The sequence below is a fragment of the Nomascus leucogenys genome, chromosome 3, assembly GCF_006542625.1.
Source record: "Nomascus leucogenys isolate Asia chromosome 3, Asia_NLE_v1, whole genome shotgun sequence".
In the NCBI taxonomy this organism is placed as follows: domain Eukaryota; kingdom Metazoa; phylum Chordata; class Mammalia; order Primates; family Hylobatidae; genus Nomascus; species Nomascus leucogenys.
This window is the reverse complement of record NC_044383.1, coordinates 37,578,547-37,789,301: the sequence shown is the minus strand read 5'-3', so window position 1 is coordinate 37,789,301 and position 210,755 is coordinate 37,578,547. Positions and strand designations below refer to the sequence as shown.

General features: G+C 38.8%; 2 protein-coding genes and 1 long non-coding RNA gene across 5 annotated transcripts; 2 read left to right on the top strand and 1 right to left on the bottom strand.

Moving 5' to 3' along the window:
• Positions 1-33,203: 33,203 nt before the first annotated feature.
• On the bottom strand, positions 33,204-36,361 carry LOC115834417. Its single transcript, XR_004029291.1, has 2 exons — positions 35,583-36,361; positions 33,204-33,882 (listed from the first exon to the last, which is right to left on the bottom strand). It is a non-coding gene; the product is annotated as an uncharacterized LOC115834417 (long non-coding RNA).
• Positions 36,362-46,604: 10,243 nt separating this feature from the next.
• CC2D2B (coiled-coil and C2 domain containing 2B) lies at positions 46,605-178,385 on the top strand. Its single transcript, XM_030809155.1, is given in 34 exon segments — positions 46,605-46,633; positions 59,812-59,872; positions 62,123-62,199; positions 62,584-62,649; positions 71,216-71,311; positions 81,956-82,157; positions 82,526-82,662; positions 82,754-82,882; positions 92,289-92,498; positions 97,813-97,910; positions 106,872-107,012; positions 110,938-111,040; positions 111,232-111,344; positions 114,058-114,235; positions 117,420-117,570; positions 119,339-119,486; positions 127,292-127,430; positions 128,942-129,145; positions 133,579-133,671; positions 136,690-136,781; positions 137,830-138,000; positions 140,723-140,843; positions 141,587-141,696; positions 149,602-149,698; positions 155,607-155,705; positions 158,011-158,193; positions 158,361-158,558; positions 159,630-159,719; positions 162,024-162,137; positions 165,019-165,153; positions 165,519-165,641; positions 170,701-170,759; positions 172,990-173,167; positions 177,531-178,385. Coding segments are annotated over 33 exon segments (4,305 nt in total). The 5' UTR covers positions 46,605-46,633; the 3' UTR covers positions 177,720-178,385.
• Positions 178,386-187,831: 9,446 nt separating this feature from the next.
• CCNJ (cyclin J) lies at positions 187,832-206,631 on the top strand. Of its 3 annotated transcripts, none has more exons than XM_030809148.1 (6): positions 187,832-189,448; positions 190,082-190,191; positions 195,969-196,179; positions 202,409-202,708; positions 202,829-202,955; positions 203,580-206,631. In XM_030809148.1, the coding sequence occupies exons 2-6, from the start codon at positions 190,123-190,125 to the stop codon at positions 203,989-203,991; spliced, it is 1,119 nt and encodes a 372-aa protein (XP_030665008.1). In that variant the 5' UTR covers positions 187,832-189,448; positions 190,082-190,122; the 3' UTR covers positions 203,992-206,631. The 3 variants fall into 3 exon arrangements, with proteins under 3 accessions (XP_030665008.1, XP_030665010.1, XP_030665003.1); XM_030809150.1 differs by having other exon boundaries at positions 189,284-189,448; positions 202,832-202,955; XM_030809143.1 differs by having other exon boundaries at positions 189,312-189,448; positions 202,796-202,955.
• The last annotated feature ends 4,124 nt before the right edge of the window (positions 206,632-210,755 follow it).

Sequence of the window (210,755 nt, the reverse complement as noted above, 5' to 3'; positions counted from 1 at the left end):
AACAGAAACTGAGGTTCAGAGAGGTTAAGTCATTTGCCCAAATGGCCGAGCCAAAGCCTGCCATGCACCTAACCATTATTTTCTTTCCTGAACATACCCAGCTGTCTCCTCATAACTTCCAAGCATGCACTTAAAACTCCACATGAATACAAGGTTCATGGGACATGGTATTCATAGAAAGGGAGGCAGAAAGCTGGTCTGTTCCTGATAGGCTTGTAATTTAATATCATTCTGTTCATGTGCTTTGGATGGAAGCACATGTGGCATATGATGCTAATCAGTGGTTCCCATATCCCTGGCTTCCTAATTTTAATGTTTGCTCACTGCATAGTAGATTGACATCAAATAGTGGCTGATGATGATGAAAATAAAGGTCAAATAAGTTGAGCCAATAACAGCCCCTTTTTTCCTTCTGTCTGCGTATACAAAGCACTGTCATGCACACAATCTATTCTGACCCTCACAACAACCCATAAGGGTGTAAGTAGTATTTCCATTTTACAAATGAGGGTCACACAAACTACTACATGGCAGAGCAGATACTCCAACTCATGTCTTCTGGTTGAAGCCTATTACTTTTTCTTTTCTAAACACTTTCCCTCAGCAACTTGGAATTAGACTTCACAAGTCTCCTTCAGAGAACACAAATCTTTTCTTATTCCATTCCTGTTTGGTTGCCTACGTCCAATCTCCCCCTCCCCAGAGATGCCAAAAAAAAATCCTTTAAGGTATTTGGGAGCCAAACTCCACTTGTTAAAATCTCAAATTATGGAGACAATCAGCAGACACAACATAACCCCAATTCTTTTGGAGGGAAGGTTGGTTTAGAGGCAGATCCAGCAATCTGCTTTGGGCCACTCTAGGTGGGGTAGGTGAAATAAGATGGGTCACTGTTAACTAATTTTAATATTGGGTTGGCTATTGGTTATAACTGACTACCATTCTCTCCTGGATTTTCACCCAGGACTCAAAACTTGGTTCTGCTAACCCTGTTCCTTTATGAGGAATCTTTTAAAGATTCCTTTATAAGGTGGGAGTTTTTTTTCTATGAACCTATAGGGGAGAAAAAAGATCAGCAGAAGTCGTTGCTTTTTTTTTTTTTTTGAGACAGAGTCTCAATCCGTTGCCCAGGCTGGAGTGCAGTGGCGCTATCTCAGCTCACTGCAATCTCCGCCTCCTGGGTTCAAGCAATTCTCCTGCCTCAGCCTCCCGAGTAGCTGGGATTGCAGGTGCCCACCACCACGCCCGGCTAATTTTTGTATTTTTAGTAGAGACAGGGTTTCACCATGTTGGCCAGGCTGGTCTCGAACTCCCAATCTCAGGTGATCCACCTGCCTCGGGCTCCCAAAGTGCTGGGATTACAGGAGTGAGCCACCATGCCTGGCCAGGAGTGGTTACTTCTGTAGACAAAAGAATAATGCTACTTAATCAGGCTTTCTGTGTGACAGAAAGAGAAAGAAAATATAAAAGTTTCAATTCATCCAATTCTTAATAAGAAATATATAAATAAAAGTTTTTAAGAGTACACTTCATTTTAATGTTGTATCAGTCAAGGTCCCTGCAAGAGATGGATGGTATGGTACACTCAAACTGGGTAACACAGGAGAGTTTTAAGAAAGCAACTAAATCCAAAATACTATCAAGGAATCAATATAAAAATTGTTAATATTTTTCTGATACTAAGTTTTCAAAATATTTTGTGTATATTACATTTACAGCACATCTTAATTAGGACTAGCCATGTGTTCACCTCACGTGTGGCTTGTAGCTACCATATTGGACAGCACATGTCCAAAAAAATACACGTAAAGTTAAAGTTTAAAAGACACAGGAACTAAGCCCTCATTGTCTTTCCCTTGGGAGGTAGTTTAAAGAGCTATAGATGCTGTAACATTCTTGCTATTATTTATTATAAATGACATTATTCCTAAAAAAGCTTTTGAGATCCTAGGTTGTATTCCTCAGGTTTTGTTGCCTTCCCATGAAGATGTGAAGGCAGGGATGCCTGTTATTCAGTCCAAGATGCATGACGAGAGACGTTGGGAAAGTTTCATCTGGATTTAAAGATAATTCTTGATGCTTACATTCCATACTCAAAATGTAAATTTGAATATTAAAATAAAGATGATTTTTTTTTTGAGCTAGTCTTGCTCTGTTGCCTAGGCTGGAATGCAGTGGCATGATCATGGCTCACTGTAGCCTCGACCTCCCAGGGTCAAGCAAGGCTACAGGTGTGCACCTAAGTAGCTAGGACTACAGGTGTGCACCACCATGTCTAGCTATTTTTTTTTTTCTGTAGAGACAGGGTTTTCCTATGTTGTCCAGGCTGGTCTCAAACTCCTGGCCTCAAGCAATCCTCCTGTCTTGGCCTCCCAAAGTGTTGAGATTACAGGTGTAAGCCACTGCACCTGGCCAAGATGAATATTTTAATAGCTCACAGAACAAAGTTTGCCACATAATGACAAAATTACTATTAAAATATATTCCCTTTATTGTCAGTTTAAAAGATGAACTGAGTTTCACCCAAACTGGTCTGGCCCCTCTCTCATTCAAATGCCAATAGTTGCTCTGATTCAAATTCCAACTGTTAGAACATGACAGTTGCTCATAACTAGCTTTGCTTACTAACCATGTTTCTTTCCATTTGTATTAGGTTCTTTACTTTTTATAACAGCCTCAAAGTTTCATGAATTGCTGCAATAAACATTGATTTTCATGTTTGCGAGTCTGCAAGCCAGCTGGGCAGCTCTACTTCAGGTAGTAAGGGTGGATCAGACCTATTCCAGATACCTCTTGTTCTCCTTGTCCAGTAGTTTCTAGGGATATGTTCTCATGATGAACCCCGCAAAGGCTTGTGAAGGTGAGAGGAAACTAGAATGCCTCTTAAGGCCTTGGTCAGGATGGGGTCTCCTGTCACTTCCATCACAGGCTATTGTAAGTCATATGAGGAAGCTCAATAAAATACAAACAAGCTAGAAAAACAGTGGGAGGAATGGCAAAGTCATATGGCCAAGGCCATGAGTGATTAATTTTAACACAGGAAAAAAGTGAAGCATTAAATGCAATTATTTAATGTACAATGTCTTATTAACTGAAATATAAAAATGTATTTACTATAAAATATAATCTGCTTATCTCACCAAAGAAATATTATCTTTTAAAAAAGTCATTACTTCTAAGATGTCATCAGTCTGCAACTTCTTTCCATAGTCTTAATCAGGATGCTCTGGCAGCTCCCACATTAGCCTCGCATTCTAAACTGTTAGATTTCCTAGAAAACCATACATCTATTTATTTTTCTTATTTTATACGTTTAGGGCAATGTATAGCTAATTACCCAACTTTTTATTTGCATACAAATCTAATACAACTGAACATAATCAGTTTTATCACAGGTATAATGATTTTTCAATAGTGAGGAGAGAGGTACCTCCATGAGCCTTCTCTTTAGAAAAGTGGCATTCCAGACTCTTCATTTGAAGTGAAGATTGCTATGTCTTTTGCATTGCTCTATTTTAGATAAATTAAGTTATAATTTGACACTATAATCAACGGACACCATGATCAGTGATGATGATCACCCTCATCAGCACTAGAGTTGACTTTTTGTTTTCATAACCCCTTTGCATGTATGTTGAATAGCAAAGTTCATCAGAGAACATGTATTAGTCAATGGTAAGTAAGATACCCTCATCTAAGAAATAACATCACCTCTTCTAATGTAGTTCTAAGAAGAGAGGGAAGAAAAAGTCTTGGGAGCTAGTCAGGGAATAGTGTGTATTTGCAATTACCTAAACTGAACTCTACCATTACTCCTAACCCAGTTCCTCCTCCTGTGTTTTACATGATTAATGCCACCCCTGCCTCAACTAACCAAGATCAGCTTCTTCACTGGGACCTCCCCATTCTGCCTCTGCAATATTTTTCTTTTTTATTTCTCCTTCTAATGTTACTGTTATTGCTCCAGTAAAGATCTGTAATATATTTCACCTGGACTGATACCAGGAATGGTGGTGTTGCTTCCAATCTGTTGCTGCTAGATTAATCTTTGCAAAGCACAGGCTTAATTTCATTGCTCCTCAGCTAAAACCACTGGTGGCTTTCCATTGCCTACAAAATAAAGTCAACCTCCCCAGCAGACATTCAAGGCTTTCAATGATCCATGGCTGTCAGCTGTCTCCAGGTTCACATCCCACTCCACTCCTCTGATGTTTCCTACACTACACTACACTACACTACACAACACTACACTACACTACACAACACTACACTACACAACACTACACTACACAACACTACACTACACTACACTACACTGTACTACACTATAGCCAGGTAGAATGACTGTTCACCCAACACCACTCAGGTTGTCTTCTCAACTTCGAATACTCTTGCACCTTCAAAGCTCAGTTCAAATGCCCCTTCATTTGTGAAGCCTTCTCCAAATCTCCAAGTCAGAATGTCTCTTCCTTGTGCTACCACAACCCTTTACCTGAGCCTCCATTAGTTTACTGAGACCATTCTGTTCAGTGTCTGGGTGAAGCTTCTTGGTGCAAAATATGTTACCTATTTCTTTCTGAAAAGTTGGATTCAGGGATATTTTAGTAGGACCTAAGGTAATAGTTCTAGCCAACCTCCCTGTCCACTGCCAGGCCAACTACAAACCCTTCTGTTGCTGGTGAGCTGGTCCACACCACTAGTTCTGCTTCATTCTATATATCTCTTGATGTAACCATCTTCTTCCTCCAGGTTTTAAGAACCAGCCCAACTCCTGGTTCCCTGACGAAGCTTTTATTCCTCTAGCTACATCGAACTTTTCCTTTTTGGAACATGCCTTTAGTTTCTGTGTAGTTTGCCATGCAGCACTTCATTGTACACATTATTAAAACAGAATTTTAAGGATTAAAATGAACCTTAAAAGATCATGCATCTCAAAATTTAATGTACATACAAATTACCCAGGGATTTTGTTGAAATAAAAATTATTTAATTTTAATTAATATAAATAATTCAGTAGGTCTGGGGTGAGGCTTGAGGTTCTACATTTCCAACAAGCTGCCAGGTAAAGCCAATACATCTGTCCAGGAATCACACTTTGAGTATCAAAGGTCTAGATGACATTATCATTCCAAAGAGTTTCTTTTACAGGCTCTCAGATCAGTGTTCATTCACTACCTGACTGCTGTCATTCACAGGCAGTCTGTTCCACAGTGGGCCAGCTAACGTGGCATTTACAAAGCTCACTCCTCTTATACAACAATCCAAGTGTTTCTTTTGTCAGTTGTCTGTGCCCCAGGAGATCCCTCTCTGCCTTGCCTTGCCCTCTGCCTTTGGGGACCAGCACCTCATACTCAGTGAAGGCCTGGAGTGCTTAAGAGGGATTTCTCCCAGCTCTCTTGCCCTGGCCTTCAGTGTATTAGGTGTATTACCTCCATGCTCTCAGTAGAGGCCCATAGGAAAGAGTAGGTAGGTTATGCCAGCTCACACACATCCTTTAAAAATGGCTTAGAAGTTTAGCTGGTTTCTTATTATTCCTGTCTATGGATGTTTCCTTCTCCTGTCACTCTACTAGGGATGAAACAGCTAATCATGTTCAAGAGTTAAATTTAGATTGGTTTTTAAAAACTATGATTGTATTAGTTCGTTTCCATGCTGCTGATAAAGACATATCTGACACTGGGAACAAAAAGGGTTTAAATTGGACTTACAGTTCCACATGGCTGGGGAGGCCTCAAAATCAGGTGGGAGGCAAAAGGTACTTCTTACATGGTGGCATCAAGAGAAAAATGAGGAAGAAGCAAAAGCAGAAACTCTTGATAAACCCATCAGATCTTGTGGGACTTATTATTACGAGAATAGCACAGAAAAGACCAGCCTCCATGATTCAATTACCTCCCCCTGGGTCCCTCCCACAACATGTGGGAATTCTGGGAGATAAAATTCAAGTTGAGGTTTGGGTGGGGACACAGCCAAACCATATCATTCCGCCCTGGGCTCCTCCAAATTTCATAATCCTCACATTTCAAAACCAATCATTCCTTCCCAACAGTTCCCCAAAGTCTTAACTCATTTCAGCATTAACCCAAAAGTCCACAGTCCAAAGTCTCATTTGAGACAAGGCAAGTCCCTTCCACTTACAAGCATGTAAAAGCAAGTTAGTTACCTCCTAGATACAATGGGGGGTACAGGTATTGGGTAAATACAGCTGTTCCAAATGAGAGAAATTGGCCAAAATAAAGGGGTTACAGAGTCCGTGCAAGTCTGAAATCCAGTGGGGCAGTCAAATTTTAAAGCTCCAAAATGATCTCCTTTGACTCCATGTCTCACATTCAGGTCACGCTGATAAAAGAGGTAGGTTCCCATGGTCTTGGGCAGCTCCGCCCCTGTGGCTTTGCAGGGTACAGCCTCCCTCCTGGCTGCTTTCTCAGGCTGATGTTGAGTGTCTGTGGCTTTTCCAGGCACAAGATGCAAGTTGGTCGTTGATCTACCATTCTGGGGTCTACCATTCTAGGACTGTGGCCTTCTTCTCACAGCTCCACTAGGCAGTGCCCCAGTAGGGACTCTGTGTGGGGACTCTGCCCCACATTTCCCTTCCACACTGCCCTAGGAGAGGTTCTCTATGAGGGCTTTGCCCCTGCAGCAAACTTTTGCCTGGACATCCAGGTGTTTCCATATATCTTCTGAAATCTAGGCAGAGGTTCCCAAATCTCAATTCTTGACATCTGTGCACCCGCAGGCTCAACATCACATGGAAGCTGCCAATGCTTGGGGCCTCTACCCTCTGAAGCCACAGCCCAAGCTCTATGTTGGCTCCTTTCAGCCATGGCTGGAGCAGCTGGGACATAGGGCACCAAGTCCCTAGGCTGCACACAGCACAGAGACCCTGGGCCCACAAAACCACTTTTTCCTCCTGGGCCTCTGGGCCTGTGATGGGAGGGGCTGTCATGAAGGTCTCTGACATGACCTGGAGACATTTTCCCCATGGTCTTGGGGATTAACATTAGGCTCCTTGCTGCTTATGCAAATTTCTGCAGCCAGCTTGAATTTCTCCTTAAAAAAAAAAAATGGGTTTTTCTTTTCTACTGCATCATCAGGCTGCAAATTTTCCAAACTTTTATGCTCTTGTTTCCCTTTTAAAACAGAATGTTTTTAACAGCACCCAAGTCACCTTTTGAATGCTTTGCTGCTTAGAAATTTATTCCACCAGTTACTCTAAATCATCTCTCTCAAGCTCAAAGTTCCACAAATCTCTAGGGCAGGGGTGAAATGCCGCCAGTCTCCTTGCTAACACATAACAAGAGTCACCTTTACTTCAGTTCCCAACAAGGTCTTCATCTCCATCTGAGACCACCTCAGCCTGGACCTTATTGTTCATATCACTATCAGTATTTTTGTCAATGCCATTCAACAAGTTTCTAGGAGGTTCCAAACTTTCCCACATTTTCCTATCTTCTTCTGAGCCCTCCAGTTTATTTCAACACCCAGTTCCAAAGTTGCTTCCACATTTTTGGGTATCTTTTCAGCAATGTCCAACTCTACTGGTACTATTAGTCCATTTTCATGCTGCTGATAAAGACATACTTGAGACTTGGAACAAAAAGAGGTTTAATTGGACCTCTGGTTCCACCTGGCTGAGGAGGCCTCAGAATCATGGCAGGAGGTGAAAGGCATTTCTTACATGGCAGCAGCAAGAGAAAAATGAAGAAGCAGCAAAAGCAGAAACCCCTGATAAACCCATCAGATCTCGTGAGGCTCATTCACTATCACAAGAATAGCATGGGAAAGATCAGCCCCCTTGATTCAATTACCTCCCCCTGGGTCCTGTGGGAATTCTGGAAGGTACAATTCAAGTTGAGATTTGGGTGGGGATACAGCCAAACCATATCAGTGGTTTTGTACTTTAACCAGCTGAATGGAAGTACAATCTCTTGCCATATGCCACAATAATTATTTGCAAAATGAGTAAACATATCATAAGGAAATTATTTTTTACAAGGTTTGAAACCTGAAATGCAATCTATTATCATACATAACTAAAAATAGAGCCTCAATAAACAGAGTTCAGTTTTGAAAATGCAACATTTGTACTCCACATTGTCAGTTTTCTTAGGTATATTTATAAATACTCCTATAAAAAATGTAAAGAAACACATAATGTAGATTGATAATTTTATAATAACAAGTTGATTTTGACATCCAACTTATTAATTATGAAATGACTTTTGGCCTAGTAACAATGAAAAGGGGGGCAAATACAGATAAATGATAATTCTTAGAATGAACTACAGCACCAATTCTAAGTTTTTCTTGAAGGTAAATCATAATGTTCCCTTTCTTTTCGGGTCTGCAATCTATAGGCATACCATAATTGTAATCAATAGCTTAAAAATATGTCTCTCTGTCCTATTCTGTATCTGTATCTCTTGGATTTTTACCTTTGCAATAGTCAACTGAACCATCTTCTTGGAGTACTCATGAAGATGCAAGTCCATGTGGAGAATACGGGATGAATCCGCTCTGTCTCCTGCAGTGAAGTCTATTTGAAGGATGTATTTGGCTGTCTTCTGGACAGGCCATTCTAATAACAGAAACAAGTTATTTTAAAACTTATTGGAATATTCAAATATTAACCAAAGTAGAAAAATATAATACACATCCATGTGCCCATCACAGAACTTCACTGATTATCATCATTTAGCCAGTCTTGAAGAAGCAAGTGCTAATTACAATCACAAATGGAACAAGATTCAGACTTCATGAAGAGCACTGTGCTATAATAAAAGAAGAAATGGGCACATACATTCTTTTACTGACAGTCAAATGGTGAAGGTGGGCCGAATCATTATGTGATGCAACATGGCAAAGGCATACAGACAGTGCATCCAGAGGAAGGCACCTTGCTGAATGACTAGAATGGAAGTAGGAGACGTTTTGCAGGCCTCCTTCATCCTGCAGGGAGAACCAGAACCACAGCAGCTCTATTTGCCTATTCCTCTTTAAATTACAAAGTTAAAATTTGGCAGTAGTAGAAAATCAATTGGTTATCTTATAGTCTCCTAGAATATTTCATTGACATTGAGAAGGTGGAAAATGCAAACAAATTATATGCTTTAAAATGTAATTTTTGCTTTTCACATATGCTTAAAGCCTAAAACCTCTTAATAAACTTCTTCTGAAATATACATTTGTGGGACAATTCTAGTATATTTTAAATGTAACTGTTTCATAGTGTTTATAGAGAACTCTATTTTTTTTCCAACTGCAACCCCTTCTTACCCAAATTTCTAACATGCTATATTGTATGGACCTGTCAGTAGTGGGTCAGTTAAAAGGAAGAGGGTAGGAGGAATCCTGTCTTGGCTGTCATTTGCCTTATTTTTTCTTAGGCCAAGGCTTTTTAGGCTAACTAAATTTTTCCTTTAGGTTTCTCCACTTCATTGGAATACCTTTGAGTCATTTTAATCCTGTCTATAGTAGATGAAGAAATTAGGGAAGTAAGAAAAACTTGGTAATTTGAAACAAAAACTTGAATCTGATTTTAATAGAGTAGTTTAGTTCAATATGGAATATCCTTTTATATTGAAATTCATTCCTTCATGTAGTATACTTGTAACCCCAACCCCGTATCTGGTACTGAGTGACAAGAGGGAAGAAAAAGGAAGGCTTTTGAGAAAAGGCCTTTTCACATGCTCTCTTTGGAATACTATAATATTCCTAACCCAACCCACCATCAGTAATAGAGAGGTTTTCTTAAGAGAAGTAAGGAATTTTTATTGACCAGCATTGTCTTTTATCTTGTACAATGGAAGACAGTGGGTTGGAGTTAGGGTGTAGAATTATAATTATGGAATAGAGCTATATTATCAGAAGGGAAATGAAAATTTCTGGTTTAACTGATACCAACTTCTAGCTACTGGGAACCTAGGTACAGATAAACTGATCAGTTTTGCAACCCCAAGCCATGAAGGAGAAGTGACAGTCATTTCAAGAGGTCCTGGCCAACCTCTGTAGAGGTTGTATTTAAACCCTGAATATGTGTGAATTCATGAAACACTTGTTTTCTAACATGTTTACATATCAATGGGAGTGATTAGGGATAGGGTTGAGAAAGATTATCCCATAGCTAAATCAGTATTTACCTTTGACTTCTGCCTCTGCAATTATCGGTACCAAGATTCCTGTTAAGTGAAGAAGGTGAGGAAGATAGATGAGATATTAGTAGAAAAGTTATGGGAGAAAAACTGAGTAGTCTCTGAAGAAATACCAAAATAACCCATACTAGGTTCAGGCAGGAGTTAACATCTAACCAGGTATATACGGAATAATGTCATAGATAACTGGAGAAAATATACTGTAAATCGGGGAAAGGCACATAATGACTTTCTCTATACACCTCTTTGTGTCCCTTCAACCTTTTCTCTCTTCTGTGGCCTTATTTTCTACACCAGTTTTTCTATTCCAGCACTTCTCTTTTCCTGACTTTTCTTTTGATTTCGATACCTTTTTATATCCTTCCTTCTCTTGTTCTTTCCCTTTAGGGTGTCATGCTTTACTTTTCTCCTTGCCTTGCACTTCAATTTCTGAGGACAGTGATCTGCCATTGCTCTCACCTAAGTGGTACAGATTCAAAAACTACTAAATGATAGAAAAAAGGACTACTGGGTTGTGTATGTTAAAAATATTTTTTGTAGCACATCTATAAGGAATATTTTTAAGGCCCTTGTCTAAAAATCATGGCCTTTACATTTATGTTTCTGATTTTTTTTTTTTTTTTTTTGAGATGGAGTCTCTCGCTCTGTTACCCAGGCCGGAGTGCAGTGGTGCAATCTTGGCTCACTGCAACTTCCGCCTCCCGGGTTCAAGTGACTCTCCTGCCTCAGCCTCCCAAGTAGCTGGGATTATGGGCACCTGCCACCACGCCCAGCTAATTTTTGTATTTTTAGTAGAGACAGAGTTTTGCCATGTTAGCCAGGCTGGTCTCAAAATTCTGACCTCAGGTGATCCGCCCACCTTGGCCTTCCAAAGTGCCGGGATTAGAGATGTGAGCCACTGCGCCTGGCCTGTTTCTGATATTCTTTATGTTCAAGAATTAAACTATTTAAATGTAAGTTATATTTACTTCAATCCTAAGAAATAACTTAATGGGGTATTTTCAATTCATAGCAATCAGAAATAACCTCGGTTGTAAATTGAATCTATAGCGCAGCAAATATTGAGTGATAATTTTATACCACTTTTGAATGTTTATACAAATGCCCTAATTTGAAAGAAGTTTGAGTGTTTCATTGAAATAAGATACCATTCCTTAGTGTAGAGAACAAAATGACTGACTTGTTTAAATACCAATCAGGATTTATGTTAACAGGAAGTGGGTGGTCCTGAAAAGATCTTGGTCTTTCTAAGAATGTTTCTTGGGGCCGTGCAAAATATTTATCACATAAATAACATATTTGGGCTGTTTCTTGTTCTTAGTTACTATAAATAAAGCTGCTATGAACATTCATATCAGATTTATGAGTGAACAAAAGTTTTCATTTCTCTGGGATAAATGCCCAAGAGTGAAACTGTTGGGTCATATGCTAAGTCTGTTTCTATTTTTATAAGGAACTGCTAAACTGTTTTGTAACATAAAAAACACTCCAACTTGAAATAGAGATAAAAAAGAATAGCTATCAGTTAGAATGAAAAAAGATAACTTTTAAAGACCTAGGATAAGATACTATCATTGACTACAAATTAGAACTGTGCTTCCTAGCAACAAGAACATAAAGGAAAGTTTCATTAAAAAACAAAACAAAACCCAACCTAAACAAAAATAACCCTCCAAGCCCCATAATATCACCTGAAAACAAGCCAACCGATTTCTGGCACTAACTTTTTTTTTTTTTTTTTGAGACGGAGTCTTGCTCTATTGCCCAGGCTGGAGTGCAGTGGCGCAATCTCAGCTCACTGCAAGCTCCGCCTCCCGGGTTCACACCATTCTCCTGCCTCAGCCTCCCGAGTAGCTGGGACTACAGGTGCCCACCACCACACCCGGCTAATTTTTTATATTTTCAGTAGAGACGGGGTTTCACCGTGTTAGCCAGGATGGTCTCAATCTCCTGACCTCGTGATCTGCCCGCCTTGGCCACCGAAAGTGTTGGGATTACAGGTGTGAGCCACCACGCCTGGCCTCTGGCACTAACTCCTAAGAGGGATTTTCCCAAGGATTTATAAGAAACAGGAATATAATAGTTATTTTCAATGTCAAAGACAAATGCTTCCTCAGAATGGGAGAGCAGAGATTGTGTGAGGGAAAGGAACTGTGTCAAGGCAATATGAAGTGCTGTGGGAAGTTGAGCTCTGTACACCCTTCCTGTATGTTATGTCCTGTGAGGCTAATGCCTAATAGTGCCTGGCATTGCTCAAGTGCTCCTTCTCCTGGGAAACAGAAAATTCAGAATTGTGTCTGTTCTAATTTGTATTAAATCAGTTCACAGTAGATAATCTCAGTGTATTGAAAATGTTATATATTTCATTTTTTCCCAAAAAATCAAACCAAAGACAAACACAAACTATTTCTTATATTTAAACTAGTACTGTGTATTCTGAAATTAGTTTTATAGAGAAAAATGCCACTAGAATACAAAAACTTTTCAAAGATAGAGAAGATTGCAAGATTTTTTTCTATTGTCTCTATCAGTTTATAAATACACACACACATTATATGTGAAAGTCATAGAAGAGATTCTAGTACCATTTGATAAACCTTAATTCAGTTTCTGATATATTGGTAGAATAAATACAAGTTATTACTAAGAATCATAGCATTTTAGATTTTGAAGAGCATAGAGATTATCTATTTCAACATTTCCCAGTTTGGAGAACATTACTGTCCCATATCATAATGCTTGTTCTGTGGGGAAAAAAAGTGAGTTCTGTGCTTAAATAAGTTGGGGAAATGCTGGGCTAAATACAATTTAATAAATTGCTTCAGGATTTCTAATGCTTCTAATGAGTGAATGTTCATGGTCATAGTGGGCTGCATTTCCCAAACTTATTTGACTTAAAAAATACTTTTTATTCCTGTAAAATTAACAATATCTCATGAAACACTATGTTTTTAGAATACAGCATAAGAATAGCTAGCTGATCTGGTCCAACTCCTGTATGTTATAAATTAAATATCTGTGGCCTAAAAAAGTTATCACTTACTCTAGGTCACATACAATTAACAAGTGGCAGAGCTAAGATTTGAACCCAAATTTCCTGATTCCCAATCCTATGGATTTCCCCCACTACTCTGCTATTCTTTTAAAAATATGTTTCATAATTTTTATAAAATATTCATTTAAAATCATGTTACTAATACCCATGAAAGTCTTTATTTGGAGGCCATTCTCTGGATTCTTCCATAGAATTATTGGTTGGGGGATTTGTATCTTCATCTGAACCCCAGACACCTATTCCAAGATTACTAGAAGAAAAATATCAATAAACAACAGAAGCTTAAAATTCAGTCAGAAACAGTCATAGGCTTTTAGAAACGTAAGTTGAACACAAAATAAGAAAAAGGCAAATCTATACACCATTCATATCTTGGGAATCTATAGATATGTTGCCATTTGTCGTAGCGGAAACAAGAATAATACATCATCAAGCACAATTTTAGAGAGTATTTTCCATTGTTAGGATATACCCATTATCTCCTGTGGCCAAGACAGCATAAAAATTATTAGGGGTTTAAAGAATAGGCACTATGAGGAAAGTTTAAAGGAAGAGATAGAGAGGAAGTGGGAAATAGGTTATGGGTACTGAAGTACTGAATTAACTAATGAGCCCTTGTAAGTATTTTGGCTTCACCAAAATATAATCAAAACAGTATACAAGATAATAATGGCATTTTAATATCTTTAATAGTGGAGATTTAGTACTAATTTTGCTTACTATTCCTCCCTTCATTAGCGACTTTTCAAGAACTCTTGCTTCAATAGATGGTTATAAATTCCCTTTTTTTCTTGTTGTAGATAATATACAAGTATCTCATGACTTTAAACATGTTTTTACTTCATCATTTATAAGATGCATATAATCAATCTGAAATTCTACAGAAAAAATTATGCATATTATAATTTTGTTTAAAAGGAATTTTAGCTGGATAGGGATTCCTGTACAGTCCTTTAGTACATAAGTAATGACTATTTGAGGTATAAATCTCAGAGCTAATAGCTAACACTTATTGAGCTTCTACCATATTTGGCACTGTGCTAAGAGCTTTACTTGTATTAACTCATTTAATTCTTACAACAACCTGTGAGGTATTATCTCCATATTATAGTTCAGAAAACTGCAGCACAAAAATCATAAAGTGGAAGCAGTGAAATTTAAACATAGGCTTTCTGGCTCTGCAGCCCATGTTCTTAGTTAATGCTATGGATTGAATGTTTGTGTGCCCCTAAAATTCATATGTTGAAGTCCTAATCCTCAAATGTGATGGTATTTGAATGTGGAGACTTTGAGGAGTAATTAGGTCATGAGGGTGGAGCTCTCATGAATGGCAATAGTGCTCTTATAAGAAGAGACATAAAAGAGATGATCTCTTTCTTGGATATGTGAGGATACAGGAAGAAGGTGTCTGTCTGCAAACCAGAAAGAGAGCCTTCACCAGGAACTGAATGAGTTGGCACCTTGATCTTGAACTTCCCAGCTGTCAGAACTGTAAGGAATAAATTTCTGTTGTTTAAACTACCCAGTGTATGGTATTTTTGTTACAGCAGTCTTAACTAAGACAGCCAAAAAGTTATATTGTCTCTTTCCAAGGAGTTAATTGATTTTAAGTACAAAGTAGTGGCCAGCCCTGTTGTATTTAGTACATGAGTCAACATGAGTTCAGGAAAATTTTACTTAAGTCTAATCTATTCCTAATTCAAATTATTTCTGGCTGGTTTGAATAAATCCTCCCAGATAACTCTAGTTTTCTTTCCAATACTGACCTCTAAATTACTTGAGCAGGACCTGCCTTTTTCTGAGGACTACATTTAGTCTGAAATATCTTTTTTTGTTGTTTTTTGTTTTTTTTGAGACAGAGTTTCACTCTTGTTGCCCAGGCTGGAGTGCAAATGGCACGATCTCGGCTCACTGCAAGCTCTGCCTCCCAGCTTCAAGCGATTCTCCTGCCTCAGCCTCCCAAGTAGCTGGGATTACAGGTGCCTGCCACCATGCCCGGCTAATTTTTGTATTTTTAGTAGAGACAGGGTTTCATCATGTTGGCCAGGCTAGTCTAGAACTGCTGACCTCAGGTGATCCACCCACCTCGGCCTCCCAAAATGCTGGGATTACAGGCATGAACCACTGCACCCAGCCCTAGTCTGAAATATCTTGATACTCACCCTCTACAAGCCTTTCCTCTTTCTGAGCTGTAGCTTACCTAGACACCTGAATTTCCTTTTCAGCTATCATTCATTGGAACCCAGACCTGATAGGTGTTTCTTAAAATTTTCAGGCAGTTTATTTTCATGTTAGCTCTACAGACTCACAGAAAATCAAAATCATGTAAGCAGTAGTATGTAACCAATATCTGGGTCCTAGAAGTACCCAAGCGTATTTTAAATGTTCATGGGACCTTGCAATCATCAAATCCAAATTTTTCATTTTATAGATAAGAAAAGTGGGCCAGGTGTTGTGGCTAATGCCTGTAATCCCAGCACTTTGGGAAGTCGAGGTGGGCGGATCACCTGAGGTCAGGAGGTTGAGACCAGCCTGGCCAACATGGTGAAACCCCGTCTCTACTAAAAATACAAAAAAAAAAAATTGCCAGGCGTGGTGGTGTGTGCCTGCAGTCCCAGCTACTTGGGAGGCAGAGGCAGGAGAATCACTTGAATCCAGGAGGTGGAGGTTGCAGTGAGCCAAAATCGTGCCACTATCCTCCAGCCTGGGTGACAGGGCGAGACTCCATCTCAAAACGAAAAAAAAAATGACTCCCAGAAAAGACAGATCACTTAAAGCTAGACAGTGGGAAAACAACAAAAGTAGTCATTTGTGGGTCCCCAAGACCAGTGTCATCCTTTTAAACTAGACGAACAAACGCTTAAAGCTCATATTTTCAATTCAGTCCAACAAATATTTATGAAGAACCGAAGTAGTATTTGATCTAAAACGGCTAGTCAAAGCTGGTCCATATTTACTATATTGAAATATAATTTCTGAAAACTGGCTGCAGTAGGCAGAATAATGCCCCTCCTCCCAGAAAGATATCTACATCTTAATCCCTGGCAGCTCTGAATATGTTACCTTATATGGCAAATGGGAATTGGCAGATGTGACTAAGATGGGAAGATTGCCTGGATTATCCAGGTGGGCCCAATCTAATTACGTAGGCTCTTAAAACTGGAGAACCTTTCTGGCTGTGGAGATGTGACTATGGGTGAAAGGTACACAGAGATGCAAAGTTGTTGACTTTGAAGATGAAGGAAGGGAGCCAATATCCACGAAGTGTGGGTGGCATCTAGAAGCTGCAAAAGGCAAGGAAACAAATCCCATGTAGGGCCTCCAGGAAAGAATGCAGGCCTGCTGACACCTGATTTTAGCCCACTGAGACCCTCATTGGACTTCTAACCTATGGAACTGTAAGGTATTGTGTGTTTTTTAAGCCACTAAATTTGCGATAATTTGTAATAGCAGCAATGAAAAACCAACCCATTGGCACTGATCACAAACTCAAATTTCCAATTTCCTCTCTGGTCCAAGTATCAACCCAAAAAGTAGGGATGTAAAATAGAACTCTGATTCATGAGGGCGGTGAATCTAGAAGGTTCTCAGACGTGGGTACATGAAATGATCACTTTTTAATTTTGATGTAATTGCTCTTGGGTGGGACCAGATATCAGGTTAAAAAAAAAAGTCATGATATATTCTAATGTATAATCAAGTTCAAAACTCTATTCTAGGAACAAAAGAAAATAAGCGTCTGAATTGCCTGTTGAGGGAATAACTTTGTTCTCTAATAGGTACCCAGGACTTTTTCTTTTTTTGAGAGACAGAGTCTCAGTCTGTCATCCAGGCTGGAGTACAGTGGCACCACCGTGGCTCACTGTACCCTCAACCTCCCAGGCTCAAGTGATCTTCTTGCCCCAACCTCCCAAGTAGCTTGGACCACAGGTACACACTACCACACCCAGCTAAATTTTTATTTTTTGTAGAGGTGGGATCTTCCTATGTTGCCCAAGCTGGTCTTGAACTCCTGGGCTCAAGTGATCCTCCTGGCTCAGCCAAAGTGCTGGGATCACAGGTGAGAGCCACTGTGCCTGGCCAGTAGCTAAGATTTCTTAGAAGACAAACACCATATCCTTACACCCAAACTGGTACAGCTAGAAGTTTTATGGACAGCAGTCAGCACAGGTTGCCAAGATGAGCAAAGCTGTGTTTCATTAAAGCATTACAAGGGTTATCCTTCAGATTTTAGCCAAGGGACTATGTACACAACTGCAGTCACCTGTGCCCCAGCAGTTCAATGACTTTGAGAGCTGGTGAAGCTAAATATCTCCTCTCTACATAATGCATCAACCTGGGTGATTAGTACCAAGTGAGAAACCTCGGAATCAACCCATTCCTCCCCCCAACTCACTCACCTACATTTCTTTGCCATTATTTTAATAAGTCTCTCTTTAAAAATCTTCAATGGTTTTCCTCACCATCTCTTCTGCCACTGCCTTAAATTAGGCCTTAATTAATTTTTCCTTTAATTTCTGTAATTGTTCCTACAATAATCTCTGTGCCCCCAACCTATTTCCATTCTTTGATACTGTGAAACATGTATTTGGTCATAGTCCATTTCCTGACATACAACTCCCAAAACCCTTGGAATCTCCAGAGTGGTAAGAGTGCCTTTTGTATACTACTGAGGTGCCTGGTGATTGGGGCCCCTGATAGCCTCAGCATGGGGACTGGTCCTCAGAAAACCCAAGGCAGGATTAAAGTGTTGGGACTTTCAGCTCTATCCCCCAACCTTTGGGGAGGGGAGAAAGGCTGTAGATTAATCTCTTCACCAATGGCCAGTGATTTAATCCATCATGCCTACCTAATGAAGCTTCCATAAAAATACAAAAGGCTTGGGTTTGGACAACTTCTGGATAGCTGAACACGTGGAGGTTCCTAAAAGGTGGCTTGCCTGGAAAGGGAATGGAAGCCTGGCTCCCCTTCCCGCGTACTTTGCCCTGTGCATCTCTTGTCTGGTTGTTCTCTGTATCCTTTGCAATGTCCTTTTTAATGAATGGATAAACATAAGTGTTTCCCTGCATACTGTGAGGCACTCTAGGAAATTAATAGAATGACTTAGGAGGGGTTGTGGGAAATCTGATTTATAGCCTGTTGTCAGAAGTACAGACTGCAACCTGGGGCTTGTGATTGGCATCTGAAGTGGGGGACAGTTTTGTGAGACTAAGTCCTCAACCTATGGGATCTGATGCTATCTCCAGGTAGACAGTGTCAACAGAATTGAATTAGAGGACACCCAGATGGTGTCCACAGCAGAACTGCTTCATGTATGTGGGAAAATCCCCACACATCTGGTGTCAGAAGTGTTGAGTAGCTGTGTGAGAGCAGGGAAAACACCTTTTTTCCTACATGTAACCTATCCGAATCTATCTTACTCTCTGGTGCCAGAGTGATCTAAGATACATAACTTATTATGTGACTTCTACATAAAATGCCTCTGTGACTACATTTTGCCTTTAGGCTGCAATTCAAATCTTCATAAGACAAGTCAGCTCCTTGGAGCTCTCACCCTTGCTATCTGCCCCTAGGTGAACCTATAATCTAGGCATTCTCACTACTTGTGAATCCCCCATGTGCCATGCCTTCACACCTCTGTGATCCAGCTGACACTGTTTTCTTTGCCTAGCCAACTCTTCCTTTACATTTCTGCTCAGACATCAGAATACTGACTCCACTTCTCCATTAACCTTCTCTGAGTACCCATACTTTCACTATCTGAAATTGCCTTATTTGTTGAATGCCTTTCTCCAGCACCATCCACACATTCATTGTTTCATCCCATCATCAAATGTGTTTTAGGTGCCCAAAATATTCCAGATACCGTTTAAACACTTAGAGATACCAAATCAATCAAAGTCCCTGCCCTCAAGAGGGACAGACCAAAAGCAAGTACACACATTTCTGATAGTAATAAGTGCTTTGAAGGAAATCAAGATCATACAATCAACAGTGACTAGAAGAGAGGAACAGCACTAAATAAGACAGTCATGGAAGGCTGGCCCTCTGAGAAGGTGACATTTGAACTGAGCCATGCAAAGATAAAGCATTCTAGGCAGAGGAAACAACAAGTGCAAAATCCCATCATATAAGGCCTTGCAAGCCCACACAGATTTACAAGCTTCATGGCCTGGTCTGGGTTAACCTGAAATAATTAAAAGGATCAAAATCTAGTCGAGTTTATTCAAGTAAAAAGCTGGGAATAGCCATCTGGGAGGCACAGACTCCAGAGAAATAGAGTTAGTGTTCCAAAGTTCAGAGTTAAATTATTGCATATATAGGCAGAAAACAAAGTTTAGTAGGTTTATAACATTTTCTAGAAGGCTAGTTTATGAGTTTCTTTTCTGTATGGCTTGTTTTCTTTACAGTTGGTTTTCATTTCCTTTCCGATTTAAAAGAGGTATTTAACACTCCATCTTAACACAGTGTGATAGCCATGAAACCTTTGGGTGAGAAACTAAAAGGAAGTTAATCTATAATAAAAATCAACAGTAACAGGGAAGGGGTCTTTCCTGGAGCCCTTTAGTAATTTGTAACATTTTGTAAAACAATGTAAGCAAGGAGGAAGGTTAATCTATAATCACAGAAACAAAGATTACAGCTTTCCAGGTTACAGCTGCTTGTAATGTGACTCAGGCCCCATAATCACATTTCTTTAAGGCTCAAAATAGTTTGGAGTTCCAACAGCTTAGATTTTGAATTACTTATTTTCACACCTGTCTTATTCATTGCCGAATCCTCAGAGCTAAGCAGGGTGCCAGGACACAGTAGGTATTCCATAAATACTTGTGGAATGGATAAAGTGTCTATTTGCTGGTTTACTTACCTCCTTGCCTCCTTGAGGGCAAGGGCTCCTTCTGACCTCTGTAAGTCTAGTGTTGAGCTGTATGCCTGGCACATAGAGGTGCTTAACAGAATTGCTAAGCAGCATATAAAAGATGTTGCTTGAGTACCATACAGCATATAAAAGATGTTGCATGAATACCATTATCTTCATTAGAGAAGATAAAATTAAGTGGAAAGTATTATTTAGGAATATGCCACTGAGTTTAGGCTAAAAGGAACTAAGATTTTTGAATTGTTCCAGTGTTGTTTAGTTTCATAAAGTAGAAAACTGACATCTAGGCATGTTACAAAAGCAATCTTCTCAGGGAAAAATTATATATTAGTATCTATAAATAGCAATCACAACCTTAGATGGATATTAAAGTTGACATGAGCTCAGAAAATGACTTATATGAATTCTAGTAAAAGATCCCCAGAGTTAATTTTCTGGTATTGTTAATTTTCAGATGCCATCTATTGGGAAGAACATTTCTTTACGTAGGGACTAAAAACAAGCACAAGTAAAAGGTTGCAAAGGGAAGAAGACTATAAGGAGAGAACATTTAATTAAGCAGCTCTTACAAGAAATTAGTAACCAATAAATTTTCCTCCCAGAATACCTGAATAAATACTGAGAAGGAAATCCCTAGCTTTCAGCAAAATTCAGTTTCTGGTTTGATTTTATTTAGCTTATGAAACACTGAAAGACCATAATGCAAACAAAACAGATGTGGTGTCAAAGAAACAAATATACATAAAACATTCATTCTTTTTATGAGCTATATAAACTATCCCAAAGACCTGTGATTTGAAAAGAAAGTGTTCCTTAGAGAAGTGGGGATTTTGTACATAACTGAGGTATGAGAAACATTTAGGGGTCATCTGGCAGAAATGACAGTCAAAGTGACAAGAGAATGGGAATAAAAGCAAAGCAAAAGAAAGAGTTTTATAAAACCTCCACAGTGAGAAAAATAGGAGACAACCAAAGTGATTGAGAGCTATCAGAAAAGAGGCGAACTTAGATAATTACTGTGTTCAAAATAAAAAAATTTAAGTATAGGTTGAGGATCCCTCATCCACAATGCTTAGGACCAGAAGTGTTTCAGATTTCAGATTTTTGTGGATTTTGGCATATTTGCACTATGCCAGTTGAGCATCCATAATCCCAAAATCTGAAATCTGAAATGCTCTAATGAGCATTTCCTTTGAGTGTCAGGTTGGTGCTAAAAAAGTTCCATATTTTGGAGGATTTCAATTTTTCAGATTTTTGGATTTGGCATTCTCAATCTGTATGTGTAGATGCCAGATGCTGCAAAGAAAAGGCTGCAGGATTTGGCTAGGTTGTTGGTGATTTCTGAGAAGGCAATTTCATTAAGTGGTGAAAACAAACCACACATTTAAGAAGAGAATGGGACAGTAAAGAAATGGAGGTGGTGATAACAGACAAGGTGTTTTCAAATGTTTGACAATAGGCACAACAAGAAAGTGGAATAATAGTTCATACAAGAGAATAAAAACCAACGGAATACTTCTAGGTGTGTTTGAAAGCAAGAGGAAAGCGGCAAGGGAGATTTAAGATGCCAGAGGGGAAAGTGATAGGGACAGTGAGATCCCAGAGCTAAAAAGGAATCATATTCTGTAGAAATGAAAGATTTTTTTCTTTAAAAAAAAAAAAGGAAAATTTTTCTAAGAATAAGGCAAAGACTAATAAAAAGGGAAACGGGGTAGTGATCTGTTCTTATAGTGATAATTAAATTCTATTGCCAATAATCATAAGCTTTATTGTAAAGAATCAATCTAAGTAGGATAATGGCAGAAAGCCACTGAGGAATACAAAATGCAAATTATAAATAGGGAAATGCAAATTAAAAGCACAATGAGATATCCTTTCAAACCCACTAAAATAATAAATAAAAATGATAGACAATAACAAATATTGGCAAGGATGTAGAGAAATGGCTAAACTTACTTTGGAAAATAGTTGGGCAATTTGTTTAAAAGTTAAATATAAATTTACCATATGACCCAGAAATTTCACTCCTAGATATCAATCCATGAGAAATGAAAACATATATCCATACAAAGACCTCCATACGAATGTTAACCTTATTAACAGTAGCCAAAAATGGGAAACAACTGAAATGTCCACTGTGAACCCTGAATATCTGAGACAGGTCTCAGTTAATTTAGAAAGTGTATTTTGCCAAAGTTGAGGACACGTGCCTGTGAGACAGCCTCAGGACGTCCTGATGACATGTGGCCAAGATGGAGCACAGTTTGGTTTTATACATTTTAGGGAGACATGAGACATAAATCAACATATATAAGATGAACACTGGTTTTGTCTGGAAAGGTGGGACAACTCGAAGCTGGGAGGGGGCTTCCAGGTCATAGATAGATAAGAGACAAATGGCTGCATTCTTTTGAGTTTCTGATTAGCCTCTCCAAAGGAGGCAATTAGATATGCATTTATCTCAGTGAGCAGAGGGGTGACTCTGAATAGAATGGGAGGCCGGTTTGCCCTAAGCAGTCCAGGCTTGACTTTTCCCTTTGGCTTAGTGATTTTGGGGCCCCAAGATTAATTTTCCTTTCACACCACCTACTGATGAATAGGTAAACAAAATGTGGTATATCTATACAATGTACTATTATTTAGCAAAAACAGGAATGAACTACTGATATATGCTGTATATCATGGACAAACCTCAAAAACATTATGCTAAACGAAAGAAGCCAAACACAAGAGACCAATATTGTATGATTCCATTTATATGAAATGTCCACATGAGACAAATCTCTAGAGACAGAAACTACATTAATTGTTGCCTGGGGTGGGGGAATAGGAATGAACAGTTCATGAACATGAAGGATCTTACTAGGGAGACAGAAGTGTTTTAAAACTGATGTACACTAATAGATGCATAAATAGGTAAATTTAATAAAAATAATTGAATTGTATCCTTGAAGTGGGTGAATTATATGGTATGTTAAATACCTAACCAACAAACAAATGGAAACACATCCCATGCACATGGATGGGTAGATTCAATATTGTGAAAATGACCATACTGCCAAAAGCAATCTGTAAATTCAATGCATTCCCATCAAAATACCACTGTCATTCTTCACAGAACTAGAAAAAACAATCCTAAAATGCATATGGAACCAAAAAAGAGCCCACATAGTCAAAGCAAGACTAAGCAAAAAGAACAAATCTGGAGATATCACATTACCCGACTTCATACTATACTATAAGGCCATAGTCACCAAAACAGCATGGCACTGGTATGAAAACAGGCACATAGACCAATGGAATAAAATAGAGAACCCAGAAATAAAGCCAAACACTTACAGCCAACTGATCTTCCACAAAACAAACAAAAACATAAAGTGGGGAAAGGATACCCTATTCAACAAATTGTGCTGGGATAACTGGCAAGCCACATGTAGAAGAATGAAACTGGATCCTCATCTCTTACCTTATACAAAAATCAATTCAAGATGAATCAAAGACTTAAATCTAAGACCTAAAACCATAAAAATTCTAGAAGATAACATTGGAAAAACCCTTTTAGACATCGGCTTAGGCAAAGACTTCATGACCAAGAACCCAAAAGCAAACGTAACAAAGATAAATAGATGGGACTTAATTAAACTAAAAAGCTTCTGCACAGCAAAATAATAATAATAATAATAATAATCAGCAGAGTAAACAGACAACCCACAGAGTGGGAGAAAATCTTTGCAAACTATGCATCCAGTGAAGGACTAATATCCAGAATCTACAGGAACTCAAACAAATTAGCAAGAAAAAAACAAACAGTCCCATCAAAAAGTGGGCTAAGGACATGAATAGACAATTCTCAAAATAAGATATACAAATGGCCAAAAACATATGAAAAAATGCTCAACATCACTGATTATCAGGGAAATGCAAATCAAAACCACAATGCGATACTACCTTACTCCTGCAAGAATAGCCATAATCAAAAAAATAAAAAAAAATAGATGTTGGTGTGGATGTGGTGAAAAGGGAACACTTTTACACTGCTGGTGGGAATGTAAATTAGTACAACCACTATGGAAAACAGTTTGGAGACTCCTTAAAGAACTAAAAGTAGAACTACATTTGATCCAGCCATCCCACTACTGGGTATCTACCCAGAGGAAAAGAAGTCATTATACAAAAAAGATACTTAACACACACTTGTTTATAGCAGCACAATTCACAATTGCAAAATCTGCAAAAATATGGAACCAGTACAAATGCCCATCAATCAACGAGTGGATAAAGAAAATGTGGTGTGTATACACACACACACACACACACACACACACACACACACTATGGAATACTACTCAGCCATAACAAGGAATGAAATAATGGCACTTGTAGCAACCTGGATGGAATTGGAGACCATTATTCTAAGTGAAGTAACTCAGGAATGGAAAACCAAATATCATATGTTCTCACTCATAAGTGGGAGCTAAGCTATGAGGACACAAAGGCATAAGAATGATACAATGAACTTCGGGGACTTGGGGGAAAGGCTGGGAGAGGGGATGAGGGATAAAAGACTATACATTGGGTACAGTGTATACTGCTTGGGTGATGGGTGCACCAATATCTCAGAAATCACCACTAAAGAACTTTTGCATGTAACCAAACATCACCTGTTCCCCAAAAACTATTGAAATAAAAAATATTAAAATGAATAAATGTTATGTATAATTTGGTTTATCCAGTAAATGACTAACTTTAAGAGAAATTCACAAATTGATTTTAAATGATTTAAATTTTTGTAACAAATTAGAATCCCTTATGCTTCATAAAACAATTAGTAAAACTAAGTAGAATCAAGTAATCTTTTCTGCATTTTAGTGTACCTGATTCTTTCGAGTAAATATAGAAGGCCTGAAGACAATTTCATTTTAGAGTTTAAGAATTCTTCAGAATTTGTTTGATCCAAATCCCTCCATGTACTGGGGTCACTTGTGACAAGAAAAAAGAAAACCTTGACCATGGTCACATGGTAAGTCGGTAGCAGAACTAGACAAAAACTCAGCTCTCCTGATTTCTAATCTAATACTTTTTTCATTATCCCATTCAACCTCCCACATTTTCAGAACAGAAACAGAAAAATTAGAAGGAGAAAAGTAACCCAAACTCAGGACTGTGTCTTTTTTGGATTCCTATAAATACTCTTGAGCTTTGTTTCAGGAGGCAGTTACTTGGAAACAGTTTGATCCTTTCAGGTCTCGCTGTTAAGACTTATTAGATAAGATCAGAGTAGTGTTTAGTCTAGGGCTCATTATTTCCCACTATTGAGACAAGGCCCTTCTGAATGCTACCCAGTATCCTGTGAATTATGAGGTTTTCCATAACCTCATAGCGGCTGGTGGGAAAAATCACTATTGCCAGCCCTATGTGAGCTCCAACTACTGTTCCCTCTAACCTTCTAGAGTAGCTCTTTCTCCAGCCTCAGGTACTTTCCTGAAATGCTGGGAAACCTTCTGCATTCCAGGAAAGTACCTGAGGCTGGGGAAAGAGTACTCTAGAATACGCTCCCTTGGCAGTGCTCTCTTGTCCAGTGCTAGCTGCCTTGGTTTCCCAGGCATCTCAGTTCTGTCCCCTTAACTTGGCAGTGACTGGCTCCGTCATGATTCCCACTTTCTGCACCATGACCTGGAAACTCTCTCAAGGCAGCAAGCTGGGACATTTCTCAGAGATCACTGTCCTTCATTGCCTGATATCCAACTTCTTGGAAATTGTTGTTTCATATATTTTCTTCACTTTTTTTTTGGTTGTTGTTTCAGGTGGGAGGGTTAATCTGGTCCCTGTTACTTCCTCTTATCTGAAAGCAGAAGTCCCAGTGGTGTCATTTTTTTTTTTTTTTCCTACTCTGAAATCTTGGGTCTAACAACTCTCTCCTACTTTATGAATTGGCTAATAACAATTCCTTTTCTTTTAATAGCCTTTTCCTTTATCTGTTCTCATAATGAGAGGCACAATTAATGCTTATAAACCTTTGGTAAGAGATACTTGGCAAAAATAAACAATTTAAGTATGATGACTACTGACAAAGACTCTCCTTGAGCAAAATTTAGTCAGGTTCCTTTGAGCCCATTTTCTACCAGGCCTGGTACTTGGGCCTTGTCCTCAAGAGCAAGAATCCTGTTAAGTCAGTTTTGTAAGAATCCCATCCTCATATCTGACCTCCCTCAATATCTGATCAAATTCCTCATCCCCCATTGCCCCCCAGGTGTTGTCTGATCATCCTGGCCTGCCTTCAGCAAGAATCCTGTTAGGTCTGTTTAACCAGAATTCCCTCTTACCTTGATGTTTCCTCCTAGGAATTTTCCATCCACTGACCCCACTCTGTTCCTTGGTATAAATCCCCCCTTATTCTTGTTGTTTTCAGAACTGAGCACAGTTCTATAATCAAGTCCCTTTCTTTATTGCAATAGTTCCTGAGTAAAATCTATTTTTTACTGCTTTCTTTACTGTCTGCTCTGGTTTTAATACTACTATGTCCAATTTACATAAAAATCCTTTATCACATATTCCACACTTTGAAACTCTAGCACTATCAACACCTAAGCTGAAAATGGTCTCTTATCCCTTAAAATTAAGGTTGTAAAAGTATTAAACTAAACAATAAAAAAAAATCCACCTTGTTGCCATTGGCCCGAATTCTATATACTCCAAATACAAACAACTGTAGTGATTATGTCCCATTTAAGATTCTCTGCATTCCCTTTCCGCATATTGAGAATTTATTCCTATAAAGGCAGTAAGCAGGGTCAATGAAAACTTTAATCATTGCACTTTGGAGCCAAAGGGGACCTCAGAAAATCAATTTCTAATTGCCGTCTTTGTGGAGGTCAAAAACTGAAGTCTGGAAATAATTTAACTGTCTTACTACTATATTACAGGAGACATGAGACTCAGTCATTATCCATCTTGAATTTTTAGTGATTTAAAATGTAGTATTATAGGCTGGGTGCGGTGGCTCACTCCTGCAATCCCAGCACTTTGGGAGGCCGAGGCGGGTGGATCACGAGGTCAGAAGATCAAGACCACCCTGGCTAACACGGTGAAACCTTGTCTCTACTAAAAACACACACAAAAAATTAGCCGGGCGTGGTGGCGGGCACCTGTAGTTCCAGCTACTCAGGAGGCTGAGGCAGGAGAATGGCATGAACCTGGGAGGCGGAGCTTGCAGTGAGCCGAGATCGCACCATTACACTCCAGCCTGGGCGACAGTGCCAGACTCTGATTCAAAAAAAAAAAAAAAAAAAAAAGTAGTATTACAATTGAACTCAACACTTGAAAAATGGTAGAACCATCCACATGTATAGTAAAACTACTATTTCCTTTGACTTAAATCTGGAACTTTAAAATATCAGACTTTAAAAGTGCATTAACTTTTTAATCAGCTGCATCATACTGCATCTAGTAAAATTCCCTGCTTTTTCATATGAACTGCTAAGACAGATGCTTTCATATCTTGTCACTGCAATTTTTAGTTTTTTCATAAGGTTTAAGAATTATTTTCCTCTAGAGCGGGGTTTTAAAATTCTGCTCTCCAAAGTGTCCTGCCCCTTAGCCTGTGGGTGGAAAGTGAAGGAAGGAGATGATGATGTCAAGTGGACTGAGTCTGGATCCTCAATCCCCTGCTTCAACCAACACAACTCCCCACTTACCATATCTGCTTTATATAACGGGCTTTGGAGCAAGATTTAATTGAAAGATTTCTCTTTTAAAGTTCAAAAACTACTGTTGTAATACCCATCTCACATTTTTATTTCTTCTGTTTTCATCATATTGCTGTCTTTCCCTCCTTTTGTTTCTCTGTCCCTTTTTCACTTTTCCTATTTGCAACTACATTTCCTTTTAGTTATTTTGCTTTTTTAAAAGGATAAAGTTCAGTTTATTTTCCTCTTTGTACAACCAATGGTTTTTAGAAAAAGAATACTGTATGAGTATATGAAGGACTAAAAACATTGCTAAGAGATTATTCATGGGCAATTCTGAAATTAACATTAAAATAACCAAGAGAATACCTTAATTCACTTTCCAAGTGCAGTATTGAAAAAAAATTTCTTGCCAGGTGTGGTGCCTCATGCCTGTAATCCCAGCACTTTGGGAGGCCGAGGTGGGCAGATCATCTGAGGTCAGGAGTTTGAGACCAGCCTGGCGAACATGGCAAAAACCCATCTCTACTAAAAATACAAAAATTAGCCAGGCATGGTGGCGGGCGCCTGTAATCCCAGCTACTCAGAAGGCTGAGGCAGGAGAATCACTTGAACTCAGGAGGCGGAGGTTGCAGTGGGCTGAGATCGCGCCACTGCACTCCAGCCTGAGTGACAGAGCAGGATTCTGTCTTAAAAAAACAAAACAACAACAAAACAAAAAACAAACTTTCTATTTTAAGACCTACCCATGATAATAATATATATTTGCAACTTTACCTTAACTTCATAATATCTTGTGGTGTATGCTAAATCGATAATTAATCCAAGCTCATTTACTGCTTTTATTGTGCTAATCAAGTCTTTTGGTATAAACTTCTGGGTTGGAGTAAGTCTCTAACTGTCTATGATGAAAAATGAAAAATGAGGTTACAAAATACAGATAAAATGTTAACATTAAACATAGAACAAGGAAGAGAAAAAACATAAGACAATAAAAAGAATTGGTGAAAATTTCATAGCATAAGAACATTGACAACCTTTTAACTAACTAGAGCTGTACAAATTGCCTAAACATATTCACATCCTTTGACTCAGTGATTTCATGTCTTGGAAATTATCTTAAGGCAAATATCAGAAATATTGGGGAAAAGGAGTTTGGGCATAATGTTCACTGCAACATTATGTATAATAGAAACACATTGGAATATCATGTTACTGTTAAAAATCACATTTCTCAAATTATTATTATTATTTTGAGACAGAGTCTTGCTCTGTCACCCAGGCTGGAGTGCAGTGGCGCGATCTTGGCTCACTGCAAGCTCCGCCTCCTGGGTTCACGCCATTCTCCTGCCTCAGCCTCCCAAGTAGCTGGGACTACAGTTGCCCACCACACCTGGCTAGTTGATTATTTTTTTAAATGAGGTCTCACTCTGTCACCTAGGATGGGGTGTAATGGTGCAATCATAGCTCACTGTATCCTTGAACTCTTGGGCTCAAGGGATCTTCCTTCCTCAGCCTCCCAAGTAGCTGGGACTACAGGTAGGCACTACCCTACCCAGGTATTATTTTTTTTTTTTTTTTTTTTTTGTGGAGACAGGGTCTTGCTATGTTGTTGCCCAGGCTGGTCTTGAACTTCTGGCCTCAAGTGATCCTCCTACCTTGGCCTCCCAAAGTCCTTGGATTACAGGCATGAGCCACCATGCCTGGCCACAAAGACTATTTAATAAGGAAAAATCCTCAGAATGTTACATAAAGATCACATCGCAAAACTTTTACATATAGTGTTATTCTGATTTATTTTTGAAGGGGTAGGGAGAAGGAAAATCGTGTCTTAAAGAAAATATATCACTATTTTAAAAGTGGAATTTCAATTGTTTTTCTTCTATACTCATATATTTTCCATTTTTTTTCTATTTCCAACAGAAACTTTCTGTAAATGCTACTGTCATTACAGGATAAACTTCAAATCTACTGTGATTCTTTAAGGCCGTATACACACAGACTTATCCATATATTGAGTCTTACCTTTCACCACAGATCCCACCTGGAAACACTCTCCAGTCAAGCAGCTCTCCTTAGAGTCCAACAAATTTATTAAGTTCGTTCCTCTTTCTGTGTCTTGTACCTTTCCTTAGGCTCCTTGACCATCTAAATCAGGGTTTCTCAACTGGGCACTAATATTTGGGGTGAAAAATTGTGGGGCTGTCCTGTGCATTGTGGGACATTTAGCAGCATCCCTGGCCTCTGCATACTGAATGCCAGTAGAACCCCCTCCCCAAACCACTCCAAGTTATGACAATCAAACATGTCTCCAGATGTTGTCAAATGTCTCCTGGTGGACAAAATGACCCTGGCATGACTGACTCACTGAAACTAATGCTTTAAGTAATTAATGTAATATAGTCCAAGTACGTAAGTCTGAGTGGTCCAGCTTGATCCATAGGGAGTGATGAATGGACTGCACAGTCTTCAAATGACCTTCTGCAATAATACTTCTTTCAGCCAAACTTCTGAGAAAAAGTTAGGAAGGACAATTCTAGATTCTACTCTCTCATAAGAATCTGATGTGCTGGTGTTTTATATTGCTTAAGAATGGATCCATACAAATTAGATCTAACTCCTACTCTCACTTCAAGCCCTAATTCAAGTCCTATAAGAAACCTCCAGCCAACATAACCCATAGCCATCTCTCCCTTTTCTAAACCTATATGAAGTGGTTATTTGAATGATGAATTTTTTTCAATGTTTCTTGGCTATAGGTTCCAATAGAACTAGACTGCATGTACATATCTTTATAATTGAAATAATCTAGGTCAGAACATACATCATTTACTAAAATTTCCAAGCAGTATAATATACTCTGGTATCTTCAGAATATTATGAATTTTTAAAGCTCCTAAGGAATTGAAAATTAACTTGTCAGCTAATGTGGTAACTTATCTAACTATTCAAGTAAATAATGAGATAGAGGCATAAAACCTTAACTGCATTTTTCTTCATTTATTGAAAGCAATTTCAAACATAGGACTTCATTCTACTGCTCATCCCACTCTATAATCTGGCGATCAAAGCATTATTAACGCTGTAGTAATAACTTCCTATTACAGTGAACTGAAATGCCAGATATTCAACTCAATTTAGCATACATTTTACTTATTTCAAAAAGAATTTAAAGCCACTTAAAATACAAATAAAATTTAAGTAGTAAATAAAGAACATGTAAACATTAAAAAAATACAGATCATAAAGACCAGTCTGGATGTTAACTGAATTTCACATTCACCTCTCAGCGTCCAAGAAACAAATGCAAAAAAATAAAAAATAAAAAAATTTAAAAAGGGAAATCATTTATATATCATACAATATTTAAATATCCAAAAGAAAGCATTTTTTACTACTGAATCCTAAAAGATACCATTCATGTGACTGGGCATGACATTTAACATGACTGGCATGACTCACTGAAACTAATGCTTTAAGTAATTAATGTAATATAGTCCAAGTACGTAAGTCTGAGTGGTCCGGCTTGATCCATAGGGAGTGATGAACAGACTGCAGAGTCTTTAAATGACCTTCTGCAATAATACTTCTTTCAGCCAAACTTTTGAGAAAAAGGAAGGACAATTCTAGATTCTACTCTCTCACAAGAATCTGATGTGCTGGTGTTTTATATTGCTTAAGAATTAATCCATACAAATTAGAGGCCCACAGATTCAAAGAGCAAACCCACAGTATCTAGCACTTGGTAAGCAGTCACTATTTTTTCTTAAAGCCAATTAGACAATAAGGTTGGCATCTTACTGAGCAAGATAAGAAACTAGAACTCTTACCTAGATAGAAGAGTTCCATCTAGAATAGACTTGATACTAGAGAACTTTCATATATCACCAATTCTAACTGCCCCTTGAGGCCACTCCTAATTTGCAAAGTAAAAGTATGTTATCAGTGTACTGAAGATAATTATGCAGGAGTATGCACACAGTTCATTTAAAAGCTGTAAATGGTTAGATTCACATTGAAAGGAATCCAGGATAGTCTTATTTTGCACTTTTAAAAACATGTATTTAATCTGCAAAGATATCTGCTATCTGTAGTGTTATTAAAATGCAGGTTTTCATCATTCTCAGCAAAGTAACACAAAAAGAGAAAACCAAACATGGCATGTTCTCACTCGTAAGTGAGAGTTGAACAATGAGAACACATGGACACAGGGAGGGGAACATCACACACCGGGGCCTGTGGGGGGGTGGGGGCTGGGGGAGGTGTAGCATTAGGAGAAATACCTAATGTAAATGACGAGTTGATGGGTGTAGCAAACTAATATGGCACATGTATACCTATGTAACAAACCTGCACATTGTGCACATGTATCCCAGAACTTAAAAACTATAATTTAAACAAAAGAGAAAAAAAATGCAGGTTTTATAGAAACATCAGTTAGTTGAAGTATATATTAAGTTTATGTGACTTACAACTAGTTACTGTCTACTAAAACAAAGGTCAATGTAAGCTGTGCACAACAAAACATTAAATTTGACAGACCTTCCCACAAAATAGGTATACTATTGCTCTATAAATCTATAGATCAAGAAAACTGATCTATAGATTGATTTACAGGTCAATAGTATGGCTATATCTGAATCTCACTTGCTTTTCATTAAGATAAAGTGAATTGAGAAGCAAGCAAAATAGTGTTTTACTGGGCAACATTGGTAAGTATCAGGTTCTAAAAATTAATCTGAGGAACATAAAAATTCCTCAGATTATTTTGCAACTATTCATAATACGAAAAGTCAGATTTATGCAGAGAATCAAGATCCAATTACAGAGCAACTTAATATAAAAGCTCTATAAGCCACACACTTTAAAAAATGTATCCAAAGCAGGTACTACCAAGAGTATACAGTTGCTAAAATTGGGGAGGTAAATACTTTGTTCAACTCCAAACCATTAACTGCTGACAGTATAAATTTCTTTAAGCCACATTGTTCTTGCCAGGAAAGAACCTGGGTTTAAGGAAAACTCAGCTGCTTGCTAGTGTGATTTAAGCTGGAAGAATGAGCCAAACTAACATTCACTTCTGCAGCAGCCAGCAACCCTGTTCACACCTTTGTCTTAAGTTAGGTAAGGGGGCATCAACTACCCTTTAGGACACCTACAATCCTATGGTAAAATGTCAGCAATAAGCTGTGCCTTTTCTCTTTTGGGGTCTCAGAGTGGTCTTACTCTCAACCACTAAATGTAAAAGAATCCTTTTGAAAATCACCCCCCAACTTTTGAAAATGAATGCTGAACTGAATAGTATTTTTTTGGAGTGAGGTTTTGCTAAAGAATGAGCAATAATAAATTTAAGCTTCAATTACTTTTTGTCCTATTGCTATATAATTTTGAGTCAGTTCATTTTTTAAGTAACAAATATGAAAATCACAAAATTTTTATTGAAAGCTGTTTATGGCAGCATATACTAAAACCTAGATGCAAAGACGGTTCCTTTCTCATTTTGGAATCAGTATTTATTCTTTCCCACCACCCCCCATCCCCGCCCATCTTTCTCTCTCTTCTTGTGTGTTTGTTTTGCAGGAGAAAGCAGAGGGGGAAGTAGAGACCTTTTTTTTTTTTTTTAAGTTAATACAGTGAAACTCCACTTAAAATGGACTTCCTGGATTCCCTTCCAGAGATTGGTTCAAAAACTCTGTGATGGAGTTCAGGAATCTGCATTTTAAATAAACACTCCTAATAACTCTGATGCTGGTAGTCCAAGAACAACACTGAAAAGCAAGGTGCATGGATAAGTAGAGTAGTGTTTTGCCAGGTGGAACAGTCTATTCTAGGCAGAGAACAGAAGTAAAGGCACGATGGCATCAGTGTACATCACGTGTCTGAGGAACAGGTGCTTAAGGTCCTTAACTTCGCTGGTCCTCAGTTTCTGCATCTGATAAAAGAAGAGCTGACCTACATTGTCTTTGAGGTCCTTCCCAAAGTTAATATTTGATCATCACCCAAAGTACACAGGAGTCATGGTTCACCGTTCACAGATGATACTGTGCTAATTGCTACTCATTCATTCAACAAACAAATGAAGAAATTCAGTGTCAGCCCTCAGTTTTTAGTCTGGTGGAGAGAGAGACAGATAAGTAATTACTATACAGTGCCATACAGAAGGAATTAGTGTTGGCATCACAAAGAAAGTAATGCTTGAGCAGAAACTTTATGGGGAAAAGTTGACAGGATTCCAGCACGCAATGGCTCATGCAAAGAAAACTACATGCCATGCCCAGGATACAGTTAATGGTTTGGAATGGTTTTAGCACAGTGTGCATGCTGGAGAATGGCAGAAAAACAAAGTTTTGAAAGAAAGGAGCTAGTTCATATATGTCAGGCAGAGAGCTCAGATTTTACTATATGGAGGAAGTGAAATCAGGGGATCAGGTCTGCACTTTAGGAACATAGTTCTGCTGATAATATAATGAAAGAAACAAGAAGGAGGTAACTGGGAGACAAGTCAGTCAGTGAATGTCAAGAGATGCTGGCTGCTAAAGCACAGCCATGAGGACAAAGACAGGCTCCAAAGAACAGCTATTCAGGCAGCAGAATTAACCTGCTGAATGTGTGTGGAATGACTTTAAAAAATGGAATTTCAGGATTGTTCTTAGTTTTCACTGGGATGGCTGAACAGATACTGGCCTCATTCACGAAACAGGAAACACAGGGAATAAGTCTGGGGAGGGAAGGTTGGTTTTGAACTCTATACACTTCACGTACTTTGGGTACTGGGGTAAGGGTGTCACCGTCAGGAGCTCAGGTAAGAAGTCCAGGCTAAGGAGAGATTTGGGAGTCATTTCCCTAAACTGGTGGTTGAAGCTATGAGATTACCCATACGGAACAATACAAACTGAAAAGAGAAAAAGATAAAGGACAAAACCCTAAAGAGCAACAACTGTGGGGAGCGGGACAGAGGAAAAGGTTTGTTTGTTTTTATGACAAACTTCAACATGTTTAGATGCCAAGAAGAAGAAAATGACTACAAAATCATAGAAAAGGTATTAGAGCAAGCTTGTCCAACCTGCAGCCCACAGGCTCCATGTGGCCCAGGACTGCTTTGAATGTGGCCCAACACAAATTTGTAAACTTTCTTAAAACATTTTGAGAGTTCTTTGCAATCTTTTGTTTTTTGAGCTCATCAGCTATTGTTAGTGTATTTTATGTGTGGCCCAAGACATTTCTTCTTCTTCCAATATGGCCCAGGGATGCCAAAAAATTGGATACCCCACATTAGAGCAAGATCCCAGAGGAACTGGTACTGCAAATTTAAAATGACCTAAGACGTGGGAGAAGAATGGTAGAAACTGATGTTTGCGAAAACAATTAAACAAGGAAAGTTCAAGACTGGGAAATGGTCTACAGAGCTAACTGCAGAAAAGAAGCCTAAAAAGCTATTTTGGGTTTGGCGATTACAAAGTCCTTGGTGGCATGATTAGGTGGTGGAAGCCAGAACTCTGTGGGTAGAAGAGTTAACAAGTAAGGGAAGGGAAAAAAAGATTACCTTTTTCTCTAAATGTGGCTGTAAAAAACTAGGGAGAGAAGAAATCTGAGAATAATCCCAGTGGATGGTTTTTCTTTTTGTTTTTGTTTTTGTTGGACAGGGCAGATAAAGCCAGGGGAGGGAGGTGGGGAAAGGGTATATTGAAGATAAAAAGGAAGGGTTAAATGATGAAACAAGGCCCCAGAGGAGACAGAATGAATGAGATTTAGGACATATATTAGATCATCTGTAGATAGAAAAAAAAAAAACATAAATAAACCAAACGTACCTCTTCATCTGAGACAGGATATCTGCTGATGTTAGGTTGGCCTGTGGTCAGTGTCACAGTATTCATGTCTGAGAGTCTCTGTTTCCTCTGAAAAAGCAAAGCCAGCTGCTGAAAAGCACAAGATCAAAAGCAGAGTAGAGGGTTTAAGGAACGATAAAAGTTAGAATAGCAGCTGTGGGTGAGAAAGGAAAAGAATGGCTGAGCTACATTATGGACTGTGCCATATCATCATGGCAATAATCCAGTTACATGATTTTCACTAATACAATTACCTTTCTATATGAGGAGAGGAAGCAAATGGCTAGGCTAAACTAGAATAATAGGTATGCTGGACAAAAGTGGAAGAAACACAAAAGGCAAAGAAACTGTGGATACTGATGTGGGTAAATAATAAAATAAGGAGTGTGGGCTAGACAAGGAAGAAAGTCAATGTAGGTAGAGGCTGATGATGACTAAATAGTCATCAAGCGACAGCGTCTTCATGAGGTCAGGGATTAAGTATAATAGAATAAGGGAGAGGAAGAGATGAAAGAAACAGGAAGATGAGAAGATACTAGAGTTCATGATTGTTAATATGGAACAGTCTTAGATGTTACGGTCCTGCAGTCAGTCATGGCAGTAAGTTAAGGGAATATGGGGTGCTGGACCTGTGATGCACATGACTGCTTTAGTTCCCTCAGAACCTTGCAGCGATTGAGTACGAAAGAAAGACTGGCCAGGCACAGTGGCTCACGCCTGTAATCCTAGCACTTTGGGAGGCCGAGGCGGGTGGATCACCTGCAGTCCAGGAGTTCAAGACCAGCCTGGCCAACATGGTGAAACCCTGTCTCTCCTAAAAATACAAAAATTAGCTGGGCGTGGTGGTGCACGCCTCTAGTCCCAGCTACTCGGGAGGCTGAGGCAGGAGAACCGCTTGAACCTGGAAGGCAGAGGTTGCAGTAAGCTGAGATCACACCACTGCACTCCAAACTGGGCTGACAGAGACTCCGTCTCAAAAAAAAAAAAAAAAAAAAAAAAGACTGAGTTGGGTACTAAATTCCTTAATGAACATGAGTGACCAGGCAGCTGGTAAATGCCAGTGAGGAGAGGGAAAAGGGCTCATTAGGGAAGGGTTTCTGGTAAGTTTTACAAGAGTGGAATGGAATGGCCTAGCAACGGCCATGAGGAGATGGCGAATACAGATACCACCTCCGGGCAGGGGGTGGGGGTGCGGGCAGGCACGGCTTTTGCTGTGGTGAATTGCTGGGAAAGCAGTGTCTTCGGGAGAGAGCCAGGTACCCAATATCACAAGGAGGAATATTTTGTGAACAAGAAGATACAAAGATATAGAGGGGTGAGAACATGCGGTGTTTGGTTTTTTGTCCTTGCGATAGTTTGCTGAGAATGATGGTTTCCAGCTTCATCCATGTCCCTATAAAGGACATGAACTCATCATTTTTTATGGCTGCATAGTATTCCATACGGGAATTGAACAATGAGAACACTTGGACATAGGAAAGGCAACATCACACACCGGGGCCTGTTGTGGGGTGGGGGGAGGGGGGAGGGATAGCATCAGGAGATATACCTAAAGTAAATGACGAGTTAATGGGTGCAGCACACCAACATGGCACACGTATACATATGTAACAAACCTGCACGTTGTGCATATGTACCCTAGAACTTAAAGTATAATAAAAATATATATGTAAAAATTAAAAAAAAAGATACAGAGGGGTTTACACATGGGGAGTCTAGAGAAAGAGTTTACAGTTTCCAGAAGAAGGCAGATAGTGAGACGATTAGCAGATGGAGAAGGTGTGGGAATGAGGCTGTGAGAAGGGATAAATTATTTGGGTGGTTACCAAGTATGACAGAGACTATAGGCAGGGTAGGATTTATGGTCTCAAATGAAACTCTGTGCCAAGCTGTCAGAGACACTGGGACTTTATTTTGCTTACTAAGGTTAAACACTAGTATTACTTTTGGTCACTATACTATTAAAAAATAAAGACAATTCTAAGGAACTTAGGCAATTAATATTAGAATAAACAGGTTAATAATGTTTATTCTCTATTAACGTGTACATTTAGAAAATAAAAGCAAAGCTTAAAAATGCATGGAAGGCTTACACAAGACGACCGTTGGCGCACAATGCCTGACACAGAACGCAAACACTGTGGAAAGCTTGAATGAGTGAAAGCATACAAACCACCACCGTGCGGCTCTCCACACTAGCAAGTTTCCGAAGTTCGTCCCAGCCGGTTTCCCTGAACAAGTTCCCAACCGCATCACGTTTAGTTTATCTCGTTATTTTAACTCGGAGAGAGGCAATGGGAAAAAGAAAAACAATGAGGGCTGTACTCTGTTTATTAAGCGATGAATGACGACACATGGGTGAGCGTGTCTGGCATGCCTTCAGACTTTAAACATAGTACATTAGCACGCTAACAGCAAGCTCTGGAAATAAAAGGAACCGCTTGCATATTTAGGGGGCTCTTTTGGAAGCCACAAAGGAATCACCTTAAGTCAAAGCTCCCCTCTTTTCCTAGCAAGGAAGGGCCGGCGGCAAAGAGAAAGTAGGTCCTGGGGCGCTGCAACCCGTGCAACTGGCCGGCTGGCGTCCGCCGGCCTCGCGCCTCCACGCCCACCGCGGGCGACCGCTCTTCCCACGGCGGCGCCCCCCAGCGTCCTCCCCGGGGACGCCCGCTCACCCAGGAGCTCTCGGCCGGTACTCACCCGCTGGGTATACTCTTCTTCACCATGACGAGAGAGGTGAGAGCCCCACGCCCCAGGCAACCCCGCTCTCGGGCCTCCTCCAGAACAGACCCCAGGGAACGCTACAACTCACACGCGCATGGGCAGAGGCGAGGGGCGGGGGTGATGGACCCGGGCGGCGAACAGACTTGGCGTACCGAAGATTCCCGAAGGCGCGTGCTCCGCTCCCCCTAGGCCCTGGTAAGCCAGGGACGGCAGCGCGCATGCTCCCGGGTCGCCGTGACTTGCAGCCGGCGGGCGCCGTGGGGCCGGCGCAGGGTGCGGTGGGGCCGTTGGTGACCGTCCTAGCCTGCGGTAGATGGTGCGCCCTGCCTTCGCTGCCCAGACGTAAGAAAAGTGCACTGTCCGTCCAGGTGAATGTCGGGCTGCTGGTGAAGGTTTCTCTGATTCTTCCCTGTCAGACATTCCCGCACTTTTGTGGAGCTCTGCTCCATGGGCCGAACTAGCTGGGCTGGGATAACCGGAGCCAGTGCCGCGCGGGCCGCTGGGACTTGTAGTCCGGGGGCCTGGCCGACCCGTTCGTTAGCCAATTTGGGAATGAGTCGAATTGAAAATCACTCGAGAGCAGTGTTTGATTTGCATCAAATACGGGTCGGCATATTATTAATTCAGTGCCTACTGTGTGTGCTGAACACCTTGCCTTAGTCCTGGTCTTCACATTAGGATAAGCAGAAAGATGAACTTGCAAGGTAGAATGTAATGAACACAAATTCGCATTACGAACTACAAATGCTGTTGGAGATCAAGAGACAGAGTTAGAAAAAAACTTCCTGGAAGACGTGGAGTTTAAATCAGCCTTTGAAACACGGAATGCTATCCATTTGTGGGGAAGTTGTAAAAATTAAAGGATGGAGATGCCAGGGAGTATAAACGAGAACTCCATCCAGCTTTGGTTGACGGGTTATGTTGGAGAGTGGTCACTGCGGCTTGGATGGGGAAGTGGATGTGAGGGTTTTTTGGCTTCACTTTCAGAAAGGGCCTCCTGGTTGACTTTCTCTCTAATTGAGGCTATAAGTATAGACACAGAGATACATCTTCAGATTTAAATAAAAAACATTACAGTACTTAATTGTTTAGAGTTTCTGGACCTCCTGGCCAGGGGTTGCCTTAAGAATTAATACATTTTTATAAGTCTTGTAATTCACTTTTGAGTAGCAAAACTACATTGCATGGTGTGTGTTAGATGTAAATTTTCAAAATATGATAGTTTTTGTAACCTGTTTCCACATTAGTTTTCATATACCAGAAGTCCCAAGATAGAGGAAGTGGGCCCAAATCTTTCTTGATCTACAGGAGCAGGACATGATGACTTGGGAACTGGTCCTGAGAGCAGTGGGTGATTTAGTTTTGTTGCCTTTCAAAGACTTAAATAAATTCACAGATCAGAAAATCTTTTGTCATGCCATTTGTTCCTAGGTTTTAATTTTGGAAAACAAGATAAGAGTTAAGTTAATTTTTAAACTTGCCAGTTAATGCAATACATGGAAGTCATAATGTTTTTTGTAGAACACTGTGAAATACTGCTATGTTCCACTTAACTAAGTATTGTTAAGTTAAATTCTACTTCTTCCATATCCTAATAACAATAAAGGGTAGCTGGTGCCATATATTTAATAGATTATTTTTACAAAATGCTATTGTTGCCTTAATTACATCATAACTCTGAATGAGACCTTAATTCTGGACATAGCATCCTAATTCAAATTAAGTCTGGAAGGCATCATTTAAGAAACATTGCTGTAAGAGAGTTCAGAAAGGTGTCATCATACTATGTGACAATAGATGAACTGAGATAATGATAAAATTGGATTTTGGTCTGAATTCAGATCTGCTAAGGAAGGAAAGTGCATTAATACATTTAGAAATATTTCTAACAAGAGCCAGGGGAAGATTAAAGGGAACCAATTTTCTGATTGGATCACAATTAAAGACATGTTACTATATACTAGGATATGCATTGTGTAACCATTTCCACATGCTAGAGATTTTTCTGTGGTTTTATTTTGCTAGAACTCCTGAAACCAAATGGCATGTGATAGAAGTAACCAAGGTGATTGAAAATTGTGCCAAAAAGAAGTGTGCTGATTCAGGGATCCACATAGTCTTGTGCCTGCAGAATTGATTTAGAAATTTGTTTAGGCCAATCGCAGTGGCTCATGCCTATAATTCCAGTGCTTTGGGAGACTGAGGCAGGAGTGTTGCTTGAGGCCAAGAGTTTGAGACCAGCCTGAGCAACATAGTGAGACCCTGTCTGTGCATAATAATAACAATAATAATAATTAGCTGAGCCTTAGAGACACATGCCTGTAGTCCTAGCTACTCAAGAGGTGGAAGCAGGTGGATCGCTTGAGCCCAGGAGTTCAAGGCTGTAATAAGCGGTCATCATGCCACTGCACTTCAGCCTGGGTGAAAGAGTGAGACCCTGTCTCTAAAAAACAAACAGATAAACAAAAACTTGTGTGGCATTCTAGTTTCTACAAATGTCTGGGGAATTGCATGAGCTTGCATTTAACTATCATGTTGAATGATACTCTTGTATTAGGCCATTCTTGCGTTGCAATAGAAGAATACTGGGTAATTTATAAAGAAAAGAGTTTTAATTGGCTCACAGTTCTGCAGGCTATATAAGCATGGCTCTAACATCTGCTTCTGGTGAGGGCATCAGGGAGCTTACAATCATGGTGGAAGGGAAGGGGAGCCAGCATGTCACATGGCAAGAGAGGAAGTAAAGGAGAGAGGGGGGAGGTCCTAGACAGACTCTTTTAAACAACTAGATCTCATGTGAACTAACTGAGCAAGAACGCACTCATCATGAAGGGGATGGTGCTAAACCAACCATGAGGGATCCACCCCCACAATCCAATCACTTCCCACCAGACCCCATGTCCATTATTGAGAATCACATTTCAACATGAGATTTGGAGGAGACAAACATCCAAATCATATAATTCCACCCCTAGCCTCCCAAATCTCACATCCTTCTCACAATTCAAAATATAATCATGCCTTTGCAATAGTCCCCAAAGTCTTAATTCATTCCAGCCTTAACTCAAAAATCCCAAAGTCTCATCTGAAATTAAAGGCCAAATTCCTTCCACCTCTACACCTGCAAAATAAAAAACAAGTTATTTACTTCTAAAATACAATGGCAGTGCAGGCATTGGGGAAACATTCCCATTCCAAAAGGGAGAAATTGGCCAAAAGAAAGGAGTAATAGGCCCCATGCAAGTTTGAAACCCAGCAGGCCAGGCATTAAATCTTAACGTTCCAACATAATCCTTGACTCTATGTCCTGCATCCAGAGCACACTGGTGCAAGGGGTGGGCTTCCAAGGTCTTGGGCAGCTTCACCTCTGTGGCTTTGCAGGGTGCAGCCCACATGGTGCCTGTCATAGGTTGAAGTTGAGTGCTTGCAGCTTTTCCAGGCAGGGGTGCAAGCTGCTGGTGAATCTACCTGGATTCTGGAGGGTGATGGCCTCCTTCCCACAGCTCCACTAGGCAGTGCCCCAGTGGAGACTCTGTGGGGGCTCCAACCCCACACTGTCCCTCAATATTACCATAGTAGAGTTTCTCTGTGAGGGCTCCACCCCTGTAGCAGTCTTCTGCCTGGGCACCCAGACTTCTTCATATATCCTCTGATATCCAGGTGGAAGCTGCCAAGCCTCTTTCATACTTGCATTCTGAGCATCTGCCGACTTAACACCCTGTGGAAACCACCAAGGCTGACAGCTTGCACCATCTGGAGCTGCAGCCCAAGCTGTACCTGGGCCTCTCTGAACCAAGGCTGGAGCCAGAGCAGCTTAGATACAGGGAGCAGTGTCTTGAGGCTGAACAGGGTGGTGAGGCCCTGGGCTTGCTCCCTGAAATCATTCATTCCTCCTGGGACTATGAGCCTGTAATTGCAGGGGCTATCTGAAAAACTTCTGAAATGCCTTTGAGGCCTTATTGCCATTGTTTTGGATAATAGCACTTGGCTCTCTTTCAGTCATGTTAATCTCTCTAGCAAGTGATTGCTCCACAGCCTGCTTAAATTCTTTCTCTACCACAGGGCCAGGCTGCAAATGTTTCAAACTTTTATGCTCTGCCTCCTTTTTAAATATAAGTTCCAACTTTAAATTATTCCTTTGCTCCCACATCTGGTAATAGCCTGTTAGAAGCAGTCATGTCACTTTTTGAATGCTTTGATGTTTAGAAATTTCTTCTGCCAGATACCCTAAGTCATCACTCTTAAGTTCAAACTTCTACAGATTCCTGGGACGTGGACACAGTGCAGCTAAGTTCTTTGCTAGGGCATAACAGGGGTGACCTTTACTCCAATTCCTAATAACTTTCTCATTTCCATTTGAGAACTCATCAGCCTGACCTTCACTGTCCATATCTCTATCCGCATTTTGGTCACAACCGTTTAGCCCGTCTATAAGAAATTCCAAACTTTCCCTCATCTTCCTATCTTCTTCTGAGCCCTCCATACTCTTATAACCTCTGCCCCTTACCAAGTTCCAAAGCCATTCCACATCTTCAGGTATCTGTACAGAATGCTTCACATTTTGGCACCAACTTTCTGTGTTAGGTCATTTTTGTGTCACTATAAAGGAGTTCCTGAGACTGGGTAGTTTATAAAGAAAAAAAGTTTAATTGGCTCATATTTCTGCAGGCTGCACAAATATGGCTTCAGCATCTGCTTCTGGTGACGGCCTCAGGAAGCTTACAATTGTGGTGGAAGGAAACGAAAGCTGGCATGCCATATTGTGAGACGGGGAGCAAGAGAGAGAAAAGCAAGATATCAGACTCTTTTAAACAATTAGATCTCATGTGAACTGAGCAAGAACTCACTCATCACCAAGGGTATGGTGCTAAGCCATCCATGAGGGATCCACCCCCACAATCTAATCACTTCCCACCAGGCCCCATCTCCAATATTGGGAATACATTTCAACATGAAATTTGGAGAGGGCAAACATTCAAACTATATCAACTCTGCTGCAAAGGTATTTGTGGAGCCAAAAAAGAATGTGGAAAGAGATGTAAATCTCATAGTGTCTTTTCAGCCTGCATTGACCAAAACTATTTTTATTAAATTTAATGTTTTCTATAATTTAGAAATATAATTTGAGATCAGTTAATTGCCTCTAATTTTGTTGTGTTACCATCAACAAGTTTTTAATTTTTTTATTGAATTGATGTTTTATTGGTTTTCATTGTGAAATTACAGAAGTTGGCTTCCATCCCAAAGACTATGAATGAGAGGATGAGATGTTAGGAATTCTGGCCTTTATAATCATAGAAAAATAATGTGTTTGGTTTCATCTTTGACTTTAATTTCATTAATTACAAACATAAATTAAGAAACTACAGTAAAATCTATTGTACTAATACTAAAGAAGTATATATATATATATATATATATATATTTTTTTTTTTTTTTTTTTTTTTTTTGAGATGGAGTCTCACTCTGTCACCCAGGCTGGAGTGCAATGGCACAATCTCGGCTCACTGCAACCTCTGTCTCCCGGGTTCAAGCAATTCTCCCACCTCAGCCTCCCGGGTTCAAGCAATTCTCCCACCTCAGCCTCCTGAGTAGCTGGGATTACAGGCACACACCATCATGCCTGGCTAATTTTGGTATTTTTGTAGAGAGGGGGTTTCACCATGTTCGCCAGGCTGGTCTTGAACTCCTGACCGCAGGTGATCCTCCCACCTCAGCCTCCCAAAGTGCTGGGATTACACGTGTGAGCCACCGTGCCCTGCCAGAAGTTTTTATGTTTTATCACATCTATTACCCTGTGGGCATCATTAATAGAAAGATAAATGCTTGCAAAACTACAAATTGGACTTTTGCATACTTTCATATACCAAGCCTAGCTAGGAAGAGATCTGAACAACCCCCACCTTTTTTTTTCCAGCTTTTCAAAGGTTCAAGTGATACATTTCTTTATGAATGTTAAACTTACAACATAAGCCCTAGGAAATTTCATTTCAGAAATCACCAAAGTGATAGAGAGACTCCAGGTCATCTGATACAAAAATAGTTAATCCTCAGTTTCCTTGCCTTTTAGACAAAGCTTTAACTGCAAGAATCATGAGTTAGCAATAACCTCAAAGAGAAGATAGGGTTTAAATGTTGGAGCCAATTTTCTATTTTTTTTTTGAGATGGAGTCTTGCTGTGTCGCCCAGGTTGGAGTGCAGTGGCGCAATCTCCGCTCACTGCAAGCTCTGTCTCCTGGGTTCACGCCGTTCTCCTGCCTCAGCCTCCTGAGTAGCTGGGACTACAGGCGCCCGCCACCACGCCCGGCTAATTTTTTTGTATTTTTAGTAGAGACGGGGTTTCACCGTGTTAGCCAGGACGATCTCGATCTCCTGACCTCATGATCCGCCCGCCTCGGCCTCCCAAAGTGTTGGGATTATAGGCTTGAGCCACCGTGCTCGGCCTGTTGGAGCCAATTTTCTAACACAGAGAATTGAATTGCTGTAAGAAGGCAGAAGTCTGCACTGTAATTTTTCTTTACTTTTGCATGAGATTTCAACAGAGCAAGTGCAATATTCATCTAGATCTGTAATTTTATCCAAATTTTTAATGATTATTTATCTTATCTCTGATGTAGAATGATAAATGAACAGGTTAGGAACACTTCCAGGTCTGCAAAAAATGATTAGTAATTTCTACAATAACATTTTATTTGATAATTTATAATTTTGCTGTCTATAGTATGTGTGCCACGCTAATGCTTTGCCTAGTTGGGCAGACAACATTTACAAGTGTAGGCATCAATAAGCCAGGTATTGATTTTAAGTGCATTTTAGAAGTTCTTGCAGAATGGATCATAAATTCAAAATTCTCTTTTCTCACCATTTTATTCTTCTGTCTTACTTTTGTATGTTAGTAGGAAGAATCTTAAGTGTGTTGGTAGTCTTTTAAGATTCTTTAATTTCTTAAGTGCCTTTTTGTTTTACTGATTATACAAATAATTTAGCTTACTTAGACTTGATTATCTTCTGTTCCAAGTCTATTCATTATTTTTAACCACCTTCCAGATCTCTCACTTAAATGTCTTATAAATATTTATAAGCAGTATCTCCAGCTTGAACTTGTTAATCCCATCTGAATTACCTTTCTATTTTGACAGTACTTGAAATGAAGCTACCTCTCAGTTGATCAAGCCAAAAACCTGAAAGTCCTCCTGGACTCCTCCCTCACTTTGTCCTGCATATCTAATTGGTCACCAAATCCTGTGAATTCTACCTCTTAAATGAATCTTTCTGTACTTGCCTTCTCATATTTTTTTTTTTTTGAGATGGAGTCTTGCTCTGTTGCCCAGGCTGGAGTGCAGTGGCAGGATCTCAGCTCACTGCAATCTCTGCTTCCCAGGTTCAAGTGATTCTCGTGCCTCAGCCTCCTGAGTAGCTGGGACTACAGGTGTGTACCACCATGCCCAGCTAATTGTATTTTTAGTAGAGACAGTGGGGTTTCGCCATGTTGGCCAGACTGATCTCGAACTCCTGACCTCAAGTGATCCTCTCACCTTGGCCTCCCAAAGTGTTGGGATTACAGGCGTGAGTCACCACACCTGGCCGTCATATCTGTTTTTAAATTCAGATCTCTAGTATCTATTAATAGCCTTTTAATCAATTTCCCTGCCTCCATAGAATATCTATATTTAATCATTGCTTCTTGGCCTTTTGGCTAAGATCAAATGTATATTTAATCAGATCCTTTTTTTCTTACTGTAAAGCTTTATCCTTTTGGGGGATGGGAGTTCATACATATTTTAATTAAAATAATTCCTTAGTATTTTGAAGTTTTTTTCTGGTACCCTTTTTGTGAAAGTGATTTTTTTCTAGTACATTAGCATGTAGGGAACGTACTGACTTTTACATATATTCTCTTGTATTCTGCCAATTCCAATTTTCTAATTATGTCTAAACTTTGTTTGTTTAGTCTTTTGGGTTTTTCATGTATAAAAACCTGTCATCTACCAACAATGATAATTTTGTTTTCCTCTTCTAAGAGTTACACCTCTTGCTTCCTTCTTTTGCACATCTTATTGCATTAACCAGGATTTCTATTAAATACTAAAGGTGATCAAATACAAATACGAAATAGTAAAAGTGATAGTATATTTGTTTTGTTTCTTGTTAAATTAAAACATTTAAAAAGCATACTTTTAACCTCAAGTATCACAATGGTCAGTTTTCTTATGATATGTCATTCTCAATAATATTTCTTATTTATTTAGAAAGTTGAAATAAAAGGACCATCATGAAAAATATCTCAAAGAGAAGATATTTTTAAAAAGGTAAGGTATTAATGGAGTTTATAATATTTTGATTATTCCAAATAGCCCTGTTATAAATGGGGGATAATCCTGATAAATGTGATATATTTGTTTCTATATACAAATCATAAATTCATATGTTAAAAAAGAAACAATAGGAGAGTTTAGGGATGAATTGTATTCTTATTTGGTCTGTGGGTTATTTAATAAGATGAATTATGTATGTATGTATTTATTTAATCTCTTACTTCAGTATCTATTTGTTTATACGTTCTCTCACCTAGCCAGCAAGCCATTCCCTGCTTTGCTAAAAAAGATGTTTGTCAGTGAGTTAAATCTATATAGGAGCAATATTTACATGTCTCTTAGAGTAACTGCAATTAAGATTCATATTTTATTCTTACCTTCTAGATGGAAATGAGAACTTATGAAAAAGTATACAGGATTCTGGGAATGGTGGGCAAGATATTTGGGAACTAATAAGGGAGACCTCTATCAATTACTTGCCAGAATTGTTCCATCATACCTTAAGGGTTGCTATCCCCTGGTCAAGAGTAGAATTAGGTATTTTTTATTGTCTTGAGGTAGGTACTGAAGGTTGAATAAGATGTAAGGGAACATCGTAGTCCATGGTGACCTTATTCAGTAGTTTTTAATAGTGGTACAAGAACGAATAGTAGATTTTGAAGTTTACAGACTGGGCTCTTTTTATGATGTTTTAACTGTGATCATGTCAATAGCCTGCTTTGGTTTTTGACACAAATTCATGTTTTTACTGTGATTCTAGAAAGCTTGAGCTTTCCAACTGCACATTAGTTTGGTTAGCATGTACAGTTGTTATTTCAGGAGTCTTTGCTATTATATTTTTTAGCATTAAAATTAAAAAGAAACTTATAACCATATCATTCTAAAAAGAGTTTAACATTGCTAGAATAGTTTACCTATAGAATATTGAGGTTTATAAAAACTGGAAAAGAAATGCTTATTTTAACATACTGAGTTTTTGTTGACGATACAACATTCAACTAGAATTACCAGAAGTCAGCTAGAAATATGATTTTGATGCTTAGGAGAGTGAAGGCTGGAGACACAGATTTGGGAATCCTTGGGAATACATGCACCCTCCAAAGCTTTAGAATGTACCCCACATTTAGGATATAAACAGGTATGACCATTGAAGGATACAGAAATAAGTGGCCACAGAGGTAGAAGGGTAGAGGGCAAGGATATATAAAGTTTTCAAAAAATAAGATTGCTGAATGCTGCCACACGCTGCAGGGTAATAAATCAAGTAATAGCTAACACTAGTGTAGCATTGAATTTTCAAAGTATTTTCATATATGTCTGATCTCACTTGACCTTCTTAAAAGGTACATGAAGTAGGTAATACATGAACACTAAGAACTAACTCTTGGATTTTATCATTAAAAGGCCTTTTTTATATTCCAGAGAACAATTTCTTTTTGGAAATTTTTAATTTTTATGGATACACAGTAGGTATATATATGTATGGGGTACATGAGATATTTTTATACAGGCATACCATGTGTAATAATCACATCAGGGTAAATGGGTTATTCATTGCCTCAAGCATTTTTATCATTTCTTTGTGTTATAAACATTCCAATTGTACTCTTTCAGTTATTCTAAAATGTACTATAAATTATTGTTGACCATAGCCACCCTTTTGTGCTGTAAAATACTAGATCATATTCATTGCATTGTACCTATTAACCTTCCCCATTCCCTGCCCCCCACCCAATACCTTTCCCAGTCTCTGGAAACCATCATTATACTCTCTATTTCCATGAGTTCAATTGTTTTAATTTTCAGTTCTCACAAATGAATGAGAACATGCAAAGTTTTTCTTTCTGTGCCTGACTTATTTCACTTAACATGATGACCTCCAGTTCCATCCAAGATGTTGCAAGTGATAGGATCTCATTCTTTTTTATGGCAGAATAGTACTCCATTGCATACATATATATATATACACCACATTTTCTTTATCCATTTATCTGTTGATGTGTTGCGGGAAGTCAGGAACCCCAAACGGAGGGACTGGCTGAAGCCATGGCAGAAGAACGTGGATTGTGAAGATTTTATGGACATTTATTAGTTCCCCAAATTAATACTTTTGTAATTTCTTATGCCTGTCTTTACTGCAATCTCTAAACATAAATTGTAAAGATTTCATGGACACCTGTCACTTCCCCAGTCAATACCCTTGTGATTTCCTATGCCTATCTTTACTTTAATCTCTTAATCCTGTCAGCTGAGGAGGATGTATATCACCTCAGAACCCTGTAATAATTGCATTAACTGCACAAATTGTACAGCATGTGTGTTTGAGCAATATGAAATGTGGGCCCCTTGAAAAAAGAACAGGATAACAGCAATTGTTCAGGGAATAAGAGAGATAACCTTAAACTCTGACCGCCGGTGAGCCAGGTGGAACAGAGCCATATTTCTCTTCTTTCAAAAGCAAATGAGAGAAATATCGCTGAATTCTTTTTCTCAGCATGGAACATCCCTGAGAAGGAGAATGCGCACCTGGGGGTAGGTCTCTAAACTGGCCCCCCTGGGTGTGGTCGTCTCTTATGGTCGAGACTGCAGAGGTGAGATAGAGAGATAGACTCCAGTCTCCCATAGTGCTCCCAGGCTTATTAGGAAGTGGAAATTCCCGCCTAATAAATTTTGGTCAGACCGCTTGATCTCTAAACCCTGTCTCCTGATAAGATGTTATCAATGACAGTGGTGCTGGAAACTTCATTAGCAATTTTAATTTCGCCTCGGTCCTGTGGTCCTGTGATCTCACCCTGCCTCCACTTGCCTTGTAATATTCTATTACCTTGTAAAGTACTTGATGTCTGTGACCCATACCTATTCGCACACTCCCTCCCCTTTTGAAACTCCCTAATAAAAACTTGCTGGTTTTTGCAGCTTGTGGGGCATCACGGAACCTACCAACATGTGATGTCTCCCCCGGATGCCCAGCTTTAAAATTTCTCTCTTTTGTACTCTGTCCCTTTATTTCTCAAGCTGGCCAATGCTTAGGAAAAATAGAAAAGAACCTACGTGAATATCGGGGCAGGTTCCCCGACACTGATGGACACTTAGGTTGCTTCCAAATCTTGGCTCTTGTGAATAGTGCTGCAACAAACATGGGAGTGCAGATATGTCTTCAGTATACTGATTTTCTTTCTTATGAGTATATACCCAGCAGTGGAATTGCTGGATCATATGGTAGCTGTATCTTCAGTTTTTTGAGGAACCCCATGCTGTTCTCCATAGTGGCTATACTAATTTACATTCCCACCAACAGTGTATTAGGGTTGCCCTTTCTTAATGCTTTTGCTGGCATTCATTATTGTCTGTCTTTTGGTTAAAAGCCATTTTAAGTGAGTGAGATGATGTCTCATTGTAGTTTTGATTTGCATTTCTCTAATGGTCAATGATGTTGAGCATCTTTTCATATACCTGTTTGCCATTTGTATGTCTTCTTTTGAGAAATATCTATGTAGATCTTTTGCCCATTTTTAAATCAGATTATTAGATATTTTCCTATTGAGTTGTTTGAGCCCCTTGTATATTTTGGTTATTAATCTCTTATCAGATACATAGTTTGCATATATTTTCTCCCATTCTAAGGGCTGTTTCTTTGTTGATTGTTTCCTTTACTTTGCAGAAGCTTTTTAACTTGATGTGATCCCATTTGTCCATTTTTTGCTTTGATTGCCTGTGCTTTTAGGGTATTACTTAAGAAATCTTTGCCCAGATGAATGTCCTGGAGAGTTTCCCCAGTTTTTCTTTTAGTAGTTTTTCAGATCTTAGATTTAAGTCTGTAATTCATTTTGATTTGATTTTTGTATATGGTGAGAGATAGGGGTCCAGTTTCATTCTTCTGCATATGGATATCCAGCTTTCCCAGCCCCATTTATTGAAGAGACTGTCTTTTCCCAATGTATATTTTTGGCACCTTGTTGAAAATGATTTTGTTGTAGATGTATAGATTTATTTTTGGTTTCTTTATTCTGTTCCATTGATGTGTGTGTGTGTGTGTGTGTGTGTGTGTGTGTGTGTGTATTTTAATGCCAGTGCCATGCTGTTTTGTTTAGTATAGCTCTGTAGCACAATTTGAAGTCAGTGGTACAGTTTGGCTTTTAGTATAGCTTTGTAGTACAATTTGAAGTCAGTGATAGGGTTTGGCTGTGTCCCCATCCAAAATCTCATCTTGAATTATAATCCCCATAATCTCCATAATCCCCAAGTGTCAATGGGGGGACCAGGTAGAGGTAATTAGATCATGGGAGTGGTTTCCCTCATGCTGTTCTTGTTATAGTGAGTGAGTGAGTCTCACAAGATCTGATGGTTTTATAGGTGTTTGGCATTTCCCCTGCTTGCACTCACTCTGTCCTGCTGCCCTGTGAAGAAGGTGCCTGCTTCTCCTTTGCCTTCTGCCATGATTGCAGGTTTCCTGAGGCCTCCCCAGCAAAGCGGAACTGTGAGTCAATTAAACTTCTTTCCTTTATAAATTACCTGGTCTCGGGTATTTCTTCATAACAGCATGAGAATGGACTAATACAGTCAGGTAATGTGATTTCTCAAGTGTTGTGTTTTCCTGCTCAGGATAGCTCTGGCTATTATGAGTCTTTGTAGGTTCCCTATAAATTTTAGGATTACTTTTTCTATTTTTGTGAAGAACGTTCTTGATATTTTGATAGGGATTGGATTGAATATGTAGATTGCTTTGAATAGAATGGACATTTTAACAATATTGATTCTTCCAATCCATGAACATGAAATATCTTTCCATTTTTTGTGTATCCTCTTCAGTTTCTTGCATTTTATAGTTCTCATTGTGGACATCTTTTACTTATTTGATTAAGTTAATTCCTAGATATTTAATTTGATTTGTAACTATTGTAAGTGGGATTATTTTCTAGATTTCTTTTTCAGATTGTTTGCTGTTGGCCTATAGAAATGCTACTGACTGTTGTATATCAATTTTGTATCCTGCAACTTTGCTGAATTTGTTCATCATTTCTAATTTTTTTTTGTGAATTCTTTATGTTTTTCTAAATACATAATTATATCATCTTCAAGGAAGGATAACTTGAGTTCTTCCTTTCCAATTTGGATGCCCTTTATTTCTTTCGTCTGATTGCTCTAGCTAGGACTTTCGGTACATATTGAACAACAGTGATGAAAGTAGGCATCCTTGTCTTGTTCCAGATCTTAAAGGACAGGCTTTCAGTTTTTCCCTGTTTGGTATAACATTAGCTGTGGGCCTGTCACATGTGGCTTTTAGTGTGTTGGGGTATGTTTCTTATATACCCAGTTTTTGAAGGTTTTTTTCGTGAAGCGATGTTGAATTTTATCAAATGCTTTTTCAGCATCAATTGAAATAATCATATGGTTTTTGTCTCTCATTCTGTTGATATGATATATCATATTAATTGATTTATGTATGTTGAACCACCCTTGTATCCCTGTGATGAATCCCATTTGGTCACGATGAATGATCTCTTTAATATGATGTTGAATTCGGCTTGCTAGTATTTTGTTGAGGATTTTTGCATCAATGTTCATCAGATACATTGGCCTGTAGTTTTCTTTTTTTGATGTTACTTTGTCTGGTTTTAGTATCAGGGCAATACTGCCCTTGTAGAATGAGTTTGGAAGTATTCCCTTGTCCTCTATTTTTTGGAACAGTTTGAGTAGGATTGATATTAGTTCTTCAAACGTTTGCCAAAATTTAGCAGTGAAGCCATCAGGTCCCAGGCTTTTCTTTGCTTGGAGACTTTTTATTATGGCTTTGATCTTCTTACTTATTATTGGTCTATTCAAGTTTTGGATTTCTTCATGGTTCAATCTTGGTAGGTTGTATGTGTCTAGGAATTTATTCATTTCTTCTAGGTTTTTAAATTTATTGGCATATAATTTCTCACAGTAGCCTCTAATGGATCCTTTGAATTTCTGCAGTATCAGCTATAATGTCTCCTTTTTCATCTCTGATTTTATTTATTTGGGTTTTCTCTCTCTTTATCTTCGTGAGTCTGGCTAATGATTTGTCAATTTTGTTTAACTTTTCAAAAAAACAACTTTTTGTTTTATTGGTGTTTTGTATTTTTTTATTTTAATGTGATTTATTTCCTGCTCTTGTTTTTACTGTTTCTTCTATGAATTTTGGGTTTGATTTGCTCTTGCTTTTCTATTTTTTTAAGATGCATCATTAGGTTATTTGAATTTTTTTCTTTTTAAATTTTTTTTTGACGTAGACACATTGCTATAAACTTTCCTCTTAGTACTGCTTTTGCTGTATCCCATAGGTTTTGGTATGTTATGTTTCAATTTTCATTTGTTTCAATGAATTTTCTTAATTTCTTCATTGAGCCACTGGTCATTCAGAGGCATATTGTGTAATTTCCATGTGTTTGTATAGTTTCCAAAGTTCCTCTTGTTATTGACTTTTGATTTTATTCCATTGTAATCAGAGAAGATACTTGATATGATTTCAAAGTTTTTGAATTTTTAAAGATGTATTTTGTGGCCTAACATATGGTCCATTCTTGAGAATGATCCATGTGGTGAAGAGAAGAATGTGTATTCTTCATCTGTCAGATGAAACGTTCTATAAATATCTATTAGGTCCATTTGGTCTTTAGTGTAGAGAAGGTCTGATATTTTTTAGTTGATTTCCTGTCTGGATGATATGTTCAGTGTTGAAAGTGGGCTGCTGAAGTCTCCAACTGTTGCTGTATTGGTTGTCTCTCTCTCTGTTTAGCTCTAATAATATTTGTTTTATATATCTGGGTGCTTCAGTGTTGGCAGCATATGTATTTACAATTGTTACATCCTCTTGATGAATTGATCCCTTTTATATCATGACCTTCTTTGTCTGTTTTTGTCTTGAAATTTATTTTATCTGATATAATTATAGCTATTCCTGCTCTTTTTTGGTTTCCATTTGCATGGAATATCTTTTTTCATCTTTTTCAGTGTTTATGTGTTTTTATAGGTGAAATGTGTTTCTTATGGGCAACAGGTCATTGAGTCTTGATTTTTTTATACATTCAGCAACTCTATGTCTTTTGATTAGAGAGTTTAGTCCATTTATGTTCAATGTTATTGTTGATAAGCAAGGACTTTACTATTGCCATTTTGTTGTTTGTTTTCTGGTTGTTCTGTCTTCCTTCCTTCCGTCCGTCTGTCCACCGTCTGTCCATCTGATGTTTTTGGTGAAAGCGATTTTCTCTGGTGGTATGTTTTAACTCCTTACTTTATATTTTTTGTGTATCTGTGGTAGGTTTTTTATTTGACGTTACCATGAGGCCTACAAATAACATCTCTCACAACCCGTTATTTCAAATTGATGACAACTTAACTCTTTTTTTTTTATTATTATACTTTAGGTTTTAGGGTACATGTGCACAATGTGCAGGTTTGTTACATATGTATCCATGTGCCATGTTGTTTTGCTGCACCCATTAACTCGTCATTTAGCATTAGGTATATCTCCTAATGCTTTCCCTCCCCCCTCCCCCCGACCCCACAACAGTCCCCGGAGTGTGATGTTCCCCTTCCTATGTCCATGAGTTCTCATTGTTCAATTCCCACCTATGAGTGAGAACATGCGGTGTTTGGTTTTTTGTTCTTGCGATAATTTACTGAGAATGATGTTTTCCAGTTTCATCCATGTCCCTACAAAGGACATGAACTCATCATTTTTTATGGCTGCATAGTATTCCATGGTGTATATGTGCCACATTTTCTTAATCCAATCTATTGTTGTTGGACATTTGGGTTGGTTCCAAGTTTTTGCTATTGTGAATAGTGCCGCAATAAACATATGTGTGCATGTATCTTTATAGCAGCATGATTTATAGTCCTTTGGGTATATACCCAGTAATGGGATGCCTGGGTCCAATGGTATTTCTAGTTCTAGATCCCTGAGGAATTGCCACACTGACTTCCACAATGGTTGAACTAGTTTACAGTCCCACCAACAGTGTAAAAGTGTTCCTATTTCTCCACATCCTCTCCAGCACCTGTTGTTTCCTGACTTTTTAATGATGGCCATTCTAACTGGTGTGAGATGGTATCTCACTGTGGTTTTGATTTGCATTTCTCTGATGGCCAGTGATGATGAGCATTTTTTCATGTGTTTTTTGGCTGCATAAATGTCTTCTTTTGAGAAGTGTCTGTTCATGTCCTTCGCCCACTTTTTGATGGGGTTGTTTGTTTTTTTCTTGTAAATTTGTTTGAGTTCATTGTAGATTCTGGATATTAGCCCTTTGTCAGATGAGTAGGTTGCAAAAATTTTCTCCCATTCTGTAGGTTGCCTGTTCACTCTGATGGTAGTTTCTTTTGCTGTGCAGAAGCTCTTTAGTTTAATTAGATCCCATTTGTCAATTTTGGCTTTTGTTGCCATTGCTTTTGGTATTTTAGACATGAAGTCCTTGCCCACGCCTATGTCCTGAATGGTATTGCCTAGGTTTTCTTGTAGGATTTTAATGGTTTTAGGTCTAACAACTTAACTCTTATTGCAAAAACAAACTAACAAACAAGGAGGAAACTAATTAAAACTCTACACTTTAACTTTATCCCCCCTGCTTTTTAACTTTTTGTTTCTATTTATATCTTCTTATACTGTCTGTATCTTAAAAAGTTATTGCAGTTATTATTTTTGAGACAGAGTCTTGCTCTGTCACCCAGGCTGGAGTGCAGTGGCATGGTCTCGGCTTACTGCAGCCTCCACCTCTGGGTTCAGATGATTTTCCTGCCTCAACCTCCCAAGTAGCTGGGTTACAGGTGCACACCACCACACCTGGCTAATTTTTGTATTTTTAAGTAGAGACAGGGTTTCACCATATTGGCCAGGCTGATCTTGAACTCCTGACCTCAAGTGGTCCCCCCACCTCGGCCTCCCAAAGTGCTGGGATTACAGGTGCGAGCCACCACGCCCAGCCTAAAAGTTGTTGTGGTTATTATTTTTGTAGGTTCAACTTTCAGTATTCCCATTCAAGATATGAGTAGTTTACACACCACAATTATGGTGTTATAATATTCTGTATTTGTATACTTAATTACAAGAGAGTTTTGTACCTTTGGATGATTTCTTACTGCTCATTAATGTCCTTTTGTTTCAGATTGAAGAACTCCCTTTAACATTTCTTGCAGAACAGATTTGGTGTTGACAAAATCCCTCAGCTTTTGTTTGTCTTGGAAAGTCTCAATTTCTCCATCATCTTTGATATTTTCACTGGATACAATTTTCTAGGATAAAAATTTTTTCCTTCAGCACGTTAAATAGATCATTTCACTTTGTTTTAGCCTGTAAGATTTTCACTGAGAAATGTGCTGCCAGATATATTGGAGCTCCTATCTATGTTATTATTTTTCTTTTATCTTGCTGCTTTTAGGATTATTTCTTTATTTTTGACCTTTGGGAGTTTGATTATTAAATATCTTGAGGTAGTCTCATTGGGTTAAATATGCTCAATTTTCTAAAGCCTTCTTGTATTTGAATATTAACATCTTTCTCTAGGTTGGAAAGTGTTATTATTTTTTGAATAAACTTTCTACTCCAATCTCTCTCTCTACCTCCTCTTTAAGGCCAATAACTCTTAGATGTGCCCTTTTGAGGCTTTTTTCTAGCTACCATAGGCATGCTTCATTATTTTTTATTCTTTTTTCTTTTGTCTCCTCTGACTGTGTATTTTCAAATAGCCTATCTTCAAGCTTACTGATTCTTTCTTCTGCTTGATCAATTCTGATGTGGGGAGACTCTGATGCCTTCTTCATTTTTTTCAATTGATTTTTTTCAGTTCTGGAATTTCTGCTTTATTCTTTTTAATTAATTGTATCTCTTTGTTAGATTTGTCTCATAACATTCTGAATTCTTTCTCTGTCTTACCTTGGATTTCACTGAGCTTCTTCAAAACAATTACTTTGAATTCACTGTCTGAAAGGTCACATATCTCTGTTACTCCAGAATTGGTCACTGGTGCCTTATTTAGTTTATTTGGAGATGTCATGTTTTCCTGGATGGTCTTGAAGCTTGTGGTGTTCATCAGTGTCAGGGCATTGAAGAGTTAGATATTTATTCTAATATTTGCAGTCTGGGCTTGTTTGTACCCAACTTTCTAGAGAAGGATTAGTAAGTATTCAAAGATAATTTTGAGTGTTGTGATCCAGTTATTTGGTCATGCAACCACAAATGCATTAAGGGGCACCCCAAGTCCAGTAATGTGCTGACTCTTGCAGACTTGTAGAGCTACTGCTTTGGTGGTCTTGGGAGAAGACCAAGGAGATGAGGGAGAATTCCCTGGATTACCAGGCAGAGTTTCTTGTTCTCTTCCCTTTTCCCCAGAGTGTCTTTCTCTCTCCATGCTGAGCTGCCTGGAGTTGGGGAAGGACTGATGCAGACACTCCCGTGGCCACCACCACTGGGACTGTGCTGGGTCATACCTGAAGCCAGCATAGTGCTAGGTCTCACCCAAGGCCTGTTGGTGAGAGTCCTGAGAGTCTTGATGTTTATTCAAGCCCCAAGGGCTATTTAGTGAGCAAATGATGAATCCTGCCAGGACTAGGTCTTCCCCTTCGGTGAAGCAGGTTCCTTCCAGTGAAGCAGGTTCCCTTCTGGCCCAGGGTGGGTTTAGAAATGCCATTGAAGGGTGAGGGCCTGGGCTCAGGGGTTTTAGGAATTTGTTTGGTGCTTTATTTTACTGGGGCTGAACTGGTACCCAGGTTGCAAGACTAAGTCCTCTCTGCTTTTCCCTTTTCTTTCCTCAAGCAGAAGGGCTATCTGCTCATGGGCACCACTGCCTCAGGCCAGTGGTGACTATACCCTGACTACTACTGATGTTTATTCAAGGCCCAAGGGGTTTTTAGTCAGCAGTTGGTGAGTCCTACCAAGCCTGGTTCTCTCCCACCAGAGCTGCAGGTTCCTTTCTGGCCCAGGATGGGTCTAGAAATGCCCTCCAAGACCTCAGGTCTGGAATCAGAGACTTCAGGAGTTTGTTTGATACACTTTATTTGACTGTGGCTGAGCTGGATACCCAAGTGTGTAGTCCATTCTTGCACTGCTATAAAGATAGTACCCTTTAAAAAGTAATTCGTAAAGGAAAGAGGTTTAATTGACTCACAGTTCCACATGGTTGGGAAGGCCTCAGGAAACTTAGAATCACAGTGGAAGGCAAAGGGGAAGCAAGGACCTTCTTCACATGGTGGCAGGAGAGAGAAATGCAAGCCGGGCAAATACCAGACGCTTGTAAAACCATCAGATCTTGTGAAAACTCACTCACTATCATGAGAACAGCATGGGGAAACCACCCCCATGACCCAATCACCTCCCACTCGGTCTCGCCCTCAACACCTGGGGATTACAATTCAAGATAAGATTTGGGTGGGAACACAAAGCCTAATCATATCACCAAGTTGCAAAACAAAGTCTTTTTTTTTTTTGAGAGGGAGTCTCGCTCTGTTGCCCAAGCTGGAGTGCAGTGGCACAATCTCGGCTCACTGCAAGCTCTGCCTCCCGGGTTCATGCCATTCTCCTGCCTCAGCCTCTCAGAGTAGCTGGGACTACAGGCGCCTGCCACCACGCCCGGCTAATTTTTTTGTATTTTTAGTAGAGACAGGGTTTCACCGTGGTCTCGATCTCCTGACCTCGTGATCCGCCCGCCTCGGCCTCCCAAAGTGCTGGGATTACAAGCGTGAACCACCGCACCTGGCCAAAACAAAATCATTTTTACTCTTCCTCTTCCTTTCCTCAAGCAGAAGGTGTCTCTCACTGTTGTCACCACAGGTGGAAATGTGCTGGGTCACACCTGAAGCCAGCACAATACTGGGTGTCGCCCAAGGTCGTGGTGACTACTGACTGGCTACCACTGATGTTTATTCAAGGCCCAAGGGTTCTGTAGTCAGCAGATGGTGAATTCTGCCAGGATTGCAACCTTTCCTTCAGGGAAATGGGTTCTCTTCTGGCCCGGTGTCGGTCTAAAAATATTATCTGGGAGATAGTGCCAGGAGTGGGGGCTTTAGGACTCTGCTTGGTGCTTTATTTTACTGTGGCTGAGCTGGTATCCAAGTTGCAAGACAAAGTACTCTTTGCTCTTCCCTCTTTTCCTGGAGCGGTAAGCTGTACTGCCCGAAGTTGGGGGAGGGATGATGCAAGCACTCCCTTGGCCGCCCCAGCTAGTGTCTCACTGGATCGTGTCACCCTGAGTCCACTGGCTGTGAGCCCTGCACAGTACCAGGACTTGCCCAGGAATTGTGGTCCTTGTGGGCTAGACTGCCTTTCAAATTTATTAGGACCCCAAACTGCTTTAGCCAATGGTGGTGGGGCTAGCTGGAAGTCAGGTTCTGACTGCTGGGATGGATAATTCCCCTCTGGCTAGGGCTTGTCTAAATGCTCCCTCTGTGGGTGCTGGCCAAATTCTGCCCTGTGTTGCTTTCCGCTATGTTAAGGGAGCAGTGAGTTCCAATGCAAAGTCCCCCAATCACTTTCCTCTCCCTCCTCCAAGTGCACAGATTCTCTCTTCCTGCCATGCTGCCTGGGGATGAGAGAGAGATGGTACAGGCAATTCAAGATCGTCTTTCCTACTCTCTTCAGCGCCTCTTTCCTTGACATGATGTTAAAACCAGGCACTATGATTGCTCACCTGATTTTTGGTTCTTGTGAAGGTGCTTCTTATGTGGATAGTTGTTCAATTTGTTGTTCCTGCAGTGCAGATGATTGCTGGAGGATTCTATCCAGCCATCTTGCTTTACCTCCTAAGAGACAGTAATTTCACCATATATAAAGAGCTCATACAAATTGATAAAAAGGTGAAATTTAAGAAAACAAGCAAAATCTGTGAATAGGCATTTTAAAGGAGATGATGTTCAAAGGGCTGATGAATATTTGAAAAGATGTTCGATAATGAGAACACATAGACACAGGGTGGGGCACGTCAGACGCCGGGGCCTGTCGGAGGGTGGGGGGCTGGGGGAGGGATAGCATTAGGAGATATACCTAATGTAAATGACGAGTTAATGGGTGCAGCACACCAACATGGCACATGTATACCTATGTAACAAACCTGCATGTTGTGCACACGTACCCTAGAACTTAAAGTATAATAATAATAATAAAAAAAGATGTTCAATGACAAAACAAGATGCAAGTTTAACCCTCCCTGCTATTTTTGCAGATGTCAGAAGAGATGGATAACATTACAGCTGAAGAAATTATAGACAAGCATCTCCAAAAAGGTTCTCAATAAGTATACCATAACTCTGATACTCTTCATTTTTATTTTTAAAAGATGTAAATGATTAATCCTGTGCCAGGGTTTCAGCTGGGAACACAAATTTCCTAAGGAATCAGTTTAAAGAGAAATTAAACTTCCTAAATAAAACAAGATGGGCATAAGGAAATACATAGAAAAGTCAATGGATGTAATAAATCTGAATTTTATTTTCTTTTTGTCACTGCAAACATGGAGATTCCACTGACGGTGAGACTGTTTTAGACCACAAAGATACATAGATGCAGAACCTGCTTCAGCAAACTTCAAATCTCAGGGAGAAAAATACATAAATAATGGTTGAGCTCTGGTTCATTCACCAAGCAAATATTTATTGAGCATGTATTATATGCCATCTGCCATTCTAAGTTATGGGAATAGAGTATAAACAAAACCAACTAGTAATTTTTAAATTTTACCAAAGAATACTGTGGTGTTAAACATGAAGATTCTCATGACCTATAGTTAGTTATTTAGCTTTATGCTTACCCTTTATTTTTACAAACTTCTATGTAACCTTTAAGCACTCAAAGGCAGGGAATAGAAAAAGTAAAAAGCAAGGCAAAGTGATCAATAGGTCCTCAATTTTTTACTGTACCTAGGATTGCATGATCTTGCATGATCTCTTTCATTCCATCCAGCAAACGAGCAGAAAATAACACGTGGCTTGGAGTACACACGAGGGCTTGAGACTTTTTTCTTTTTTTTTAAGAAACAGAGTCTTGCTCTGTTGCCTAAGGCTGGAGTGCAGTAGTGTGATCATAGCTCACTGCAGCCTCAGACTTCTGGGCTCAAGTGATGGTCCCACCTCAGCCTCTCAAGTAGCTGGGACTACAGGCATGTACGCTAATTTTTTTTTTTTTTTTTGAGATGGAGTTTTGCTCTTGTTGCTCAGACTGGAGTGCAATGGGGTGATCTCAGCTCACTGCAACCTCCGCCTCCTGGGTTCAAGCGATTCTCCTGCCTCAGCCTCCCGAGTAGCTGGGATTACAGGCATGTGCCACCACGCCCAGTTAATTTTGTATTTTTAGTAGAGATGGGGTTTCTCCATGTTGGTCAGGCTGGTCTCGAACTCCTGACCTCAGGTGTTCTGCCTGCCTTGGCCTCCCAAAGTGCTGGGATTACAGGCGTGAGCCACTGTGCCCAGCCCCCCAATTTTTTTTTTTTTTATGGAGACAGGGTCTTGCTATGTTGCCCAAGCTGGTTTCAAACTCCTGGCCTCAAGCAATCCTCCTGCCTCGGCCTCCCAAAATGCTGAGATTGTAGGCATAAGCCTTCTTTATATCCTATAAAACTTTCCTTTTCTCTAATAGCTGGAAAAAGTAGGGGTCAGAAGTGTTATAATGATTTTACAAAACTATTATAATTAAAATGGGTATCCAGAGACTTATTGCTCTTCTTTTTTAGATTGCTGTCTTTTCAGTTTAATAAAATTCAAGTAACTAGGCTTTGATATTTGTGTATTAGTATACTTCACAGAGATGTTTCACAGATTTTTAAAATCTGAGCTTTGTTTTTGTTTTGTTTTGTTTTGTTTTTGGCCAAAGAAGGGCTCTGGCCAGTAGCTGAGGAAGCAACAAAAGAAGGTGACAGAGACCTACTATGTGCCCACGATAATTAAAAATTTAAAAAAGAGGGCTGGGCATGGTGGCTCATGCCTGTAATCCCAGCACTTTGGGAGGCTGAGATGGGTGAATCACCTGAGGTCAGGAGTTTCAGACCAGCCTGGCCAACATGGCGAAACCCCGTCTCTACTAAAAATACAAAAAAGAAAGTTAGCAGGGTGTGGTGGCGCATGCTGGTAATCCCAGCTACTCGGGTGGCTGAGGCAGGAGAATCGCATGAACCCGGGTGGGGGAGGTTGCAGTGAGCCAAGATGGTGCCACTGCACTCCAGCCTGGATGACAAGAGCAAAACTCTGTCTCAAAAAAAAAAAAAAAATTTAAAAAAGAAGGTGACAGAGGATAGAAAAGTTGTCTCAAAGAAAAACGAAAATCAGTCCTGAATGGGTGAAAGTATTTATTCCAGATGGAAAAGCGGAAAGGACATCTATTGGTCTTAGATTCTAAGCTCTCATAAGACAATAACCTAGTTTTCATAATTGTCATGAGGCTTAGAAATGCATGCAGTTAAAGAATTTAATAAATACTTTTGCTGCTATTGTTTAATTATAATGAAGTGTCATAAACTCTTTATTATGTTGGTTTCCTGGTAGATTTAGATGCAGAAGAAAATCAAAATGTAGTAAAGACGTTGAGAGGCAAAGTGAGAGAAAAGCTAAAAATTTCTAAGGTAATGCTTTTTAAAATTTCCTGTTTTCAAATTTACTATTTAAATGAGACATTTAGCACATTAAAGTTCTCTTTGTCAAAAGAGAGCCAAAATTCAGTGTTAATATAGCTCCTTAATTCCTAAAGGCTTCCTATATATATATTTGTTTTCCTTTTGTCTCATAACATCCTTATAATGTCAAACCTGAAGCCAAGAAGAGCTAGGTGATTTGGTCATAGTAATTATAAATGACATTTCAGTATGTCTGCTGATATTTCATGTATACATACCACACTTTTTAAAAGAAAAATATTGCAAAGTATTGATACTTATAAATTTTGGACAAAAGACTTATGAGCACAATTATGTCTATTTCTGTAAAGATTTATTTATGTTGTGTTTCAGATTAATAAAGGTGAAAAATCTTCAACTGAGCAGCTCATTGATAGCAAAATATATCAAAGGTCCAAGGTGAATAACTTTTCTCTTTTTTTACTTTTTAAAGCAGCTTTATGGAAGTATAGTTTACATAGCAAAACTTCACGCATTTAAAGTGTATATGACTCAATGATTTCTAGTTAATTTACAGAATTGTTCAATCAATACCACAGTTTAATTTTTGTCACCCAAAAAAGATTCCTCTTTATCAGTTATTGCCCATTTGCAATCACTCTCTATTCTTACTTGGCATTACTTTTTATCCAAAAAAATTATAATAAAATATTGTCAAAAGATAAACTTAGGAACATTAAAATTTTTTTTTTTTTTTTTTTTTTATTGGGAAGGTTTTTTTTTTTTTTTTTTTATTATACTTTAGGGTTTTAGGGTACATGTGCACAATGTGCAGGTTTGTTACATATGTATCCATGTGCCATGTTGATTTCCTGCACCCATTAACTCGTCATTTAGCATTAGGTGTATCTCCTAATGCTGTCCCTCCCCCCTCCCCCCACCCCACAACAGTCCCCGGAGTGTGATGTTCCCCTTCCTGTGTCCATGAGTTCTCATTGTTCAATTCCCACCTATGAGAGAGAACATGCGGTGTTTGGTTTTTTGTCCTTGCGATAGTTTACTGAGAATGATGTTTTCCAGTTTCATCCATGTCCCTACAAAGGACACGAACTCATCATTTTTTATGGCTGCATAGTATTCCATGGTGTATATGTGCCACATTTTCTTAATCCAGTCTATCGTTGTTGGACATTTGGGTTGGTTCCAACTCTTTGCTATTGTGAATAGTGCCGCAATAAACATACGTGTGCATGTGTCTTTATAGCAGCATGATTTATAGTCCTTTGGGTATATACCCAGTAATGGGATGGCTGGGTCAAATGGTATTTCTAGTTCGAGATCCCTGAGGAATCGCCACACTGACTTCCACAATGGTTGAACTAGTTTACAGTCCCACCAACAGTGTAAAAGTGTTCCTATTTCTCCACATCCTCTCCAGCACCTGTTGTTTCCTGATTTTTTAATGATGGCCATTCTAACTGGTGTGAGATGGTATCTCACTGTGGTTTTGATTTGCATTTCTCTGATGGCCAGTGATGATGAGCATTTCTTCATGTGTTTTCTGGCTGCATAAATGTCTTCTTTTGAGAAGTGTCTGTTCATGTCCTCTGCCCACTTTTTGATGGGGTTGTTTGTTTTTTTCTTGTAAATTTGTTTGAGTTCATTATAGATTCTGGATATTAGCCCTTTGTCAGATGAGTAGGTTGCAAAAATTTTCTCCCATTCTGTAGGTTGCCTGTTCATTCTGATGATAGTTTCTTTTGCTGTGCAGAAGCTCTTTAGTTTAATGAGATCCCATTTGTCGATTTTGGCTTTTGTTGCCATTGCTTTTGGTGTTTTAGACATGAAGTCCTTGCCCACGCCTATGTCCTGAATGGTATTGCCTAGGTTTTCTTGTAGGATTTTAATGGTTTTAGGTCTAACATATAAGTCTTTAATCCATCTTGAATTAATTTTTGTATAAGGTGTAAGGAAGGGATCCAGTTGCAGCTTTCTACATATGGCTAGCCAGTTTTCCCAGCACCATTTATTAAATAGGGAATCCTTTCCCCATTTCTTGTTTTTGTCAGGTTTGTCAAAGATCAGATAGTTGTAGCTATGCGGCATCATTTCTGAGGGCTCTGTTCTGTTCCATTGATCTATGTCTCTGTTGTGGTACCAGTACCATGCTGTTTTGGTTACTGTAGCCTTGTAGTATAGTTTAAAGTCAGGTAGCGTGATGCCTCCAGCTTTGTTCTTTTGGCTTAGGATTGACTTGGCGACGCGGGCTCTTTTTTGGTTCCATATGAACTTTAAAGTAGTTTTTTCCAATTCTGTGAAGAAAGTCATTGGTAGCTTGATGGGGATGGCATTGAATCTATAAATTACCTTGGGCAGTATGGCCATTTTCACGATATTGATTCTTCCAACCCATGAGCATGGAATGTTCTTCCATTTGTTTGTATCCTCTTTTATTTCATTGAGCAGTGGTTTGTAGTTCTCCTTGAAGAGGTCCTTCACATCCCTTGGAAGTTGGATTCCTAGGTATTTTATTCTCTTTGAAGCAATTGTGAATGGGAGTTCACTCATGATTTGGCTCTCTGTTTGTCTGTTATTGGTGTATAAGAATGCTTGTGATTTGTGTACATTAATTTTGTATCCTGAGACTTTGCTGAAGTTGCTTATCAGCTTAAGGAGATTTTGGGCTGAGACGATGGGGTTTTCTAGATATACAATCATGTCATCTGCAAACAGGGACAATTTGACTTCCTCTTTTCTTAATTGAATACCCTTTATTTCCTTCTCCTGCCTGATTGCTCTGGCCAGAACTTCCAGCACTATGTTGAATAGGAGTGGTGAGAGAGGGCATCCCTGTCTTGTGCGTTTTCAAAGGGAATGCTTCCAGTTTTTGCCCATTCAGTATGATATTGGCTCTGGGTTTGTCATAGATAGCTCTTATTATTTTGAGATACGTCCCATCAATACCTAATTTATTGAGAGTTTTTAGCAAGAAGGGCTGTTGAATTTTGTCAAAGGCCTTTTCTGCATCTATTGAGATAATCATGTGGTTTTTGTCTTTGGTTCTGTTTATATGCTGGATTACATTTATTGATTTGCGTATGTTGAACCAGCCTTGCATCCCAGGGATGAAGCCCACTTGATCATGGTGGATAAGCTTTTTGATGTGCTGCTGGATTCGGTTTGCCAGTATTTTATTGAGGATTTTTGCATCAATGTTAATCAAGGATATTGGTCTGAAATTCTCTTTTTTGGTTATGTCTCTGCCAGGTTTTGGTATCAGGACGATGCTGGCTTCATAAAATGTGTTAGGGAGGATTCCCTCTTTTTCTATCGATTGGAATAGTTTCAGAAGGAATGGTACCAGTTCCTCCTTGTACCTCTGGTAGAATTCGGCTGTGAATCCATCAGGTCCTGGACTCTTTTTGGTTGGTAAGCTATTGATTATTGCCACAATTTCAGAACCTGTTATTGGTCTATTCAGAGATTCAACTTCTTCCTGGTTTAGTCTTGGGAGGGTGTATTTGTCGAGGAATTTATCCATTTCTTCTAGATTTTCTAGTTTATTTGCATAGAGGTGTTTGTAGTATTCTCTGATGGTAGATTGTATTTCTGTGGGATCGGTGGTGATATCCCCTTTTTCGTTTTTTATTGCATCTATTTGATTCTTCTCTCTTTTCTTCTTTATTAGTCTTGCTAGCGGTCCATCAATTTTGTTGATCTTTTCAAAAAACCAGCTCCTGGATTCATTAATTTTTTGAAGGGTTTTTTGTGTCTCTATTTCCTTCAGTTCTGCTCTGATTTTAGTTATTTCTAGCCTTCTGCTAGCTTTTGAATGTGTTTGCTCTTGCTTTTCTAGTTCTTTTAATTGTGATGTTAGGGAGTCAATTTTGGATCTTTCCTGCTTTCTCTTGTGGGCATTTAGTGCTATAAATTTCCCTCTACACACTGCTTTGAATGTGTCCCAGAGATTCTGGTATGTTGTGTCTTTGTTCTCGTTGGTTTCAAAGAACATCTTTATTTCTGCCTTCATTTCATTATGTACCCAATAGTCATTCAGGAGCAGGTTGTTCAGTTTCCATGTAGTAGAGCGGTTTTGAGTGAGTTTCTTAATCCTGAGTCTAGTTTGATTGCACTGTGGTCTGAGAGACAGTTTGTTATAATTTCTGTTCTTTTACATTTGCTGAGGAGAGCTTTACTTCCAACTATGTGGTCAATTTTGGAATAGGTGTGGTGTGGTGCTGAAAAAAATGTATATTCTGTTGACTTGGGGTGGAGAGTTCTGTAGATGTCTATTAGGTCCACTTTATGCAGAGCTGAGTTCAATTCCTGGATATCCTTGTTAACTTTCTGTCTCGTTGATCTGTCTAATGCTGACAGTGGGGTGTTAAAATCTCCCATTATTATTGTGTGGGAGTTTAAGTCCCTTAGTAGGTCACTCAGGACTTGCTTTATGAATCTGGGTGCTCCTGTGTTGGGTGCATATATATTTAGGATAGTTAGCTCTTCTTGATGAATTGATCCCTTTACCATTATGTAATGGCCTTCTTTGTCTCTTTTGATCTTTGTTGGTTTAAAGTCTATTTTATCAGAGACTAGGATTGCAACCCCTGCCTTTTTTTGTTTTCCAGTTGCTTGATAGATCTTCCTCCATCCCTTTATTTTGAGTCTATGTGTGTCTCTGCAGTGAGATGGGTTTCCTGAATACAGCACACTGATGGGTCCTGACTCCTTATCCAGTTTGCCAGTCTGTGTCTTTTGATTGGAGCATTTAGCCCATTTACATTTAACGTTAATATTGTTATGTGTGAATCTGATCCTGTCATTATGATGTTAGTTGGTTATTTTGCTCTTAGTTGCTATAGTTTCTTCCTAGTCTCGATGGTCTTTACAATTTGGCATGTTTTTGCAGTGGCTGGTACCGGTTGTTCCTTTCCATGTTTAGTGCTTCCTTCAGGAGCTCTTTTAGGGCAGGCCTGGTGGTGACAAAATCACTCAGCGTTTGCTTGTCTGTAAAGTATTTTATTTCTCCTTCACTTATGAAGCTTAGTTTGGCGGGATAGGAGATTCTGGGTTGAAAATTCTTTTCTTTAAGAATGTTGAATATCGCCCCCACTCTCTTCTGGCTTGTAGAGTTTCTGCTGAGAGATCAGCTGTTAGTCTGATGGGCTTCCCTTTGTGGGTAACCCGACCTTTCTCTCTGGCTGCCCTTAACATTTTTTCTTTCATTTCAACTTTGGTGAATCTGACAATAATGTGTCTTGGAGTTGCCCTTCTCGAGGAGTATCTTTGTGGCGTTCTCTGTATTTCCTGAATCTGAATGCTGGCCTGCCTTGCTAGATTGGGGAAGTTCTCCTGGATAATATCTTGCAGAGTGTTTTCCAACTTGGTTCCATTCTCCCCATCATTTTCAGGTACACCAATCAGACGTAGGTTTGGTCTTTTCACATAGTCCCAAATTTCTTGGAGGCTTTGTTCATTTCTTTTTATCCTTTTTTCTCTAAACTTCCCTTCTCTCTTCATTTCATTCATTTCATCTTCCATCAGCGATACCCTTTCTTCCAGTTGATCGCATCTGCTACTGAGGCTTCTGCAATCTTCGCGTAGTTCTCGAAACTTGGCTTTCAGCTCCATCGGCTCCTTGAAGCCCTTCTCTCCATTGGTTATTCTAGTTATCCATTCTTCTAATTTTTTTTCAAAGTTTTTAACTTCTTTGCTGTTGTTTTGAATTTCCTCTCGTAGCTCAGAGTAGTTTGATCGTCTGAAGCCTTCTTCTCTCAACTCATCAAAGTCATCCTCCATCCAGCTTTGTTCCGTTGCTGGTGAGGAACTGCGTTCCTTTGGAGGAGGAGAGGTGCTCTGTTTTTTAGAGTTTCCAGTTTTTTTGGTCTGTTTTTTCCCCATCTTTGTGGTTTTATCTACTTTTTGTCTTTGATGATGGTGATGTACAGATGGGTTTTTGGTGTGGATGTCCTTTCTGTTTGTTAGTTTTCCTTCTACCAGACAGGACCCTCAGCTGCAGGTCTGTTGGAGTTTACTAGAGGTGCACTCCAGACCCTGTTTGGCTGGGTGTCAGCAGCGGTGGCTGCAGAACAGCAGATTTTCGTGAGACCACAAATTCAGCTGTCTGATAGTTCCTCTGAAAGTTTTGTCTCAGAGAAGTACCGGGTTGAATGAGGTGTCAGTCTGTCCCTACTGGGGGGGTGCCTCCCAGTTAGGCTGCTCAGGGGTGAGGGACCCACTTTAGGAGGCAGTCTGACCGTTCTCAGATCTCCAGCTGCGTGCTGGGAGAACCACTACTCTCTTCAAAGCTGTCAGTCAGACAGGGACATTTAAGTCTGTGGAAGTTCTTGCAGAGTTTTTGTTTGTCTGTGCCCTGCCCCCAGAGGTGGAGCCTACAGAGGCAGGCAGGCCTCCTTGAGCTGTGGTGGGCTCCACCCAGTTCGAGCTTCCTGGCTGCTTTGTTTACCTAAGCAAGCCTGGGCAATGGCGGGCGCCCCTCCCCCAGCCTCGCTGCCGCCTCGCAGCTTGATCTCAGACTGCTGTGCTAGCAATTAGCGAGACTCCGTGGGCATAGGACCCTCCGAGCCAGGTGCGGGACACAATCTCCTAGTGTGCCGTTTTCCAGGCCCGTTGGAAAAGCGCAGTATTAGGATGGGACTGACCCGATATTCCAGGTGCCGTCTGCTTCCCCTTTCTTTGACTAGGAAAGGGAACTCCCTGACCCCTTGCGCTTCCCGAGTGAGTCAATGCCTCGCCCTGCTTCGGCTCGCGCACAGTGCGCTTCACCGACTGTCCTGCACCCACTGTTAGGCACTCCCTAGTGAGATGAAACCAGTACCTCAAGCAGAAATGCAGAAATCACCCGTCTTCTGTGTCGCTTGGGCTGGGAGCTGGAGACCGGAGCTGTTCCTATTCGGCCATCTTGGCTCCACCAGGAACATTAAAATTTTAAAGAGTTTATTTGAACAGACAACAATTCATGAATTGAGGAGTGCCAGTGTGCAGATGGTTAGGGCTCCACCAAAGGGGCGTGCGGGGAAAACTTTTAAACAGTGCATGCGGAAGCAAGGCAAAGAAAACATTGATTGGCTAGAATGGAGCAGTAGCCTTAAAGTTCCTAGTTAGAGATTAGTTGGCAGTTTCCGATTGGTAAAACTAAAGTTCCATTTTCCTTGGATAGGACCATTCACACTGAGTTGGGTTTTGGTTGGCTTACATAGGAACTCAGGGCCCTAGAGCTGCTTCAGTCTAATGGCCTCCCAGTTAATTATTTTAACAATGTTATAGGTGATATCCAACTTACAGATTTTTAATATGTAATCAATATTTGAAAATTCAATGTGTAATCACATATTTGGAACTTGAAATGACAAAATAACTCATATTTTTGAGAGTTATATTAGAGTACAAGCTAAGTAGCTGTAACAAAAAGATTCAAAGTAAAGTGTTTTCATTAAGATAGAAGTTTCCTTTTTCTCTAATGTAACAAATCAGCAATCGGGGCTGATAGGAGAGTTTTGCCATCTCCAATATGTGGTTTCCATCCGTAAGTCCAATGGCAAAGCTGTAGTTTTCCATTTGCTAGCAAAAGGGAAGTGGAGAAGAAAGAACCAAAGGATTTTAGGTTGATATTTTAGGGGACAAGACCGGCAAACTGCACATATCATTTCCACCAAATGAATGTGGAAGAAGTGCCTAGGTTCTACTATTAGAGATGGGAGAAAAGACTGTAATGAGCAACTAATGGTTTCTGCCACAAGCACCTAGAGTATTCAACTGCAAATTTTAAAATGCAAGGGGTTTTTTTAATTTATCTTTGGCTCCTCCACAGAGCCCCTCTTAGGTGCTTAATAAAAATTATTTTAATTAAATGTAAAGGTAAAAGCAGACTGAAAAGTGATGTGTATGTGCATGTTATTCACTCAACACATGAATTAAAACATGCCTAAATTGGATTTAATTTCACTACGAATAGTAAAAACTATAAAGAGTTACAAAGTTTGTCAAGGTCAATCCATTAAGTATCTGGAAAAGGGGTTAAAAGGAAGAGAAATTGGCTTCTAAGAAACATGATCCCAGTTACCACATAGGGATATCTGCTCAGGAAGCAGAAGATTTTAGCAAGCGATTGTGAGATGTGCAGAGGTGATGGAGCATAAAAGTATATACTGACAATTCATATAAGCAGCATTGTTACAAGGTGAATAACTTTTAAGTTACTATGACGGCTACAGTGTAGATAAAAACAATATAAAGATGAGCTTTTATCTTACAAGATAAAATCTTAATAATTTTATATTTTATAAAATTATCTTATATAGTTATATCATATAATTTTATATTTTACATATTTTAAATTCTTTCATTCCTAGTAACTATGAGTTTTACTTTTTATTATAGAATTTATTCCTTTACCAAGCCTTCCTTAAAACATTTCATTTTAATATATGTGTATGAGAAAGAAGTGATTTATCAATTCAAAGAGTCAGACAAGAGTGGAAAATGAGAGCTTCTTTGTCAGCGGGTTTACAACTAAGAATATACCACTCTTCAGACTTTTAATTGCTTCTAACTCCATGAAAGATTGTGGGCTGAGGTGGCAGTTTGTGTGTGTGTGTGTGTGTGTGTGTGTGTGTGTGTGCGCGTGTGTGTGTGTGTGTGCGTGCATGCCTGAACAGGACAGCACCAAAAACAAGGAGAGAAAAGAAATTTCCACTGGAGCCAGCATTTTGGTCAAACTCTTACCACCCAGACTAGAGTGAGGAGATAGTTTGGGAAGATGGAGAAGATTCTGGCTGTATATTCTGGCTTTTCTTGCAGTTACCAGAACATTAGAAACAAAACAAAAATAAAAACTCATGAACCAAACAGACTCAAAGCTAAATATACCTTGATATTGTCTGCCTTGGTGCTCCCTGTTTGCTAGTGAGATAACAATTATGTTTACCATATTACAGAAAACTATTTCCTTTACTTATAAGCAGAAAAAGTATTTATTTCAACACTAAATACTGGTTTATCATAGTTGTCTCCACAGACTGAAGTCTCACTGGATGAAAGTCTTTCATTTTTCATTCTGAGTGGTGAAGAAGGTTCAGCTTTGGGCAAGTCTTCAGAGCAGGTTGGATTTGTTTGCCTCCCTCCCACCATCTCACTCTCAGGAAAAAATGATTCTTTATTAAAAGTGCAGAATGAAATACTTGGACGGGAGATGAAGTTTTATTATTGTGCCTTCATCTTCTCTTTGAATTAAGAAGCTGTTCATAATAATAAAATCTAGCATTTATTGAGTACACTCTGAATGCCCAGTGATTACTAAGTTTTTAATGCGGATTGTAGCATTCAATTCTCATCTTAACCCTGTGAGGCAGGCATTATGCTTATCTTTACAGGTAACGGAAATCAGGCAAAGAGGGTTAAGCCTTGATACAGCTGGAAAGTCTAGGCTGTCAGCTCAAAAGCCTGTGTTTTCTTTTTTCTTTCTTTCTATTTTTTTTTTTTTGTTCCTATCCTTTCCAAGGGCCCTACATTGTTCTCTATAATCTCTACTACTCCTCATGGTCTCTTCATTCTTCATTCCTCCTAATCCAATCCCAAGCCCTCCTTCTAGTCAGTCCCTCTCAGTCCCCCTCAAACTGTGTAGTCTTCCTGTTTCCCTGGGGTTGCCCTTTCCTCCAGTCCTACTTAGCCTCACTGGTCTTTCCCATTTCCTCCTGACTTGTCTCCCTATCTGCTCTTGTTCCTGGACACTTTATTCAATTCCTGTGCACCTTCTAGTCTCCCTACAGTTTTCTTGAGCCCCCTGCTACCCAGTACCTCCTATTCTCAGTAGTTCTACATAATGTCTTTTGACACCTCAGTCCCTCCAGATCCCTCAGGTCCCCCTGTCAAGTCCCTCTGGGACCCCCATTTGCCTTCCTACTTCCACCTCCCAGTCTCTTCCAGTCACCTTTCTTTGCATTCTGCTCCAGTCCTTTCATTCTCATTTTGTTATTGTTGTTTTTCGCACAATTAAAAAAAAAAACTCTTAAAATTTTGAACAAGTAAAACATACACAGTATAAAAACGTAATGCAGAAAGCCACAAGGAAGAAAATAAAAATCACCTGAAATCCCACTGCCCTAAGATAGTCACTATTATCATTTTTTCATACTTTTCTCTATGCTTAGCCCTGTACATGCACACACACAGTTTTTATTACTATTATACTTTAAGTTCTGGGATACATGTGCTGAACTTGCAGGTTTGTTACATAGGTATACACGTGCCATGGTGGTTTGCTTGCACCCATCAACCCGTCATCTACATTAGGTATTATCCTAATGCTCTCCCTCCCCTTGCCCCCCACCCCCTGACAGGCCCTAGTGTGTGATGTTCGCCTCCCTGTGTCCATGTGTTCTCATTGTTCAACTCCTACTTATGAGTGAGAACATGCGGTGTTTGGTTTGCTGTTCCTGTGTTAGTTTCCTGAGAATGATGGTTTCCAGCTTCATCCATGTCCCTGCAAAGGACACGAACTCATCCTTTTTTATGTCTCCATAGTATTCCATGGTGTATATGTGCCACATTTTTTTTTTATTCAGTCTATCGTTGATGGGCATTTGGGTTGATTCCAAGTCTTTGCTATTGTGAACAGTGCTGCAGTAAACATACGTGTGCATGTGTCTTTATAGTAGCATGATTTATAATCCTTTGGGTATATACCCAGTAATGAGATTGCTTGGTCAAATGGTATTTCTAGTTCTAGATCCCTGAGGAATCGCCACACTGTCTTCCACAATGGTGGAAGACACTCCCACCAACAGTGTAAACGTGTTCCTATTTCTCCCCATCCTCTCCAGCATCTGTTGTTTCCTGACTTTTTAATGATCGCTATTCTAACTGGCGTGAGATGGTATCTTATTGTGGCTTTGATTTGCATTTCTCTAATTACCAGTGATGGTGAGCTTTTTTTTAAAATGTTTTCTGGCTGCATAAATGTTTTCTTTTGAGAAGTGTCTGTTCATATCCTTTGCTCACTTTTTGATGGGGTTGTTTTTTTCTTGTAAATTTGTTTAAGTTCTTTGTAGATTCTGGATATTAGCCCTTTGTCAGATGAGTAGATTTCAAAAATTTTTTCCCATTATGTAGGTTGCCTGTTCACTCTGGTGATAGTTTCTTTTGCTGTGCGGAAGCTCTTTAGTTTAATTAGATCCCATTTGTCAATTTTGGCTTTTGTTGCCATTGCTTTTGGTGTTTTAGTTATAAATCCTTTGCCCACGCCTATGTCCTGAATATTATTGCCTAGATTTTCTTCTAGGGTTTTTATGGTTTTAGGTCTTAACATTTAAGTCTTTAATCCATCTTGAATTAATTTTTATATAAGGTGTAAGGAAGGGGTCCAGTTTCAGTTTTTGGCATATGGCTAACCAGTTTTCCCAACACCATTGATTAAATTGGGAATCTTTACTGCATTGCTTGTTTTTGTCAGGTTTATCAAAGATCAGATGGTTGTAGATCTGTAGCGTTATTTCTGAGGCCTCTATTCTGTTCCATTAGTCTATATATCTATTTTGGTACCAGTACCATGCTGTTTGGTTACTGTAGCCTTGTAGTATAGTTTGAAGTCAGGTAGCATGATGCCTCCAGCTTTGTTCTTTTTGCTTAGTATTGTCTTGGCTATCCAGGCTCTTTTTTGGTTCCATATGAAATTTAAAGTATTTTTTCCTAATTCTGTGAAGAAAGTCAATGGTAGCTTGATGGGGATAGCATTGAATCTATAAATTACTTTGGGCAATATGGCCATTTTCACAATATTGATTCTTCCTATCCGTGAGCATGGAATGTTCTTCCATTTGTGTCCTCTTTTATTTCATTGAGCAGTGGTTTGTAGTTCTCCTTGAAGAGGTCCTTCACATCCCTTATAAGTTGTATTCCTAGGTATTTTATTCTCTTTGTAGCAATTGTGAATGGGAGTTCACTCATGATTTGGCTCTCTGTTTGTCTGTTATTGGTGTATAAGAATGCCTGTGATTTTCGCACATTGATTTTGTATCCTGAGACTTTCCTGAAGTTGCCTATCAGCTTAAGGAGGTTTTGGGCTGAGACTATGGGGTTTTCTAAATATGCAATCATGTCATCTGCAAACAGAGACAATTTGACTTCCTCTCTTCCTATTTGAATACCCTTTATTTCTTTCTCTTGCCTGATTTCCCTGGTCAGAACTTCCAATACTATGTTGAATAGGAGTGGTGAGAGAGGGCATCCTTGTCTTGTGCCAGTTTTCAAAGGGAATGCTTCCAGCTTCTGCCCATTCAGTTTGATATTGGCTGTGAGTTTGTCATGAATAGCTCTTATATACGTTCCATCAGTACCTAGTTTATTGGGAGTTTTTAGCATGAAAGGGTGTTGAATTTTATCAAAGGTCTTTTCTGCATCTATTGAGATAGTCATGTGGTTTTTGTCATTGGTTCTGTTTATGTGACAGATTATGTTTATTGATTTGCATATGTTGAATCAGCCTTGCTTCCCGGGATGAAGCCCACTGATCGTGGTGGATAAGCTTTTTGAGGTGGTGCTGGACTTGGTTTACCAGTATTTTATTGAGGATTTTTGCATCGATGTTCATCAGAGATATTGGCCTGAAATTTTCTTTTTTTGTTGTGTCTCTGACAGGTTTTGGTATCAGGATGATGCTGGCCTCATAAAATGAGTTAGCGAGGAGTCTCTCTTTTTCTGTTGTTTGGAATGGTTTCAGAGGGAATGGTACCAGATCTTCTTTGTATCTCTGGTAGAATTTGGCTGTGAATCTGTCTGGTCCTGGGCTTTTTATGGTTGGTAGGCTATTAATTATTGCCTCAATTTCAGAACTTGTTATTGGTCTACTCAGGGATTTGACTTCTTCCTGGCTTAGTCTTGGGAGGGTGTATGTGTCCAGGAATTTATCCATTTCTTCTAGATTTCCTAGTTTATTTGTGTAGGGGTGTTAATAGTATTGTCTGATGGTAGTTTGTATTTCTGTGGGATCAGTGGTGACATCCCCTTTATCATTTTTTATTGTGTCTATTTGATTCTCCTCTCTTTTCTTCTTTATTAGTCTGGCTAGTGGTCTATTTTGTTAATCTTTTCAAAAACCAGCTCCTGGATTCATTGATTTTTTTGAAGAGTTTTTTGTGTCTCTATCTCCTTCAGTTCTGCTCTGATCTTAGTTATTTCTTGTCTTCTGCTAGCTTTTGAATTTGTTTGCTCATTCTTCTCTAGTTCTTTTAATTGTGATGTTAGGGTATTGATTTTAGATCTTTCCTACTTTTTCCTGTTGGCTTCTTGTGCTATAAATTTCCCTCTAAACACTGCTTTAACTGTGTCCCAGATATTCCGGTACATTGTGTCTTTGTTCTCTTTGGTTTCAAATAACTTATTTATTTCTGCCTTAATTTTGTTACTTATGCAGTAGTCATTCAGGAACAGGTTGTTCAGTTTCCATGTAGTTGTGCAGTTTTAAGTGAGTTTCTTAATCCTGAGTTCTAATTTGATTGCACTGTAATCTGAGAGACTGTTATGATTTCCATTCTTTTGCATTTGCTGAGGAGTGTTTTACTTCCAATTATGTGGTCAATTTTAGAATAAATGCGATGTGGTGCTGAGAAGAATGTATATTCTGTTGATTTGGGGTGAAGAGTTCTGTAGATGTCTGTTAGGTCCACTTGGTCCAGAGCTGAGTTCAAGTCCTGAATATCCTTGTTAATTGTCTGTCTCATTCATCTGTCTAATATTGACAGTGGGGTGTTAAAGTCTCCCACTATTATTGTGCAGGAGTCTAAGTCTCTTTGTAGGTCTCTAAGGACTTGCTTTATGAATCTGGGTGCCCCAGTGTTGGATTTATATATATATATATATATATGGGATAGTTAGCTCTTCTTGTTGCATTGATCCTTTACCATTATGTAATGCCCTTCTTTGTCTTTTTTCATCTTTGTTGGTTTAAAGGCTGTTTTATCAGATACTAGGATGACAACCCCTTGCTTTCCATTTGCTTGGCAAATCTTCCTCCATCCCTTTATTTTGAGCCTGTGTGTGTCTTTGCATGTGAGATGGGTCTCCTGAATACAGCACACCAATGGGTCTTGACTCGTTATCTGATTTGCCAGTCTGTATCTTTTAATTGGGGCATTTAGCTCATTTACATTTACGGTTAATATTGTTATGTGTGAATTTGATCCTGTCATTATGATATCAGCTAGCTGGTTATTTTGCCCATTAGTTGATGCAATTTCTTCATAGTGTCAGTGGTCTTTACGATTTGGTATGTTTTTGCAGTGGCTGGCACTGGTTTTTCCTTTCCATATTTAGTGCTTTTTTCAGGAGCTCTTGTAAGTCAGGTCTGGTGGTGACAAAATCTCTCAGCATTTGCTTGTCTGTAAAGGATTTTATTTCTCCTTTGCTTATGAAGTTTAGTTTGGCTGAATATGAAATTCTGGGTTGAAAATTCTTTTCTTTAAGAATGTTGAATATTGGCCCCCACTCTTTTCTGGCTTGTGGGATTTCTGCATAGAGATCCACTGTTAGTCTGATGGGCTTCCCTTTGTGGGTAACTTGACCTTTCTCTCTGGCTGCCCTTAACATTTTTTCCTTCATTTCAACCTTGGTGAATCTGGTGATTATGTATCTTGGGGTTGCTCTTCTCGAGGAGTATCTTTGTGGTATTCTCTGTATTTCCTGAATTTGAATGTTGGCCTGTCTTGCTAAGTTGGGGAAGTTCTCTTGGATAATATCCTGAAGAGTGTTTTCCAACTTAGTTCCATTCTCCTCATCACTTTCAGGTACACCAATCAAATGTAGGTTTGGTCTTTTCACATAGTCCCATATTTCTTAGAGGCTTTGTTCATTTCTTTTCATTCTTTTTTCTCTAATCTTGTCTTCATGCTTTATTTCATTAAGTTGATCTTCAATCTCTGGTATCCTTTCTTCTGCTTGATCGATTCAGCTATTGGTACTTTTGTATGCTTCACGAAGTTCTCGTGCTGTGTTTTTCAGCTCCATCCGGTCATTTATGTTCTTCTTTAAACTGGTTGTTCTAGTTAGCAATTCCTCTAACTTTTTTTCAAGGTTCTTATCTTCCTTGCTTTAGGTTAGAATATGCTCCTTTAGCTCAGAGGAGTTTGTTATCACCCACCTGCTGAAGCCTACTTCTGTCAATTCGTCAGACTTATTCTCTGTCCAATTTTGTTCCCTTGCTGGTGAGGAGTTGTGATCCTTTGGAGGAAAAGAGGCATTCTGGTTTTTGACATTTTCAGCCTTTTTCTGCTGTTTTTTCCTCATCTTCGTGGATTTATCTACCTTTAGTCTTTGATGTTGGTGACCTTCGGATGGGGTTTCTGTGTAGACATCCTTTTTGTTGATGTTGATGCTATTCCTTTCTGTTTGTTAGTTTTCCTTGTAAGAGACTCCTCTGCTGCAGGTCTGCTGGAGTTTGCTGGAGGTCCACTCCAGACCCTGTTTGCCTGGGTATCACCAGCAGAGGCTACAGAACAGCAAAGATTGCTGCCTCTTCCTTCCTCTGGAGGCTTCGTCCTAGAGGGGCACCCACCAGATGCCAGCCAGAGCTCTCCTGTATGAGGTGTCTGTCGACCCGTGCTGGGAAGTGTCTCCCAATCAGGAGGCACAGGGGTCAGGGAACCACTTGAGGAGGGAGTCTGTCCCTTAGCAGAGCTCGAGCACTGTGCTGGGAGATCTGCTGCTCTCTTCAGAGCTGGCAGGCAGGAACTTTTAAGTCTGCTGAAGCTGTGCCCACAGCCGCCCCTTCCCCCAAGTGCTCTGTCCCAGGAGATGGGAGTTTTATCTATAAGCCCCTGACTGGGGCTACTGCCTTTCTTTCAGAGATGCCCTGCCCAGAGAGGAGGAGTCTAGAGAGGCAGTTTGGCTATAGCAGCTTTGCCAAGCTGCGGTGGGCTCTGCCCAGTTTGAACTTCCCCATGGCTTTGTTTACACTGTAAGGGGAAAACCCACCTACTCAAGCCTCAGTAATGGTGGGCGCCCCTTTCCCCACCAAGCTTGAGAGTCCCAGGTCGACTTCAGACTGCTGTGCTGGCAGTAAGAATTCCAAGCCAGTTGATCTTAGCTTGCGGGGCTCTGTTGGGGTGGGATCCACAAAGCTAGACCACATGGCTCCCTGGCTTCAGACCCCTTTCCAGGGGAGTGAACGGTTCTGTCTTGTTGGAGTTCCAGGCACCACTGGGATATGAAAAAAAAAAACAAACAAAAAACAAACAAAAAAACCTCCTGAAGCTAGCTCAGTGTCTGCCAAAAAGCCACCCAGTTTTGTATTGAAACCCAGGGCCCTGGTGGTGTAGGCCCCCAAGGGAATCTCCTGGTCTGCAGGTTGAGAAGACCATGGGAAAAGTGTTCCTCATGGCACAGTCCCTCATGGCTTCCCTTCACTAGAGGAGGGAGTTCCCTGACCCCTTATGCTTCCTGGGTGAGGCGATGCCCCACCCTGCTTCTGCTCATCCTCTGTAGGCTGCAACGACTGTCTAACCAGTCCCAGTGCGATGAGCCAGGTACCTCAGTTGGAAATGTAGACATCACCGGCCTTCTGCGTTAGTCTTGCTGGGAGCTGCAGACTGGAGCTGTTCCTATTCCACCATCTTGCCAGCCACCAGAGTTTTTTGTTTGTTTTGTTTTGTTTCGAGATGAAGTCTTGGTTTGTCACCCAGGCTGGAGTGCAGTGGCACGACCTCAGCTCACTGCAACCTCTGTCTCCTGGCTTCAAGCGATTCTCCTGCCTCAGCCTCCCGAGTACCTAGGATTACAGGAGTGTGCCACCACACCTGGATAATTTTTGTATTTTTAGTAGAGATGGGGTTTCGCCATGTTGGCCAGGCTGGTCTCAAACTCCTGACCTCAGGTGATCTGCCCACCTCGGCCTCCCAAAGTGTTGGGATTACAGGTGTGAGCCACCACATCTGGCCACACAGTTTTATATAAACAGAATCACAGTAGTAAATGGCAATTCCATTTTTCCAGTTGCTCAGTTGAACCTTGGTCTCATCCTCAGATTTCCTTTTACTCACATGCTTCAAATCCAATTTCTCACAAACCCTGTTGGTTCTGCCTTCAAAGTATTCCCAAATCGGACCCACTTTTCACCAGCCTCTTTGATACTTCACCATAGCCTCTTGTCAGAATCACTGCCACCGTCTCCCTCTATATTCACTATTGTCCTTGTAGTCCATTTTCCATACCATATAGTCATCACAGTGACCCTGTTAAAATCTAAGACTGATTTTTTTTTTGCTTACACTTTCTAATGGTTTCCTACCTCATTCACAATAAAAGTCCTTACGGGGGCCTTAAAAATCTACATGACCTGGTCCCCTTAACACCTCTCTGACTTTATTTTATTTTTCAATACTCTCCCCTCTGTCCTCTAACACCAGCCACATTGGCTTCCTTCCTGTTTCTCATTTACAGCAAGCTCCTGCCTCAGGGCTTTTGTACCGAGGTGTCTGCCTAGAAAGCTCTTTCCTTTTCTGTAAGCTGCGTCCCCCACTAACTTTGGATTTCTGTTCAAATGACATATTATTAAAGATGCTATGCCTGACAACCCTATCTAAAATAGTACCCCCAACCTACCCAGCCCAGCATTCTCTATCCTCTTACCCTGCTTTATTTTCTTCAGAACACTTATTACCGCTTAACATGTATTTCTGTGTCTATTTGTTTATTTTCTTCCTGGAATATATTAGGCACACAATGAATATTTGAATGAATATTGATTAAATGGGTATCAAACTTTCCTATGCTCTTAATCAGTCATCTGACTTCCCAGCATCCCACAATTTGGGTTAAGATAGGCTTTTCTGGAAAAACAAAAGTGGGCCGTGTCTCTGATCCTCCCACCCAGCAGAGTATGCCAGGGCTAGGTGCTGTGGCTGTGGCCGGTTTTCCTTCTTGTAGGGCAAGCATAAAGATATTAGGTCAGTAGGAGTAAAGAGTGGGGTAAATGGGCTTTTTGGGTATGAGGAAGTCAAGGTTTAGATGTGAGCTGTTTAGAGAAGTTGTTTGGAAGAGCTATCTGCCCTGCAGCTAGTGACTACTGTCCCCATCACAGAAAGGAGAATGATACTCCTTTTGTAAGAGGCTGAGTTTGAGTGTGGCACCTTCCTGCTAGGAGAAAGGGGAGCCCTCGTTCCAGATATCTCATCTGGGCAACCCAGAGTGAGGCCTGGGGTTACTTTCAGAAGGTTCTGCTTGTCACACACAGTTAACAAGGCATGTTCCTGTGAGAAGGGGCAGGAACACTACCCCTTTTTTACTGCCCAAAACTCACTTGTATCCATCTAGACTTTTATCTTCTGACCCCATTCACCCTATCACACAATAGCCAACAGCACACACATTGCTCTGCTGTGAGCTGCATAGTGAAGACCAAGAAAGTGATCTGGGATAGCAGCTGGATTCAGACTAAGTGAGGAACAGTTGAGCAGGTAGGACTTGTATTGGTCTAGATCACAGCTTTTCTCAAGCTAAAAATATAGGCAGATTGGGTAGGGCTCATTAAAAAAAAGACCCACAGAGTCATAACTGAGAGGCTAGAGTCCAAGATGAGAGCCCGACGTAGTCTACCATCTGGGCAGACCTTAGCTCTGAAGGCAGGTGGAAAGCCCTGGCCCACACAAGGGGTGTTATAAGGGAAGCTTGGTTATGAGAGCTCCAGTTGGAGCAAAGAGGCCTTTGTAGTCTATGACTGGAATCTTCAAAGACAGCCCCCATGTGGAGATCCCCCAAACCTTGCTCCTAGATGTTGGCATACTTTATTTGAATTCTGAAAAGGATATCACGAAGATTTCTGGATATAAAATATTATCCTGATTTCATGGCAGGGATATAGGAGGGAGGGTATGATGATATGATTTTATATGAACCTAGTTGATGTTTAATGACATTACTTATTTAACTTTGTCAGTATTGATCGAGGCCATGTAGGATTATTTAGTCAAAGAAATTCTGTGATTAACTTTTTAAATTTTATTATTTACCCTAAATGTGTGTTTTTGAGAATTGAGGGATTTTTGTCTGACTCACACACTGTCTCTGTTGTTCAGTATGTGTATATTTCAAATTAGACAGATAAAATCATCCAAAATAATGATTTTGCTTTCATGAATAGACTCATTAAATTTATGAGTATGATATATTCATTTTAATATTTAGTAATGTATCTGTTTCCACATCTATGTTCAAATTGTTTATAACCTTTATATATATCATATATCAGAATTTCACTATAATCACTCTGCTAGACTTCTATGCTGAGTCTTTACTTTTCTTTCTTCTTTTTTTTTCATGAATACCTTGTAGAAAAAATCATGCCTACTCTACAGCACTTTAGGTGGTACTGTTTTCTGAATGATGGGGAAAAAAAGGATTTAGGGTCACATGGTCTGATATCTTTGGACCCTGCCCTACACTGTATATTCTCAGTAGTTGAAATATTACAGTTCAGTATCTCTGAACATTTTCCATAGGGAAGAAAGGGCTATTTCAGCAGTCTTTCAGTGAAGAATTGCAAAGATGGGCTATAGAAAAATCATATTATATAATACTAAACCTTAAATGAGTTCTAAATTCAGTGAAATTTCATTGTAACACAAGTTCGGCTAGAACTTGGTCTGTGGGTGGCAGGATCAGACGCACAGTTCACAGTAATGTTCCAGTACATTTCATTTATTTGCATATTAATCATTGGAGACAAGCATGTTAACTTATTTTTCTTTTTGGTATTCAGCAGAGAGCAGTAAACCATAGTTATCCCAAATGCTTTTCACTTGGTGTTGATTTACAAAATGTTGCTGAGAGTGAAGATGAAGAGTTTATGAAAGAATTCATTTTGACAGATTTACTCAAAGTAAAAGCTGCTGACTATGAAGATGATCAAGAACAAATAAAAAAACAGAAGGCAAATATTTTTGTACCAAGTAGTTCTCCAGGTAACATTCTTTTCCAGTAAATATTCAAGTCATTAATGAATTGTGTTATGGGATAATAGCTTTTCTGTATGCTGGATAAATAAAAAGTACTAATCTAAAATTATAGTAACTTTTCTATATTTGTTTTTCATGACTTCCCTGAATTAAGGGAACTGATTAAGAGAACTCATTCTTCATTTAAAAAATGTATATATATAGGCATATATATTTATATATATATATATTTAGAGAGAGAGAAAGTGAGAGAGAGGCTTTCTGCTAGACTTTAGTAGTAGGGTGTAATTATAGTTATTTGTACTACTTATTTGGTCAATATCCATTTAATATTTTGGACTTTAAAGTAATATCTAAGTTTTATTGTTATTAAGTGGTCAACCAGCGCAAACTACCAAAAGATATGATGCCACGTATTTTAGAAGATGAAGGATTCTATATTCAGAGAAAGCCAGAAATATATAAAAAGACCTGCAACAAAATGGAAAATCGCCTGCTTAAACTAGAAGAGGCAAGTGCACCAGCTAACAAGTTAAAACACTGGCTACTATGTGACTTATTTATCAAAATACTGAATTACTATACTTAAATATTTTTAATAGGGAAAATGTTGGTTTGGAGAAAGTGGAGAAATAATGTCATTACCTACACCTATTAAACAGTCATGGAATTTCAGACTAAACGTAAGGAAGGAACCTTTAAATCCATTACTTAAGACCATATACAGGAAGGTAACCAACAACAATTTATTTGTAATTATGGTTAAAATTCTTGTAATATCAATTATAGCTGGTGGTTTTGTGGTATTGATTTATCCTTTAAAGATACTAAGTCTACTAATATAATGTCTAAATCATGATGAAATGTTAAATAGCCCTTAAAATTATAGTGTCAAGGAATATTGAATGATATGGGGAAATGCTCAAAATAAAATCTGAAGTGAAAAAAGCAGAATGCAAAATTATGTATGATGCTAATTTTACAAAAGTAATGAATAAATGAATGATACTCAAGATAACCACTGTTATAACTTCTACCACTATACATTACTCTTGTCTGTTAGTTTTACCTATTTTATATAAATGGAATAATAGAATAGGTACCCTATACTGTTGTGTACAGCAATAGCTTGTTCATTTCTGTTGCTGTATAGAACTCCATAGTATGAAAAGTATATTTATTTATTAACCATTCTTTTATTGATGGATATAAGTTACATCCAGTTTTGACTATTACTAATAACACTGCCATGAAAATTTGCACATCTTCTGATAACTGTGTGTGTATGCATTTTCTGTTGGGTAAATATCTCAGAGTAGAAATGCTGGGTTATAGGTTTGTATATGTTTAGTTTTACTATATAGTGCCAAATGATTTTCTAAAGTGGTTGTACCAAACTATACACAAACTAAGAAGTGTGTGAGAGTTTCAGCTGCTTTATATTCCTGTCAACATTTGGTATTATCTATCTTTTAAATCATAGCCATTCTGGTGTACATAAGTTGTATTTCATTGAAGTTTTAATCTGCATTTCCCTAATGACTAATGAAACTGGACACCTTTTCATGTCTGTTGGTTATTAGGACAGCCTCTGTTATGAAAGCTTGGTTAAGACTTTTACCCATTTTTTTCTTATTGGATTGTCTGCTTTTTCTTATTGATGTGTTGATTTCTGGATGTGAGCCCTCATATAATCTACTCTATGGCTAATCTTCTCACTGTCTGTATTAGTCCATTCTCACATTGCTATAAAGAAATACCTGAGACTGGGTAATTTATAAATAAAAGAGGTGTAATTGGCTCATGATTCTACAGGCTGTACAGGAAGCATGATGCTGGCATCTGCTTGGCTTCTGGGGAGGCCTCAAGAAACTTCTGGGAGGCCTCAGGAAACTTGCAATCATGGTGGAGGGCAAAGAGGGAGCTGGCACTTCACAAGGCCAGAGTAGGAAGAAGAAAGAGAAGAGGGGAGGTGCCATCCACTTTTAAATGACTAGCTCTCATGAGAACTCTATCACTAGAACAACCCCAAGGGGATGGTGTTAAACCATTCATAAGGACCCACCCCCATGATCCAATCACTTTGCACCAAGCCCCACCTCCAACATTGGGGATTACAGCTCAACATGAGATTCGGGTGGACACAGATCCAAACCATATCACTCTCTTAATTGTGCTTTTTGATGGGATATTCTTAATTTTAATGTAGTATAATTTAATATTTTCTTTTTCTTTAGGGTTAGCACCTTTTATATCCTATTTAAGAAACTGTGCTTACTCTAGGTCCCAAAAGTATTCTTCTGTTTTTATTCTAGAAAGTTTATTGTTGTACCTTTCTCATTTAGAGTTACCACCCATCTGGAAAGTACTTACTAGGTATAGCGTTAGGTAGGGGGTCATATTTCATTTTATCCACATGGATATCCAATTGACTTAGTAACATTTATTGAAAAAAATCAATAAACCTTTTCTCATTATAATTCATTGTCATCTTTGACATTAGTCAGCTGACCATCTGTGTCTTTAAAAATAAAGGACTAGTCAATGGAAAGACATCCCATGTTCATGGGTTAGAAGACTTCATATTGTTAAAAATATCCATACTACCCAAAGTGATCTGCAGACTTAGAGCAATCCATTTCAAACTCTCAATGACATTTTTTTTACAGAAATGGAAAAAAATCCAATAATAAGGAACCACAAAGGACCTTCAAGGTAGAAGCTTTATATTCCTGACTTCAAAATATATTACAAAGCTACATTAATCAAAACAGGATGGTAATGGCATAAAGACAGACATATGGACCAGTGGAACAGAATGAAGAGCCCAGAAATAAACTCACGTATATACAGTCAAATGATCTTCAAGAGGGTGCCAAGACTACACAATGGGGAAAAGATAGTCTCTTCAGCAAATGGTGCTGGGAAGACTGGACATCCACATGCAAAAGAATGAAATCAGACCTTTATCTTACATCATACACAAACATCAACTCAAGATGGAGTAAAGACTTAAAAACAAGACCTGAAACTATAAAACTCCTAGATGAAAACGTGGAGGAAAGCCTTTATAACATTGTTCTTGGCAGTGGTTTCCTGGATATGACACCAAAAGCATAGGCAGCAAAACAAAAATAGAGAAGCGAGACTACAACAAACTAAAATGCATCTGTTGCAGTAAAGGAGACAATCACCAGAGACAGAAGGCAACCTATGGAATGGGAGAAAATATTTGCAAACCATATATCTGATAAGAGATTGAAATCCAAAATATATAAGGAACTTATTCAACTCAGTAATGAATTAAAAAATGGGAAAAGGACTTGAATAGACATTTCTCCAAAAAAAACCAAAGATGCATACAAATGGCCAACAGACATATAAAATATGCCTAACATCACTAATTGTCAGAGAAATGCAAATCAAAACCACAATCAGATATCACCTCTTACCTGTTAGGATGGTCATTATTTAAAAAGAAAAATCCCCTGAAAATAACAAGTGTTGGCAACAATGCGGAGAAATTAGAACCCTTGTACACTGTTGGTGGGAATGTAAAATGGTGTGACCACTATGGAAAATGGTATGGAGTTCCTCTGCAAATTTAAAATAGAACTGTAATATGATCCAACAATCTCACTTCTGGGTTTTTATCCAGAAAAATTGAATTTAAGATTTTGAAGCAATATTTGCATTCCCATGTTCATTGCAGCATTACAATAGCCAAGAGGTGGAAACAACCTAGCTGTTCACTGACAGTTGAATAAAGAAAACGTGGTGTATGTAGCCATAAATAATAAATCTTGTCATATGCTAAAACATGGATGAAGCTTGAAGATGTTATACTAAATGAAATAAGTCAATCACAGAAGAACAAATTCTGCATGATTCTGCTTATATGAGGTATCCAAAGTAGTTCAGCTTCATAGAAGCAGAAGGTAGAATGGTAGTTGCCAGGGGCTTGGGAGAGAGGGAAATAGGGAGTTGCTGTTTAAAGGGTATAGAGTTTCAGTCATGCAAGATGAAAAAGCCCTAGGGATCTATGGTATAATATTGTGCTTATAGTTAATAGTACTGTAAACTTAAACATTTGTTGAGGGTAGATCTCATGCTTTGTATTTTTTACCACAAAAAATAGGACCATTCAGATTTTATATTTTCTCTCATTTGTCTTCTACTTTTGCTTTTTAAAAAATTCTTTTTTCTCTTTGAATTTTAGTTTGCATATATTCTATTGACCTGTCTTACCATTCACTTATATAATTTTCTGCCATACTTCATCTCCAGTTAAATCCACCCAATGAGTTCTTTCCCTTTCTTTATTTCTTTTATATGTTTAAAATGTCCCCTTCTTCACCTTAAGAAAAAGATTTGGTAGTGTTTATTTGCCCTTGTGTTCTTTCTAGTATAGGCTTAATTTCTAAATTTTAAATTTTTGCCATTTTCTTTCACCTAATTTCTGAGTTTAATTCTGATTTATGTTTTTAAATGTCATATAACTTCCATATAAATTCAGCTCACTCTGAAAACCACATTTCTATTTTGATCTGGTTTTGGATACCTTTCTGGTGTGCTTTGATTTCCTGTAGGCTGTTATTTTGCTATTTATTCTTTTTTCTTATAGAAACTTTGATGGATTTAATCTTGATCCTTTTCTACTGCTTATTTTTATATGAAATTATTTTTCCTAAACTTTTATAAAAAGGCTTAGTTCAAATAACTTTTCCATTTTCACAGACCTGTTGTTTTTGTGTCGTGTTAAAATATATTGTGGCTGGATTTCTGAAATGTCTTGGCTCTATTCCCTTCCCCAGATTTTTTTCTGGACCTCCTCTTTCCTTAATTCCTGTGGTCCCCAAACTTCTTCGTTTCGATTTCACTCCCAGTAGTTTCTATTCAGTGTGAAGCCTCATTCTGAAAATTCCTACGAACTAGATTCCTGCAGCTCCTTCAGTCCTTAACTCAACCATCCACAATTGGAGTAGACAAAACCTGTTTCAATTTTAGCCACTGTTTTTAAGTTGGCCTGCTGTACTCTCTGGTGCATTTCTGTTGGCTCTTTTGGACTCTCATCAGGTCTATCAGCTGTTCCACTGCTTCTCTCTGCTGTCTCCCACACAATCGCCAATGCTATTCAGACCTTCTGAATATTGATGATTTGTCTTCACTGACTTGTTTTTTGGGTTTCATGAGGCATATCTTGAGAACTACTTCTGTTATAAATCTTGTCCGTGGATTTTTGGTTTTGCTGTCTAGTTGCTATGCCTCTTTTAATATAGGAATTTGGGAAGATCTAAAACTGTACTGCCACCATATTTTCAGACCAGCCCATCTGCTGACTTCTTAATTTTACATATTTTCAATACATTTTTTGCTTGAAAGTGTTCATTTGACATTTAATTCTTCTGTAAATATTCTAATTTTCTTGAGATGTATTTAGTCTTTTCATGGGTTTTTGCTTCTATTTTTAATACAGTAATAATAGCTACTTTAAAGTTCATATCTGGTAACTCCGATATTTGGATCACTATGAATCTTTTTATTATCTATTTTTTCTCTTGGTTTTGCTTGTTTAGTCTTGCCTCTTATTATGACAGGTAACTTTAAAAATTGTATTCTACATTATTATATATGAAAAATTATAGAAGCCCTAGATGATGTTATCTTCCACCAGAAATGTTCCATCCTTTGCTTTGTTAAGTGTATTGAGTGAGGATGATCATCTTCATCCAAACAAGGACTTAACTGATTTAAAGACTGAATTACAGTTTTGTTAAGGCTCCGTCTGTATCTGTATTTTCTGTTTACCTAGTATTTTCTCTGCTTGACTGCAAGCAGGGCAGGGTTTTTGTTTTGTTTTATTAGCTCGTTTTATAATTTATTGCTAACACCTATCCAAATGCCTAGCATGGAACGAATGCTTATACTATTTGTAATAGAACTCATCACCTCAGTCATTGTATGCTTTTAGGGTCCTAATATAATTTAGAAGATAAAGACTGACAGAAGAAGTTCACTGGCATAATCTTAGAAAATGTTATTCCATACAAGGTTTATCATACCATGAGAGACTAGCAATGTCTCTGCCCCATCCTAATTCACAGTGGAACACAGTTGTCAAGATTTTATAAATGGCACCACCATACCAAACATTACAATATCTTCATGTATTTTCCCAGTTGGCTTACTATAAAAGAATCTATCACCATTAAAATATAAAAACATAAAAGAATAAAAGAGGAGGGAAAAGCCCTGCTATTTATCTTATTCTTTGATATCATGTGGCATAGTTTCTAGACTTTATAGTGACAATGCATTTTATCTAAATTTTGCTCCAGATATAGCAGAGATATTTTGGTGTAATTACCTGAGATCATTGCTTTTAGGAGAGAGGCCTTTGAAACAACAACAATTTGTTGAATGAATAAATAAATGAACAAATGCATCATAAAAAGTAAATGCATAATTTACAATTATTGGAGAACTATTAACCACCATTCAGGTTAACCTTTGTAATAATCTAGAATCCCAAGTTGGAAACCATTGGGCTGAACAAGTAACTTTCTTTTAGTGCACCTGTTCTAGCTTCATCCAAGCACAATTACAGTATTTCATGGACTGCTATAATTTGGAAAAAATGTAAAGGCCATCTCACCAACTGTCAAAATTGAGTTTTAAAATTCATTCTTGCAGCTGCTGTGATTTGAATGTGTATCCTCTAAAATTCAGGCTTTTTCAATGTGATAGCATTAAGAGGTAGGACCTGTAAGAGGCGATTAGGCCATTAGGCCCCTCCGCCATTGTCAATGGGATTAAGTGCCCTTATAAAGGGGCTTTTGCCCTTCCACCATCTGCCATGTGAGGACACAGCATTCCTCCCTTCCAGCGGACACAGCAAAAAGGTCCACACTAGACTTGAGATGTAGTGTCTTAATCTTGGACTTCCTAGCCTCCAGAACTGAGAAATAAATTTCTGTTCTTTATAATTTACCTAGTCTCAGGTACTCTGTTATAGCAGAACAAATTGACTAAGACAGTAGCATCCTTAACAGATCATGTTCTAGATTTTGTGTCAGACAAATGCCTGTACCTGCCTTTCTCTTCTGTCTTCTTCACATTTTTCCTGTTGCCCAGCCAGCCTTGAAGGAAAAGCTGATTTACAGTCTTTCACCAGAATAAATATAAGGGCAACCAAGGTAGATACAATAGTTGTATGCATATCAGAGTCCTGTCTTCGCTGCTGCCTCTGCCAGGTACTTTAACAGCTTGTTGTACCTCTACTATTCCAGGTACCCTATTTGTCTGCTATTTGCTGATTAGTCTCGTCTGACCATTTGACTATGACCTTCCCTCTGCTCCCATTTCTAGCACTCTTTTTATATATTTACATAGTTTTTTTTATATGTCAACCAGCTTGGATGTTTTTGTGCTTTTATGTAGCCTTTGATTTCATTGTTGCCCAAATCTTTATGCTTTTGGTGTAACACACTTACCTAGTTCTAGAAGCCTACTTAACCCACTTGGTCAAGTGCTGATTTAACCAATCTGTCAGGGAGTTTGCTACCTCTCAAAAGAATTCATTCTAATGTCAGGCTTTTTTTTTTTTTTTTTTTTTTTTTTTTTGAGATGGAGTTTTGCTCTTTTTGCCCAGGCTGGAGTGCAATGGCACAGTCTCAGCTCACTGCAACCTCCGCCCCCCAGGTTCGAGTGCTTCTCCTGCCTCAGCCTCCCAAGTAACTGGGATTACAGCTGCACACCACCACACCTGGCTAATTTTTGTATTTTTAGTAGAGATGGGGTTTCTCCATCTTGGCCAGGCTGGTCTCGAACTCTTGACCTCAGAAGATCTGCCCGCCCAGCCTCCCAAAGTGCTAGGATTACAGGCATGAGCCACCACACCCAGCGGACAGTTCTAACTGTTCTTTGTTTTCTGTTATTGAAGTCTGTCTCCAGGTCACTTCTACTTATTTGACCTTGTTTGGCCATAGGGAACACATAAAGTACTTCATCTATGTGACAGCTCCTCAAATGTTTGAAGCCTACAGTCACTTCCACCTTTAGTTTTTGCTCTCCAGTCTAAATTGCCTCCTTTGGTTGTTGTTAGATATTCCACCACCTCATTTACCCTCCTCTAGCTTCTTAGCACTGTAGTCAGTAGGTGCTGAAGAGGACAGGACCAAGGGCAGAGGCTTGTGTCACTCCATTAGAAACCCAAAGCAACTGAGCAACACAGTTATTCAATCAGTGCTGGATCTGCTTAACAAGACAGGATTCTCTAGCTTAGGAACTTTAATTTTCAAAAGTTAATTTACAATTTAGTTGTTTTAAACTGAAAATGATTTTTCCTTGGTGTTTTCTTTCCTATTTAATGGCCGATTTACCAACTTATTACCAATTGTCTAAATCTCTCAGGTGAAATCAAGAGCAGGTTTCCCCTTTTATGGGTTGACTCTTACATAGAGAACAAAGACTTACCAGCCATAAACAAGCTTTATTGCTGTTTGTCTGCCTCCCTGAAACCCAGTAAGGAAGAAGGAAAGGTTCCTAACTCAAGAAAAAATAAGGAGGCAGAGATTGAGGCACCATACAGATGGCTTTCAGTCCTTGAGGAGCACTGGGTCTGCCACACCAGGTTAGGGGTGAGACAACATTAGGTGTTGGCACAGACTGAAGCAATGGCACAGACTGAAGAGCATATCATATTACACCAGACTGATCCAGAGAGTGGGCTCAGTGTGCTCCTATTTGGGTTGATGCATTCATGGCTTTTATCAGAAGTGGCTAGGCATTGATTAATCAGGCTGCATATGCTAAGTAACTCAGCAACCCTCGTAAATTGCATTACTGAAAACCAATGATATTGAGCACATACATATTCAAACATGTGCATAAATTCAAAATAGTGGACTCAAAAAAATATATATATATATATTTTGAGACAGAGTCTCACTCTGTCACCCAGGCTAGAGTACAGTGGTGTGATCTCAGCTCACCGCAACCTCCGCCTCCCGGGTTCTAGCGATTCTCCTGCCTCAGCCTCCTGAGTAGCTGGGATTACAAGCACCTACCACCACGCCCGGCTAATTTTTGTATTTTTAGTAGAGATGGGGTTTTGCCATGTTGGCCAGACTGGTCTCGAACTCTTGACCTCAGGTGATCCACCTGCCTCGGCCTCCCAAAATGCTGGGATTACACAAGTATGAGCCACCACACTTGGCCTATTTCTTAATAAACTTGCTCTTACTTAAAAGAAAAAAAAAAGGTGGTCAGGTGCGGTGGCTCACACTTGTAATCCCAGCACTTTGGGAGGCTGAGGCGGGCAGATCACGAGGTCAGGAGATCAAGACCATCCTGGCCAACATGGTGAAACATCATCTCTACTAAAAATACAAACATTAGCTGGGTGTAGTGGCACGTGCCTGTAGTCCCAGCTACTTGGAAGGCTGAGGCAGGAGAATCACTTGAACCTGGGAGGTGGAGGTTGCAGTGAGCCGAGATCGCACCACTGCACACTGCATTCCAGCCTGGTGACAGAGTGAGACTCCATCTCAAAAAAAAAAAAAAAAAAAAAAAAGATGGACTAAAACAGATGAACCATCTTCCATATGATCTAAGGCCTACGGACTTCAGAAATTTAAGGACAATCTGGTATCCAAATGGAGACAATCTCATGTACAAAAACAGGTGCTCTTCTTATAGGAATTGCTTAGAGGGTCCAGGCTCCTGAAGGTAATTTCCCAGAGGATCACCAGTATATTCATTTATAAACAATGTTTTAATAAGTAATTCTCATTTAACTCTGGCCCACGGTTCTAAACACCATTTGTCATAGTTTCTGTAGGAAATTATTTTTGGTTTTATAACTTGAAAGTCCAACTTCCACTCCACCAGCACACAGTAGTGAGATAGATGACAATAGTTAATAGCAAGATGATTAAAATACTGTAATATAAATATATTTGATGAAATTAAGGGCCATATTCAATTTAAGGAAAAAGAATCAAATTATTATTTTTTGTTTTTCTATATCTCTTGATTTTCCTACAATTGAAATGTTACTTTTATAAGGAAAAGTTACTTATAATTTCAAAAGAAACTGAATCAAAGTAACATTGTGCACTTATTTTTCTTTAAAAGGCAGTAAAATATGACCTGGGAAGTTCATTTATGAACAAAATGGAAGATCCAAGGGAAATATACCAATTAGACCTCAACATTGTGGGTTTGCAATTCAGCCATCATCATCTCTTCAATCAAGAACAAGTATTATGTGCTAGGCTTCTCCAACTTTATGAATGTTTTCAGGACAGGCAGCAACAGAATGTATCTCAGCTGCTTTATGAGAAGGTGAGAATGGCTTTCATTATAAAGCTAAACATTTAATATTGAAAGAGAAAAAATTTCTTGTGCAGAGCAAATTATCAGAACATTTTCTAAATATTTAAGTAGAACAATGGTTCAATTTCAGTTTCTCTGAAAAGAAACTGTAGGAATTGACTGGCTGAGGAGAAAGCTTTAAATATATCCTATGGGATATTTATTTACCACAAATGGTTTACTAATCAATGATATTCTTTGTCCTATAACTCAAGAAGAGTATTTGAAATGATTATTACTGAAAAGAGCCATGTGGCTGTTTTAAGTCTTGTAATAAAGTATTTTAATTAAAATATTAGAAATCTTGACTCTCATAACAAACCTGAAGAGTCTTGGTCTGAAGATGATTAATCCAAATAGTCATCTCATGACATCATGAGGGGTATATGAAGTCTGAAGAGAAATAGAAGGAGTACTCACTGATTACTTTTACAAACTTGTGCCTCATTTAAACTCTCTGCCAGGTTTCTGATATATGAGCATTTTGTTGACTAGTGTTCTCTTGGGAAAGGTATTTTGACAGTATGTCTCATTCAACTAATGAATACATTTGAAATCAAATCCCCTCTAAGCTATTTAATGAAACATTCAATCCTGATGGAGCCACAAAGCCATCTCAATAAACTGGACATGAACTAATTTTGAACCTTCATAAATATCTGTTATGAATCTTCATAAATATCTGCTTTTTTTTTTTCTTTTTGAGACGGAGTCTTGCTCTGTCCCCCAGGCTATAGTGCAGTGGTGCGATCTTGGCTCACTGCAGCCTCCGCCTCCCGAGTTCAAGCGATTCTCTTGCCTCAGCCTCCTGAGTAGCTGGGACTACAGGTGCCCACCACATGCATGGCTAATTTTTGTATTTTTAGTAGAGATGGGGTTTTGCCATGTTGGCCGGGCTGTTCTTGAACTTCTGACCCCAGGTGATCTGCCTGCCTCGGCCTCCCAAAGTGCTGAGATTACAGGCATGAGCCACCATGCCTGGCTAATATCTGCTTTTTAAAATATAAGTTTAAAACCCACAAGACTTAATCCATTTTTGTTTTTTTTTGAGATAAGGTCTCATTCAGGCTGCAATACAGTGGCTCAATCATGGCTCACTGCAGCCTCAACCTCCCAGGCTCAAGCTATCCTCCCACTTCAGCCCCCTGAGTAGCTGGAACTACAGATGTGCACCACCACACCCAGCTAAAATTTTTTTCTTTTTCATGGAAACAGGCTTTTGCCATGTTGTCCAGGCTGCTCTTGAACTCCTGGGCTCAAGCGATTTGCCTGCCTTGGGCTCCTTAAATGTTGGGATTACAGGTGTGAGCCACCATGCCCAGCCAGGAGTTAATCTATTTGATTTGATAGAGCAATTGTGTGGGAGAACTTAATAGATGAACACCATGCATTAGCAATATCAGAATATTTCCTAAAATAAATATTGAATATTCTAACTTTTAGTAAAATATGGCCATTTTTTAAATGAATGAAGGAAACAACTCAGATTAAAATGCAGGTCATTTAAAAAGTGATTTGATCTACAGATTTCTGCTTTACAGAATTTTTTCCAACAATATTATAGAATCTTTAAAGTCTGATCTACCAATATCAATTTTAGTTTATTAGAGTACCATCTATTAAAGTATATATAGATTCTAGGTTTATTTTTCATGTATATGCATGGCTTTCTGCATAAAATGAAAACTTTTTGGGTTATTATTTGCAATATGTTTCAGTATTATTATTGTATTAGGAACCAAATGTAATTTCTTAGTGGATTTTTACTTTTTTTCAATTTATTCTGTTATGTGAATATAAACATTTTCTCGAACCTCCCAGTAAATTGTAAAAAGAGAAATGTGGTTGGAAGTGTGCATAATCTTCTCTTCCGAGGTAGAGAAGAGCAGTGGGGAAGAGAAGAAAAGGCCAGGTGGTGCAGAGCATGTCCATTGGCCTCCCACCAAAAGATTAATTTCTTAAACATGGATAGTTTAGTTCCTGGGTATGAAATGTATGGCTTTGCCTGTTCCCAGTGTTTTCAAACCAATTCAGAGTAGTGGAAGAGTCATTGGCATTCAAGGTATTCTTAAACTGAAATATGCTCCTTTATATGAGTATGAATTCCACTTAAAGAACAAAGAGGGATGTTTCTGATAGTATGAGAGAGTAGAAAGGATGCTCAGCTATGCAGACTTCTGCTCTTTTTCCCTCTAGCTTTAAAAAATTATACAAGTCATACAGGAATACATTCTTACTGGAAAAGATTAATTGTAGAAGTGTCAAGATGTGAAAGCCCTACTTCATTCTCCACCTCATGGTTTGGACATCCTTTAGTTCTTTAAGTACATCCTTAAAGTTCTCTTCTCCCTGTATTTCTATATGTATGTATGCCATGATTGTTTTTAACGCAAATTGGATCTTACCATATGCATTATTTGGCAACTTGGTTTTTTTTAGATACAGCATCTTGTTATGTTGCCCAGGCTGGACGCAAACTCCTGGGCTCAAGCAGTCCTCCCACCTCAGCCTCCCAAGTAGGTGAGACTACAGGTGTGCACCACCATGCCCAGCTGGTTTTCTGAAATTAATATTCTATCTTGGAACTTTTTATGTATCACTATATATATATATATATAGGTCCATAATATAGGTTTATTTTAATATATTTAATCACTCCCATTCAATGGCACTTAGGTCATTTCTTTATGATTAGTAATGAAGCAGTGAATATCCTTGTACCTATATATTTGAACACATATATGAAAACTTCTATAGGATAGATCCATAGAAGTGAAGTTGCCTGGTCAAAGGTAAGGGTATATGCAGTTTAAATTTTATTAGAAAGTGATAAAATGCCTTTCCCAAATGTTTTTCCAATTTGAATTTCCACTGGCAAGGCAGGACAGAGCCCACTTCCCAGAGCCTTCACCAATATTCAGTATTTTTCCCTAGCTTTATTTTTAATTAATTCACAAGTTAAAAAAAGAACATATATATTTTTCTAGATGTAAGTCCATAAAAGAAGTATGTCTTTTAAATATGTTTTGTATATTTTTGTCCTATTCTGTTACTTGCTTTTAAACTTTATTATATATTTTGGTAAACATTTTAAATTTAAAAAAATTCTTTTTTGAGAAAGGTCTCACTCTGTCCCCCGGAGTGCAATTATAACTCACTACAGCCTCTAACTCCTGGGCTCAAGTGATGCTCTCACTCAGCCTCCCAAGTAGCTGGGACTACAGGTACATGGCACAACACCCAGGTCATTTAAAAAAAATTTTTAAGAAACAAGGTCTTGCTATATTGCCAGGCTGGCCTTGAAATCTTGGCCTCAGGCAATCCTCCTACCTCAGCTCCCTGAGTTGTTGGGATTACAGGCGTGAGCCACTGAGCTTGGCAAGCATTTTACATTTTTACGACGTCAAATCTGTTCATCTTTTCCTTTGTGAATTTTAGATTTTCTTGTTTGCTTCCTAAGCTTCCTAAGACCTTCTCTACCCCAAGTTAATCAATTAGGATATTTTTGATTGCAATTCATGGAAAACTTCTTCTCAGTTACTTCAGACAATAAGGAAAAGGCATAACCTCATATTGTCCAAGTTAGGGCAGCTCTAGGTTTGGTTAATTTGGTGTCTCGACAATATTATCAACAACCCTAGCCTTTTCTGTCCTTCTCTTTATCTTCAGCAAGTTGACTTGGGGTTAGCTCTACTTATGGAAGCTAACCAAGTGGCTGCTCCAGTTGAAGGCATGCTGGTCAGACACACAATATGCAGTGTAGTGTCTCACGTTGAGAGCCTTCTCCAATCTCTCTCCTGCCCTGCAGCAGATTTCCCCTAATATCTCATTGACTAGAATTATTTTGCATGATCATGCCTAAACCATTCATTGGCAAGAATGAAATTGCTGCAAATAGCCGCAGTAATCAGTTTACCTCAAAAACACATGGAAAATGATCGAACAATTGAACAAAATTGGTGTTCTGCCAGCGAAGAAAAATGATCCTTTAAGGGCAATGAGTAGTGTCTGACAGACCAAAATTATAAAGACTTCCTTTTATATATCCTTATGGTATATATTATATATGTATGTGTGTATGTGTATACATATGGATTTGTAAGTATATGTGTGTGTGTCAAAGGGCATGTGTGTATATAATTTCTAGCCTTTTCTATCTAGAGTTTATATCTGTGTCTCAGGTGAGACTGGGCTCCAACTCCACTCTTTCTCCCAAAAGAGCAGCCTAATATCCAAATACCATCATTTATTTCCCTATTGATTTAAAATACTAACTTTATCCTATACCAGCTGCACATACTTATTAATATATAGGTTTGCTTGAGGACTATCTGTTCCTCATGTGACATATTGGTCTAGTTCCATACTGTTTCATTACCATATTTAATTACTAAATTATATGTCATAGCACAAGTGCCTCCTCATTGTTGTTCTTTTCTAGAATGTTTTTGGATACCCCATAGATTTTATCTTCTATATGAACCTTAGAATTAGTTTGTCACCTTCTATTTTTAAAACCTGTTACCATCTTTATTGTGATTGTGTTGTACTGTTACATTAATTTTGAAAGAAGTTTGATCTCATAAAAATTGGGGTTCCTCTTCCAGGAATATAGTTTGTTTTCCTATGTTTAGGTCTTCTTGTATGTCCTCCAGTAAAAGTTTATATCAATTGACTCTTGTCTTGAAGTTCCTACAAATTACCTCCAACTGTGACAGACGTCTCCTTTATGTGTTTTAGGGCCTGGTTTCCTCCAATTCTATTGCTCTATGGATGTTACTGTGTTTTATACCTTCTGAAGTATATCTTGTTTTCTTGATTTTATTCTTCTTGTTTTCCTATGTTACGCACTTATCCATGGTTATCTATATATATATATAGACATGAATGTGATGATGGCAATGAATGTGGATAAAGACAGACATATATTTTTTCTGTAACTATGGGATTTTAGGTGAAAGATAAGATTGATACCTGTGCTCAATATGCCTTCTTGATCTAATGGCATTTCTTTATATCAATTGATGAATTGATTTTCTAGTAATGTTCAAGATACTAGATGTTATTAGATATTAAATTGATGTTTATTGCCTATATAGATATTGAGGCATTTCTCAGTTCCTCCCCAAAGTGCTTATATAAAATATATTGTGGAAGATAAGCCAATAATACACACAAAGTTATACATTTGTTCTGCTGCTGCACACACCTTGACCTGCAGGTGAACTGGATCAGTGGTAACAGGCAGATAAAATATACCAAAGAGCTCTTTTTTTTGTTACAGCTGAAAGCACTGACAGATGCTACCAAATTGTCAAATGAAAATTCAGAAATAAACCAGCTGACCAGAAAATCTTTACAAGATAATTATTGGCAAATAAGGTAGGTTTTGAGCCATTCATGTTCATCAAGCATTCATTAAGTAACTTCTTTAGACAGAGTACTGCACTTGCTATGGAAGATAAAGAAAAGTACACAATCCTTTTTAGGCAATTACAGAAATGGTTTCAATCTTTTTTAAGACCCACGTTTGTGTAAAAATATTTCACAGGGGTGCCATGTGAAAATAGTTCTAGTTTTACATCCATTGATTTGTTTTAAAAAGATGAAGAACTATGAGTTCATGAGTACTTTGAAATTCACTTGGATTATATTGATCTGAAGTGTTAGTATATATTTGAGAATTAGTGCACATTTACACATGTGCAAGATATATTATTATTTCAGTCTAAAGACAATATTTCACAAGTAGTGAATATAAGGACCCCTGTAAAAAGCATGGTCTACAAGTTGGGAGCAATTGGCTTATAGACTGGAAAGCGAAGTTATGAAAGTATGAAATAACTGGGAAAGTAATTCCAAGACAAAACATATTCATGTGTCACAGAATCTCTAAAAGCAGGAAAATTCACTGGAAGGTATTCATAATCAGAAGACAGCCTTCATTCAGACTTCTGACATGAATTTATACAACTTATTTAGCCTAAAATCTATCTCAGATTTAGAATTTAACTTAAAATAGTTCCAGATTGGCATTGGCACCAAACAACTGGCAAAACAAATACATCTTTTTTCTGAAAGAGCACAATTTTAATCTTAGCTCAGAGATTATTCAAAGATATAACATTTTAAGGAGCATGAGCTTACAGTTTACAACCTCTTCTATCACACACACACAAAGACAGCATGAATAAGAGCCAGTAGAAATAATAGAAGGCTCATACAAGCAAAAGCTTAGGAAAATAGAATTATCAAATATAGAAAATAATATAACTTTTAAAAATATGATTTAAAAATAAAAGACAAGCTTGAAAATATGATCTACAAACAAGATATAGTAAATTACTGAGTACTTCTTGAGCTATTTTTATATAAGAAGAACCAAAGAGAATTTACAGAATTGAAAAATATAAAATGAAAATTAAAAAATTCAATGGAAGGAGTTTCTAGGAAGGTGGAAGAAGAAGCACTAGGAATTAATCTCCCCACCTAGACAACAGTTGTACTAGCAGAGAACCTGTCTGATGTAACTACTGTTGTCCCTCAGTATCTGCAAGGGATTGGTTCCAGAACCTCCTACACACACCAAAATTCATGGACGTTCAAGTCCCTTGTATAAAATGACATAGTATTTGCATATAACCTATGCACATCCTCTCATATACTTTAAATCGTTTCTAGATTACCCACTATAATGTAAATGCTATGTACATAGTTATTCTACTGTATTTGTTTATTCACATTATTTTTTACTCTTGTATTGTTATTTTTATTGGCTTTTTAAAAAATGTTTTAAATCTGAGATTGGTTAATCTGTAGATGCAGAACTCATGGATATGAAAAGCCTATATTTTGGAACTCTGGAGTCTATTGAAGGCTTGCAGCATCTAGAAGAAGGCTTGGGTGGTAAATTCGGGTTAATTTTGGTCAATGTCAGCTCTTAGCACAGTAGCAGCTATCCCCCCACCCCTGCCCCTCAGCCCTATGGCAGGCAGCTGTGTACATGTTCCTGGAGTAACCCACACACATTTTTCAGGAGCCCAAGGTAAGCAAAAAGGACTTTATCCTACAGATATTGGGGACCTGTGCTCTGATCACTGCTTACTTCTAATCACAGAGGTGCAATGAGAGGGGGACCATTATTGTACTTTTCCCCATTGTTGCAAGCCCCTCTATCTCTGGATAAAGTGACTTCCAGAGGATTTAAAAGGCTGATGCCCCTTCCCCTCCCCTTCATTGTTTCTTTTTCCTCTTTTGGGAGCCAGATATTAAAGACTATGACATTTAAAAGCAACTGCATATACAGAGAAAATTAGAAAGTGACCACACATACCCAGGGAAAAGCATTGACTCAGAAAAGACTGGAGAGGACCTTATGTTTATACCTCAGCCTGATCCTGGGCACAGAGACAGCTGACGATGATTTTTTTGTTGTTGTTGTTGTTTTGTTTTTTGAGACAGAGTCTCACTCTGTCACCCAGGCTAGAGTGCAGTGACACAATCTCAGCTCACTGTGACCTCCACTTCCCAGGTTCAAGCAACTCTCCTGCCTCAGCCTCCCGAGTAGCTGGGACTACAGGTGCATGCCACCACGCCTGGCTAATTTTTGTATTTTTAGTAGAGATGGGGGTTCACCATGTTGGCCAGGCTGGTCTCCAACTCCTGACCTCAGGTGATCCACCTGCCTTGGCCTCCCAAAGTCCTGGGATTACAGGTGTGAGCCACCACACCTGGCCATGATTTTTTTTTTTAAATAACAATAATGAAAAACAGCAAGCCCTGGGAAAGGAGGACAATGTGATTTCTAGAGTTACCACATTATTAGATTCAAATATCCAGTTTTAAACAACAAAAAAACACAAAGGTGTACAAAGAAACAGGAAAGTATGGCCAACTCAAAGAAAAAGAATAAATCAACAGAAACTATGCCAAAAATAAAAACCTACTAGATAAAGACCTACTCGATGGCAGATCTACCAGATAAAGACTTGAAAACAACTGTCTTAAAGATGCTCAAAGAACTAAAGAAAGATGTCAAGAAAGTCAAGAAAACCATACGTTAAGCCATGCATAAACAAAATAGGCCAGGCGCGTTGGCTCCAAGCCTGTAATCCCAGCACTTTGAGAGGCTGAGGTGAGCAGATTGCTTGAGGCCAGGAGTTCAAGACCAGCCTAGTTAAAATGGTGAAACCCCATCTGTACTAAAAATACAAAAATTAGCCAGGTGTCATGGTGTGCACCTGTAGTCCCAGCTACTCTGGAGGCTGAGATGGGAGAATTGCTTGAACCTGGGAGGCAGAGCTTGCAGTGAGCTGAGATTGTGCCACTGCACTCCAGCCTGGGTGACAGAGTGAGACTCTGTCTCAGTAAATAAATAAGTCTCAGTAAATAAATAAATAAATAAACAAACAAACCACATATAAACAAAATAGAATTAACAATAGAAAGATAGAAAATTGAAAAAGAGAATGAAGCTGAAAAGTATAACTGAAATGAAAAAGTCACTAGAGAGATTCAAAGGCAGATAGATTACAGCAGGCAGAAGAAAGAATTAGTGATCTTGTAGATAGGACAATGTAAATTGTTGAGTTTGAGCAACAGAAAGAAGAAAATATTGAAGAAACACAAACAGAGCCTAAGAGACCTGTGGAACACCATTAATTGGACTGACATATTCAGTGGAGGAGATTCAAAAGGAGAAGATAGAGAGAAAGAAAAGAAATTAGGATAAAGGGTAAGAGGAATGAAATAACAAAGAGATAAACAGAAATTAATAATAAAATTATAATAGAGAAAATCAATACACTCAAATGTTGGATAAAAACTGATAAACTCTGGGAAAGCTGATCAAGTGGAAAAAGTGAAACAGAACAAATATACAATGTCAGGAAAGGAAAAGGAACATTACTATAGATGCTGTATATTTTAAATAACTTTATGCTAAAGAATGTAAACATTTATATGGAAAAGACAAATCTACACAAAATACAACTAATCAAACATATTCAAGAAGTGAAAGACAAAGAAGAAAAAAAAACCTTAAGTAATTCAATAATTGTTAAAGAAATCAAACCATTAATTTGAAACCTTTCCGCAAAGAAAACTCCAGGCTCAGATGACTAGAGTACTTTCTAGAACGTTTAAAGCAGTGGGTCTCAAAGTATGGTCCCCAGACCAGCGTCATCACCTTCACCTGGGAGTTTGTTAGAAATGCACATTATCAGGTCTACCACAGACCACTGAATCGGGAACTCTACAGGTAGGGCCTGTCAATCTGTGTTTAGCAAGCCCTGCAGGTGATTCTGATGCACAAAAAAGTTTAACAACCTCTTATTTAAAGATAACTACTATTCTTCACAAACTCTTTCAAATAAAAGAAAAAGAGGCTACATTTTCAGCTCATTTAATGAGGTTACAGTATCCTTGAAATTAAAACCTGGCAACCATATCAAAATATTGCAACTGAATTTCACTCATGAACATAGATACTAATGTACTAAACAGAATTTTATCAAATAATACATTATAACCAAATTTGGATTATCCAATTTGGAATAATCCAAGGAATGCAAGGATGGTTTAACATTAGAAATTAATTTGTGTAACTTAACATACTAATACAATGTGTTAATTAGTGTAATTTAACATACTAATATAATGTGTTTGCAAAGTTATGAAACACAGAAGAAACTTTTTTAAAACAGCATGTTACTTCGATATTCTAAAAATATGATTATTAGCCTATCAGGCAAAGTACCTCTAAATTCGAAGCAATATTCTAATTGTTAACCTGAAAAAAGTGTAATAAATACATTATACAATTTCCAGAAAATCTGGAAATATATGGAGAATAGTGCATTTATTTTATTATTTTCTGATTAATAATTTGATCCATTGCTTTCACTTTAGAGGTACTTCATTCAAATAGGTGTCAGGAGAAAAATTGAGCATAGGAAGACCCAGAACACTTAAGCAGTTTTCTTAAGTAAGTTGGAGAACCACAGTTAACACTGGGTTTGTCTGACTCCAAGTATCTTGCTATCCTTTCTACTGCATCACACTTCTTATGGCATTTACTCAAAATGACCACACTCCTTTAAGTATTCTTGTTTCACACATCAGCTATGTGAGTGGATTGGGAGGTGATGGAGGCTTACAAAAAATGGTAATATTTACAATATACACCTGTTATCCTGAAGTACCCTGAACCTTGAAATCACACTGGGAAACAGACATTGAATGACTTATTACAAGTGTGATGAATACTTAAAAGGAAAAGCATGAAGAGATATAAGAAAATTTAATTTTGTTGTGGGGGTTTTCAAGCAAGGCTGTACTGAGGAAGTGATATAAACTGAGTTTTGAAATACATATTTTCTTTTTTTCTTTTTTTTCGAGACAAGGTCTCCCTCTGTTGCCTGGCCTGGAGTGCAGTGGCACAATCACAGCTCACTGCAGTCTCAACCTTCTAGTCTCAAGTGGTCCTCCCACCTCAGTCTCCTGAGTAGCTGGGACTACAAGTGTGCACCATCATGCCTGGCTAGTTTTTGTAACTTTTGTAGAGACAGAGTTTCACCATGTTGCCCAGGCTGGTCTTCAACTTCTGGGGTCAAGTGATCCACCCCACCTTGGTCTCTGAAATGCTGAGATTATAGCCATGCACCACCATGCTCGGCCTTGAAATGCATATTTTCTTTTTTTTTTTTTTCAGCATTTCATTTTTTTATTATTATTATACTTTAGGTTTTAGGGTACATGTGCACAATGTGCAGGTTTGTTACATATGTATCCATGTGCCATGTTGGTGTGCTGCACCCATTAACTCATCATTTAGCATTAGGTATATCTCCTAATGCTGTCCCTCCCCCCTCCCCCCACCCCACAACAGTCCCTGGAGTGTGATGTTCCCCTTCCTGTGTCCATGAGTTCTCATTGTTCAATTCCCACCTATGAGTGAGAACATGCAGTGTTTGGTTTTTTGTCCTCGCGATAGTTTACTGAGAATGATGTTTTCCAGTTTCATCCATGTCCCTACAAAGGACACGAACTCATCATTTTTTATGGCTGCATAGTATTCCATGGTGTATATGTGCCACATTTTCTTAATCCAGTCTATCGTTGTTGGACATTTGGGTTTGTTCCAAGTCTTTGCTATTGTGAATAGTGCCGCAGTAAACATACGTGTGCATGTGTCTTTATAGCAGCATGATTTATAGTCCTTTGGGTATATACCCAGTAATGGGATGTCTGGGTCAAATGGTATTTGTAGTTCTAGATCCCTGAGGAATCGCCACACTGACTTCCACAATGGTTGAACTAGTTTACAGTCCCACCAACAGTGTAAAAGTGTTCCTATTTCTCCACATCCTCTCCAGCACCTGTTGTTTCCTGACTTTTTAATGATGGCCATTCTAACTGGTGTGAGATGGTATCTCACTGTGGTTTTGATTTGAATTTCTCTGATGACCAGTGATGATGAGCATTTTTTCATGTGTTTTTTGGCTGCATAAATGTCTTCTTTTGAGAAGTGTCTGTTCATGTCCTTCGCCCACTTTTTGATGGGGTTGTTTGTTTTTTTCTTGTAAATTTGTTTGAGTTCATTATAGATTCTGGATATTAGCCCTTTGTCAGATGAGTAGGTTGCAAAAATTTTCTCCCATTCTGTAGGTTGCCTGTTCACTCTGATGGTAGTTTCTTTTGCTGTGCAGAAGCTCTTTAGTTTAATTAGATCCCATTTGTCAATTTTGGCTTTTGTGGCCATTGCTTTTGGTGTTTTAGACATGAAGTCCTTGCCCATGCCTATGTCCTGAATGGTATTGCCTAGGTTTTCTTGTAGGATTTTAATGGTTTTAGGTCTAACATTTAAGTCTTTAATCCATCTTGAATTAATTTTTGTATAAGGTGTAAGGAACGGATCCAGTTTCAGCTTTCTACATATGGCTAGCCAGTTTTCCCAGCACCATTTATTAAATAGGGAATCCTTTCCCCATTTCTTGTTTTTGTCAGGTTTGTCAAAGATCAGATAGTTGTAGATATGCGGCATCATTTCTGAGGGCTCTGTTCTGTTCCATAGATCTATGTCTCTGTTGTGGTACCAGTACCATGCTGTTTTGGTTACTGTAGCCTTGTAGTATAGTTTGAAGTCAGGTAGCGTGATGCCTCCAGCTTTGTTCTTTTGGCTTAGGATTGACTTGGCGATGTGGGCTCTTTTTTGGTTCCATATGAACTTTAAAGTAGTTTTTTCCAATTCTGTGAAGAAAGTCATTGGTAGCTTGATGGGGATGGCATTGAATCTATAAATTACCTTGGGCAGTACGAATTCTACCAGAGGTACAAGGAGGAACTAGTACCATTCCTTCTGAAACTATTCCAATCGATAGAAAAAGAGGGAATCCTCCCTAACACATTTTATGAAGCCAGCATCGTCCTGATACCAAAGCCTGGCAGAGACATAACCAAAAAAGAGAATTTCAGACCAATATCCTTGATGAACATTGATGCAAAAATCCTCAATAAAATACTGGCAAACCAAATCCAGCAGCACATCAAAAAGCTTATACACAATGATCAAGTGGGCTTCATCCCTGGGATGCAAGGCTGGTTCAACATACGCAAATCAATAAATGTAATCCAGCATATAAACAGAACCAAAGACAAAAACCACATGATTATCTCAATAGATGCAGAAAAGGCCTTTGACAAAATTCAACAGCCCTTCATGCTAAAAACTCTCAATAAATTAGGTATTGATGGGACGTATCTCAAAATAATAAGAGCTATCTATGACAACCCCAGAGCCAATATCATACTGAATGGGCAAAAACTGGAAGCATTCCCTTTGAAAACGCACAAGACAGGGATGCCCTCTCTCACCACTCCTATTCAACATAGTGCTGGAAGTTCTGGCCAGAGCAATCAGGCAGGAGAAGGAAATAAAGGGTATTCAATTAAGAAAAGAGGAAGTCAAATTGTCCCTGTTTGCAGATGACATGATTGTATATCTAGAAAACCCCATCGTCTCAGCCCAAAATCTCCTTAAGCTGATAAGCAACTTCAGCAAAGTCTCAGGATACAAAATCAATGTACAAAAATCACAAGCATTCTTGTACACCAATCACAGACAAACAGAGAGCCAAATCATGAGTGAACTCCCATTCACAATTGCTTCAAAGAGAATAAAATACCTAGGAATCCAACTTACAAGGGATGTGAAGGACCTCTTCAAGGAGAACTACAAACCACTGCTCAATGAAATAAAAGAGGATACAAACAAATGGAAGAACATTCCATGCTCATGGGTTGGAAGAATCAATATCGTGAAAATGAAATGCATATTTTCTATCTTCATGCACTTTAACTAAGTAAGAATCCCTCCCCAGCACTTCCTTAGAGTGACTCAAACTCCATGGTGCTAGGCTACCACCATCCTTTCCCATCAAGACCTCTTGAGATTTTGGCATCCTTAATCTAAGCCAATCCCTCACCAGTGGCTTTGGAACCATCCAAATAGAACTTAGGTGGCAAAATAAAAGTTGTGGGAGCATCATTCTGCACCAGAGTATTGAAAGGGACATGCAGCAGCTGGTTTGCATCTTCTTTTTTGTAAATAGTGAAGTGCCAACCAGAAATTAACTAAATCCTGAATAGATGGCAAGCACAATTATCAAAACATAGGGACTTTCCACTCCCTTTCTTTTATTGCTCCTTTCTTCCACCATTGCCTTTCTCTCTTTGGTACTTCAGAATCTTGTAGGGTTCTAGCAGGGCTCAGTGGCTCACGCTTATAACCCCAGTGCTTTAGGAGGCTGAGGCAGGCAGATCACTTGAGGTCAGAAGTTTGAGACCAGCTTGCCCAACATGGTAAAACCCCATCTCTACTAAAATATAACAGTTAGCCAGGCATGGTGGCACATGCCTATGGTCCCAGCTACTTGGGAGACTGAGGCAGGAGAATCACTTGAACCCAGGAGATGGAGGTTGCAGTGAGCTGAGATCATGCCATAGCACTTCAGCCTGGGCAACAGAGCGAGACTCTCTCAAAAAAGAAAAAAAATATCTCGTAGAATTCTAGCTAGGCTATTTCCTTTCTCAGGAGCATTTGCATTTTAGCAGGGCACTTTTGAATAGTGAAAAGCCATTAAGTCATAAAGGAACACATTTCTAATGGAATTGCAGTGGGTAACATAAAATATAGTAAGATGGGGTTCAGATGTGTATAAAATGAAAAGAATAAGGTGGGGAGGGAGTTCAGAAGAGTTATTGCAATATATTCTTCCATGCCACTTTTGAAGGCTTTTAGTTCTAATCCACTGACAAATTTTTGCTCTGCCATTTTTGTTGTAGTAATACAAAACAGATGTATGACTTAGAAAGGGGAAAGGACCTCTGCCTACTACGCAGTATATTACGAACTTGGAAACAGATTAAATCTCTTCGACATGGGCAAGGGTTTACAAGCACCCCAATAAAGTTACAGGTTCAGAGGTAAGTGGCTGCTCTATTTGCTCTTACTGGCCTCCTGAGGAACTGCTCATGAATAACTGGAAATTCACAGTGACTAGGAAGACATCCAGAAGCTAGGCAACTATTCCATGTAGTCAACAAAGAATTTGTATCTTAAATATATAAACAGATATATATATGCATATGTATGTTGAATATATAAAGTGGAATTCTTACAACTTAAGAAAACCCAATTAAACATGGGGAAATGATTTGAACAGACACTTCACTCAAGAATGTATATGGATGGGAAATGAACACATGAAAAGATGCTCAATATTGTCATGTAATTCTCTATTGTCATGTCAGTAGAGAAATGCAAATTAAAACCACAATGAAACAGTGCTACACACCTATTAGAATGGCTAAAATCCAAAACTAAAGGAAAGAAAAGACAAGACATGAACAAATGCTGGAAAGGATGCTGAGCAATAGAAACTTATTCATTGCTGATGGGAATGCAAAATGGTACAGCCACTTTGGAAACAGTTTGGCACATTCTTATAAAGTTAAATGTGGAGCCAGCAATCATACTTTAGGTGAAACACATTTTAGATAACTTGATAAAATCATAAAACCATGTCTGATGGAGGAAATAATTCAAACCCAAACACTTAAGCTGTTTGTGAACTCACAGGGAAATAACTAATTTTCTCCCCACAACCCATTGTCCTGGGTCTTTTGGTTTTCAAAAGTATAAAAGGTTAGTATAATTTCAGGCAAATAAGAAAAATGTTTATTTTGTTGATTTTTTTTTCCTGCTGCAGTATTTTTTTTTTTTTTTTAACAAAAGTGCTCTGGACAGTTTCTAAACCTAAACCCAGCATTGAACATTATCTTAGACTCCTAAATTAATGTAAATATAATGACTTGCTTCTAATCCTTTAAACCAACCTGACACACCCATGCATCATGAATCCCTGAGCAATAAAGAGGAGACACAGATGTCGTAGGGTTACCCAGAACAATGGCTCTGGACCCATATTGCCTGCTCACCACTAACTCTTGTTGCCACTATTCTGAACTCCAGTCCCACCTGAGGCCCTTTGCATTTGTTCTTCCTGACATTCAACTTTTCCAGCTGACTTTGGCTTGAATTAGTCTCTCCAGACTGCCTCTCAGCACTGTCAGTCACCAGGTTGGCCCCAGCTGGGGTAGCCCCAGCGACCCTGAATTGGGGCATTTAGTTTAAGCAGTTAAAAGTATCATTCTGATCAATTGGAGAAGCTATCTGTTTGAAGATGTTCCTCGGAACCGTTTCCTGGCCAACTTTACCACTATTGACCTCACAACACACCTGGTCCTTGTGAGCCCTAACTGAATAAACTTGTAGCTAGGCTTCCTGGAAAGATAGTACTCTTGATAAGAAGGCCTGGTACCTAGACACTGAGCTCAGGTTATCATTTCATCATGTATTTGGTTTGGGGCATGTTGAAGTTGATATGCCTTTGAGATATCTCTAAATAAGGCAATTGAGTGGGCAGCTAGGTGCATGGTCTGTGGCACAGTAAATAAGCATAATTGAAGCCATGGGTGTGCGTGAAACTACCTGGGGAGAAGGCAAAGAATAAGATGAGGAGAGACCCCAAGCACTGAGTCTTGAGAAATTGCTTTGAATGGCTTGGTAGAGGAGGAGAAACCAGAGGAGGGACAGAGAAGCACCTGTTAGAGTATTTTGCCCCAGAGGCAAGGAAATGGGAGTATTTTAAGTAGGAGGAAGTGGTTAGCAGTTATTATCAGTTAAGTTCACTACTAAAAATGTTCACTGGATTTCCTGACATGGAGGTTATTGATAATCTCAGCTAGAGCAAGTTTTATAAAGTTACAGCGGCAGAAATGAGGTAACAGGAAATTGAGGATATAGCCCTGTCTTCTCATTCAGGTGGCAAACTCTCCTTGTTAAATGTTAGCAACACTGCATTCAGCTTAGAGAGACTGGGTGGGTCAGTCGCTGCAGATGATAGATTGTATTGTCTTCTGCCCCTGAACCCAAACCACAGCACTGGCAAATAACACAGAGAATCCAGATTTCTTATATTGTCTTCACTTGTGTTCTCTGTTTGGCACTGCCTACCTGGAGAAGATTCAGATAACTGCCAAAGAAACTTAAAATGAGAAAGAAAGTGCAAGCTGTGCAAGCAGGAAATGCAACAACATTTGATAAAATAGCATCAGGACCTTCATCATTTCCCAGAGTCATTTGGCTCAGAATAGAAAGGAGGAAGCTATAGACCCTGCTTCAATAGTTTCCCTCAGAAGAAAATCTGGGTATAACACCTATTGTCTAAGTTACTCGTAACACTTACTCCCTAAATTATTATAGGTTGAAATCACTTAGGAAGTTCTAAAAACGACTGTTCTAATTTAATTAGTATGGGGTATGGTCTGGACATCATGAGTTTTAAAATGCTTCCCTGGTGATTTTAATATGTAATAAAGGTTAAAAGCCATTGTATTAAAGAACAGCAAGTTAAGTGATGTCATATTGATTGCCCTGAATCCGAAGAAAATAATAATAACATTTATTAAGTGTTTGTTTTACTCCAAGTCCTGGGCTGAGCACTTTACTTAAATTAGTGCATTTAATCCTCACAACAACCTAATTTTCAGATGAGAAAAGTGAGGCATAGAGTTCTTAAGTAATTTGCCCAGATTCTGTAGTGCCATTAATGGGGCTGGGTTTTCAGCCCAGGATACTACCATATAGATAATATCTGCACTTAGTCCCCTATATTCTATTTCAGAAGGCAAAAAGCATGTAATAGCTGTTAAACAGCTCTATTGAGATATAATTCACATACTATATGGTTCACGCATTCAAAGTCTCCAGTTCAATGGTTTTTAATAAATTCCCAGAATTGTGCAACAATCACCGCAGTTTAATCTTAGGATGTTTTAGTCACCCCGCAAAGAAACCATCTTCCCATTAGCGGTCACTCCTCACATGTGCAGACATAAGCTTTTCTTTCTTTTGGGTATATGAGTGGAATTGCTAGGTCATATGATAACTCTGTAGTTAACATTTTTGAGGAACTGCCAGACTGTTTTCCAAAACAGCTGCACCATTTTATATTCCCAACAGGGCATATAATATTTTACCGAAGGATTTCCTTCTTAAATGATTAAAATGGAAAACAAAACCTTATACTGAAAACAAGAAATTTTTACGCTATCAGAAAAACTTGACTCCTAGATCAATAATTTTCTGACACTGTTCAGATAACTGAGATTTTATTGAACTACTAATAAAAGAGGAATAATAGTACTTACTACATAGGGTTGTGATAATTAAATCAGTCAATACGTGTAAAGTACTTACACTATTGCCTGGCACATACTTAGTAAGTACTACGTAAGGATTAGCTAGTAGTAGTAGTAATAGCAGTAGTAGTAGCAGCAGCAGTGGCAATAGTGCTAATGCCATGAACTGTTTACTGTTTATGCATAAACACCAACTATGATTTGCCACTTAATATCACCATGATCACCTGCCCTTATACCTGCTCAGGTTCTCACAGCTTAAAAAATATGAGAGAAAGAAAAATGAGAGGAAACAGGGTATGTGTCCTTGAACTTTTATCTCCCCATTCCCCTGTTACTTATTCTCACCAGAGGAAAGGTTTCTTGATGCCCTTAGAAAGGGCTGTAAACACTAATGTAAATTTACTGAGTAGAGAGAAATATCTGAAAGCCGAGAACAAGCTTATAAAGTTTTTAAAATATTTGTCAAATTGGTAATTTCCTTAGAATATAAAATTACTTGTAAGAGATTGGTTTTGTGTGTATGCATGTGTGTGTGTGTGTGTGTGTGTGTGTTTGTGTGTGTGTGTGTGCTGGCAAAAACTCGAACAACTCTCAAATACCTCCATTATTTCTGATTTCAATAATTCTGTTTATTATTAATTAGGATTAAAATGAATAAATGTGATGAACAAGAGCAAATCTCAGAAATGTCTGAAACTGAGAAGAAAAATGAAGGAAAAGAACTTAAGAATGGGAAAAAACAGGAGGTATTTATATTGCAAAATAACATTAGACTCAACTAGTTATAATATTTTATTTTTTGATAGAATGCGAAATCTTGGTATTTCTAAAAGTTATCCAACAAAATGACAAATACAAGAAATAAATGAATTTTAAGAATAAATGTCCTACACAGGGATGTACATGGTAAATTATATATTTATTTTTTGATTTCTAGAGCCTCTCATATCTAGCTTCAGACGAAACAGAAATTGAAAGAATAAAGCCAATTACCTTGAGGCCACAACTTTCTTTCACTGCAGAATTAACAAGCTTATCCAAGTGTCCATTGTAAGCATGTTTAAATAATTATTTCTTTATTATATATTGTCTATTAATTGGATTTTTTTTAATAATAAAGTGGGATTTCTTGGGTGAGTACCATATGCCAGGCACTCTAAGTTTTTAAAAACGCATTTTCACATTTAATTGTCACCATAGCTCTATAGAGTTCCATATTATCCTCATCTTAAAGAAGGAATGTAGGCCGGGCGTGGTGGCTCACGCCTGTAATCCCAGCACTTTGGGAGGCCGAGGCGGGCGGATCACGAGGTCAGGAGATCGAGACCATCCTGGCTAACACGGTGAAACCCCGTCTCTACTAAAAATACAAAAAATTAGCCGGGCGAGGTAGCGGGCGCCTGTAGTCCCACCTACGCGGGAGGCTGAGGCAGGAGAACGGCGTGAACCCCGGGGGGCGGAGCCTGCAGTGAGCCGAGATCGCGCCACTGCACTCAAGCCTGGGTGAAAGAGTGAGACTCCTTCTCAAAAAAAAAAAAGAAGGAATGTAGCTTATAGAAGTTAAATTGCCCAGGTTCACACATCTAATACATGCCTGAGGTGGGACATAAACCAGTTTGGTGTTCTATAGAAACTGTGATATCTTCACTGCTAGGCTTCATGTATTGATAATTTGCGGGTTTCTTTTTTTTTTTTTTTTTTTGCTATGGTAGTAATTTTTGTTCAGGTATAAATAGGTAAGATATAAAGGCACTGTAAAAAGTAATATACCATTGCCTTTGCTTGTTAAAGGAACTCTGGCTCTCATAAAAACTATTTCACATCAAGAGGGCCCCCTAAACAATTTTCTTCTTTGACATTACAAACTTCTTTACTTCACAGTTGTGATTTCTTCCTTGAGCTATAATGTTTTCTCTCTATGCCTAGAACATTATGCAAAAACGGACATCATAGGTAACCCTATTTCTCCATCTACTAGGCCTATGGATCCCATCTCCCTTAAAGAGGATATGGCAACTTAGAGTACTAGGTCTAATTTTTCAACATCTCTATCCCATGGCACACTTGGTACCAGTCCATCTTTGAGTATTGGGAATGTGCATCATTTAGCAGTGTTGGAACATACTGGGTAATCAATAAATGTTTATATTTATGAAATGAATGAATGGATGATTACATTAACAACCAAAAGAGCAGCAGATACAAAGTCACAATTATCACCACCTACTTTCTGACCAGAGAAGTGCAGCAGTGGAGAAATCCTTTATTTGTTCTGTACCTTCTTCCAAAAAGGGCCTGAGATATTTTATTATGTAGGACACCCATATAAAAAGACTATCTAAACAAGGGGAAGAATACAGGAGCCATAAAATGGAAGTTGGAGGGAGAGAGAAGAAAGAGGAGGAAGAAGATATTTGTGCTGGAAAAACTAGACTAAAATTTAGTGGAAGTCAAGGCAAAAGGATATATGGTGTTTTATATCTTTGCAAAGCCATTGCCATCCAATAGCATTGCTGTCATCTATTTAACACACCCAATTGAATAAAAACTCATTCTCCAGAAAAGAATAATATGTCGATATAGAGGATAGAAGTGAAAAGAATACAGAGATTAGAGAAGAATTAAAAAGAGTTTACGGGTGAAGAGAAAGGCAAGATTTCCTGAAGATAATTATAACCCTGAATCAACAAATTTTTATAATCAATTCATGAACTCATTGTTAAAACTACTTTTAGAGGGCAACAGAAAGGGTAACTTTTACTTAGATATTTCTTGAAAGGTAATTGGGAATATGGTCAAAAGACGCCAACAGGGAGATAAGAATAGGTAATCTTTTGTCTCCTAACTCTTTGAGAAGGTTACAGAGTTGGACAGGTAATAGGGCAGGGACATACTGGGCTCATAGGGTGATTAGATTGGGGAGCAGAAGGGGATTTTATGTTTCAAGTTAGGGTTTATCTTCCACCCAGCCTTCTCCCTTCTGAAAAAGAGGGTCAAGTCTTAAACATCATTAGGTCAGTTCTCTTGCAGCTAGGAAGATATTCAATAAACATTGGTTGAGTGAATTAAACAATGAATGAAAGACTCTAGGAGTTTTATATCAGTCAAGGGATCAACTTATGCCTGAACAAGTGTTTCCCCCAGGGAAGTAACCTGGCTTGCTCCTTTGATCTTTGGATTCAGAGATAGAGTGGCTTCCCCACTGTCCTAGAGAAAAGGAGTACATAGCCTAAAGCTTAAGGTGATTTACAAAGACCTTTAAGAGGACACAGCAAGCCTGTTGCCTTAGAGCCACATCTTTAAAATTATTGACAACATGGTGTGTGGAGGGTTGTGTGTTTGTGTATATAGTCTATGTGTATGTCTTTTTAAAGTTAGGAAATATTTTTAAATTCTTGATTCAACCTCCCCTCCCCATTCCCAAGCCCCTCAGTTTTTTCCTCTCATAAGACATCTGGTAGATATGTGCTGTAATCTCTTTAAATTGTAATTTAGTAAAATAATAGCTGAATGATTTATAGCACCTTGATTTTAGTTCTTCTGTTTTTGAATACATATTTTGAGTACATCTCTTTCATTAAAAACATTTGACTGGGAAGAAGAAATTTTTATCCACATGTAGACAAGTGTTATTTGATGTAAAGATAACATTTGTCCTCTGAAATTATCTTCTGTTTAACATGCTAATATGCGTTTTGAAAGAACAATATGTTATGTCTATTGTACTTTTTAAGGGTGATTTAAAGGTTTGTTTAATTTTTAGGCGTGAACAAAAAAGAAGAGCCAAAATTCAGAAGCTCAAATACTTTATTAAAATATTTTACAACAGTAAACAGGTTTCTTGTACTTCAGTATCTCCCCTACAGTTTGATTTTAAAGTCATGTTTCAGCAAATTTTCAATATTCAGTTAATATATTGGCCTGAAGTGATTTGTTTGGAGGTATGCCATTGTCATTTACTTTTGTATCTTATTTTATGCCATACATAATGTAAAATTTTTTGTTAGCTACAGTTATATGTGATAAGTAATTTCTTTGATGTTGAGATGGACGGATCTTTATGTGTAGATGATAAGATATTTATAAATGTATAATTCACCACTAGTCTTTTATGCTGTAAGTGCAAAGCTATTTGATTTGTAGTGTTCCAAATACTCGTCTCCTGCTAAAATTTCTGCACCCCTGGATGTGCAGCACTACTATTCATTTGCAATGAGGTGGAAAAGTTCTGTTTACAGTATAATGAGTAGCATAGCTATTTTAAGTGTTGAATGATTTCTATAATACGAACTTCCACACCCCTGACTTGGTGGCTTCAGTCTCTTGCTGTATTTGTTCTTCCTCCATTTTTGGATTTTTAGATCCCTCTAAGGATCAGATGAAAGAACATACACACAAAAGACCCCCAGTCTCTGTGCAAAGATCCCACTGTAAGAACCCCCACACTAATGGAAGAAGAAAAATAGGATGATGGAGAAAAATGAGAGACAACAAAGGAGTCTAGACAAGAAGTCCTGGTGGCCAATAACGGGGTTAAACTTAAAGCTGGACTTGAAAAAAAAGTTAGGAGGGAATAAAGATTTGTGTGTAGGAAGGGAGGCGCTTGAGGAGTAGGGAGAGAATTGTAGTTACAAATATAAATCAAAATTATTTTTACAATGTCGAGAATAATTTTGCTCTCTCCCTGATAGATGTTCTATTCATTATTCATGTATTCAGCTTTCCACTGTCTTACAATGTCCCTCTGTTGAAATTCCTACATTAAAAATATGCTGACTTTCCACACTGAATTCCTAATACAAAAAAAAAAAAACAAGAACTATACTTTCGTACTGTTGTCCCTAAAGTAAATTGTGATATAATAATCCAATCACTTGAAGTTTAAAATCTGCCTCCCCAAATAGGTAAATGTATATTTTGAGTCCTTTATCATCCTATCACTTAGCATATGAGCCTAACAAACTAAAAGGCAGGGAGGGAGAGGAATCTAGTTAGAGATAAATTCACCATTAGCAAATGCAAAAATTGCAAAATAAATCGATATGCCCTAGCCTAACAGACTTTAACCTACATTTTTAATTCTCTTTTTTTTTTCTGAGACGAAGTCTCGCCCTGTTGCCCAGGCTGGAGTGCAGTGGCGCAATCCCAGCCACCACAACCTCTACCTCCTGGGTTCAAGCAATTCTCCTTCCTCAGCCTCCCAGGCAGCTGGAATACAGATGCCCACCACCATGCCCAGCTAATTTTTGTATCTTTAGTAGAGACAGGGTTTCACCATGTTGGCCAGGCTGGTCTCGAACTCCTGACCTCAAGTCATCTGCCTGCCTCAGCCTCCCAAAGTGCTGGGATTGCAGTCGTGAACCAACACGCCCCACCTTTAGTTCATTTCTTACTACTCCTCTTTATTCATTCATCACTTCAGCCAAACTGAGCTGTTTGTCGTTTCCCACACGTGCTTGTAATTTCTTACCTCTAAGCTTTTGTACATGTTAGCTGCTCCGTTTAAAAACGCCCATTTTCATTCTTACTACTTTCAAGATGCTCAATCTCATCTGCATCATGGTGTTGACAGTTGTCATCAGGGGACAAGACTGGCTCCTGGGAGCCCTCAACTGATAAAATTCTCTATCTCAGTACACTTACCTTGCTGTCCAGGGGCTAGCCTCCAGCCTGTAGTCCAAGAACCTGGGTTTGACAGTCCAGTGAGAATGCATCCTACATACCCTAAGCAAATTCACAAGGCTGAAGTGTAAATGCCAACTCAACATTTGAATATATTTATCAGTTCATGTTCTCTGAAAGTTAGCCAATTTACTCATTTACAATAAGAAACTTATTTCACAGAGCTACAACTCCTACAAACCTTTCTGCAGTAGGGATGCCTTTGTCAAAGGGACCAGTGTGGTGTCTTAAATTCTCTTTTACAAGGAAGTAAAACGAGATAACCAGAAAAAATATGTGCCTCTTTGACTTTCCTTTTTCTTTGCTTTCTTGGCTAATAAGTCATCACTTTGATTGGCACATTCTTTCTTATCTTTCAAGGAGCAACTTTCCCCTCTGATTTCCTTCTTAGAGCACATATCACTGTTTTCCCAAGCACTGACAACACAGTATAGGTCAAAATAAGATTTTTTTATTGAAAAAAGTTTGCTTAGGCTGGGCGCGGTGGCTCACGCCTGTAATCCTAGCACTTTGGGAGGCCAAGGCAGGCGGATCACCGGAGGTCAGGAGTTCAAGTTCAGCCTTGCCAAAATGATGAAATCCCGTCTCTACTAAAAATACAAAAATTAGCCAGGTGTGATGGTGGGCACCTGTAATCCCAGCTACTCGGGAGGCTGAGGCAGGAGAATCGCTTGAACCCGGGAGCAGAGGTCGCGCCACTACAATCCAGCCTAGGCAACAGAGCAAGACTCCATCTCAAAAAAAAAAAAAAAAGAAAGAAAAGAAAAGAAAAAAGTTTAGCTTATAGTTATGGCAGTAAACTTACATGGAATTGTAGTAAAAAACAAACCATATAGAATTAGAAGACCTGGGTTTCATGCTCAGTGAACCTCTATGGGACTGTCTACTCAGCACCCCCTTTTCCTTTCTTCTGGAGCTTTTCCTGCCTCCCTGCCCCCATAGCTTGTTTAACTCATCCTTGAATTTCATGACCAATCACTACCTTTTTCCTAAGCAATTCAACCTGAGTCTCAACCACTTATAATAAAAACAAACATATTTTCATATAGAGTTTCCATTTCCTCACTTATAAATGAGAATAATATTTATTTCCTATAATTTTTATCAGATTTACATGAGGTAAAGAATTTTTAAAGTGCTACTCAAAATTAAGTTACTATGACATTATGTTATATGTACCTCATCTATTTATTCTCAGAACTGTATTCATAATCCCTTGTATTCAATTCATTTTCTAAGAAGCCAGTAAAAGGCATTACACTTTCAAGGACATGACTGGCTGCTTTTCTCATAATCATGTGGATGAAATGCTATAGAGCAATACTTATTTTATATTCTGGTATTTTAAAAAAATTAATAAAAACATGTTGTTAAGGGTGCTTATTTTTTCCTTTTTCTATGTTGTGTTTTTAGTGAGCTATCAGCCATTTCTTTTATATTTAGGTTTATGAAAAAAGTAAAAGGACAAGCTTACTGGCAAAACTATATTTACCTTTACCTAACTACACAGAGCTGAAAGGCAAAACCGTTCTGCAATATGTAGAGTTTAGCTCTGATAAGCTGGTCATGCCTGCCGATGGAGAAGTAGGAAGCAGTGAGTTTATTAAAAATATTACATTCCCCCTATTTTCTTCCTGAGTACCATATTCCTAAGTGACCCTGGCTCACTCACATAAGTACAAAATCCTGTATTTACAATATTCTTTTTTTTTTTTTTTTTCTTTTTTTGAGACAGAGTCTCACCCAGGATGGAGTGCAGTGGCTCGATCTCAGCTCACTGCAACCTCCACCTCCCAGGTTCAGGCAATTCTCGTGCCTCCAGTAGCTGGGATTACAGACCCCCGCCACCACGCCCATCTAATTTTTGTATTTTTAGTAGAGATGGGGTTTCACCATTTTAACCAGGCTGATCTCAAACTCCTGATCTCAGGTGATCCACCCCACTCAGCCTCCCAAAGTGCTGGGATTACCGGTGTGAGCCACTGCACCTGGCCCTGTGTTTACAGTATTCTGTTAAAAATGAATTAAATTATTCATTCAGATGTTAAACTAGATTGTTTAAAGCTTTATCTTGGGTCAGATTTTTGGGAAATTTCAAATGAGCAGTTAGCACCCATGCTTTTTGTAGGCCATCCAAGGCAAGGACAGATTGCTGTCTGGAAAGTGAGCTCTGCTTTTGAATGGGCTGGCTGCTCTGCCTCGACCTCTCCTTTAGTGAACCTACAGGTGATCGCAGACATATGGGTTTGTCTTTGAACTGTATAGGGAAGGGAAGAAGAAAATGAGGGAGGGAAGGAAAGAGGGAGGGACAGAGAAAAGGAGAGAAGAAAGAAGGGTTGTTTCTGTTAGTTGTTTTTCAATTGATTTTACTCCTCTTACACAGTTAAATGTAAGTTAGTACATCTCTGAGAGCACTGTCATTCCTCTGCTTCTCCCCATTATTCCTTTCTTTCACCTTCCTAGGGGTTTTGAAACTACTTGGGCCTATTTGGTGAAAAGTAGGGAAGTATGAACAAGTGAGCAAGGAGGAGAGAGGGGGGAAAAAAAGGCAGAGAAAGAGGGAAGAATGGAGTTTGCTTCGAGTCCAGATGAAGCAGAAAAATAAGCTTATAGAGACCCAGGAGAAAAGACTCAGGACTCAAAAAATTTAGGGAACACTGGGCACTCAGCAAAAGTTTTAAGAAGTATTGTTAAACTCTTTGGAGAAAAGGAACAGCTTGCTGGCCTCTTTTTCTGCTGCCAGTGGTCCTTTCTTGCTGGAAGCCACTCCCACAGAGAATGGTTAAGAAGCCTCCAGGCATAAAAGGAAGAAAATTGTGATATTCATCCCTACATATTCATCTCAATCTTTACCTTCTCTTTTGTAGTCCTTGAAGGATCTTAGAGAGGAGATGAGGGAGAGCACTAATCTAAGAGTGGGGTTAGGGCCGGGCGTGGTGGCTCACGCCTGTAATCCTAGCACTTTGGGAGGCCGAGGCAGGTGGATCACCTGAGGTCAGGAGTTCGAGACCAGCCTGGCCAACATGGTAAAACCCCATCTCTACTAAAAAATACAAAAAATTAGCCAGGCGTGGTGGTTGACACCTGTAATCCCAGCTACTTGGGAGCCTGAGGCAGAAGAATCATTTGAACCCAGGAGGTGGAGGTTGCAGGGAGCCGAGATCACCCACTGTACTCCAGCCTGGGCAACAAGAGCGAAACTCTGTCTCAAAAAAAAAAAAAAAAAAAAAAAAAGAGTGGGGTTAGCACAGATCTTCCTTTGTGTTCCTAGAGTTCCACAAGTAAAACTCAGGAAAAAACCCACAATGTGCTTCAACTGCACTTAAAACAATTCATATGTTTTTAATGCCTTTTATAAACAGATGTGCCTTTTCTTCTTGAGGGAAATGGAACTGAAGAACTCTGTCTTTTGACATCAGGAAAACTTAGCTATTCTCTATCGTGGAGCTTAGATGAAAATGGTCTTCCTCTGATACCTATGTCACAGTCATTAAGATCTTCTTACTGCAGGTAATAAACTTTTATCTTTGAAAAATAATGCCAGGTCTCAGCAAAGCATCACACAAAACATATTATGTGTAAAAGAGAAAACTTGAGCATCAATAGGAAGAGTTTAGTTTATTTGAATGTTGATTTATCTTTTATTTAAATCACTCTACTAAGGCAGTATGTGTATTTGTATGTAAGAGAATGTGTCCCTTCAATGCTTGGAATTATAGCCACACAGATGATGAGAGAGGTATTCCCAGAGTCCCTCACTTGTAGGCAAAGGTCAAGACTCCCAGGGACTTTATTTCTGGGGCCTGTATATCTCCCAGTCATTCTGGATTAGCAAAGAATCATTTATGCATTGTCAGCATTCTGGGAGTTCCCAGAAGAGTTGGGGCTAATTTTCAGATTAATTATTTGCGGGATTACTAGAAATAAGTACAGTAAATTCTATGAAAATTATGATAATGCTGGCTTCCATAATGTGCTATGTTTGAGGGAAATGGTAAATATAAAGGAAAAAGTTTATTTCATCATTTAAAATAAGGAACAATGATAACAAAAAGATATCCTCTCCCCTCCCCATCTTAACACATATTTTTAAAAATAAATGAAAATGAAAAGCTTCATACAATTTATGGTATTCTAGAAAGGGCAAAACTATGGAGACAGTAGAAAGATCAGTGGTTGCCAGAGGTTCCCGGGGGAGTTAAGAATGAATAGTTGGAGCACACGGGATTTTTAGAGTAGTGAAACTATTTTGCATAACATTATAATGGTGGATACATGTCATTATACAGTTGTCAAAACCCACAGAATTTACAAGACCAAGGGTGAACCCTAATGTAAACTATGGACTTTGAGTGACAATGATGTGTCAATGTATGTTCATGGATTGTAAAAAAAGGTACCACTCCAGCGAGGGATGTTGACAGCTGGGGAGGCTGTGCATGTTTAGGGGGATGGGGTACATGGGAACTCTCTGTGCCTTTTGTTCAATTTTGCTGCAAGTCTAAAACTTCTCTAAAAAATTATCTTTTAAAAATATTATAGTTTTGAAAATTGTTATATACATAACTGGATTAAATGGAAAATCAAAACTGAAATTAGAGACTGTTTAAAAAAGAACAAGGAGAACATTATATATAAAAACCAGTAGCATATGGCCAGAGTCATAGTAAGAGTTCATAAATACTTTTCTTTGGTATGTAAGAAACTGAAAGAGAAAAAAACTAAATGGCAGTAGCACAAGGAGATCATTGGTATGGAGGAAACTGAGGTAGTGGGAGTAGTTTACTTACCAAGGAGTTTGACAATAAAAAATACGCTAAAAATAACAGAAGACAAAAGAATCAAGGTACAGATTTCTTTAAAATTGGGGCCATATTTATCTTCTTAAAAGAAGTGATTAAAAGTGATGAGCTTACAAAAGATTGAAATCAGTGGGGAAAAAGACCCAATATATTGGAAAGAGTATGAGGTCGTTCAGAGTCAGGAAGGTATCAAACCAGAACCCAAGTGAATAACTATGGTTCTGGAGAAGAGAAACTCTCTCTTCCTCAACTCAGGGAATGGGACAGTCATCACTATGAAAACAGAAATGGAACTTTGATGGATGTCCTTGTTTTGCTAAGTAAATGAGGTCATCTTCTTAGAGACCTGGAGAAGGTCATTTTAAGAGCAAATCTTACAGTTATTAAAGGTAATTCATTTTGGAGCCAGTGGAAAAGTTTTCAATACCTAGAACTATTATTTTGTTATATTTCTTAATATTTCTCTAGCATAGTCTCCACAGCAGCTATTCCTAATCTTTGCCTCATGATAATATTGTTTGCATTTTTCTTGGAGTGAGATGTTTGTCCTCCTCACTCTGAGGCTAACTTTTATGCAGGTAATTTGGGACTCTCTTTTACAATTCTATGGATGCATTTATATCTTTTTCTTCCATTATCTTCAACTTGTCCATCTCCCTAGGCTGTTGGTCTTTTGTACCCAAAAGCCTTCTTTGTTTAACACAAACATGCAAAAACTCAAGCACCTGATTAAATCCTGAAGCCCATTTTGGCTAGATTTTTCCTGCCAGAGTTCTCCTATGTGTGGCCTACTGGTCTGCATACATTCCCTCCACTTTCTGTTCATCCATTCCCTTTCTAACCCTACCCACTTGTCACTGAAGGTTACCAGCAAGTGACCTTCAAGCCATATTCATTGGCTTGTCTCCGTTGTCTTACAATTCCTATTACTTGTAAACTCAAGCTTACAAAAGATTGAAAACAGTTATATGCAAGAGTGGGACAGATGACAGGTTTCAGCAGGAAGTAAATTGCAAAAGAGGTTTTCAAAGTCCAGGGCCCTCTCTAAGTCAAACTTTACAATTAGAGGAAGTTACAGAACTTTCCCACAGTTCTGTTGCGGCAGCTCAAGGACTGGCTCTGAGCAGTAGGTTCTAAGAATTGGGATGGGTGCTCCAGAGGGCAGGACTGACTTGTGGAAGTCAGAGAATGAAGCCAAAGGAGAGCTGAAAGGCAGTTTTGTTACTCACTCATTCACTTACTCATTCATCAAACACCGACTGAACGGGAGATAAAGTAGTGAACCAAAAGAGAGTCTCAGAAAGCTTTAATGCTTTTTTTTTTTTTTTTTAAGATGGAGTTTCGCTCTTGTTGCCCAGGCTGGAGTGCAATGGTGTGATCTCGGCTCACTGCAACCTCTGCCTCCCTGGTTCAAGCAATTGTCCTGCCTCAGCCTCCTGAGTAGCTGGGATTACAGGCACGCGCCACCAAGCTCGGCTAATTTTTTGTATTTTTAGTAGAGACAGGGTCTCTCCATGTTGGTCAGGCTGGTGTCAAACTGCTGACCTCAGGTGATCCGCCTGGCTCCACCTCCCAAAGTGCTGGGATTACAGGCATGAGCCACCGCACCCAGCCAAGCTTTAGTGCTTTAATACCACATTAAACACACCTCTCCAGCTGGGTGCGGTGGTTCACGCCTGTAATCCCAGCACTTTGGGAGGCCAAGGTGGGCAGATCACCTGAAGTCAGGAGTTTGAGACCAGCCTGGCCAGCATGGTGGAACCCTGTCTCTTCTAAAAATACAAAAATTAGCTGGGCATGGTGGCATGTGCCTGTAGTCCCAGCTACCCAGGAGGCTGAGGCAGGAGAATCATTTGAACCTGGGAAGCAGTGGTTGCAGCGAGCCAAGATCATGCCATTGCACTCTAGCCTGGCGACAGAGTGAGACTCTGTCTCAATAAACAAACAAACAAATCAGAAAACCAAAAACAAAAAAAACCACCACACCTCTCTAACCTAAATGATCATTGTCCAGAGTTTTCATTTTTAAACATGAAACAGTTTTTCTTACACTCACTAGTTAATGAAATTTTTAACATAGTTCATTGACTTTTATGTTTACCTTATTTCTTATTTTCCATCCTTCATTCTTGATTTACTTTTCATGCTGAAAGCATGCTCCTTTAATGATTCTTTCAGTTAGTTTCCATGGATAGCAAAATTCTTTAGCCTTTCTAGATCTAAAAGTGTCTTTATTTTGTCCTCATTCTTAATAGTTTAGGTGAGTAGAAAATTTGAGGATGTTATTTATTTCCCTTTAGCACTTTGAAGCTGTTACAGTACTGCATTATCTTCTGGGATTTATCATTGCTATTTATAAGTCTGCTATTGGTCTAAATGTTGGGCTTTTATAGGCTATCTTTTCTCTCTGATAATGTTGAAATATTTCACTTTAATTCAGAGACAGAAAGTGGAATAAAGGTTACCAGGGATGGGGAAGGGAGAAATGAGGAGTTATTGTTTAATGTGTACAGAGTTTCAGTTTGGGATGAAGAAAACATTCTGGAAATAGGTAATGATGATGGTTTTGCAGTACCATGAGTATACTTAATACTACTGAATCATACACTTTAAAATGGTGGTAAATTTTATATTATGTATCTTTTACCTTAATAAAAAAGGAACAGACTGCCATTTGAGCCATGAAAAAAATTTTGCTTTATCCTTAAAGTACTGAAATTTTACTATACTGTATATGTATGGATTTATCATATTCTTTTTCCTGCTTAGCAGAATAAATTTTATGTTTAAAGACTCACATCTTTCATCAATTACAGAAACTTCTCAGCCAATATTTCTTCAAATATTACTTCTTCACCATTCCCACTCTTCTCTCCTTCAGGATTTCTTATTGAATTTGTATTGGAGCCTCTCGGTCTGTTATTCATTTATTTATTTTTGAGACAGGATCTTACTCTGTCACTCAGGCTGGAATGTAGTGGTGCAATCATAGCAGCCTCAAACTCCGGGGCTCAACAACTCTCCTGCCTCAGCCTCCCAAGTAGCTGAGACTGTAGGCAGGTACCACCACATCCAGCTAATTTTTTTCTTGCTTTCTTTGTTTTCTTTTTAAGAGATGAGGAGGTCTTGCTATGTTGCCCAGGCTGATAAACTCTTGGGCTCAAACGATCCTCTCACCTTGGCCTCACAAAGTGCTAGGATTACAGGCCTAAGCCACTGAGCCCAGCCAAGCCTCAGCCTATTAGCCACATCTCTTACCTATTATTTCATATTTTTATATTTTTATTTCATCTGCATCCTGGGTGAATTTCTGGGTACTGTTTTTTAGTTCCTTAATTCGTTATTCAACTTTGTACAGTATAAGGTTTATTTGATTTTCATGTCATAATTTTTACTTTTATTTTTTGCTGCCAAGTTTTCTGTTTGATTTTCTTTCATATCTTCATTTTCTTATTTCATTTTGGCATTTTGTTCCATTATTTCTTGCGTTTAAAAGTGAATTATTAGTTTTCATTTGTTTTTACATCTTAAGCATACTTCATTAAAATGTGTCTGGGAGGCTTTCATAAAATGAATTTCAACTAGAATTAATTTATGTTCTGATAGTTGATACTGTTGATTATTTTTCTGAGCATGGCTTATTTGCTCAGAAGTTTTGGTTAGCAGGGTCATTTTGAGTTGGAAAACTTGGGTGATTTTGATTTATAGGTTTCTGGGTTTTTGGTGGTTTTTTTTTTTTTTTTCCCTCTCTCTCCTTCTATATCTACCCCTCCTTACCTAATGGTTCTGAATTTGACTTCATCTGCCCTCCTAAATCCAGAAGCAGGCCGTAAGCCTACTTACGGGGTAGGTTGGGAGATTGGGTTGTTATACTGGGTTGCTATTGGAGTCGTCACAGATCTAGGCATCTGGTGAGCTCTGAGCCTGGTTCAGTTCCTCATTATGAGGCAGTGTCTGTGTCCTTTTCCCTCTCTAGACTCATAGCTTTCTAAAAGCCACGGCCCCATGCAGTGATCAGTATTTTTTAAAGGTCTCTTTATTTAAGTAAAGTTCCCCCCAAATCTTTGGCTTAAAATGATAAGACTGGTGCTAGTTCCCTGTCTCAGGAACTCAGCCCACAACCACCATGGACTGCTCCTAGGCCTGAAGCCCAGCAAGCCCACAGTGCTATCCCCACTTGCCACTCTGCCTTTCTTTTCCATTTCTGGTTCACAGGAATGTTTATCTTAGCTCTCAGCACAGTTATATTTTTAACTGTTTTTTAACATCTTTATTGAGATATAATTCACAAACCATAAAATTCAGCCAATTAAAACATGCAATGCAATGATTTTAATATATTCACAGACTTGTACAGCCATCATTACAATCTGGAAATGGATGGTGGTGATGGTTGCACAACATCGTGAGTGTACTTAATGCCACTGAATTGTGTATTTTAAAATAAAGTGGTAAATGTTATGTATATTTTACCTCAATTTACAAACATGGTGGCGTGGCCTTGCATTTGGGTGTATAAGCCAAGGTCTTGGGGCCTGCTAGAATTAAAGCTCGCCTCTTTCTTGGAGCCATGCTATACTTTGATTCTTTTGTCGGAAACAAGATGTAAATGTCAAGGCTGCATTAGATAGACAACAAAGAGTTTCCCATGCCTTTTATAAAGTACTGCTTCCAGCTCTCCATCACCAAAGTAGAAATCTTCAATCGAAAAGAAGAGGGAGGGAAGAGGAAGGAAGGAAGGAAGAAAGGAAGGGAGGGAGGGAGGGAAGGAGGGAGGGAAAAATCTTCAATCATTTGACTGGTTTTGACCCAAGGAACAGCACTGCTGTGAGCCATAGCCCACAGCTAAACGTGTATAGGAGCAGCTGGGGGAATCATTGTAGCAAGGCTCTGAGATTTTTATTACTTTCTCTGAGGCAGAAACCATGGGACTATGTTGAAATTCAATTACAACTTTCTTTGTTGTTTGTTGTTGTTGTTGTTGTTAAAGGATATAATGGGAAAAGTTTCTCTCTGATCTATTCGTTAAGATTTAAGCTTTACCTGAGGCTGTCTTCTAGGTGATCTGGGCTAAGACTGTTTCAAGAAGGAAAATTTATTACATGATGGTGTCAAGGGTGTCAGGTCCTAGCGATCTCTTACGACATAGATATCAAAACAGTTCAAAATGAGGGCAGACATGGGAAACAAAAGAAAAGAAGAATATGCAAACTCCACCTATTCGTAATTTTCCTTACATCTTACCATACCACACATTGGCTTTTGCAGCAATAGCCTCAGAAGAATCATCAAAGAAATATGAACAAATGGGAAGGAGACAGTATAAAATGTGTGCTCATGTTTGGGCTAAGACATTGTTGAATCCGTGTCAGAACTGCATTTATGGAATCCCAATTTATAGACAGGAACCTTTCTGGACTACTTTATAGAAAGGATTGTAGAAATTTGGATCGTAGTCCAAATTCCTCTAGTTACACATCATAAGACAAATTCTCTATGAAGAGACAGATTAAATAGCTGGGCTAATTGATGGCTCTAAAGAAATCCTTACTCATTAGGGTTGAATTCCTTTTGCACTTAGTCTATAGTTAAGGTCGCTAAGAATATATTATGAGTCTAGCCTATCTTTTACAGCTTTCCAGCTTTTAAGATTATCTCATGGCGGGGCACAGTGGCTCATGCCTGTAATCCCAGCACTTTGGGAGGCCGAGGCAGGAGGATCACAAGGTCAGGAGATTGAGACCATCCTGGCCAACATGGTGAAACCCCCTCTCTACTAAAAATACACAAGTTAGCCAGGGGTGGTAGCACATGCCTGTAGTCCCAGCTACTCGGGAGGCTGAGGCAGGAGAATTGCTTTGAACCTGGGAGGCAGAGGTTGCAGTGAGCCAGGATCGCACCACTGCACTCCAGCCTGGCGACTGGCTACAGAGTGAGACTCCGTCTAAAAAAAAAAAAAAAAAGATTATCTCATATGACCAAGGATGGTCCTCTGGCACATACTTACCCAGTTAATTGCATTACTTTCTATATGTTTCCACTGTAAATATGTAGCCTAAATGTGGTTTTTATTTTCTGTGCTTTCTTAATTTTGCTTAAGTGAGTATTTTGATTAAATTTCAACATTGTGCATCCTGTGAAAAGAAAACATTTAATAAGTTACTATGCTTAGGGTTTACATAATACATCCCATAAGTACCATTCATTTAAGCATCTACAATATTTTAGCTGTTACATACAATATAGACGGCAAAGATGAATATTTACAGACTATTCTTAATAAGGTTATTGTCTCATAAACATTTATCAAAAAGCTATGACACAAGTTAGAGTGAAAACTAGGAGAGATATCACATCTCAACTTTCTATTCTATCCATAAATACAGAGGATGGATAAATTTTATCTTCAAATACCCAGAATGGGTATGTTTTTACCCTATATAACAGTGTATTGTATATAATACATATATTGTATATTGTATGCAAGTTCACAAAATATTTTCTCTATGTTAGTATGTTAAGGAATGTAGATGCAAGAAGTGTTCCTGGAATTCCATGGCTCATTAATGAACAGAAGCTTTTTGAATGGGCAAATGAAGTCAGAATCGATCCAAATAATCCAGAATATTCTGATTTAATGGAATTTGTTATGGTAAGTTAAAGCAAATATCAATACTGTAAACATATTCTATTTCCTAAGCTCTACTTAGGAAAGTATAGTTTCCCCCATAGTTTGCTGTATATTTTTCTAGGCTCTAGGGGTTATGTAAAAGTAAATCTGAGGACAGAGACCATTTACAACCAGTGTACAATACTGTAAAGGCAATTAGAAACTCAGCAACTGAAATAATTCCTCCTTTAGGCCTGATGGATGGTCCTCTGCCACTACTTAGCAGCCACAGCACATCCAACAGTCTTTTATGCTAACATCTATTGTGCAGTTACCATGTGCCAGCCATAGTATTAGATACTGAAGATATCGAGATGATTTATAAACACACTCCTTCTCTCAGACTCCATTATATGGTCACCTCTACTCTTCTTTATAGCCAACTGAACTGCTCTATGTACCTCACACATGCTTTCTTCATACCTTTATTCATGCCACTGCTCTGCCTAGAAGGGTATCCATAGCGGTTATCTTATTCACCCTGCAAGTCTAATAAATGCTTCCCTGGTAACCTCAGTTAGGCACCACATCTTCTTTCCTTGCTTTCCTGTTAACCTTTCTTCTTCTTTTTAAAAAAATCAACTCTTATGACTCTAATTTCATTCTGCCTTTACTATAGGTTTTTTTGTTTTTTGTTGTTATTGTTGTGTTTTTTTTAGATGGAATCTCGTTCTGTTGCCAGGCTGGAGTACAGTGGTGCGATCTTGGCTCACCACAACCTCCGCCTCCCAGGTTCAAGTGATTCTCTTGCCTCAGCCTCCCGTGTAGCTGGGATTACAGGCACGTGCCACTGAGCCCAGCTAATTTTTGTATTTTTAGTAGAGAGAGGGGTTTTACCATGTTGGCCAAGCTGGTCTTGAACTCCTGAACTCAGGTGATCCACCTGCCATGGCCTCCCAAAGTGCTGGGATTACAGGTGTGAGCCACTGCGCCCAGCCTACTGTAGATATTCATTCATATATTTTATTTTTCCTTGTGGAACTACAGCTAATAAATCTGTGTCTCTCTGATGGCAGCTAGCACTATTCCTTGCATGTACTATGCACTCACATTTGCATTTGTTGAATAAAACAACCCATAGATTAGATTGCTGCAAGTAAACTGCCTGGATTAGAGCTTCTCAGCTGCGGTGCAGAATTGATTATAGGTATACAGAAGTATTGATCCTCTCTCAACTCAGGACGACCAGATAGGAACAGTCTCATCTGCCCTATCAGTGTACAATACAAAATTCAGTGTTCAGTACAAATATTTTCGTTTTCTTTGTAAGTCATGACTGGGAAAAGGTTGGAAAGCCACAAAGGCTGGATTCTATTTTGTTTTGTTTTGTTTTGTTTTTTGTATGTACTAGACTACAAATTCAGTTGTTCCATTTCCTACTTATATTGCCACTCAGATCTCACAGTTGAGGGGGAAAACGTCTTTTGAAGTAATTCCTGAATTTAAAAAAATTAATATTTTAAGTAAAGACTTTTTGTTTTTATGTTTTGCAGTACATGAGACTTAAGGGGCAGGATATTCCAAAGTATTTTCGTCTTGAAGAGTTGCAAGATGAATTTAACTTTGTTTCTGAAGAGGAAATGGCAAAGAGTAAACGTTTCCAGCTATTGCAACTTAGAAATGCAGGTCAATTAGATAATTTCCTTCTACAGCAAATGCCCCTCCATGATAGAGAGATTCCAGATTTAGTCTTCCAGGTATTTGGTTTCTATTTGAATATGGCTTATTATATGATAAAGTTATCATTTTGCTGCTTTAACCCTATCTTAATTTATTTCTTTTTTTTTAAGCTAATAATCTGTAGACAGATTTCCTCCCTTCTCTTTAGGCATTAAAAATGTACGTATCTCCCAACTTCCAGAAATTCTTCAGCTTGACTTTACAATTTAGTGTTGTCCAAACAGTCTATTCAGTATTCAGCAGCCAAAATCCTTTAGGCATATTCTAAATTTATGTAACTATTGTATTTTTGTTATCATAAAATGTATAACCAATTTAAAAGCGGCTTTGGGAGTAAGGGGGAGAGACACTACCACAATAAACTTAAACATTAATTATAAGGCCCATCTCAACATTAGAATCTTTAAAATATTTCTAAAAGAAAACAAAAGCTGGAATGCACAATAGGTTCTCACCAGCTGGTGCCAGCCAGCTCTAGCACACTATCAAATAAGGCTAGCTTTTCATATTAGTTGCTTTAAGTTTGCTACTTGGTGAGATTTGGATATGGATCAAATATTAGATAATATTGGAGAATTGCTGGTGGTGCTTACAGCATTGTGGTTATGTAGAAGCACGTCCTTAGTCTTTGGAGATTCATGCTGAAGTATTTATCTAGAGATGCTTAAAGTGTCATCATGACTGTAATTGAGAATATGTTAGCCAAAAATAAATAAAAACAGATAAAATAAATATGATAAAATATTAATTATTTAATCAATGGGGTAGAGATATGGATTTTAATATTTCTTTTTTCAGCCAGGTGCAGTGACTCATGCCTGTAATCTCGGCACTCTGGGGAGCCGAGGCAGAAGGATAGTTTGAGTCCAGGAGTTTGAGACCAACCTGGGCAAAATAGTGAGACCTCATCTCTACAAAAAAATAAACAAAATTAGCTGAGCATGGTGGAGCACACCTGTAGTGCCAGCTACTTGGAGGCTGAGGTGGGAGGATCACTTGAGGTCAAGGCTACAGTAAGCTGAGCTCCTGCCACTGCACTCCAGTCTGGGCAACAGAGTGAGACCCTGTCTTAAAAAAAAAAAAATTACACACACACCCACATACACATGTGTGTGTATATATATATTTCTACTTTTCTATATGTTTGAAAATTTGAAAAAATTTTAAACAAAAATAAGTAGCATCTAATATACCAGTAAAAACCCACTAAAAATGTAATTTAACAAATATATCACTTGTAAGAGCAATAAAGACTGTAAGATACATAGGAATATATTTGACAAAAGTTATGCAAAAACTCAACAGATAACATTTTGAAATATTTTTGAATGATATACAAAAGAATCTGAGTAAATGTTCATTGATAGGAAGAGTCGACATTGTAAACTGCCAATTCTACCCATATTAAACTGTAACTATAGAAATGCAATTCCCAACCAAAGAAACAGAATAGACTTATTATGCATATGTGGAAATTTTATATTTGACAGCATTGTCATTACAAATTGTTGCAGGAAGTCAGGGACCCTGAACGGAGGGACTGGCTGAAGCCATGGCAGAAGAACATAAATTGTGAAGATTTCATGGACATTTATTAGTTCCCCAAATTAATACTTCTATAATTTCTTAGACGTATCTTTACTGCAATCTCTGAACATAAAATTGTGAAGATTTCATAGACACTTATCACTTCCCCAGTCAATATTCTTGTGATTTCCTATGCCTGTCTTTACTTTAATATCTTAATCCCATCATCTTCATAAGCTGAGGATGAATGTCGCCCTAGGACCCTGTGATGATTGTGTTAACAGCACAAATTGTTTAAACAATATGAAATCTGGGCACTTTGAAAACAAAGAACAGGATAACAGCAATGTTCAGGGAACAAGGGAGATAACCATTAGGTCTGGCTGCCCGAGAGCCAGGCGGAACAGAGCCATATTTCTCTTCTTTCAAAAGCAAATAGGAGAAATATCGCTGAATTCTTTTTCTCAGCAAAGAACAGCCCTGAGAAAGAGAATGTGTGCCTAGGGGTAGGCCTCTAAAATGGCTGCTCTAGGGACATCTGTCTTTTACGGTTGTTAATAAAGGATGAAATAAGCCCTGGTCTCCTTTAGTGCTCCCAGGCTTATTAGGACGAGGAAATTCCTGCCTAATAAATTTTGGTCAGAACGGTTGTCTGCTCTCAAACCCTGTCTCCTGATAAGATATTATCAATGACAATGCGTGCCCAAAACTTCATTAGCAATTTTAATTTTGCCCCGGTCCTGTGATCTCGCCCTGCCTCCATTTGCCTTGTGATATTTTATTACCTTGTGAAGCATGTGATCTTTGTGACCCACACCCTCTTTGTACAATCCCTCCCCTTTTGAAAATCACTAATAAAAACTTGCTGGTTTTATGGCTTGGGGAGCATCACGGAACCTGCCGACATGTGATGTCTCCTCCGGATACCCAGCTTTAAAATTTCTCTCTTTTGTACTCTTTCCCTTTATTTCTCAGACTGGCTGACACTTAGGGAAATAGAAAAGAACCTATGTGAAATAACGTTGAATTATCGGGGGTGGGTTCCCCGATAACAAATGAGTTGGAAAAGAATGAAGGATGCATTAACTGGTTCTGGAATTGTTATTCATACATGTGGAAAGAAGTAAAATTAGATTCAGACATCAGAAAAGAAATAAATACCATGTGTAGTGAAGATTACTTGTGAAAAGCAAAACTTCAAATGGGCATTTCAATTTTGGGATACAAAGGTATTTCTTAAATAAGACACAAAAAGTATAAATTATAAAGAAGAAGATTAATTAGTTTTTCTTTGAGATGGAGTCTCACTTTGTCACACAGGCTGGAGTGCAATGGCGCAATCTCAGCTCACTGCAACCTCCACCTCCTGGGTTCAAGTGATTCTCGTGCCTCAGCCTCCCTAGTAGTTGGAGCTATAGGTGTGTGCTGCCACGCCTGGCTAATTTTTGTATTTTTAGTAGAGACAGGGTTTTGTCATGTTGCCCAGACTGGTCTTGAACTCCTAACTTTAAGTGATCCGCCCACCTCGGCCTCCCACAGTGTTAGGATTACAGGCGTGAGCCACAGTGCCTGGCCAGATTAATACATTTTGTAACATTAAAATTAAAAACCTACAGATTAGAAAAGTTATTCCCAACATATATAAAATTAAAATATTAATATCCAGAGTATTGTGTTAACTCCTAAAACTTCATGCTTTAAAAGTAAATAAAGTGATATGAGGCCACGCATGGTGGCTCACGCCTGTAATCCCAGCCCTTTGGGAGGCTGAGGTGGGCAGATCACAAGGTCAGGGGTTCAAGACCAGCCTGACCAACATGGTGAGACCCCCGTCTCTACTAAAAATACAAAAATTAGCCAGGTGTGATGGCGCACACCTGTAATCCCAGCTACTTGGGAGGCTGAGACAGGAGAATCACTTGAACCCAGGAGGTGGAGGTTGCAGTGAACCGAGATCGTGCCACTGCACTCCAGCCTGGGCGACAGAGACTCCATCTCAAAAAAAAATGTAAATAAAGTGATATGAAATGGCAATATAATATTTTCTTAAATAAAAGTTGTTACTTGCAAAAGAATTAATTTCAGGATTTCTTATGGATAATTAGAAGGACAAGTAACTTACCTTCAGATAATGGAGCATGCTTTGTTTCATGGCTGAAAATTCTAAAGTATTTACTTCATTATTTTTGTATAGTCTTTAATAATATCTATAATATAAAATCATTTCCAAGTGCATTGGGGATATATAATACTGAAAATGCATAAATAACAAAAGCAAATTTACCTTATTTAGATGAAGCATCCTGACAATCTTATACTGACTATATATGTGATATTAAAATTATTGATTATAGTCAACACACATCGACTACTTAGTATATGCCAGGCACTTTACAGATATTGTTTCAATTAAGTCTCACAAACAGTCTTGTGACAGAGGTATTATTATTATTATTGAAGAGGAAACTGGGGTCTGGAGCAGTTAATCAACTTTTCCAAACCACACAGTTAGTAAATGCCAGGGCCAACTTGAACCTAGGACTGTCTGCCTCCCATGCCCATGCTCTTAACCACTTATTTTGTTTTTAGTGATACAGGGCAAATGCATACATGAAGAATCTTTCCTTGATCATCTTCACTTTTTTAAAAAATCATTTTCTCAGTCACAAATCTTGTTCTTAATCATTACTCTAATTTAAAAGATGAATGGACTTCAATCTAGACCCAAACAGAATATAGTTGGAAACCGGTTTTTAGCCTATCCTCAGTGGGAGAATCTAAAAGAAATGTTTTCTTCTGTCAGTCTCAGAATGTTTCCAGTGTCTTACACATGGACTGAAGTGACTAGTGATATTTATTGCAATGTGTCGTATGTGAACTCTTTGTTACATTCAAGAAGTGAAACTAACAATTCTGTATTTAGGAGTATGAAAGTCAGAAAGAGAAGGAGGTATCCATTTCAGATGTAAATTCTATTACAGCACAAAGGATTAATTCTGCCAATTTTCTGAAAAAGGTAACAACACAGTATTATCAATATATTTGCATTTGTTTTTGTGAAAACTGGTCTGCTAGATCCATGGTATTATAGTCCCTCCAGAGAGTCAGATGGACGAATCCACTCACTCATCACCTCTTTCAGATTACTGAGGAGTTTTCTGTTCTTTTCAGACCTCTTTTTGAGTTAGGTTACTTCATTGTCAGTGAACTCATTATTAAAGCACATCCCAACCTTTTCTGTTTAAACATAAATTTTAAAGACTTCCCATCTCTTCTTTGACTCTAAAAGTTCACCTTGAGAGATACCCCAGCATTTTGCCAGAACTTGTATTTACTGGTGCCTCATGATGTCGACTATAGCAATTCAGGAGATGAAGGGATGAAGGAGCTACCAGAGGCACATAGACAGTATTAGAAAAATAGATATGCTTTGAAACAAAGCCAAATAGTGAACATTTACAAAACACTCTAGCAGAGCCTTAACCAGGTTTGAGTGGAATCCTTCACTGGATTTCATGCCTGATTTCTATCGACCCCCATCACGCCACTAGACTTAGAAGCTTAGTGCAGGGGTGACATCTACAGATCCTTAGTGCCTAGCATAGTATCTTACACTTTGCTGATAAATGTTTGAGAAATTAATGAATTAAAGGATGGGATTTGAGGTGGTTTCTACAACTCCTACAGAAGTAGACTCTTACCCACCTACGTCTTCTTTGCTGTAGAGCACCAGCGCAGCCTTGCAGGGTAATTTGAAAAGAAGCAAGGAAAGCTACGGAAAGATCTAAGAGATACATTCCAGATCCCTCATGGGGACAGATGAGAGGCAACCATGTATAGCTAGTAGAGCCCCAGGCAGGTGTCTGAAGACCTGTTCTTACTACCCTGTGTGTCACTGGCAAGTAACCAAATCACTGAGTCCCACTTTATTTTTTACAAAAACGGACAATATTAATGCTTGCTTTGCTTTACATCCAATGTGAGGGGCAAATGAGATCAAACTGCAAGTGTTCTTCTAGTTCATACACCATGACTGAGATGGAATGTGGACCGCTGTAGCTCTCCCAGGCATGACACAGCCCCCTTTATCACTGGCAGCTGTTTTTCCCACTCATCCCCGCCTCTCTTACTTCTTTTACTAGCTTGCTCTATGTTTTAAGTTAGGATGTGCTTTAATAGTGAGTTTGTGCTCTTGGGAAATAAAGAAGTGTTCTTGCTTATAAGAAAAGAGAACACATACCCTTCTTATCCTGTTTCTTCTTTTTTATGTAAGGAGAAGCCCCGGAGGGAGGGTAGCAGAGGGTTAGGAAGGATGTAAGAGAGCAAGTATCTGAGGATGCTTAAACATCATACAAGAATCCCAGAAAGGCACTTTCCAAACATTTTGTGTTTAGATTTTAACTCCTTGTGAAGACTTCTTTGCTATCTGAGGACAGTTTAAAACTACAGGTTTGAAAAATAAAATAAAATGAAACTACAGGTTTGGTAGTTTCATGGGATAATTACTATAATCAAAGATACTGGAAAAGTTTGCTTCTGGAGGCCTATTACGGCCATAGGTACTTAAATCCTCCCATGAGAGGAACTCATGGAACTGTGAGTTATGTGCATTACATTTCCTGGTGTGTTACTGGAGTCAGTGATGGCTGAGGCCAGGATTACAGCAGTACAGAATGAGGTCCCAGTAGTCTCAAATATTACTAAAGTTTTTACTGAAACGTTTTCTCTAAGAGGGTACCACATCTCTTCAATCTGTCCATTTCATTAATTTATTCAACAAATATTTATTGAGCACCTATTATAATCCCTGAGCTCCTTGAGTATATATTCTATAAGTCAGATAATGGGAAACACATTATTAGTATGTTACAGAGTGAAAGGTGTTACGAAAAATAAAGTAGGAAGAGAGAACAGAAGTTCTGGGGTGGGGGTTGGGGTGAGTAGGGACACAATTTTAAATAGAGGTGGTCAAAGAATCCAGTAAGAAGGTAACACTTCTGCAAAAGACCTAAAGGAGACAAGGAAGCTAGCCATGGAAGTTTAGGGAAAGAACAGTCTAGGCTGATGGAACCCAGCGTAGAAAACTCGGTGTAGAAGCACACCTGGCCTGTGGGAGGAACAGCCAGGAGCTCAGCTTGCATCGTGCCAAGGGAAAGTGGGAGAAGAGAGAGAGTGGCCAGTGAAGGGGCCACCGGGCTCTTGTTCACCTTCAAGGGAAATAATTTGTTGTCCGTGTGGCAGGTTAATTTTTAGGAGTTAGTTATGTTTTTCCCATTCGTCTCTCACCACTCCATTTTCCTATCCGCTTCAAGAAGATAACTAGGGTCTAGATTACATTGTCTCCAGAATGATCTTTGACAGGACAGAAAGTAGAAAATTGCCTCCAGACATGCCTCTGCCTGGTTTCATATCTGAAAAACTAAAGACAGGGTAAGAGGAGAAAGGGAAGGATTTCCTCAGACTAAAAAGGAGATGTTCAGAGTCCTTGGAGGAACTAAGGTCTGTGGGTTCTCCAAGTAGGAAGAACTCAGGGAGATGGCTTCCTTCAAGCACTGACTTTCTTGCCAGGCTGCCAGAATGAGGTCTTAAAGTCAGAATAGGATTGACTCGAAGGAAATACAGAACTGGGATCACATTTCCTTGGGTTTGTAGATCAAGACTCATCCATTACTAGTGGCTATTGTAGAAGTGGATTCACAGGGCAATTGTCTCCTTTGGTGAAAACTAGTTCTGGCCACATACACTGTGAGTTAGATGAAAAAAATAAGAGAGCAAAGAGTTTAGGATGAGATGAACTGGATGTAGAAGGACAAAAAAAAGTGGAAATAAACTAGCTTTGGTGTGACAGTGTCAAAGTTGGAAATGACTTTAATAATGGCAGCAAACAGAAGAGTATTTTCACTTGTCTAATCTCCTACTCCATTCATTGCATGCAAAAATTAGGAGTAAAATATACTGGCACCGGTAGCATTGTAAATACTTAACCTTAAAATATAAACAATACATTTTTTATTAAATTCTAAATTTTTTTTAGGTGAGAAGGTTGATAATGAAGAGAATTGTTAAAATTAGCAAATGTAACTTGTCAGATATTGTGACTGATTATGAAGAAATTGTATCTACAAGGTAATTGCTAAAGACTATTAAGTATGAAATATAAACCTTTAAGATAATATCTTTAAAATCCTCTAAGTTCTCTATTTTTATTTTAGTTAAGCCATATGTCAAAAGATCATAACATGAAATATAATGATTTAAAATATTTGGTCAATTTAAAGTTGCATTTTGGGATCTCTACATGATATATTTTCAATTATACAGTATTTGCGGTCAGTTTTTTGCCCTCTCCTTAGACAGGTTTTAGGGCAAGAAAGAAAAATAAAAGAAACACCTTTGTCCCAAATTAGTTTTGCCCTAAGATTTCCTGTCCTGAGACTGCTATGGGAAAAGTTGCTGCTAGCCCATGCTAAGCCTATAATCATCCCTTTGCAAAACAGAGAATCCTCAGCTGTACAAACGTACTGAGATCCACAGGCAGCAGTTGGGGGAGCGTTTGCTGAAGTAACTCAATTCTCATACTGTCCTATCTGTGAACTAAGGGTAGGAACAGGTCTGTCTCTGGGAAAACTCCCTGGAGGCCACATGCAGCCTCTTGGAATGATCAGTAAGGTTTTAACGGGTTTAGGATGCTGAACTCTATTGTGTTTTACTTTTCAGTCCTTGAGGGGAAAATGAGTGTGACCATAAAACTATAATTCTATGGATTTGTGTTGCCCGGGTTGGCGGCATATATAACTAATTCTAGTTTCGGAGCCATGGATAAAATGTTAATATTTGGGCACTTTCAAGAGAATGATTCCTGAACAATGAAGAATCTTCCAAAAGATCATCATGTTTCATGGCTTTACTTCTCCATGTCCATGTCTCTGTTTGGACCATGTACCCAAAGGGCAAGGAGCAATCACAGTCTCTCTCAACATGAAGGAACATAGCATCTCTTCCTTCCTGTGCTAAGAAAAATATTTCTCCTTGAGTTTAAGACAATTCTGTCTCCCCTCCATAATGCAGAGAATATGGTTCAGAATAATGGTCTCATTTCAATTACTCAAAAGACTGATATCTTTTAAAACCAAGAAAATGTAAATGAGGCTAATGATTATTTTTTACTCTTTAGCCAATTGACAGATGCAGTTTGTAAGTTTGTTGAACCACGGAGAAAGTTAAAACCTCAGAGGAAAGAAAGGAAAAAAGTCACAGCACAGACGATCTCTGACGGAGATATTAAGATTCTTGTCCGAATAGTGAGGGCCTACAATATTCCTACCAGAAAAACAACAATTAATAGGTAAGGCAATATGCCCCAATTTTTAGAGTTGCAAAAGGTCTATTTTAAATGTGATAATTCTCCATGCTGTTCTATTTGTAAACCTTTGCACTTTGTTAATGCTCCATATACATAAAATGAATGAAAATTGAAATCTTCATTTGCATAGTCAAACCTACGGTCAATGCCATGTATTAAGAGTTTTCTGAGGTTCGAGATTCCCAGAGTAACTTTAACATGTGTATTTTGAGGGTATTGGCTGCATGCTCACCTTCTCATACTGTATCAAGTAAATGCCTTTGTCTCTATTCCCTGTTGTGAAAATTCTGAAGCTTCTGCTGCCAACTGCCCTGTTCCATGCCACTGACTTTCTCAGTACTGGAAGCAGAAACCTGGAGAAAATGAGTGGGACACTAATTTTGTTTTGGGAAATGCCCCAGGAAAGCTGTGAAGCAAATGTGGAATGGTGTGTAAAATCAGAATTGCTACAGTTACACCCTGCTCTGTTTTAGACCTGTTATTTTTAGGTAACATCTACAAATTGTATGTGCCCCATTGGGTTTTATTTGTGTTTTGGGGACAGAGGATACATGGGGCCAGAGTGGACATCACCAGTGGGTGGGGAAAGTACAGCATCAAGAATATTAAGTGCCCACGTGTATTTAGTGTATCCTGGATATTTAGTGTCTCATATATTTAGTGTCAGTGTGATTTATATATTACTAACATTTAGTACCCAAATGCCTTAAGAATGTTAGGCATTCCCCTCTGTCTGTGTTCAATACATGTGCCCTACTTGCTTACATTTATGCCTACCACAGCTCATGGATTCTTCCTATGAAAAACAAATGCTTTGCTTACTGGCTACTAATCTATAGTTAACATCTCTTAAAGGTTTTGCCAATGCCTTACAAATTACAGCCTTGTTCATCTAAAAGAATTAAATATGCTCAAAACAAATGCATATTTCAAACGCTGTTTTGTGAAATAAAGACATACGAAATCACCACCATTTTCTATAAGCATCATGTTGTTAAAAAAAAAAAGAATATTGTAATACCAAAAAAGTAGGAGAGATATATTCTTAAAGTATAACTTGTCATATATATATAGAGAGAGTGTGTATATATATATAGAGAGAGAGATAGAGAGAGAGAGTGTATTATATATAGAGAGTATATGTATAAAGACAGTGTATATATAGTGTGTGTATATATAGTGTATATATAGAATGTGTGTATATATATATATATATATAGTACAGTCTGTACTATATATACAGTAACACCAAAAAATTGTAACACCAAATATTGTAACACCAAATAAGTAGGAGGGATATATTCTTAAAGTATAACTTGTCATATATATATAGAGAGAGAGGGTATATATATAGAAAGAGTCTATTATATATATAGAGTATATATAGACAGAGAGTGTGTATATAGTGTATATATATATAGAGAGATATATAGTACAGTCCAGCCCTACGGGGCTTAGCAGATGTTCTCCCCGTGTGCGGAGATGAGAGATTGTAAAAAATAAAGACACAAGACAAAGAGATAAAGAGAAAACAGCTGGGCCTGGGAGACCACTACCACCAAGATGTGGAGACCGGTAGTGGCCTCCAATGGCTGGGCGCACTGATATTTATTGCATACAAGAAAGGGGGCAGGGTAAGGAGGGTGAGTCATCCAAGTGATTGATAAGGTCAAGCAAGTCACCTGATCATGGGACAGGGGGCCTTCCCTTTTAGGTAGCCAAAGCAGAGAGGGAAAGCAGCATACATCAGTGTTTTCTTCTCTGCACTTGTAAGAAAGATCAAAGACTTTAAGACTTTCACTATTTCTTCTACCACTATCTTCTAAGAACTTCAAAGAGGAACCAGGAGTATGGGAGGAGCATGAAAGTGGACAAGGAGCGTGAGCATTGACGCACAGCGCCACAGGGAGGGGTTTAGGGCTCCGGATGACTGCGGGCAGGCCTGGATAATATCCAGCCTTCCACAGGAAGCTGGTGGAGCAGAGTGTTCCCTGACTCCTCCAAGGAAAGGAGACTCCCTTTCGCGGTCTGCTAAGTAACAGGTGCCTTCCCAGACACTGGCATTACCGCTTGACCAAGGAGCCCTCAAGTGGCCCTTATGCGGGCATGACAGAGGGCTCACCTGTTGCCTTCTAGGTCACTTCTCACAATGTCCCTTCAGCACGTGACCCTATACCCACCGGTTATTCCTTGGTTATATTAGTAATACAACAAAGAGTAATATTAAAAGCTAATGATTAATAATGTTTATACTAATGACTGATAATGTCCATGATCATCTCTATTTCTAATCTGTGTTGTAACTATTCTTATTTTAACTATTTTCCTTATTACGCTGCAACAGTTTGTGCCTTCAGTCTATTGCCTCGGCACCTGGGTAATCCTCCACCCACAATATATATTTTAATTGACATCCATCATGAATAACTTGCCTTTTCTTCCCCTTTTTCTGAATACCTGTGAATATTTTATCATAGACTAGATCTAATCCATAGTTCAATATTTAGGTGTTGCGCTTCCAGAGTAGTAATTGTCAAATGTTTAGCTGTAACCACACATGATAAGACAATTCAAAGCAAACTCAGTAAGAACCAGAGAAACTGACTTATTTATCTTCAGAAGCACAGGAAAAACCCACCCACTCCTACCAAAACTAATATTAAAACTAATTAAGGTGTATGTCTCTATATTGTTTTTCCTGAAGAGCCTTGGATATGCCTACTTGTTCGAAATCATCTATATCTTGCCTCAGACATAAAGAAACAATCAAATCAGTAGCCTCGGACGAGATCTTACATGAGATAAGTATTTAACACTTCTATAAAGTATAATATTGATTATGTTTGTTCTGAATTACAATTGACTCTTAATTCATCTCTCCATCTATATTTTCTCTGGCTTCCAGTTTATTTTCCATGACACAGTAAAGGTGGCCTTTATAAAATGTAATTCTAACCATTTCATTCCCTGCTCTCAGGGTCTATATGATAAGGTATAAGCTCCTTAAAATGGTTACAAAATCTTCAGGCATCTGGCCCGTGCCTACAATCAGCCTCATCTCTCTCTATCCCATAGGCATATCATGCTACTCCTTGTTCAACGAGGCCTCTACTAGTTGTTTCCTTTGCCTGGAATGGCCTCGACACATATCCATGTTATTGTGAACTACGACTTAAAGTTTCAAATCACATGTTCAAGCAATGTTTTCTCCATGATGCTCTCCTTATTGTCACCCCCAAAAGTTAATCATTCCTTTTCCTGAATAATTTTCATACCTTAAAGATATTTATCTTATTTCTCACATTTCATTGCACTTGTTTACCTGTATATTTTCCCCTGGTAGACTTTAAAATCCTTAAGAGAAAGTTCTGTTTATCTTTAGATCCTAGAAAAGTACCTGATATAGAATAGACCCAGTAGATGTTTATTCAATAAATAAATAAATAATGGTGGTTTGAAAAACTAGAAAAATTAAGCCATACATTTGCCAAGTAATTTCCTAGACCTCTACCTTTATCGACTATATACAGTATTTCAAAATCTAGTCAATGTTTATTATGTGTTTCAGGATACTGTACATCCATTCGTGGAAGTTTCTTTCCAGCACACTGTATACCAAACCAATACAGCAAGTGGATCTCATCCATGCTGGAATGAAGAAATTAAAGTAGATTTTATGTAAGTTGGAGTTCATTTTTCCATAGCTCCTAAAAAAAGAGCAATAACAAAATTATTTTCTTGAGCCACTTATTGAAAATAATTATTGAAATAGGCTTTATTTAATTTAAGCTTTTAAATTATGAAATATTTCAGGCACATAAACTATATAATGTATATTGTATAGCATAATATATAATCTACATGTATATATAAACAAAAATTATAAAGAAAAGTAATAAAATGAATATCTATGTATTTACCATCCAGCTTAAAAAAATATAGTATTACCAACACCTTAGAAGGCCTTTTGTGCCATTACCTAACAGCATCTTCTTTCTTTCTCCCCAGAGGTAATAACTATGAATTTGTGTTGATCATTCTTTCTCTCCTGTATGATTTTACTTCATAGGTATTCATCCCTAAGTATGTATTATTTACTTATGTATGTTTTCAACTTTATATAAATTGAGTTATATTTGTGTATTCTTCTGTAATCTTGTTTCTTTAATCTTAATTATTTTGAAAGATTCATCCATGTTCATGCTTGTAGCTGTTTGCTGTGGTCTAAATGTGCTCACCAAAATTCATGTGTTGAAAACTTAACTCCCAATGTTGGGAAGTGAGGCCTAATGGGAGGTGTTTGAGGCCATGAGAGCTCCACCCTTATGAATAGATTAATGTCATTATAAAAAGGGGCTTGCAGTGTGAGTTCACTTTCTTCTGCTCTTCTGCCATGTGAGGACACAGCATTTGTCTCCTTTTTCCCTTCCATCTCCCACTATGTGAAGACACAGCAAGAAGGCCCTCACCAGACACCAGATGCTGACACCTTGATTTTGAACTTTGCAGCCTCCGTAATTGTAGGAAATAAATTTCTGTTCTTTATAAATTACCTAGTCTCAGATACTCTGTTATGGCAGCACAAAATGAACTAAGACATTGTTATTTATTTATTTTTACTTCTATATTGTATTCTGTTGTATAAAACTGCCATAATTTATTTATACTTTCTTCTGTTGATGAACATTTGTCTTTTTTCTAATTTTTGCCATTGCAAGCAATATTGCTTTGAACATTCTTGTACTTGTCTTCTGGAGCACATGTGCAAGAGTTTCTTTTTAAGACAGTGGGTGTCATACCTTTTTATGTATTCAAATCATCTAGACAGATTTTTTTTTTTAAATTAGGACAGGATCTCACTCTGTTGCCCAGGCTGAAGTGCAGTTGAATAATCATAGCTCACTGCCTCAAACTCCTGGGCTTAAGTGATTCTCCTGCCTCAGCCTCCCAAGTAGCTGAGACTATAGGAATGTACCACCACGCCCAGCTAATATTTTTAATTTTTATTTTTCTAGCACTGGGGTCTCACTATGTTGCCCAGGCTGGTGTCAAACTCCTGGGCTCAAATGATCCTCCTACCTGGCCTCCCAAACTGCTGGGATCACAGGCATGAGCCACCACACCTGGCCTGCTTCTTAAAACACAGACTGGTAAGCCCACTTCTCTAGTTCCTAGTTCAGTAGGTCTTGGGTAGGGTCTGATAATTCCATCTTTAGCAAGTTCCCAGTGGTTCTAATGCTACTAGTCAGGTGACACTTTAAGAACCTGTTTTCTAGGATATGTGTTCAAAAATGGAATTGCTAGGTTGTAGCTGAAGTCAGCTTCAACTTTACTAGACAATGCCAAACTCTTTTCTAAAGTGATTATATCAATATACACTCCCAACAGCAGTATATACAATTTCCTTTTGTGCCATGTCTTCATAATATTTTGTGTTTTAAAAATTATTTTTCTCAATATGGTGGATCTAAAATTATATTCTCATTGTGGTTTAATTTATAATTTCTTTTTAAAGAGGCAGGTTTTTTTCAATATTTTTTAATTAAGAGACTTTATTTTTAGAGCAATTTTAGGCTCACAAGAAAATTGGATGGGAAGTACAGAGTTCCCACAAACGCCCTCACCACAGCACACACACAGCCTCCCTCAGCATCAACATCTGCATTGTGTGATATTTGTTACAGTCAATGAGCCAACATTGATACATCATTATCAACCATAGTCCATTAGGGTTCACTCTTGGTGTTGTACATTCTATAGGTTTTGACAAATGTACTGTGACATGTATCTACCATTATAGTATCACACAGAATGGTTTCACTCCCCTAAACATCCTGTGTGCTCTGTCTATTCATCCCTTCCTCCCCCTGGAACCTTGCCAACCACTGATCTTTTTACTGCCTTCACAGTTTTGCCTTTTAAGGAATGTCATTGTGTACATCAAGCTTCTCCAGAGAAACAGAAACAATAGGATGTAGACAGAGAGAAAGAGAGAAAGAGAGAGAGAGAGAGAAATTTATTTTAAGGAATTGGCTCACATGATTGTGGAGGCTGGCAAGTCCACAATGTGCAGGGTAGGATGGCAAGCTGGAGACTCGGGAAAGAGTTGCAGTTTAAGTCTGAAGGAAATCTGCTGGCAGAATTCCCTCTTCCACAGGGGAGGTCAGTCTTTTGTCTATTAAGGCCTTCAACTGATTGGATAAGGTCCACCCTTATTATGGAGGGTGATCTGCTTTACTCAAAGTCGACTGGCTTAAACCGTACCTAAGAAATATCTTCAGAGGCCAGGCACAGTGGCTCACGTCTGTAATCCCAGCACTTTGGGAGGTCAAGGCGGGCGGATCACTTGAGGTCAAGAGTTTGAGACCAGCCTGGGCAAGATGGTGAGCCGTGCTGGTGGGTGCCTGTAATCCCAGCTACTTGGGAGGCTGAGGCAGGAGAATCGCTTGAATTCGGGAGGAGGAGGTTGCAGTGAACAGAGATTGCGCCACTGCACTCCAGCCTGGGCGACAGAGGGAGACTCCGTCTCAAAGAAAAAAAAAAAACAAACAAAAAAACCTCCAGAGAAACATCTAGAATAATGTTTGACCAAATATCTACAAACTGTGGCTTAGCCCAGTTGACACATAAAATTAGCCATCATAGTCATATAGTTGGAATCATACAGTATGAAGCCATTTCAGATTGGCTTTCTCCCATGAAAAACATGCCTGTAAGTTTTCTCCATGTCTTTTTATAGCTTGATTTCTTACTTCTTTTTACCCCTGCATAATAGTCTATTATATGGATGTATCACAGTTTACTTATTTATCCGCATTGAGCTTCTTTCCATAGGTTCATTGGTCATTGGTATTTTCTTTTCTGTGAAATGCTCTTTCATTACTTTTGTCTATTTTTCTTTTTTTTTTCTTTTTGGAAATTATTTTGTTTCTTCCATGATGATTTAGAGGGACTATATTCAAACCAGTACAAATATTTCATAAATAATATCTGACTGTTTTCTAACCAATTGAGTAATTTGTTGCACAATAAGCCACCTCACATCTAAGCAAGAAATACATTAAATTTGACTAGTAAAGACATTATTTAATGAATTAGGACACAATTAAAATTTGCTTTAAATATTTGAGGGAGAGGACACCACACTTCTTCTCAATGAAGAGAAACATTTTTACAGTCCAGAGGTCTTTTTTTTTTTTTTTTTTTAACACTGATTATGCCATGACTTCGTTCCAGCATGAAGTCATGCTGGAAATAGGTTCCAGCAGCTCAGGCTCCTTCCCATTGGTTCTCACAAAGGGTGCTTCTCTGGGTGGAGCAGGCTGGTGCTTCAGTTAAACCCAGGTACCTTTCTCTCTGGCTTCTTTTTCTGATCATTTTCCTTCACGTGTTTCGAGAAGCTATCTCAGCTCTTAAGAGTGCTTATGTGCTCAGTATGCACATTAATTCTCTTGGCAAGAATCTTGCCAAAGCTTCTTTGTTTACAACAATGCCAACAGCATGTTGGGTAACATTGTAGACTCTTCCAGTTTTGCCGTGGTAGCACTTGTAGGCATTCCTTTTTGAACAATATCCATTCCCTCGATGTCTACAATATCACCTTTCTTATAGATACGCGTATACATGGCCAAAGGAACAACTCCATGTTTTCTAAAAGGCCTAGAGAACATACATCGGGTGCCTTTCTTCTTTTCCTTTGCGTTCGTCATTTTGGCAAATTACTGGAAGATGGCTGCTCCAGCTGAAAGGATACTTTTCTCTATTTTTCTATTGTTTTGTCTGTCTTTATTTGTGTATTTATTTATTTATTTTTGAGGCGGAGTCTTGCTCTGTTGCCCAGGCTGGAGTGCAGTGGCGCAATCTGGGCTCACTGCAAGCTCTGCCTCCCAGGTTCGAACCATTCTCCTGCCTCAGCCTCCCGAGTAGCTGGGACTACAGGCACCCGCCACCATGCCCAGCTAATTTTTTTGTATTTTTGGTACAGATGGGGTTTCACCATGTTAGTCAGGATGGTATCAATCTCCTGACCTCATGATCTGCCTGCCTCGGCCTCCCAAAGTGCTGGGATTACAGGTGTGAGCCACCATGCCCGGCCTGTCTTTATTTTTTTTAAAGCAGTTCTCTATATATTATGGATACCAGCCCTTTGTCAGTTATATGTGTTAAAACTGTCTTTCCCTAATGGCTTGACTTTTCATTTTCTTCATGATGTATTTTGATGAAAAGAAGTTTTAAATTGTACCAGTCCTTTCCTTTATGGTATGTCCTTTTAAAAAAATCTTCTTTAATAAATAGTGGTCTTCCTTTACTTTCCTTACTTTAGAACATATGTCAACTTGCGTTAAAATTTTAGACCATTGCATTTTCTGAAGAAATGAGTGGATATCTTTTTCAATAATATTCCTATATATAAAAGTATTTTTAATTAAAATAGTTAATAAATCCGATTTTTAAATCCAAAAAGAAATATACACCTATGTTCCTGCTTGCTACCAAGAAGGAACAAAACAGATATAGACTAGAATAATCCTTTATGTGGTGTTTAGGAACACACACATACACACACACACGACCCAGTAAAAGGGATCTAATTCCATTGCCACTTCCTTTAGTATTGCTATGCTTTACTGCTGGGTATAAATTTCTCTCATGAGCAGGTATGTGTAGCTATTAAACATCTAAACATTTTTTCAAATAATATGTTTCTTTTTATTTTGAAAGGTGGGAAAATTGACTTCTTATTCATACACATAGAGCAGGATTGTCTTATGGATTAGCCATCATTTTTTTTTTTATAATTTATTTTCTATAATTTCCTATGAATATTTTATATTTCATGTTTTCATAGTTTATATGATTTTATAGGATTTCTATGCTTTGTCTGAAGGCTATGTTAACGTATATCCCCCACTAACAAAGGCTAAAGGAACTCAGAGGAACCGACATAATCACTTGCATATATGTGATGACATCTTGGAGGCTATATAAACATTCACATCCCAGCCACCCCTTCTGAAAGTGAAAGGCTTCAGATCCTAAACAGGATTTGCAAGGAAAGGGAGACCCTGTTTATGCCATTATTTCAACTTAGGGGTAGGGGAACTATAAGGAATCACACCTTAGAATTTTGTTAGCTTAGATGCTATGGAACTTCTGCTATTAGTAGAAATCAAATTTGTTCTTCCGGATTCAACATAGTCTCAATTATATTTTCAGAGTCGTTGGCCAGAGTTCCTAAACAGATATTCTTGTTATTTGGCTGCCTATCTGAATCTCGTACCTCTCACTTTGCCTTGTTCTCTGACACTTGCTTTCTTGAACTATTTATTCTTTGTGTGTGAAGGAAATTATTGACTTAAAGGGAAATCTATTATATAATATTGTATAATATCAAGTTAAATAATTAACATATAAAATGTATTTGTTTGAAAAGTTTGTAAATGTAAAATATGTGGTCATGTGTGTTTGCAAATATTTGGAATATTAATGTAGACATTAGAGTTAGAAGAAATATACTGTATTAAATAAATTTAGGAGAACATAAAACAATCAATAAGATACATAAACTTATAAGTGAACTAATGAGAAGACTTGGGAGTGTTTACAGCCTTGCAATTATAGCAGTGAAGTAGGCCAAGAACAATGTGGGGTACAACCAAGTGGATCAGAGGCTTTGGATAAGGCAAAACCATCCAGCTACTACTTATTTTTGCCTCTGATACAAGACCCCAACTCCCCTCTTCTTGTGACATTTTAGTGAATAAAAACCACAAGCAAATGGATAGTCATAATAAATAATATTTATAAATAATAAATAATATTAAATAATTAGCTCCATGAGCCCTTTCTGGAGGAAGAATTATGGTAACATCTGAAGAACATTTTAATAGAATACAGAATGCAAAATAATGCAGAAGGACTTAAATGATGTCAGGAATATACTAAGTTAACAAGCTAAAAAATGTTGTAAGGATGACAGTTGTCCTTTCTCCTGCTAGCGCAGTGTTGTAAATGAATATTGCCTCCCCCGCCCTTTCTTAGATTCTGGCAACATGAAAGGAAATCCTTGAGGAACAAAGTAGGGGAGTCAGCTAATTATTTTATCACTAGGAAATATAAGGAAACTTCCACTTAAAATTGTTCTCTAAACTCAACTAGCATTTTTCAATCATAATTGCTTGTAGGTTTCAGAAAGTTAGAGAAGCTGTTGAAGATCCTTTGAAATAGTGGTTGCTTCCTTAAGCAACAAGATTCAACAAGTAATGTCAGTGGCAGCTGTATAGTGAAAAGACCTGGTCTTCGGAGTTTGTCAGAACTGGGTCCAGCCAAGTGTGGTGGTACAACCTGTAGGCCCAGCTACTCGAGAGGCTGAGGTAGGAGGATCACTTGAGCCCAGGAGTTTAAGATCAGCCTGGGAAAGATAGACCCTGTCTCTAAAAAAAAAAAAAAAAAAAAAAAAAAAAATAATATATATATATATATATATATATATAAAGAAATAAACTAAATAAAAATATTAAAAAGAAGAAAAGCTATGTCCAGATCAAGCTCTGTCATTTGCTGGTGGCATTACCTTGAGTAAGTTATTTAACTTCTCTGAGCTTCAGTTTCTCTGTGTAAAGTAACCTATTGTATAGGATTGAGATTTCCATCACTGTTAAATGTTTAATGGAGATTCAGTGCACAAGCCGGAGCTGAGAGTGAAAGTTCATTGCTTATGATATACACTACCCTTTCAACTACCTCCAAAACGTACCTAATCAAGAATGCCATCAGCAGACAGCTTGCAAAATTAAATGCACTCCATTATCCCAGTTTCTGCTTGGAGAAAATTGACATGGGAAAGAGAATAAATTCTGTTATTTATGTATTTATTTATTTTGAGGTGGAGTTCTGCTCTTGTTACCCAGGCTGGAGTGCAGTGGCGTGATCTCAACTCACTGCAACCTCTGCCTCCTGGGTTCAAGCGATTCTCCTGCCTCAGCCTCCTGAGTAGCTGGGATTACAACTGCCTGCCACCAGGCCTGGCTAAGTGTGTGTGTGTGTGTGTGTGTGTGTGTATTTTTAGTAGAGACAGGGTTTCGCCATGTTGGCCAGGCTTGCCCCGAACTACTGACCTCAGGTGATCCACCCGCCTCGGCCTCCCAAAGTGCTGGGATTATAGGCGTGAGCCACCGTGCTGGGCCATAAATTCTGTATTTAAAGTCATATCTGTTAACTGGGAATAAAAGAGCATTTTATCTCTTATGTGTCAACTAGCAGAAACTAGCAGAATTTAAGATAGTTGAAAAATCTATACAATACTCCAAAGAATCTTTGCAATTGATAGGTATAGTGAAAGCCTTTCTGTTCGACACTTAAACATTTTTATTTTTCATCTTAAGAGACATGTAAATTACAAAGCACATGCTGGCTCTAATGAAAGGTAGCAGCCAGTCTTCAAAACATAAAGCTTTTACTTAGTTTATACTTCATAAAAGAAAACAACACAGGTAATTTTATAGTTCTCTATGAATAATGCTCTTAGGAAATAAGTTGATTTTGAGAAAATTAAGCATTTGAATATATTTTTCTTATTTGCAGCTCACCAGGACATGATTATAGCTTCTCAAGCTTATCTAAAATAAAAGATAATATATATATCAACATTTTTGATGAAATGATGACTGAAAAACATGAGGTAAAATAAAATAAAAGATAATATATATATCAACATTTTTGATGAAATGATGACTGAAAAACATGAGGTAAAGTAGAATAATTACAATAGCCAATGCTGAAATAATTCTAAGGTCAAACTCAATGAAGTCTAGTAACATGTAATATATGCTTTTAGATGCAATGTCTACATCCAACATTTTCTTGAAAGGATTTGAGGCAACTTGCAATCAAATCAGACGTATGACAAGTCAGTTCAAAAATAACAGAGATCATAAACCACATACAGGAGGAGGAGGAATAAATATATCAAGAACTTGGGAGAAGTAGGTTTCTGCAATTGAACATTACATTTGAATGTGAGCTTCCTATAGCCAATACAGAAATATAAACAGAAATAGGTTACATATTTCTCATTATCTGATCAAAGAAAATACACCACTCCTACAAAAGAGATCAAATTATTCCTAAGGCTAAAATCCAGTTCTACTTAATCTAATTTCTAAAATTACTGACTGTCATCCTTATAGATGTGTAAAAGTTCCTAGCACAATGCCCAGCACCCTAGCAAGCTCCAAAATAAACGTTAGTTTCCTCCCTATTGAACTTGCTACTAAAAATATAAAGATGCATACCCATAGTATCTACTCTTTTAAGGTATGTAGATTAAATGCTTTAATAGAAACGTTTTCCAAATTCTATGGCAATGCTACTGAAGGAGCAATTAATTCTACCTGGAGGGACTGGGGATCCATGTCAGAGAAATTGAACAAGACCTTCAAGAGTAAGGTTCAGGAACGAGCCTTCTCTAAAAACCACTGCAAATCATAATGGCTATGTTTTCTAGGAGATACAACACACATTCTTATTAAAGAAACTTTAAATCAACCATGATAAATGCTGAGGGTAAAATATTGAGCAATAGTTTGGTGATAGCTTTTCTCCAAGGAGTTAAACTGAGTAGCGTTCTGATGATCAAAACTGATAACGGGTAAAGCTTAGAAAACCCAAAAGAATGTCTAACAAATTTTCTCTCTCAAAGGTGAATTATCTCAAAGACAAATTTGATCAGAATTGAACAGCAGTTGATTAACAACTGAACCCTTGAAAGTGCTTTGCAATGTTATTAGAGTGAGATTGTTGTTATTGGAATGAGATCCACATGCTTTAGATATCAGACTTGTTTGTGACAATATTGGCATGCTCTTTAAAAAAAAGAAAGGGCCTTGCATTCTTGCCCTCCTCTCATGGACAAGGTTTTAGGGTAGGTATGGGCCAAAACATTCCATTGTCTTGTAAATGACTAGAGCTAGGCTGAGCCTCGAGATAGCCACGCAGTTGAAAGAAGGTTTTAAGTTATCACTGAACACTATTTTGTCTAGAAATGTTTCATTTTTCCTCTTTTTTTCTCTGTGCCCCTCCTGTATATTTTCTTCCTGCTATCAACTGTTTTCTTAATTCCCTCGGATCTCCCTTTCTTTAGTTATGTATTAGCAGAAAGCTGAAGACTTGGAACTCTCACAGACACATAGCCTATTTTTAACGCTCGGCATGAAAGAGATGGACTGAACTGCCTTTGGAACTGGCAGAGCAAGCCCCATGCATACTCCAGATTTAAAACCTAGGTTAACTGAAACTCTAACAAAAATCCCAGTGGCCACAGAAAGAGCTTAAACTAACCCAAAACTCAGATACTGGTTTAAATACTTTTTTAAAAAAAATAGTTATTTTCAAGATTTTAAAATTTATTAGCATATAAATTTTCAGCATAGTCTCATAATTTTTGACTTGCCATTATCTCCTCTCCTCTGGTTTCTAACTTTATCCAACTGTGTCTTTCAATTTTTAAAAAAATTATTTAATTTGGAAGATGTTTGCCTATTCTTTAAAAAACCAACTACTGAAATTGTTTTCACTTTTCACTTTTTTGTTTTTCTAATTCATTTATTTCCACTTGTATTTTAATTATTTTTTTCTCCCTATTCCCCCAGGACTATAATTTTTGTACTTACTTTGGCCAAATGTATTGAATGCCTAGTTTGTTTGATCTCTTGCCTTCTCATAAATAATGGAAACATTCTGAAACTATAAATTTATCTCTGTAAACATCTTAGACTATGTATTTTATATTTAGTGACTTATTTTTTATTTTATATATGTAACATATATTATATACATATAATTAATATATATATTACATTTTCTTGCTTGGCCTAACAGTCTTCTAATATTGTCTTTGCATTTTCAAATGTTTGAAAGGCTTTTGTGTAAACTTTTGATTTTAAATTTCAGTTTTATTACCTTGTGGAAATCATACTGTACATTTGAGCCTTCAGTCCCACGGTTCATTTAGTCAAGCCACTCTCCCAACTCCATGACTGCTAATTAACATACAAAGATGTTCATCCTGATGACACGATAAGGGACCCTATTGGTCAAGCTATATTGCTCACAAAGAAATTATCTTCCAGGACAAAGATGAAGGGGTTACTTTGATTTACAATGGGTTGAGAGACTAAATATACAGATATTTGAGTTTTATTTATATGAGTTATTTAAAGAGATGGTCCAATCATAGCAGTACCTCTTCCACCATTTAACCATCAGAGTGCCTGGCCCTGCTTCAACTTACACCAGGATATGCAGACTTACCACATACACATTATAGCTCCGGATATTAAGTCTTGTTTTTATCACTTGATATATACAGTTCTCATACTAATAGATTCCTTAAAGGTTGCTTCATATATAATTCATGTTGTTGATCTTAAAATCTTTCATTGCTTCTCAGAGAGGATGCATAAGGAACCAATTTTACGTACTTTTATTTTTATTTGACTTTGAAGTTCAGGGGTACACATGCAAGTTTGTTATACTTGTGTCACGGGGGTTTGTTGTACAGATTATTTCATCATCCAGGTATTAAGCCTAGTATCCATTAGCTGTTTTTCCTGATCCTTTTCCACCTCCCACCCTCCACACTCCAATAGGCCCCAGTGTGTGTTATCCCTCTCTATGTGTCCATGTGTTCTCATCGTTTAGCTCCCACCTATAAGTGAGAGCATGTGGTATTTGGTTTTGTGTTCCTGTGTTAGTTTGCTAAGTATAATGGCCTCCAGCTCCATCCATGTAGGGAACTAATTCTAAAGTGAACTTTGATAGAGCTATAATCTATAGCCTCAGGCAAGGTAGACCTAAGAAGCCTCCAGCATCCCTGGGACTTAGGATGGAAAGATTAATGCAGTTGAGAGCACATCAGTCAGAATTCCAAGGACTTGATTGCTACAAAGCTACCTAAGTGTGCCTATTACCTTTTAGACTAGAGCAGCACAGTCCATCTTGCTCAGCTCTGTTGTTGCTGGTTAGCCTCTGGATTTAAAAGACCCTTCTCATATTCCCTGGTAAGTGGATGGGGTAACTTCTTAAGTACAGAAAGTTGGAAGGGCTCCTAATGTCCAAAGCAGTGGTTATGAACTAAAGGCAGGAATCAGGGTTTTGGCAGCTTTTTTCAAACTTCAGCTATTTTCTTTCACTTTCCCTAGATTCTCTGGCCTTTGGCTGATGAAATGAAAAATATAAGTGGCCAAAAGTGGAGTACATTATAGGGTGCTGCCAATGGGAGGGGTGGCGGTGGTATCGAATGCCAATCCCTTTTATGCCTAACCCCTGCTTCTCCCTACTACAAATACTTTCTCTAATTTTGAAAATAGTGTTATTGAGGAATGATTAGCATACAATAATCTGCACATATTTAAAGTGTATAATTTGACAAGTTTTGATATATGTCTATACCAATGAAACCGTCATCACAATTAAGATAACAAACATATCCATTACCCTCAAAACTATCCTACTGCTCTGTTGGCATATCTACCTCCTGCCTGCAACCAGTGATTTGTGTTCTGTCACTATTGTTTCTATTTTCTAGGATTGTATAGAAAATGGAATCCTATGCTATGTGTTTTTTTTTTTTTTTTTTGGTTTTGCTACTTTTACTCAGAAAAATTATTTTCAGATTCATTCATGTTGTAGTTTTATCAAATAGTTCATTTCTTTTTATTATATAGCAGTATTCCATTGATAAACATGCATTTCATTGCTTGTTTATATATTCACCTGTTGATGGACGTTTAGATTGTTTTCATTTTTTGACTATTATAAATAAAGCTGCTATGAACATTTGTGTAAAGTCTTTTTATAGACAAATGCTTTCATTTCTCTTAGTAAATAAAAATAGCTGGATATGATGGTAAATGAATATTTAAGAAACTGCTAAACTGTTTTCTGAAGTGATTGTACCACTTTTTATGCCCACCAGTAATGTAGGAGACTTCCAGTTCTTTCACTTTCTTACAAACACTTGGTCAAACTTTTAAACTTTAGCCACTCTAATAGTTGTGTGGTGGTCTCTCTTTGTAGCTCTAATTTGCATTTCCTAATGACTAATGGTGATGGGCACCCTTCCATGTAAATATTTATTTGCCATTTATATATCTTCTTTGGTGAGGTGTCTGTTCAAGTCTTTTGTCTATTTTTAAAATTGGGTTATTTTCTTATTGAATTTTGGGAGTTCTTTGTATTCAAGTCTTTTGTCAGATACATGATTTGCAAATATTTTCTCCCAATATGTAGCTTATCTTTTTATTTTCTTAGCAGTGTGTTTTGAAGAGTGAGGTTTTTAATTTTGATGAAGTCAAATTTATCAACTTGCTTTTGATGTCATGTTTTTTAGCTCTGTATTTTGCAACTCTCTTTCTAGGTTCATAAGTGTTAGATATATATTACATATTACATACATATTTCTTTTTGATGAATAGATTCCTGTATCAGTATAAAATATCTCTCTTTATTCCTGATTATATTTCTTGTTTTTAAATATGGTTTGTCTGTTATATAGTGACTCGGCTTTCTTTTAATTAGTGTTTGTATAACATATCTTTTTATTTTCTTTTAAGCCGTGTCTTTATATTTAAAATGGGTTTACTCTAGACAGCATACAGTTGAGTCTTGCTTTTTAATCCACTCTGATAATCTCTGCCTTTGAATGTATGACCATTTACATTTTGTATAATTATTAACCTGGCTGTGTACCATCTTCCTATTTATCTTCTGCTTATCCCAACTATTCTTTATTCTTTTTTCCTGCCTTCTTTTGGATTGATGGGATACTTTTATGATTTCATTTTATTTCCACTATTGGCTTATTAGCTATAATTGTTTTCTTAACTGTTGCTCTCAGGTTTACAATATTCTCTTTAATTCACCACAGACTATCTGTACATAATATAGTACCACTTCACATATAGTGTAAGAGCAGGATACTATAATATAATGCCTCCATTTCCCCTTCCTTGCATTGTGCTAGTGTTGTCATACATTCTACTTTACAAAAGTCACAAACTCCACAACAGATAATTTTCTCTCAGACTATTATTTTTGCTTTAAATAGTTATCTTTCAAATAAATTAAAAAGCAAGAAAAACATCTTTTCTATTTACCTTTTGATTTCTTTTTTTTTTTTTTTTTTTTTTTTTTTTTTGAAACGGAGTCTTGCTCTGTCGCCCAGGCTGGAGTACAGTGGCGCAATCTCGGCTCACTGCAAGCTCCGCCTCCCAGGTTCACGCCATTCTCCTGCCTCAGCCTCTCCGAGTAGCTGGGACCACAGGCGCCTGCCACTACTCCCGGCTAATTTTTTTTTTTTTTTTTTTTTTTGTATTTTTAGTAGAGACGGGGTTTCACCGTGGTCTCGATCTCCTGACCTTGTGATCCGCCCGCCTCGGCCTCCCAAAGTGCTGGGATTACAGGTGTGAGCCACTGCCTCTGGCCTTGATTTCTTTTTTAAAAGAGAATGACTTTTTATATTTACCTGTGAGTTTATAAAACTATTCATCACATGATATTAAGTAATAAAAAATTATTTATTTTCATAGGATCACTGTCTCAAGAGCTGTAGTGGTCACTCATATATAAGAAAGGATTGGCTTGGATCCATTGTCTTCCCTTTTTCTGCTCTTCTGCAACAATCTGAGGTAAGAGAAAATGCTTCTTTGCTCATTCTAAGTTTTGACCTCTGGATAATAGAAACACTTTCTGTTGTCTTTGAATCAGACTCTGTGATTGGCAGGCTGGTAGGTCAGTTAAGATGATCCTGTATTAGAATGTTCTGGGCTTTTGAAGTGTTTGAAGATTTGAACTGTCTCTAGACAGTTCTTTAGAGTGTTCACTAACAAAGAATAGGATAGTATCTTGAGTGTTTACTAACAAAGAATAGGAAAACTAGTCTTAGGTCTTAAAACAACATTTATATTTGCATGTAAGAGTTCTATAAGATCAGATTCATGAAACATTCTGAATAATGGTGTTGTTTTGTAATCATGGGTACCAGGAGTTTCAGCTTGTCGACACTGTGTATTGACAATGGTAAGACCTATGATTTGCACCTAGTCTCTATGAGAGCCTCAGAGGGCTCTGCTGTTGGGTTATTATGTAGCAGGAAAATGCCTACATGACTAGCAAAGTAGAAAAGCCCCAGCCCAGACTCCACTGTTACTTCTTCACTGAGTGATGGTAGGCAAGGCACTTGACATCTCTGACGCCATGCCAGACACTGGAAATGTGAAAAGTCAGAAATGAATTTTCTACCTCAGTGAGTTCACTGTCTATGGAATAAAACTAACATTTCAGTACAATGTGATAATGCTGTAGTGCTTTAATAGAGGTATGAGATAAGTACATGGGAACATACAGTAGGGAGTGCTTTACTCTTCCTGGTTTGCAAGTGGAAATGCTGGGGTAGTGGTTCAGAGAGTTTGGTAGATAAGAGGAGACTAAGGAGGAGAATCAAAGATCAAAGAAAACTTAACATAGGTGATAACTTTTGAATTAAGTCCTTAAAGATGAATTTCTCAAGAAAATAAGGGCTTGACAAATTGGTCAAGCAAATAAAGGCTTAATTTAGGTTGCCTTTTGCTACCCTGCTTTTCCATCACGGGTTTCTTCCTGCCTATGTGTCCTGACACCAAATTTCCAAGGAGATAACAGTGCTCTCAGATTTATTTTAGAGACAATCATTTAAAAAATATATACAAATCCTAGCTCCTTTGCTTGTCAAGAATTGTGAGCCTTGTTTATTAATTGCACAAAGTCACCACTGTACAGTGTCATAGTAGTACATAAATGGCTGCCATCATATACCAATTAAAGTGTTAATGAACTTTCTGTTCCTACTACCTGGCTGTCATGTTACCAACTAAAGCTATTGGTAAGGAAGTGGGAAAGAACGAATATCAGGTAGGCGAGTAGAGGTGCCTGCACAATGTGCAGTCCCATGAAGTCATGACGGCACGTGTTGCAAAGACCGGCAATAGGAATAGACATTGTTGGAGGTACAGCTACAGGGCTTCCTATGTTTTTAAGTCCCTGTGGACACTGCTTAGTCTCAGGCCAGACTGCAGGATACAGTGGTAGGTAAGAGTGTGGACTTCAAAGGTGGACACATCTGGGTTGTAATCCTGGCTCCACTACTCATTACTTTTGTGATCTTGCACAAATACTTCAATTCTCCGACCCTCAGTTTCCTTATTTGTGAAATGGAGATAAGGGCAGTGTCTACTCCATTGAATGATATGATCTATATCAAGCACTTGGCACAGGGTCTTGCACATTAGTAAGCACTCAGTAACTATTAGCTATCATGTGTTTTTTTGAGACAGCATCTCGCTGTGTTGCCCAGGCTGGAATGCAGTGAGACAATCATAGCTTATTGCAGCCTCAGCCTCCCAAGCCTCCTCCCACCTCAACCTCCTAAGTAGCTGGGACCACAGGTGTGCACCACCACTCCCAGCTAATATGTATTATTATTATTATTTACCTCTTACACACATGCACGCACACATACACACACATACACACACACACACAATTTCTCCTACTGTGGACCTCAGGGTTGTCTTTCTTGCTGTTACATATTTTCTCTTTATAGACCCAATACAAAATGTAACATGATCTTTTAGCTTCTTCTCTGAGCCTGCGTTAGATTTTCTAAGAGCTTTATGGCTGGTATCGTAACTTGCTTCTTTGTTTCATTCCTTTGTTACTCCTACCCTCTCTACATAGGGTAGGAGTAACCTTAGGCAGGGACCCAAGGTGTCAAGGGTGCCTATGAACACATCACCACAGAGAACCTGCTCATTCTTGGGCAAGTACAAATGAGTAGAAACCCATTCACGCAAGCAAGCAAGCTTTCTGTGATGGAGTGGACTCCGCTGGGCCTTAATATTTGACTGATGTTTATTTTCATCATGCATAATCCATTATACTGATATACTCTTTCAGATTAGTGGAACATTTCAAGTAACTATTCCACCAGTTTTGCTTGGGTATACTTGGAGTAATACTTATGTATTTCCTAAAGAAGATTCCAATGAGAAGAATTTAAAAGAATGTACATTCTTAAATATTTTTGCTACCATTGAACCTCAAATATCATATGTCACCTGTAATCCAACACTAGATAAGGTAGGTTTTACATTGAATTTCTTTTATATATACCATCAAAGAAGTATAAACTATTTTAAAAACCAGTAATAATAATTTCAAAGATGGCAAAAATAAACATTGGTTCTTGACATTTTCCTGTGAGAACAATATAGTACAGTGTTGAAATACTTTAAATTTTATTGTAGTTTTTAGGTCAAACAGACGTCTTGCAGAGAGCACAGATTTTTAAAAAGAATTGTAAGGCAATGTTTCCCAACCGAAGAATCATAACTACTGTTTTTAATGATAAAGGGATACAGTTCTTAGTCACAAGATATATCAAGGCATTAAATCCACCTCAGCAACTTCTGGATATATTTCTTCACAATTCTAATGCAACATTTGTAAGTTATAATTATTTTTAACATCTTCATTTTGATTAAAGGGAATCTGTGAAGAATCACTTTTACCTTTTGTGTATTTGGGTTCAATCTAGTGAGTCGTCTGTCCTCAAAATATTTGTACTGTTTGTGAGTCATAAAGCTCCCTTAGCTGGACTCTTTAAGCTAAAATCAAAAGTTCTAATTTAGATTGCCTATTGCTACACTGCTTTTCCATCATGAGTTTCTTCCTGCCTGTGTGTCCTGACACCCAATATCCAAGGAGGTAATAGTGCTCTCAGATCTATTTCAAAGACTATCTTTATCTTTTAAAAAATACATATAAATCTGAGCTCCTTTGCTTGTCAAGGATTGTGAGTCTTGTTTATTAATTGCATGAAGTCACCAGTGTAGAGGAACATAATAGCACATAAATGGCAACTATTGAATAACAGTTAAAATGTTCATGAACTTTCTATGTTAACACATTATTTGCACCCCTTTCTCCCTTCCTAGATTAGTCTGAGTCTTTGTCTCCAGCACTATAGGGGAAAATTCCATAGTATAACTTACATTGTTTGAGAAAGCACATTGTACTACCCTAATATCTCCCTGCTGCAACAGCTTATAATAAAGTTATATTCACAAAAATAATTGTGATAGATTTTGAACCAAAAAACAAATAAAACCTTTGCTATTCTTCAATATCTTAAAATTTTTTAACAGTTGTACTTTAAAGTACATGTTTAATGTGGAAACATATTATTGTAATATTTAAAATTTTAGTAATAAATTACTAAATAAATAATTAGTAAATAAATAAATATAAATAAAATATAATGGTTACATGCACCCTGTGCAGTCAGTCCAACTTGGGCTCAGTTTCCCAGAGACTTCACATATTGCATTAGCCATGGAATCCAGGGCAAGTTATTTTATTACTCCAAGCTTATTTCCTCTTCTGTAATAGTAGAATAATAATAGTGTCTACTTTTATAGGCTTAGATTATATGCTAAATGAGACAGTGCATGTAAAGCATTGTGCTAAGCGATGGACATACAGTACACACTCAATAAATGTGAATATTATTCTAGGACCTCATTGCTCGATTTGTATCTTTGATTCCTTTTATGCTTAATACACCGGATGAAAATGATGGTTCAGATATATGGATGACATCAGAGGTAATAAATTACATTTTATAATTAAAATGTATAGTATTTCTTTTAAGGAAACCTTTTAAAAATATTATGTATTTATGTATTACTTTGCCTTGTGAAATTTAAAAGTATTTGATAATTTTATACATCACCTTCAGCTCCATAGCAATCTATGGAAATAATTCATGAATACCAAAAATCTTTTCAACATTCTAAGTGGTAGCTCATGAATATTTTGACTCAACGGGAATTCCAGGAGTATAATATTATGCCATTCTCCAGAGAGCAGTATGACTTGTCACTATGGAGTTGGTCAAACTCTGAAGTCTTGTGCAAGTGCTGTCACTTCCCAAAAGCTTTCCCCCATCACCCTCCTCTGAGTGAAGAGCTCGTAGAACAGTGCTCTTCCTTAGCACTTAAAGTCCTCTTTACTCTGATTGCCAAATAAAATACAGGCCCCATGCAATATTCAGGACAAACTTTTAGTAATAAATTACTTGTTGTTTATCTGAAATTAAAATCTAACTGGGCATCCTATAAGTTCTTTTCAAGTCTGGCAACCCTAAGTAGAGTATTTAGAGTATTTCTTCCATTTCAGCTTAAATCATGTTTGTGTCATAAACCATGAGTGTATGACTGATTCAGTTTCACAAGAAAAGAATTATTTTCTCTCACCTAACACACAGTCTTTGGAGTAAAACAACCAACCTTGGTTCAAATCCTAGTTCAAAGACTTAATAGATGTGTGACCTAAGATAAGTTAACCTATTTGGACCTCAATTTCCTTATCTATGTCATACAGGAGTTTTAAAAAGACTAAATGTAGTAACATGCAAAGCATCTGGACCTCAGGAAAACTTAGTTCCCTACTGTCATCATCTCCCTACTCCTCTTATAAAATCCAGAACCTCCTTGGCCTGACAATGAAGACTATTATTATTCTGCCCTTAGCTCACCTGTTCACACTGTTCTTTCAGAAGGGCCTCCTTAACTATCCTCCCTAACCCCCATCCTTCACCATCAGGTTCAGCCAATGCACACTGATAGGGCCATATCAGTTGTTAAAACATTGCAATGCTTCCATACTGATCGGTAAATAGTCATTGCCATGAGCTCTCTAGCTCCCCAACCCTTACGCCCACCTCCCTGGCCCCCACAGCTCCTTCTCAGGAAGGGTATTGAACTGGAGAGTGCATGTCACATCTTTTTTTTTTTTTTTTTTTTTAATGGAGTCTCGCTCTGTCGCCAGGCTGGAGTGCGATGGCACGATCTCGACTCACTGCAACCTCTAACTCCCTGGTTCAAGCAATTCTCCTGCCTCAGCCTCCTGAGTAGCTGGAATTATAGGCACACACCACCAGGCCCAGCTAATTTTTTTTTTTTTTTTTTGGATTTTAGCAGAGATGGGGTTTCACCATGTTGGCCAGGATGGTCTCAATCTCCTGACCTCATGATCTGCCCACCTCAGCCTCCCAAAGTGCTGGGATTACAAGCATGAGCCACCGCGCCTGGCCACATGCCTTATTTAAATGATGTAGCCACTAGTCAGCAACAGATTGTTGCCATCTGAACATTTGGACCCAAGTCTTTGCTAGAGGTTTTTTTTTTTTTTTCCAACAAAATCCAGAAATCTAGAATTTTCTAAGAAAATGTTCTTTTTTTGACATTCTGGGAGCCAAACAAAACACACCTGTAGACTAGAACTAGGTCATAGACCACCAGTTGGCTACTTCTGCTATACTTTTTCTCCCCTGCTATATTGCTGTGCTTTACTGGGCACTCGCTATTTGATCTGTTACACCCTGCTCAGCTGTTCAGCTCTTTGAGTTGAAGACGTTTCAGAGTCACTTTTCCTGATTAACATCCAACTCAGATTTCTTCCTTTCTTTGAGTTGACAGTACTATATTGGTACAGGACAGAATGTAGCTCCACAGCCCAAAGGATCACTTCCTACAAACACTATATGATTCCCTATCAGATAAGGTTCCTCGAAATACCAGTCCATATGTCCCTGCTTGCCCAGGGCACTTTAATATTTGTCCTAAACAAAAACATCCCATTTTGGGTATAAATTGTCTGGTCACTCTATTCAATATCTACATTAAGTGTTCTATAATAAAGGTGGCCCCAATGCTCCAAGTCAATGTTCTCTTCCTCTAATGCCCTAGCAAAGCCGGAGCTGTCTGCTCTGCTGTCAACTTAGCAACTTGGTAAAAATAAATGGGTTTGGAACTGGAGTGAGTACAGGTGCTCCGCATCAGTTGGATGCTTGCATCACTCAATTTTCCCGCTCTTTTTTTTTTTTATTCCTGTTGCTTTTGTCTTAGCGCTGCATCAGTTTGGCTGTTGGAAACAAGGAGGAGCATGCCATCCTTCTCTGTAATTTCTTTCTGTATTTTGGAAAGAAGGCACTGGTCCTCTTGGGAACCTCAGTGTTAGAAGTAAGTGCTGGAGTTCATATTGAAATAATGTAAGCAAAAGGAAATCAGATTTCAGCTGCAGGTTTAGAAGACTTCAAACCCAGGTTTCCATCTCTTCACAAACTAATTTGGAATTTCATGGGCAAGCAATGATTAGTTAAGAGGATAATATTGGTTCATCAAAATTTCTACAATTTAAAGAGTGATTTCCTTTTGCTTTTCTCCCTTGTAAAAGAGTACTAAAAATAGTGCTACATCATAGGGTTACTGGGAATATTAAATGACTTAGTACGTATTAAGGGACTGAGAGCAGCACCTGGACACAATAAAGGTGGTGGTGATGGTGGTGGTAATGTAGTAATAGTTATAGTGTAGTTGTGGCAGCTGTTATCCATCCTTACCACCATGATCATCATATGGTTTTTGTTTTTATTTTTGTTTTTTGAGATGGAGTTTCGCTCCTGCTGCCCAGGCTGGAAGGCAATGGCGTGATCTCGCCTCACCGCAACCTCTGCCTCCTGGGTTCAAGTGATTTTTCTGCCTCAGCCTCCTGAGTAGCTGGAATTACAGGCACCCATCACGCCCGGCTAATTTTTTGTATTTTTAGTAGAGATGGGGTTTCATCATGTTGGCCAGGCTGGTCTTGACTCCTGACCTCAGGTGTTCCATCTGCCTTGGTCTCCCAAAGTGCTGGGATTACAGGCATGAGCCACTGTGCCCGGCCCATCATATGTTTCTAATAAGTGTATTTTAAGATCTGTAAAAAAAAAAACACTTCTCCTCATGCTCCATTGCTGGGGCTTTAATCTTATAAGAAGTGAGCCAGGAATTAATGTTTCCCTATCTGAAATGTTTACAGCTTAATTTATATGCTTCTACATTTGTACCACCAGAAAGCTATTATTTCTGAACTGTTTCTAGCCCTACCATGAGTATCTTACTAAGTGTCAGTATTTACAGTCTTGCCTTATGGATTTTGTCATGATGATTTATTTCCTTGTATTCTCTTGGCATCATTTATTATTTCATTGCCAAGCTTGTTAACTATTAATAGAGAAGTTCATTCCCTCTATATGATCTCCTGCCATAGTTGTAAGTGCCACTAGATGGCAGTAAACAGTCAACAATATTTTGGCAACTATTTGCGTTAGTACCTGTGGACCAACACTGCAGGAGGTAGCCCTGCACAGTTTCACCTCAGCCATGTGGTTAAGGTAAAGCCTCCTCTTTACTATAAAGACGATGAGCACAGAGACCAAGAGCAAGGGCTGTGAAGTCGAGGAGAGCAGGCTGCACAGCGTAGTTTTAAGAATATGGGTTTGGGGGACAGTCAGACACAGGTTTAAAATGCAGCAATTGCTGAGCATGGTGGCTCGTGCCTATAATCCCAGCACTTTGGGAGGCTGAGGAGGGAGGATTGCTTGAGCTCAGGAGTTCAAGATCAGCCTGGATAACACAGGGAGCTCCCACCTCTATAAATAAATAAATAAGCCAGGCATAGTGACACATACCTGTGGTCCCACATACTTAGGAGACTGAGGAGGGAAGATCGCTTGAGCCTGGGAGATCGAGGCTGCGGTGAGCTATAATGGCACCACTGCACTCTAACCTGGGCAACAGAGCGAGACCCTGTCACACACACAGACAAAAAACCCAGCAATGCCACTAACTGTATGATCTCAGCCTTGTTTACTTCTCTGAGCCTCAGTTACCTCCTCATGAAACAGGAGTAATGCCACTCATGGGCTCTTTTGACAAGTCTCTTAACCTCTGATTCTTTATATGAAAGATGGGCACAATAATCAACCCTTCCTCCCAGAATTTGGAGTGAATGAAAGTGACAAAGTTAGTGTTATTCTTAGCATAGTATCTGATGCAAATAAATACTCAATAAATGTTAAATAGTCTCATTATTATTATTACCTAAAAATTTTTATTCTTTGCTAGGATAGGCTTACACTAAAAAAGGTCTTATCTTTCAGAGTAAAATAATAACAACATAATAACTACTTTTTATTCCTCAGACTGGTTTTCTGCATACTTCCCTTTAGCTTCTGATTGCAAATCTTGTTCCCAAATTTAATTTAATGGCTTTTTAACTTTACTTGGTTTTGTCAGAGCCTTAAGCCAGTTTCCATTTCCTATCTCTGCCTGGTGTTCACCCTCAGTCTCCAAATATATTCTAACCAAAGCAGGGATAGTCCATATAGCATCTTGTATGAATTAGACAAAAGTGCCCTACCTCAAAACACTGCAGTACTATCTGTTGGGAAATCCTTGTAATGCACTGATTTGTTAAAACAACAGCTGTGTTGCCATCAGGGCACACTCTGCAGGACCATACATGACAGCACTGGCTCACAAGTTCTTTCATGAATCCTCATGCTAACCTTGGGCTGAGGATTTCTGGAGCTTTGGTTTTTTGTTTTTGTTTTTGTTTTTGTTTTTTTCATTTCAAAGAAAATGTAAAAGCCCTCAAAAAGGCTTTTATTTATTTTTGTTGTTTGTTTGTTATTGAGACAGGATCTTACTTTGTCACCCAAGCTATAGGGCAGTTGCATTATCACAGCTCATTGCAGCCTCAACTTCTCAGACTCAAGCAATCCTCCCACCTTAGCCTCCCAAGTAGCTGGGACTACAGGTGTGTGTGCCGCTGTGCCCAGCAAATTAAAAAATTTTTTTTTGTGATAGATACAGGGTTTCCTTATGCTGCCCAGGCTGGTCTCAAACTCCTGGGCTCAAGTGATCCTCCCACCTCAGCCTCCCAAAGAGCCAGGATTACAGGCATAAGCCACCACACTCCACTAAAAAAGGCTTTAGAAATCAGAATCATCACAGTATAATTTCCATATAAAAAAATTATTCAAATCCACCAAAAATTACTTTCTTTTTTCTCATACAGGGGCATGTGGCTTATGTAGTAACTCAAGAAACTAATGAATATTTGCTTTGGAATCCATCAACTGGCCAATGTTATAAGCAGTTTGACCCGTTTTGTCCCTTAAAAAGTGTAGATTGTTTGTTTGATGATAGAAATGTAAGTATATGGGGAAAAAAAAAATCTTGAGTTATCTCCTCAAGAGTCACCCTGCCTATACACTAGAATCACCTGGGGAACTTTAAATATAGATAGTCTATCAGATTCCCTAGGGCATGGGGCGGGGCAATCTTTTATCCCTAAAGCTTCTCCAGGTGATTGTGTAGTGCCTTCAAGGATGAGAACCATTGAGGTAGTCTAATGATCATGAAACCCTAGAATCTCTTTATCTCCTGCCTCAGAACCCCACTGGGATTCTGCCACTTCATTGAGTAGTAAGACTGTAAAATTTTGCTCCTTCCTTATCAACAATGGGCCTTGTGTTCCTATGGACCTACACTAATATTATGTTAATATTTTCATAGGTCTGGTTTAATATTCAACAAAATAATACACCAATGGCTGTATTTTTTGACTATTCAAAGGAAAGTTTCTGGAAGCAGTTGCTTCCAAAAAACGTTCAAGGAACAAAAATACAAAGCATACAGGTAAATCATATTTTCCCAGGGGTGTCTGTATGAGAGTTACCATTGCTTCTAATCTTTACTAATTGTGACAGCTCTTATTATGTTTTATAGTTGGTTGGTTACTGAAATATTTGGCAATATTAATTAAAAAACTAGTTTTCTCTGCCATCCAGCTCAGGGGCTCTTTCCCCTACTTGCAGAAAAAATAAATTGAGAAGAAAGTGACATCTCAAATGCAAATTTAGATGCTAAAATAGAATTTAAATTTTTTTCATCATAAAACATAACAGATAATGTTCAAGATGTGTAGTAAGTTCTTACTCTGACCTAGCCCTCCTGCGCCATATCTATGGTAAGGATCAAGTAGAAAAATTGACAAACAAGAAGCTTTCTGGACTCCCAACCATGACAGTTGTCTCATGGAATAGAAACAGGACAGAAACACTAGCAGTGAGTAGGCTGGAGCAGGGATGGCAGCAAGATCTGAAAATGCTTCATGAAAGCCAGAGAACCAGAGCAAGCATCACTTTTTAAAGACAGGGACTGTGGTGGGGCTACTTTACTTCCTTATTTTTGAAAGGAGATGGGAAGGAAAGCTGTAGACTCACTGTCTGGGGCTCAGGGGACAGGAGACCAAGAAGTAACTCAATCACTACATGGCTTGGCTAATGGATCTGTGATGTACTCAGTATTACTTTGGGAAGGCACTAGAAATACCATGTCAACAGCTGTTTCTGGATTGAGGGCCAAGCTGTGGCAGGGTGTCGGCAATTGCCAAGTCCACAAATGAGGAGACAGGAGCCCAGAGGGAGGGAGGGAGAGAGAGAGAAAGGATAAGAGAGAGCAAAAGAACAACAGAAAAATTAGGCAAAAGACAATTCATAGAAGCAGTAACTTACATGCTAAACCTCACTCATAATCAAGGAAATATAATTTAAAACAATAAAACCATTGCTGGACATGGTGGCTTATGCCTGTAATCCCAACACCTGGGGCGGTCAAGCCATGAGGATCACTTGAGGCCAGGAGTTCGAGACCAGCCTGGGCAGCATAGAAAGACCCTGTCTGTAAAAATAAAAACAAAATAATTACCCGGGCATGGTGATGATGCGCAAGTGTAGTCCCAGCTACTCAGGACACTTAGATGAGAGGACTGTTTGAGCCCAGGAGGTTGAGGTTACAGTGAGCTATGATCGCACCACTGCACTCCAGCCTAGGAGCCTACTGCAAGACCTTTTCTCTAAGATAAATAAACAACTAAAACAATAAAATTATTTCACATGCATAAAATTGGCAAAAAAAAATGTGTGATCATACTAAGTGTTGGCAAAGAGGCAGAGAAGTGGTGGGAGCATACATTTCTGTAAATGCTTTGGAAAACAATATGTTGATAATACCTGGTGAAGGTGAAGATGCTCAACCTTTGATCTGCCAATGCAAATTTCTCAGTGTATACCCCAGAGGAACATTCAGAGGGAGACAAGTACAACAACGTTCATTAGAGAATTGCTTGAAATAACAAAAATTTGAAACAGTTCATCAACTGGAAATCAGTACATGAGTTGTGAAGTACTTATACAATGAAATCTTCTGTACAGCAGTAAAAGGTGAATGAACTGAGCCATTTACAGTTGTTCCCAATTTGACTGTCAGTGCATTACATCAGAATCTCTGAGGGTGGAACCCACGTGCCAGGAGCTTTGAAGGCTCCCCAGTTGATGCCAACGTGCAGCCAAGGTTGAGAATCACTGGCCAAGAGTCATGCATATCTATATGAAAGAATATAAAAAATATAATGCTGAGCAAAATAAAAAGACATGAAATGACACATACAGTACAAAACCATTTATGTGGAGTTTGAAAGCTGTATATCGTTTATGTATACATAGATATGTGGTGATGTAGAAGAGCATTCATGGGAATGATAAATACCAAATTCAGATTAGAGGTTACTTTTGGGGAGAGAAAAAAAGGAATGAGATCAAGGAGCAGTATACAGAGTATTTCAAGTCTGTCTGTAGTATCTTACTTATTTTTTAAAAGTCTAAAACTAATATGGAAGAATGCAAAGATCAGATATAGCTAGGTGGTAGGTATGCTAGGTGGATGTTCATTACATTATTCTCTATGTTTGCCTGTATAGATTCAAGGCAATTCACACTATCAAAAAGAATGCATGGTGGCTGTGGGGGAAGAAATCAAAGAGGGCCCAAGTGTATAAAATGATGGATTTCTGGCTGGGTGAGGTGGCTCATGCCTGTAATCCCAGCACTTTGGGAGGCTGAGGCAGGTGGATCACTTGAGGTCTGGAGTTCGAGACCAGCCTGGCCAACGTGATGAAATCCCGTCTCTACTGAAATTATAAAAAAAAGTAGCTGAATGTGGTGGTGCACACCTGTAATCCCAGTTACTCGGGAGGCTGAGGCAGGAGAATCACTTGAGCCCAGGGTGGCAGAGGTTGCAGTGAGCTGAAATTGCACCACTGCACTCCAGTCTGGACAACAGAGTGAGACTCTGTCGAAAAAAAAAAAAAAAAGTGATGGGTTTCTTTCTCATTCAACGTCTCTTTCCCACTCTCAAAGAAGAAGTCACTGTCAGTAGTTTCTCATGCATCCTTCTAACATTCTCCATGCAGATGCAAGCATATATAGGTATTTTTATATTTCCTATTTGAAAAGTCATTTTAAAGAAGGGGAAATGTGCTTCTCTTTCTTGAGCAAGCCACATTTAAAGCCTCTACAGCCCATACCTTGCTTTGCCCATCCCAAAGCTGTGACCAAAGCATTGCTGCCTCCTAGGGGGAGAATAATCTATTTCGAGATGAGGCTCTTGTTTGTTTAATGTATAATCATTCTCTTGTTCATTCAGGTGATATTTATTGATTTCCCACTATGAGCCAGTGTTACGTTAGATGTAGATACTACAAGGAAAAAGACATATCTCAGTGTTCTTGGAACTTGGATTCTAGAGGAAGAAACAAAAGGGAGCAAGCAAGTGCAGTACAGAGCAATGAGTGCTGTTACAGAAGATATGATGGTGCTTTGGGGAGTGCACAGCAGGAGGCCTTGAGGGAGGGGAGTTGTAGGGGCTTCCGGGAAAGAATGATGAGAAGCATGAGTGAGGAAGGGTGAGCAGGAGCTGGCCTAGATAAAAGTCAGGAATGAGAATGGTCCCGACAGATAGCAGGAACAGCAAATGGGAAGACCTGTAGTGGCAAGGAGATATCTGTCCAGGAGCTGAGAGGCAAGGCTGGCCAATGCTGGGGTGGACAGTCCTGGTGAGAGTTTGGGCCTTTGTCCTCAGGGCAGACAGAAGCCAGCATCTCTAAGGCAAGGGCTGCTGTGATCTAAATTGTATTTGTAAAAGCTACACTGACTTAGGACTGAAACTAAAGCCTTCTGCCAAGTTGAATCTATAAATATAAAACTCATAGTTGTGTTTAACTTGTATCTCTACTTCTTTCCTGTGGGTTCATGGCCCTCCATCTTCTGCCTTGCCACATACATCCCAGAATAAACCACTATCTAGAGTGAACACTATTACACACAATTGTGAACACAAATTTGAATGTGCGTGAGGAGAATGTGGGTACTCAGAAGTGGTGTTAACAGGGAAATCCCCTTGAAGTTTTGAAGGACATGAGTGCCCAGGAAGAAAGAGGCCTTTGCCAGAAAAGGAAAGGATAAACACGCCATAAACTTCTCAAGTCAGCATAAACCAGGCCTCTTTTTCAGGCCTGAAGATGGCCTAACTAATCCACAGGAGTTGCCCAGTGAGGAGTAGACAGCCGTTGGTGACAGTAATTAGGGAATTCTGTCCACCTGTCCTGTGTGAGATAGCTGCCAGCTCCTGCAAGATGACACAAAGTCATCCTTCCCTTCCTCGGTATCTCCCGTCTCCTACCATGCTGTACTGTGGGGCTCCTCCCTGTGCCTGGGACCATCTCTAATCCAGTGCTCCTCCACCATGGCAGGCATCAGAGCCAGCAGAAGGGGAGCTTGTTAAAACACAGGTTGCTGGGCCTCACCCCTGGAGTTCCTGATTCAGTAGATCTCAGGTGAGGGCCAAGAATTTGTGTTTCCAACAAGTTCCCGGATGTGAGGTTGCCAGTCTGGAGGCCACACTTAGGAACCTAGAGGCCTATCAAATGTTGCCTCCTTTTTACACAACCCTCATTCCACTCACGAGGGGGGAACATCTGTCCCTGTCCCTACAGCTGCCTCTTCCTCAGCTCAGGAATACCCAAAGTAAAAACTGTCTAAACCCAGCCCCTCACTCTTGTCCATGTGAGCCCTGCAAGGAGTTGAGGGTTGGGTTGGCAAGGAACTTGAAAAGTCCTCTCCTCCCAGAAAATCCTGCCCAGGAAGGGAACTGGAAGAAACATGGAATAGCACTGTTCCAGGCAAAGGCTTGGAGACAGGGGAGGTTGAAATGGATTCTGTGTATGTGCATGTGTGTGTGTGTGTGTGTGTGTGTGTGTGTGTGTGTACATGCATGCACGTGTGTGCATACACACACACAAGCACAAAGAACTGGCTTCTTCCAGCTGAAAGAAACAAATAATCAAAGAAGGAAGATGATCAACCATGTTAGAATAATAATAATATCTGATGTTTGTTGAGCATTCCATATGTGCCAGGCTTTACATGTATTACTTTATTTTAAAATCTTCACAAAACCCTAGAGCAGTAGGCACTATTATTATCCCTTCTTAAAGACTCAGAACAGAGAGGTGAAGACTTCGCCAAGGTCACAGTGGAAGACACCAGTGCAGCTGCCAAAGATTATTTGGTAGAATCCATACAGTGTCAAATGCTTGTTTGAAAAATGAATTGGGGCGCCAGGTCTGTTTTACCCAGGAAAATATATCTTTTGTAAACCCATCCCCCATCCCCTATTCTCGTGAAGCAGTGTGAAAATAAAAGAAAATGCTGTGGTCTGCATGTTACCTATGGAATTGAGTGTTTTTGCCACAGAAGCCTGGTTTGTCTTCCTCCTCATTATAGCTGGCATTCCAGGAGTGACTGTGATGTAAACATGGTCTCTAGAATCTCTTCTAACTTTTGGTTGTCTATTTCAGCCTGAAGAAATAATTTATTTTGAAACTGATAAAAGCATGGTAGAAGATCTAAGGAATAGGTACCGTGTTTTCCCCTAATCTCTTGTTGGGTTATCTTTCAGTCTTCTGACCCACCCATTCAAAATACCTGCTAGATCAGCAATAGAAGCATGAAAAAGGAGTTTATAATATTTCCAGCTGGCCCAGTGGCTCACACCTATAATCCCAGTTCTCTGGGAAGCCAAGGTGGGAGGATCACTTGAGCCCAGGAGTTTGAGACCAGCCTGGGCAACACAGGGAGACTTCATCTCTACTAAAAAAAAAAAAAAAAAAAAAATTGCTGGGCATGATGGCATATACCTGTAATCTCAGTGACTAAGAGGAGGAGGATCGCTTGAGCCCAGGATTTTGAGGCTGCAATGAAGTATGATCATACAACACACCACTGCATTTCAGCCTGGGCAACAGAGTGAGGCCTTGCAAAAAAAAAAAAAAAGTTCCAATGAACCACCTGGCTCTTTGTACATCCATGGAAAAGTGGCCCCTCTGCCATCCAGGGAATTCTTTGATAGGACAGACTAAGTTAACTCTGGAAACATTGTGGGCCACCACTGGAAAGTTCTCAACATAGGTGCCTGTTGAGCCTATAGTGATAATAATGCAGTAGCCAACACTTCTTGAAAGGACATGAAGGTAAATGACCCATGACTTGACATCTGGTAAAAACATCCCAGTTAGGCGGTAGAAACGGCAGTACTGCCACTGCTGGACACTCCCAGCCTCCCAAGCACCTACACATAAGTGCCTGAGGAAGTCAGTCAAGCCCAAAGGGCCACAGGCTTTGCAGCAGGACTCGCTCCCAGGCCATGTGTGTCAGAGGCTTCTAGATCTGACTGCCTCCAGTGGCTCACGCTCACATAGCAGGCTGTCATGGAAGCCACTACCAACCAAGCAACACAGAACATGACCAGGCAATTTTACCACTCCTTTTCTCACTAGCACACATCTGCCCCCAGTCCCCCACCTGTCATTCTTACTCCTCATTTCCCAGTTCTTAACAAAAAAGGAAGAAATGCAATAGGGAAATGGTTCCCAACTGGTTTTCATTGGAATCGCTTATAGAACTATTTAAAAATACAGGTGTCAGCGTCCCTGGATCAATGTCTGGCGGTGAAACATTTTGATAAGGCGCTACAGGTGATTCTGATGCATAGCCACTATTGAGACCCTCTACAAACTCCAAACTACTTAATTGCACTATAAACTCAGCTAAGAAGAGACCTCCAGCACCTTCTTCTATAACATACACTGCAGTTAGAGAATCAATGCCACACAATCATCCTGCACAGAGAGGCTTTTCAGGAGAGCCCCATCAACCAACCCACACTGTGTCCCCTCTCTCTCCTCCCTGGCATATTCATCCCCAGGCACTGTTCTAGGGGCTGGATATATATAGGTAAAAATGCCTGCCCTTATGGAGTTTACATTCAAGTAGGGGGAAGCTGATCACCAAACTTACCTGTCCAATGCCTTGTTTCCTCCCAACTCTGCTTGCTAAATTAACTCATATAATAATCCCATCCCTGCTAACATCATCCCAGACCAGATGCCTGGATTTTCATAAGGGCGGTTTCTTGGAAACAAAATGTCCAAGTCAAGGGAGGGTCTTGAAGAGTAGGAATGTCAACCCAGTAATCGGATGGTAGGTGTTGTCAAATCACACCCAGTAGGCAGCTGCCTACACACGGGTAACTGGAAAAGAGATGTGCCTTGGAGAATTAATTGCTGGCTATCCCCATGAGGCTTCTTGTCTTCCCAAGCCAAGTAAGAGCCTGCCTCTCCGCAACTTCATTAATGTGAGTGGTGGCAGACACCTCTAGCTATAGAGGTCTGGTTTCCTCCTAAGTCGAAAAAGTATCATTCTCATACTTGAATAAAAGTCACAGGCTGGGCATGGTGGCTTACACCTGTAATCCCAGCACTTTGGAGGCCGAGGAGGGCAGATCACCTGAGGTCAGGAGTTTGAGACCAGCCTGGCCAACATGGTGAAACCCCATCTCTACTGAAAATACAAAAATTAGCCAGGTGTGGTGGCAGGTGCCTGTAATCCCAGCTACTTGGGAGGCTGAGGCAGGAGAATTGCTTGAACCCAGGAGGCGGAGGTTTCAGTGAGCCAAGAACTCGCCATTGCACTCCAGCCTGGGGGACAAGAGCAAGACTTTGTCTCAAAAAAAAAAAAAGTCACAAAACTCTTATTACATTTACTGAGTTATAACTTGTCATAAAATTACTTTTGGATTCTTACCTTAGGATCGAAAGGACTCTGAAGAGTAAAGTGATGGAATGGCGACCTAAACACCCAACACATTGGAATCGACAATGTACTTTTATTTTGCGACAAATCCTTCCTAAGCTGGAACTTGGCAAAGGAAGCTTTGTTTCATCTGAAGGAGATAATGAATTTGAAAGAATACTACAATTTTATTGGGTTTGTATATGATTTAATGCATTAATGACATTTGTTTTATGTATGTTGTTAATTGCTAAATAATAGCAGTCTTAAATATTTCTGAAATGCCTTTTATCTTGATCCTTAAAGATAGATGCTATAGCATTAAAATACACTTACTGAAGAATCAATATTGTTAAAATGTCCATACTACCCAAAGCAATCTACAGATTCAATGCAATCCCTATTAAAATACTAATGACATTCTCCACAGAAATAGAAAAAACAATCCTAAAATTTATGTGGAACCACAAAAGACCCAGAATAGTCAAAGCTATCCTAAGCAAAAAAAACACAAAACTGCAGGAATCACATTACCTGACTTCAAATTACACTATAGAGCTTTAGTAACCAGAAGAGCATGGTACTGGCATTAAAACATAGACCAATGGAACAGAATAGAGAACCCAGAAACAAATCCACACACCTAAGTGAACTCATTTTCAGCAAAGGCACCAAGAACATACATTGAGGAAACTACAGTCTCTTCAATAAGTGATGCTGGGAAAACTGGATATTCATGTGCAGAAGAATGAAACTAGGCCCCCATATCTCACCTTATGCAAAATCAAATCAAGCTGGACTAAAGAGTTAATTTAAGGCCCCGAACTGTGAAATTGCTACAGGAAAACATTGGGGAATGCCTCCAGGACATTGGTCTGTGCAAAAATGTCTTGAGTAATACCCCACGAGCACAGGCAACCAAAGAAAAAATGGACAAATGGGATCACATCAAGTTAAAAACCTTCGGCACAGCAAAGGAAGCAATCAACAACGTGAAAAGACTGAGAGAAAATATTCGGAAACTACCAATCTGACAAGGGATTAATAACCAGAATATATAAGGGGCCCAAACAACTATTAGAAAAAAATATAATAATCTGATTTTTTAAATGGGCAAAAGACTTGAATAGACATTTTTCAAAAGAAGACATACAATTGACAAACAGGCATATGAAAAGGTGCTCAACATCATTGATCATCAGAGAAATGCAAATCAAAACTAAATGAGGTATCATCTCACCCCAATTAAAATGACTTTTATTCAAAAGACAATAAAAAATGCTGGAGAGGATGTGGAGAAAAGGAAACCTTTGTACACTGTTAGTGGGAATGTAAATCAGTACAACCACTATCGAGAATAGTTTAGAGGTTCCTCAAAAAACTAAAAATAGAGCTACCATAGGACCCAGCAATCCCACTGCTGGGTATATACCCAAAAGAATGGACATCAGTATGTCGAAGACATGCCTGCACTCCGATGTTTGTTGCAGCACTGTTCACAAGAGCCAAGATTTGCAAGCAACCTAAGTGTCCATCAGTAGATGAACGGATAAGGAAAATGTGGTGGATATACACAATGGAGTACTGTTCAGCCATAGAAAGGATGAGATCCTGTCATTTGCATCAACATGGATGGAACTGGAGGTCATTATGTTAAGTGAAATTAGATAGGCACAGAAGGACAAACATCACATGTTCTCACTTATTTGTGGGATCTAAAAATCAAAACAATCGAACTCATGGAGATAGAGAGCAGAAGCTTACAAGAGGCTGGGAAGGGGAGTGGGAGTTCAGAGGGAGGTGGGGAATGGGTAATGGATACAAAAAATAGAATGAATAAGACTTAGTATTTGATAGCACAACAGGGTAACTATAGTCAATCATAATTTAATTGTACATTTAAAATAACTAAAAGAGTATAATTGAATTGTTTATTACACGAAGGATAAATGCTTGGGGGGATGGATAGCCCATTTTCCATGATGTGACTATTATGCATTGCATCATTGCATGCCCATATCAAAATATCTTCTCATGTACCCCATATATATATCTATATGTGTACTATGTGCCCACAAAAATTAAAAATTTTAAAAAGTGCATTTACTTATAAACCAAGAAACTTCAAATGTGTTGAAGAATTATTACTAGGACCATATTGCATGGCATTAACTTGGAACAAGTTATATGTTTTATGATGTATAAATTACAGGTTTTGCAAAGAGATGTCCAAAAGGAAACCATTCTGCAACTAAAAAACTAACAAAAAAACTCTAGTAATAGATCAATTCCCTGTTATTGGTTCTGGGCAAGAGGACTCCAAGCAAGCTTCAATATCTTCTGCATGCAAATTACAGTGGTCCCTTGGTATCATTAGATTTATCTCAGGACCCCCACAAATACCACAATCCAGAGATGTTCAAGCCCCTTATATAAAATGCCATAGTCTTTGCATATAATCTACATACAACCTCACAAAATAGTTAGGTATTATAAGTAATAATTATAAATAGTTACACTATATTGTTTTCTATTTGTATTATTTTTTATTGTTGTTTTGTTTTTTTGCGACGAGGTCTCACTCTGTCACCCAGGCTGGAGTATAGTGGTGTGATCATAGTTCACTATAGCCTCAAACTCCTGTGCTCAAGCAATCCTCCTGCTTCAGCCTTCTGAATAGCTGGGGCTACAGGTACTTGCCACCATGCCTGGGTGATTTTTAAAATATTTTTGTAAAGATGGGGTTTCACTATATTGCCCAGACTGGTCTTGAGCTGCTGGGCTCAAATGATCCTCCAGCCTTAGCCTCCCAAAGTGCTGGGATTACAGGATGAGCCACTGTGCCCAGCCTGCTTTTTTTTTTTTTTTTCTGGATATTTTCAATTTGTGGTTGGTTGAATCCTCAAATGTGAAACCCATGGATATGAAGGACCAACCGTACTTCCAAATTTATGCATTTAGCCAGGCCACTGACATCTTTTTGGATGGTAAAAAGATATCTCAAACTCAGGAAGTCCATAAACAAACATGGTGGGCATCTAGTATATTGTTAGGGTCCTCCTTTCCTTCTCCTACTCTACCCCAAGCTCTGGGCATCCTTTCACCTCTTCTTCCCTATAAACTGGCCCAGTGGGTTTTTGAAAACCTCAGCCTCCCAAGAATGAGACTTCTTCCCCTTACCATGCAATAGACTAGAGGGTGTCTGCCAGGGAACTCTCTGAGATGAAGTAAGGAATCTATTGGGAGTTGAGTACTTAGGTGGGGAGGGAGGGATCTACAGGCACTATTCACTCATGAATAGGGAAGAAGTTGTTTTTGCTTTGCTTTGCTTTATTTTAAAGCTTATAAACAGTAGAAATTTATTTCTCATGGTTCTGGAAGCTGGGAATTCCAAGATCAAAGTGCTAGCAGAAAAGGGGCTCTTGTATATATAATACACTTTCTTGCTGTTTCCTCATATGGTAAAAGAAGTAAGGCAGGTTTTTGCTTTGTTTTTAGTAGAATTAAGAGATAAACAGATAATAAAGCATAGTTAAATATAAGCCAAGGTTTAAAATGTGGAGTACCTATGTAAAATAATCAATTTAGTAATACATAGTCTACAATAAAACTGGACTAAACCCTGCAGCCCATGCTCAAATCCTAGTTTAACTACTCAGTAGCTTTGACCTAGGGCAAGTGACCGAATCTCTCTATACCCTGTACTCCATTAGAAAACAGGAATTTAAAAAAGAAGTTATCCATTTTATCATTGTCTTGAGGATTATGTGAGTTAATAATTACCATGGCACCCAACACCTAGTAAGTATTTAGTAAATGCTATCTATTTTTTTCTTCTATGTGCCAGGCATTATGCTGGGCACTGGAGTTATAGTAGTACACAGGACAGACACAGTCTTGTACATCTGCAGAGATTATGGGTTAGTTAGAGAGAGACCAGAAAACAGGTAATTGCAATATATTTTATTAAGTAACCTCAAGGAAGGACAGTGTGCTACACAACCACATGGGAAGAGCATGTGAACAGATTTAAGGATCAGGAAAATCCTCCTGAGCTAAGCAATTACAGTGTGAAAGAATGGTTGTCATCTATGTATTATTAAATAGGTAATTTTCCATGGGACCACGTTCCACAATCCTTTAATCCCATCACGTAGTAGTCGTTTAGTAAACATAAACTGAATCGATGTTGAATAAATTGTTCTGAAATTCTCACTTAAATCCCCCATATGTAGAACCAAGTAATTTTCTCACCAGCAGTTTACTCTCTAGAAAGTTTGTGGAATGTTACATGTGCAGACTTTGGACTCAGACCTGGTTGTGCTCCTCTCTATCTGTAAAGTAAGGATTATAATAATACGTACCTCATAGGGTTGTTTGAGGATTAAATATGTGAAGCATTTAGCTGTACCTAGAACATAATTTAGCACCCACAGACAACTATTATAGTATTTTATGAGTACTATTTCTTTGAGGCTTTTGTGATCTTTTTGCGTATAGTAATTCCAGATTACCCAGTTGTAATGTGGGTTTATGTGCTGTTCTGTCTTTGATCCAGGTCACGGGATTTCCCATCCAGATGCCATACACTGATGTACAGTCAATTATTGATGCTGTCTATCAAACTGGAATTCACTCTGCTGAATTTCCCCAGACAGAATTTGCTTTAGCTGTATACATTCACCCATACCCAAACAACATACTATCTGTGTGGGTCTATTTGGCTTCCTTAGTTCAACATCAATGAAAAGGAAGCAGAGCAAAGTAAAAGATTGTACCGTAGTCCTCTAGTACCAACAAAAACTTTTCTGGTACCTTGAGATTTTGCTGTTTATTCTCAAGTCCAGCTAAGTGCTGGGCCCAATTTTTGATTCACTTACAGAGCTGGGCACTATGGAGACTCGCACCCCTGAGCGAGTCTTTGAGGAGGAGTCTAGATGAGCTTCTTACCAGAGACCTCTCCAGGGAGGACCTTTAGATAGTCTGGCTTTCTTGGGTCACTGTCTGCAGTAGGTCTTATTCTGGGAAAGAAGCAATTTTGGCCTCTTCTCCTAAGACCAATGTTTCTCAAATTGTAGAATTCACACCACCTCCATTTGAATCATCTGGAGAGCCTTGTTGAAAATGCAGATTACTAGATCCTCCTCAAGACCGACTGAATCAGCACCTCTGGGAGTGAAGCTACAGACTCTGCATTATTTTCAACAAGCTCCCCAGATAATTCTGATGCACTGTTATGAGGGAGAGCCCAGCCTTATAGAATGTTGTCACTACTAAACTAAGGCTGGTACATTTGATGCTGGGTCTGATACAATTCCAGATGGAAGCTGCTCAAGTGGAAAACTAAGGTCATCGCCTCTTGTGGATAAAGTGTTATTTCACTGGTAAAGAAAAAAAAAAAGAAAATCTACCATGTTGGGCTGATGTTGGCTTCTGGAAGCTTCTCAAAAGTTTGCACTTGGGATGCTACTGACATGAAATTCTTACAGCTCCAAGTATTTGGAAGGCACTCCCAGGAAACTCTAATCTAATTTCTCCCAATTCTGTGAGGGAGGAAATGGTCTTGACAAATCTCAGGACTCCTTTTTTCCTTAGTGAGCAGCCCTCAACTCTGCCTCTGGCACTTTTTGCTGCCTTTCTTTCTTAGTAGTGGTTTATCTAGATCCTAAGAGCCCCTCAAGAAAGACTGGACAGGGGTCTAAGTAGGAAGCACTATACTTTCTTCTAGTTGATTGTTTTGTCCTTCATTAAAAGAAATGTGTTTATATAATTTACTTACATATGACAAAATAACTTATGAAAAAGAAATAATCAAGGAATATGGATTTCCAAAGGTTGACCAGAGCAGTTTTGTATGAGGTAAAGATAAGAGAACATTCATCTCTCCCATTGCAGAACCACTGAGGTTTCTTGGTTCACTCCCACAAGTAGAGAGCAGAGACCCCAAATGTGTCTGCAGGGAATACCCAATCTGTATCTGTTTCCTAAATGTGCATGGGCTGGTGCCAGAAAAGGCCTCACTTATTTGTGGTGGTTAGTCTTGGACCAAGCTTGAGATTACCAGAAGAGGCAAAGTAGGGACAAGAGTGAAGGAAAGTTTTTTTCTCCCAGGTTAAAACCTAACTGTATGTGTCTTGTGGCATGCATAAGAAAACTGATCAGAATTTTTAATTTTATTTGAATGTTTTGGTTTAAATTTAATGTGAAATTTTATTATTAAACAAGTCCCCCACTTTGATTGATTTAGCACAAAATGATGCTGATGGAAAGATGAGGATGCCAAAGACAGACTGAATTCATGCAACTCATTTCTGTACAGCTTTGAATATTTACATAGCTATTTTATTAGTTGTTCAGGCTTTTTAGAATTGATAGGCTGCTTAAGAGTAGGGTAGCAAGTGTTCATAGGAAAGCATGGAGGACCTTTCTATATTGTATCCTTTTTACATGAGTGTTACTTTTTCAATTAAATTTTTTCCTGAAAATCATGAAATTATCTGTAATGAATCTTTTTTTTATGAAAATGTTTGAAAAATACATGATTTTAACTGGAATGTATAATTGCAAAGTTCTTTATATCATTCCATAAATAATTACAGGGCATCCATTACATGCCAGATACTGTGTATTATCTATTTAATAATGTGCTGGAGCACAGTGGTGAAAAGACAAAGACTCTACCGGTGTGAGGCTTACATTTTTAAAGGTGAAACAAACCACAGCAAGTAAGTGAGAAGATTTCAGGGTTTGATGAGTGCTCTAAAGGAAAAAATAGGATGGGATGATAGAGAAGGACTTTGGTGGGGATGAAGGGTATAAGCAGAGCAGTCAGGGAAGGCCTAAGGAGATAACATTTAAGCTGATATTTTAAAAATTATTTAACATTAGAATTGCATTCAGTTGCATGTAACAGAAACCTAACCACAGTAGCATAACCAAATAGGGATTATTTTTCACATATCTGCAAGTTCAGAGGAGGCAGTCCAAGTTTGGTGCAAGAGGCCTACTAACTTCATCCAATTTCTTTGCCATCTCTAAAGAGACTTCTATTTTCTAGCCCAGTGGCTTTCAAATTTCAGCAGGTATAAAAATCACCTGAAGGGCTTGTTGAAACACAGATTGCTGGGCTCCACCCCTAGGGTTTCTGATTCAGTGGGTCTAGGGTGATGCCTGATAATTTGCACGTGTAAGTTCCCTGGTGATGCTGAGATGGCTGATCTGGGGACCACACTTTGAGAACCTCAGTTCTAGCTTCACAACCATTTTCATGGCTTAAAAATGCAGAAAAGAGGAAGACAGAGGATGCCAACTGGTTCCATTCTTTTAAGAAAGCTTGCCAAGAAGCCATGCCAGTAACTTCTACTTATATCCCTTTGGCCAGAACTGTATCACTCCTAGCCATAAGGGAGCCTGGGAGATCAAGAATTCTAAATGGACATATTGGTCTCCCAACTAAAGTCAATATCCTGTTGGTAAGGAAGGAGGAGAGGGTGGCTGTTGGGTAGGCAAATCACAGAGTCTGCCACAGATGAGAGGAAGCCAGTCATGCAAAGACCAGTGGCAAAAAGCATGTGAGGTAAGGGAACTGCGACTGTGAAGTCCTTCGGTCCAAAAAGAGACTTGCCTGGGGAGGGGAGAGTAGTAGCACGTAAGTCTGGAGAGGTAGATAGGACCAGATCATGTAGGTCTTGGTAAAGAGTCTGGATCTTATTTACAGTGCAACAGGAAATCATTGAAAAGTTTTAAGCAACTGAATAAAATAATATTTTTCTTTTTTATATTTGAAATTACTTTAAAAACTTTTTTACAGATACTCATTATTTTATATAAGTGCATAAATGTCATCATGTTTTTTGAAATGCAGGTTCTTTTTTTTGCTTGGGTCTCTGTCCACTGCTCTCCTCTCCCCACCCACATTGTTCACTTCTTCTACCTTCTTACCAAACATGTTGCATGTATCCTTTCACTTCACCAACATTCTCAAATATTCATATGCCAACACACACACATATGCACATATATGCATCTGTTACTGTCTTAGAAAAATGAGATGACATGATGTATGTTTGTCTGCATATTGTTTTTTTCCTTCAAAAATAGTAAAACACCTCCAGGTGAACTATTCATGTTTCCTAAAGGATGCATAACATTCTACAGTGTGGGCAGCACCACTGCATATACCTAAGGAGGTTATGCACTACATGACTCAAAAGTTTATGTGCAAGGACCCCTAGAGTTGTGTAGTATATAGAAACCTTGGTTGTAAATGTTATTTATTATAGCTTATTCAAACCATTCCCCTACTGATGGGAATTTTTTTTGGTCCATTTGGTTGACAGGTTGTTTATTTTTCCTATATCCTTGCTACTTTTGTGTCTATGAGTTCTATTACTGAAAGAGGAGTGTTGAAGTTGCCAACTGTAATTATAAGTTTCTCTCTCTTTTTTTTTGAGAAGGAGTCTCACTCTGCCACTCAGGTTGGAGTTCAGTGGCACAATCTCAACTCACTGCAACCTCCACCTCCCAGGTTTAAGCGATTTTCCTGCCTCAGCCTCCTGAGTAGCTGGGATTATAGGCACCTGCCAGGATGCCTGGCTGATTTTTGTACTTTTAGTAGAGATGAAGTTTCACCATGTTGGCCAGGGAGTTTATTTCTTTTTTCAGTTTTGTTAGTTTTTGTTTAATGAATTTTAAGTTCTACTGTTAGATGGACACACATTTAGGATTTATGTCTCCTTAATGAATTAACTGTTTTATCATTTCATTACACAATGTCCCTCTTTAGTCTTAGTAATTTTCTTTGCTCTGAAGTCTTTTGTCTGATGTTAATGTAGCTACTCCAGCTTTCTTTAGATCAGGGTTTATGTGGTATACATATTTTCATTTTTTATTTTTAACATACCTATATAATTATATTTGAAATGAGTTTCTTGTAGACAGCATATACCTGAGTTATGGTATTTTTGTTTGTTTGTTTGTTTTGAGATGAAGTCTCACTCTGTCACCAGGCTGGAGTGCAGTGGTACAATTTCGGCTCACTGCAACCTCTGACTTCTGGGTTCAAGCAATTCTCCTGCCTCAGCCTCCCGAGTACCTGGGATTACAGGTGTGCACCACCATGCCCAGCTAATTTTTTGTATTTTTAGTAGAGATGGGGTTTCACCATGTTGCCCAGGATGGTCTTGATCTCCTGACCTCAGGATCTGGCCACCTCAGCCTCCCAAAGTGCTGGGATTACAGGCGTGAGCCACTGCGCCTGGCCTATGGTATTTTTTATACACTCTGATAATCTTTTTAATTGGTGTGTTTAGACAATTTACACTTAATGTAATTATTGGTATGTTTGGACTTACGTCTATCATTTCATTATTTGCTTTCATTTGCTCTGTTTCAGTTCTACTGTTTCCTCTTTCCTGCTTTCTCAGGTTATTTGAACATTTCTTAGTATTTCATTTTAATGTATCTATTATATTTTTGACTATATGTTTTTGTATATATTTTTTAAAGTTTTTCTAGGGATTATCCTAATACACATTTAACTTTTCACAGCCTACACAGAATCTACTTTTTACCACTTTTAAGTGGAATGTAGAAATCTTACCACATATTCTTTTGTTCTTCTGCCTTTATGGTATAATTGTCTAATATATTGTATTTGTTGAAGTATATGCTGAAAACACTAGAAGACAATGTTCACATTTTTGCTTTTAACCATAAAATGTATTTTAAAGAACTCAAGTGGAAAAGAATGTTTACCCAGACATTTATCACTCTGTTGTTCTTCCTTCATTCCTGATGTGCTAAGTTTCCTTCTGGTATTATTTCCCTTCGGTTTAAAAAATGTCCTTTAGCAATTCTTTTAGAGCAGGTTTACTGACAACAAATCTTTGTTTTCTTTCATCTGCAAATGTCTTTAATTTCATTTCTGAATGGTATTTTTGCAGCATATAGAATTCCGGGCCTGACAGTTCTTTTCTCTCAGGACTTAAAAAAAATTTCAACCTTTATTTTAGATTAAGGGGGCATATGTGTAGGTTTGTTACATGGATATATTGAATGATGCTGAGGTTTGAGATATGAATGAGCCCATCACTCAGGTAGTGAGGATAGTAACCAACAGTTAGTTTTTCAATCCTTCCCCCCTTCTCTCCCTCCCTGCTCCAGTAGTACCCAGTGTCAATTGTTGCCATCTTTATGTCCATGAGTACCCAATGTTTTGCTCCTACTTGTGGGAATGTGATATTTGATTTTCTGTTCCTGCATTAATTCACTTAGGATAATGGTCTCCAGCTACAACCATGTTGCTGCAGAGGACATGATTTCATTCTTTTTTGTGGCACCTCAGCATTTAAAAAATTTTGTTCTACTTCTCTCTGGTCTTCTTGGTTTCTGGTGAGAGACCCACCATGCGTTGAATATTTCATTATTCCCCTATAAATAATGTTTTGTTTCTGTTTGTTTTCAATTTTTCTTTTTCTCTAGTTTTTAGCAGGGTTTTGTGTGTGTGTTTTTGTTTTTGAGACAGAGTCTTGCTCTGTCACCCAGGATGGAGTACAATGGCTTAATCTTGGCTCACTGCAACCTCCACCTCCTATGTTCCAGTAGTTCTCTTGCCTCAGCCTCCCAAGTAGCTGGGATAACAGGTGCACCTCACCACACCCAGCTAATTTTTGTATTTTTAGTAGAGATAGGGTTTCACCATGTTGTCCAGGCTGGTCTCAAACTCCTGGCCTCAAATGATCCACTCGCCTTGGCCTCCCAAAGTGCTGGGATTACAGGTGTGAGCGACTGTGCCCGGCCTAGTTTTTAGCAGTTTTATTATGTGTGTGGGTACAGATTTCTTTGGGTTTATCCTTGTTAGCATCACCTGAGTTTCTAAATCTGTAAGTTTTTGTCTTTTCTCAAATTAGAGGAATTTTCAGCCATTATTCTACCAAATATTTCTGTACCATATTCTTTCTCCTGTCCTTCAGAGACTCCAATGACATAAGCATTAGACCACTGGGTATTATCCCACAGGTCTCCAAGTCTCTGTTCATTTGTTTCCATCTTTTTTTCAGATTGTACTATTTCTATTGATCTACCTTGAAGTTCACTGACTACTCTGACATCTCCATTCTCCTAATGAGCCCATCCAATGAGTGTTTTTAAGTTTTGTTTTTTTCTATCTTTTTAGTTATAAATTTTCCATCTAATTCTTCTTTATGTATTCTGTTTATTTGCTGAAACTTCGTATCTTTCCATTCATTTCAAGAAAGTTTTCTCTTCTTGGAGCATTACTATAATAGCTATTTTAAAGTCTTGTCAAATAATTCTCTGTCATTTTAGTGTTAGTGTCTGTTGATTGTCTTTCCCATGAGAATTGAGATTTGTTTTTGTTCTTCATAGGCTGAGTAATTTGGGTTGTATCCAGGGTAATTTGAATATGCCGTATATTAGGAGATCTATGTCTTACTTAAATCTTTTGGAGAATGTTGATGTTTTTTGTTGTAGCCAGGAATCAACCTGGTTGAGTTCAGGCTGCAAGTTCTGGCTAGCCTTTTGTGGGTTGTGGTTTCGATGTCAGGTCCATTTTCAAAGTCTTTCTGTGCTACTCAGATCTGTCACGTATGTGTGCTGCTCAGTGGCCAGCCAGTGCTCTGGGCAGTTCTGAGTTTTTAGTCTTTTCAGAGTGGATCTATGTATGCACAACTCAGAGGTAAGCCCAGTTGTTCATAAGCACTTTGTGGGATCATTTTCCAAAGCTGCTTCTCCCTCTCCACAGTCTCCCCAGTACTTTTCAGTTCCCTGGCCTCCCTTTTTCAGTTCTTCAGCCATAAAGCTGTGGTATTTAGTTACACCTCTTTGCCCACACTTCCCATTATTGTACCTCCATCCAGAGTAAGGCAGTGGGAAGACAAAGGAAAACAAACAACCACAGCTGTTCTGATCAGATAAGAGGCTTTCCTTTCCTAAGTTTTCAGCACTTGTTGGCCCCTGTTACCACTGTTGTGGCTACCACCAATCTGCTGAAGAATGCCTGGGGGCTACAGCAGGAGAGAGAGAAAAGAAAGAAAGAAAAAATAAATAAATGGGAATTGCCTCACTCTGATCATTAGGAGACTCCTTTGCTGTTCCTTATAACAAAGGGATTCTCCTAGGGCTCTCCCTTTCTGTGCCCTGGTGCCCATTTCTAGATTTCAGGCTTCCTGAATCCAGGCTGGGGGATCCTGGAGGAAGAAGGAGTAACTCACCACCAGTTTGGTGATATTTCAAATTAAGGTCTTCCTCCCCAGTTGCCTGCTACTATTTACTTTACATTGTCTTCCAATAGCTGCTTATGCAGTCTGTCCAGATTTTATAGTTACATTCAGTGGGAGAGACAGGGTGAAGCTGGTTTAATCCATTGTGTTAGGGTTCTCCAGAGAAACAGAACCAACAGAATGTGCATGTGCATATGTGTGTATTTACCTATCTATCTGCATATATATGTGTGTATATGTGTATATGCATATACACAGAGATACAGATATATAAACTAAGGAATTATATCTATAGTTATATATCTATATCTTACATGATCATAAAGGCTGAGGAGTCCCAAGATCTGCTGTCAGGAGCTGGAGACCAGGAGAGTTGATAGGTAGTTCCAGTCTGAAAACCGGCAGGCTCAAGATGCAAGAAGAGCTGATGTTTTCAGTTTGAGTCTGAAGGCCAGGAAAGACCTATGTCCCAGCTCAAATAAGTTGGGCAGTAGGAATTCTCTCTTCCTCAACAAAGGGTCAATCTGTTTATTCTATTCAGGCCTTAAGCTGATTGGATGAGGACCACTCACATTAGGGAGGGCAATCCACTTTACTTACTCTATAATTCAAATGTTAATCACATCCAAAAACACTCTCACAGACACACCCAGAATAATATTTGACCAAATATCTGGCACCCAATCTTGGCCCAATGAAGTTGACACATAAAATTAACTATCACATTTATCTTATCCAGAAATAGAATCTTATATAGCATTTTAAAATTTGGAATATATTTCATAAATTACAGATTACAAATATCTGTGATTACAAATACCTGGAATGAATTTTTTATAAAGTAGACTTAAAAACTATCCTTAACATTGTTCAACATGCTAAAACAGTTTGGAAATGTGATCTAGGAACTCTTGACTATCAAGCTCAGATGTGATTTACCTTTTTATAACCACTCCAACTACTAGGTGATGAATATTTTCAAGAAGGACAGGAGTAGTTGCAATAAGACCAGTTAAGAGACTACTGTACAAGTCCAACTGAGAGATGGTAGATATGAATAGTAGTTGCAATGAGTTGAATACTACAAATAGCAACAAATCAAGAACCGAGAACCAGAGCCCAGGGCTTTTGGCTCCCAGGCCTTTGCATCCAGTAGAATACGATGCTGCCATTAAAAGGAATCCTGGATGTCCTGTTATAGAATGTTTGCCAGAATATTCTGTATGACAAAATCTAGGTACACAACAGAGCATGTAACATACTACCATTTGTACACAAAATGAGTCAAGGAAGTTTCATATATATATATATATATATATATATATATATATATATGCATGGTTATAAATACCTGGATATCCCTGGAAGGCTACAAAAGAAAAGAGTAATGGTGTCGCCTCTGGGAAAAACTGGGACCAGGGGAGGGAAAGAAACTTGCTAGTCACTGTATACAGTCTTCTATGGCTTGAAATCTACCTTTTTCATGCATTCATTTAAAAAACTTAAATAAACAATTAAAAATCAGTACTTTTCCATTGCCTAAAGTTCTGTGAGTTACAGAAGCTTTCCAGAGAATCTGGTCCCACCTCATCTCTTGTGAAATCTACCTGTGCCTTATGCTGCAGTCACAATGGACTCTGCAGTTTCCCTATTCTGCCCTTTATATAGATGTTCTGCCTTTTTTACTTCCATTCTTTCATACCGTTGGTGATCAGTGCTTCTTTGACTTAGAATGTCTTTCCTATCTCCTCTTCACTCCAGACATACAGTGGCCTCTATTTTCATTCCAAACATGCCTTCACCTTAGAGTCTGCGTGTACCAATTCCCTCAGCCTGGAACGCTCAGCCACCTGATATGTACCTACTCTCTCACTTCCCTCAGGCCTTTGCATGCCTTACCTTATCATGAAACAAAGTCCACTCATGGTCACTTTTTTTTTTTTTTTTTTTGAGACACAGTCTGGCTGTGTTGCCTATGCTGGAGTACAGTGGCGCGATCTTAGCTCACTGCAACCACCACCTCCTGGGCTCAAGCGATTCTTCTGCCTCAGCCTACCAAGTAGCTGGGATTATGGGCGCCCACCACCACACCCAGCTAATTTTTGTATTTTTAGTAGATACGGGGTTTCACCATGTTGGTCAGGCTGTTCTTGAACTCTCGACCTTAGGTAATCTGTTGGCCTCAACCTCCCGAAGTGATGGGATTACAGGTGTGAGCCACCACACCCAGCCCACCCATGGTCACTTTGTAGCCTTTTTTTCTGTTTATTTTTCTTCACATCACTTGTCACCATGTGATATGTTTTTTTGTTGTTCATTATATCTCCCTAGTGGAATAAAAACTCTGTGAGAGCAGAGACTTTATTTAGGAGGTAAGTAAATACCTTAATTGTGTCCACCTTGCTCTAAAGGAATTAAATAAATCATAATAAGCTTGAACTTTGCATTTTAAGGATTTACTATCTAAGACAAACTATGGCAAAATATATGTGTAAAATGAACATTAATCCATAAAAGGAAATGGACACTGAAGTCTTCTCAAGGCAAGTCCAGAAAACAATAATGATTTCTGAACAAATATATCCCAGTGAACGATATTTTCAAAGTAGAAACCATAAATACAGTCTACTTCTTATACTAATGACTATAGTCTGTGCCCCATTTTTCTGAAAGTGTTCTTAAATAGGCCCTGGACAGTTAAGTCATTTAGAAGCCGAATTATTATAAAGTTGTTTAATAGTCATGAAATGGAACCCAAGGAGGTAGACACTATTTAAATGCCATTAAAAATGGCATGAAGCTTTTAGCCTGATGTGGCTACCTTCACTCTAGAGGACCCTGCAACTGAGAGACAGGCCAGGGCAGCCTTCTCCCTGAACTATGTCGGGTTAGGCTGGGATCTGCCAACTTCAGCTTCTGAGTTTCCCTTTTCTTGCCTTTGGCTCCTGCGGGCCTGCTCTCCTGGGTATAAGCATCGTCTATGGATAGGGTACGGCTCATATACATGTCTGCTGATGATCTTCAAATGGATGAAGATGCCACCCAGAATCACATAACATGTATTTATCACTTTGTAGTAGTTCTTTATCATCATGTATCTTTTTGGACAAAGGATTCAAAGTAAAAGGGGTGAAGTTTTAAAAATATTTACGTTTTACTATTAAGAGGTTGATCTACAGTCTCAGAAAAGTGGGCAGTCTCACTGTCCTAGGGTTACCATCCACCTCTTTTGTGATAATCCACCAAAGAGGTTAAAATACAATTGATTAGGTTTCCTCTAATCACATTTCAGCCCCCATATCACCTCAATTGACGTCGGAGTGTTCTCACAGTTTTGCAGTTTCCTGATTTACCAGCACAGATGGTTAATTACATCCACCATGGGTTTGACAAGCAAGGTTACTAGAAGTAATCTTAAATGTCTTCATTCAAAGCTCTTGGGAATCCCTACAGCAACGAAAATAAGAAGGGGGAAGAGATTAATTAGATTTCTAGAAGAAAGGTGGAGTTTGAGGTGGAACTTAAAAAGAGAGCATAATTTCACAGGAAAAAAAAAACGCTTCAGGGGCTGCAGAAACAGCTAAAGCACATTTGAAGGGCCTGATGATCCACGGAACAGCCCCTGGGATGGAAGGGGCTGGTGCAACGTGAAGTAAGGCAAACCGAATCCATACTGTGAAGACTTTTAAACGCCAAACTGAGGCGTCGGAACTTTGCTCCGCGGGCATCGAGGAGCCATCGAAGGTTCTCAGCAGGTGAGTGGCCTAACTGGATTGGTCACTGCAGTGATCCACGTTACAGTTTCTCCGGCGCTCTCTGCCGACCCCAGCCCGCGATCAAGCCAGCTTCGCAGTAGGTGGCGGCTGAGCGCCCCGGCAACCGAAGCGCCAGGCCAGACCACGCCGCGCCGTCCGTGATGCTGACCCTGCCCAGGCGGGAGCCGCCGCGCCGCCGCCTGGCGCTGCACCTGGGCCCGGCCCGGCCGCCGATTGGACGGCTCGGGGCGACCCCGCTGTATCGCGAGACGAGATTGGCAGCGGCGGGGCCTCAAGTGCCCCCGCGCTGGCTTTGTATGCGGAGCCGCCTGCCGGTCCTTTAACAATGGGCGGCGCGAGCGTCCAGGCGCTGGGCCCTAGCTGAGGCCGGCGCTTAGCGGCCGACTGTCCGCAGCATGAGCGGGGCCGGCGTCCGCCGCACGCCGGCGGGGCTGGGGCTGTGAGGGCCGCGGTTCCGGGTAAGGGAGCCAGCGTGGGGCCGGGCGGCCCGGCAGGCCTGGGGTAGGCGCGGGGCAGCGGACCCTCCCGGGGTGAGGCGCAGAGCCTGGCTTGCCCGGCCTTTTGTTCCCCTTTCTGAGACCGCGCGGAACGTGCGTTTCTCTGGGCTCCCGGGGAGGAGCAGGCTCCCGACGTCTACGCGGAGACCCCAGGCCAGGCAGACGCTCACCCCCGGGCTTTGCCATGGGAGCGTTTCCCCTCAGCGGGGCTATGACCGTGTCACCTCTCCCCGCTCCTCCGGGAGGGCGGGAGAGCTCCAGCCCCGGACGCAGGGAGCCCCAGCCGGGCCTCTCCCAGCTCTTCCCGAGCTCGCACCTGGCTCCGCGCTTTGGCAACTCAGGGCCCGAGTGGATCCCCTTTTGCCCGACACACAGTTGGGCAGTGAGTCTCAGAGTCCTTCGGCTCTTCCTGCGGGGGCAGACCCGGCTTCGCGTGTGGCGTTGGGGGAAACGACTCGGGTCGGGCTGGGTTGAGGAAGAGTCCAGTGAAGATGAGCAGCCACACCGGGTGGACTGAGGTCACACCCCCCGGGGAGGGGGCGCAGAGGGTCGCCGGGGAGCCGGCAGTGACCGCGCCTGGGGTGTGTCTTACAGACTCCAGTTGCCGCGTCGGGCTGGGCGCGCCGCCGGGTCCCATGGAGCTGGAGGGGCAGTGGTGGCGAGGACAGCTGGCCGCCGACATTCACCAAGCGCTTCGCTACAAGGTAACTCCGAGGCCCGGCCTGCCTTCTTCTGTGTATCGCGCCAGTTGTTCTGAATCTCGGCTCTCTAGAAGGTCTAGTCAGGTTCTTTACTCACCATCTTCCGGGCCAGAAAAGGCGAGTTTGCTCATTTGCTCAAGGTTAATTAACTTCTTGGCTCCTTCTCTGAGATGTATCAAAAGAACCTGCAACTTGAATGAGGAGGGAGATGGTAGTTGGGCCAGGGAAGGTGGAAAGGGGCGTTCTGATTTCAGGTGGGTCATGAATTTGATCTTGTATTTTAAAAGATATATACACTGAATTTTTGTTGGGCAGAACAGCCCTCTTTGTTCGAGACTTGCCGTTGCATGCAGCCAGTTTAAGTCGCTTTTGTACATAAATTCCTCAGCCTTTCCGCTAACTTGCTGTGAGACTTGGGACAAGTGAAATTTCTGTTTCTTGATTTCCTCATCTGTAAAGTGAGGAATAGTAAGAGTGTGCCTTATGATTCTGGCGATTGTGAAACTTTAGTACCGTACATGTGCTTAGAAACTGCTCTTGGTATATAGTAAGCACTAAGTGATAACTTCTTATCACTTATCCCTCAGGATTTGGGCTGTTCAAAAGCCCTAAAGTGGAGGGAGTTGGCTGCCCCTTCCTGCTGATATCAAAGGCAGAAAGTAGACTTAATAGATATTGGAAAAAAATACTTTTCCAACACAAAGCAAAGTCTGTGTATTGTTGCTATTAAGTAACGATTTTACTCTGCATGTGGCAAGGCAGATTAATGAGATTTCTGCTTCTTCGATAACCAAAAGAGAGACCAGATCCAAAATGATCTCTAGCTTAACTCAGTTTCACCTTGGATAAAGAAAGCCATTTGTTAAATGTAGAAAATTGAGAAAGAAGCAAAACAGCTGACTCTTTCAATAAAAAGGATTCTGACTCTTGGGGTTGAGATCCTGGAATGATAATGAACTTTTGTCTTGAGTTTCTGACCAGGTCAAGTAGATTGGAAAACCTAATTCTGACTTAAATTGTTACCCTTTTCTAGGCCTGAGATTTCTAAATGCTACTTACTAATTGTGACAGTCTCTTAGATTCACTAAAATACAGTTCAGCCCCCTAGGAGATGGTTTGTACCACATAAAAATTCTAACTAATGGGATCTCTGGAGTGTTAGTTAGGAAAGAGTTGCAGGTTCTTGGAAAATTGTCCAGATACACTTTTGATCTTTTTCTTTGGCAGATGTCATCTTTCAATGTGAAATGTTTTCTTTTTTAAAAAAATTAATATAGTTGCACATATTTCGAAAAGTGTTTTAAGTATCAGCCTTTTTATCCCTCTGGTATGTGGTGAAATTAATTAGTTGATATTAAGAATACTTTTTTTTTGAGTTGGAGTTTCACCTGACCTCAGGTGATCCACCTGCCTCAGCCTCCTAAAGTGCTGGGATTACAGGCATGAGCCACTGCGCCCAGCCAAGAGTACATTTTTTAATTGGCATGAAACTTAAAAGGTTTTTCTTGGTGATTTCCATAGTTTTCAATCATTTTATGTGTAGATCATTTTAATTCGCGAGTGATTATCTGAACTAATTTTGTCAGTTGAGGTTGGACATGGGTTGTTTTTTGTTTGTTTGTTTTTTCTCCTAGATTTAGATTTGTTGAAGGCTTTTGTGGATTAGTTTCTGGAGCATCCAAGGCATAAGACCCAACCTTATACTCACTCAAGTTGCTTATGAACTATCAGAGGACAAGGTAGCACAGGGTGTGAAGGAATGCCACTGAAAGTTTTATTGGGCCACCTATGGCCTACTGCCCTGGGTTGTCTTTATGTTTACGCATTATGCAAACCATGGTTCTTACTGGCAACACTTTATAAAAGAATTTACATTAATCTGTAAAACTTAAATTTGTGGAACTGGAGAGACCACTGTTTGTAATACACTGAAGGAAACTTAAAATGGACTTTTCTCCTAGAAAAGACGTGGTAATTCCAGGCTATTAAAAGACGTGGTAATTCCAGGCTATTAATTGGTGATTCAGTTGGATAGTCATCTGTTTTTCTTCAACATGTTGATTATTTATGACATACATGATATGCCAGGTGTAGAGCAATAATAGTGAACGAGACATGATCCTTGCCTTCATAGTCTTACCTTATCTATAATTTAGAGCATCCACATTTAGGTCTTCCTTTGGGCAGTTGCCATTGAGATACTGCAGAAGGTATTCTATGTTTAGGCCCCAGGTTTGTGGAGAAATATTTGGTGTGACTAGCATTGTGTTTACTAGGGAAGAGTGAAAATGACAATGAATGGAAATCATGCCAACTATCCACTCCCTCAAAAAAACCCTACAAAGCAGCTGTCACCTTACACCCTTTTGTCTCCTTTCTTCTCATTATTTTGCTATGTATAGTTAGTGTCATAGGCTGTTGGGGAAAGTGGTTTTAGGAGCCTTAATGAAAAATGGGAACAATTCTAGCTTTGTGAGAAACATTAAGAAAGTGAAGTCCATCAGTGTTTTCCAGGTGTTTCCCAGGGAGTCTTTAAGACCATGTTCAGGCCACTTTTTGGGAAAACCTGCTCTGGTATTGCCTTTTTTCCCCAACTCCCTAATCCCTGAGCTAAGTTAGATTTTCTTCCTAGGTGTTGCCATAATAACCTGTGATGACTATATTGTGTGATAATCTGTATATTTGATTCACCTGCTAGAGATAGGCTTGAGACTGTTTTTCCAGCTTTTGTGCCTGGGTTAGTATAGTGTCTGCTACATGGGAAATGCTCAATAAATGTCACGTGATGGCAGCAAAGGTAAAGTTGCAACTCACTTACATCATTGTAAAGATCCAAAGAAACAGTTAAGGAGCAAAGAAAAATCCTGGGAACTACATGAGAAATCGGCATCTTCCCTTTATGTGAAAAAAAATTTTTTTGGCCAGGCATGGTGGCTCACACCTGTAATCTCAACACTTTGGGAGGCTGAAGCAAGTGGATCACTTGAGTCCATGAGCTTGAGACCAGCCTGGGCAACATAGCAAGACCCTGTTGTACAGAAACTAACTGGGCGTGGCAGTGAGCGCCTGTAGTCCCAGCTACTCCAGAGGTTGAGGTGGTTGAATTGCTTGAGCCTGGGAGGTTGAGGGTGCAGTGAGCCAAGATGGCACCACTGTACTCCAGCCTGGGCTACAGAAGGAGACCCTGTCTCAAAAAACAACAATTGATGTATTCTTTGGCTACACTACTAAATTACATTGACTATTCATTTATCTTAGGTAATATTAAGTTAGGTGAATATATAACTTCCCTTTTTCGTTTATTGTAAAATGTATCAACATAAAAGTTTTTTTCCCCAACTTTTAAGTTCAGGGGTACATGTGCAGGATGTGCAGGTTTGTTACATAGGTAAACGTTTGCCATGGTGGCTTACTGCACAGATCATCCCATCACCTAGGTATTAATCCCAGCATCCACTAGCTGTTCTTCCTGATCCTCTTCCTCCTCCCACCCCCACCCTCCTACAGGCCCCAGTGTGTGTTGTTCCCCCCAACATGTGTCCATGAGTTCTCATCATTTAGCTCCCACTTATAAGTGAGAACATGTGGTATTTGGTTTTCTTTTCCTGCATTAGTTTGCTAAGCATAATGGCCTCCAGCTCCATCCATATCTCTGCAAAGGACGTGATCTTGTTCCTTTTTATGGCTGCACAGTATTCCATGGTCTGTATGTACCACATTTTCTTTATCCAGTCTATCACTGATGGGCATTTAGGTTGATTCCATGTCTTTGTTCTTGTGAATAGTGCTTCAGTGAACATACACATGCATGTGTCTTTATAGTAGAATGATTTATATTCCTTTGGTTATATACCCAGTAATGGGATTGCTAGGTAAAAGGGTATTTCTGCCTCTAGGTCTTTGAGGAATCACCACACTGTGTTCCACAGTGGTTGAACTAATTTACACTCCCACCAACAGTGTAAAAGCATTCCTTTTTCTCCACAACCTTGCCAGCAGCTGTCATAACATAAAACTTACCATTCTAACCATTTTTAACTGTACAGTTCAGTGACATGAGGTACATTTGCATTGTTGTCACCACTATCTATCTTTATAACTTTTTCATCTTCCCAAACTGAAACTTCATACCCATTGAACGATTACTCCCCAATTTCCCACCCTCTAGCTTCTGATAACCACTATTCTACTTTCTGTCCCTGTAAATAGGACTATTCTAGGTAACTCATTAAGTGGAATCATACAATAAATGTTCTTCCGTGACTTTTTTCATTTAGCATACTGTCTCTAAGGTTCATCCATGTAGCATATTATCAGAATTTTCTAAGGCTGAATAATATTCCATGTATATACCACATTTTGTTTATCCATTCATCTGCTGGTGGGCATTTGCATTGTTTCCACCTTTTTGTGACCTGTTTTGAACATGTGTGTACAAATCTCTCTTCAAGTCCCTGCTTTCAGTTCTTTTGAGTATGTACCTAAACGTGGAATTGCTGGATCATGTGGTAACTCTGTTTAATTTATTGAGGGATTGCCATACTGTTATCTGTAACAACTACATCATTTTACATTCCCACCAATAATGCACAAGGATTCCAATTTCTCCACATTCAAGTTAACACTTGTGATTTTCTGGTTTTGTTTTGTTTTGTTTTTTGATAATAGCAATCCAACTAGGTGTGAAATGCTGTTAGTGGTTTTGATTTGCATTTCCTAATAATTAGTGATGCTGAACAAACATCTTTTTCATGTTTTATGATATTTGTTGGGCATTTATGTGTATCTTCTTTGGAGAAATGTCTATTCAAATCCTTTGCCCATTTTTATATCAGGTTTTTTTGTTGTTATCCGGTTGTATAAGTTATTTATATAATCTAGATATTTACCCCTTATCAGATATGATTATAAATATTTTCATCCATTCTGCGGGTTGCCCTTTTACTCTTTTGATAGCATCTTTTGTTAAACAAAAGTTTTTAATTTTGTTAAAGTCCTATTTCTCTTTTTGTTTTTTTTTGCAGGGCAGGGGAAGTTCTGCTTTTGGTATCATATCCCTGTTACTTCTTCTATTGTGATACCTGTTGGGTTTAGTATCAGTATTATGCTGATCTTATAAAATGAATTTGGAAGCTTTCCATCTTTCTCCATGCTCTGGAAATATTTTAAAAGTACAGAATTTTTCCAGTTTTTAAAAAACAAGTTGATATAATATAGTCCTGAGATGGAACAGTGATTTTAGGTGTATGAGAGGATGATGGGAAAGGGCAGATCATAAAACTGTTAAAAGGGAAACAAAATTAGAAGATACTAGAGGAAAGGTACTGGTTTCTACACTATTGCAAGTATAATACTGTATGCAGCATATCCACTTATCTATTACCTTCTAACCAAAAGTTTTGAGCATCTTGGAGAGGTGTAGGGGCGTGTGTGTGGTATGTGGTTGGTTTTTTTTGTCAGGGATGTTTTCCTGAAAACACCTGGTAGGGAAAACAGGAGTCTCTTAAAAATCTTTGTAGGATGTATACATTCTAGAAAGCAAGAAACAAGAACATATATAATTGTTCACATCAGAAGTGGTTAAGAGTAAGGAGGAAAATTTGGTTTTAAATGTCATTCATTATCCCTCCACTTAACTTTTTCATTTTTGTATTCCAGTCAAGAAAAGTATGTTTTAGGCACTTGTAATACTAATGTATTGGAAAAACAATGTTAAGTCATTGCATTGTGAGGATACGTCTACAGATAGGTCAGACTAAATGTTGTTCCTTTTGACTTAGGAGCTGAAGTTGCCCTCCTATAAAGGCCAATCCCCTCAATTAAGTCTCAGACGGTATTTTGCTGACTTGATTGCCATTGTGAGCAATCGCTTCACACTCTGCCCTTCTGCCCGCCATCTTGCTGTCTATTTGCTGGACCTGTTTATGGACCGCTATGACATCTCTATCCAGCAGCTGCATTTAGTTGCGCTTTCCTGCCTGCTCCTAGCAAGTAAGTATGAATCTGATTTTCATGACTGGAAATTTCTGATGTTTATATAATAAAATAAATTTATGTAGAACTCAGTGAAATATCATCAAATCCCATTCATTTCAGTTCACTAGTATCAAGAAGCTTATGTTAAAAGTGCTTCTCAGTGTAATAATTCTTAACCAGACGTTGAAAAATGGCTTTGGAGCCTGTTAAAAACATGTGCCTCAGCTGTACATCCTCGGCCACTCCAGATCTACTAAGACAAAATCTACATAATGGGTACTGGGTATTTTTTAACTTTTTGAAAAAGTTCCAAAGGTGATTTTGATTTACCTTTCCAATTGAGAACCATTGTTTTAAAGCAGTGGTTCTAAACCAGGAGCAGTTTTGTCCCACAGGGAACACTTGGCAACGTGTACAGACGTTTTGGTTGTCACATCTGGTGATAAAGTGGGCGATGCTTTTTTAGCATCTAGTACATAGAGGCCTGGGATGCTGCTAAACATCTGGTAGTGTACAGGACAATTCCCCATAACAAAATTCTCTGTCCCAAAACATCAATGGAGTTAAAGTTGAGAAACTGTCTTAAAAGTACCATATTCTTATATTAGAATACTTTCTACTGACTACATGATGAGTTGGCTTAATGAACTAAAAGTTAATGTGCAACTACTACAAATGTGAAAACTTTTGCTTATGCATTAGACCAACTATGTAGTAGGCTCCAAGATACAATCTGATACAACCATATTTGTTACTTAGTACAGAATATACTGGTGGACCTTTTGGTCCCTCTTTCTCTTTACATCTTCCTGTACCTCATTTCATTGCTTATTGGTACTCTCACTGAAGATAGGGCACGTAAAGGAACTGAAATTGTGTTTTTTTCTTTTAATAATGTGGAAGATTGTATTTGATATGGAAGTTGAATCAATAATAGTTTCTATATTCATATTATTACAATGAAACTTATAGTATGTACATGTATTGATAACCTTCACTTTTAACTCCCACTTGAGGGATAAAGATTTTATTTGATATTGAAGTTAAATCAGTAATGTAGTTTCTGTATTATCCATGTCATTATAATAGAATCTTAAAGTAGTATGTAGATATACTGATAACCTCTAACTCTCACTCTCACTTGAGGTTTTGGGGTCAAATATGGCTGGGATGAAATAAGGAACATTCCCCCTATATCCATGCCACCAGAGTTCTTTAGCACTTCTGTGCTTGGCTGCTTATAAATCTAAAACCAAATGTAGTCCTATGTAGTATCATTTCTGGTACTAATCTCTTCTCAGATTTTATTTTCTGACCTTTATTCTTCCTTTGATCTGATGACCTCAACTACTTATTTTGTCCCCTGGAATGTCCTTTTGTAAGGTATTTCAGATCCATTGTAGAACCAGGCTGAATGTAAATAAAACACAGCTGCAGCATGACTTCCCACTGCCTGTATGTTAAGGTGGAAACTGCTTAATGTAGTGTTTAGAATCTTTCATCTGGACCCAGCCACCTTTCCAGTCTCATCCCCGTGTACACTGAGCAAAATTCTTAGAATACCATTTACTTCCTGAATATCTACATTTCCCCTTTAATCTATTGTTCTCTAAAATTCAGACACTTCACTCATCCCTCATCCCCCCACCCAGGAGCCAGAGAGGTAATGCTTGTACATTTATAATTAACCTTTAATTTAGCCTCTAATTAAAGTTTCATGCTCATAAGTAATCATGTGTGTAATACTGTATGTGTTTAATCACTGGCTGTGAAGCCCTTTGGGGTTTAATAGTTTGTATAAGATTGGAAAAGCTCACACTTGACAGTTTAGATGTGTGAGTCCACAAATAAAATGGCTTTTTGTTATTGTACAGAATGTTTATTATAGAATCAGTTTACAGTAGAGTGTCACTGGAAATCAGACATGCAAGTTAGATTATTTTAAAAACTTGGTATCATTAATGGAAAGTAACTGTGTGGCCATCACTGTCATTTTAACACTACCACCTGCTCTATGCCTGTGATTTTTAAAGTGTAGTGTGGGCCAAGTGGTAAGGTCATCTTTATGTACCATCTTAGGTTGGTTGGAATGGAGTTTCAGTTGTTCTTATTTTTAAATTATATATTTCTATTAGTTTAAGGTCATGAACAATTTATTGAACTATTTGGATTAGTATCAGTGGTAAGATGTAGTTATTTGTGACTCTTTCCAGTAATTAGGCATTAGGATCTGTATTTGCTAGGGTTCAAATGTGAATTATCACCTATTACTGAAAGAACTGGATACCTCCCTCCTTTTTCTGCTAATGCCTCCTGATTTCCCTTTCCTTGAGGGAAGAATTGCTTTTACATTCTTCCTTTTGCACTGGAGAGTAGGAATGTATATGAGGTATTCTGCAGGATTTCTGCTCCTCCCAAGTAGCAAGTTGTTCAAAAGAGTTTGAACTATCAGCTCTACACCAGGGTCGGGAATTGAAGAGGTTGACCCTTAGCAGGCAGCAGTCTCTCTACCCTTGCCCCCCAACCCTAGTCTGTAACTTTACAGCAGAAGAGCTTAGGGTTCTTATAAACTGATAAACTATCAGTGTCTGATTCCTGTTTTAAATTTGTGGAGTTCATTGTAATGGGAAGCTGTAGGTGGTTTGGCCAAAGATGGAGCATACCTTGTAAGTTCTAGAAGCAAATGCTTATGTCTACACTATTAGAAGAAGAAAGGGCCTACAGATTATCTCTGATTGGAGAGCTATGTGTAGTGTTTTGGAGCAATGACCATAGTGATGGATTCCCTGGGTTGGAATCTCATCAGCAATATGAACTTCAACAACCCTCGAATCTCAGGTTATTTCTTTATAAGATGGAAATAAAGACACCTTACAAAGTTGTTCTGGGATCAAGTGGGGGTAATATGTTTAAAAGCATGTAGGAAATGGAAACATTAAAAGATGAGCATGGTAATTATTAATTCCCCCATAAGTTGCTCTGTTAACCTTTAGCCTGCCTCCTTTGCCCTAAAGGTTTTGACCTATTTCAAACTGGACCCTAATTTGTCCAGGGAAGTTCTTCTATTCCAACTCTTTCACATGTATGCCCTGGCTTCCCTTGGCTTCTGTGACCAACATTACATTTATGGAGCATGTGGAAGTAATCTTGGAGATAAGATTTCTCATAATTTGCTCAAGATCTTACATAACTAAGAAATGATCTTGGAGTCAAGACAAAGTGAAAAGTGAGACAGAGGCTTTTAGTAGTAACAATCTGTAACAAGTGCTTGTTTCCCCTTGCCAACCAACACTGGGTTAGCAAAGCTTTTTACTGATCTGTGAAAATTTATATCTCACAGTTGGTTTAATTTACATCTCAATTTTTAATGAGCTCAGAATTTTTTTCTATGAATTACCTTTTTTTCTTTGCCCATTTTTATATTAGATTCATTTTATAAATTTGTGATAATTCTTAGTGTATGTTAGGGATGACTTTTTTTCCCCCTACTTAGTAATAAAAAAATAGAATGTGGGTTGGCAGAGCACTTGGTGACATCTGATCCATGCTATTCAGTATATAAATCTTCTCTACCACATACCTACTATTCACTGCTGGCTTTGAAAATGTGTTGGTTTCCATGGCTGATATGAACATATCCTATAAAGGAAAGACAACCCAGTGTTTTTGTTTCTGTGGCCTCTAATTCTTTATTTTCTGGGAAGCAGATATGAATTTCCTGTGCCCTTATTTCCTGTTTGGGGCCTTTATCAATATAATCACATGGCTTCTGGTATTTCCTTTCAATTGAAGAAACTGATCTTTGTGATCTGTGTGTGGTAATGTGGATAAGTAAACTTAAAATGAACATACGCATAACAGTCAGCACAACAAAAACTATAATAGGAATGCAGGTACTCAATTGATGTTATCACACTTTTTGAAATCTTTTAATATCCATGTATCTGAATATTTATTACTATACATAATGAAAAAGTTCCAAAAAATTTGAACCCTGAATTAAAACCCCAAGTGTGGTTATTTATTCAGAATCACATTATTCTTAACTTTGCAAGATCAATATGCAAAGTCTTTCACACTTGTAGTAGCCAAATATTTTATAAATATAAACATCCCATAGATGCTTAGTAATACAGAAATCTGTCAGTTGTGGTCTAGAAGTGCAAATTTGGGAATTCAAACAAATTTTCCTTTTGGCTTCCATTTTTGGTTTGATTTAACTTATCTGACCTTAAATGGATTGGCCAACCTCACTACCTTGGTTTTTGAGCAGTGAAATTGGTCGTATGCAATTTTTTTCCCAATGTTGAAGATTTCAAGGAGATAATATGAAACATTCTTGCTCCTTGAATTATGATGTATTAATTTCTTCAAAGGAACTTTAAGCATAATATAAATAAATTCATTAATTTCTACAGTATTCCTTTGAAGTATTCTGCCAGTATTGCTGTTGCTACACAAATGGCAGGGTGCTTGAAAGCTGTAATGATTCATCCAGAGACACAACTAAATTCCTAAGTCATTCACCTTGTGAAGAATTTCACTTCATACTAGGAACATTGGTTTCCTCTTCTTTTTTCAGGCAATATGCTAGATAACTATGTCATACACAGCACTTTAGTGCTTTCAACTTTAAGTATTTGCTATTGGCAAAACTTGTTAAATTGATCTTTATGTGATTTTAATTAGGAAGGGCTATCTAGATTCAAGTCTGAATTACTTAAGTTTGGGATCAACTTCTACCTGCAGCGATACTTACAGTAGTTTAGATCTAAGGAAGTTCACCTCTCTGCCATCACTCCTGCTTCTTTGGGCTTCGATTCTTCACAACACATGAGCTTAGAATCTCCTGGCATAGGCATAATATGATGGTTTTAAACCTTAAATCTAAAATAGAACACAATAATAGGAGCTTTAGTTATAATTTCCTTTCTTCTGTGGACCACCATGAAACAAAGACCCAAAGAGGCTTGATGACAACTCTGGTTCTGTTGCTGCATCTGGAAAATCATAGTAGTACTTAATAGTTTGTAAATGTTCTCCAGCCATCAGTTTTAGAAATACTTTCTAAAATGAAGGCTTTATATATAGAGACAGTAAGATGCATGTTTGGAAAGTAAAGTGTAAGATGGTACATAATCTATAGAAACATTCTGGGGCTGGAAAGAGAATCTTATTCTTCAGCTGTGCATAGTTGAAACCTTATAGATGGGTATTTCCAGAAAAGAAATTAATCCCTTTGAATAATGTTCAGCCATCATATTGTCTTTACTCCTATTCTGCTTTCAGTAAGGGAATTTAAAAGCAGATATAAACTATCTCCCCCATGCCCCTTTTTTCTTTAACAGACTAGATTTTTGTTTTGAATTCAGAAGAAGTGGGGGATGGGGTTTTTTGTGGAATGATAGAGCTTGTGTTAAATGTTCACCCAGTTTTTCCCTCCAGTCTCTCTCTGGAATTGAGATTATGTTGATGCCAAGATGAAACAATTGGAGCTTAACTATTTTTTATTTCAGATAAAGCTATGACATTAAATTGTTAAAACTATCTTCTACTCTTGGCTGGGCGCGGTGGCTCGCGCCTGTAATCCCAGCACTTTGGGAGGCCGAGGCAGGCAGATCACAAGGTCAGGAGATCAAGACCATCCTGGCTAACATGGTGAAACCCCGTCTCTACTAAAAATACAAAAAATTAGCCAGGCGTGGTGGCGGGTGCCCGTAGTCCCAGCTACTCGGGAGGCTGAGGCAGGAGAATGGCGTGAACCCGGGAGGCGGAGCTTGCAGTGAGCCGAGATCGCGCCACTGCACTCCAGCCTGGGCAACAGAGCGAGGCGCCGTCTCAAAAAAAAAAAAAAAAAAAAACTATCTTCTACTCTAAAATCAAGTAATTTATTTTACCAGCTACCACCCACCTGCAAAAAAAATTTCCTGAAAATATTCAGCTGATGAGATTGAGTTATTTTTTTCACTGGCACATGACTATTTCCATTCTATACTAGAACACAGATCAAAATGTTTACGTATTTCAAGCATTTTTTTTTTTTTTAGGGGATTGGGGAAAGGTTGGGGATGGTGGCACTGGGAAAGAAAACACAGGGTTCTGGCACAATTGTATCTGTGTAAGGTAAGTACGTCTTTGGATCTAAATCCTGGCAATAAGACAACAAATCCCATTGTACTGACTAGACCTATAATGATCACTTGCCTAACATTTTCTCTCCCCTCCCATCCCCTTTTCTCATAAGGTAAATTTGAAGAAAAAGAAGATAGTGTGCCTAAGCTGGAGCAGCTCAACAGCCTGGGTTGTATGACTAATATGAATCTAGTATTAACAAAACAAAATTTGCTACATATGGAACTATTATTATTAGAAACCTTTCAGTGGAACCTCTGCCTTCCAACAGCCGCCCATTTCATTGAGTATTATCTCTCTGAAGCAGTACATGAAACAGATCTTCATGATGGCTGGCCAATGATTTGCTTGGAAAAGACTAAACTCTACATGGCCAAATATGCAGATTACTTCCTGGAAGTATCTTTGCAAGGTGGGTTGTTGTGAATACCAGTAAGTGACTTGTGCACTTGTGACTCGTGTATTCTGTTCCTTAAGTTCATTTTTGGTGTCTCCACAGATTATGCCTTTCTAAATTATGCACCTTCTTTAGTAGCTGCTGCATGTGTGGCTTCTTCGAGGATTATACTTCGTCTTTCTCCAACGTGGCCTACAAGACTACATCGTCTTACTGCCTACTCTTGGGATTTCTTAGTGCAGTGTATTGAACGACTATTGATGTAAGCCTTTTTATTCTTGTGTTTGTACTTTCTCATTAACAGTTTTCTTCATGTATGAGGTGCCCTGAAAACAACTTCTGAAAGGCGCAGAGTTCCTAGGTTATTTGCTTTTGGCAGCAGTTACTTGCTGCCATGAGCAAGCCCATGTATGAGCAGAACTCTAGGGAAGGAGAGTCCCTTTTGGCCATTAACCAGTTAGAAGGTGTCATTGCTAGAATAATTCTGGGCACATGATAAGGAAAGGAGCTGCTTTTGTGTGTCTGTAAGTCAGTAACTCTGAGATCAGTCCAGGCCAGCCTTGCCCCATTCCTAACATCTTTGAATTTTGGGGGCCACCAGGATGTTACCAAAGTGGCAGCCACACTTACGTGCTTATTATGGACACATCTCCCAAACTGGAAATAATCCTCAAAGCTACCAGAAAGGTTCACATCAAGGGAAATAGCTTTAGAAGGACACAAGCAAGGTCTCACTGTTGTTGGAATTATGGTGCAGTGACTGCTACCTGGGTAGTGGTGGCAGGTGGTGGAAGAAGCTATTGAGGAGTTGGGGATGGGGCATGATTTTCTTGCAAATTCTTCTCAAGTAATATTTTTAATAGTTTCCTTTCTCTCCATGTTTCAGCGCTCATGATAATGATGTGAAAGAAGCAAACAAACAGAGAGGGCAAGCAGGACCTCAGTCAGCACAACTAAGTGTATTCCAGACAGCCTCTCAGCCATCACGGCCAGTTCACTTTCAGCAACCTCAGTATCTCCATCAGACACATCAGACCTCACTGCAGTATCGCCATCCTACGTCAGAACAACCAAGCTGTCAGCAGATTGTATCGACCACACACACCTCATCTTACACGCTACAGACATGTCCTGCTGGCTTCCAAACTAGTGTTCAGGGCCTTGGGCACATGCAGACTGGTGTTGGGATGTCACTGGCAATACCAGTAGAAGTTAAGCCCTGTCTGAGTGTTTCTTATAACCGGAGTTACCAGATAAATGAACATTACCCTTGTATTACTCCATGTTTTGAAAGGTGATTATGTGTGAAGCTGATAACTGACCCAGACTGCTTTGTGACATGAAGCTATGGGTATGTGTTTTGTAAACTTCTGTTCAAAAGGAAAGGGATCTAAGTGATATCAGAACTCTTCAGGTACCAGCACCAGGAAGACTGAATATCCCTTTTAATGCACGATGAATCCTGGGAGGACTAAGTAAATTAACAGTATGTCAAGTTCTGTTACAACAAATCCCTGTATGACAAAAATGTTCAAGTCCTGGCTGATGGTCCAAATATTTCAAAAATATTCAGTACAACAGAAAATTTGGACAGACTTCAATTTGCCATTTTGAGATTTGACCTGTGGTAGCATCTGGGCCCAATGTTGGCTTCTAAGTCAAAGACTAAATGTTTATCTTATCTGTGGACTTGCCAAACAGTCTTTTATGAAGGAAAGCTACAGTATTAATTTTTGAAAAGGTTTTTTTTATTCTGCAATTTTTTATTTTTGTTCTACACATGAATTTTTGACTAAGTTTAAACTCATGAATTGTTATGCTATACCAATCTGTGCAGTAAAAAAAAATTTTTTAGATGATTCTATATAACTTCGTCTCACACTTAGTATAGGTATCTGGATTTATATACTACAATTAAGGGTGGAGAAGATCTTATTTTTTAAATCATGGTCATAATTTTTCTTTTTTTCCCTAGGTGATCAACCTCAAATTTTTAGAATTCAAATGCATTTAACTCAGGGAATTTGTACTACTTGGAAACACTTAACTGTAATGCAACATGCCTTGGGAATGTTATAGTGTGAACTACCTTTATAACATAGGTTAAAATATGCTTGCTAGGGTGTGTTTTCAAATGAGAACATAATATTATAGCTCAGAATGAAGTGGTAGTTCCTGTGATTCATAATACATATGTAGGTTTTGCATATCTCAGTGCAATCCGTGATTTATACCCAGAATTGACATTCTTAAAAAGTTATTTCAAGGGATGGCATAACTGTAAGAGGTCAGTGCTAGAATAAAGTCCTGTAGGTTTATTTTGGAAGGGACTGTGGCCAGGGTAGTTCTCAGGTTGTGCTAGAGCAGCACTTTGTTATGTGGAAGACAGGTTTTTTAAGCAACCTTTGAATCCAGCTCTAGTCAGTCTAAGCAGGCAAAGGTAACTGATGACTAAATTTCAGTAGCTACTTTGATTGGATTGACCCTACAACTGCCCTGGGGCATTTCACTGTACCGGTATTAACTGCAAACAGCAATAATAGTCATTACAGCAAGGGCAGTTTGGGGGTAAAGCATTTTGGAGGAATAACCTTAAAAAGTTAAAAAGTCATTGTAATAACTGATAAACTGTATACATTGTGCTCCTTTCTGTGGGAGAAGAAAGATTTGGTGGAGGGAAGCTTTCTGGTTTAAAATTTAGTAAGGTGTGTCTTTTTGTGTTTTTTTTTTTTTTTTAAGATAGCACTTGAATAGAAGGGAATCTGCATGGCAGATAGGTGACTGCCACAATATGCATTGAAGACAAACTTACTATAAAGATGTTGTGGGTATGCAGCAGGAGTCTCAGTAATCAAGCCAATGGCCTTTGTCAGGAAGGGAAGGGGCTCAACACAGTGATGGAGTGATCCAGATGGCTCCCGGGGATGAATGTGGGTGGGTAGCTTCTGTCAGCATGAATGCTTAGAGAAATATCCTTTCCTTAAAAAGAAAATAACTTTTATATTTAGAGTACATAGGGCATGATGTGGATTTATTAGTCTGGTAGATAAAATTAAAAACCACTCAGGTAAGAACACTCATGGCAGTTTTTAAGCATGAAAATTGTTTTCTGAAAGTATTATCACTTTTCCTTTTTTAAAGAAGGCTGCTAATTGGATTTCGGTAGTTCTTACCTCAAGAAAACTTGAATTATTTGGGGGAAAGTAGGCTCAAAAGAGAATATATCTTTCACATTCACATTCAGAACCCAGCAACCTGGAGTCCAATTTTCAGTATTTTAACTACCTCAATAATGCTATGAATGTAAGATATTGGGATAGAGATCCCAACTTGAAACAACAGCCAGTGCCTGTGATAACTTAATGTCTTGTCAAATACTTTTATTCATTGGTTTATATGCCATTCTTGTTATAGAAGAATATGCCTTTTAAAAAAGCTTATTAATAACACTTTCCCAATTTATATTTTAAAAAGCTAAAGAACACTGGATTAATAATCTTTTGGGAGGGTAGAATAAAATAATTGATTACTATTGCTGCATACCCGGGGTGGGATGGGGTGGTTGGAGAACCAGAACTATTTTTAAAACATTAGGTTTCAATATAAATACAACTCACAACTGCTAGCTTTGGGGGGTGGGGGAGCATTGTGTGGGTTTTGTTTTGTTTAATTTATTGATTAGTCTTTAGGCTTTTTTTTTTTTTTTTTTTTGAGAATACTGGACCATCATTAAATGTGTACTGTGAAGAGATTAATATGTACGAAGGGCTTTACCAAAGTCCACTAAATAAACACTACTCAAGTACAGACTGCAAACCAAAATGTATCTGTGTTATGACATTAATTGCAAATAGCAAGTATGGTGCTAAAGTCTACACCAATGGAATTAGATGAGTGCTATGCACTTAATTTTAAAATAAAACTAGTTTTCAGTAAAATGGCTTTGGTATTTTTGTTTTAAATACAAACTTGTATATTTGCAGCTCTAGTGAACCATCTCATCATGTAATTCTGACTTGGAATCATGATTATATTTACTAAAAGCCATCAAGATGTAGAATATAGCCATTAGTGGCATAAAACATCTGTTCATTACGTATTCCATACTGAGCATTAAAGCCCACAAAAGTATATTGGACACCACTGTTGCCTTTTGAGCTTAAAATCAGTTGTTAGTATGTTAGCAACTACAGATTCTAATTTATTCAACCATCATGCAAGCATCAGAAAATTTGAAGTCTGATCTCAAAAGTGGGGACACAGAAAAAGGTTAAAGCTGTGAGAAGGAATATAGGGTCTATAGTGAGTGAGAATGGTCTGTTTACCTGAGTATAAATATCATTTGCTACTTAATTCAACTCAAACCTTAGCAGATGGAATTTGTTTTGAAAAGTAAAATCTAACAGGTTTGTACAAGCGGGTTAGGAATTTACACTGCCTTTTTTAAAAGCATTTTTGAAATTAGTCTCAAAAGTATCGTATTGTCACTTGTTCTGGCACACTGCCAGGGTTTAGCAGCCCTCAAGAGTTAATATACCATATTCTTTAGGGCTGACTTTAAGAAAAAGAACAAGCATTCCAAACCAAGCCAGGTAGCTTTGCCTTGAGGTGATCTGAGCCCCATATGGCAAGTTTATAACCAACAACTGCCTCTCAGGCACATGGTAAAAGCCTCCCTAGCCTCAAGCAGCTTACATCTAGTTTGATAAATACGACTAGCACACTTGAAGACTAGCATACTTGAAGCGATTAGGCTAGTAGAGGCCGGCACAGTGGCTCATGCCTGTAATCCCAGCATTTTGGGTGGCTGAGGCCAGTGGATCACTTGAGGCCAGGAGTTTGAAGCCAGCCTGGGCAACATGGTGAAACCCTGTTTCTACTAAAAATACAAAAACTAGCTGGGTGTAGTGGCATGTACCTGTAGTCCCAGCTACTCGGGAGACTGAGGCACAGGAATCACTCGAACTCAGGAGGTGGAGACTGCAATGAGCTGAGATCACACCACTGCACTCCAGCCTGGGCAACAGAGCTAGACTCTGCCACTAAATAAAATTAGGCTGGTGTAGTCTGGAACTTGGTTTAACATCGTGTTAGTTTAGGAATCACTCAACATTCATTTTTCAATCCCTTAGATTTTAAAGTAACAAGTACAGTCAGTTGACAGCATAAAGACCAGGCTCAGGGATCATATGGGAAGGACACCTGCTATCCTATCTTTGCCTGACTACCACTCTCTTTCCTCCCATAACACCCTCTGCCTCCAGGTAAGCATCACCACCCTGAATTTAGTTCTTAAGTCCATGAAGCCTTGACATGGTATGCAATTTATATGTAAATGATTTCCCCTGTTCTTAAAGGTTTGTCTACTCAAAGGGACCTGTAATTAAAAATGGTAAGAGTCACTGTCTTGTATCCATTTACTTGCTAGTTTCTTCCTACTAGAACCTTGTGTTAGGCCGTTCTCGCATTGCTATAAATAAATACTCAGGACTGGGTAATTCATAAAGAAGAGAGGTTTAGCTGGCTCATGCTTTTGTAGGCTGTACAGGGAGCATGGAGCTGGCATCTGCTTGGCTTCTGGGAGGCCTCAAGAAACTTATGGCAGAAGGTAAGCAGAAGCAGGAATCTCACATGGTGGGACCAAGTGGGGGTAGGCGAAGGTGCCACACACTTTAACCAGATCTCACGTGAAGTGAACTCAACTATCACAAGGACAGCACCAAGCCATGAGAGATCCGCCCCCATGACATAAATACCTCCCACTAGGCCCCACCTCCAACATTGGGGATTACATTTCAACATGAGATTTGGGTGGGGACAAATATCTAAACTATGTCAAACATATCTTCCTTCTGTCTGCCAGGCTGGAGCGCGGTGTCGCCATTATGGCCCACTGCAGCCTCGACCTCCTGGGCTCAAAAAATTCTCCCACTTCAGCCTCCTGAGTAGCTAGGATCGTAGGCGCACACCACCACATGCCTGGCTAATTTTTACAATTTTTTGTAGAGGTGGGGGTTTGCCATGTTACCCAGGCTGTCCTTTTTTTTTTTAAGATTTTTAATTTTAGAACAGCTTAGATGTACAGAATTATTACTAAGATAGTACAGAGAGTCCCCATATATCCCACAGCCAGTCTCTCTTCTTAGTATATTGAGATGGTACATTTGTCACAATGAACCAGTACTGATGTACTATTACTAACAGAAATCCATGCTTTATTCAAATTTCCTTAGTTTTTCCCTAATATCCTTTTTCTCTCCCAGATTCCTATGCAGGATATCACATTACCTTTAGCACTCAGGTCTTAGGCAACTCTGGGTTGTGACAGTTACTCGGACTTTGTCTGTGATGACCTCGACAGTTCTGAAAATCCGTGGTTAGGTATTTCATAGAATGAACATGTTTCTTGAGAGCAGGGGTTTTGTCTTACTCATCTTATGCCCCCATGTGTGATAGGGATCTGATGTATGATAGCACATCATAGGCTCTTGGGATGTAGGTAACAAAAAACTGGCCAGCACAGTGGTGCACACTGCTAATGCCAGCACTTCTGGAGACCAAGGTGGGTGGATCACTTGAGCTCAGGAGTTCATGACCAGCCTGGCCAACATGGCAAAACCCCATCTCTACAAAAAATAAAAAAACTAGCTGGGTGTGGCGGTGTGTGCCTGTAGTCTCAGCTACTTGTGGGGCTGAAGCAGGAGGATTGCTTCAGCCCAGGAGGTTGAGGCTGCAGTGAGCCATGTTTGTGCCACTATACTCCAGCATGGGTGACAAAGTGAGACCCTGTCTCAAAACAAAACAACAACAACAAAAAAACGCAGTCCAAAAGTAGGCAGTGACTAATAAACAAATGCTGCTTTGGGTTGATTTAAAAAGTAGAGTACTCTGATCATAGGAAGGCACAGTCCCATCAGATTCAGCACTGGTTAGATCGTATCTACAAAAATCTTGTGAACTAAATTTTAAGTGGAATGGTGATAAACCCAAGTTTTGCCACAAGCTGGTGATGGGTCCAGGAATCATGTTATATGAGTAACAACTGAAGGAACTGGTGGTGTTTTCACCTGGGGAAGCCTAAGGAAAGGTAAAATGTTTGTCTTCCCAGATGTGAGAAGTCCTATTACTGCAAAGGGCAGAATTAAGTCAGTGGTCCAAAGTTTCTCACATTCAATGAATAATAAGCCAGAATGTTACAAACAGAGCAGTGCTGCTTTGAGAGTTCCTGAGTTCCTAGTTAACAGAGGCCCCTGACATAGACCAGAAATGGGATGGAAGTAATCCTTGAACTTGGGTGTAAACATCTTCCAATTCTCAAGAGCTTCTGAAGCTCTAAAGAGTTTCTGGAGAGTTTCTAAAGGATTTATGGACCTGGGACTTCAGCTGGGCGTAGAAAGAAGGGAAAAGCTTCAGCTAGACTAGGGCAGTCATCACCCCTAGTGTTGGCACAAAGCAGACTGCACTAGCCTGGCTGAAGCCCTTCCCTTATATTCTCAGCTCAATTGCTGGACAGTGAGGGCAGACTCCTTGATAAGTTGTAGACGAAATAAAGTTGAGTGAGTAGAATGAGGTTGGGTTATGGAGTTTTGAAAGCCAAAAGAGAATACAGACTTTGTGGGGTCAGAGATATTGCTGAGGATTTGTGATATGATACTGGTGATTTTAGGAAGAATGATGATTTTAGGAAGATTGGTTTTAGAAAGAATAATGATTTTAGAAAATGGTGGTTTTAGGAAGAATGATCTGACAGTATCAGGGTAGGTTAGTACGAGGAGATGGGAGTCAGAAAGCTTTCTGCAATAATGACAAATTGAGTAAGAGTGGTACGTGGATATTTAATGGTACAAAGGTAAACACTGAGAAAGAAAATAAAATTGATAGAATTGAGGGATGGAATAAAGGAAAGGAAATATACTAATTCTGTTATTACTTATAAAAGTGAACTACAGATACTGAGATACTGGCTAAATAGAAAACAGAAATACCGATTATATAATCGGTATTACAAAGTTAAGTACAGAAACAAAAGCACTAAGCTTTCTAATTACTAAAAGAAGTAATA

Excerpts from the sequence above, each read along its gene's own strand:
- CCNJ (XM_030809143.1), top strand. The coding sequence starts at position 190,123 with ATGGAGCTGGAGGGGCAGTGGTGGCGAGGACAGCTGGCCGCCGACATT. Across the intron at positions 190,192-195,968 it reads ACCAAGCGCTTCGCTACAAG|GAGCTGAAGTTGCCCTCCTA; the intron begins GTAACTCCGAGG and ends CTTTTGACTTAG. Across the intron at positions 202,956-203,579 it reads TGTATTGAACGACTATTGAT|CGCTCATGATAATGATGTGA; the intron begins GTAAGCCTTTTT and ends TCCATGTTTCAG.